This window comes from Poecile atricapillus, chromosome 8 (genome assembly GCF_030490865.1).
Source record: "Poecile atricapillus isolate bPoeAtr1 chromosome 8, bPoeAtr1.hap1, whole genome shotgun sequence".
NCBI classification, from domain to species: Eukaryota; Metazoa; Chordata; class Aves; order Passeriformes; family Paridae; genus Poecile; species Poecile atricapillus.
In genome coordinates this window covers 10512105-10800462 of record NC_081256.1, presented here as the reverse complement: position 1 = coordinate 10800462, position 288358 = coordinate 10512105, and the positions used below count along the sequence as shown (strand labels likewise).

The following is a 288358-nucleotide window of genomic DNA, read 5'->3' as shown; positions in this document are numbered from 1 at the left end:
ATCCTATGAGGGCAACAGGGAGTAAAATCCCAATTTGTTCCCATCAGCTTAGGGAGACAAGCCTCGTTTTAGGTGTCTAAATGACTAGACATAGCCTATGTTAACAGTAGCTATTCTCTTACTTTCAGAAAATCCTATCCCCAAGAAGAAAAGGGTTGAGATTTGCAACATGTAAATCACAGTAACCACTTTGGCCAATGTGAGAAATTTTTTCATGCTCAGATACAAAACAAAATCAAAAAATCAAATTCTCCTAATTATTAAGGAAACAGTAATTTCCTGCAGTCACTCCCTTAATAAAGTCTTAGGAAAATCAGTTTTCTCCTCAACTATAGCTGGATAATCATCATATGTCAGTTAATATATTTCTGGTTTTCCCTCCTGCATATTTTCTTAGAGAAAATATTATGATCTTTCATATTCTCTCAGTATAAAAACCATTCCTATCACTGGATGAGCTCAAATTGCCACCACTCAGGAAGAAAGGAATGCAAATGAGGAATACCAATTAACCCCTTTACAATTAAAAATATCTCTCTCTATTATATCACCCATTAGTGATACTCTAGTTAATGGTCTGTCGACATTTCCATTAGACCTTTTCCCCCTGCTCCCACACAGAACTAAATCCTGGATAATCACCTTGAATATACCTCTGTGGATTTACACAATACATAGACACGGCTCCAATGAGGCAAAATATAGATTTCTCTGTTATCTTGAGCCATTAGATTCTCCGAAGTACCTGTTTTCCAATGTATCATGCTAAATACTCTGTGTTCCAAATACACTGAATAATTTTGCAGATTTTTTTTTCCAGTGTTACAAATACTTCATGTACAAAAAGCTCAAAGTAATTGCACAGACCTGTCCTAAAGATACACCATGAAAATTGTGGACTGAAGCTCAGTTCACAGCAGACTACTTTTGCCCAATATACTTCACATTATACCATGCTTTTTTTTACACTAGATGTGAGACAGTGTGTTACATTTAGTGCCACACACTGTAATACCTAGAAATGACAGGGTGAATTAAGGACAAAGCTCCAGCCTTAATAGCTTAAGATCCCCTGGCATCCTTATGGTCAAACCACATTCTCCACACTTCTGTAATGTATTTTTGTGTGTGTGTGTGTCAAATTAATTACAAACGTATCACATTCGTATATATTGCATTTGTTAGTCCTTTCAACCCTCAAAATACACTGAAGCATTTTATAGTGTGCTCATCATCAACCATATTCAGTCCAAGAGCTGGCATACTGGAGAGAATAAGAACTCTGTGCCTGATAGGCAGATGGAAGAAGGGAGAGGTAGACGGCGTGAATCCAAAGCTGGAGTTTAACCCTTGTTTTCACATGAGATTTCTCAATAAATTTATGATGGTATTGTTTGGTGTCTATATGCATCTTGGCACTATTTTTAGTCATGAGCTTGCACACAGCAATTCAGCTCTGCCAGATTTTCCTGGCTTGTTTTTAATCCCCAAATACAGGATCCATAGCTCTGATGAAAACTAATTAAATACCTCTTGTACACAGACTACCCTTCAGAAACAAAACCTGCACTCTTGCTCACCACACTTAAGTGTTTAATACAGTGTGACTGGTTTTGTCTGGAATTACTGTTTGCAAACTCTAATTAGACTAAATGAAAATGACTCATATTTTATATATTACAGCTGATAAAATACTGGTTGGAAAAACTGTGTGTATAAGCATGCAAACCAATGCCACCACACACAAGTGCCAGAAACACTACTCCCTGGCAGCCAGGGAAAGATGTCCTTCATTTTAGAGACTATTTCAATTTACAATACCCTGGATTCATGAGGCTACTTAAGATCAGACCATATGTAATACCAATTTTGTTCAATCTATATTTTAAAAATCCATTACTTGAAACATATATTGAACATTAAATTGTTTATCATCTAAACTGGACCAACTGTTTGCTACACTAATCTCATCCAGAGAACAATAAGCAAATGTGCAGTGGAAGTTGAAGTTCACATCAATGCTCTCAGATTCCTGGAAAATGGACTTGGCACTGCTAAAGGCCAAGCACAGAATTACATCTTTCTGTGAAAAAATTACCTGTCTGTACAGCAGCCCCAAAACCAGCTTTTTTGCCTAGTCATATCGATAAGAAAAATAAATACTGTTTTTTTCATAAATACTCAGCATCACACATAACATCAAGAATAGTGTGTCTCACACTGGTGCAGGGTAAATGAAAGAAATAAACCAAAATAACTTTGACTGCCTTAAGTTTATATGTTTAAGGGCCAGTTGTTCTGTCATTTATATAAATATTTAGAAGCAAAAACCAAACAGCTAAAACATGGGCTAGGGAAGATGGAGGGATGGGCAGAAAAAATAAAAAAGAAATATATTTATCTTGGTGCCATCATACATGGAGCCAGCAACAAACTCTGAAGATGACTGAGACTTTTCCCCCTGCTATCAGTGTAATTTTACTTTCCATGAGAGTGGTTGAATAAACCACAGGTGGTATTAGGAATAAAAGTTTGATGCAAGTGCTGTTACCTACCCTGGTATGAGAAAATTACCACTCCACCTTACTGGTGAGAGCAAGCCCAAGGGTAAGAGAATGTTTAGGGGGAAGCAACCAGAGCCAATGAGAAATTTCATGTGAGAAAATTCTTCACTGGGAAATGGCCTCACTGTTTCTTTTTTAACTAAAAAAAAAAAAGACATCAACATTTCCAGAAAGATTGTGATAGCAGGCATGAAATGAAATTCAATCTTGACTTAGTTTCCCCACCTTTCTTGATATTAAACTTATAAAAGGAAAGAGGAAATGAAGCTTCTGCCCTGTAGGGGAAAGGAGAGGGCTGAGAAAGCACAATTAGGAGCATTTGTTGACTTGAGAAAGAACAGACCCCATAGCAAAAGAGATCCTGTCACCTAAAGACAGTAATGAGACATTTTAAAGAATACATATTAACTTTAAATAATTAATCATTTCTGAATTAATCCCTGGGAAAGAGGATCAAAAGGAAACATTTGGAGTAAACTTGTGGCTTGCCTGAACTCATTTCAGGTTTCTAAGTTCTAAAATAGAATCTTTTTTGAAAGCCAGACATTCACCACAATGAAAGAAATTACAAATCAGCTCATTTCTCCAAAATGTTTTGGCTTTCATGAATCAACATTTTCTGATTGAAAAAGCATTTAATTAAAATCACAACCAGATCCAACTTAAATGAGGCAGAGGAAGTCCAGAATATCTCTTGAGCATAGGATGTCTTGGTTTTGTCCAAGGGACATGTTTCACTATCAATAAGGCAAATTACTGTGGAGCAGTGGGCAGAAGTTAAAGGCATTTTTGAGCTTTTTATTCACAGGTGCCATTAACCATCACAGTGCAAAAATTAGACAATGATATTTAGCACTCAAAAATTAAATTATACATTAAAAATACCCTCAAATCAGATGGCATTGCATGCCTCTACCTACAGATCAATTCTGATTCAACCATCAGACAACTCTTTTCTGAAGGGAAATTTCCTCCTAATTTGCACATTTTGTGGGAATGTAATGATAATGCTTTTTTCTTCATTATCAGAATTCCACATTACTACTATTTCAAGGCTTTCTAGTGGCAAAAGCTTAAACAAAAGCTTTTTCTGCCAGAAACAAAATAAAAAAGAAGGGGGGAGAGGGGAAAAAAAGAAAATTTGTTTCTACTCTAACCCAAGAAAAGCGACAATGACATATCTCCTGAAAACATTCTATTACATAGGTGTCCTATGTTCCAGTTACTCAAAATGTAACATGCAGTCACAATCATCTGTGCAAATAAAGTGGCAGAAGGCACTAAATTTGCCTTTGTCTGAGTATTTTTGCCCTACCCAAGCTGACCTTTGTGCTGAGTAAACCTACTGCCTCTGTATTTCTCTCATTGCATCCCTGTCCCCTGTCTTACACAAACTTGCTCCCTTCAGCACACCATACAGAAATATTCAATAGAATTTTTATTTCTGCTCTCCAGATTATTAAAAGCAACTAAGTAAATAGCAGAAAATTAACCATGTTTCATATTCACAGTATTGGCAATTTTCATCAAATTTCAGCAACAAAAAAGAGAGAGGTCCGTATAACAGAAAAGAAACAGGTCCACTGAGTTCCATAGCTCCAACATGTTTTTTGTATGTGGAAAAATACACAAGCTAAGAAAGCTTCAAGGAAAGTTTTGACATCTCTACAATCTCGTGTTCATTGTTTGCTGAGCTTTGCTTTTTATATTTGTCACAAATGTGCATTATCCATGAACAGAGAATTGTCCCAGGCTAAGATCTGGGAAGAAATAAAAAGAAGGCAGCTTGTGATGTTGTGTCAGCTCTACTCACACACTGATCAAAATGGACACATCCAAGAAAAAAAGCACAAGCATGAGTCCTCTTTTTCCTTTATCCACACACTTCTCTAAGCTGAAGTGCATTAGCAATCTCAGATAGCTAATTCTTAATCTTTAGCAAAAAAGGCCTTGAAGTTTTTCATTTCCATAATTTAAACAAATCTGAGGACTCTTCTCTGGTAAGATTTTTTTCCTCTTAATCATTCCTATGACTCATAAATAGGATACAAAATTGTAAAAGGTGATGTGAACTCTTTGCCAGAATAGGCACTCCAGAATGAAGTGGCATTACTGCTTCTTATCTTGTGCTTCTCATTATTCATCTGTTTCATGCCTCTTCATTGCCAAGATAGTCTAACGTTTCTGGTGCTTCATATTCCACTGTAGTTTAATTGCAAATAGCTTCAAGGAAGAAGAAAGGCAATAAAGACAGACATGGGCTAAGGGATTTTGGCTTAAACAGTAAATGTTGTCACATACAATATAAGACAAATTAACTGGGAGGGTGACACAAAGGATTGAAAACAGACTTGACTGTAGGGGTACATGGAACAGACAGACTGACTTTCACATTAAATAAGATAGAGTCACTGCATAAATTTCCATCTGCTAAAGTGGAAGGGTTTTACAAATATAAATGAGAATGTAAGAGGGTTCCTCAACAACAGTCCCCTCAGCTGAAGGAAGGAACACAGTAAAAAACTCTGCATCTAGATTAAACTAGAGCAGTGGGAATTATCTGAAAGTTCTGTTATGGATTCATACAGAAATTCTAACAGCCAGCTCAAGAAAGTCCCTTCTTTTCTACCACTGGTCGGTATGATGTACTCAAATACTCCTCTTGGGCTCTTAAAAACGGTGCATGGGATGAGTTACAGACAGTGGTGTTTGAGGAGAAGTCACTGCCATACTCTGCCCCATTAGTGCAGGAAGCAGTCTGCAGTCTGACAGGACTGGCCCAAATCAGCTTGTATGGATCATGACAGCACTGGTTCACTGAAGAGCACAACAATTCCTTCCCTGATATGGATTTTCCACTAAGCTTTCATCTCTCTGAACAATAATGTATAATTTGGACATCCACTGTAACCTATTAAACTCCCTTACAGGCATACAGGCTTATGAAAATCTTCCTGCAGCCATCCTGATGGGGATGTGACATGTCACTTTGCACTCCAGCACAAAGCAAAAAGTTTTTGATGATGTGCAAAATTCTGGGAGCCATATCTCAAGAGATTTTTGTTTCTGATCACCTTGCCCAGCTCTCAGAAAGACACAATCACTGCCTTAAATGCATATTCCATAAGGAACAGCACTATCTATAGTGGAATATAAGTGTATATGACCACCTATTCCTGATCCTCCAGGAAACCTCTTGAGTTTCTCCTTCATATACACAATAACCCAAAAACTCAGGAACAGTGGGACATTCCCAGCAATGACTAATTTCCTGGAGATTTCTCGTCCTTGCTGTGGAACAAATTACAGTCTTAGAAGAAAAGGAAAGTGAGGAGGGGAGTGTGTCTGCTGGAGCCAGCTTTGGTCAGGTTTCTTGTGAAAGGCTGTGTAAGAAGAACACAATCAAGGAAACTGACATTAAAAAAGATGAGGCTGCTGAACATGGTGCTAAACCTTGTTCATAGTACAAACATTCACCATGAAGGGTAGAATGATCATTGCTAACAGTAGGACTACAACAATTCCTATGGGAGTTGATCTAGTCTGAGTTTGTCTCACCAGACAGCTGCTTTTAGTGGGTTCAAAAAAAGCCCTTCAGAACTGCAACTTGCCATTGCAAAAACAAGACCTTAGCTATGGGACAAAATAGCCCCAAATCACTGTCTTCACCCAAAGGGTTTTAGAATCCTTGGACAAAAAGGATTTTATTATTTGGAGTAGATTTGCTCAGAGGCACCTAGTCTAGTTATCTGTGGAACTTCAAGTATATGCAGCACAGTTTCCCTGACCTGACATCTGCAATGACAGCTTTTGTTTAAGTCATTTTCCATTGTCTCAGCAGAAGAACCCAGTATTTTCCAATTTTCCATTTAATTTTTATATATTCAGGAATTGTACATGGCTTCTGCAGCTGCACTTTTTGAGTAACCAGAATAGATCAAAATGTTTGGTGGCTGAATTAATTTACAAATATTAAACACTACCAATATTTGAACAGTCAAAATATTTTGTGTCTATTCATCTATAATTGTGCTATTCATTAATATTTCAGACATTACTTAGGTTTTCTGTAGGTCAGATATCTGACTTTGTACTAAGTGTTTCTGTCAGTCAGGTGCTAGATACAAACTTAGACTGAACTTTTCATTGATTTATCGGGGAAGTAGCATCTGTGACTACAGAAGAGTGCTGGAAATCTCTGCTTGCTATTGCTGCTGTGTGAGACAACTGGTATAAGAACTAAGAGCAAGTGAAAACTCTGTGCTTATTTAAAAGTTATTTCAAAATTGAACTATTTTAAATGACCCTTTATCTACTTGAAGAATAAATCTAAAGCTGTTAGATGGGCCTATTTCTTTCCTAGTATTTTCTCAGAGTGGTGAATCATCCCTGTACTGAAGAACAGGAATCAGATCTTGCATGTCTTCACACAGATTTAGAAATTTTACAATAAACCTTAATCCATTTTTCACTCTCCAAATCTTCCTTCAGAGCATCTGGCATTACTGTAATATATAACTGCTCTAAAAATATAGTGCTGTAGGCAGCAACTTTGACAGTGAAGACCTGATGGAACGCCACCAGTCCAGCCCCCACCACGTCTCATTTCTGCTCCTGCCTTCTTTGCTCCCTACAGCAATGAGAGTAAGGTAGATAGAGCTGCACCCACACACAGCCTTCCCTAGATACACAGGGACTTGCCAAAATGGTATTTACTGTCTCACATGCCACAAAAGTTCATAGCACTCCTGGGCAAATGGGGCAAAAGATGAAGGTTGCAAAAAGCCTGAAAGAGACTTTACAGGGAGACACACAACAGTAATCCACAGCAATTTTAATTTAGACCATGGTGTTTTCCTACCACATTTTGAATCTCAAATGCCAGCAGTTTGGTTCTTCACATTCAATTATTAATCTCAAGACAGGAAGGAGTGACAAGTTTCTGATGGTAGCAAAGTAACCCTGAAAGCAAGTCCAGGCTAGGAACACATGAAAAAACAACTCCATCTCCAATCTGAGACAGAGATAGGAAAAAAAGGAAACAGACCTGACTGGAGTGAGCTGTAACCTCTTCAGTTTTCTCACATAACTGAAAGAAACCCAAACATACCCATTTCCATCAAGGGTCTTTTGAACCAAGATGGTAGAAAGAAAACAGCAGGTTCCATTTGGGCACTATCCACATCACTGGATACCTGATGGAAATATTTTCCAAAGTTGCGTTATCAGTGGCATTAATTGATGCTACCCTAGTCTTCAATGACTGTCTTCAAATATGTGTCCTGATTATTAAAACTAGAAAGTACAGGAAATATAAAAAGGAAATTTTTCCACCAGAGCAGGAGGGTGTCAATGCAGTAACGATACAATGGTTGCTCTTTTATGTATCAGATGAAAAACGCTGAATACCTGCAGGGAATTTCTTCGATTGCTCCTGGGGTTGGCTGGGCTTCTGTAGAAGAACTGGTCTTTCATATGTCTCCACCATACTTTTCAGTTGTTGGTGGTGTCTGCTTATCTACACACAAGATTTCCTGAACTGTTGCTCATTTTTCCCAACAGGGTTCCAGGCAACGAGGACACCATCACTACAGACAAAGTTTAAAGATTTTCAGTATCAGCAAAATTTCATACAACAGCAGTGTTATTAGGAAAAGCTGAGACATCTTCAAAAGGTTGCTAATAATATCCCTGTCCATGGGCAGAGCTTCAAAAAAAACAAACAAACCTGCCAGTCTTCAGGTTAAGACATCTGGAAAAAACCTGACCTTTTGTCTTTGATTTAGAGCTAGAACCAATAAGCACTAAATCTTCCTTAACCATACTTTTGCTCAACTTTAATCTACTGAAAAATATGCAAAGCAAGTTCAGATTTACCAGTGCAAAAGCAATAGAGAAGAGAGTGTGGCTAACAAAGGACTACAGCTAAGTGTATTTAAGACACATATGTATAGCTGAATATTTTATTTTTATTTCAAATGCCAGTATTCAGCCATCTGGCTTTCCTTGAGGCTTTTCATTTGTGGTTTTCTTGGGTTTTTTTAATAGCCAATTTTCAATAGTGAGGCATTAAAAATACAAAAGAAAAGAAAACCAAGTTCTTTAGTGTGAACCACTGCAGGCTACCAATCACCACTCCATTGTTAAACCTACATGAAACATAATATCAAGAAAGTGTCTATTTTCTAAAACAGTCCTTTATTATCTAAAATATTCATTCCCTCTATATCCTACTATGTGTTAGTCTTAATGGCCATATGGCTGGTCATTTATAATTAACAGCTTTTATCTAAATAAATACAGTGCTTTGAATATTTAAAAGATTTGTTCATTAAGAACCCTCAACAAAAGGTGAAAAAGGCTCTTTCCACAAAGAGTAGAAGGATATGAACTCCATGAGGTGCCTGCAGGCAGGAAGCAGCACATCAAGTATGGTATTAACCATTTCTACTGAAAAAACAACACTTGCCTGCACAGAAATTTCAGTGTAAAGCAGATAAAACATCAAAGAATTAAAAGGAGTTCTGGGAGACAAAACCCCCACATATACACAGCTTGTACAGCACAGAGAGTCTGATAGCTTGAATTAGCCTTGGAGACACCTGCACCAGAACCTTCCTCTACAGCACAGCACTGAGAGACCTGTTTTTACCTGACTTTACAATCTAAGCATGTGCTTTCTGGTTTTGCTATACAAAGTGTGAAAGGCAAAGAATTACATTAATTCCTCCAATCTTTTCATCCTGGCACAGCATTGTGGTTGTTTCCAGTGGGACAGTGCATGTTAGCACTGCCTCATCATGGTGGAGCTCTGTTTTTTTCTATCCATACTGCCACAATGTTTTGTGCTGTACTAACAACCAAATTCTTGTTAGACTTCCACATCCACTCATTATTGCCTTTCCTTGTTTATATAAATTACCATGGCTTGTTATTTGTCAGGATTCATATCTGTGAATTTAATGGAACTGCATTTCTCAAAATCACCCACACTGTCAACAGCTCTAATTTGTTTATGTCAAATCAGTTCACCCCCATCCCCCCCATTTACCCTTCTGTTTCATACCATTTATATTAGCTTGTCAGCTGGGATTTTATTTATTTATTTGCTTTGGAAGGTTTGCTTCTGTGAAACCCTGACGGCAGAAGAACCACACAACTCAAGGGACAAGTAATAAGATATAAATGCTTTCAAAACCAAGTTGTTACTTCCAATTCAGTTCTGGTCAGGTGTAAAAGTTCTGGACAGTTTTTTGCATTTTCTATATTTTCTAGAAAAACAGATATGAGATGGTCTGGGATTTTTCTTTTTTTTTTCAGTTTTTGTCCTTTTTCAAAATTATTTTTGTTATTATAATTATTATTGTTTAGATTTTTTTTAGCTCTGCAGATTGCCCTTTCTGACTATTTTACTGGCCAACACCTTAGAAAATGACTAAGAAATATTAAGTGAAAATGTAGACACTTAAAGATGCAATTAACTTTTTCAAACACTGGCATTGTAATAACAGAGAAGTCTTACAAGGCACCTGATCTCACACAGCAATTTAAGCACTAGGACTGCACCTTTTCTCTCAAAAAGGTACCATGTGGGAGGACAAAGAATATAGAAATATTCTTTCAGTAGATATTTCTATATAGAAATTTGCAATGAGGTTATCACCAAGATATTAAAGCATGTATAAATTTTAATATGTACTGAGAAGGAGTTAAAAACAGTGGTGTGTTATTATATACAGTGTCTGCATGATGCTTGGAGCTGCAGAAACCCAAAGTCCTTGCTTGTTTAGAAAGGACTATAGTAATCTGCAACATAGCAAGACAAAAGTCACTGCATGAAAAACTAGATGAATACTCAAAAAGGACTTAATTTTGTTCAGATTTAACACGAGTTTCTGTAAATATCTAAGGCTTTGATGTTTTAGAAGAGATTGGGATGCAAGGGAAGAGCTCCAGTATTTCGCTCAGCTGGATCCTTGATCCTTAAAAATCAAGCCATTGACCCAGAAGGTGATCTGGTGGTTGTGCAGTGTTCAGTAATTCCAAGGGGAAAATCCATCCAAGTCAAGCCATGCTTCTGAAGGGGCTCGGTTCATCACACCTCCTCTTACTCCACGGAGCAGAAGAAGCTGCAGCACTCCTGTGCTGTGGCCTTGCCCCATCTCCAGCCTGTACAAAAATGTGCTGGCAGCACTCTGTGACAAAGGCAAGGAGCATCTGGGCTCTGCAGGCAGCCACAAAGCCCTGCTCTCTCCTCTCCACCCATTTTTGTGCTGTACCAGTTTAATCAAGCAGTAAGCTACTTCTGTCAGGGCTCTTAGCAGCAGCCTGGCACACCACCTCATTTGCTGGCCAATCTGCTTTTTAGACCTTTAACAATAGCTCGGCATTGTAAATGCTCAACACATCATATGTAGCTATTGTGGTGTTTCTGATTTCCATTTTATTTTGGGTACTAACTTTTTCCAGTTGTGGCATGATTGACATCCTGGCAAAGCCTGAAAAAAATTATTAATAGGAGGTATTTCTGGATGTTATGGCAGAGTTGTGTTTAAAAAGGGAACATTTCTATATTTCAGTTATTGTGCTGAAAACAACAAAATCCCTTTGTTTAAACATTTACTGGTATTTGTGTATTTTTACTGTCTGTAAATTTTATCCTAAAAAACCCCTTAGACTTCATGTCAACAGTATTAGTGTAACTACTGTGTCATCAATACCAAAAGAAGTTGCTATTTTAGCAGTTCATAGATGTCTTTTCAGCTTGAAAAAAAAATGCCTTGGGCTAAATTTAGCTCTCAAGATTTCAGCATTTATGTAGGGGAAGGGACTTTGAAATCCTGGAACATCCAAAGTCAGTGTCCTTACTTTCCAGATTACAGCAGGACAGGGTTTGTGCTCATATTTGCTAAGCTGAAAGAAAGCTTCCATAATGATAACAACGAATATGTAGGATCAACATGACTTCAGTTGCACATAAGGACAACATGCACTAATTTTACAAAAAATTTGAAACTAATTTAAACTCTGCATTCAAAATATTCAGAGTACCTCCACAAGAGTTACAATCATCATTACTCTCCTTGCAGCACACTGAGATGGGACTGATCCCATCTGCTCAGTCAATGAAGCCAGGAATCAAAATTGCAATAGTGCAAAATCTGAAGTGGTTTTTTTTTTGCTTGTGTCAAAGATCCAAACTTTGGGACAAAACCCTGAGTGGTTCTTGATCTTAAAGTCCTCTTTAATAAAGTTATAGTTAAGATTTGAAAACCTGCATGAACAATTCAGCTAGACATTGGTATCATCACTTTAAAAGATTCCATTTGCTACATGATTCACTGAAAATAAACGTAGAAAAGCTGTGTCATCCACTGTCCTGCTCCAAGTCAAGAGAGAGATACACAATCCAACCCACACAGGTGCTATTAACCTATCAATAAAGGCTTCCAGTGATGGAAAACAGACCATCTTCTTGTGAAACCTTTTCCAGCCTGAAAATGCAGCTAAAAACCCCTTACTCTGCTCTCAGTGGGAGACAGTGTATCAGTTCACCTTTCTGTTCACAACTTTCACACTCTAAACTAATCATCTCAAATTCTCCTCATAGTTTTTGTTATCTAAGAGAACAAGGATAAAGCAGAAACAGACAGGTTTTGTCTATATCTTTCACAAAACATGGCTCCTAAAAGAGAACATCCAGGACTGTAATAATGTCTTACATAGGATGAGTCTATTCATTCACCCAACAGCAATTTTGTTGCTTTTTTCAAGCAGCAGCATGGTACTGAAGCTTTATGTTCAGTTTGTGGTCTTCTAGCAAGTATTTTCAGCAGTACTGCTGCCTACCCACTTTTCCCTTGTTTTATATTTGATGATTAATCTGCCTTTTCCTTCTTACACACAGCATCACCTGGGTGAATTTGGGTGAATCTGGAGGATGTGTCATCATTACTCACTAGTTCCCTTTAAGTGTTGTGTGGGAAATTGCCATTCTTGTAAATAGGTCTTTTATACAAATAGCCTACCTTCTGTCAGAAGCCAGTGCTCCAGACAACAAGCAAACAGCAATAGCTGTTGCCACAGTATCTTTACTACTAATTCACTTTAGCCTTAGTAATGACTTTTCCTTTGTTATCACTGTTCGATTAATATTAAGCATCAGTTAAGCCTCAGATCTTCACCAGCAGAACCCTGAGGACACATTACAGTGATAAGGTCAGAGCTGGCAGTTCTAAGACTACAGACCATATCCTGGGGTAATCACTAGAAAGGAAATACTGCATTCATTTTATATTACTTCTGCTCGTCAGAGGGAAGTAACCTTGGGTATGCACTGCTCAAATTGAGACAAAAGCCCTTTGGAGTCAATAAATTATATTTGTGTATATAACAAGACTATTCAAGTCAACAAACTGGCATCCATGCAGAAGCCTCAAACATAATAAGGATTTTTTTCCCCACTGGGCAAGACCCAGAAGCATTGTAGAAGATTTACAAGAGAAAAAAAATTGCCTCATTCACACTACCTTGATACTAGCTTGATACTGCTGCAGTGGAGTCCCGAGGACCATGAACTGCAAGGCTGTGAAAGTAATAGCCCAGAGACGAGAGCTCAAACCTTGCACTGAATATATTCCCCTTTCAGCCCATGAAAGGTCTTTTAAGACAGAAATTCAAAAGTGGCTGGAAATGATGCTTCACTCACTTCTGCCAATTACAGACCTTGGCTGACTAACCAAGAAAAGACATGGGCACAGCCACTTTCGGCCAAAATCCTAAAGCAGTGTAGCTTCCTCCTCTTCCCCTCCCTCACCAAATACAGAAGAATAAATCACTGCTCTGAAGTTGGATTTTGATCTCAAGAAAATTGATGGTGACACAGGTTTTGAAATGTGGCAGTTTCATAATGCCTTTTAAAAAAGAAGACATGAGGAGGTACCTCCAGCACATTCAAATCAGGGAATGAGATTTAGAGCTCTCTGAACAGAATAGACAAGAATGCCTTTCACACTTGACTGTAGTTACTGAGTTTTACACCCTTGCAGCATCCTTACAGATTGGCAAAGACCCAGTAAATTACATTTCCCATGATGTTGTTGGCTTATGTGGAGTCAAAACAGGACCATAAACCAGAATGATCTGGCTCCTCACAGCAGAGAAAAGACAGTGGAGGTAGAAAAATTTTTTTGTTGCCTGCAATATGCCACTTAAATTAGCAGTGACCAACTGAAGTTATATAGCACAGCTGGCAGACAACACTTCTGTCCAACAGCCCACTCCAGTTACATATCCCTGTACCTGCAGTTAGGTCTGCTTCTTAATTGTGTGTGTAAAAAATATGTTTGTTTTACAAGAACACTTTCACCCAAAATACCAAAATACCCAAGTTCATTTCTATTCTCACACACCACCAGAGCAGAAGTCTGGTTTTTGGTTATCTTACCGCTCTGTGAACTTTTATAACTAGATTTATAATCATGGTTTAGGTTCAAACACCCTCCACAGTTATCCCAGGAACTTTACTGGTTTGTGGTGTAGGATCATTGAGAAGGGGGGATTTTCAAATACTCTAAGAAATCAGGGCAGAACAGTACTTTTGAGTATTTATCTTTTAAAGTAAAAAGAATTTGTAAATAGTATCAAGCTGTATAATTTGAAATACTATTTCTTCTTCATTTAGCAGACAAAGCACTTGCCTGAAACATCTAAGAATTGTTGGTTCCAGCCAAGATCATTGCTTTCACTCACTAAAAGAATGCAGCATACTCCATTAGGCAATTGCTTGCCCATCAGTGTACAATCTAACTCAGGGCCCCCTGAAAACACTATATTTGATAACTATCATAAGGATCGATTAAACTCCCTCAGATAAGAGTATCTGTTTCCATCAGGTTAGTTAGTTATGCTAACACCATGTGGCAGTACTTACTAAGCAGATGAATTTGTGAAAAGTTCTACAGATATTTTGAGGACATAATAGATATTTCATTTTGACTTGAGATTAGCACACTTCTCTCCCAACTGCTCAAAAGCATAGATGTATAAATGCATTAAAGCAAACAATTTCTAGCTCCCCTTTCTATTTAAAACTTGCTTAATTAAGGCATTTATGTTTCCACAAATTACTGCAAAGTGATTGACCTAGGGGTTGCTCTGAACCTCACAGATGAAAGACTTTACTGGAAATTCTTCTCAGCAGCTGTTTTCCAAGTTCATTTCATTTGAAAATCTTTACCTTTTTTTTTTTTTTTTTTTTTTTTTTGTTATCATTATTGCTAAGTGAAACTTCCTTGGTTGGCCAGAATGGGAAAACATTTTACTATCTCACAATGAGTCAGTTCCTGAAAGCTGATTAGCTTCTACTTCATAATGGCTCTAAGGATTCAGTTATCAGCAGTGACTCCCAAATAATCATGCTGGACACTTACAATGAAACAAAATTTACTTTAAAGCAAACAATTGCAAATCCAGCATGCTTTGGATCTCCTAATGTCAGTTTAAGTATTATTGCCTATTAGGAACAACAACAGCACAGCTGAAGCGGTTAATAGAAATGAGCACAAGTCACAGTTTTAATTGCAGCCTTAGAGCCATATTCATTAGAGATGAACACATTCCCTCCACGTTGCTAGCAGAATGCCTGCATACATGATTTCAAAAGCACTGCACATCTGCTCAGAATATGACTTCTGTCTCTCCACACTTACCTGATGTCTCTGATGAGGACAAGAATGCTTCTCTCCTAAACTTGCCAGCTGAAAATATAGAGCAGTGAACACATTAAAAATATTACACTTTGATATCTCCTTAAATAAGGTTTTAGAACAAAATGTAATTTTAAGTAATGTACACAGATACATGGAAATGTACTGACTTGATATTCTTGCTATATTTCTCCCATTGTAAGAATTGTATTTCCAGGGCCAGATTTGAGAAAATTACACCTGTCAAGCAAAAACTGTCTCAAACACTTAAAACTATCCCTTGGAAATATAAGAAGACACTACTTGATGTTATTTCCTGCACTGGTAGAGGTCAGCTATTGCACAGGAGTCATTTACATGTCTGGAGGAAAAACAGTGCTTGTAGAGCTCCTAACACCACCCTGTTCACACAGCTTTCAAGGATACAACATCTTGTATTTTTCCTTAGAAGTCCCAAAGCAGAGTTCAGGAACTACAGCTGGGAACAGAGAGCTAAACTGGGCAGCAAAACCCCAGGGAAGGCTGTATAAACTTGAAAAGGATCCAGTGAAGGATCAGAATGAATGAAGTGGGAAATGAGGATTTGGCTATTTTGAAACTAAATATATCAGTCCATGACATCTGTCTAATGAGGAAAAGGTTAAAAATGCAGATCTGGAAAGCTACACTTCTTACTGTGAGCTGCTAAGTGTCCACAAACAAATTCCAACCTTCCTGTCTCTAAAATTTAGAGGATGCATCCATTGATCCATGAGGATCACTCACAATGGATGCATGGAAAATAACATCCTCTTCAAGTGAGAAGAGGATGCCAACTCACAGACAGAGAAAAAGATTGAAAGCAGCACAGGGCAGAGAGATTCATTCCAACCCTCCAGATTTTAAAAATCCAGGATGAAACTCCAGTGTCCAAGAGATTCTTGAGTTTCATTTCACCATTTACCACCACTTGACAGGAATCAAGTGTTCCAAACAATCAGGGAGCTACAAGACAGTCCAACATAAAACAGGTACATTGTTTGAGAGGAGGTATTATACAAACCAAAAAAAAAAAAAAAAAAAAAGCAATTAAGCATTGCAAGGCTTTTTTAATAAAAATACATAATTATAGACTCATTCAAGTTGGGAAAGACTCATAAGATCATCGTATACAGCCCTATACTGTGGGTACTGCCAAGCCCACAGCTAAACCATGTCCCCAAGTGCTACATCTACGTGTGTTTTAAACACTTCCAGGATGGTGTTTCCAACACTTGACAACCCTTTCCATGAAAAACTTTCTTAGTATCAAACCTAAACCATCCCTGGTGCAACTATATAATTCTACAGTGTATTCTACACTTGAACTCTAAAAAAGAGTTCGTCTTGATGATTTATTTTTAATTTTCTACTGAAAGAAATGGGTAGATGTTAGGGTCAGTACAGTCTGATGAATCCATATATTAACAATTAAAGTACATTGCATTAGCACGTCAACCACATAAAGTATACTTTAAGGTTAATAGAGTATGGTTTGTCATTTATTAATTAGATGACATGTTGAATATTTTCATTCCTTCAGAATGAACTCTACTTTTCTCATCTGAAACTCAATACAAACATGAAAGGAAAATAAAAGCTGCAGAAGAAATATGCAACATATGCTGAAATTAAATTTGGCTGCACTACCAAAACATTTCAGTGACATGCAATTTACTGGAGACAACAACTGCCAATTTCACCTTGTGAAAATAATTCTCTTCCTGTTCCTGCATCAGCTGACAGCTGTATTGGCTTCTCAGCTCCTGCCTGTGTCTTGCCTTTGGCTCCAACCTCATCAGCCTTTAAATGGTGGTCTCTGAGGAAACAGAGATGTTTTCAATTCTGAGCTCCAGCTCCTCATCTGCATTTATCCATAATGCATCTCATCCTGAACTGATAATCAAGGGAATTATTCCAACAGTAATGTCACCATGCACAAAATGGCAGAAATAGCCTTCAGCCCAACAGCCTTACCTTGCTGCCTTTGCTTGTCTGGGTTCCAACAGCACACATACAGAAAAAAAACAAAGAGGAGAAGACAGCTGAACTCTGGCTATCAAGACCCAACTTGAAGCTTGAAATTTTAGGCTCATTCTTTCTGAGCTGTGAAAGGAAAAAAAAGAAAAAAAAGAAGAAAAGAAAAAGATTTTAAAAACCCACCTTCAACTAGTTTTTCTTTCTATGTCATGGGCCGTACCTTGAGAGCACTAATCTATAGATCCTCTGTAATTACATGTAATATTCTGGAAAGCCATGGAACAGTCCTGCCAACCACTCTCTTTTTCTCCTGATGTTTTTCCAATAATTAACAATGTCCAGTTTATCCATATCTTATGTTTTTTGGAGTTTTTAAGGCATAATTTGAATTGATTCAAGAGCAACAAGAATTGAGAAGGTTCCTGGTGCTCAGCTCCATAAAGTACATCACAGACATCAAGCTTACACAGCCACTGCTTGGAAACAGCCTCCTCTGGGAAGTCAGGCTTCCTATTTTTTCACTGCAAAACTTCAGTCTCACTCCCACACAAAGCCTGCCCACCTCCTGCTAAGATATAAAGAAACCTAAGGATATGGTCATAATTACAAAGCTGACACAACTGAACCAACCACAGAAGAAACCTCTCATGTTCTCACCCACTGCAGCTTTTCACCTTCTCTTCACACTCATTTTTGATGTAGCCTCCCAACCCTGAGACTTTGGCCTCAATGTGAAGCATCAGACATTAAGTCTCTGACACAGCATGAAAAGTAGCAACAGAAACTTCCAGCTAGTGAAGTCAGAGAAAAGGCAAGAAAAAGGAATTGACACAGTTAGAATCTGTTTTCCAAGATGCTCCTGCGTCAGCTTCCAGAGGGAGCTCTGTGTCTAGAGAGATGGGGTGGCTGGGCCCCTGCTGCTCCCCAAATAGCTCATTTAGGCATTTCCCTCCTGCTCCCACTGAAATGTAATGCACAAATGCATGCTCACCAGCATGGCACTCTCCAGATGGTACATGTCTGCTCTAACTTTTTGTATTGGAAGGACAATTTCCTCAGTAAACCTGCATGACTTAAAGCATGGTGTCTTACTGTAGTCTGGATTTCTGCTCAGTTTCCATGAAGGTTTACCTGGCATTTCAGCCAGCAACCTCTACTGTGTTGGGTTTTTTAAAAAATAAAAGGTAGTAACATATGCCACAGTCTTTGAAAAATACTGGAAAGAAGGGTAGGGCATTGGAAGGAGAAAAAACAGACAGTAAAAATAGTGTTAACAATGGGTAGTTCACAGACCCGAGGCAAGGGACACACAGCATGATGTTCACAACTAGTGAAAAAGAAGGCAATTTTTTCACTAAGCATCTCCATGAAGGCCTCAGGTCAGTATGGTAAATACAGGATTAGAAGCAGTTTGTTTAAGTGCTTAGCTGAATTAGAGCATAGGAACAGCTATCTTGGATCATTCCCAGGCCAGTCACCACCAGGATATTTTTGCAGTGCAAGAGTTTTTGCTTGTAAGAGGCTGGGGATACATGTTCCCTTACAGAGACCTTTGTGTAAGGAAATTAATTATAAACCAGGAGATGTAGGCTTTGTGGTCTTCTGTTATTTCTAAGAATGTCAGACCTCTAATTCTAGTCTAAACTCATATTAAAACTTGATTATCTGGCTTAATTCACATGATGAAAGAAACTCTGTTTGTAATCAATAGTCTGCCCATCAGAATCAGAGATAAGGAGAAAAAAAAAAAAAAAAGCTACACATAACCTACTCCCTCTCACTGTTTTGGAGGTTTTTTCATTTTTTATAAACTTACTGGTTTCATGTCCTTGCAGGTAAAAACAGACATGGACACTTGAAGAATAAGTTGAAAGGGCAGTAACATCACAGACTTCCCAGTGTTTCTCAAGACAATGGGGGAAGAGCAGTATGCCATGAGGTTGCCCAAAATGCCCAGGTGCTCTATGGTTTTACACGGAAATCTAACAAATTGCTAACCCCACAGTTTAGACTGGCAGAGATGTTCATTCCCAACAGCTCCTGATGCCTTATGCCAGGATCCCCTGCAGTAAGTCACTGCTGTCCCTCAGATGCAAGACTGGGCAGCTCACTTGTCCTGCTTTCCATCGCACACCTCAGCCTCCACCTCCTGCCCACTCCAGGCCTGCTGCTTGCTCCTCACAGGACATACTGAATGGCAGAGGGAAAAGAGAGATGTTCTGGAGAAAAGGTAGCAGGCAGAGCAGCACAAGCTGAAAGAAAGAAAGCAGAAAGAAAGATGATAATATGATAATGTTGACACTAGAAAGGTCAACACTGACCTTTCTTAAATAATAATTACTTGCTTGTGAAAGAGAGTGGGGTCTTTTCCAATAAAAATAAAAAAATTAAAGATAATGTCTGAACTGACTCCTTGATCCTAAAAACTACCAAAAACCACAGTCCAAAATGGGCTAGAGTCTGGGCTGGCAAAAGTATGTCCTTGTAAGACAGCAACTGTTCTCACACTCACAAACTTATCTTGGCACTGCTGCTATTCCATTGCTCTGGGAGCTGAGATTGTTTTAATTGTAAGCCTATCCCTCTTCCCCTCCATATAAACACCACTTTTCTAAATGTAAGACACATTGAATGTTACAGAGTAAATTGTGAAGCACACAGACAGCACACCACTGCTGGCAAGCGCTGGCCAGAGGACAATGCCCACCCAGCCATGTCCCCTCAGTCCCAAATGTGTGGCAGCAATGTGGCCCCCAGTGTTCGCCGTGTGGGGTCCTTCCAGGTGGATCTTGTCTGAGGAGCAGTCCCATAAAAAGGCTTCTACAGGGACACAGCTGTATATGTGTGTTGGGCTCTGTCTCAGCCTGGATGGCCCTGTTCCTGCGTGGAGCCTGGGCTGGGAGAGGTTTTGGCTGCCTGCAGTGGGGGGCACAGATGATGGAGTGGCCGCTGTCCTTTGTGGCCCTGCAAGGGTTGTCTGTTCACATCCAGCCTGAGCTCTCACTGAGGAGCAGTGAGAGGAGGAATTGGGGAGAGAAGGTTTGTAGAGTTGTTGAGACTCATATTAAATTAAGAAGCCTGAAAGAAATGTGAAAGCTTGAGATATGTTGACCATTCCTCCCAGTTCAATGTCCCTGCCTCCATGGAATGAGTGAGGAGCAGGGCGGAACCACAGACAGGAAAGAACAGGTGCTGAGCAGCGCAGAGCAGGCCCTGGGAAATGAAGATTGAGAGGAGACACCTGAAGAACTGGGATTGCTGCAGCCGATTTGTGAGGCGTGCGTGTGTGCAGGCCCGTCAGCCTCCCTCAGGCCTGAGGCTCCAAAGGCGCCATGGAGCCGGTGAGGGCCTGGCTGGCCGTGTCCTGCTCTGTGGGCCGGCTGGGGCTCTCATGGGGCAGCCAGCCCCAAGGCCTGCTGTCTGTGACTGTTCTGAGGCTCCAGAGCCGGCTCCCCGTGTGCTGCTGCCGGGGGGTCCCTGCCAGGCCTGCCCACACCGCGGCCCTCGTTCATGGCATCACAGCTTGAGCTGCATGGCTGCAGGCTGTAACACCAGTCGGCTGCCGCTCTCTGACTCATCCAAGCCTTCCTCTGCCTCCAAGGAGGGGGGAATGAACAGGTGGCGAATGTCCCAAGAGGGAATGCAAAGAACAATTCGCTTGTGACAGCCCCTCACTCGCTTCTGAAAATTAAGTTGCTTAATGAGGGTTATTCCGCTAAGGGTTTTTTTCTGCTTCATTTCTTGGGACCATTTGAGGGTAATCATTGACAAAAGAATGTGGATTAGAGCTGTGCAATTGTTTTCATGGTTCCCTCTGCCCGGTATTACAATAACTGCTCTTTTATGTATTTTTATACTTTTTTGGTAGCATAATAGATGATTCTGACCTCTTTTTTTTGAGAACCCTACTTGCCTCTGGCTTTTCCACAGAGGTTAAAATGGAGAAGATTAGCCTTGTTTTCTGCTTCAGAGGTAACACTGTTTTCCTGTAAGCAGCTGTAGGCTGGACTGCAGAGTCAGTATTTCAATGTGTTTAAAAATGCAGAAGCTTCAATAAATGCAGCTGAAAGGTTTGGTAGCCATGAATGAAAGGGAATAAGGTTTTTACTGAGTTGTGCTTCCTCAGGGAAACTGAAAATGTGGAGCACAAGCATAACTACAAAACGTAGAGGGGTTTATGGCTCTGGAACATTATTAATTATTAGTGTTAATATTGGTGTTAATAAGAAATTGTAGCAGAAACAATTAAGTATAAATAACAAATGTAGCATAACAGAAAGCCCAAGAACTGTCTTCTCAATGTGATAACAAAAATAAAACAAACAACCCCACACACCCACCATTATTATGGACAACAGGAATTACTGCTGGTCTGAAGGGGTTTGGGCACCCTAAGATGCAGTAGTCAAGACTCTCTCTTAGGGTTAAAGACAAGGTTGGACAAGTTGACATCCTTTCTGATGATAAAATGTGAGTTTTGACTGGAGTTATGAAGAGTATAAATTTACTATTCCTCTAATGAGCACAGCAATAGGCTTGTCAAAGCATTTGCTAAATAGTAAGTTACCTGAAGAGTTTGGATATTCATGTAGTCAGTAACTTTCTTTTACAAGTATATAAATGCAAAGCATTTAGGTGGAATGTCTTCAGTTGTTATTTATATAGGAAGGCCTCTTAGAGAAAACATGATGAAAAAGAACAACTTCATGCTCCATACAAACAGGATACATTATTTTATTAGACTTGTAATTCATTCTATTAAACTGTAACTTTACCTTTGTTAAAAGACAAAACTATTATGGGCATCTCAATCTGCAAAATCCCTTCCTCTGCACCCTATTCAATGCTCTTGCTGTAATGCAGGTTCTTGGAAAAGACTCTTTTGTGAAAGGGTTTTGGGGTTGAGTAGTTTATCTCAGAGAAGTGTGAAACTGCAGTAGAACACTTTAATGAGACATTTTGGCTCATGTCTGTCCATGCTGCTTAAAAATTGGCTGATCAGGTTTTATGGCTTCTGGGGATTATTGCTGCTTGTCTTGTGAGAACATTCTTTGTAATTTTTTTCCTTTTAAAATTAGTTTAACACTTAAAATGTGACAGGTTTATAGCTACAAACAGTGGGATTTTCAAGTTACTGAAGGAAATATGGAACCCAGAAATGCATGAAGTAGGTCTGATTTTAATCTTATAGGGGACTAGAGTAAAAATTGTGTTTTCTTTAGAGTACTTCAGATTTTTTTTTCCAATATCCATTTCTTTTTCTATTAAATAAAATCAGAAACTGATAAACACTGTTTTCAATTTTGTGGTTTCAAACAGTCTGCTTAGCCAAGACCTCTTTTGACTTTTAGGTGCACAGAAGATTGAGCTCTGTGTGATTCATAATGAGTCAGGCTGTAAAGGGTCTCAAAGATCTAGAACAAGTCTCCAAAAAGCTGACATATGTGAAAATGTTTCTCTTTCGTGACAGAATTCTGAACAGCATGGCTTGAAAAGAGCAGTGTGTTCTGACCTGCTCTAGTCTGTAACAGCTTAGTCATATTTTCCTTCCCTGTGCTTTTCTTACAATTGACAATGATAATTTTCATTCCTTTCCTGTCTTTGGCCTTTTAGTTGTGGCTTGCAGCAGGAGCACTGTTTGTGCATAGTGCATCTTTATTTTACTAGAGGCCTGGTATAAGACTTTCAGGAAATCATTTGATGCCTTTAGCTCTTTTTCCTGCTCTGCAAAAGGGTGAAAGTGCTACTGCATTGTAAAAACTTATGCAATCTACTTGTGAGAAGACAGTAGTACTAAATGCCTTTTGATTTCTAAAAATTCATCATTGTGATACCACCAATCTGCTTTGTGTAATGCAGGTCACTAGTTACTTGTATGGGTAAACATGGTGTTGATTTGAGTTCCTTAGGATTTACATAATAATGTATTTTTTATCAATATTTATAATAAATATATAAATTTTAATTTATATCTTATGTATCTTAGAAGAAATTGAGACATTTTATTCTTTTTGTCATATAGGGGGTATTAGTAGCTGCAGCTGTTTGCTGTTATGACCTGACAATGCATTAAAAATTCTCTTTTCATGACAGGGGACATAAGAAACTATTAAATGTTTTTTCCCCCATAACAGGGATTGAAGTCAATTTTAAAAGTGGTTTGTTTTTTTTTTTTTTTCTTTGTGCTTCATGCATGAGTTGTGGACTTTGAGGTTGGGGGCTTTTGTTTCATGAATGCAAAGAGCAGCAGACTTGGGGTGGTAAAGGTAGGAAAGCTCTCCTGAATGCATAGTAAGAGCATTACTTTGCCAGTGTGTGATACTGAGAGCTCTTAGCCTAGCTCAGTAAGACTGATATTACTGTATTTTTTCTTCTTCCCCAGAAACCATGTTTTTAGTGGTTTCTAAATTTTACCTGCTATTCCAAATGTGTTTGTCCTCATTCCATTAGTGCTATTTATGTTCAACTAAATTTTTTTTCCATGGTGGTGTTTATTTTAAATAATTCATTAAGGCAGTCTTGCTGCTCTTCAGCCTTCACTTGATCAAGCTGCATATATTTATTATATTTATTGCATTTCATCTTTCTTCATTGGAATTGAGGTGTGATTTTCCACACAGGGAAATATCCATGCCTTTCAGTTGTCTGTCAGCATTCTTCTAGCACAGCATAAGCTTGCTGAGCTCTTTGACAGACTGAGACTTTAAGTTCAGCAGAGCTGAGCTGCATTATGCCTGTAGAGAGCATCTTCTAACTGCTTAATAAATTTATTTTATTTGGCAAATTTTAGTTCCTGTTGTGTGTCATGTTCCACTCAAATGGAAATTAACCCTTAGTTCGTTTTTTATTGTTAATTCTAGGAAAGCTTTATCTGTCTGACTGTTGCACTGGGGAAGCGGTGACTGTGATGATGTGACATTGTCAGTCTTGTCAGATCTGGGTCATGTGGAGCAGGATTTCTGTGCTTGCCTGGTGGTAGTTACTGGGTTTTGCCTGTGCAGCCCAAAATCATGTCTGCCTTTGCTTGTGTGAATATTCCTGCATGCTTTGATTAACTTACAGCCTGTGTCTGCACTCAGCCCTTGTTCAGTCTTATCAGTAAATACTCCAAGTCCTTGTCCCACTCTTACACTGATGGGCAGGTTTTCCAGTGGATTCCAAACATGGTATTTTTCTGCACAAACATAACATTTATGTTTGTACCCCATGTAAATTCTACCTTCCCTTTTCTCCCCTACTCCCTTTACTGCTGAATGATTTTCAGCTCTTCTGTGGTCTCCAAGTACAACTTCTAGAAATGTTTTATAAGTGTCTCAGAGGCTGAAAAAAGAACAATGAGTTATTTGCATATCTGTATTTTTCCCTGTAGATATTTTCTAAGCAGTGGATTCAAGACAAAGCAGTAAATGTGGGAATGGACCATTCAGGCAGGCACTGACATGAAAGGCAGAAATAAATGGGGGAGGAGGAAGTGCCTCACCACCCACTTTTTTGCTATAATATACCTGTTTACATGACCAGTGTTTGTCAAAGATTGCATCTCTTCCATAGTGAATACCAACCATTTTTTTTTTTTTAAAGTCATGTCTTCTATATATTTTTCCTTCTTTTGGGTTTGGTTTTGTGCAATAGAATTTTTTTAAAACAGGCATTAATAATTTACCTGTCAAGCAAACAGTTAAGCTTGCAAAAAGACTTGGGCACAATAGCTCTGCTGCATTGTCCTCTCTGAGTATCACCTTCTATTCTTCTTAGGATACTTAGAATCTTTTGAAGCTAGTGATTTTGGAAAAGCTGCCCAGGTTACAGAGCTAAAAGAACTGTATATTTCATAGAATTTTTTAGTTCATTTATTTTCACTGCTCTGGTCTTTTCAGTAACTGGAGCATAAAGAATCATACTCTACCTTAATGCATCAGAGGGAATACTTTTAATTTATCTTCAGTTTGTCGAAAGGCAGCGATGAAAAATTGAAAGCCATTACTTTTTCTGGGGAATAAATCCTCACAAAATATTCTAAAGAAATCATTTGGGGTTCAGCTAGTCAAAATATTTTTGAATGAAGGCAGAACACCCTTCGCCAAGAAACTTATTTCTGGTTAAGGAACGTGTATTCCCTTTTTTTCTTGTATTTTTAAGATTCTTAACCGCTTGTATTCGGAAGTCCTAACAATCATCAAGTCTGTTTGGAGACAACTGTGAATGAAATTTCACATCTACTCATGCTGTAGTAACAGCAAAATGTGATTAATAACCTTTTTCCTCCAGCTAGTATTGAATAATCCATAATTGTAAGTAATTTTTTAAGTTTCACTTTCTTCTTTCAGACAGCAAAAAACCAAATAAGCAGCGATTGTTGAATCATTTTTAGAGATATTTAAATTTCAGGATAGAGATATGTTTTAATGGAAAGATCTTGGGACTTTCAAACTGTTTAAATCTTTGTCTTATGATTGTAGTGTATATGTATGTGTCATGATTACTGTTGGAGACATGCTTGTCCCCAACAAGCATGATTTTTTTAGAAGCCATGGCAAGAAAAGATAAGAAAGCCTTCCCCAGATTTAATATAATCACAGCAATCCCCAGCACAGCAAATATTCATGCTGCAAGGATTTGAGATGTACTTTTCCTTGAATTTCACTGTACGCTGCTGTATTTAGGCTGTAGAGCATTATCAGGTATGCTCCTGGTGAATGGAGGCTCCTGTCCAGCTGAAGCTGACCCACTGGAAGGTTCCAAATTTTTCATAACCAATTAAAATGTAAAACTGCCCTTAGAGAAAAGTTTTGCATAATTTTATACATTTGAACATCCCTGGAATTATGGAATTCACCACCAAACCTACAGTTTGGAAAATGTCACTGGTTTGATGGCTTGCTCATCTCCAGAAAGCAGGACTTAGTTGCCTATAACCCTTAGTAGAACGTTTGGACAGTAGAAAACTGCCTGCATCCCTCTCAATTATCTGCCTGGGGAATTAAGATGAGTTAAGATGTGTTTCCAGCAAGTTTTTCCTTTGGAATCCCATTATGGCCATTAAGAAGGTTGGGATTTACTCATCAGAGTATTGTGATTATGGTGTTTCTGAAGCACAGCAGTGTGTGCTTGTCAAGCATTCATGATCCATCTTCATGAGGAAGAATTTTGAGGACAATGACTAATGATGTGTTAGGATGAAATTGGACAGAAAGATTAAGTGTTTATTAAATAACTAAACAGTGACAAAGGAAAGCCTCTGACTGTTGATTAAAAGTATTTGCAAGTTCATGGGAGTATGAAAGAGAATTAGTTGTTTAAAATATCAAGATATTTTACTGTGTGTTGGGAAGAGGACTGTGGAAATGGAATCAGCCTTCTATGAACCCTTATGGAGAGACAAATATTTTTCTCTTGGTGTGAATCCTTAGTGTGTCAGCAGAAATGCTGTAGCTCTTTAGGGAAACTTTTATCCTTCCTCAGTTTTTCATCTAAAATAAGCCATTTTGCATTTGATCCTTGTACATCTAGGATATAACACTTTGTCTTTCTGCCTTTTGAGGTGGAAACAGGGACAGAGTAGATTTAGCAGCAATGTATTATGATGATGTTTATCACACTACCATAATTTTTCCCTTCCATAGGTGAGAGGAAGGGTAACATATGATGGGCTTTGGTATATTTTAAAAAAGCAGAATCAGTGCAGAGATGCCCATGCACAGAGAAATGGAGTAATTCTTCTATGAGTTCTGTGAAGTTCTGCAATACCTGAGTCAAAGTCATACAGTGATTGAGTGACTGATAGTTCAACAAAATCTTGACATTTTACAGGAAGAGCAGACCAAAAATGATCACTCTGGAACAATTGTTTGTAATTTAAACATTTCAGGTTTTGAGATTTTCATCTTATTCAAGGCAAAACATTTATAATTGACAAAAATGGAAATATCCCTTCATTTTCTGCAATGTCCCAGTAGAAGGTTTATGTGTCTTTTGAACCTCTCTGCAAATTGGTGTCTGAGCAGTTAAAACTCAAAACAGTAACTGGCAAAATCTGATTCATCTGCTTTAGTTTTTTCCTGTTTACAATTTTGCAAGGCAGCCAAAGAGTTTCATGCAGTACCGCATTTAACCGCAGAGCTCCTTCCCTGACTGCTTGTTACACTCTCCTGAGAGTGATGGAAATCAGCAAAGGGAAGGATAGGGCTCTCTGATTGTTCCAAGAGGTGGAATCAGTGTACTTGGGGAAAAGCAGAAATGGGAACACAATGAGCTCTCCTCTGTCAAACTGGAACTCAAGAAAAACAAAGAGCAGCTTTAAGAGGGTAGAGGTGGTTTCTTCCATTTCTTAGTGTGGAGGTGTCCAGATAAAAACATATGTTTCCTGACTTCCCCACCATCTGTTCTAACCTTTATGTGTACTTCTTGTGTCTGTAGGGAATAGAAGTGCTAACTTCCAATCTAGGTACATAGCAGCTCTGCATATGGTGTCAAACTGACACCTTTTGACTTGAAACCTGGTTAGAGGAAATGAAGAGCCTTGGTGACAAATGTTCCACCCTATTATAAGCGAAATGCTTTTGTTTTCATGGCTGGGAAGTTTTCCAGGCCTTCATCATGAGCTTTTGGCAAGGTAGATAATGAGTAATTACTTACTGATTTTCTTCAGTAAACTGCTGAGCGCATAAAAAAATAATATGGTTTTGGGGATTTGAAGAAGGTGCACTTCAATTTAAGGTTGGGATATCAGAGTTTGTGGTGCAACAGTGATCCTGAAAGATCTGAAACCAGGAACTAAATTTTCTGGATTAGAAAAACTAACATACATGTGAAAGTTCTTTCAGGCCAGAACACAATAGCATTTTGCATCGTCTTCAAGTTATGTTTAGATTCAGTGACTGCTGATAAGCTCTGAAGAGCTGATGCTTTGGAAACTAAAGGATTGCAGGGGGAAATAGGTGAATTATGAAGTACTAAAACCTAACTGAGAGGTTAGAGTGTTCATTTAATTTTCAATGGTCCAAAGTCTGATCTAGTTCTGTTATTTCAAAGGTAGGACACAACTTTTCCCAGCTGACTTGGTGCATTGAAACCTGCAGCATGATTTGAAGACGTGTTTGGCATCGCTGGAAGATAGGAAATTTCTTTATTAGTAATGAAGGATTGATTGCTTTGCATGGAACATCAGACATAACAGGTAACAAGTCCAACTTGACTTTGCCTCCACTCCATTCAATGTTCAGATTATTTGATTCCTTTAAAAATATGAGAAATCCTGGGCACAGTTTACCAATAGTTCTTAAGAAATGAAATTTTCTTTTTCATTACTCAGAGAAATTATGATATTTGCCTTTATTTTAATAGCTATACTGCTTGAATACTACATATATACACTCAAAATCATTTTTATGTACTTTACAGAAATAAACCATTTGTAAATGAAATGATAACTATATCCATCTTCTATGACAACTGAGTCATTTGCAGCTGTTCAAAATGAGAATTGACACTAAAAGCCAAGGATGATTTAAGGGAAATGACAAACACTCCTGCAATAGTAAAGTACTGTGTATTTTAAGATGTGGGTAACCTAGACAAGTGCTTAGTTGCACAATTTTGATATAACACGAGGAAATTAGAGGCATATTTACTAATTCAGTACTGAGAGAAATTATTTTGTATCTTGAATTCAACCAACCCTCATTTTTGTACTTCATATAAACATTCAAGCTTTGTATGAGTATGAAATATCCATAATCCATATAGAAATTAATTAACTCAAGAGAAGAACAAATGAGTCTCAAAATGGAGCTTCAGCCCAGGAGTGCCAATCTGGTGCCTATAATGGTGGTTACAATAGTGGGAAGGGAGGAGTTAGTCTTGAAGGATTCAGACTGGGTAATCTCCAAGTTCTCAGTTGGTGGATTCTTTCCCTCAGTGCGTTTAGCTTCCAGAAAATAAGTTTAATGGTAACGCTGAAAAATGGGGAATAAAACACATCCTTTTGTCCCATAGGCAAGCAGTGAGTTTGGGTTGCTTTTCTTTGCATTTTTGTGGATTTTTACTTTTGCAGCTGGTCATCTGTTTTTCAGGTGAATTCAGATATTGTCTCTTGTGTTCCTTTATCCGATTGGCTACATCATCTCCTCTGAGGTGTTCTCAGGCTTCAGGTGGGAGTTCAGTGCCTCTGATAGGGAAGAATAGGAGGAAAGAAAAGCTGGCTTTGCAATCTCTGTGTACTGAAAGCAGCACGTGTTGTTGAGTTGCTTGGATACTGTACATAGAAAATGCTGTTGTACCTGAGCACCTCATCTATCTTTGTTTGTTAGAACTTGGCAGTGTCTTAAGGATTCAATTCTTTTTTGTACAAGTGTAAATTCAGGGTAACTCCTCTGAGAACAGGGGTGTTACCTGCTAAGAGAATCAAGACAAAGATGCCCTGCTGCATCAACAGGATCTCTCTCCTTTTTGAGAGAGAGCCACTTTTGGAGCTCCTCCATCCACTGGAACCTATTTTTGTCTGTAATCTCAGGGCCTGACTTTATCTCAGAGCAAGGTATTTTGCAGTTGTGAACTCAGTTCTGGTTTTTTATTTGTTCTCAAGTTTGTAACTTGTTCACTGCTTACAGAGAAAGCTCTGACCTTGAGAAATGAGAGAGAGCAGGGGCAGCAGGATAAGGAATCAAGGACTCAAAAAGCCTCAGATGATAGGAACCAGAAACTCTTCAACCTAATCACTACAGCAAGAGATTTGAGGATGGGTACCAAGGTAAGCTGAAGAAAGCTTTGGTTTCTCAGGAGGCCGCTTTGTAGCTCACAAGATATTGAAGTTATGGTTAAAATCCAGTCTTTGAGTCTGAAAACAGGAAAGTCAAGGGAATACTCACATTGTATTTCCCTGCAGCTTAGAGTGAGAATGCCTAACCTACAGCCTGTGGGCCAAAGTTGGTCACCAGCCCAATTAATCTTGCAGAACATTTGCCACCCTTTTTCCCACAGGTTTTTAGATGTGAACATGAAATTGTTCCAGGATGTGATTCCTGCTGCCTTTTTTTTTTGAGTCTTTCTGGACCCTTCCTTATTACTTGATTCCAAGAACTTCTGGTATGACGTGACTGCTGATCACCAGTTCTTGGAGAATTTTCCAGGCTTGGCTTCTGGAAAGAGTGCATTTCTGAAATATAACTTCACTTTTTCTTGCTTTATTTTTGATGTAGGTGATTGCATTTTGATGAGTTACCTGCACTATAAAAACTGCTGTTTGTTATGTAAAGATTATGCCCACCCATGGCATTTGTTTGAATTCCATTTTATTTCTGGTTACAATGTTCTTGCCAGCCTAATTAAATGCTGTTTTCCTGCTGGAATGTTGCATCATTGGAGCCAAATAATTAGATTGGTTGATGACCTGGGACATACAGTTTGTTTGGTTTTGCATTTTTAGTTTTCTTTTGGGACACAAAACCTCATTTCAGATCTGTCAACAGATGAATACTTAAGTGCAGTCATGGACAACTCTTGCATGTATGTGGGAGATGGTGGGAATGAGTCCTGAGGGTCTGGAGTCCTTTGTGGGTCGGGCTTTGAAAAATGTTGAGCTGCTATTTTCTGTTTGATTTTATCTTTGCAAAAACAGCTGGTGTTTCTTTCTTCCCACATTTCTATTCTTTTCCCTTCAAAATTAAACACTAATATTTTATTAAATGAAATCTAATTACTCTGGCTGAATGCATACCCTTTATTTTATTGTAAAAAAGAAGAATGATGTAAGAAAAGTAATTATGTGAGTAATGTAATTATGTGCCTTATGAATGGCACTGCTTCTTTCAAAGCCTTGGTGTTCTTCCCATTGTACTTTTTTTTCTCTAATTCTTCTTTCTGTCTGAGCTGGACTTGAGTCAAGACTGAAGGTAAAGGGAAAGGTCTAAGCAGATTCTGGGGCTGGGTTCTCAAGGTGCACAATAACCAGAGCACCTCAAATCTTCCTGCAGTCCCAGGGAGGAAGCCTAAAGAGCTCACGTGTGCTGCAATGAAGCCATACTGCAAAGCAGATGCTCTGGCCCATCTGCTGTGCTTTTCTAGTGGCACAACACATTTGGCATGGGCTACCTTGCACCATGTGAAAGGCTGTCTCCTGTCCAGCCTGGAGTGAGCCAGCTGCAGTGCAGGGAGGGGATCATCGATCATGTGCCATGTGCTGCTGCCTGCCTTCACCATGTGAGGGGAGGTGGGTCAGCCCCTGTCCTCACAGAAGATTTGCTAAGGGCCAAACATTGATTCCTCTTTCTACCTTCTGCTTTCTCCATTAGCTGACACCTGGTTCTTGCTATCCCAAGCCCAGGCTTTTTGTACCAGGTGCAAGTTCAGGAAGTGTCAGGCGGGTTCTGTGCATGGGCTCCTGTCTTGTTTGATTTGTAAAAGGAATGCCTGAAGGAAAACAGGCTTCTCCTATCATAATGTGTGTCCACATCCATTCTGAGGAGTGCTCGTTGACAATTTTGATAGCATTTATTACTTTTTATTCCACCTTAATATACAATATTATCAAATCCTGGTTTTCACTGCTCAAATTCCTTCTCAGACTGGGAGAAAGGGACCACTGGTTTCAGCGAGGCATTTTGCAGCAGAAAGACGTGGGTAATGGGGTATCCGACCTTGTAGGACCTTCAGCCTGAGAGAAATCTGGACATCAGTTTCAGTTTATTATATATAATACAAGTTTATTATATACTTTTATTTTTAAATTAAACTTTCTTGCATAAAAATGAATGTGTCATACATAGGCTTCCCTGCTGCTTTTTTCAGTAGCATTAAGATAATGCAAGTTGATAACTTGGCTTATGTCAGAATACTCTTCTGCAAGGAATTATTCATATTTGATACTGGCACCAAGGCCTCAGAATATGTAGCAGTGTCAGGAATTTTAAAAAGTTTAAATGTTTAAAAGTTTAAAAAAATGTTCTCATTCTAACAGGGATGTTATACTGCAGTGGAAGGCTCTGTCTTAGTAATTGAAATTGGTGAATCATTTCACTGGTTTTTAAGAAGATTCAGATGAGATCCTATCTTTACTGATTTCAGATGCAACACAGGGGAAGGAGAAACCACTTTCCAGTCCATCACTTTGTGCCTTAGAATTGAGAATGGGTCAACAAAAATATCTAAGCTTACAGTGCATGACGACCAGTTCTTTGCAGCTACGTTATTTACGTAGTCTCTTATATAATGTAGAGTAACTAGGAAAGTCAAATATATACAAGAGAATTTTTTTTGCTGATAACTTTAATTTTTTTTTTATTTAATTTCTTACTTGTCTTCATTACAAATAAACAATATACAGTTACATTGTTTTTATTTTTAAGGACTTTCAAAAGGAAACACAGCAATGCTTATTTTAATTTTATTTTACTTAACATTATTTTTAGAAACTAAATACTCTTTAACCAAACTTTTCCTCAAGTAGGTAAGTGGTCACTTCAGATAAAGAAATCAGCTAGTAAAAGGAATAGAAGTGGATTACTTTGGGAATTTTTTTCCTTAAAGTACCATTTAAAAAAAATTATATACTCAAACGCTTTCTAAGAATCATTAAATATTTAAAGTTAGTTCATTAGGAGTAAAAAAAAAAAATAAAAATTAAGAATTTAGATTTCTAAATCCTTTCATCTCCTCTGATGTGAAGTTGAGTGTTTAATCACAGAAACCCTTGGATGCTTGTTGCTGATGCACCTGTCATCTTTCTTTACCAGTGTAGAAAGCACAGTAAATAAGGCTAATTTTTCTTTTTAGGTTCTAGGGAAAAAGCTAAAATAGAAGAGAGGAGTAGAGGAAAGGAGGGGAGGCCCATCTCCTTAAGGAATGTACAGACTTGTAAAATAAAAGGCTTGAAGGTGTCAGGAAGTGATAACCCACCAGTATGGATGGTGCTCAGGGTGGGCAAATGGGGGGTCAAACACTGGCTGGAATTTTGATATGAAAGCCCTAAAGGGTGCCAGACTTTGTTGTAGGAAAGCTGTAACCTTTAGAGGCCTGCTGATGTATAATCCTCACACATGCACGGCTCCCACCAGCTTCAGCAAGTGCCACAGAGCTGGCAGCCACAAGCAGCGTGGCTGCAGTGGTGCAGAATTCCCCTCACCGTGTCTGGGTGTGCCTTCCACAGCTTTGTTCGCTCCGTGTTCGAGGCTTGCAGCTCCATCTCTCAGCAGGACCTGCTTTGTGCTGCACTGCGCCAGCGTGCTGATTAACTCGCTTACTCCAGTGTCACAGTGGATAGTTTTCCAATTAACAACTGACTGTTAAACAGGAAGTTAAATTGCTGCTCTGACCTTGCTGTGAAAAGCCACAGGGGTAGCCCTGACACAGCTTTGTGTGTCAGGATTTGTCTCTTCACAGTGAAAGGTATCAACACAAGTCTGTCAGAAGGGTGGAAACCAGGACCCTGCTATACAGCTTTGCCTTTTCCCCTGAAAGAATCTTAGTTTCTTTCCAACATGCTGGGGAGAGTAAAAAGCAAAGTTACGAGACAATTGAAACAATTCCTTCCCTAGATATTGGTTTTCTCCTTTTCTCCTCTCTAGCAGAGAGCTGAACAGACTCCATGTGTACCTGCTTTCAAGCCCTCACAGAAGTACAGCTATGTATTTTGTTTAGCCTTCTCTATTTCCCCACACGAGGGGTGTGTGTGTGTGGGTGTGTGTTTTGTTTTTATTTTCCATGCTAGTTCTGTTTCTTTTTCATCAGAAAACATCTTCTATTTTTGGATAAGGTTTTTTAAATATATAGCTATATGACATGTAAAATATAGTCAAATCATAATGACAGCTAAGAAAAAATTATCCTAGAGGTTTTTGCTAGGTACTGAGGATAAAATCACAGTGGAATGAGCCTTCAAGTGAAAGCTGACATAAAAGGGAGGCAAGCTCAGGAACTGCAATAAGAAAACAGAGTATTCAGTTCAGAAAATTTTCATTTGGAATTTTTTCAAATTTCAAATGTTTCAATTAGGGAAGATTTCTGTCTATGTTCCTGCAGAAGTATCATAGGGCAGTGGCTAGAAAGATAAGAATTGTTTGAAGAAAGATTTATTTAATCATTCTTCCAGTCAGACAGCCTGACTTCTGTAGAGATTTCCAGGAATCCTGAGTACAATTGCCTTTCATTTTCAGTGGATAACATTTTCAAGCAGGTCCTTGAAGCAGTCATTTCACAATGAGTCCTGTCAAGCCTAACACACACACACCTGATTTTCCTGAAGCAGAAGTATATAGTCATGTGTGTTTAAACTTTGCTGCTCAGAACACCTTGATGTGTGTACAGGATGGGGGAAGGGCACTAAGCAACAGCAAAGAAGGAAGAACACAGGCCTAAAACTGCTTTGACTACACAAACTGCAGGAGAAAATCTGGCATATGAAAAGATTTCCCTACTACTGCTTGCTGAAGTAAACAGAGCTGTGGTGACAGAAACTGTATAGATTTGTGTTCTTTCCTCATTATCTGCTCCTATTTCTGACGAGAACATCCTCAAACTGCATAGTAGGCAAAACCCCTGTTGTGTGCCAGACACTTGGAGCTGCTAATGAATGCTGATATAGGAGAAGTGCTCCAGTAATTTTTTCATGTAAATGGGATCGACAGTAGGTCAGAGACAAACATGAAAAGGAAGGCAGACATTTAAAGAGAATAATTTAGTGAGATAATTTGTATAATATTTTATTCCTTTCATAAACTGAAAGAAAAAGCCTCTGAAAAATAGAAATGAGAGAGGAGACTGTAACAGTCTGTCTGGGAAAGCTACAAGGCTCTGTATAAGAAGGTGACATTTGAATCAATTAGATAACTATCACATGAGATAGCCAGGCTTTCAGCTGAGTTTCAGTGGACAAGAGCACTGCTTTGTCTGCCCCTTTCCTTCCCCTGCCCTCCAAGCCAATATGAGAAAGAGAGGAAAATAAGGTTTGGGGCATGTCACTCTCGCTCAAGCTTGCCACAGGAAGGTGATATGAATTGTGTACTATGAGCCCTGTCTTAAGTCAATAACTACTCAGATCCTCATCTGGTACAGATTACTTAACCCCAGGGAGGTCATCATAACATCACTGAGAGTGTGCAGCTTTGTCCTGTCTAATATTCACTGATGGGTAGAACAGGTTTTAACCTCTGGTTTGTCATTCACTAGATGATTTCTGACATCACCTTCTGCACTGTAGCTTGTTCCCCAGTGTGCAGCCACTGCAGGTGCTTGCTTTAAAGCAACCCAAAGGGTTGGTCCCAGTACCAAAAGAAGGATGTAGTTGGGCAAATCAGTTTTAAAGCCAAGTTTTTCTTCCTCTCTAATATTATTTATGCTAAAAAAAAAGGTTGTTTTTTCAAATAATTTTCTTTCTTATCCCAATAGAGAAAGAAATATCATTGCAATATTTTAACAGAGACAGAGAGGTAACATTTTGCAACATTTTGTGTTGGTATGTGTAATTGTACCTTTTTTTTCCTAAACAAAACCTGTGTGCTTTAAACATTGCACAAAGTAGCTAGTGGTTAGTATTTAGTGCTTAAAAATATACAAGTCTCCTTGAAAATGGGAAGGTGACTAATTCTCTGATTGTGTCTCTACAAAATTCAAAGTTATTCTGATTAGATTTTTTTTAATGATCAGAATAATTGCCGTTAGCTGCCTTATACTTAACATCTATGTTCTCCATCAATATGCAGGTGAACAAAGTGCATAACTCCCTGATGCTTTGAAATGATTGCAGCCCTTAATGTTTAAGAGCCTGTTTCTGAGAGATACTGAGTGCCTTCGCTTTTGTTGAAGTGTGTGTTCAAAGAGCTTGGGGATTCTGGAGGAACTGCCTTGGAATCTCGCTGAACCAGAACCTGAAAACGTTCAGAATAAGCCACAGAAGAAAGCAGTCAGGACATGACCTGTGTGAGCCCTGCAGGGGCCAGTTTGTTATGGATTCTATGAAATACGTGCCTGGACAGAAAGCTGAAATCAAATCAATCTGTGAACATTTGATTTCAAGTTCTAGTGCCCCTGAGGAATGTAGCATTCCCCCCAGGAGTATGTTCTTGCTTCCCTTCACAAACTTCCTCTATCACTAAATGTTCCCTGATGCCAGTTCCCTTTTTATCCTCATCCTGCCTCAGTTCCTATGGAGACAACACTAAGGGACAGGTCAATCTTTTGGGATCACAGAGACTTTTGTTTGGCCTGGCTGCACTGATGCTTTAACCCCAGGTTGCCAAAATCCAAGATGAAGGGCTGGGATCCCCAGGCTGTTTCAGCTATCCAGTGGATATCATGTTGAGTTTCCTGACAGATAAAAATGAGCCTTCACTGAGTATGGGTCTAAATCTCAGTGTCCCATCTTGAGCTGCATCTGGAGCTGTTCTTTCTCTGGGTTGATATTTATTTGTGTAAAGTAGTAGAGTCCTACCAGAAGAGAGAATAAGCCATGCAAGAATAGTTAATAGGATGAGTGGATAATTACTGGGATATGCAAAATGGCTTTAGTTTTCCACTCAGACTCAGCCAGAGCAGTGTGGGTTAATTAGAAACTGCATGGTGGTGGTTAGATGTATTGGTGGTCCTGGATTTAATATCCTATCAGGGCTAAGGAGCTATTTCCCCTGAAAATTTTAATAAAATCAATACCTTCACAAAATGCTTTCATTTCAACTCATCAGCTTTTTCTCATGGGAAAAAATGCTTTGTCAGACCACTGACCATTAGTTCTGCTCATCAAGGTGAATTTGTAAGGCTTGTTCAAGGTTTGAAGCTTAATGAAGGTGATGGCTGGGTTGCTTAGGTTTTCACAGAACCAGCAGATTTATTTTTTTCTTATACTTGATGCTTCTGATGCTAAAACCATCAAGGCACTGTAATAAATCAATGCTTTCTTTTCATTTTGTGCAACTCATGATTCCTTTCTCCTAATCCAAATAAAAAGCCCTAGGTGTTTCTATAGGTTCTCTTATGACCAGTTAAAGTGACATTCACAATGGGGTGTGAATGTCATTCTCTTCTCTTATCTGTATCAGTAAAACCCCTCTGTTATGCTGCTATAAATGTGTGCAGGCTGAATAGCTGCCTTGACCACAGTTAAAGGCTGTGTTTGACCTGAGTGTCTGCTGCATCTCCAAAAGAATTGAAAGCTGGGAGAACATTTCTGGTAAAAATTCCATACATATATTTGCTATTTGTGTTGTGTTCACTTTTGACTGCTTCTGAAGGAAGGACTTTGACCTAGAGGAACTGAGGCAGTTTAAATTCTGATATTCTGGGGGTGACCATGTCAGCCAGTTCTCAGGAACAAAGTCCAGGAAGTCAGATGTGGGATGGACATGGATTGAGGAGCTGAAAAGAGAAACTCCCAGTGCTTATGGAGACCTAAGTACTGCAGACTCTCCTTTGTAGCATGAGCAGAATTACCAGACCATGTATTTTTTTACAGTTCCTCAGTGCACATGCTGGAGAGGACCTAAAATCAGCTGTCTTTATTACAGTGTCACCTACCAAGCGTCTTAAAAGACCCTATAAAACTAAAATGTCCCAGGTTATAAAAGGGCACAGCTTTAGTGATATCAAGAGATTTCTAGTGATTCATGAGGGCTGCAATCTGGTACTCCCTCAAAAAAAAAAAAAAAGTGGAAAAAAATTCCTCTATGGCAGATAGCAGCTTGTTCTGTCCTCTAATAAATTACACAGTGTGCAAGACAGATGATTTGCCAACACTTAGATATTGTTGAAATTACAATTGTTATAACTGAGTGGGATATGATGCTAACAGAAGCCGAATTTTATAGAATCTCTTTTTAATCTTGGAGTATAGATTAATGCTAAAGAAAACCAAAACAGACCACAAACCCACAAACATCTTTATGTATTTGTAGTTATCAAAAATAGCTTTTTCAAAGAGTAATAAAGGTCTTGAACAGAAATTTGAAATTGTTGTTTCTGAATTAGGAGGTTTTGGGTTGGTGGGTTTTTTCATAAGCTGAAGAAGCATGAGCAGAAGTGAATAAGAAACTTCTCATAAATAACTGAGTTCTATCTGTTAATAATGAATGAGAGCTGAAACTAGGTTGTATCTGTTTTATGCAGATAGGATGTTTTAGTCCTTTTTATTAAAAGTCAAAATGTGAGAATTACAAATACATGCAGAGGCAATCTCACAAAGGATATTAAAAATCCTTGTGAATGTTTCTGGCATAAGAAAACTTATAAAAAGCCCTTCTTTCTCCCTGGGTTATAATGACAATTGAACTTTAAAGTAACGGATATCTGAGTGAATGATCTGGTATTACATCCAGAGAAAGTGAATAGGAGAATAAGAGGTGAATAGGAGAGGGTTATTATTTACTATTTCTCACAAAATTGAAGACAAAGTAATGAACAATGATGCGGTTCAGTATCAGATTTAACTGCTCAAGGAAAGTGCTTCTTATGCACACGAGGTAATTAAATCTTGGAGCTTGTTGCCCTAGTAGAGACAAGATATAATGAGTTTAAAAGAGAGAAATTAGCAATTGGTAGTCTTCAGTCATGATGGTGCAGAGCAGAAATCTCCTTTCCAGTGGATGGCAAAACCTCCCAAAAGAGGAAAAGACCACATTTTGATTGTCTGGGTTCTTATGTTCTGTTTGTAGTCTACACCTGGCAGCTCTTGGAGGTAGTATGTTGAATTTGACAAACCTTCAGTCTTATAACCCATAAGCACTTGTTTAAAGTATCCTGGGGACCTGGATATGAGAGATTTTTCAGTCTGTGTTTAAGAATGATCCTGTATTTATCTGTACAATGTATGTGGAGATAGAGCATTCCCATGAACAGGTGCAGAGCCTATAGGAAGATAAAAAGGTATTTCAGTGCTTGCACCTCATGCAGTCCCTGAAGGCACCTGGGCTGTGTCTCAGCTTTGTGATGGCAGCAGAACAAGCGGTGGTTCTTCTGTACACCTGTGTTTTCCACTGCAGAAATCCCATGTGCATAAGCAAAATTGGTGGTTGTGCCCTGTTTCCAAATACTCAGAGGACAAGAATGCCCTCTCTGCAGTGTGAGACAGCCTGGCCACACGTCCAGGAGCCAGGACTGTTAAACTACTGGGAAGTGCTTCTCCTTAATGTTGTTTTTCTCTCTATACAGCAGTGGCAGCTTGGCAGAGTGGGAAGACAAAGACTGGCTCTGTTTGTGACTGCTGCTCCCTTGCTGAATGAATTTGGGTAACTCAGCTTGGCACTTCCAATTTTTTCCTTGCTTTTCCTGCTTCGGCTATTGAAGGTAAGCAAGATTTGTCAATTCCCTGTCTAGAAGACACAAGCTTGCATTAAGAAGGCTCTTTTCTTTTTAATTTTCAACACCTTTTACTAGCTTGGGCTTGGTACAATGGCCAGTGTGTGGGTGACCTGTGTTCAATAACTTCCATCTGAGAAACACCACCTGGGTGTGCACATGCACGGGAGACTCTTTAGGACAGAGTCACTTTTTCCTCTACATTTTTGTGCAGTAACTCATGGCTACATGACCTACTATTTATGTGTATTAAATAATAAAAGTTAAGAATAATTGATATTTTTAAAGGGAAAGCAATGTCTCATCTTACTATCTAGTTTTTTTATTCCCAGCCCAGTCAGCAGCTGTAGTACAATACAGTAACTTCATCATCTTATTTCTATTGGGCTTTGTGAAAGCATTACTAAATTTCCATTACAAGAATTAGACTAATTGCAAATGTAGAGCTCTCTGTGGATTTGTAATATTTTTAATCTTAACAGATAATGCAAAAGATAGCAATGCTGTAGATGCTATTTTTAGGTGCATGGCCTAAAGTTCTATAAATTTTTAGAGATGTTATCAAACAACAGTGGAATTTTACAAGTGACACTAGTGGGTATGTTCATTTCCCAGCATATTTGTGGGACAAGTCTGACAACTGCTCAAAGTATCTGGCTTCAGCAGCCATTTAATTTTCCTCCTGTAGCACCCTGGCTCTTCCTGATTTTGAGGATGATTTCAAGGATTTCAGTCTCTCTGTATTATCTTTTCTACTTCACAAACAGTGGGAAACTTATCATTTTGCCTGCTTTACTAATGGAAAATACTTAGCTGAGATGTTTATATCATGAGCTGGAGCCCAAAGCAGAGTTATTGCTAACCTTGTGCTCAGTTTTTCATGTGTAGCTGTGAGGCAGAGGATCCCCATCTCCCCTGACCCCGATTCCATGCCCTAGTTTAGGGTTACACATGTCCCTGGCCTGCAGCAGGACACACTTTGCACTTTCTTGCTGCTCATGGGGAGCACAACAGCGGACCTCCCTACAAGTGAATCTGGGAGAATTTAGACTCCAGTAGTGGTTCACAGATTAGGGGAACAACCACACAGTGAGGGGGATTATTTTGTAACTAATTTTGGTGCTTAGTCAGTCTTTTAGGGCCAGAAGTAGTTCTGGCTTTTAAAATCCTAAACCTTGAAGGTCTGGGGGATTTACTGTTGTTTAAACTGAACCTGGGTGCAAAATTAAGTATGCAAATGAAAACCCTTGATCTGCACAACCTTGAAGTTTTAAAATGAGACTACAGATTTTCATTTTCAACTGTTTTTTGATTTGCTGTGTCCTAGGAGTTGCAGCATTTTCAAGGGATATGAAAGAAAAACTACTGTAGTGATTTTTTATTAAGAGGAATGTCTTCACTGAACTCTTTACTGATCTGAGGGCATCAGCCTGCAACCAGCATGACTTTTTAACTCTCCTCTTGTTTGAATGAAAGCAGTTTTTAAATTGTGCCTGTGCTTTAAAGCACCAAAACAATGCTCTTATCAATACTGTGCAAACCAAGACCCAAGTCAGTTGAGGCTTACAGAGCCTCAACTCTGTAAGGCTCATGACTTATGGTATCTTTGCTGACAGAAATGGGTAGGAAAATGAGCATTAACTTTCTTCAGGACAGACTTGAATTTATGTCTCTTATGTATATAGATTTGTTATGATGGAACATTAGGTATTTGATAAAAATGAGTGCAGTTGCCCCTGTTAGGCCGTCATTGAAAACAATGAGGACTATTGTTTATTGTTGCTTATTATAATTTATTTTTTTTATCTCAGTATCTTCAAATATAGTAACCTTTTCTTGTCTGAAATCTGAATCTATAATTATCTTTCCTAATGAAATACGCCCAAATTACCAGAAGAATTTATATGTTCAACATTTGTAACTAATGTAGAATCTCCTTTGAAGAGTTGTTGCATAAACCACCAGGGTATATATGGTTTATGCATCTCTCAAACTTTTCCTGGCCTCTAAAGGCTAGGAAATAACTTTTGTGATGTCAGGTATTATACATTCTCATGTTATGCCATGCTGTCAGTGACTATGCATAGCTGCTGCCTGCTGTCATTGCCAGCACAGTAAATTGGGTCTGTGGTGGATGATTTTGTTATTAGTGCATGAATGTGGACACCCACATTTATTCAGATGCTTTTCACATGCCCATGGATGTATATACACAGAGAGAAACTGCAGAGTTTGTCACCATGAAGTATTTTTAACACATAACATGCAAGTGAGGTTATTACTGCTATGAGTCTGCAGAATCAATCTGTACTAATACTGTTTATTGCTATAAAGTTACATTAACTCTGTTTTTGTTATAAATCTTCTTGTGATTTTTTTAAGTGCTTTCATTGTGCATGTGAAGAGATAATAATGCAATATTCACACCATTCTAAACTTTCCCAGGGTGTTTCTTCAGAAAAGGCTGTTATTAGAAGACTTTTATGGTGTTAATTTCTTTTCTGCCTCAAAAAAAAAAAAAAAAAAAAAAAAAATTACACTTAAGACAACAATCAAGAACTTCAAACTGTAATTTATGAGTCATGTTCAAATCCTATTAGTTCCCTTAATATAACTGATTTACTCATTTGAAGTTTCTCACATTTTCCATTTAATTATATTAAATGCCAGGAAGTTTTGTTGTGGAAAAGCCAATAACTTCAGGCTACATTCAGTGAAAAATATACTCTACCCAGTTACATAATCCCATAGATCTGAATTAATCCCAGCTACGGCAAATGAAATAGGGGTCTACTTTGATAATTTTGAGTACTAACAATTTGCAAATCTTGTATAAATTATTTTGAGGTGATAAGGATTTGGTTGAAGCCACTTTGGTAAGAATGAACACATAAAATTATTACAGAAGATCTCCTCAAATGTCTTAATGCTCCCTTTTTCCATGTGGAAGACCATAATGTCCTGCTCTTGTGTTACCATAACAAAACTTCTGTATTCTGAGATATCCTCTAAAGTGATAATGCTCTAGAACTATGAAAGAAGTTCTTGCCCCATGTCCCAGTTTACTGACATTTCACCTGCCTTACCAGAGGTCAGCATTTTCAGGTGGGCCACACAATCAAAACAAAGCAAAACCAGAAGCATTTTTAAAAAATGTTTGTGTAGCTTGTTTGCTGCAGGTTTAAGAGTGGGAATGAGCAGATGGAAGCAGAGAAATGCCTGAGGTGGCTTTTCAACTGGATATTGACAAACAGGGACCACACCCCCACGGCACTGCGATGGTCACCAAGCGAGCTGAGGCTGGTGCTGTTAATGCTCCTGGAACCTTCGAAACAATGGCAAATACCTCTGTTGTGTTTTGTTGAGAGTCTGATTGGACAAACTTTGGAGCCTTTGCCTCTGAATCTGTTTACATATTTCTGAGCAAAATGCAGCTGCATTACTGATGTCAGTGGATTTAACCTCAGGTATTTATTTACTGCATGGTAATAAAAATTTCTACTATATAACTGTAAAATTATTTAAGCTAGATAAGTCAAAAACATATGATGACAACTGAAAGAACAAAAGCCAAAGGAGCAGTGTATAAATGCAACACATGGAACATGAAAATGCTAGTATTATGAGAGTCATAATTGGGTTAGAGTGAAAGGAAATGCACTTCATCCTTTTGGGCTTCAATATATTTAAACATAGAGGGATGCATATTTTATGTTGCTGGATTATGCATAGTCTTCTACAAGCATTTTTGCACCACTCCATCATTTTGATGATGAACATGTGTGCATCTGACTTCATTCTGTGCTGTATTGTTTGCTGGTAGAAAATGTCAGATTGATTAATGGTGCTTTTTAACAAAAAGGAATATTACAGCCATTCTGACTATCTTCTTTAAATGACTGCATAACATATTTTGCCCCATTATCTAGCTTATTATTTTTTTTTCTTTGGTAGGCACAGCATGCCTTTTAGAAATACTTAAAGATCTCAAGAGATGGGAAACAGCAGTGTATCCTTGGATAAGAGATCTGTAAGTTTAGCCTACCTCACTGTCCTGCTTTGAGATGGCTTTTCATTTTATTTGCCTTACCTTTGTTAGATCAAATGACAATCATAACAGAGTTTTGCTGGTTTTTTCAGTTTTAAAACACTTTCAGTAAAAACCATTAAAATTTCAAAAATTTCAAAAAGGGAAAGTAAGAAAAGTTAAGAGCTGAAAACTCTTCTTCAATGAATGCTTTTTTAACCCAATGGAGAATTACTACAATTCCCAAATTTTCCATAATTTGTTTTCATTTCCTACTTCACTTATATGGCAATATAAGTGGCAATATATAGTAGCTGTTAGATATCTAGTAACTCAGTGAAAATGAGATTTTCATGTTTCTCTGGTGACAATTGATTTGTGCTTGGGACCATAAAAATATCTCTTATGAGGGCATAGATGGATCAGACATATGGCATTGGTAAAAAATCACAGCCTGGGTTGGCAGAGATTATTTTTGTTGTTTTTTCCTATGTTCCACAGAAAAAGCTGCTTTCCTCAAACAATGGATGTGGAACCATATGAAATGAGGAAATACACAAACCTCTGTATTTTGTGTTTCTGTTTTGCAGCTGTGGTTCTGCCTAGAGCCATTCCTAAGCAATCTTAGCTTGTTTCCTTTTGCTGACTTGCTAGGTTTATGCATTGTGTCGAATATCCTGATGCCATTGAAGATTTTGCCATTTATTTAATGACATTTTCATGGGTAGGCCCAAAGAAGTTTATTGTAATTATTAGGGCAAAGTATATGCATGGCCAGCGTCAGGGAATCCAAGCCAGGGTAACTGACCAGGAGCAAGCAATCATTCCCTTCTGGTCAATACAGCTCCTGCAGGGACTGATGTTTGCTCAAGCTCTGAACTGAGGCACTTGTGGGTTTGAATATAATTGTTACATTCCTTGATGGCTAAAGTGATCACTTCTAAAAGCTGGGATCACTTCTGCCAGTCTGTATTATCAAACAAGTATTTGGAGAGCGGAAAAAAAGCTTTGGCTGCTTTGAAAAGTCACAAAGCAAAAAAATGTCAAAACAGCGTGGCTGAAGTGCACTTTAATGAATGTGAATAATACAAAACCTATTTCTGTAGACAGGCTTTTCAGCTGAATAGTCTCTTCATTCTACTGTGTTTCATTTTGTTAGCTTATCACTGACATTTTAACCAATCCTTCCCAGGGTCCATCTGGTGGTCCATCTGTCTTCAGCATCTACGGTTCACTGTGTGACAAATGACGTATACACTATTAAAGAATAACAATTAGCTGCAGCATTAAACATAAAGGTTACACAAATTGCATACTTCTGTTAACAAACAGTGTCACACTGAGGCATGAAGAATTTGGCAAGTCAGACAGTAAAAGTATACTTTATATCACAGAGCAAAACAAATTTAGGTCAAATGATTTGCTGTGATTTTTTTTTTCTACCCCTCGGGTCTTCTGAATAACAGATGTTGGCTGTACAGTGTTTTGATTATGCAGAACCTTTTAAATGCAGTAATGTTCACTATAAAGGTCAGATTTACATGCAAAGCAAAATAGTCAAATTATTCATCAACCAAACATTTGTCATTCACCATGCATTACTTCAGGATAATCACCTTGAAGCAGGGAAATTATAGGACCTTTCTCATTTAAAAAAGCATAGCAAATTTCCAGTACAGCTGCAGTGTGAGTTTAATGCTTGTTCTACCTGTTTCAGTTCAAAATAATCTCTCTCCTGATACAGGGAGGTTGTGTATGGGCTGTGTCAAATTACCTAAAACCAAAAGAGGAAAGAGTTTACAACTGAACTGGGTTTGTTCAGACTCCTGAATCTTTCTGCAGAGTATTACTATATACCTATGCACAGAGAGGAAGTCTGCAGTATTCAGCCAAGTCATGGAGAAATAAATCAGCCAAGTGATGGAGAAATTGCCCAGGCTTCTAGCAAAAGGTAGTGCTAGAAGGATGGTGACATAAAGGTAAAAAAGAAAACTGCTGAAAGAGGCAGGGCAACCTTTTAACCCAACAGTGTCCAGTGCATCAGTATGGTTCAGTGGTTCAGCAAGTCTCTTCCAGTCATTTCATGCCAAAAAGTGGCATCTGTCCAAATTCCTTGCATGCTAATGTTGCATTCTGGTAGGTGCAGCTTTCCCACCTGTTGGCTCCCTTTAAAGAGCCATGAATGCTTAATGAGTCCTTCTGACCTGGTAAAATGTGACTAGAGTTTGCAAGTACAGCCACACTGTAATAGATCTTCGGAAGCAGGTTGAGAGAACAAATCAAATCCATACTATTTCACAGTTTGGGATGTTTTTATCATATTTTTAAGACCTCTTTTCTTTTTCTTTTTTTAATTAATTTAGGACTGCACAATGAATTGGAAAAGGGAAGTGGTCTTGAAATCTGAGATTTTCTTTTCTCTCCTGAGTCATTAATTCTGGCCCCTTTTTCTTCTGGAGATACAAAGGCTCAGCTACTACCCCCTTTGTTTCTTTCTTCCCCTCTCCATTAGTTCACCTCATCACTATCTTCTTTGTTAAATTTCACCTGGGTGCATGAGTTCATGACAGGTAGAAAGACTGCATGGAGCTACTTAAATATAAGTACTCACTTCTCTGTTCTTAAAATTATTTCCTGATGGGAAAGAAGGGTGCATCTCACCCTAAATCCTAGGCAGAAAACAGTATTAACTTGAGCTTTCAGAGATTGAATTGCTGATGTTGTTACTAAGAAGAAATATATTTAAAGCCCCTACCTTTTTCTGATTTATCCTATGCTCTGTAAGAGGGAACGTTTATGCTCTGCTAAATGCGTGTCCAGTTGTAGACACTAACTCATGTTTGTCAGTGGAGTTGTGTATTACCAGTGTATGACAAAGGTTTTTTTGCCCTTTCAGGGCTTGGCAAGCTACCTCAGAATATGTGGCTATTGCTTCACCCAGACTGTTGTGGGGAATTAATATGTTCTAGGAGAGGCACAGATATGACCCTACAGAGATATGGTAATACATATTAGGGGAAGGACTGTGAAGGAGAGAATTTAGGAAGAGATGAAGATTACAATTAATATATTTTGTCCATGTCAGAGTGGTACCAGCCCCTGCTGTGCTGGACCCTTGACTTGGTGACTGTTCACCTGCAGAGCAGAGCTCTAGATAGGAGTCAAGTAATGAAGGAAGTTCTTGGCTCTGACAAGGAATGGATGGTCAGTTTGAAGGGCAGAAATTAGCTGAGGGGTGAGCTATAATTTAGTATGTGGAGTAGCAAGGTTTTTATTGCTAATGGGGCAAAGTAGATGAGCAGAAGGGTGAAAAAATTTAAGTGCAAAAATTTAAAAGTTAAGTTAATCGAATGTAGGGATTGAGGGAACCTTAAGGAATGGCTCTGCCAGGGTGATAGTGATTGAAAATCAGCACTGATAGACACAAAATTACATGAATTATTGACAAATTTCATACTCTGTTTATGGTAGAAGCTTACCAGAACCTCTTTTTATGCTGCAAAATGTCCTACAATGACAATACCTGTTGTTCATGGGGTATAAGTGACAAGGAGTATGTGCTCCATAGTAAATGCTGTTAGCACTTTTGCCAAATGACAGCTATCCCAATAGTGAACTTCATTATGTTCAAATTTTTTCATTCTCTTTCCTGTCCTACAGTATTGGAGGAAAGTAAAATTGATATTCTCCTCCAAAGATTGCCTCACCTGGTGCGTGAAATGATCTTAGATGCTTTCTGCATCTTAAAATGTGTAAGCAGTCTTGAATTCTTCAGGAAGAAAGACCTTCTCCAAAGGCAAGGTAAAGGAGTAATATAGTTGTCCAGACTGTGGCAAAATATCATAAATATGTTTAATAATTCTTAATAGTAATAATATTATACTTATAATATAGTTATTTTGTTGAAATATTAAAAGAACAGATGTAGTTTTTAGGATTTACCAAGGCCACATATTTGTATCCAAAAAATGTAAAACTGATTGCTAGTTCCAACAAAACTATTAAAAGCTTCATACTTTTAAGCATGAAGTGAATTACATGGCTGTACAAGTATTGGAGAAATTCTTATTTATTTGTTTTTTACAGTCAATAGTTGACATAGCATTTGTTTTCCCTTTGTTGATTTTTTTTTTTTAGCAATCTAATGCAGAGTGCCTAAATGTTGCACTTAATTTATTTTTCTGCTTGAATGGCAAATGCCAATTTGTCTGGAGGCAAGAATTTTGCTTACTATCAGCTAGTATTCCTCTCTCAGCAACAAAGGCAGAATATTTTCAAAAGAAAATATATAGTAATATTAAGAAAAATTACTACCCTTAGAAAATAAATTTTAGAATAAAATTTGAAAGTGTCAAAATTGCTGTAATAACTTCTGTATCTATTTGAGAAAATGATGATCGGACCTTAAATTTATGAATGAGATCTTGCAGTACATTCAGAACAGCGAGGGCATCCTCTACCATTGTTTTCAGTCTTCAGTACTAAAAGGAAAACAAATTAATACTTCATAAGGGTGCTGCTGGTGAGGAATATAGCTCTAGTGCAGAATGGACACGTTGGCCAATGAACTTCCTGTGGTTCAGCAAGCGCAAGAAACAAGCGTCACGGTGACTACACATCAACCCTCTCCATTGCCACACAGAATCCACATCAAGTCTGCTTGCCTGTGTCTGGGCTGGGAATTCAGATGCTGTGGGGCCGTGAAACTGCACTGCATGGTCTGGGGGCAGGGTGGGAGCAGAGCAGCTTCAGCTGCCCCTCCCCAGCCCCAGTGCTGCAGGTAGTGTTGGACTGTAAAAAGATGTTCAGAATTTGCATCAAATTCCCATAAGTCTGAGTTACCCAAGCCTGCTTCAAAACTAACCATTGCAGAGCTGTCAGGCTTTTGTTCCACTTTATGAATGCCCTTGATAAGAAGGTTAGGCTGTGTGATTGGGTTTTGTTTTTTCTTTGTTGCCTGTAAAGGTGCCCAACTGATAATCTTAGAGAATAAAATCCTCTTTTCAGTCACAAAGCAGATAACTGCCTGTGAAGTGACAGCACAGGTCTCAGTTCTGACCTGTAAGGAGATGAAGGAATACGAAAGACAGTAACATTTTCAGTTCATCCTCATTCAGATCTGACTGGCATCCAAGACATTAAGTGCATCTGGCAACGATGTCACATTACAGACAACCTGCCCTTCCTGAGATAGTCTGAAGTTTCTGTGTGTGTTTTTGCCACTGACAGAACATCTCTGGGATATCTTGAAAGTTTTAAATTAGCACTTGTTTTTTATTTGATCATAGGCTTTTTTTTTTTTTTTCCCCATGGAAAGAATAAGATTTATGTCATTAAAAGTATGATTTTGGAACTATATAATAATTTTTAATAGCTTGAAAGGCATCTCTGTAAGGTAGAATGCTTTAAATTAATAATGGCAGAATATAAACTAAATATGGAACTTCCAACAAAACTGTATTTTCTAAGGAAGAAAATTGAAGCACTTTTGGCTTTTGGGCTATTTTTGCTAAGACTATTTACTTAGAAAACTCTTCAGCAGTTAGAGATGTTCATAGAATCAAGTGTTCTGGTGCTGAGTAGAGAGGCAAGTCCAGGCTGATATTAAAGTACTAACTGTTCCTGGCAATTGCTGATCTAAGATAGAACCAAACTGACAAAATAAAGACAAAATGCTATGGGCTTTGATATTGCATGGTATTGTCCATTGCAAGCTGGGTAACAGAGTACTAATTTTCCTTCTGATTCCTTCTCATTCCTATTTCAATATTCTGCTCCATCCTGATGTCACTTGTTCCTCCAATTTAGGAAAATTCTGATTTCCCTTAAGGATTTAAAACAGGTTCTGTACTGTTGTAGACAGTGTATGGCCAATATTTCCCTATATTTTATGTGGCACTGTGGTTCAGGTTTTCTTACTAAACTCAGATGTTTGATGCAGATTCAACACTTCCTTTTCACAGAGCTTGTTGCCACAGAAGAGTTTATTTTAGGCAAGTCTTATATGCTGTAATAAGTAGAAATATTGTCTGTCTGTGGTTGCAGCAAAGGCCTTGGGTAACAAACAGCCATGGAACATGAACTATACTTAGCAACCCTATTTAAAGAAAAAAGATCTCTCAGTGAAGGACCCTGTATCCGAGGGGTAGTTGTATCAGTATAGATACAAGTATTACTGTTTAAACCAGTCCTGAAAACAGCTAATTTATTCTATTCCTAAATATTTTCAGCCATTTGAAAGGTTTTTCCTTGCTCTCAGTTGATCTTGTCACTTAGCCAATTTCAGGAATGCTGAAGACAGTCTTGTCCAGGATCAGCTTTGACAACATGTCCAAGGAATTTTTCAAACTAACAATACTAAATAAGTAGCGTGAGGATTGGTCATTCTTTCACACTCAGCTCTATCTGCATCTCCTTTCTAATCACATCAAAAGGCTGTCTGGGTATCTTGCTTTGTAATATTGCCAGTAGTAAGCTTGGGACACAAGAAGAGAATGTGAAGCTCCCACTAGGATGTGCAAGGCATTGCATTTGGCAGAGCTGACTGCAGGGTACAGTGATTCATGAACAAAGCCACCAGGTCACGTTATTTGTTTCCTGCAAGTATTCAGCACTAGCCTGATGCTTGAGGAAGTGCTCAGAAATCTCTTTCAGCTCATAAGCAGGAAAGCCACTTCTTTTTCCTTGCCTGTGTTCTGTCTTTGACCTTACCACAGCGTTGATTTTCTCCTTTTCTTAGTAAAAACAGCTAGAGGATCTGACCTCAATTTCCCAGGACTCTGTGTTTGTCAGCAGGGAGCTACCACCAATGTAAGAGGGAAAAGCTGTGTTTCTCTATCTGTTTGCTTCAAGCTCAGTAGCCAGGCTCCATTGCAGCAAGGGCACTTGTCTTTGCTGTGTGTTTGTGTATGGGGTAACAGTGGGGTCCCCATAGTGGGCTGGAGCTCTTAGATGTTATTGTAACAGAAGCAATGTGAGAAATAATAGCTGTGCTGGCAGGGAGGCAAATCAGAGCTTGACAGGGAATCTTTCCCCAGCCAAGGTCCCTTTTGGAATGTGCAGGTAATCTAGCTGTGCAAATTAGCTTGTCCAGCTTCTTGGACACGGGGAACAAAATGGATTTAGCCAGGTTTTGCCTATGGATGTTACTGTGTGATGGGATGTTTCCTATGGCCTTCATGAACACTGACTAAGGCTGCTATGTGTGTCACGTGTACAGTCACATTTGGAAGTGAATTCAGAGCAATGTCAAGCTGTAATGGCTTTACAAATCTGTCCTGATGATGTCAAGAATGCTGGGCTATTGAGAATGCCATCCCAGGTGAATTTTATGTAGAGCAGAGAATTCTGAACATTTGAGAAAAAAGCCTGAATGGAAAAATATTCTGTTGAAAGACTAATATGCCAACAGCAGTCTCTGCTTAAAGGCAGAGCAAATAGACACTCCAGACCTCATAGATGCTTTGAGATTTTCTGTCCTTGCAGAAAGGAAGGGTGTTTGAAGAGTACAGACTCTACTTAGAGACTTCTCAAACAAATGGTCTCCTGTTGCCTTGTCCTTGCAGAGGATCACTTTTTCACGACTTTACATGCTTGCTTAGATGATGAAAAATCTTGAAGTGTTGAGATTTCCATGTACAAAGAGAAAAACAAAAATATTTATGCATCAAAGTGAAACTTAATTTCCTAGAAACAGACATTTTCATCTAGGGCGAGTAGAACAGAAGTGTCTAAAACCAATTGTGAAGCTTCACTTTGAAGTGAAGCTCAGAGGTTCTGAGCTCTGGAATTCAGAGCTTTGGCTGTTTGTCTGGTGAGCTAAGAAGAAGCTCAGAGTTCAATGGATTTTGATGAGGCTGACTTAGTCACAGCTTCTAAGGCCCTGGCACTTCTCAGCCTGTGAAAGCTGAACTAGCAAGAAATCAAGGTATGAAGAGTTAACAAAATTACTGCTTCTCAAAACTTTTCAGTTTTGACAAACCTCCATTTTTCAAAAGAAGATTGTTCCATCAGAAAACTCAGAAGTATGTTTTGGGGAAGGGGGGGAGGGATAAGTTTACTCCTTTCTTTCTGCCTTCAAAAGCAACAGGCCAGAAAGATGTTTTCATTATTTGAGCAGGGACTGAGTCATGGGGAATTGGATCAAGAAAATTAGTTTAAAAGGGAGTGGTGGAGGTTGTCAGTGGGGTGAACTCTAGAGATGTGATTTGTTTCTTCCATGTGGCTGCCTATTACTGGATTGAGAAGGAAAGGTCTCTGGAGAACAAGGTTCTTTTCTTCTGTGAATGTCCAGCCCTCAGTAGCACAGAGCCCTGTGTTGACAGTAGGCACAGGGAAGGCTCTGCCAGCACCCAGCTGAACCCTCCAAGAGCCTGAAGGAATCCTAATGGAAGTGGGCTGAGGATGAAAACTACCAGTTACAATCCTGGTTGTGGTAGTAGATTTGCTGCATGCAAATTTGTACATTATGTTTGGATAGAAGGATTTTTAAAAACTGCATGGAAATGAATTGAGTGATTTACAGGTCCAGTGGTTTGTGAGTTACAATTATAACCCATGCAATGTACTGCAAAGGGCTCTGACCAAATTCAGCAAGTGTTGCTGTTGACGAGTTGATACAAATAGGAGAGACATATGGCCATCATCTGGTCCAGCTGCTTGGTGAGAGCAGGCCAGAGTCACCAAGTCAAAAAGAACTAGCAACTTCATGAGGCAACTCTCTAAACAGGATACATATTCAGAATTCTTGACATGTGCTGAAGCTGAAATTGAATATGAAATGTTATCATACTTTCACTTCCACGTGATTTAACCTTCTATGATATTAACCACAGAATTTGTACAATAAGTACAAAATTATCAATGGAATTAAAGCCAGCAACAGACAGTATGATTCATAGCAAAATACTGTCACTACTAAATGCTTACTTGACGTTTTGGCAGGGTTTTGTTATACAGGACAAATGCTCTGTCTCTTGCACAATTTTGCAAATCTCACAGTTAGCTTTATTTTTCCCTTTAGCTTAAATTTGCAGGAACTTTAGGTTATTATAGCTGCATTCTAACAAAGCAGATTATAAACTAGGCACAGAACTAAACTTAATCTGCAAAAGCATATGGTTAATATGGGGTTCAGGCATAGTGGGTGTGAAAGAGAAATGAATTTCAGCCAGCATGTGTTTATCAAGCATTGTCATTGCCAGCTATTTGAAATTCATTTTTTGCCATTTGGAAATGTTAACATTGTAATTCTTATGTTTTTCCAGACACAAAGAGCAAACAGACACTTTCTATGCGAATTAGGTTTCTTTGATTAAGAGAACAACAAACCAAACAAAAAAGTCCCCTTGAAAGAATGCCCTGGTGTGGTTTTCTTCTGACAGTCTGTGCTGCAGTTTGCTCCGCTCCACAAATAAAGGTCATCTAGAAACAGAAAGGCGAAGTGCACAAGAAAGTGATTTTTCCCACTGTGTTTCTGTCTGTCATTGTGCCCTGAAGAACAGGCAAAATGCAGAGTGGGAGAGAATCGGTGGCTGTTTTTCCTGCTAGTTCAGAGGATTAAGCCTAGGATATGCTGCCTGCAGTCTGTTTGCCACAAGGGAATTCTTAAAGGACAGCCCTGAGAATGGATTAGCAGGCAGGGAGAGCCACAGAGGGTGCCATGCTCACTCTGGGGGCAGTGAGGTGGCTGATTGGAGGGACTTGTAAATTGGGTGGTGCTTGGGGGGATGGCTCCAAGAGGGACAGGGGCTCACCTGGCAGTGGTGGGAAGTGCCAGGCAAACCTCTCCCAGGGGCAACTGCATCTTATCTGGGAAAAAATGGAGTGAGTTTTGTAGCATGTTGTCTTTGTAACACAGATGCAAGATTCTTCTATAATAAAAATATAATATATTTGAGTATTCTCTTTATATCTTATTTGTTAAGATTATTTGCTGCAAAATCCTCAAAAGGGTGGTCTATCAAAAATGGAATTCTGCATATTTCATAACAAAACCCAATAATTTTTGTATTTCAACTGAAAACGTAATACACCTAATTCCTCTTATTATATATTAAATTAATACTTTGTTCCTCTAAATATTGTTTATATTGAAGCTTTCTCTGTAAAGAGCATAATATAATTTTAATTATTATGCAAATTATTAATAGAAACTGCTGGGCTTTGTGCTTTGTTTTTAAGTCACAGTTCCTTAAACTTCAAATTGCAACCACTAGAGTCCCTTTTGTTTCGTGAAGGTGACCAACAGGGTGTGATTTCCAGTGCTGATGGTATTTTTTGGAATATGGGTCAAAACCAAGGGGGAGTTGAGTCAGCAGGGAGAGGACAGGGTTAGGTGGGTGTGGGGGCAGCAGGATGGGAGGGCAGTTGCCATGGGGATGGAAGCCCCTTGAAGGGTACTGGAGGGTTAAACAAGTCTCTCCTTTGGTTCCGAAGGTAGACTGGAAGGAGCCGCTCCCCAGACTGAACCAGCTGCACTACAGTGTTCAGCTGTGTCTGAAAAATTAAGATCCACTTACCTCCTTTTCTAACAAAAAGATGAAGTTGTGAGTTATCTGGATGGCAACTTAGCCAAAAGCAGAAATGCAAGGTGTATGGGAGTGTCTGACTGCTGTGTGTCCTTCAGTGCCACTTAGAATATTCCTCCTCCCATTTATCAAATTCCCATTCCCTTACACGAGTTTCTTGTTGCTTCACCCCCCCCCACCCCCATAAATAAAAAGACACACACACCCACTCCCCACCCCCAAACAGAAAAAGCAGTGAAAGCAAAACAAAGAGATCTGTGGAAAAACTGGCTTATGTCTGCTTGGTTTTATTTTTAGATCTGTAAAGTATTTCTCAACTTTCTGCCTTGTGTCAAAGTCACTGAGCTTCCCTGATGTGCCCCAGCTTTATTGCCTGTTATTAGAATTGAGATAGGAGTATTTGAAAGAATTTGGGTAGCAATGCTGTGTCAGTGATACTGTATTTCAGAAGTCTGAGGGAGTCAGAGATCTTGCAAATATATCTCCTATTAGTCTTACAAAACTATTCTTGTGTGCCAGGCAGATTAATGCTAATACTTTGGCAGTGAGAAGAGTAAATCTCTGAGACCACACATTCAGCTTCTGTCTCCAGGTTCTTATTATGTCTTGCCTTATTATGTCAACTCCAAGGCTTTTACCAAGTCTGCACTGAAGTAACAAAACTGGAGAGGATCCTGGAGGTGAGGAAGTTACGCTCCCAGTCATCGCAGGCTCCTGTCACTGCTTCCTAGGAGCTCAGCAAAGAAGAGAGTCTGCTGTGCCTGTAGGGAAGTTCTTACTCACAAAAAGTCATTCCTTTGGTTAAAAACCTTCTGTTGACATCCAATTTTCAGTTTATTCAGGGAAAGCTCACGCTGCTTTATTCTTGTGCCAGCATCTTCTATTTTCACACAAAGAGATCTTTCCTCTTCCTGGCATTTATCCCTGTGATGTATTTATAGACATTAATGGGCTTCTATCCATTCTCTGCTTTCATTTGTTAGCAGAAGTAAGTCAGGCTTCACCAGTCCCCTTCATGTGAGCAAAATTATAGCTAATACTGTAGTCAAAGCTGTTTAATATTGTGTATTCTTCCCTAATGAATTACCTTTTTTTAATGAAGTGGATGATGTCTCTGTTACTTCCACAGGTGTCACTGTGGCAGTTTGTTGTCATCTTACATTCAGATTGCATGTCCGTATATTTCTCAGTCGCTTTTACACTGAAGAGCTCCTGTTTTTTATTATGAGCTGTGGGTTTGTTGTTTTTTATTTTTTATTTAGGCCGTTAAACCTGATGTTTTATGATACCAAATTCATTCTGTTTCTATTACTCTTTTTCTGTCTAGTCTTCCAATTGTCTTCTGTTGCTGATACAGCCTACATTATCTTCTATTAATCCATTTCCCTTGCTCTCTTACAATTAGTTTTTCAGTCCTCCCCTTCTTCATCTCAGCTAATGGACTCCTACGTGCTGCTCTCCTGGACTCCAGCTAGTTTAGATCCTTTGGGTTAGAAAAGCAGTTACCAAAGAAACCTAGATGAATCCAAACTAATCTGATATAGCTGTCATTTCTTGTCCAATCCACTCAGAAAGTGGGGCTGGAAAGAACTCACTTCTCCTGGTCATTTCTGTACCCTTCACTTTAGCCAATCTGTTTTGACTCCTATATTCTTTTCCATTTAGGTCAGGGGCTATTTTCTTTTCTGTCTATAGTGAGTGATATCAGGGGCATTTTAGTTAGCTAAATACCAAACTCTTCTTGCAGGGAATGGAGTGCCTGGACAGTTCAATTGTTTGCTGGGACTTACAGAACTTTCTAGAACCTGCAACAGCCTTTTTGAGCCTATTTTTCCATTACGTTTTTAGAAGGAAGAAGACACTCAGCAGTGTAAAAAACAAAATTTAAAGAAAACCTGTGATATTCTCCATATCAATCTTTTTCATCATGGCCACAACAAGTTTTACAGCATGACTAAGTAAGTAAGTAAGGAAATATCTTAATAAGACCCTCACAAACAGAACTTTGTATGGAATAGCTTTATCATGAGTGATTTGGGAGAAATGTGTTTCACCTGGAATGAATTTGATCCAATGACTTTGAATCTCTAAAATGTTAAATGCAAAAGTCTATCTACTAGATCCTATCTAAAATGTTTATTATAGAATGTTTTTGATACAGTATTATTGGCTGAGAAAAGAGTTCAGTAGGTGTTACAGAACAACCATTCATATTCTTACCTTAACAGTCATTGAAGTCCTTGTTTAAAATTCCTGTTTTAATGAGCTTGTCATTTGACTCTAAAATGTTCCAGACTGAAACTTGGCATGAGAATATAGCTACAGACTGCATTTATTCAATTAATCTGGGGTCTGGGTGGGGGGCTGATGGTTTGTTTGGTTTTTGTTTTGTTTGGTTTCTTTTAATTTCAGAATTGTGATATAATTTAAAGAAGGGGTTTGAGGGTTTTTGCCCCTAATATGTTACTGAGTATTTAAAGTGTCAAATGCATTTCCACAGGCAGTAGGTTTGCTGCATGAAGTGTTATTACATTTTCAAGACAAATTATATGCATTTCTGTCACAAAATATGGGACCACAAAATATTCTGGGCCTGCTTTTGTATGATTTTAAGGTATCTTTGTGCAGTTTTTGTGACAAAAAGCTGTTGTGAAGTTGATAGTCACAGGAAGCTGCTTCTTGCTGCTCAAGAGCCTTCAGCTGGCAGGGACAGCAACTTCTTAGCTTTAACACTGTAGCTGGGATCAGGGCTTGTATTGCTAAAATTGCATTTCTCTAAACATTTTCAGCCACAAACCAGTGTCAGCCTCTCATTCTAGTTGCACCACTGCTGATGAGCAATTTAAAATCTGTCTGTGAAGAAAAAGATTAAAATTACTAATAATTTCCTTTTTTCCTTCTTTCTTTCTTGTCCATATTTCACACCATGTTTTGTAACAGAATAAGATTGGAAACAATATCTAGAGTTTGGAATATTTTTTGCAAATACAAAACACTGGATCATAAGATCAGATGTGTGGGTTTATAAACAAAAACAAAACAAAAACAAGCAAAAAAAAAATCATCAAAACCTTATTCCTGATGAAATTGTTCTTTCTTAGCACATACTTTATTCTAGGCATGGTATCAACAAAATATGGCTGTTATGGAAGGCCCCAGCCAGGACCCCAGCTCAGGAGCTGACAGGGTCTGTTCAGCAGTGAGTGCACAGCTCCTGTGGCATCTGGGATGAGCAGCACTTGAGCTGTTTACAAACCAAGCACGGCACAGGGACAGCTGCCTGTCTCCTCTCTTTTGTCCTTGGGTTAGAGCAGTGTTAGAGCAAAGGAGATGTTGTTTTTGTCTATAACCCTAGAGATAATTACAAGTCTAAACTATAAATGTTAATGCTTCACATATTCAAGGAATTATTTATGAATATGGATTAGCCCAGCCAGTGAATATTAACAATGATAAATATCTTGTGTTCTTCAGCATTGTTTATCAACAGGTATTCCAAAATTCATTGCAGTTTTAACCTTGATTTATACAAACTCTGCAATATGCACAGAAGTCACTCTGTAACAAATCATGGGCAAAACAAAGAAGTAAATTAAGTTTAGCAATTAATGTATTCAAGCATGGTAACAAGGTCATTTTAAAGTAAAAGGCTGTAGCAAGAACAGTTGCCCAGTTAGAATTCATCATCTCTGGACTACCAACTTTTTGTAGCAAGTTAGCAATGATAAGCATATTCTGAGGTTTTAGGGGCTAAAAACTGCCCAGCAATGTTGGTTTCCAATCCCATGGAAGCACAGCTACCTCACTGCAGTACCACTTGGCACTCAGGTGTGAGTTTGGCCTGCCCCTCGGCCACACCTTGCCCAGCTTTGTGTGGCTGGTGGTGTTTTGAGGACGTGCTCTGTCTGCCAACCTGCATCACCAAATCCAACCCACACAACGCAACAGAGCCCGGTGCAGCCCCCTGGGAAGAGTCACCCCTCGCTTTAGCAGTGGAACTTTTACTTGTACTGCTCTTAGAGCCCTGCCACTCAAGTACAGACCCACTTCTCTTATAAGTTCTGACAAGATCACAGCTGGAGACAGTATGGCTGTAGGCATTATGCATTTTTATGCACTCTGAGTACTCTTTCAGGATGAAAGCGATTAAAAATTTTGACATATTGAGGAAAAAAATGAGGAAGTCACATGGACTGCAACTTTAAAATACAAAATAAAAATCGAGGAAGACGTGTACTAAAATTTAAAAATAAAAAGTATTAAAAAATAGTAATAGTGAGTGTAGAACATTTTGCACACTTTGAGCCTTTGAAACAATTTCATTAAGTATAGTAACAGGGCTCCTGTTTGAAGTATGACAATTATTGCATATTTTTGCCAAATTTATTCTATTTCAGAACTATCATAAGTGTCTTCTCAAATTGACTCATATATTGCAAAAGAGGAGATACTTAAAGGTGATGAGATAGGAGATAGACTGTGTTTGTTATAATAACGATTAATTCTATCGTTAGTATTTTATTTTAATAGCTTCCAAGTATAAACACATGCTTAAATCAAAATAAAGGGCATGTCAGGATAAAGAGACAAGTAAAAAGGTATAATGCACAACAACAACAGAACAAATAAATGGAACTGCAGAATACATTACATTTTCCAGAGCCACAGCTGATTTGTATGGTTTTGTTGGTAAGAAAGACCACATGCTCATATTGCTCTCAAGAACAGAAATTAAAGGAAAAATAAGGCAAAGATATGTAAAGGGACCAGCTACAAGTCAAGTTGGGTTTGCATGCCATTTATCATGCTGCACAGACCAAGTGAGGCATTCCAAGACATTCTGGACACAAGTAAAGAAATTCATTTAGCACTAAACTGCATAGACATACCGACTCTGGTCTCAGGACTTGGCTCTGGATTTCCTAAAATACATCCTATTTCTTTACTGTAGACATGACTTCAATCATTTCTTGACCAAGTCCTCCATTAGCTGTGAGCAGCAAGGAGTTGAGGGAAAGGAGGTTTAGCAGTGTTACATCACATGGAGCAAGTAGTGGTTACTGTGATATTATATAAAACACAGAAGTTTGGGAAGGTGAGGGTTACAGCTAGAGAAGACAAAGTAGGTTATTTTACATTAAAATCAGAGGAAAGAGAAATTTCTGAGCATGTTGATATTTCAAGGAAGAGATGGGAATTGTGGTTACTGCACATTAAGTATAATGTTATGTGTAGGATTGGGACTAGGAGACTCTCTAAATTGGTATATTACAAATTTCTGTGTAAGAACAAATGAGGTCTTAAATTAGAGACAACTGGCAAAATTCAGCTACTTAGAATTTATGATGGTAGAGAAGATACTTTGTGCTACTAACAAGTATCAGACCACCTCGTGTTGGATACAGGCTGTATATTTAATTGAGGCCCAGCATTTTGACCCAGTAGTTTCTCCTTTGTCCAGGGTTACAAGTCTGTGTTATAACAGGTTTCTCTGTATTCCCCTAACTTCAGCTAATTTGTTTTTACTCTCATGTCCTGCTCAGTATGTTGATAGCTCAGTAATGTTGTTAAAGGGATAGGTGGGCTTGCAAGCATTTGTTCTCCAGTTCTGAGCACAACCTGTGATAAGAACAGACAGTCCACATTTCTCTCTCTGGTAAATGTTCATGTGGAGCTGTTATAAATAGGGAGATTTCCTGAGATATTCCAAATGTCTTGACCTCTCTTTTTCTTACTAGAAGATACTGAAGGTAAAACTCATTCCTTCAGTGCAATGCTTTAAAAGATCCAACTCTACAGGAAATGGAAGTTTGAGCCAAATTCTGAATGTTCCTGAATGCTCGGGTGCTCCTGTCTCAGTCTGTTCTCTGGTGCCAGCCCAGTGACTCAGTGTTCTTCTGAGAAATTCTTGCCTGTTTCTTACATTCTTTCCATTCAGATCATTTATATTTGGGTTCCTTGGTTTTACAGGAGGTACAGCTTTCTTTTCTGCCCTGGGACGATTGCTGACCAGTATGCAAGGAACACAGCAATGGGGTTGGTGATTTTTTTTTTTCAGAAGTCTCTTTACCACTGTTTCTACATTCCCTCTGCTCTGAGGCTGATAGAAAGAACCATTGAAAAAGCCTAAATACTGGAAAAACACTTGGAATGCTTTAGAGAATAGTCAAGGCCTTATCCCTGACATGAAAAATCTAGAAACTCTCTTCCAGTTATTGGCATTAGAGAGCTGATGATAATTTTGTAAGTAGAGCAAAGTCAATAAATCTGGAAAAGTAATCAGCTACAATAGTGTATGTGCTCTTTCCAGAAAAACAAATGTACGCTAGCTGCAGCCAAGGATTTTAAGGTACCTTTCTGGAAAATAATTTTCCAAAGGCTTAATTTTTTTCTCCTTTATTACACCCCAGTAGCTCTCTATTGAAATCTTAGATCTTTGCTCGAGCAAGTGCTTCTTTCCTGTCTGTGTGCAAAGGCAAAAGTAAATTGTATCAGTGATAGCCAAAATATCTGAATTCTAAATAGAAGATACTTGTTACCTGCGACTCTGATGGCAACAGGATCTTGTAATCTGTGTCTTGAGGAAAGGCTGAATGAAATATTCAGTGATGTGCTTGCAGGTCCAAGTCATTAATAGTGTTTTCTCCACTTAGGTTCCTGATCCATTTGTGTGGACTATGTTGATGTTAATCCTGACTGGTCTCATGCAAGCTCTGCTCCCCTGCAGTCAGAGCATGCATCCATTGGCAGTCTCCTGCTTTGGCAGTAAGTGATTTGTGTCAGAACTGACAGAAAAAGCAGCTTTGGTTTAACTTTGTCAAACTTTACTGAATCTCCTCCAGATCCATTTTTAAAATGCTCTTTAACAATTTCATTAGCGGAGGCAAACTTGATAAAAGAATTTTCCCCAAACTAATTGTCCTGTAAATGACTTCTAGGAGTTTTGGCAAGGTGTTTTATCTTACTCCATCCTCATTAACATAAACAAAATATTGTCCACCTGTCAAAGGTCACAAAACCCTCAGACTGCACAGGTTGAAGCCTCAGACCCTTCTGGTAGAATTTGCTGTGTCAAGTTTACAGAATTTGTGCACTGAAGCAGTAGAAACATGAATTTTGATACAGAAGTCATAAAACTTCATGTCTGCCTCTCATCCAGCAAGACTGACATAAGCAGAGGAAGTTCTGGATTGTCTTTAAAAGTCCATGTGTATTATTTGGGAAAGGTTTCGGCGCCAAAACTATTCTGAGTGCAAATTGACTGAATCCTTCTAAATGACTGAAGAAATGGTAGTGAATTTTTCAATTTTAACATTAATTTTCTTAATTTTACCTGTTTTTTCTAACTTTCAAGGATTGGTGATATATACTGGTACCTGAAGAGAAGGGAAAATGTGAGAAAAGGAAAACTAAGATATGAGTGAATTGGTATCTGACCAAATTAAAACCCATCATAAATTTCAAAATTTTCATGGTATTTTTCTTACCTTAAAGTTATTTTTCATTATTAAGTTAAACAATTTAGCATAACCATTATTGCCTTCCTAGAAATAAAGCACTGCACTCTTTTTCTTTGGTGCTGGAGGCTAATCCTCCTGCAGCCAGGGACTACAAAGAAACAGAAATAATGCAGTTGTTTTCAAGGGAAGTGGCTGCTTTCCAGCTGTATTAAGCTGATGTGAAGACTGTGTAGGACACCACTGAGTCTCCCAACAAGAGAATGCTAATGGAGTCTGAGATTGTGAGATTTCTGTGCAGGCAGAGCAGAGCAACTTTTCAAAGGTTGTCAAGGATGAAACTTGAGTGCTCCAAGAGACCAGGAAATAATCATTCAAAATGCCTGACAACTAAATCCTAGAACTATAAAGGCATTAAAGGCCAGATGTCATGCATATAATCATAAAGCATTGAGAAAATTTGTATGGTGTCTAGACCAAGAAGAAAATCTGGATATTGTAACGTTTTCTGCCTGCATGGTTCTAGTGATCTTGGATCTGAATGACTCTGGAGTAGGAGCCAGAAAAGTGAAACCAAAAAACTTAAATCACCAAATGTCACAAAACAGCTAAAGGGCCATGCTTGGACATACAAAAATCAGCACCTATTGTGAGTTTCCAGAGATTTTATACCATGGCAGTATCAGGTAAACAAATTAATTATGCTGGTAGTGCAAGATTTAATGCACAGAAATACAGGACACCACTTTTACAAAAGCAGATAAAGTTTATCTCTTGTCATTATAAACATATTCTAGATTTTTCCTACAAAGAAAAAAAGAATTGAATGGAAAAAGCAAGAATACAGACTTGTTTTCCAATATCAGATGGGATTTTCTCATCTGTGAAAAATTCAAGAAACAAATTCTTTTTTCCTCACTTACTGCTCCAGCTGATTTCCTCCCACATGTCATCAAATCTATTTATGGATTTCATTAGCCCAGCGTCTCTTTCTTTAATAATGTCAGACTCTTTTCTGAGCTAAATAAAAACAAATGAATATTAATGCTTTCTTCTTTTGTTTGGCTCTTCTAACATAGAGAACCAGAAGATGTAAATTTGTTCACTGTGATTGTATTCCTTTGGATGGTAAAGGGCAACATTTTTTTCATAGACTTTAATAATGGTAATTTAAAACACAGATTAGGTAAGGTGTTTTTCTTGGTGTACATGTGGAACAGTTCTATGTCTGCAAATATAATATGATCCTAAACAAAAGCTCTTAACATAATATGCAGAAAATTGTGATTCTTCTATACACCAGATGTTACATCTGCAAGGAATCCTGTTGATAGATAACTGGATGGCATGCTAGTTCTTTCTCCATACAAGAAACAAAAAGAAAATCCTCAGATAACACTATGTCATGCAATTCCTTAAGGCTTTCCTTTTTTCAAAGTAATATGCAAAATATTGCAAAACATCACAGACATAATTCTGTCTTAGTTAAAGCAGGAAAAAAATCCATCAAAAAAGTCTCTCACTCCAAGCAGGAAAAGCATCTTACAGTTGTATTCTGTGTTCATCAGTAATTTTTAATTCATTTTATTTACAATAAAAAGGACCCCCTAGTTAATTTATATAGCACTTTTGGTATAATATGGTTTCAAATATGAAGATAGATTTTTATCATTTGTCCTTTTGTAACAACAGAAGTAAAAAAAAGTTGCTGTGCCCTGAGATATTATTTTATCCATCCTTCCCAGTAGATCTAAACCTGAATTAGTAGGTCATTTGAAGCACTGGGGAGAAGTGAAAGACAAAGGAGAAAGGAGCATGTTGTAACTCAGTCATGGAAAAAAGGGATCTGTTAAACTTTGTGGTTCATTCTTTTTCATATTTTGATCAAAAGAGGAAAACATTGCTAGACTGAATCGTCCTCCACCTTTCTCCCCAGCCCCATCTGTGAGGACACATTTGTGTGCTCTGTTTTCAGCTGATTTCCACCTTTGCAGTCCTCTGCTTCTGCCATCTCCTTTTCCATTCTGCCACAGCAGTTGCTGTCTGCTGTGAGCAGGTATTTCATTCCCATGCTTCCATCTCAGTATGACTGTTCACAGCCTGATTTATTCTTTAATGCTTGTCTGCTCCAAAGTAATGCTTCTTTAGGAAATAAACTTGGTGGGAAAATTCTGCCCACAGGTGGGCAGAGCTTATGTTAGGGTCAGCTGTCAGTTATTAACAGTGGTGTAACTTCGGAAAGGTTATACTGAAAACTTTCCTGTCTAGTGTTGTTTTAAGTATCAGGTGGCATTTGTCAGCATGCACTTCACTTAAATTTGGATTTCACTTTGGTCAGGCTTAAATTAATTAGGTGCAGCATTAAGCTATAAGTATCCATTAACTTTGTAAACAATTAGAGCATTTCAACTTTTTTTTTTTGTCTAATGCTCAGCACTTAATCCACAGTTCTACCAGCAGATCAGAACATGGGAGCATTTATTAATCCACTCCAAAATGAGGTGCAGAGCCTTAATTCAAGGTCTGCACAGATCTACTGCAGGTTTTGGTTTCTGCTGTGGGCTTTTTTTGTCTCACATTACATAATTGCTGAATTTAGATTGAATGACAATTTATTCTGTCATCACTAAGTATATGAAGATAGCTAAAAGAAGAATTTGATTTGTTTCTTTTATTTGTTCTTGAATTCAGCCTGGAGTTTATACTACTGGCTCAAAATAAGAGATTTTTTTTTTTAATAACCACATTTATAGGCTCCACAAAGTACTTATTGAGTGACATATTTGGCAGGTTTTAGATTAGTTTTGTTCAGGAAAGCTGAACGTTATTTTACATTATTAGATTGCTTTAAAAGCCTCTTTCCAAGAGAATATGTAGCAAGTTCATTCAGTTAGCCTGATTAAAAACATTTGCAGATGTCATTTAAAACTTGTACATAAAAGCCATTTATTTTTTACCATTTCTGTAGCTGGAACTTCCCTTCCCTTCTCTGTATATGTGCATGTCCACGGAAAACTGAAGGTCTGCAGCTGGACTGCGATTTCCCCGTTGGGCTGGAGTCAGAGCTGACACTCACTGCAGGTCAGCAGCCTGTTGAGGTGTGCTGGGGTCAGAGCAGCAGCCTGGGGGTGTCTGATGATGCCCCAGAGAGCTCTTTCCCAGCTCCCAGCCTTGGCTGTGGTTGCTGCTGCTGATTTCTGGTGCCTTCTCTGTCTCCTGATGGTGCCTGGGAGTCCTCTCCTGTGGTGGCTGTGACCATGAGCATGATGTCATCTCCTGTAGCTCCTGCTGAAGCCAGAGCTGATTTCAAAAATGTCTGTGTAAAAATGGTAGCAGCAGACCATCTGCTATAGCTACTTTACCAAGAAAACTACAACCAAACCATAAATATTTTATTTCTTTAAAATAAGGAAATAATTCTTTCCACCACACAAGAAACCAGTACAATTCTTCATCCTTACTAACATGCATATTAGCCATGGGATTACAGGGAAAATGGGAAACCAGACCTTACTACAGGATATGCTTTATTAAAGAATAATTTACCTTTAATCTGGGATGCAGAAATCTGCACCCAAATGTATAATCCCTTCCTCTCCATTTCGAGGGAGTTAAGCCTAGCCTTAGATATGGACCACACATACATTTTATTTTTTATTGACATAGGATAACAAATGGTTCCAGCACTCTGTCTCTCATATTCCTCCATCCTTTCTGTTTCTGCCTGCTCATTTGGAAGTGGTGAGTTCCACCAAAGATATATCACTGTATTCCAGGGATGAATTAACTTTCCTTTCACATAATTTAAGATATGGTAAATCATTCATTTTAGTCACAGAATTTATGCTTGTTTCCTTTGGATTTGATTAAAGACTCAGATCTGAGAAGAAATTTTAAGAACCTTTGTGTAAATACTAATTAAGAATCCTGGCTATTCAGCTATCAGGGTCTTGGTTTGCAGCAGACAGGAATCTGAGTGTTAGAATTCTTCTTCTAAAGATTTGAAAATGGTGTTCTCCAGCACACCTAATTTCTGGAAGGGTACAGCACTTCTGCATTTGCGAGTCTAAAATTAGAAACAGTAGATTTCAGGGAGATATGCAAATTACTGTTCCTGGGAGCTCTCCACCTTTTCAGATTACCTGAGTGTTCAAATATAGAATGAATAATCAACTTAGTCACCATTTTTAAAAATTTAAGTTGTGCTGTACATAAGTAGTGTTAATAATAATTTCTAATTTTTTGTACTTTTACTCCTAGGGGTTGTTAATTGTACTGTCAGATTTCAAAAAGAAATAAATCAGCTTAGCATAAAATAGTCATCCCTCTCCCTGAAATATCTCTTAGTGCACTGCTGTCCTGTATTCTAATTTGAAAACGAATTTGTTAAAAAGGGAAAGAACACTGGGTAGACACATTTCATTAAATGTTCAATTATATTCATAGCTGGAGCTGTAGTGGTTCTTCCCTGATCTTTTAATAGAGACACTGGTCTCCCAATAATTATAATGGCTTGTTAAACTAACCTGATAGTGCAGTGCTAGCCTATAAAGAGTTGTTTAAACTTGAGATTCAGGTGGCTCTTTTTAATTCTAGGCACCTATTTCGTTAAGGCTAAATGAATTATAGATGTTATTCCACTATCCTCCAAGAGGAAGAATTTGTCATTCACACATAATCTTGCAAAACAGTAATGCAGCAACATCTCTAGCTGAACTGTCATTTTAGTAATTTGAAACAAATATCTTTAAGAACTGAAATCATGACATAAACAACAGAAACCCCTTAAAATATGAGTCTTAGATTTGGTTTGGAATATTCTGTATTATCTCTGTGAAAGCTTTTCAGACTTTCCTGCCATACAGTAATTAATTTTATTTCCTAAATGTTTTTAGTACTCCTTCTCCTCATTAATTTCAAAACAGTTCAACAAATTCAATTTTCCAATCACTTTGGCTGACCCAAATCTGTATTGTTCAGTAAATTCATCATTTTCTTAAAGAACTTCTTCAACCCACAATTCAAGATGAAGCACTGACTCTCCTGTGTAGGCTGAATGAAGATCTACAGCCATACTTGTACCAAACTACAGTTTAAAATAAGTTCAAAGAGGACTTGTTCAAAAAAGACAAAGGGGCTGCACTGAGTCAAATGAGGGGTAAACTCTTCAACAGCTCAAAGTCATTTATCTGGAAAGCTCAACAAAGGCCTTACTTTTGTGTATGAGCACCTCCCATACCTGAAAAAGAAGGGGAGAGAGGAATTTGCTCAGAAGCTGGTGGTGCCTCAGGGAATGGTGAAATGAGCATCCTGTTTGAGGGAGGATGTGGTTTGCAGGTGGCAAAGAGGAGCTGGAGATCTGCCAGCGTGAGTACCAGCATGGCATTCAAGTTAACTCCATCAACCTCCCAGCCAGCTCAAAGCAACACATGCTGCATGCTAATAAACATCATATGGCTTTTCAGTCTGTGGTGGGAAGGGCCAAACCTGCAATTTTTAAAAGTAATTTTTTTGGTATTGAGATGATTAAATTAACAAGATTCAATGTAAATTCATAGCATGGACAAAAGAAAAAATTCAGAATCCCAGCAGTGTCAGAAGTTAAAGTTTGGGTTGGATGGGGGTAAAGTGGCTCATCAGCTTTTGTCAAGAGGAGACTCAGGATAATGGAAATATCAGTAGAGCCCTGGAATGTTTAGATGCATTTTCTGCCATGTCTTCTGACAGCTGGCACCAGAGTAGTAGTGAAATGCAGGAAAAGGTTAAAATAACTTGTCAGTAAGATGCTGTCTGTATGAAGGTGTCTTGGTTTGTGTTGCTTCTTATAATTTCTTATTTCAATGCACAGCAGCCAGCAGATTACATAAAACTCCTAAAATAAGATTAAAAATTATGTAATTTTAGTGTGCTATTATATCTGTCAGCTTCACTTGGTGATGTCAGTAGAGGAGACATAGAAGGAGATTAATGTCTAGAGAGGTTTGATTGTGTTTGTCAGTGAGTCTTTTCCCTTTTTGGATTTTAATTGTCTGATTACAATGTGTTGTCTAGTATAAATATTAGCTAGGTACTTGGAAAGGTTTAAATATTTGCCAGGAGTGTTATCAATAGGTTCTAGTGTCACAAATGAGTGGTTTAGGTCGCTTAAAGCATCATCATCATCAAAGCTATTAGCAAAAGCAGATTTAATAGAAATTTGTGAAAATGTAACTTAATGAAGTTTGACAGCACAGTTCACTCTATTACTTACTGCATAGATGAAGCATGCAGAGGAAATTCAGATTAGAATGTGTTTAGAATGATTTTCAGAGGCAGGGAACACAACAGGGTAAGGATGCAGAGGGGTAGGGACAGAAAGGTTAAAGGTGTAATCAGGTGAGGGAGACGCTCCCATTGAGTCACGAGGTTCAGAATAGTCCCCCTTGCTTTCAATGCTCCTGATGGAGCCAAAGCGAGGCTGAGCCCAAACCTAGCCTCCAGCTTGGTCAACATTTTACATCAAAAGCATTTAACAGCCCTTAATCGATGACTGATCCAATAGGATTTACTATAAGCACAGCAGTAACTCGAGATCTGTGATAGCAATATTCATACTACGCTTGCTGCGGAGTATTTCAGTGATTCACACCTGCACACACACTGACACAGGGATGTATATGTGCATGTGTGTAGATGTACAGAGGTACCTGCTAAAATTCCCCTCACATTCTGTAGAACACTTTAATGCCCTTGCATTCCTCAGCAGACAAAGGCTGAGCCTCGATCATGGGGGTCACAGCTCAGGCCCTTCAGCAGATTTCGGGGTGACCCTCAAGCATTGCAAAGGTGGCAGCTGGGGAGCTGAGCTGTCCCACTCGGGGAGATGCTGCCACAGCCCTCTGTGACCCCAGAGAGCCCCAAGAGCCTCACTTAGCACCACTGCTTATGAAGTTACAGCATGATTGGCATTACTCATCAGTCAGTGTCTGTCCCGGCCGTAATCCAATATAGTAATTACTGGAATTTTTCAAAAGTCCACTAACAGTAGTATTGCTCTCCTTGGGCTATGATTCAGGCAGGTAATGTTCCAAGGCTGCCCAGGGATGACTGATGATCTCTTGTCCCCTTCCTTGGTTAGGTAACAGAAGTTCCTGCTGCCGTGTTTCTGATAAACTCAAGGGGAGTTTCAGTGCCATGGCCATTAGTCAAGGCCTAATGAGGATTCCTGAGGTCATAGAGCAGCCTGAGGGAGGATGGAGGCAATGCACCACCACACCCAGCTAGACTAGAAAGGACACAAAACAAGTGTTCAACATGTAATCACAAGTCTCCTTTAACAATCTCTCTAATTATACATTTTCTAGATTTCATAGCTGCAACGTATAATCCAGGTGTACCAGGCAATGTACAGGAAATTAAAGTAGAATCTTATTGTTGGAAGGAATATGTCAATGTAGATTGCAAATGGCAGATACAAAAAACAAGGGAACAATAGTAGGAACATATCAGTCCTTCTGCAGGACCTCATCTGATAGCCATCAATCAGAGAAGGAAACCCTGGTCTGGATCTTTAGGCAGTCTAAATTGAATTGTCTAGACTGGGGTGACCAGAATGGATTTATATCAGCTGAGATATTGCCCCACAAGTTTGAAAACTCAGATTCAATTCTATAACATATCAGAAAGCCTTATATTTTAATTTTTATTTTTTTTCTGAAAGAATATTCTACTGGCTGTATCTGCAAAAAATTAAGCTTGTCCAAGGTTGTCAGCAGCTTGTTAAAAATGTAAAGAGCTTACAGTGACTGTACCTTTCAAGGTACACATTTAAGATGCAGTGTGACTATCTAGCATCTAGCCACGGTCTGTAGCTGTGAAAATATATTTTTATAGAAAATTTCAGCAAAATTCAAGAAACAGAAGCATCTTTGCTTTAGTTACATGGGGGGGAATCTTCCAGATTGGAAACCATAACGTGTACAGCACAGGAAGAGCACCCAAAATTCAGGCAAGCAGGTTATGACAGGGAAATAGAAACTACAGGGTGATGTGATCATAAAGTTCAGGACACAGCCAGGTCATGGATGCTGCAGTCCAAACTTAAATATCTTTGGGCAAAGTGCTCAGAAATTACCCATTATATATAATAGAATAAAACCTTTTTTTTTTTCCCTCCAACTAATAGCAATTCTACACATCTCTCTTCAGGAACTATCCTAGAGGAAGGAGACTATGCAGAAACTAAAGCTTTATACCGTTCAGCTTTGGAAGGTTTAGTATTAAATTCTTACAAGCCTTATTTCCCACAGACCTTCCTAATGGAAGTAAAAAGAATCCAGCAGCTGCAGGAGAATTGGACTGTTCCAGAACACATGTCCTGTGTTTTTCTAGTAACTCTAATACACTGAGGCATGTCAGTCCAGGTAGAAAACTCAGCTTTCTGAAATAAGCCTATTTAGGTCAATGTGTCAAAGAAATTAAATTATTTTTAGTAGCATTTATTTTTGTTGAAGACCTGTTATATCTGAAAAAAATCGAATTTTTGAAATTGAGGTGTGTACTTATTTGAATCTGAGGTTCTACTGGAATGGAATCTTTTTTTACTTATTAAAAAAACAAAAATATGAATACTGAAAACTATTTTAATTCCACTGTTTGGCTGAGGACAAACACAGCTGTATGGAAATTTAGTGTGGTGGTTCCCACAGCAACTGTAGTCCCACCATAGAACACACAACAATATTCTTAATTTTCTTCTAAAACTGAAAATCTACCATTGTCTGAAAAAAAAATCTGAGTAATTTCACATGCATAGTGAGAGATATATTTCCAAAGAAACAGCACTATTGAATTTTGAGCTTCAGTAGCCTTTCATTTCTCATCTGTAATTTCCCATTAAGACAGGATTTTGTGGCAATGTATTTCTATAGAACATGACAACAATTCCTTTTACAGGCACTTATTTTTGTAGTATTTCAAATGTGAAGATGAAAGTGATTAATGGATTCCATTTCACTGTAGAAGTACTAAGAGAATACTTCCTTCGATGACTTCTGTAATCAGGTTTAATTAAAATAATTTTTTGCACTTCAGAAAATGAGATTCAGATATTTATTTGAATGTAACTATAGTCATTTAATTAAATCATTAGCAATCACAGAGATGACATTATTAGTTCAAGCTCACTTAGCGTGTATTTTAGCTTGAGGCAAAGCCATGGGCTGAAATCAAGACAGGCAAGTAATTTTTTTTTCCATTTCATTAACATAAAACCTTGTGAATGTAGTGTATTTTTATTGTAGTCTGAGCTAGAGCAAGCTCTATCAAATTTCACCAAGACAGGAATGCAATGCACTGGCCTTAGAGCTTCTGAACAGAGGGAGCTCCTGACAGGCACAGCTTGTAGTTTAAGGAGACAATAGAAATAAAGTATATAAAAGAGAACAGGCAGCTGCAGCTCCCAAACCTGGTCACAGCATAGCTGATGATCAGGTATTATGCAGGATGTGTCCTCCACCAATTCCACAGGAGTCAGGAACCCTCCCTCTTAACTGCAAATCAACAGTTTTACAGCAATTCATTGTTCCTCTGCCTGTATTTTGTTAAACTTGAAAGTTTGGCGTTATTACTAATGTGAAAAACTTGAGAGTGAGCATCTGTTAGAACAAAATTGTTGCTTTGTCATCTTCACTTTATTTCCTTTATTCTGTGTCCTTGTGCCACTGAAAGACCCACTGGATTCTTCTGGTATTTCCCTTGGTTTTGGTGCAGTGAGACATAAAAAACCTGGAGGTGAATTGGATGCAAATGTTACTTCTAATGAGGAGTAAAAACCTTATTTCCATTAAATGAGCATAAGAGAAAAGAAGATCTTTTAGTGAAAGACACTCTAGAGATACAAAATTGTCTCCAGTAGGGCTTTTCAGGACTATTGTACAGAGGCTGTTGCCTCACAGTTCAGAGCCCCAATCCCAACCAAGGCCACGTGTTCCTGCTGGGCAGTCAAAATCTACCAAACAAATGGTTATTAGGGTACAGAAGAGCTCCTAGAGGAGATGCAATTTTTGAATTGCCACAGTCCAGTCCTAATTAGTGTTACAAAATGTGCTGTCTTTGAGGTGGGCAGCAGACAAAGACATCTGAGAGACAGGGATGGGAGCCAGAAACCAAATTGCAAAGTATTAGTGGGTTAGTGTGGGAATTATACTAAGAGGGTTTTCCTAAAAGCTGGAAAGACCCATAGGGAGAAGTGAGATACTTGACTGTGGAGGTCTTGGACATGAGTGTAATATACTGACAGTTTCGGTTCTCTCATTTGCAATTTATGAATAGATGAAAAGAGCAACTAAAAACATAATAAAAGTGCAATTGCCTTTTTCAGTCTTCATTAGCATTCTTTTCTTGAACAGATGGGCCTTCACTAGATATTCTTATGTTAAGTTTTGTTCTGTTCTGGCCAGTATTATGTTATTTGAATTGTTTAATAAACTTAAATTTATAGAGACAGTATCTGAATTGTCATGAACGAAAGGCTTGGAGAAAAACATCTTCTTCCTGTCAGCTTAAAAATCACCTGAAATTTATGTTGTTTCTGAAACCAAGGACAACTCTGGAAAAATCTTACAGACCAAATCTGTTTTGAGATCATCACCCCATTTCCTTAGCAGTTTAAAATTTGTTCATTGTCAACAGGTTATGTTTTCAAGGTGGTTGCTGAGATTTACCGACATGGAACATATCTGCAAACTCTACATCATCTTTACACTCTTCTGGTGCATTACTGCTGCTTTTTATATTTTGCTGCTTGATTGATCTGTAAGAAGGAAAAAAATTCAAGGATTGAGATAAGTCAGCAGTAACTTTAAACTCTTTTTTTCCTATCCTGTTTTCTTGTCTTTCTTCTGATTGTAGCTATTCACATTTACATGATATGATGAAAAAATGTTTATTTGGTCATACCAGGTCTAACTTTTAAATAAATAGTCAGAAATCTGAAAAACTTTGGGAAATCAAAACTACATTTGTTAAATTTGGCAAATATTTTCTTTAAGAAAATGAAACAGGAATGCTAAAATATTAGCCTTAATGTTTCATTCTGGAGCTGACAGAAGATTTGATTTTAACATTTGAGATGTCATTTGAATGTGTGATTTAAGTAATATCAGTAGGTAAATTAGGTTCTAAATTTATAAGTAAAACATCTCATTTTGGGTCAAATTAACTATTATAACTTCCTTTAATTGGAATCCAAAATAATGTTGGCATCTAAAATGTATAACATCGAATCAAATTTCTTTCAGAGGTTTTTTTTTCTTTCAGCTGTCAAGGCAAAAAATAATTTTCTCTCAGAGAGCAAGGAGATGTAATAACCATAGGCTTCCTGCTGTTGGGAAGGCAGGATGAGAAATAAAAAATATGCCAGTACCTGGGTAAGAAGCTATCTGTGGTTGAAAGACTTCAGCATCTTCTTTTGCTTTGTTTTGCTTAAAGGCATTTCTGGTTTATTTCAGTGTTCCAGAGTCCAAAGGGTGTGTTGTAATATTTAAATCCCTGTTCTACTTCTCTTCAAGCTCAATTTGAAATATGTATTTGTACGGAGGCCTTAGGCTTGCAAGAGGAAAACAACAGCAGGGAGTCCAAGGTGGCCCTTGGCCATCCAAAGATTGGTCTTTGGGATCTTTGAACCGTCTGCTTCTTACGGGAGAGCCCCTCACTGCAGGGCAGCTCAGTGTGCAGCCATGTAGATTACACTGATCCTGCCTTGGACAGAGGAGGGATTTGGTGCCAGACAAAGGAGCATCTGTTGATCTTTTTGAACCTGGAGAGAGCCTGCTGCAATAAGTTCTAGTTCAGCACTCTGTAAATGCACACAAAGCTGGATATACATGGCGGGAGTGTAGCTTAACTCATTGCCAGTTTTTTTCTTTTTTCTCTACACACAGAGCAGTTCTGCTCAAAGGAATGCAGGCAAAGGGAAGAGAGCCCTTGGTTTGGCTCAGGAAAGTTGAACTCCAGCCACAGAAACTTGTCCCATATTTAAGGCAAAGCTCTTTTGTGTCTTGGGCTGTACTTTACCAGTTCTGAAAGCAGATACAGTGATATTACTGTGCACTGCAGAGTACCTGGCACATTTCAGCCTACCTAAGGCAGGTATTGCTAATACTGGGAGAAAACTGCCAAGGTAAATGGAATGAACTGCTGGAACTCCAGATGATTCTGGGAGCTAAGAGTGAAATGTGGTTCACTGGTTTTCACTCACTTCTTCCTACCTGGTATTTGAATGCCAAATATTTGGCTTATGTTTCTGGAACTTCCCTTCTGAGCGACACTGTTGTGAATCTGACCCTTGCCTTCCCTTTTCTGCCTTCCAACATGAGGGGTTTCCTCTGGAGCCACTGCCCCATGTCTCTTTGAGAGGCCTTTGGCCAGCACTGGCCCCCAGACAAAGCTGTTATTTTCTAACATTAATTTCATGTATTTATAAAGATCAACAAATGCAAGTTTCTCACGGATCCATGGAGGTACTGAGGAGCCTTTGAGGAATTACCATTGCCTCTACTGGACACAAATTTGTTCTCTGCAGGATGCTATGGGAGGGCTGTTTTAATTCTGGATGAAAGGTCTTTTCTGCTGGAAATCTGGTATTGGCTGCCAATAAATAAGGCAGAAATCAGGAATTCCCAGACTGTTTCTACCATGTTACAGATCTGGCCTCTTCAGCTGTATTCTTGGCATTCTTCCTTACCATAAAAAGTGTGTGAACATCTTGTCATACTCACTATACCAGGACTTTGAGAAACATACTGGAATATTCATCAAGGGAAACAATGTAATTTGAAAATATGCACATCTTGAACAAAGCATTTATTCTTGAAAGAGACGGAATATATTTTTTTCATCTCTTATAGCCAGTTTAATAACATTTTTATTTTTATTTTTGTTATTCATAATGAAAGGGAGTGGGTTTTCTTAGCTTTGCATTGTATTCAAATTACCCTGTGGATTGGGGACAATTTTATTCTTAGTTTGAAATGCTGTGTAGGGAGCATTCACAATGAAATCATGTTAATAAGTATAGCTTTGTTGAAGAGTTATATAAAATAAAAGAGAAGCTAGCTGATATTTCTCTGTCTACCTTAAGTTCAGAAAAATAATACAGATACTGCTATGGTAACCAGAACTGAGTGTTGTACCAAGACTAAACTTATACTGCTCCTCTTGTTTCTTTACCTTGTTTGTGGCTACTGAGTTTCAAGAACGTAAATCTTTCAGAGGAAGACCTTAGAGCCAGGCTAATGCTTTGGTTTAAAAAAACATAAATACTGTCAAAATCTTTCGTGGAAGTGAAACTGACTCCTTTAACATGTTTTTTTGAAATGAGTTTTTCTGTCTTGGTTTTCCTGCTCACAAATCTCTTTGTAGTCCTCTTTGGCTCAGTGAACATTTAATTATCTACCCAAAATGAAACAGTTCCAGCAGGAGAGAGGCAGACTCTATAAAGTCTACTGTTAATATTATAGCTTCCTTTTACAAAAATACAATGAACTTAAAATTCTGGTAACCAGATGTGCTCGACCATGACTCACAAAGATCTGATATTTCCCTCTCAAATGCATTTTCTGTCCCTGCCAGCTTTCACCACTAAAAACCTTCCACAGAGAATAGTTTTTGCTCCTGTTCCTATAAGGAAATGAACCATTTAATCTGACCTTGAACCCAATCGTGCCATTCTGCCAAGTCCAGCCTCACGACTACAAGAGCCTCTATATAGCAAGGGAAATTGTGTGAATTCATGTTCAGGGAACTGACACAAATAGAAAGGGATATGAGCCTTTCTTTCCTATGTTCCTCCACAGTAGGATATTATTTCAAGGTGAAAATTCTAGTTTTGGAGAGCTTGAATTTTCCAAGGGAAAAAAGTTCAGTCAGAAACAGAAAATACAGGTTAAGTCTCATAGCAGTTAGCACAGAAGGCCTAATGAAAGTACTTTCTGTGTTTAAAAGAAAGTGGCTAGATATTTCCCTCAAGATATATTTACTTGCTAGGTTTCTTGTGTGGGTGGAAACTTTTCCTTACCTGTGCTTTCCAGGCAACCACTATTCTAAACTTCTTTGGACAAGAGTACATACCTTTTTCTATAGAAGCTAATGAAGCTTCCAGAGAGATATGTTATTTTGGAGGGATTTTATATTCTCTACTCTGGCTGTCCAGGCTCTTTTCCAACTCTTGTTATGCACATTTGAAATAACTCCAAGTGTAGGACAGTAATACGTCTCCTACTGTCTAAATGTATCTGCCTTGTTTAAAGGGTTTGCTCCTCATGTTCCCCATGTAGCCTCAGTATTTAATAAGCACAGAGTGTCTCCTGGCCAGTGCTGTCCTCTGCCAAATCCATAACTAGAAACCAGAAGGTGTTAACTTCAGATTCTCAACTTCCTTACACAAGGATCCAGCTTGAGCAACTGAGGCTGGTCTGTGCAAATACACTGCAGTTATGGGCCTGCAGTTGCTCCCCAGAACAGCCCCCATTCAGTCCTGGAACATGCAGGAGGGGAATGCTCCAGCCCCCTGACCATTTTGGTGACCCTCCACAGAGTTCATCTCATCAGTGACCTCAGTTTGCTGTGCTGGCACCCCAAACAGGCAGCCAGCTGCAGGTATCAGGTGCAGCTAGACATGGTGGCTGTGGCCTGCGTGCTACAGCACAAATGTGCACTAATATTGTCATTTGGGCACTGGGAACTGAGGCCTGGCTCTGGCAGCTGCTCTCTGGGGTTGGAGGAAGGGCAGCCACCAGCTCTGCCTTCAGTGCTGTGGTGTGCTCTGGTCCCAAGCTCTGTCAGGAGAAGACAGGGCTGGCAGTGGACAGCTGTAATTCATCTACTCCTTAGAGGAACTCAAACCTTTCTGTATTTGCTGTGCTTTCAGGCAAATGTCAGTGCTGTAACACTGCTGTGAAAACTCTCGTCTAACACAGTACATGGCTTCTCTGGACACCATTTGTTTATTAGGACAGGGGAGGTGCCAAGGTTACTATAAATTATGTTAGCCAGACTCTCCATAGTTTGACAGTGCAGAAGAATGAGTCACTAAGTCTTAGATATTTCCCCTGAAACAGGAATAAGTGGCTACTGGCTTCATTGGTAGCACAACAACACAGAAATGGTGGGTTTAGTGTAGGATATGATGCAGACAAACAAGAAATTGTGAAAAGGAAAATGCTGTTGTCAGTACCAGCATGGTTATGTTTATTTTTTCAGGTAGCCTGCTAGTTAGCTAAATACAGAAAGAGAAGGGGAAGTTTTATCACCTGAAATTTCTTTGTGTGGAGAAGCATCCTTTGACCAGTTGCACAGGGCCATTTCTGGCAATGGCATTGCTTTCACTTTGCAAGAAATCTCTGTTACTCATTGAAGTGTGATAGTTTGGAAAGGGAGTAACTCGATACCTTTAGAGGAAGAGTAACATTCTCCAAGTATCCCTGTTGTGGAATACAAATGAAGGTTTACAGCTGGTCATTCAGTAAAGCTTATTAGAGTGAGCTTCATTAGCTCTTTTGTATGATTTTGCTAAAGGCTAAGCAGCATTCTTTATGTCTTTGTTACTTTTTGCGCATGCTTGTACGTAGGCTAAATATAGGAACCTAGAGAGATGGAATTGGTTACAGAAGACACAGCTGTGGAGTTATTATTTACAATCAAATTAGAGAAAAAGAACAATTGAAGGGAACAGAGACCCCACTAATAGCTGCTGGGAGCCTTGACTGAAGTACTCTTTTTTTCTTATATCCAAATATGTCATTGAGATACAAACAATTCTGTACGGTGGTTTTATTATTGGAGTATGAGATTGTGTTGTTTTTTTCTTTGCCAAAATTTACTTTTCATACAACTATGATATTATTAATATGTATCATATTAATCTGTTGCTTTGATTTTTCTTATTTTCTTTCTCCCATAAATTGCTGGGTTTCACTGTAGTATTCTATGGAGGAAAGCATCTAAAGGCAGCATTCCCCTTCGTGAATCCAAACCAAACTGCAGGGCTGGTACCACAGAAATGGAACTTCCCTTTCCCAAATCAGTGATGTCAATCCATCACGTCACTGCCTGATGACGAGGCTCCAAGACTAACATTGGCATCCTAAGAAAACACAAGCTCTGGCTGTATGGTAATTTAACGCCCACCTTCTTAAGGTTCAAGTCTGTTCAGCAAAATTCTCCCACATATCTCCCAAGACATCGTTGTGTTGGGAGCGATGCATTTTAATGACAGCAGTGTCCTGTGATGCTCCTACCCTTTTAACACCCTCGTCCCAGGTTGTACTTAACACTCTGCTGCAACCTACTGATGCTCCGAGGAACTACAGATTGGGCAATCCCTCCTCAGCCCCACCCAAGCAGAAGGTTTAAAATAATTTAAACAGTCCATTTTCAGCACTCGTGGCATCATTGTTTGGAGGGGAATGCTCTTCTATTTTGGCGTTTCTATATTGGAAAGTTTCCTGTAATGCCAACTTAAAATGAGTTGCTGGTTCTGAAAATGGCTGTCAAGTTTGATGAGCACAGCAGGATGAACAGATTGTAGAGTCACTAACATGAGGAATTGTTTCCTTCTCACTGTTACAGTCTTTCTAGAACTTCAGTAATTTGTCTGAATTCATGCAGAACGATTAATGAAATCAGCTTTGATAACAGTTAGTAAGCACTCGCTGTGCAGAAGCAACTTGCTCTATTAAGCTACTGAGAATGATAATATATATAGAAGGTAGCAGAGTTTTTCTCTAAGGTGCCTCAATATCAAGGTGCTGAGGTTTTTCCTTGTTCTAACATGACAATTACTATGTGCCCTGTTAGTGCTTTGTCTTCATAAACTGTGGAGAGATAATCTGGAATTCTCGAAGGTACAAAGTAGCTGCTAAGTCTTGTTAATTTTAGTAGAAATGGGGAGCCCAGCACTGAGCTAGCTTGAGAGACAAGAAGATTTTGCTCTGCTTGTACAGCTGAAATGTTGGTTGCTTAACAATACACTGGTGTTAGGATAAGACCAATAAGCCAGATGTCTGGCCAAGATCTACCACAGATACCTCTACAAAGGCAACAGGTAGATGAGGAAATATCCAAATTCAACTTTCAAATTATATTATCTGCACTGATAGGTGGTGACGGGAGATAGAGCCTATGATGGTAAGAAAAATGTGTAGAAAGAAGGGTGACTAAATAAGGGGAAGAGATATCTATGGACACCATGGTAGCTGTATGTGGATGCTAGCTTTGGAGCAGGCTGTAGGGAGCTGCAGAAACTGCAGGCCCCATGGCCTTTCAGGCCTGGCTGAGAAGCTAGCCTGGGAATTTCATGGGAGGATTCAAAACAATCCTCAAAGACAGAAAACAGCCTGCAGGTGCTGTTTGTCTGTCTTTTTTTTTCCTTGCAGGAGAAAGTCAGGGGGTGGTGAACCCCACTGACCAATGATGGTAATGTAGCACTTTACTAACCAGTAAGAGTTTCTTTTCTGTACTTTCCACGAACTAGTCTATATAACATGGCTGAAGCAATAAACTAGAGATTCTCTCCTGTTCTGACTCCCTTGAGAGTCCTTGTCGTTCTTTCCTGCCGTTCCCAATTAGAACGACAGCTGTACTTTATGGTGTGCTTTGGAATGCCAGAGCAGCAGTGCCCTGTGCCTTTCTTCACAAACCTGACTGGAGTCCCTCCTGAAGCAAGGCTCTTCCAAGCAGAGAGAGAAGCAGCTGATGAGGGCAGGTCTGGACCAGAGGTTGTTAACAGGTTGTGGCTTGTGGATTATGGCCATGCTTGGAAAGACCTTGGGACCACACCTGGCTCAGTGGGAGAGGCAGAGTCTGGCAGGAAGCAGTGACTCATGGACAGTGCCTCTCCAAATCTCATGGAATGCCAGTCTGCTTCACCAAGCTGCTCTCCTCCTTGCTGGTGGAGGGTGATCACATGTTCTGAACACCAGTTACTGTTCAAAATTAAATCAGTATAGGTCAAAGAGCTGTCTCCCAGAAGCCATCCCTTTAGGATTTTTATAATTTAAAACAGTTCCCAAATTACACACTATGAAAATTATTTCAGAAGATGTAATGCTTTCTATTCCAGTGTACTTGAAGAGGAGCTGAGGGGAAAAAATACTTGCATAAAAAAACCCTGGAAAGATAAGTGTTGCTCTCATGTTCTGACTTCATCAGCCTACTGAGCCACCTTCAGGTTCAAGCCTCAGACCTCAAGAGGGAGCTCATAAGTACTCTACTGACTTACTTTGTCCTTCACATTTGAACTAAAAATGTTTCTCATTTTAGGGTCACACATCACTAATGTTAATTGTAGTTCTTTTCCCCGTGTCCAATTTTCACATGTTAAATACACCACAGTGCTATTGCTATCTGGAGCCGATTTATGTTCATACACACTCAGATTTAGTCAGAGAATGAGAACATACTTCTGTAGTTCTTAGACATCAGAAAAGAAACAAGGGAGAAGCATCTTGAGGTTTAGTCTCGGAGGACAGTTCAGCAGACAGAGGACACAGACACTTCCTTCCAGCCATCCTTATCTGCACTAGTTTCCCCTGACTCTTCTTGGGTGTGTCAGAGATGAGGATGCTCAGCATTTCACACAGTCCCACCTCACCAGCTCAGGAGCTAGTGCTGGCACCCTGTGACTTCCCAGTCACCTGGCATGGAGCAGACCTTGCTGCCAGCCCAGCAATGATTTTCCAGGGAGAGCCTGATGTGACAGATTTGCTATTAATGGGTGTTTGGTTCAGCCCACACACTGACCCCTCTCAAGATACATCACACAACCTTATTCCATTTCTGAAGACTGCCTTCAAGGAGCCAGTACCTGTCTGAGGGGTTGTATTAAGAAGCCTGCCTGGCATTAAGTGTGGAAAGCAGATAGATTGTACAGAAACATAGAGGAAGTGGTTCAGGGACCATGTGCTCCAAGGGGAGAGCCCATGTAACTATAGCTGCAGAATTGCTGTGCGTCTGGAAGGCAGCCAAGGGGTGGCAAGACATGCTTGAATTGTCCTGTTCTTCCCACATTACTTCCATGCCCTGCCACCTGCTTCTGCCTGAGCCTGAGCTGCTTCCTGCTAGTTTTGGTCCTAATAATGAAACCAGAGCAAACGAGTTATTTCCCTTTTTTGGACCTCCAGGTGTCTGTTCACAGAATGGTTTTCAGCATAAAAAGCTCCTGAAGGAAAACAATACGAGAGCAGAAGTTCATTAGGCTGTAAATGGCTTGGGTCAGGACAGCTAGGAGAGAGAGTTATGAAATACTGTATTTGTTCTGGGGAGTGGGAACCTCTCCATGATATTCTCGAAAGGAAAGATGATGCTTTAATTTAACACTGGCAGAAGAAGATGGATTATCTGGATACTTGGAGGAAATTGTGTGAGGAGATGAGTTAAGAGCTATTAATCAACAAGGACTCCTAAATTGAAACAAATGCAATCCAATATACTTCAGACTGTCCTGGGCACCAGAACACTTACACAGATTGGGATCACAAGAAAATAATTTATGCTGGAGAAGTTTCAACCCAGGAGGAAATTATAAGCATATGTTTTGGGGCAGCTGTAACCTAGAACATTGTGGAATATGATTCTTAGTAATTAATATTGCAAAAGCAAGGACACCAGCCTCTGAAGTGCTACCTGTAGTATATTAGCAAATTACTCTTAGTAATAGGAGTACTCCTAGATAACAGAGGAGTTTCAGCCTTACGCTGGCAAATTAGTTATTGGATCAGAGAGAGTGTCCTGCTGATTAGACAAAATGGCTGAATAGCAATAGAATAGACAATGCATTATATAGATGGAAAATACATTAGAAGAATGTTAAACATATGGAAAGCATTTAAGACTCTGAAGGGGGAAAATGGCTGGATCAAATCTGAAGTAAGAAATACTCTGTGAGAAACAGAAGCTAAAGAGAAACCTTAAAGATTGTGGTTTATACTTTTTTTTTTCTTCCTTTTCTTCACTTCCTTATAAAATGCCTACTCTTTTGGCAACCCACAGGTCACAGCCAGGCACAGAGCAGTGCCAGCCCACAGTTGCAGTGTCTCTCCCTGTTTCTGAAGCAGTAGGACTCTTTCCCTCCCTGTGCAGCCTGCCTCAGCTCTGCTTTCCCAGTCAGTGTGATTAGCATGTTTTGCTAGCACAATTATACAGTACTTTGACTTCTACTGAGGAGCTTAGAGAGGGATAGAATTTAAGTTTGGAAGTAAGTAAAACTTTAAGTCTGTGATAGAAAAGAATGCCTATGAATGTTCATGGGAGGCAAAATGCCCTGGAAATGCAGACCTTGTGGGTGGATTGTTGGTAATGGCTTACACCTTCTTTAAGAACATGCAGAAAATCTGGCTCAGAAGATGATGCAGGCATTTTTCTAGACCACTGACTCCAGATGAGTGTTCTAATGTTTGCCATTCTGAAAAAGAAGTTGTGATACTGCTGACCATTATTTCTTTCCCATTTTATCTCTTGAATAGAACATGTCAGGTAAAATAAAATCTCTGTTTGGGGGCTGCTCTGAGCTGGTGGCCCTTCCCAGAGAGTCCCCTAACCATCAGCTGCATCTGAACACTGCAGCAATTTAATACTGGATTTGCAGCCCAGCATGAAGCCAGATGGAATTTGGGTGATTCAGATGCAAAGTTGTGATCCTGCAAACCCCACCAAACTGCTGCCACAGCATCTGAGCAACACAGTTTGGAAATGGGCCTGATGATAAGTTGTTCAGAGCACATGGAGTGCATAGGAGGAGGCTCACTTGTGGCTGTTTGTTTCAATACACATTCCTTAAGCAAAAGGTGTTCAGGAATGCCTTGTCCTAAATTGTCCTCTTTAAATCATGTTGATATTTTGAATTGATTGTGTAGAAAATAGTGGATTGGAAAAAATTTTCCCTTTTTTCAGAGATTTCAAAGCCATGTTTCCCATTCCTTTGGCTATACTGTCAGCAGCGGGAACTGCTCTGTGTCTGGCTGAAGCAATACCTTTGTACAAAACCAATTCAGGTCTCTGGAAATATACAAACACAAAGGCACCAAAAAGAGTGAACATATCCTTGCATTTTGGCATTGTGCAAGCTACATTTTAAACTGGATTTCTGACCTAGTCAAAAGTAATTCACTACTGTTTTTGCAATAAAAATCCATGTCGGGGCTAAAACCCCAAAGCTTCCTGCCTTCAAGTCTTCCCTTAGTACCTGATATACTGTATTCTGATATTGACTCTTTTGGGAAGTAATTTCCTACTTCTCTTTTCATATAAATCTATGTTCAGAGGAGATGCCCCACTGAATAGTGACATGCATTTGTTTTTTACCTTGCTAACGTTATTTTCTCACTTAAATACTGTTGTTTCTGTTGCAGGAGTGTGCATGTGACGTTTATGTCCATGTAGCTTCATAACTTCAGAGAAAGTTTGAAAACATCAGATGAAAAGCTGAGAAAGTAATTTGCTATATCCAAAGGTTGAGCAGCACGTTTAAATATGATAAGAAAAAATACAAAGGGTTAAATATACACTAAATGTAGTCAGTTATAATCGTAAGCAAGCAAAGACTGGGAGGAAGTTGTATACTCTACTAATGTCTGGTATTTCATATAAAACTAGACATGTCACAGTCTGACCAGGAAGACAATATCAACAGGACTAATTTACCCAATGATATGCTGAGTTGAATGAGAACTAAAAATTACAGAACATTCCAAATTCTAATCGGTCTGAATTTTTCCTTCTGATTTTAAACAGAAGAATGATAAAATTTTAAATGTATGATACTTCTATTTGAAAAGCTTTCACTGGGAAGAGCTCTTCAATGTTCATTTATTTATATACTGAATTTATTTTATCTGTGTACTACTTTAACCTCCAATGTTCATGTTGCCTGCAGGACAGCTCTTGAGTGTTGCTGTCCTATATACACACAAAGACAATGTGTGTGGGAGGGAGTTATATTTTTACACTGACTTAAAATCCCTGATCTCCTAGAAGTCGTGTATAGGAATAGCTAAATGTTGCAGCACTGGAACATTCTAGATAATTGTTGTAGTGCCATAACACATGTATAAACACTGATCTTTACCTCTGCACACTGGGTGCAGAGTTCTGACACAGTAATAGTGCAGGTAAATGGAATCATATGGTAGAAAACCTTTGGGAAACAGACCCCATTCTCATGGTGGTGCAGTGAAGGATCTCATACCTGCATTTAAATTTTATATTTGATATTGTTCCATCATAATTATGAATTTTCTGTTAATAGAAGTTGTCTTACTCCAGGCCTTTTGGTGTCCTATTGCACTCATTTCCCAACAGAATCTTTTTTGGTTTATATATCTTGGAAATATTCAACCAGCTTATTAAGTCCCACTGTTTTCCAGACACAAAAATATAAAATCTCTAGAAATCTGTGGACTTAAAGCATTGTTATGATCAATGTTTTAGCTTTTGAGTGACTGGGCTGTGCTATTCCACTCATGGACAAATATCTTGCTAGCTACAAAGTGGAAAAAAGTGCATGCAGTGCTCTCAGTAGGTGACATGCCTCATATTCCTTGTCAAATAGAAAGACTTTGACAATAACAAACTTAACAATAACAAACTTGTGTTGCTTATCCCTTGACTCTATTCCTTACAAGAGTTCTACAGAAATTGTTTTGTATGTTGCTGTATCTCCTTATTTAACAACCTGGGATAGGTACATCACTGATTAATTGTTTCTGACTGTTTTACTGCTTTGAACCTGTGCCTAACTCTCTTCCCCCCCCACCAGGCCTCTGCTTCCACTCTGGATATTTACCCTATATTTTCACTCAGCAAATGACAAAATGCAGCACAGCATAAAAAACATCACTGACCAACCATGGGATTTAATGTCGTTCAAAGTTGAAATGCCTGACTGCTATTTCATTAAAAATTCAAAATTCTGAAGACTTTGACTCTGCTAGTTTACTGCTTCTGTCTAAACTTGTACCAGTGTCCCAAGTCATCACATTTTGGCTTTTTGAAATCCCCCACAGTGTCTCATTTCATTAAGTATTAAGTACCAGTGCACAGAAATAATGCTTAGCCCCTTTTAGGATTCACAGTCTGCATCTTTCTGATTTACTCATCTGCAGATCACAGTCTGATACTTTCCAGGTCTGGCTGACAGACTGGGGCAGGGATCTTGTGGAGCACATCCCACAGCAGTGAAAAGAAATAGCATGCATGCCTTATCCAGCAGCTCCATGGCTAGGGCACGCATCTGAAATGCTGGAAATCCCAGATCAGCTTTCTATTTAGGTGAGTTAATCTGAATCCCTCTTTCCCAGGATAAAGCCCTAATCAACGTCCATGGGGTTGAGGTATTCAGCTGCAGACCAGAGTGTCTGCAGTGCAGAAGGACATCACAGACACTCTACAGCAGCTTTCCAGCTTTCCTGAGGATTCTTCAGTCCCTTATTGCTGTGTGACTGTGTGTCTGTCCCTTAAAAGCAGCAGGGTCCCGGAGTCACACTTGGACATGGTCACAGGCTGGTCAGAGCACATGGGAAATCTGGAACTACATGGCTTCACATCTATTTCCCTGCTGCAATAAAAAGCTGGAATTCTGTTGCCTTTTAGGTGTGTGCAGCAATCAAATAAGGATTGAGACAGAGAGGGAATGAAAAACTAGAGGTACTGGCAATTACCCAGAAGAGGAGAGGCATATAAATCTGGGGGGGGATTTGCATCTTGTTTATTCTCTGTGCACTGTGTAGCCCAAATTGCCTCAGCAATAGACACGTCAAAACATTTTCATTCAGGCAGTAAAATTTTCTTCTTTGACAGGCCAGCTGACCTTCCACAGCAGGGTTGTGCTGTATCAGATACGTGGCACACTGAGAACACATCCTCACGTGGCATTCTCATAAACATAAGGCAGCAGAATCTAGATGAAATCATCATTAGCTGAATACACAACCAGCTGAAAACTGTCCAAAGGTCAAGTGTCAATTGGCTTGCTAGAACAGAAGGAAATTTCAAGACAAAGCTGTCCTTGGCTTAACTGTAATATATCTCTTTGCCACTGACATAAGAGTAGAATTAAGATGGTCTATTAACATTTGTAGATGATGCTGTGCAGGGAAAGGTTGCAGTACTTTGATGTAGAAAACCAGAATATTCAGACATTTAATAAATGGTCTGAAATTCACCACTTGACATTCAGTCCAGGCCCAAAACATTGCATTTCAGAGAAATTGGGTACTCAAATATGAAACAGGAGAGTAACCAGCAAAGCAGCAGAAAGATGCAGGGAGTGTCTGACACTTCAGTGGCAGCACCAAGATGGTGATGTTACTGTGAAGGCAGATCTCTCAGTGATGAGAAAAACTAGAGTTTAATCCAGGTAGAAAAGAAGGCAAAGGGTTTGTGGAAGAAAGAAACATAACACCAAGCTTTGGAGCTATCCTTGGCCCTGCCTCCAAAAAAAGATGTAAACTCTTATAAACCCCATGACCTTACATGTCTTTTCTACATAAAGGCTTCCTTACCTAACCTGAGGCAAGCTGAGGTAAAATGAGAGAATGTAAAATGGAAAAAATAATGACAAGTGAATTGGGCTTTTAGGATTAATGGATTAATAATATTCTTTTTTGTTTAATCATCTAATTGTAACTTTCACTATAGGTGGGAAACCATTTACTGGGACAGAGCTTATCTCCCACCTGTGATTAATCAGTTGGCAGAAACTCAAGTGTCACCCCCCCAAGTGAAATCTAGCTTTAAAGAGGGACTTTACACTGTGCATCTATGGGGAGGGAATGACTGTAATATCCCCATATTTGTTTATGACATGTGTTATATCTGATTTGCATGCATCATTCCACTTCTGTGTAAATGTAATGTGATGAGAAGATGGGCCTAGAAATTTTAAATTGCTGGGGTACACGTAAAACAATATTTAAGGACACAGTCAGGGACTCCCTGCATATTTAACTGATAATTCAGGGAACTACAATTATTAATGTGCCATTAGTCATAAATAAATATTAAATAGTCATAAAAGCAACCCTGATGTTAGCCCCTGATGTTTTTGTTATTATCTCTCAAAGGAGCTATTAAGTATCACAGATATGGCTGAGCAGGGAAGAAATGTCTTATTCCAAAGTTGAAGAGATGGCCTTAAGGAAGATGAAGCAGCTCAAAAAATAGAGCAGTTGTCTAATTGTGATGGGCCCAGAGCTGCAGCCAAAGTCACACAGACAGTTTATCATGTAGGCAGATGCTGATGCTAGAGACTGATTTTTAGGTCTTGATATCTGGCTACTGAGCCCACTGCTCTAGGAGAAATACACACACAGTGAATGCCTTTGTGAATCCGCAGGATCAAGTCCCGGGCAGTGCACTAATGCAGCCTGTAATGATTGTATTTTCTGGTATTTTCAGTTATCTTTTACATGTGACACATTTCAAGTTGCATCTTTTTTCAGCTTTCTGAATGTAGTTTTCTTTTAAGAACCACTGTTTATGAAAATGGTACCTGCTCTGAACTCTACCTGCTGCTTCTAGTGCCAAAGCATTTCCAGTTTTCCTGTCCCACCAACTCTACAAATGTGGGTAGAGGAATTTCTGTTTGCTTGTCTCTGATCTCCCATGAGTCATTCCCGGTAGTTTATTGCCTTATAAACAATGAGAGGCAGTGGGTCTGTAGTGGAACCTCATTTGGGCCTGGATGCTATGGGGATCTGTCACATAACAGGAGCAGTAAGTAAGTTTGAAAAACCAGGTGGTTTACTATCATGGCATGTTGGAGGCAAAAGGTGGACCAAGAATATTCTACATAACTGTTTCCACTGTAGGAGATAACAGGGAGGGAAGGCCTTCTTTTAAACCTAATTTTCTGCACCTGGGGAAATGAGCAGCTCTGTGTTCCACTGTACAGATGGTAAAGTAAAAGGTATCATATAGAAAAAAGGAGGTGGTAATTACTGTAAAAATCTTCCCTTAAATGAAATATATGCATCTTTCCCCTCTGCCACATTATACAGAAGTTGAATGAGAATGCACATGTACATCTCAGGAGAGGGTTTTTCTGTCATGTTGAAGATGTACTTCAGTATTAAGTTAGTTGGAATCCCCTTCCTTATGCAGGGGAGAATGTCAGAGTCCAGTAAAACTAGAGGATTTAGTCCCATGAACTTTAATGAGATTTGGTCAGTCTCAATAACGTGATGCATTGTTACTATCAAGTAAAAGCCAGAATCTGATAACAGCTTCAGAGAACAGTTGCAGGCCAGTTTTTAACACTCTTCTCTAGTTACATTAAGCATATAGAGTTACCCTAAACAGAGTAACTTATTATTCCATCTTGAATGTGTTTATTTATGAGTACAGAAAGAGGAGAGATGTCTTGGCACCTGTCATTGTTACAGACAGAGGGGCAGAATTATTTTACATTGACTGATGCTGGCAAAAGTTCCTGTTCAGGTTTTCAGCTGGTTTCCATGGGTAGCTCTCTCCATTGGATGTTATGTAGCTATGGTGCCCATCTGTGCTCTCATTTTATAAAAAATCACTTTCTGCTATTTTATTAGTATTTTTGTACTCTGTTATTGTATTAAGCTTCTATTTATAGGTTTTGTGATATACTCCAAAGATTCAAGAAATCCATCAGAAGGAAGACATTTGATTCTCCAGTGTGGAATATGCTCATACAACCTGCTGCTTTCATTTACATTGTATGAGTTACAATCTGAGCTTGACCTCAAATTTGCCTTGTTGCTAGATAGGTGAAAAGGATTTTTGTTTAAAATGCAATTGTTTTTAATTTATTATGTGTCTAAATTCAAATTAAAAGTAAACCAGCCACCATTCTAGTACTGCTGTTTGTAAATATCAAGTGATTGCTCGAGGATGTGCAAACTTTATGTGGTGCAAGCAAATTGGACCCAGCAGCAGCTCTTATAATCACAGGAACTAGATTAAACTCTAGATTTTCACTTACATAAATTGGTTACAATCAGCTGCTAAGCAGAGTTTATGCTTCAGGGATGACATTTTCCCCTCTTTCTCCTGCCAATGCATCCGTGTGAATTTTTGAGGGTTTTTAGTATTTTACCTGTTTGTGACTGAGTAGGATAGAGGGAAGGTAATATGACTTATCCTTTTTCTTATTCCACAAGTTCCCTTGTAAGTGAGGAAAAAAGCAGCAAATTTTAGCAAAACTAAACCTCTAGAAAGTAAATTTCAGAATGCCTGTTTACATTTTTTTTCTGACACATGTTTATGGTGTAGCACTTTGTTCAACCCTTCTGACTAAGAAGTGGGAGTGGGCCCAAGAGTCTTCTAACTTGGAAAATTCAGGTCTCTGGATGTTTTACAGAGAGCCAGATTACATCAATCTGAGTGTTTTCCACAACTAAATCAGCTCTGGCAATACTGTTCTCGCAGTGTCCAGATAAAATTTCAGAGGAGTTGTGGGAGACTTCTTAAATCTTTCTGCATTTTGGTGGCAAAGAGAGGGAGAAGATTTGGTCTCACTGTGAGCATTTGTGCATGAAGTGAAACTAAAAGTGATTTCAATCACTTTGTGTGAGAGGCAAGAGTAGAAATAGAGAACAAAACTTACCCCAAAGCCACATGATGTGACCATGTTTCCACTTCAAGGAGCAGGCTTTAAGAGCTAGCATGTGAGTGTTTGTGGTAGGGAGGAGATTGCACAGGGCTGATGCTGTGGCTCCTACTCGCTTTCCCAGCACAGCAGTAGAACAAGAGTCTAAGAGAGAGCAGAGGAAAGGCCTCTGCTTTTCCTGTGACATTTGAGGACAATTCCTCCCTCTGTGCAGGCAGGGGGGTGGGAGGAAGGCAACGATAAGGGCAGAGGTCACTCACTGATGTTCCTGGCTGTATTTAGGGATGTGCAAGCTGGTGGATGCATTTCCTGAACAACCTTTTCCACAAGCTGAGTGCTCTGACTACAAACTCCAGCATCTACTCTTTTTTTTTTTTTTTTTTTTTTTTTTTTCCTCAAATGGAGCAAGAAAGAAAAAAAACGTTCTTTCCTCCCAAAGGAAAGTACTGAATCATGTCCAGTACATTTATCCTTTTCACTCCCTTTTGGTCATGCAGAATTTCCAGCCTCCAGCAGCTGCTTCCCACCCTGGCAGCAGTACATTGCTATAGGCATGTTGCTGCATCCCAACAAACCACCAAAAGAAAGGGGCAGTAGTAGTTTCAGCCTTTACTTCCTCCTGCTTTAAACTGCACCTATGCTCTATTGAAACCAGTGTCTACCTTTATAAAAATGACTGAAAAATTTAATGGGCTTTCTGCCTTATTTCTGTTGCCTGCTTTGTTGTTGGTTATGCCTTCCTTTTCCAAAGAGTTGACTGTTTGTGTATATGCAGTGCCCAAGAGTTTTGGCAGAAGTCAGGTTGGCTGATTTTGCTGTTTATTGTTTTATACTGTAGATCTTATCATCTACGTGCTCTGCATTTTCATAAAGGAAAAAAACATTTGTGCAACATCTGCTTTTAAAAAAGGAAAATATGACAACGCATCCAGATTTCACCCAAGAGGATTATCCATTAAATTATGGTTGCATTCAATTCTCACCCCAGTTCTTTCCCATTGGGAATTTTACCTGTGAGGTACCAGGCCAAATGCATTTTAAAATTAAATTTAGAGGTCACAACACCCATCCTATTAATCATTTCAAGCAGTAGAAAAATCAAACAGACTATGTGTTTAGAAAAGAAAAAAGAGGCTCCTGGAATGCAATCCTCAATGCCAAGTACACTTTGTATAGAGTATCATGGAAAAACAGCATTTAAAAACGGAAAGGTCAGGATCTTGACCTGGTTGACTCCCACAAATGGTAAAATATGCTCACTGTGAAAGAAGAGTATGTGCTATGGAGGTATGGGACATGAAAGTGAGAATTAAAAGCATGAAGACAATTAATCTTGCCTTTAGTATCATCTATAAGTACAGTGAAAAATGTGCAGGTGGAGCACTTACTAGAAGTTTCAAGCTGCTCTGAATATTCCTAAATTAAGACTGTGATCACACAGAATTACCTTAAGCTTCTGCTCTTTTATATTTAAATTTTCTGCCAATTTTTCAAACTAAAGAGGTGATTCTAATGATGCACGCTTGTCAAGTGCTACATGGAACAGAGAATTTCTTCTTTAAAAGGGAAAAGACTGCTTGAGCTGTAATTCAATTTGTGTGATTATGTGCACTTTCACCACTGCAAAATATGACAGAGATCTGTTTTTTTGTGACAATGGACCTCAGTCTATTTACAAGAGGGTTGGTGTCACAATTAAATCATGCATGACATTTCATCAGTCATACCAAATGGAGCCTCTCAGCAATGTATGTTTAATGTAATTGATAATGGAGTCATATTTTGAAATTGAGAACATATCAATCATTCAGTGATTAAGATAAACTTGCAGTTGATTTGACATGATTTTCCTTGCAGCTTCCATGTTAGAATTTTATGAGAATTTCCAAGAAGAATCTGATGACTCGGTAGAGAGGGGAAGTGAGGAATGAGTCTTAGAAGGGCTGCAGTGCTCAGTGCTGCCATGCCAGAGAATTCATAACAGCCTTGTGCAGAGAAAGGTTTAAACACCAAACTTGTTATTTTCTGCACACTTAAGAAAAGCACTCTGTACTTAACGATGTCTGTAGTCCTGTGAGTGCCTGAGCACTTACAGGATGAGTGTCTTGTGAATCACTGAGTAATTCTTCTGCTCCATAAAGGTGCTTTAATCCATGTGTGAATCTTCTCCTAAGAGGCTAATACAGCTGTCACAAATTCAAGGGTTTGGATTTGCACAGCTGAAGTGAAAAGAACTTTTTTTTTCTTATGTTCCAGCTTTTTATAATGCTGGTCTGAATGCAGTGTTTGAACGCTTTATAAACAGCATTGCTCTTGCACTTTTGCCACAGTAAAGGGGAAAGTAAAGAGGAGAATGATTAATGTGAATTATACAGCTGACCAGAAAATAGAATACAATATTTAGATGGGAATTTTTTGTGAAATTCCAACTCTGAACGAAGCTAAAAAACAGTTTAAAATTACCACTTTTCAATTAGTAATAATTATTTTTGTTCTTAGAGTTATCTACATATAGCCATAGATAGCCTTATTACTCATTTGGACCTTGTGAGCTAAATATTTGAACCCCTTTATACTACACCCATAGGGAGGATATCTTTTTTCCCATCTTCTTCCCATAAATTCTGCAGAACAAGGATTGACACAAGTGTCCAGATTATTGCCTTAACCATTAGGTAGTGCCCTCTCAAGTTTAAAACCATGCTAATAATGCCACATAAACACTGGCAGTAAATTTTATGCCTATTCATGATACAAAGAGACATCACTCTAAAGAAACTGGTTTGGATGAATAAATGCTTCTTGTAGTATTAAATTTAAGGGTGTTGGGATGGGAGAGGAGCTTATGTCTAGAGTTCAAAACGTGAATAAATTCAGATGCACAAGACATACTGGATTTTTCTGGATGTTTATGAGATTGCATGCCCTGGTCAGAGATAACACTAAATATGTATACATCTTTGTTTTCATTTAAATTGTGTACTTGAATACTTTGGTGGCCTTTAAATATAGAGGATTTTTTTTCTTAAACCTGCAGTGCTCTATTCTTCTCAACTTCTTACATTTAACTCTCCAGGACTAGAATTCTGCCCTGGCACTGTAACTAAATATGAGGTCAGATATGGTATTCTGTAATTAAGGAAAGACATTCTGACCCTGCTGAACATGTAAAATAATGACAGAGCCTGTCTTCTACCAGCAGTGTGTTTTCTAGTAATAAGAATTTATAAAAAGGATAAGGACACTGTTTGCTGTGTTTGAGATTTACACTTAACTACCAACTTGAACCTGATTCATTAAAGACATACATGCATTAATTGATTAATAAAAACAGTTCACTGCAATCTGTCAGTTGTAGCTCCTCAATGATGAGCCTACATCCTCACAAATCTAGCAGAACTAGTTAAATTTATATGCATTCACAGAGCAGGTCATAGCATGAAGCTTGAAATATTTAGAGCCACCCTATGATCCTCTTACTTGCCTTGCTGAAATAGCCCTACTGATGCCAATGATGCTTCTCCTCAGGCAGCTACACCCAACATGGTCCCTTAGAGAAAGGGTAGATGAAGGGCTGGAAACTCATTTCTCTTCATATCATTCATGCTATAAGCCTGCTTTTACAGAGTATAACCTTTGCAGTAAACTGCACCTATATGTGTAGATATTAAAGGCATGAGCAAGAGTATTACTTTTGCAGTTTTTAATTTGAGCATTGAAGGAGATGTTTCGTGTTTGCAGGTTTTCATTTCCTTCTGTTGCTATCTTGTGTTAGGACACACTGAGCTTCAACCAGACCTATCACCTCGAATTTGGTGAGTTGATCCACTGTGAAATGAAGCAATGCAGATGCAGTGCAGGTATCAGCTGTGGAGGAGAAGGCTCTCCCCAGCTCTGTGGGGTGTGCTGTGCTTGGGCAGGTGCCTGAGAGCAGGTTGGATGTCATGTTCAGCAGGTGGCAGAACAATTAGAAATTATGCAATGCTGTCATTTGTAACTAATCAGAGGGAGTGGGAATTTCCTGAATTCTGTGAATACTGAAGAATAAAAAGTTTCCAGAATTACTGGACCAATGTAAAGGGCACTTGCATTTAGAATCATGCTAAAGGAGTCAACCTTCATGTGCTATTAGTAGTGATGAAGATTCCTAAATTCCATGCAGCAAACATCTGCACCAGCATTTAGTGACAACTTAAAACTTTACTAGAAGCTAAGGAAGGTCTCATGGACAGGAAGATTCTTTACATTACTCACAGGAAAAAGTTCAAAGCCCAAGAGAAAATGAAGCTACACTTTACAGTATATTTTGGGGGTTTTGCAGCACAGATGATAAAAAAGCCACAGCAGTTAGTTTCACTCTGCAGTTTGTGTGTGCTGATAATAGGACAGAAACACATTTGTGGTCAGGGACAGAAGAGGCAGGGTGGTGGAAGCTGTTATCTCAATGAATAAAAAAATGCTTGTATTGAATGTTTGTGTGCACCAACTTAATGGTATAAGAAATACAATAACTTTTTCACTACACAATTTTGTTGTGACAACTTTGTCACTTTCAGGGACAAAGAAAACTTAGGTAAAATGTTTAAATACCCACACTCCTGAGTTACCTGTTGACTTGAACTAGAATCCCCAGATAACAAAGCTGGATATCTGTGTTAGAAAACTAATGTATATTTGGTAAGTTGTGCCAGTACAGATATATAAAATGACAGATTTATTGATTTTCTTCAAAAGGCAGTTCTAGAAATGTTAGATTATAAAATATGCTAAAGAAGCAAACCTAGAGTGTACCTATCTTTTTTTTTCTCCTGGGGGGAATGGCCACTGGGGGAAAGGGGGCCAATTCTTTGATGTATTTGTGAGAAAGAGGAACTATTGTCTATTCAAGCTAACACACAGTTGTGAAAGAAAATAGTTTTCATGGTCTTGCTAAACAGAGACAAGACTCACATGGCCTTGCTATTTAATAAACTGCAAATTGAAGGGTTTTGCTTCTGATTTGCAGTGGTATTGAAACAAAATTTTTCCAAGCATTCTTGAAATTTCCAAAGGAATTGTTCCAGATCCAAAGCCAACTTTGAGTGTGAAACCCAGTCCAAACAGTTCTGCCAGACATTTTATGCTGTGCTGAAATTGCTCTCCATCAGTGATGCTATAATCATCCATCTCTCAGGGGCAGCCTTAAGTAGTTGTAGGAATAGACTTCAAACTCATTTTTTTAAGAATGACTTGTTTCTGGAAATCCAAATCTCTAGACCAAGATCAATTGAATATCCAAAGTTACAAGTCTGCTCTTGCTGCTAGCTTGCTAATGCTAAATGTGTTTATCAAGGTAACAGTTTTTAAAGGTGGAGAATTAACAGCATACAGCATATATACCTTTTTAGCAGAACCACACTATGGGGCACCCAAAATCAAATGGAAAGACTCTTAGGGAGTACAGTGGCCATGTGTAACAACTGAAATCTGAAAACCAAAGAACTTCTGAAATACAGAAAAGCTGTGAAACAAACCCAAAGAATTACTCTTGCATAATGTTTTTTTTTTGTTGCCACATGCTTATAAAATCAAGGACACTTGTGCTTTGCATTGTGTGTGACAATTTGACTCAGCTTGTCTTTGACAGAGGTCCTTTCCTAAACTATCACTGAATGTTTACTTAGAAGGATGATAATAAAGAACATGTCATATTTAATCCTACTGCCTTTTTTTCCTTCAATATTTTATGCATATATTTGTGGATGTTTCTTGTTTCCCTGCAGGTTTAAAAATGTTTGTGGTGTAGAAACAGCTGGCACTTTAACTTCTTAATATCTTCTAGTAGATTTCAGCAGCCCCATGCTCACTGACTAGTGTCTGCATATTCACTCAACCCCAGCTTGCCCATGTGCAGTTGTGAAAGGAGAAGTATTGTGGAGCAGAGGCTGCTATTGCCTGACCACAGAGTTGACCACATCTGGGCAGGAGCAACAGCACTGTGCCCAAACACAGGGATGGCTGGACATTTCTGGCCTGCTTTATGGTGATGATTTCCTTAAAACCATTTTCCAGAATGTACATGCACATACTGAATGGAAGAAACCATTCATTTTCTTTGTCCTTTCTCACATATGCAATGTGTGTTTTCTTTGCTGTCTGCAATAAATTGCAGTCAAGTTTATCCTAAATTACATCCTTGTGTTGAGGCAGAATGCTTCCCTGGTCTCTGAGGCTACTTACTCTTTTTTTGTGTTTCTTTGCAATATCAGGCTGCATTCCTGAAATGAACCTTATATGGATTGTTTGCAAAATGAATGGAGTCTCCTTTTTCATCCCACAGTAGCTTTTTGTGTCAAATTTCTCAAGAAATCTTTTCCAGTCCAGTAGTATTTTCTTCCTGAGCTTTGGCTTCAAACAAAATCATCTCCAAGATATTGCAATGTAGCACCTGTTGCCTGGTAGAAATGGCTAGACTAGAATACTTAATTGTTCTAAGCCAATTCTGGACACACTTCAGATAAATCAGTTTATGGGGAAACATAACCTTTGCAGAGCAATACCTAAACTGTTATCATTGTTGCCTTTGGTATCTTCAGTAAGCTTGAAGGAGAGAACTTGGAGCCACGAGGAGGCTGCAGTGAATTCGTACCACAGTGCAACCTGTCGTCTCTTACAGCAAACTATCTCAAAACACACACGGTGCTTCTTGGGGAGGACCTAATCCAGGAGTTCTTGCAATATTTAATTCCCTAATACAATGTCTAACTAAATGTTAACTGACTCTGTTGGGTTTTGTGTTTTAGCACCTTTGCAGCTTGAGCTGTTGCCCTCACACGTGTACAGCAGTGTTGCCCTTCAGGGATTACACCTGAAGTTCCTCGGGTTTTATTTCAATCTTTTCTTACAGGGATTGCAGTGCTCTCAGATGTGTTATCTCTCATGGTTACCTCCTTTCCCACGCCTCCCAGTTTAACTGAAGAAGGAAAACTCTGCATTACTGAAAATATAATATTATTGTGCAAAGAAATTAAGAGACAGCTCTCACAGCAATCTTTTATTCTCCACATTGCAGCTTTAGTGTTAAGGCATGGAGCTGTATTCCTACTGACAGAAGGCATGGTCGCTCTGCTGGGGGCTGGGACAGCTGCGACTATTGTGTAACTTCTGTGGGTTTAAATGGCTAAACTTAATTGTGGTTCGGCTGAGTGTTCCACGGTGAAGAGAGAGGGATGCCGTTCCAGCTGGCAAAAGGATTGGGAGACATACAGCCTTGATCTGTGCAGGGTCCCCGTGCTGCTGGGAGGATGCTTTCTAAGAGCTCAGTGGATGGTGGTGACGACCAGAGGGTTGATTTCTCGTGAAACCTGGAGACCACTTCAGTTTTATCTCATGAACCGGGATTCACACCTTAGCAAGTGGTTAATACCAAGAGTAGCTTGCAAGCTACTCTTGGTATCAACCAGTTGCTTGGTATATAATAGTAGCTTGTATTAACTGGTTTAAGCCAAGAGAAGCTTCCTGCGCCGAACCCAGCCGCAGCCTTGCCGGGAGAGCATCCTTTGCTGACCACACGCACGGAAAGCGGTGTGGCTGCGGCGGCCGGGCTGGGGCTCCCTCCCGGAGCCCCCGGGCCCCCCGTATTCCCCTCGGTGTCGGGCTCTGGCAGCCGCCGGGGCGGGCGGGGGCCGTGTCCGCGGCGCCTCTCGGCCCGGCGCGCACATGGCCAGCGCGGGCGGCGGGGGCGCGACGCTGGCCCGGGGAGGGTCTGCGGGCCCGGCGGCTGCGGGCGGCCCCCGCCCCGCACACCTCCCCCGCGCGGGGGGAGCGGGAGGGAAACCCCCAGTTCCGCTTCCTGACGGCGCCGCGGCCCGGGCGGGGAGCGGCGGCCGGAGCGCGGGGCTGCCGGCGCCCATGGCCGGCGAGCGGACGCGGCGCTTCACGCGGAGCCTCCTGCGGCCGGGGCAGGCGGCGGAGCTGCGGCACAGCGCGGCCGCCGCGGCCGCCGGCGGGCGGCTGCAGCTGCGGGTGAGTGCGGCGGGGGAGCCCGGCGGGGCCGCGGGCTCCGGGCACCGGCCCAGGTGCGAAGCGCGCTCGGTTCCCGCGGAGGGAGCGCCGGGAGCCCCGGCCCGCCCGGGCCCGAGCGGAGCAGCCCGCGGGCAGCGCTGGCCCGCCCGAGCCGCTCGGCCGTGGCCGCTCCGCGCCTCCCCGTGCTACGGGCTGACAGCCCTCGCTGACAGCCCTCCCTTCGCTTCGCCATCCTCCCTTCGCTTTCGCCGGCTTTCTTTCCCTTTGGCTGAGCTTCGCGGTGGCGGGCGAAGCGAAAGGCGGGGAGCGCTCGGGCGGTGCGGGACGGGCGCTCGGGGCCGGGACGGGCGCTCGGGGCTCCCCGGGCTGTGACAGGTGAGGATCGGTCCTGCACGGCCCGGGTGTCTCCATCGCTACCGAGGGGCGGGAGCGCTTCCACTGGAAACCCCGCGCAAGAAGCCTAAAATGCCACAGAAACACAGACCCTGTTCTTCCTACTTGCATTCGCTTTTAAAATGCACTGCGTGAGGCTTCAGGGCCCGTGCCTCTCCATCAGTGGAGTTTTCTCCTCCGTTACATAGTTGTACCTAAGTCTGTAGCTGATAGGCATAGGTAGCAAATTGTTAAGGGTTCACAGTGAAATATCCACTGGCGCTTTCAAATCTCTAAGCATTTATGATTCGTTTATTAGCCATTTGGATGTTAAGATTCCTTTGGACTCAAAGCTATGTGGTATGAGACTTATATGACTCTTTGGATGATTAAGCATATCATTCATGTGAATCATTTAATTCAGATAAATATTTTCATTTTCTAGTTTTTCAGATAACACAGCTCATGAAGTAGAGGGAAAGTTGTAAGTGAAAGGTCATCACTCATCAAAGTTTACCCCACAGCAGTGCCCACAGAGAATGTAATACATTCTCCCTGCACAAAACAAAGCAATTCTGCAACTGCATTCCTATAAAGTTAGTGGGCATTTTATATCTTTTGAGGGGTCTTGCCTAGTACAAATGGACACCTGTGCTAAAGCTGTTCTTAGACAACAGCCAGTTCACAGTTCCTAGTTACCTGTACACCAAATAGGAGTTGTTTTCTTTACATCACTAGATTTGGAGTGCTTTTACAGTCAGCTTTGGAGGTCTTCATAAAGCATTCCCAAACTCCTGACTTTTGAAAGCTTAGAAGAAGTTACATGTCTCTCCTGACTTTCCACAAATGTTGTACACCCTATCAGCTCTTGTCAAATCCTGAAGCATCTCTACAGCTGCACCACCAACAGATTTACCTGGTCCTGCCTGCTGGGTACACAGATCAGAATTTGGGTCATTATCAAACAGCATGCACTACACTGACGGAGTTTGAGTGGAAACCCTTAAGGAACCATCATGGTTGGTTTGGGCTCTGACCCTACCAAGTACCTGTCCCCCAAGAGGGTGTGTTTCAGTTCAGGTACCAGCTAAACTCTTATATTGTCTCATAGCATCTTGGAGTGTTATAAATGAAGTTCTGTTAGCTATATATTTTACTCTGCTGTGTCTTTGCTGCAAGAATGGAGAAACAAAACAGAATGAAATTGATGAAGCAAATCTGAAATGATGGTCTGTTTCCTTAGAGGAGAGTGGTGTTTTTATTGTGTTGCTAACAAATCTTATGCTGCTATCTTAATATAAGATTTAATTACTCCTCGTGTATTCACATTGTATTTTATTCAATCTGTCTTTGAAACATCAAAACTTCAGTTGTAGGGTGACAAAAATCATCTGCCACTTCTGTGGGTCTTCTGTAAGACTTCCTGTTGACTGATGAAATACACTGGCGCTGGATTTCATCAGGGCTTTTGATGCAATATCTGAGGCAAATACAGTCAGATCCGAAAAGATGGTCTTTGAAAGATACTGAAGTTAAGATTTGAAGATGCCAGACCAAATTCTGGTTTCAGTTATATCGCTCAGTGGGATCACTTAGGGACTTCCAGATGTGTTTTATTCGCCAGCAGGCGCAATGGTTCTGAAGTCTGAGTTGCTTGCTGTGTTGAATATGTATGGCTCTGGGGAATTTAATGAAGTTACCATCTTTTTACCATACTTTTTTCGGTTGTCAGTAATGTTGCCTCTGAAAGGCAAAGTTTTATAAAATGCCTTGTGCTGAGGTCTCGTGATGGAGAACAAAGCTGCTCCCTTCGGGGTTAAATCTTTTCTGCCTACATCAGCTAGATTGGGCAGAATTAACCATGGTGTCTTGGCTAACAGGCAGATCTCTTGGCAGATGTAGCAGGGTTGCAGGTCTGGGGCTGCCAGGTGGAGCTGTGTTGTTCTGTCCTGGGCAATGATTGCTGCCTCTGGATCTGTAACACAGAATGCCAGGGTGGCAGGTCTGCTGAGGTGTGCTAGGGTTCCCTCTAGCCTCTGTGCCTTGCACTCAGGGATGCAGAGATGGCTCAGCTGTTGCAGTAAAGTTGTTGTCTTGCTTTTGTAAGAAAGTCCCACAGAACCTGAAATTTCTGGCTGAATTTCAGTTGACATTTTGTACCAGAAGTGAAGATTCTCACAGAAGTGGAAAATGGTGTGTATTCAATGAGATCTGTTGGTTCTCATCACATCTTGCTCTGGATGTATCAGCACCTTATATTCCAGTTATACTAAATCTGGCTTGTATTGAAGTGTCCTGAAAGTTGGCTCAGCTGCTGTCAAGAGTCTGCAAATAACTGGCAGCCACAAAGGAGGGAAAGCACAAACGTGTAATGTGTAAAGAATTATATGTAAAGAGCAAAGAATTAAGCCTGCTGGTACTGCTTTTGTGCATGTCCTGTATTGAGTTGCAGCTGGATTTCTGCTGGTAAAGTTTGGACTGCACCTGCTCTAGGTGCAACCCCTCAGTTCAGTAGGAGCATAGGGATCAAATGTCTAAACTATCTTAAAGTGTTGTGTCTTGTTGCTCTTTACTGTCTTCATATAGAGTGCTTCTTTTGTGTCCTTCACCTTTACTTTTTCTCATTTATTCATTTAATTATTGCTAGTGTTCAGCACACAAATCTGTTTGTAAGAAAAAAGGTGCCATTATAATCAGGAAAAATGAGTTGGCAAAAGTAAGGATGTTTGTCATTTGGTGTTGTACAAGAGAGGAACTTCTGCAGTTCCCTGACAGATAAAAAGTGGAAAAAGAGGTTGAAGGTGGAATATATGTGTATATCTTGCTGGTAGTGGGTAGTAGCTGCAGTGTTTTGGCAGAAGTAACACATTCTACATTAATTACCCAACTCTTCAGCAGGTAGGAGGAGTGGTGCTATCAGGTGTTGATGGTGTATGGCTGGACTTCAGGTTGTTTCCATTGCCTCCTTAAGCTTTCAAGTAGTAATGGCAATTCACCAAACTAGCTGGTGAAATAGATCAGCATCATCTAGAAGGTAAATAATTTATTGTATTTTGAAACTTTGATGTGAAATTCTTTGTCTCTTCCAATAGCAAACACTTGTTTGAAAGTTGCTTTGTGAACACTAGCTGCCTCTGCCCAGAATAGCTGTGTGCCCATGAATAGCTGTGCACAAGAAAGGGAAATTAATATGTCTGTTGCTTCATTTGTGTCTGTCACTGCAGACACAGTTACTGGAGGCTTTTAAAAATGGGGTTGGGCCAGTCAGTGCTCCTAGAAATCAGCTTGCTAACTGCTTAGCTAGTCCTGAACTTTGTGTTATACTATTATTTCCAGATCCCAATTAATTTGGCTAAGTACTGCTGGCTGCAGTCCTCATCCTTTACATAAAGTGTTGTGACATTGCTTTTATAAAAGAGCTGTGGCCGGTCTTGCTCCTCATCTCTCTTCCATCATTAAACAAGTTAATAGCAGTCTGGACTTGGGCTCTTGTTCCATGTGTCTTTTTTTTGGCAGAGGTTTCTTTCCATCCCACTGCAGCCAAGCACAGAGAGTCGTGATGCCCAGTCCCTGAGTACTGGGATCTCTCACGTGGAAAGCTGATTACCTGGCTCTCTGTTCTGTGCAATATGGGTTCCTCTCCTTTCTACCTTACCTGGGGCCACCATAATTCCTCCCTGAAATTCCCTGAATTCCTCCCTGAAAGAATAGATCCCCTTAGTTTCCCATGTGTCTTTTATGTGGTATGTACTTTACAAATACCTCTGTTTATATTGTGGTTGTATATTTCTTGTTTTGTGTGGGTAATGAGCTGGTTTGTGACTCCAGTGGTGTGTTGGAGTCTCTCAAGAAGAGTGCTGTGTGTGGTTTCCAGCCTCTCAGGGAGCACCCACTGCCTTGGTACCTGGACAGTGATACCAGAGCTTTGACTGTGCCTACTCTCTATGGCCTGTTCTCGTTATGTGGTTGTACTTCCATGTTGTGAATAAAATAACACTGCAAACCTCATCTGGTCAGAAGGTACAGTGTTACCTGAGCTACTTCAAGGACAGAAACTGGACTGTGAGACTCTTTTCTCCTGAGGATGTTCTGATGTCTACTGTTAGTCCAGGGTGAACCCAAGTAATGCATTTATAAAGGTGAGTCTCTGGTGGTGTTGTACCCAAAACAGACTCTGTGTGCTTGTACATAGTTGCGCATGCACTGTCTTCACACACCAGCCACTAGATTTTTTGTCTATTTCCCTGTGAAAAAAAACCCAAATGAACAAACTTGGTGCAGTATTCTTAAAAGCATGTGCATACAGAGAAAGCCTCATCCTGTTCTAGTGGTTGAGAGTTTGTTCATGACACTGGGGTGAGGGAGTGTCACATGCAGGTCTGGAGCTGGTAGTTCTGTTATGGCATCTGAGATGAGTTAGGGTTTGCTCAGGGCAGAGAATTTGACAGTCATATTTAGAATGTTAACAACCTTGTGCAATGTTGAAATATTAAATAACTTCTTTATATTTTTAATTTACCTGTGAACCTTGTTCATGAGGCTACACTCAAAAACTTGCCTATCATTGATAGCCTGTATGAAATCCCTTACTTGCTCAAGCACAAGACTCACGTTATTTGCAAGTAGTCTCCTTTATTAGCAATTTTTTGTTGAAGTGTCCAAAGAGTAATTCTGTAGATGTTTTTCAGCTGGGTTATCCCAAGAACACTTGGTCTGGCCCTGGCCAGGATCTGATTGCTTTCAGCTGGCTGCTGGAGCCCAGATGTAAGGGCAAATCAAGCAAAGGGTACAGGCAAGAATGCACTACTTGCACATTCTCCAGCTGCAAGGCTCCCTCCTCTGCAGGCAGACAAAAGGGGCAAAGTCTACTTCTGAGCAATTCTAGGAACTTCATCTGGCACTGGCGATGAAATTGATGCAGAAATGAGGAAAAGGAGATAAGGAAATAGAGCCTCAGAGAGAGTGGAGACAGAGAAAGGAAGAAAATGGTTTAGAAAGAAGAAAAGTATTGGAGAAAATGGGGGAAAAAAGAAAAGACTTTGTGGGGAAGGAGAGGCTGAAGAAGACGATAAAACGCAGGAAAGAAGCTAAGAGAGCTGCAAGAAAGCTTCGTCAGGTTGGTGAATAACTCGTGCAGACAAGCCATTAATGTGCACCCCTGGGCAGCCATTTAGGAGGTGGGGAGACCCAGGCACTTGGATTTAATGCAGGGTTTTTACTGTAGTCTCACATCTGTCACTTGACTAACGCTTTCTTTTAAATTCATGGAAAGTGAGTTAGTTTGAGTAACTCAAATTGCTCTCAGTTTATAGAAGCTGCATTAACTTTTTTTCCTTTTGCCTGCAAGGTTAAATAAGGGGTCTTGAGAGGGAGAGAATGAACATCAGTAGCAAAGAAAAGCTGGAAAATTAAGCCTTATGTTGGCTTTGGAGGAGGATGGATACACAGAGAGACAGTTTAGTATTGTTGTGGTTTATAGCAGGCAGTTCTGCATATGTCACTTCCAGAAGACAAAACATGTTTGCAACTTTACTAGCATAAGGTCAAAAGCCTATGTAGTAGTGACACAAATGTGATTATTACACAAAGACTTACTTGTTATGTGTGTAATGTTTCCAGTTTAGGATTCCCTGCATTTCACAGAATTCAACAATAATTTTCTGAATCTAAATTATACTTGGTGTCTGTTTTATAACAACTGTAAATTTTTATTTTAGCAAAAGCTGACTTTATCCCTGTTTTTGTTGATAAGAAAAACAAAACACCAGGAGCTAACTGCACAAGTTCATGCAATAAATCTACAGTAAAAGCTGTAGAATGATTGCCTCCAAGTTTATCCCCCTCACAGGCTGTCCTGCCCCATATGGATGAATAATTTGCCTGGCTCCATAGTCCCCCCTACTCCTCTCATCTCTGACATGGGCAAATTTTTCCCCCCTCTTGTAAAATGTAAGAAAACTGAAGGCTGCCTGTCCTTTGCATTCTTGTTTAGTGTAAATTACTTCTGTTCAATTTGTCCCTTTCTGGACAGAGCACAGACTCCATGTAGCAGTGTAATAGGAGGGTACTGAGCTGCATTAGTGTTGAATGGTGATGTGTGTCACCAAAGCCTTCCAGAGTTGGGAAGGCTTTTTTTTAATTTTTTTTTTTTTTTTTTTTTTTTTTTTTTTTTTTTTTTAATTTCCCAGGTCTCCCTACCCCTCCTCCATCTTTCAGTTTGGGTGCTCAAGGCAGTAGTCCGTTATTTTTTCTCCTTCATGTCAGTGATGGATAATCACAACATAAATACATTGCTTAAATATGTCTTTTTTTAGATTACTTGTCATTTGTGGTACTAGTTTTTCTTCATGATACAGACAGGAAGAGGTCATTGTTGCGTTTTTGTTCTTAAATTTTACACAGGAGGAGTTCCCTTGGAACACTGGGGGTGGGTGGTGCTGCCCAGCCTCTCCTTCCCAGCTTTATTCTGGGGATCAGCATCCAGCCTCTTTACTTGGGTACTGTAAAGTTACTTTTCAGCTGGAAGCCAAATACTGCATGTTTGGGAACACAGTGTAATGTTTTGAGATGAAAAAGTAAAAGCACATCAGATAAGGAAATATGGATATGTTTGTGACCTGTGTGGGTTCATACTGTGCAGACAGCAGTGTGAACTGTGGCTACTGTCACTGGGATCCCAGGAAAATATGGGAAATGGAGATGGATACCTCCCTACAACGAGAGCCTTCTGCTGCCTCTGTGAAACAAGGTTTTATCTCTGCAGACTCAAAGAAAAAAAAAAGGAAGCCTCAAAAGTTGAAATATACACTGTTTTACATTTTAAATTACGAATGCACATATTAATAAATAACAATTAACTTACTGCTAGACTTTCTTCTCCTATTGCTGTTGTGCAGTTGTATAATACTCTTTGTACAGAAGTTTAGTATGCTGTCAGCACTGCAGTGATTTTTAAATTGCAGTGCAGTTCCCTGCTTTTTCCTTCATGGAGTGTGGAGGAAGTGGAGGGCAATTCTGTCACTGAGTCTGAAAAGGGCTGTTCAGGTAGGAGAATAATGCTGGCTGACTTAAAAAAAACATCATCCTAGGTTACTTTGACATGTTGACCTAAATTAAATGATGTAGATATAATGAAATTTAATGAATGCAATTGAATTGGATATGGTAGAGGGGAAAAAAGGTTTCATTTTTTTATGTGTTACTGTTTATCAAGAGTAATAAAGAAATATTCTCTCTGAAAGTAGAGTGACTAGGAATGCCTAGAATGGCAAAAGGAAAATCTATTATCTTTGGATTTTAATTTTTAAATTGTCATTGTCTAAATGTATTGCTTGTCCATGCTAGATGTACCTGCTTCGGTAACCATGTTTAGGTTGATAATTTTGAGGAATGTAATTCTAATTTATAGGCAAGAATGCAATTCTGGACTCTGAAGTGTCTGGTAACACATGGCTCTGCTTTTCTAGGGCTGAGTTAAAAGTTCCCTGCATGGGGAGCACAGTGGCTCTGCAGATCCTAGAAGGATCTTTTATCCAAAAGCTGCCTGGAACATTTCACTTAAGGGTTAATGTGCCTATCTTTTGATACAAATTCCTCAGTGATCTTTATTCTGGATTGGGGTTTTTTTGTGGTTTAGGGGCAGAGGTTGACATGGTTTGAAGAAAATGTATTTTTAAAGTGTGAGAAGATTCTCCTGTGGTCTGAGCTTTTGGCAGGCTCTGGGACAGAACAAGTGCATGGCAGAGGGGCATGAGGAAAGGGAGGGGGAAAACTGCTGTGCTACCCTCTGGCCACACTCGTGTGTAATGAAGCCTTAAACTACTTTTTCCATCTTTTTCTTCTGCTGTGAGGTGCTTATTGCATCTTCCTCCTTCCCCACTCTCTGCTTCCTGCCTTCTTTCCCTCTCAGTCCAGCTCTGGCAGCCCTGGGGGGAGTCTGAGCCAAAAAGTCAACAGAATAGAGGAAGGGAAGGCTGCCACTACCCAGTGTGTATACTGTGCAAAATGTATGTTGTTTCTGGTAGGGCAGGATGCCAGTCCTCCACATCCCCCTTCTGTCCCCTTTGGAAGCAAACACAGCACTCCTTTCCATGCTCTGGGTAGGTGCAGGAGAAAGGATTCAGAGCCTGTTGAGTCTTTGAGTGGAAGTGGTGGGCTGCAGTCAGCCTGGGGGCTATTGATTGGACTGTGTTTAGATAATGTCATCTTTGGAGCCTGCCCCATGAAAGAGCTTTCTCCACTGCTGTGCAAGTACCATGGCACGGGCCAGGCTTGATGTCTTTTGTTAGGAATGCCTCTGTTGCATTTCACAGGCCATAAATAACTTGTGGTATTTGTAGCAATCTCAGTCTCTCTTTGAAGATACAAGTGTACAGCCTTTTCCCTGGCTTCTCTTTTCTCCTTTTTTTTTTTTTTTTGTTACTTAGCCTCAAGTGGTCTCAAGTCTTGAAAGTGGCTCAGGGGCCTAAATTTGGCCATCCTTGCAATAGAACTTTTAAGTTTTAAACTTAAGCTAAGTTTAACTAAGCTTTAAACTTTTCAGCTATATGGAACAAAATACATGAAACTTTGCTATACTGAATGATGGTGTGTTGACAGGGAGAGACCTTGGGAAAACACATCCTGAGTCACACCTCTGGTTCTGTGTGCAGAGAGAAAGGGAGTGATGAGTAAGTATTAAAACCAGTAATGAGCAGACTTTGATATTTATTCTAGAATATCATGTGGTGTGTGAATACCTTTTCTATTCACATATTTGCAATGCATAGTAAAATATGTGCTGAGCCATCATGTTTCTGTTGTCAGTATATAGGCACACATTTTCCCCTTCAATTCATGGGTAGCAGGTGGACTTGCAGCAGTGGATAGAGAGCAATTACAGAAGCAATGCAGACATTAAATACCATGCACAGCTCTCCTCTGAAAGCAAGTTACTAAAAAGCATCTGCCTGTTCCAAAGCTGCATCTCACTTTAGGCAACAGTTGCCTTTTACATGAGTAACAGTTGTTTTTTCCTTTGAGCTCTGTGATTGCACAGTGCCTCTGTTCTGCTGACACCCTTTCATTAAACAGCTAAAATCGCAAACACTGATGGAAATGAAGTCGTACAACATTAAGTAGAGTTGAATTATACTGGTCTCTTTAGTGCTGCATTAATTTATCCTCATAGCCTCCCCTGAATCAATGAAAACTGATTTGGAGGTTTTGTAAGAGAACCTACAAAACAGAAGTTCAGAAGATCCATCAACAGAAATTTGGCTTTGCTGGCCAAATAATAACCTGTGATTTAACAGTTATGTTAGGAAATCCCTGATATAAACAAAAAAAAAATTGTAGTCAAGACAGGTGATTACTTTTCTTTGGATGTCTTTCAGAAACCTCCTGCTTCTTTTTATATTTCAAATGCATACCCAGTTGTTTCCATGAAAAGAAATGGAGCTCATGTGACACACCAAATCCATGTGGTTTAACTCCAATTAGTTTGGAAATGGAAGAAGATGGAATAGTAGTTTTGTGGGGGTTTATGTAGCAGTAATAGTTCCAGCTGCCTGGGGATGGTGGCAATGAAATGTTTTTTGCCTTCCATGTACTCTTTCCTCAGAAAAGGTGAGAAGAAAACTGTTTGCAGAGAGCTTTCACGTGAATGTTACAAGTTACTTGTGTTGCAATAAGGATGAGCAGCAGTAGAGTGGGACACAATATTTTACATGTCTTAATATGAAGTTTATCTCCTTTTTTTTTCCTAGAATTTTTCTTACAATGAGAATCCTTCAAAACCACTAGCTGTGGCCTGTATGTTGCAGTTAAATATTATCTTTCTCTCATTTCTTCATTCTCACATCTGCCCACTCCCTGCTTTGCTGCCCTCACCCCTTCCAGTCCTGGATCCTCGTTGTGCTTTGTGTCCCTCTCCCACTTGTCTCGGAGCCTCTGTTAATGCCTCTCTGTGCAGGGAACAGTGTGGCACTTGTGTCAGGGACCCTATCTTTGCCTGCCATCCATGCCACACTAAAACCCACTTCTTCCAGGAATGCGCCTTGCCAGTCCTGCCAATGGATATCTCTGTGCAGCTGCCCTGGGTTTATCTGCCCAGCCATGCCTCTGAACCCCAGACTGGCAATGGAAACCCTTTGGCTTTGGTAACAGGCCCCTCTTCTGGCTTTAGTGAGAGGTTCTGCATTGAAACCATGGGTTTGTACTGATGCTATTTGAATGACTGTTCACCAGGTAAAATATAATTTAAATAATACTGAGTGACTTTTCTTGAAAGACAAACTTCCTATGTCTGTTTCCTGAAAGGAAGCAGTGATTCCTTCTTCAGTGTAGTGCAGAAGACAATTCCAATTTGTGATGTGTGAATATATCAGTGGATTTATATGTATTTTGAAATTGACTCAAGTAAATAGAGCTAAAATCACTTTCCTTGGAATAATGTGGCATGCCTGCTTTGGGGGGTTTTAAAATGAGAACTTTACACTTAAATTCCATGATGATGGCTACTGAGATGTGCTGGAATAAGGTATAAGGGCTATTCTGCTTGGTCTTTGTGCCCCAAGGCTTCTGGGTTTCTGTTGTCTACCAGTGTTTCCCAGTGTGTGTTTCAGAGGATCCTCATTCCTAATCCTAAAGGATCTGTCAGAGATTCAGATAAGAAATTTGAGTTTCTTTATTTTGGGGGAAGATTTTATGTGATCAAGAATAGGAGTCTGCAAATGGCTTGTAATTAGAGCTTGAGAAGTGAGATGTGGAAGCTCTGTGGTGCACAACGAGGGGCTGCTGCTCAGTCTGTGACTGGGTCTGTCCTCACCCCAGCAGCATGTCCCAAACCCACCTTGCATAGTTTGCAATGCAGCTGGTTGTTGTTAACATCTATGAGGTAGAAAAGATAATGTGACAGAGTTGTCTGAGTTTTTTTGCCCATGTCAGAGCTCCAGACATGCCCCAGAGCCAGTGTGCCAAACACATCCTGCTATCATTAGCTAACAAGTACAATTTAACAAATACATTTTTCTGTCATAAGGGTGTGAAAAGAAACGAAAATTGAGCCATGACTAAGGAATAATACATACTAGTTGCTATTATCATGGGCTCAGCTTAGCAGATTTTTTAGCTTTTTTGTGTCTGTCTGTAAGATAACAGGAATAAAAGCCAGCAAAGTGCAGTGCTAACGGTATGACTGGTTTTAGACAGTTTGGCAGGAAATGCTGTTTCCTGCTCTGTTTGATGTTCTCTTGACTTTCTCATAAATATTAACCCATCTGGGGCTTCAAAATTTGTTGTTACATTAGGATAGACAATGTCAGTGACAGCCAAATTTAAATCTAGTTGTTCCTTTAAGTAGATTGAACAGGTTAAAAAATACAGAATTACGCTGTAATTCTTTTGACTGCAGTGTAACATCTTCAGATTTCTGTCTGCATGGTCAAGTTGGAAATTTGGGTTATATTTGGCTTTAAAGTATGGGCTCACACTTGTGTGGCTTGCTCTTCTGGATCAGATTAGAGCTTCCAGAAGTCCTGTGTCACAGGCAGATGCCAGATTCCTCAGCATTCCAAAGTCAAGTAATAATTGTAGTGCCATTTGATCTTCCCAGATCACCAGATAAATTTATATTTGGAATAGGATGATAGATCCATCTTCTCCATTACTTTCTTGAGAGGAATTGTGTCCTTGTCTCTTGAGACTCCAAGCAAGTGCTGTCCACTGGGTGTCAAGGTCCCTTCCAACCAAGCTCTTGTGTGGCAGAGGTGAACCTCTTAACCTTTCACCCTCCTGTTCCTCCTGGCTGGCAGTCGTGTGAGCACTGGTTCAGCAGGATGTCTTGCTGAGGGTAGTACCTCCTATCAGGGTACTTTTGGGGCTGGCTTTTAAGCTTGTGTTTTTTCCAAATCAGATGGTGATAGGAGAGATTTGAAAGACAGAGGGTGCTGCTTCGCAGAGAGCTGAGATCTGCAGACACATTTGTGCTGGGTGGAGGACATCTCTAGGTATCTCCCTGGAAATGCAGTAGCTTCCATTCCTGGAGTGTGTGTGAGTGCCAGTGACACTGCAGTGCCCCAGCAGGCTCCTCAGTAAATTGCCAGCTTCATCTTTTGTGAAGAGCAGTCGTGTTGAATTTAGTGTAACTACATCAGGAGTGAAGCACTGATTCTGAGAGTGAGTAATTGTAACCAAGTCTGCCCTTATGCCTGACAGTGTTTGGTATTTAGCTGTAACTGCTCCTAATTTGCTCAGCTGCTTGAAAAAGCATAAATGACATTGAGGTGAGAGCTCTTCTGTTGGCTGCAACTCTGTGTTACCATGAAATAATTGTAACATTACACAGAAAGTGATAAATGATTGTTAACTTTAATTAGAGTGCTAATTATATATTGGAGTGAATTTCAGCAGAAATGAACAATTGCTATCTCTGCATTTAAATTGCCATCTGAATTGTAAGAGAAAGTTGAGAATATTTTCCCTTGGTATGAAAAAGGGGTGTGTTTAAAGGGAATCTGCATGTACCATCATATTTTCACTTGGATATCACATGTTCTAATGAAAGCTTTGGCAGCATAGACAGCCAGACTGTTGACTTCCTTAAAAAATGACTATAAACAATCTTTTGGATTAAAGTTCTCTGTACTCTGTAAATGTGTACTCTGTAAAATTTAAATAATTTACTTATGCATTTGCACTTTTTCTACTGGAACTACTTAGGAACGTAACCCTGTTGAATGGCCAGCTGTTAGCAGAAGACTGAGGGGGTGATCTAGGAAGTTGGACATCTATTTAAAAACCTAATTACATGTTGCCCACAGCTTGATGCCCTGAAGTAAATCAATACCTTTGTGAGTGTAAATAATTGTGATTTCTTAAAAAATGCTATCTGGCTGATCTTTATTTCCTGCTTGATTGAGAAGTACTGAAAGACTGAAAAGATAAGAGGTCAACATTTGGGTACTACCTAAAATTACTAGGATCCTTTGGAAGTTCATTTGAAATGTGTCATGATAATCTAGACAATGATATCACTTCTGTTATATACTAGGTAATTCTTTTTTTTTTTTTATGTCCTAACGTGATTCTGTAAAAACAGGATGTTTTCATAACTATCAGTTAATTTTACAAAGAGTCAATAGCACAGGCTATTAGGACTTTAATAATAAAAATAAATTACTTGTAACTAGACATTTCAGTCAGTGAGAATGAAAGCTCTTTGCACATATGTGTACTTAGCTCATAGCTTCTACTCATATTTTAATCTCCCTTGGAGTTCAGTATTAGTCTTTCAAAACACACATGTTACTAATCAAAATATTATTCTTCTAAGGATTTCTTCCTGAAATACCAACCAGAAGACATATGTTTATAGAGACTGTGTTAGAACTTAACAAATACAGGCCAAACAACTTATAATTGGCCTGGCTTTGCTTATTTTGTATTTTGTTGAATCAACAGCCTTGTGGATGTGAATGTTAATGGATACCAGAAACCTAAGTTTCGTTAGTTTTAGATTTTGTATGATTTTATTATCTTCTGGAGGTCAAATAAAAGAAAGGGAATGAAATCCTGACAAGAGACATTAAATGAAAGCCACATGTTGTACAGAAAAGCTGTCCAGGGGACAGTGTCACCCATTAGCTGCTACAATAGCTGTTACTTGGTTTGATATAGTGAGCACATTGTTGTGCTGTGACAAAAGCCCAGCAATAATATTTCTAAAAGGGGCAGGATGCTTTTTGATTGGGTTGGTGTGTTTTGTTTTGCTTTTTGGGGTGCTTTTTCTTTTCCATGGTGATAAGGGCAAAGCTGTGGGATTCAGGCACTTCTTTGGGTGTGGTGTGAGGAGCTGTGTTTGAGTTGCTCCTTTCTGAAAGGGTGACAGCATCCCAGTGAGCGCTGTGAGTCTGAGGGACCTTGTCTCTTTTCCATGCTGTTGTCTGGGTGGTCTCACTGTTCCATTCTGCAGCTTGGGCTTCTTGGCTGGTGTAAAGCAGGAGGAATGTGAGCCTCCCTGAGCTTCTAGATGTGCTAAGAAAGGAAAGGTTTTGGGGCTAATCAACCCCCACATTGTAATCAAGAGGATAACTTCTCTTATGGTATCTGGCACTATATACACACAAATCCCTTGTCCTGTGAAGGCTGATGTTTATGCCAGCAGGATTCTCTGTAGGTGGACTTCTCTGTAGAAACTAATATTTTTTTCTGTGTGCTTTAGCCCAAGAAGTGTCATGGTTTGGTGATACTTGACATGATCAAACTGGGAAAAGGTGCTTGGCTGGCTGCCCCTGGACCTGTCAGATTTGGGTAGGGTTTTTGGAGTAATATGTAAACAAACAAAAAAATCAAGACAGCTCTGTAATATTTATAGCCTTAAAAACTTTCAGAGTCCTAACTCTTCCTTATTTTGGATTCTTGGCACTGATAAGAAAAAAGGAATCTGAAGCCACATTATTATACTGCTAGTGGAAACAATCCATATTCTTCTTGTGGGATCTTTTCTGACCAGATACAAGGATACATCTGCAGCTGCTGTATTTGGGGAAGTGGGGTGACGGGAGAGCAGCGCCTCAACACAGTTTCTGCTGGCCCTGTATGTACAGATTTTACTTTGCATTTCTTTTTTTCTTTTTTTTACTTTGTCCACGTTTTATGCCTAATTTTCCCTTTTGCAGCTGTAGAAGCTTATGCTCGGAAATTGAATGAGATTGTTCCTTTTGGTTCCTTGCTTCTGGCTGAACTCTTTGCATATGCCTCAAAGTGAAATTGCCTTGAAATAATAAGCAGGGATTGTACAGTTGACTTAGAGTTGAAAGAAGCCTGATTGGGAGCCTCTTTTGTTCATTTCTGGGTTAGGTTAGAAACAGAGCCTTGTGTGAAGAGGAATTGTATTGCCTAAATGGCCAGTTCATCACCTGTAGCCTTTGGTTTAAGGCTTTGGCTTAGGTGGATCTTCTGCTATGGTTGTGTTTGGGGCTGTCCCAAAGAGGACACAAATTCAGGCTCTGATTTGTTAGGCTGAATAAGCCACGTTCTTACATGTTCATGGAATAACAGTTTGTAAAGAACTTCTGGAGGTTGAACAGCTCCCTGTTCAAAGCAGTTCCAGAGAGATAAGGTTACTCAGGAACTCATCCACTCTCCTAGGATGCCCTGTTCCTGTGTTTGACTTCTAACCCTTCATAGTTAAAAGTTTATTTTACTGTATTTAATTGAAATATCCACTATCACATGTCTTATCCCCTGCTGCTGTGTCTCTGTGGAAAGCCTCTCTTCTCTGTGTCCTGTGAGAGTGTAGACTGGCAAGGTTTTCCATCAGCCTTCATTTCTTAAAGGTATTTTTCTCAGCATTTCCTCCAGCCTGTCTGTCTTGGTGATCTTGCAAAAGAACTCCATCCTCTGTCAGTGGACATCTGAGAGCTGGGCACAGCAACCACATAATTTCCCAGGCACGCTGGCAGGTCTGCTCTGCAGCTGGTTCATTCTTGAAGGTGGCCAGGCCTGTTCATGCACTTTCAGTGATGGCTCAGCAGGGTATTCAGGTCATTACTTTTAAACACAGTAGTGTAAGTACTCCCTTTGCTAGAGGTACCTTGCATGATCTCCAGAACTACACTGAACTCTGCTTGTGCTGGTGTCATGTTGGTAGTTGATGATCAGTTTGGTATTGGCCTCTGCTTCCAGCTCTTCCTCCTCTGTTTTCAGCTGCTGATGGCCCAGTTTGTAGTAGAAATTCTTAGCTTCAAGGCATTTGATGTTTTGAATTACAAATTTATTAAATTAGTTTGGAATGCTTTAGGCATCTAAACTCCTGGCTCTCTGGGACAGCCATTATTTTTTTGAGGGACTTTGGAAAGGGCTTTCTTGGCTTGAAAATCCAAAAGGCTTTTGTGAACAGCATGTTCTGAGCCAGGTGGGAATTACTACTGACCGCTATCACATAGAGTCTTGACTCAGAGGCAGAAGGTGGTGGATATTACTTTTGTAATATCAGTTTGGCATCTGAGAGAGATGAAGGATATCAAAAGTGGGAGCCAAGAGATGAGTGACTGTATGGCTCCAGCCTGGCTTCATCTACAGGGGAAAAAATGGTGGGGTTTGGGTTCTTTTTCATTTTTCATTTTTCATGCAGACAAATAAAGAAACATGCTTAGCTCCCAGGTAGTCATTCTAAGTGCTGATATTATGAAGAATGGGAAACTGTGCTGGAAGGCTGTGACTGAGGTGAAGATGCCATCCAGCCTGCCACTGAGTTCCACACATTTCTGAAGATGTTTTTACCATGTGTACATTTGCAATCAATACAATCCTGCTTCTCTAGCTTATCTGGTGTGGCCTGAATTCAGACTTCTCCTGTGTAATCTGTGGCATTTGTGTATGAAGCCTGACCTGTTCATTTAATACCTGATTCACTCTTACTTGATTGTAAACCATTAGTTTTTCCTTGTTAAAAAATATGGAAAACATTAAATAAAAGAATTAATTTATGTTATTTAAATTCCTCAAATGGGCTTTTTTCCTTACTCAAGTGAGTTGTTTGAAAACAAAAGGAGTGTATGAGTAGATTGGAGTTGCCAAGACATACCTTCCTTTGCAGGCTCTCTTGTGACCCAAAGAAGACATATCTAGTCCAAGAATTAGAGGCTGGAAGTGCTCTGGTTATGGAGCAGTTCTGGATTTTGTTATTGTTGTTAGCTGGGTTGTAAATACAAAGATGTCATTGGCTTGGAGTGGAGGCCAATTAGAATAAGAAATGCATTTTCTACCAAGATATCACTGTCTAAAATTCTGCTTTAGTCCAGATTTGAGTGGTCTTTTTGAAAGTAATTCCAGTCTCTCTTTGTCTCTGTTTGTGTTTGCTCTGTATTTCTAGCCTGTATTTGGACAGAAATACTAGTTCTGGATTATGGCAAGCTGTGGCTGTTACAGAAATAGAGAATAGGTTGCACATCCTGAAGATGCGGTGTCAGCAATAAAGATTTCTGTGTCTCTTGTCCAAAGTTTGTGGATGTGGGTGAGAGGTTTTGCAGTGGGTTTTTTTGGCCTTTGATCATATTTTAGAGAAGAAGTGGTAGTTTATTAAACCATGGTGCTGTTCAGGCCATTCAGCATAGAGAACATTGCTGTACAAATGACACCTCATCCAAACCCACTTCTTGCTCTTAGAACCTCGTTAGTGGCCGCTGACATCTCCGTGTGTGGGGATGTTCCTGCCTGCTCTCCCCATTGCTCCGTTCTCTTTCCAGGGTATCCAGAAGTGTCAGGGCTGGTGCCAGGGCAGCAAATGGAGATTGCAAATGCATTGGCTCTTCTGTGGGAAGAACGTCTTCCCATGGTGTTGTGTGTGTTTTGTTCTTTAAAATAGATTTATGAAACATCTAGACAAAAGGCTTTGGAATTTATGCATTTAATGGAGATCTTGGACTGTGACAGGTAACAGACAAGTAGCACTCTGTTTCAGCTGTAAGGAGTGTCACAAAACCAACATGTCAGAGTGAAAACAGGCACTGTGGTCTTTTCGGGTTTTTTCCCCTCTGTGTCAGTTTCATTTTTCAGACCCTCTCCCATTGGGCTAGTGAAGTGGAGGTCACCTGGAAACAGGATCAGCTGTTGCCAGTGCCATTTGAGGGGCTGTGTGGAAGTTCAATGTGTATCTTTCTGAAAGAGGATAATAATTTGCTACAAGTCCTTTCGGGGAACCAGTGGAGTGGTGGCTGTTTTTTTCCTGTTGTGACTGATCTGTAAAATCTTTGATTTAGAAGTGTAGGCTCAGCCAGGGTTATAACTTCTGGTGAAAACTCTTCACAGAGTTTATCTTAATACATTTTGTTTTTATTTAACTGTGTGCCAAAGAAAAGATTCATTTTGGTAGCTCCAACTCATTCCCCACCAGTTTTATGGGATAATAAAAGTTCTTTTTAAAAACAAACAAACATTTGCTTTGTAGGTTAAGTAGATATTTTTCCTGGTTTGAAGTCAAAGATTTTCTTTTCCTGTTACATGTTTAAGGAAACCACAACAATGCTCTTAGTTGCTTTTTGGAATATTCTGTGCTAGCTCCAGAAAGCCACTGAAGTGCATTGAAATAAGGAGGTTTTCATCACTGCCTATGGTTTGCAGTGCTACATTTTACTTGATCTAAGAATAATCCCACTGATCTCACAGGGGTTGTTATTGTGGAAAACTACCTGTCAAAGTGAGGAAATTCTTGAAAATTAGCTGGGTGCTTCACCTAAGTTGAAAATAAGAATGTAGAAACTACTTGCACACAGACTAGAGATTTATTTCACTTTTTGTGTAAATAGAATATTCTGAGAAACCTCTTTAGAGTTTGAAGCTCCAGAGGGATTCTAGACCAGCTTCTGTCATCAGCCTGTTGGAAATCCTTACACCAGTACCAAACAAAAACTTTGTTTTCTTATTTGTCAAGTGGTTGCAATTTGTTGATGTAAGATCTAATGGGGGAAAGCTGTATTTTGGCCATGTACAGTGGGGTAGCAATTAAGAGTCTTGCACACAACGTCTGTGTAACACTTTGCACCAGCCATCGACGTGGAGGAGCAGAGGAATATCGAGAAGAGAAAGGCAGCGCTAGCACAGGCAGTCATGGGAAGCCTGTTTCTGTGCTTAAGTGTTTTTTTTCTTTCCTCCCGTGCCCGTAGCGATTGTTCCCAGGTTGAGAGGTGAAGTCGGGAGGCAGCGGCTGTGAGCTGGTTTTTCGTGTACCACTCCCTAGAGGGTGCCAGACACCCGCGCTGAGCAGCCCGTGCGCTCGGCCAGGTGAGCGCGCTGCCCCCGTCCGTCCTGTCCCGCCAGGTGAGCCCTCTGCCTCCCTCAGTCCTGTCCCGCCAGGTGAGCCCTCTGCCTCCCTCCATCCTGCCCCGCCAGGTGAGCCCTCTGCCTCCCTCCATCCTGCCCCGCCAGGTGAGCGCGCTGCCTCCGTCCGTCCTGTCCCGCCAGGTGAGCGCGCTGCCTCCATCAGTCCTGTCCCGCCAGGTGAGCCCTCTGCCTCCCTCAGTCCTGTCCCGCCAGGTGAGCCCTCTGCCTCCCTCAGTCCTGCCCCGCCAGGTGAGCCCTCTGCCTCCCTCAGTCCTGCCCCGCCAGGTGAGCCCTCTGCCTCCCTCAGTCCTGCCCCGCCAGGTGAGCCCTCTGCCTCCATCCTGCCCCTCACGGTGAGCCCTCTGCCTCCCTCAGTCCTGCCCCGCCAGGTGAGCCCTCTGCCTCCCTCAGTCCTGCCCCGCCAGGTGAGCCCTCTGCCTCTGTCAGTCCTGCCCCGCCAGGTGAGCCCTCTGCCTCCATCCTGCCCCGCCAGGTGAGCCCTCTGCCTCCCTCAGTCCTGCCCCGCCAGGTGAGCCCTCTGCCTCCATCCTGCCCTGCCAGGTGAGCCCTCTGCCTCCACCCTGCCCCTCACAGTGAGCCCCCTGCCTCCGTCCATCCTGCCTCTCCCGGTGAGCCCCCTCCCTCAGTCCTGCCCCGCCAGGTGAGCCCTCTGCCTCCATCCTGCCCCTCCCGATGAGCCCTCTGCCTCCACCCTGCCCCTCACGGTGAGCCCCCTGCCTCCGTCCATCCTGCCCCGCCAGGTGAGCCCGCTGCCTCCCTCAGTCCTGCCCCTCCCGGTGAGCCCTCTGCCTCCATCCTGCCCCGCCAACATCGCTTGCTGCAACCGGGGCAGATGGGGGCTGGACACACAAACACCTCTCACACCTGTGCTCTCCTTCCTGGAGTTTCACTTACCGTAACTTGTGTGTTGGGACTCGTTTGTGTTGGTCCCGGATAACTTTGTGTGAAGGAAACGATTTCAAGATGAAGAGGCTGTAAATACCTGCTTTCCTGGGTCACTGGTGGAAAGTAAAGAATTACAAAGCCTGTGTATTCTGACTCTTAGTCACCCCCTCTGCTGTTTGGGACCTCGGTGTTTCTGATATTTGACCATTTTTGCAGCAACCCTTGAAGATACAGTGCATGAATGTTTTGAAATGAGTGCAAGAGGGCATGTTATGAGTGGAAGGCACAGATGCTATTTATGGCTTGTAGCACCTGTGACTGCATAAGCTTTCTTTGAAGTAAATGTGGGATCCCCATGTGTCCTTTAAAGCACTTTTGTTTTCTCCTTCCTCAAAACATGGCAGCAGTGGTTCAGCCTAGCCTTGCACAGCCTCCTGTTGGCCTCTGGGCTGGCTGTGAAAAGTTTGGGACACAACTTCTGGAAAGAGAAGACAGAGCAGAAAGAAAAGACACACACTATGTAGGTGAATTCTTGTAGGCCCCCAGACCTCCACTGAGAGCAGACAGAGAACAGAAGGTGTATTGGAAATGCTGCCTCTGTGGCAGTGACAGATGCCACTCTAACATGGTATCCTCCACATTGCTTTAAGGCCATAGTCATAAGAAAAATGTGCATAGAAAGACCTGAGTTTATGCTCAGGTATATGGACTTACAGCTTTTCCTCATGCATAAAGGAAGTGCATAAAGTGCAAGGAAAAGAGGCCCTTAATGAGAGATTGTCTCATGGAGCTGCCTGCCATGATGACCATCTCCTGCAGTACTGCACCTGTCTGATCTGGGTCTCGATGCTGATTCCTTGGAGGCTGGTTAGGATTCCCTGGTTTGTTTTGAAGTAACAGAGCATAAGAGTCTTTCAAACTAGAATGTGGTTTTTTCCCCTCTGCTTTCTTTGCAAGTGCATCCAAGCCTTTATGAAAACAAATACTGGAGACAAAGACCTTTGCTAAGAAAACGTGTATCAGCTCTTTTTGTTTTGAAAGGGTGGGTGATAAATATTTAAGTGTTGAGGAATGAGACATTAGCTTACCAAAATGTGAGTGATCCTCATTTGCATCAGGGCAGAGACTGTAATTTTGTTGTCATATCTTGCTTCAAATGTTTATCTGCTATTTGTATGGACTAACTTAAGAGAAGTTTCACGATAAACTGTGGGTCTCTGTGTGGAGCTGTGAGTTACAGCCTCTGGCCACTTATGTTGTTTCTGTGCTGCTGGGGAGCTGCTCACCATCTGTACATCAAATGATGTATGTGGAATGGTAACTTAGGTACCCTGTAATGCTGGTATGAGCCTTACCATTTGTAACTGTGAGCTCTTATTGTTTGTACTGCTATGCTGCCTTTAGTTCCTGCTAGTGGCTTGAAGCTTCTGTGGGCCAGACTAAACACACTGCTGTAAGCAGTTCCAGGGGTGTTCCTGTTCATTTTGGTAGCTCCTGTGCTCACCTGCCTCTGCTGCTTTAGGATTGTCACACTGCAAGAGCTTCCGTGCAGATTCTCAATATATATCATGCAAAAATACCATGGAGAGGCAGGCTTGTTTTCCAGATTAAAAAAAGTTGAACCAAACAAGATGGTGCATGTCATGCTGGCAGCTGAGAGGTCTCGTGGCAAAGGGAGGTTCTAACCTGCAGCCATCCTCCTTGCTTGAAAAGAACACAGCCTCCTTTGGGGGTAGAAGAAGGATCAATATTGAATTTGATAAGTCATCCTTTCACTTAAAGGATCTTCTCCAACACTTGTCTTTCTGCCTTCCTCTTTAAAGCCCTCAGCTGAATACTAAAATACCAATAGGTTGTATCCTGTTTATTATGATCACAGGAATTCAAATCCCACAAAGAGAAAGGAAAATTAATGGAATAAAGTAAGCTGTGGGAAGGAAAACAGCTTTTAATGTGGCGTGCTAATGAGGTATGAAATAGGCATGTAAGGAAATGTTTGGTAGCATATTTAGAAAGTCTTGCAACCTGCAGAAACACAAATACAGGAATATCTGGAAGATAAATAACCCAGTGCTTGGAGGAGAAGGAGTTTAGTGTCTGCTGCAGACTTAGAGAGAGTTTTCCTCTTCAGGCCCTGGCTGCCCTTTTGCAGAGCTGGCATCTCTTTCATGTGGAAGCTGAGGCCAGAATAGCTGTGAGCTCGAGGATACAGATGCCTTTGAACTCTGCTTTCTTATCATGGACTTTATAAGACATGGCAAGTGTGACCCACTTCTGTTCCTGCACAGCTCTGCAGCTATACAGACCCAGCCCTTGGAGCTGCTGAGGTCTGGGTCACTGAACTCCTCTGGATTTAAACAATTGTCTTGCCTATCTAATTTTTTTTTCCTTTTCTTCACTGACTTGCCTTTAGTGGTCTCCTTCCCAGCCTGTCCCCATAAACCACCATGCTGGTGTTACATGTCTACACAGCACAGCAAAAACAAGTGGTGGACAAGGATGGACTGAGAGTGGGCAGTGGAAGGCTTCCAGTGTGCATATTCCTTAGCCCAGCATTGCTGCCAAAGTCTTCGTAATGGGGAGTTAAGGAGTTGCACAAAGGAGTATTTTGCTTCCCAGGGGGTTTCACTGAATTTTGTTTCTGGATTAAAGTGCTAATTAACACAAAATAGTGCTGAATGCTTCACTGTAAGAGTAACTAACCAGTTGATAACTGGTGTATAAACATAATGTATGCTAATGAGATCTCTACCTTTGTAAAACAAAGCTGTTGATACTCTGTGTGTCCAGGCATTTTTAGTGGGCTGGGAGGTTTCCTTTCCAATGATAGTTCATGCCTCTGTGAGATTTCCTTAAAACAGAAGGGATTTTTTTTTAGCTCCTCAGTGGTTTCTTTTCCCCTGTGCATTAGCTGTTTTTCAGTTTTTGAATTTTGATCAAGAGCTGGAGGCTACTTTTAGCTGGCTTTGGCTTGTTAGTTTACTTGCTTTCAGACTAAGTGTCATTTTTCTCTCCGAAGAGCTGAAATGCCAAGACTGTGTCATTTCTACTTGTATCTAATAATAGCTTAGTACACAAATAATTGTAATGAAGTTACTAATGCTGCTGGCAGAGAATAGTGTGATCCAAAGGCCCCTGGAATGAATGGGATTCCTCACTGAGAACAGAGTGAAGCTTTGGGTCGAGCCCTAGGGTGCTGCTCCATACACACGTGCACGCACGTGTGCGACAGCGTTGGGCTGTGCTCTGGAAAACAAATTTCAAAAAACTGCTGCCAACTCTCACAGCTGAGCACTGGTGAGTGAAGGAGGATGCTGTACAGACAGGAGATGTGTTAGCAGCCCCCGAGGTAGCAGAGCAGTTGCCATAACAGCCAGCAGCAGATGTTACCCAGGACCGTATCGCTGCTGCTGGAGTTAGAGTAGGATGGAGTCCCCCAGCTGCCAAGTGCATCATTTGTGTGGCCAAGGTGTCAACTGCAGCTCAGGAATAGGCAGGGGGCTGATGAAAACATCAGCAACAGCAGCAGCAGGGTTGCTGGTTTGGTGCAAGAATTACTCAGCTGTGCCCTTGTAATCTCATAAGTCAGACTAACAAGCATGATAGGAGCCCCCTCTGCAGGGTTTGCTGCTGGGGAGGCAGGGACATCTCACCAGCGTGTGAAGGGTGTGCCTGGGGGGATCCAGGGGGGAAGAGCTGGGTGGCTGCATTGGCAGGGCTGGGGGTCAGCTTGTGCAGTGCCTGCCAGTGCTGCTGACTGCTTTCCACATGCCCTTAAAGCTGTTTGCTCTAAAGAAGTAAAGGCAAGAAATAATGGTGATGAGTTTGTTGCTATTAAAGGACAGATCTGAAGGATTTACCTTTTCTGGGAAGTGCGTTAATTAGAGTTATGATGTCTTTTGCCAGATTGCTGAGCAATTAAATTCTACTTAAGCCCAGAAAAAGTACTTCCATGAAAAGTTTTAAGTGCAGTTCCTGGCTGAGATTATGAAGAGGATATTATTTACAAATATCTCACCAACAGACATTGCATTACGAAGTTGACTATGCTCCTGTGGGAATTGATGACAAAACTTTCATGGCCTTCATTAGAAACTAAAACCTTTTGATGCAAGGTAAATATGGTTTTGGGTGCACGTATAATAAAGTTAAACATATTAGCTTAAAAGCAGCTGCTCTGGAAACCCTACTGGAAATTCTTAGTTTTCCTAATGTGTAGGAGAAATCCATTTTCTGTAGGTATTTTTAGTGCTAACTTCCTCTCCTGTGCTATTATCTTACACACTCTCCCATTAGTGCTTGCTGTGTTTCCAGGTCAGCCATGTGATTGCTGAGCATCCCTGCCTGCTTTTTGAATGACTTGCCAGGCAGGAGCCAGAGAGGCAAGTTGTTCGTGCTGGCTGCCAGCAGCAGCTTCTCCCAGCTCAGACCCACTGACAGCACACAGCAACCCCCTCCTCTCGCCCTTCTGGGATGGTCAGCACTGTGTGCTTCAGAGCGAGACCCTGCTCCTGTGCAGGTGTAAAGATGTTTCTCTGTGAAGGCAGGAGGTTGTGTGTAGGAACACAAAACAGCCCCACTGTTGAGAGGCATTTTGGAGCTACTGCTTCGCCTTGAGCCACGGTTGTTTTAGCAGGAGCTGGAGGAAGCACACGGATTTCTGCCTTTTTGCCACTTGTTACGTTTACAACTCAAAAGTGCTTCAGAAAATCGCAAGAAGTGGTGAAAGCATTGTAGCCCAAATCACTCTGAGTTTTTTTGTGCGTGTGGTAAAAAACCCTGAGGCAAAGTGCTTTAAACCCAGCAGTGCTGATAATGAGAGTTAATAACTTTCCAGATACTGGCTTTTTTTGCTACGTACAACATTTTAAAAAAGGTATTTAAACTGATCCAGCCAGTTGCTGTGGATGCCTCTGTGTGTGTTTAATGAACAGCTGGCTCTTTTGAGCTGGGAATTTTAATACTTTCAGTTCCATGAAACTAGAATCAGAGGAGGCGGATGATTGTACAAGAGAGGGAGCGCATTTTCTCATGCGAATTCAGGAGCAGGGAGGGAGGGAGGGAGAGGAAAGCATCGTAATATTGCGTGTGTTTCTGTTTCAGCGGATCAAATCTTTCCTCTGTCTGCATCCAAGCTATTTGGTTGTGATCAGATGATCAGAGCTCAAGGAAGCGATTGGAGAGCGAGCTGGCTGCAGCTGCACTGTAGGCTGTTTTCAGGGACAAGGAGCCACTGTTTTTCAAACATAGCATAAACATAGAAGTTATTTTGTAGGCTTCAGGATGCAGATATGGGCTGTGCTGCCAGCATTGTTCTGCTCCAAGCCTTTCGTTCTGTGGTACAGAGGAACTGTCCACATATCTGCAGGCGCCGACGGCGAGAGGAGTTGTCACATGAAATTCTGCCGCTGGATAGCGATGATGAAATGAGCAGACCCAGGACTCTCATCATTATGGTATGGTATACTTTAATCAAGAGAGAGGTGACAGAATTTTTACTACAGATGTTATGTGATTATTTTTTTCCTTTGACTATATATTCGTAGAGAAAGAGCATTGACAGGCAGTTTGTCAGTTCAATTAGTTTGCTGGTATATTTGCTTTATCTATAACGTTACTTTATAGGTGAAGCTGTAAGCTGCACGTAATCTCTTTGTAAAGTAAATGTTCTGTTATTTAATTGTTGGTGGGTTTTGTTTGTGAGATAGGCAGTACTGGAGCCGGTAGTGTGGTTATGTTTTGTTTCAGACTTGGAATTCCAAACAGCAGACAGCTTAGGAAATGTTTGATAAGTCTGTTCATCATAAAAACAAAAACAAACCCAAAAGCCAAGCCAAACAAAACAAAAATCTTTACTTGCACCCAGGATGCAGTTGGAATTCATATTAAGTTTTATGCAAATAAACTGCCATATATCTTTGCTTCAAACAGTTTGCAGCAGTGAAATGTTTGCTGGATCACTGCTTTCCGGTTTACTGAGTTGCCTCTGCTCTTTAAAGAAGGAGGGCTTGAAAGGCTCTCAGTCTTTGAGTGTCATTTTCTTCCTGAATTAAATTTTTATTTTGTGATGGGAATATGATAAGCACTATAGGTTTATTAGAAATAAGTGACAGGGTTGTTCCTGATTATAAATCACTGTTTCAGAATGAGGAATATACTTACTGCCTAGTTACTGCTCTTCTTTGCCAAATAAACATATGGTGAGCATTTCCACAGCCCTGGCGTGGTTTGCATCTGAGGTGGCAATGATTTGTTACTCTGTGGCTCTCACTTGATAAAAATATTACCAAGACACTGAAAATAGTATTTTTTTCAGTTTGTCAGGACACTCATTTACACCATTTAAGTGCTAGAGATTTGATGAAGTTTGAAGTGCCTCCCATGATAGTCTGATCCCACACAGGGCTGTAACTTAGTGGTAAAGGGTAGCAGTAGAGAATTTAATAGCTGTCCTGAGCAGCTGTTTTGAATTGAGCATTGCTGCCCATGGAGAGGTGTGTGGTGCAGTCATGGCAACCATAGTAGCAAGGACCCAATCTCAGCAGTGCTTTATGTATCAGCTGAGGGTATTTATTATCCAGTGCAGGGGGGAGTCCCATGGTCATAAAGAGGAAGGAAATTGAGTTCATCATTGTGAATCTGATGGTAAAGCTTCTTTTTCTCTAAAAATATCTATGTCTATACAACAAACTTTTTTTTTTCCACTTAATGGTTAAATAAATGACCTCAACAGCTTTTAAATGAATAAATGTCTCCTTCCTGGTAGTAATTTCAAGCGTGATGAAGTGAGAAATGTCTGGAAGCACATCCGAGTATGGATCATCTGTGTAACTTGCTTCAGTCCTTGGAAGAAAAGGGTAGTCTCGGGTGTTGTGGCAGCAAACACTGTGCCAGCCTTGCCAAACCCAGAAATACTCATCAGCAGCTTGAGTTGTGTTTCTTTGTGTGCTAAGTCCTGTCAGATCAGGGCTCCCAGAGCGAAGGTCCCTGGGCTGTCTGGGAGGTGAGGCTTTACCCTGCAGTGTGGAAGGAGAGATGTTCTGGTCAGGTTACCTGATGCTGCATGTGGGCCCTGAGATCCCCTCAAACACATTCCCCAGCTATGTCAGTGGTGTTTGTCCTGCCAGAAGGCTGCCCTTCCCCAGGAGCTTTGTGGGATCACTTTCTCCCTCTCAGTCCCCTTGAGGAGGAGGAGTGGCCCAGCCCTGTCCTGAGGCTGGGGTAGGTGCAGGCAGGTGCTTTGGAGGAAAGCTGCCGAGCAGGGGTTGACTTTGGACACATCTTTCTTTTCAGGATGTGTATTATCAGCATACTTTTGTTTTGAAGCAGTTAATTATGTAAATATCTAAATGAATATGCCATTAAACTTTGCAGCTAGGCTTAGGAATGATGTGGAGACCTGGCAAGCTAAGAAAAAAGCGGTGCTTCAGAGCACTTTGTGGCAGAATGGATGGTCCTGTTTCCACCTGAATTCATGTTACTGGAAAGAACAGCACGATAAAGAGAGCTGGAGGCTACTGGGCCATAATAAAATATGTTACAGTCCTAACAAATTAGTTTTTCCCCTGGGTCTGCTGTAAATCATTGAGGATTATACAGTGGAGGCAACTATGTAGATGAGCAAAAGAGTGTTTGGTTCCCAGTGCCATTATGCACATTGTGCAGATGCCAGGAGCTAAACTGATCCAAATGTGATGGCAAGTGCTCGTGTCTGAGGGCAGTGAGTAATTGGAGAGCCCAAGAAGGAGGAAATCTCAAAATGCAGAATACCAGAAGTATACTGATGGGCCTGGGTGTGATCATTTGGCTCCTGTCAGCTGAAGATCTGGCATTTTGTCTCTTCATGCCTTCAGATGAAATGGTTTTCCTCTCTGTAACTTGTGTGCCACTGCCTACATGTGCCCTGAAAGTGTGAGCCTCTGGTATTGATTTCAGGAGACAAGCCTTCTGTTTGAACAGTCACCAGGCTCTGCTCTCTATTCTTGCAAGTTTGCCTGTCCTGTGTGAAGCAAAAGTGTTGCCTTGATAGGGAAAACAACCCTGAATCAGAGAACACCAGTCTACCCTAAAATGCTTCAGGTAAATAAACAGCTCTAGGGATGTGCCCCATTTTCCTTTGTTAGTCTCTGAGGAGGAACATCCTGGTAGGATATTCTTCTAGAAATTGTTTTTGCCAGTGGCACTCCAAACAGGAGATTCTGTGGGCGGGCTCTGTGAGAAAAGAAAGGAAGAAGTCCCAAGCACAGCCTCCAGCTGTTGCTTAACGGCTACCTACTAATCACTGCAGGTATTTCTAACATTCTGGTCCTTGCAGAAAGAGAGGATTGATGTCTTTATTCAGAGAATTATTTTTTTTCTTCAATTTATTACTTTAGAAAGCTGGTTTTACCCTTAGGCAAGACAGATAAATCATTAGTTTTAGATCTTGATTGGATCCGCAGAACTGGGAGAGATGTCAAAAGAGCAAGCTTTAAATTCTCTGTCAATTTCTATTGTGTGTCATCTTCTCTTGGATGAAATCCTGGAATTTGGCAGGGACATGCAAAGTGTCCAAACAACCTCTAATATAGTGTACAGGTTGAAGCAATTTATTCAGTGATAGTGATTTAATAGACCTTTGTTTTCTGTACCTTTAAGAGCATGTCTGCAAGAACTGGCTTTCAAAATAAGTCTATGAGATGGTGAGATTTGAGGTACTAAAAACCTTTCTAGTGTGAATGCAAATGGTTCTACATGCTGTTTCCACAACAGAAAGGAGAAGAGGAAGATGCCTGAGGGAAGAAAATGAAGTACATGGGTTATGTAGAGCTGTTTGGGGTTTTAAGGGGGGCACTTACATTCAAGATGATGGTTTACATTTGGAACTCGTGACTTGAAGTTGAGCTTTATCTAGTGGGTCATTCTTTGGGTTTTTTCATGCAATTTATTACAAATTGTGGCAGCTGAGATTTGTGTGATAAGAGCAAAGCGTATTTGAGGATATGATCCTACTTTCCACCATCCCCAGCTTTCCTGCCCTTGGTAATAAAAGACATAAAAATGTAAAAATTGTTTTGCATTTTGAATAAAATAGTGTAGCTTGAGCTGACTTATTAGCTTGAACATGGCAATATTCACTTCATTAATGCTGCCCAAGCTGCTTCTCAGGCCACTTAGTTTGTAAATGTATTTTTAGTCTTCTAAAAGCAGTAGAGAGAACAGAAGCATGGCTTTGAGAATTTTCCATCATCTAGAATTGAAGTTTACCTCCCGAACTGTGTTCCTTAAGTTTTGTTTTATGGTCTCTACTCATTTTCTACTTTTTGTTGAAATAATTTAGTCTACTCATCTCATTTGTATGCCTTTCTGTCCTGAAGGTCTGTACAATGTAAGTGCTATCAATGGATGGCAGCTCTAGGAACTGCTGGATCTCTGACTCATGACTTACTGGTTTTGAATGTGGGAATGTGTCTGTGTATACTCAAATGGGGGGGATTGCAGTGCCTTTTGGAGGCTCAACCCTGGGAACAGAAGGGTGTTCCTTTCCTGCAATGCCTTGGAGGAGGGATTGTCTTTGCAAAGCAAGATTACCCAGAACCTGAAGTGAACAAAATTTAAAAAAACCCAAAAAACCTCAAAAATTTCATGAATTCTTTGCTTAAGTCAGAAGCTTCAATGTGTAATACATTTTTAAGCGATGATAAGCATATGGAGCTTTATTTGACCTTAACTTCCACTTCAGCACTTGACCTCAGCAGGAACAGAAACAGGCCCATGTTTGAATAAATGAATAACATTACAGTGTAAAGAGGAGAAGTAGTAAGTGATGCACAAAATTTAGTTCTGCTTCAGAGTCATTTTGGCCACTGTTCTTGTTTCCTTTGCATCTTCTTTGTGTGCTGTGCCCAGTGCCCCTCAGACCTGTGAGTGCCTGCCAGCTCTTCCCCTGGGCACCAGGGACAGTGTCCCTTGGAAGGATGTGGGGTTTGTTTTGGTATTTACCTGTTCAGACAGCAGCTGTGTCTCTGGGTAGAGTTTATTTTATACAGAGGGGAGAAGATGTGGGTCGGTTTTCATTCTTCAGTGTTGCAGTACCATGTAGTTTATGCATATGGTTCAAGAAAAGCTGGTGTTAAAAGTGGCCTTTTGCCACTGAGCTTCTCCATCTGACTTTGGTACTCTGAGCAATTTTTTTATATTGCTTTCACTTCTTATTAGTGTTGCAGCAATGTGTATAGTATGACAGTGTGTGAAATGTAGTTATTATGAATGTGTTAACCAAATTTTTTATGACAGCTTATGAAGAGTGTGGGCCCAAAGCAATAAAGTGATGAAAACATTCTCCTATATATGAGGAATTTTTTCTCTTTATTCTAGAGAAAAAGGAGAGCAGTAAGCAATGCCTGCCTGAAAGAGTAGGATATATATTAAAGAGGCACAATAAGTCTCTGTAAGTCTCGGTCCTTGGGAGCGCCTTGGGAAGGTGATTTATGCATTTGACAGAAACCCCAATTTAGGATATGTGTTCAAAATACTACTTGAGAGCAGAAAATTGACCTACAGAAAGGCAGAGGAACTTGATTAAAGCCAAGAATACAAAGAGAGAAACAAACCCACACAAGAGAAGCAGGAAAAAAACAAGTCAGGTTTTTCAGGCTTCGACCATCTGCAGGCACAGTGCTGTGTCACAGGCACATATACAGACAGAGCTATGCACACACATGCTTCACTTGTCACAGTTTTGTCCATGATGCTCTGCAGTTCTGCTTGTCTCCAGCTCTCATGGGCTTTAGCAAATGCAAGCTTGCCATATTTCCCTTCATCACTTTGGTCTTTGGATTATTGTACAGAGGAAGGTAGGAGAGTCAGGAAGAAGATCCCAGTGATCTGTCTAGTCTGGGATTTTGGAACTGGATGTGCTGTGGTTGTAGTAACCTGAAGCTCTGTACATGGTGTGATGTGCTCATACAGCAAGTCAGCCATGAGCACAGATTTTGCATTTGTTTGGGCCTCTCCTGTGTTTATCACAATATTAAATACTTGAATGAATTATAACAAAATGATAAATTTAATAATAATTAAGATACTAGCATAGATTTAAATGCCAAGTGCTAGACACAGAATGAACCACCTAAAATAACCACAGTAACTGAAGTTCTGGAGACTTGATTTGAAATGCATTTCACACAGAATTTAGTAGAGGTATTTTCTTTCATGCTGTCAATAGTGTAGTGCTGGACAGAAATATAAAACACATATGTGTGTATTTGGAACCAGCAGCCTTTAGGTATAATTTCAGAGTAGTTCTCTGGGTTTTTTATGCATGTCTTGGGCTGCACAAGGAGTTCCAGACTCAAGACTTTGTTCAAATAATTTGGTCTTTTGCTTCCCCCGGTGAGGTTTTGGTACTGGGATGTGGAGCTGCTGCTGGCACTGTACTGACCAGGGTGTGGGAGTGGGTTAGGTTGCTAGTTAATAGCTACAGAAATTAAGTGATGACTGATACAACCTGCTGCAGTGTCTTGGCTGAGGAGCAGGTGCTCCCATGCTCTGCTACAGGGAGCCCATCTCCATTAGGCAGGATTCACAGAATCACATCCCACTTTGAGTCTAGCAGCACTGTCACTGCCCGTAGCTCACAGGAGGCAGTCTGTGGAGCCAGAGGAGTGCAGAAATCCCCCTGGGATGCTTCATTCATGCTCCCAGCACACCGCATGTGTTTGCACTGCCTTACCCATGAGCACGTTCCCGCGGGGACCCGCAAATGGAGTGCCGACCTGAGATGGGCAGGCCAGGGACAGTGGCAGCAGGGCTGGTGGCAGCAGTGGCAGCAGGAACGGTGGCAGCAGTGGCAGCAGCACTTGAATCTGAACGTGCGCTCCCTGTCCTTGGCCCAGGCTCTGGCAGACTGGGTCTCTCTGGCTGAATTAGGGGGAGCTGCAGCTGGTTCCAGAAGAGCACAAAGGAACAGTATATTAAGCTGATGCTTTCAGAAAGCGATATTAGTGCCAGCCCTCACTGGCTTTAACTCACTGCTGGCTGCAGCCCTGAAAGCCGGGCTGGGCTTTATTTTTCCCTCTGTTGTTAATGCAGAATCCTCTGAGTAGCACTGAACTGGATTTAAATGCATATAGCTGAGTCCAGAGTCCATTTCAGGCCTTTGGCCACAAATATGGGGATATTGATTTAGCTTGGAAACAGCTGTGCCCTGTAAGAGGTATGCTGAGTGCAGAAGGGAGCCATAAAGACACCAGGGCCTTCAGAGAATGCTGGCCAACAAAAAGTACTGCCAAAGTAAAAGCTGCTTGGAGGGAGAGCTGTCGAGGCAAAGACAGTGTGTAAGAGAGGAAGAGTTAAGTGAAGAGAGAGAAGCCAAGTGGGTAATTCCATTTCTTCTCATCTGAAATTAAATAGGCACTCTGTTGTTAAACTTTGGTCAGATATTTAATTTTAGGGAGCTACCCACCATTGCTCTGTTGATATATCATATTCTAATGCTGCTTTTTGCCTCCCACCTTGTTTTTTTCAAAAGCTTTGGTTTTACTTCAGTGTGCCTCTTCCTCACTGATATTAAGTTCTCCTCCCTTGCCCTTCTTCCATTTCCTCCTTCCCAAAGTGTAAAACTGTCTTCTGCTTTGACTTCACTAGAAATACGCTCCATTCCCCTCCTCTGTGTGGACTGGAAATCTGAATGGAGTGCAACAGAACTGTTCCTGGTATTTCTCACTTCCATGAATTTTTTCCTGTACAGCACCAATCTTAATACACTTGTTCTAAATCTAGTTTAAATGAGCCAGAATGCAGTTTAGCACGTTTCAGAGAAAAGCATTATGCAAAGTTTCCTTTCTCTTGAGAGACAGAGATATATCTCTGAATCTTTATCTCCCTGCTTCATACTCTTCCATCCATCAGAACTATTTGGTTTTGGTGTGTGTTGAAAGTCTCTGTTGCTTTGTAACCTCTCCAGTAACTTTTGGGCAGCAAAGCAAGATCATGTTGTAACAGGAGTCACTTCTCTTCATTGCAGCTGCTCAACCATTCTACCATCAGCTGTGGCAGAAAGTTGAATGGATGAGTAGATACTGTGAGTGCACCTGCAGCACAAAATTGTGATCAACTGTGTGCTGCAAAACCTTGTGTGGGTAGCTTTGTTCTTGGTTTTTTCTGTGCATCTCAGGGGGATTCCCACCTGATTTAAAAAAACCTCTCAAGATATTCTGACTTCTAGATTACATTTCCTGAATCATACAGGCCTTTGATGAAAGGCATCATGACGATCAGATGACTTCTGTCATTGTGGGGGTGAATACAGACCAGTTCCAGCTTGCAGAATCTCCTGTAGTGAACAGGAACTGGACAAACACAGGAAAATGGTTTTGATGTTCCCTTGACCAAAGAGAAGTTTGTAAAGGCAAAACATGGGATTTAATTTCTAGGTCTAAAGAGTATTTCAGCCTGTTTTAAGGCTGTCAGGTAGTACTGGCCGCTCTACTTTTATGAGTAAAACAAATTAAATTACCTGCTGAAGTACTCAACTGAACTCTTGTTTCCTGCAGTAATGTTGTTCAGGAATATGGGAACAGGTTTGTTACCTTCAGAGTGTTTGGAGCTAAGGAAGATGAAGTGGACTGTTGAGGAAATACGAGTCTTTCAGCTCTCAAATCACTGCCTTCAATAATTAAGGCTTCCAGCTTGAATTAGTGATTGGAGTAAGGAATACCACAGTAGTGAAAGGATTAGGATTCAGCATCAAAAAGCAAGTCACATGAATACTTCAGGATGTTTTGAGTGGCAAGGGTTTGACATCATCTCAAGACACTGACCACAGGCCATGATCTCCTATGCCAAGGTGTGGTACCTGTACATGTGTGCACACATTTCCAGTCAGACAGAAACTGATTACTTCATTGTTCTGGGGCTCAATTATTTCTCTTATTTTAGACTCTGTAATAAATACATTCTATAAAAATGTACTTTTATTATCCTGTTAATGTGGTGCCTCTTCAGAACAAAGTGTTATTTTCTGCCTAAACAGAAAGAAGCTGTGTGCAATATCTTACTTTACAATTGCTGTCTGTTAATAATTATTGCCAATTTGTGGTTAGCTTAAAAAATAATAGTTTCTCTGTGTGTGGTTTTCGATGAAAAATAGCCATTGTGATGTTTGTTGGACTTTCCTGCCTCAGGGATCACTCTGAGTACATTGTATGGAGCCAGTTGAATTGAATACTTCATGCCTTTAGTGTTTGTTTTTCCTCACTTCTCATCTGTCAACTGCTGTGCTCATTTTCTTTTCATTAGTATTGATACTTGCATGAAGATGAGTTGGCCAAATTCATTCTCAGTTAAATGTGTGCAAATCCAGCAGAATAAGTTTTGACTTAAAGCAGTAAACCAGATCAGAAGTTTAATTCTGTGCTACTTGCATGTTTCTCTCCCCAAAAAAAGAAATAATGAACTTAGAGTGGGAAATGTGTGTGGCCTTGTTGGATCAGTCAGTGGCTGGCTCTGAAACAAGGATGTTGAGTTGAACATCATGCCACCAATCACTCATGACTTTCTTTGGCATTTCAAGTAAGGATTTGGTGTTATTACCTTGATGTTTTCCACAGGTTGTGACTTATGTGCTAAAATTAGCTTGTGCAGAGTATAAGCCTTAGCAGTAAAGAGATTAATTACTGAAATGTACATTCCTGGAACCAGATGCTCCCCCATTGTCTGAGATGTTCCTGCCATTAGTAAATTATGTGCAAACATTCATTGCAGGCATCACTATAGGAGATCTGATCTTAATGAGATTGCAGAGAAGTTCTTGAAACTGCTCTTGGAATTAGTCCTATTCTTTCTCATTTTTGGATCCTTCTCTTTTATGCCTTGAAGTTAAAGAATAAAAGGTGCTCGCACAGCTGATGTACTTCTTTCTTTTCAGTGCCTTAGCCCTTTCCCTGTCTTTAACCCATTCTCCCATGAGCTCAAGGAGACTTTTCTCGTCTCCCTAGAGCTCCCCATAAAATGCATCCAGCTGCCTGTTTGGTCTCTCCACCTGCCCAGTGGTGCTTGAGCCTGACTTTGCTCATTCTGGCTGTGACTCTGGTTGGCTTTTGCAGTGCTCGAGTTCCTCCAGCTATTGACCACTGTCAGCTCTTTGGTTTTAAGCAAGGGCATAGCCCTTAAGGAGGAGCAGTGATCTAAGCAGTTACCTAATGGCTCGTTTGTTGCCAGGAATGTCCCGTTCCTTTGACCTTTCAACCTTGCAGTGGGCTCTCCTTTTATCTTTTAGCTGGGCTGATAGGAACGAAACCAAGTCCCATTTTTTGCTGTCTGCTCCCAGGAGCTGGACATGTGCTCCCTAGGACATCATCCAGATGAATGTGAGCATCACATGTGTCAAAGATAAAGGGAAAGCAATCCCAACCTTGAATATGGTGTGTCCAGCAGGGAAAATTCACTGTTGCTTTGCACTTTCCAGTATTTCAGATACACAATACATTTTATTGTTCATGATGCATCTGATTCTTCATGATGACCATTTATTTGCCCCTTGTAGCACCTGATTTTGTTTGTGCTGACAGTGCAGCAAAGATGTCACTTGGGGAAGGACTCGTGACTGGAGTGTTTGTGCATCTGTCACCTGCTTTTGTTCCCAAACCCTCTGACCAAGCAGCTCTGACAGACAGCATGCTCATTCCTCAAACTCATCTGTAAATGCAAAGTATTTTAGTAGAATATATGGAAGTATACAGGATACTCATAAACACAGTTTGAACTGAAGAACTATTTGGAAATAATAGAAATGTTTACTAGCACATCCTTGATTCTGCTTTTTATATAAAAGATAAAAGTGAATCCAAGCCTGGAATTATACCAATATGTTTTAGCCTGTCCTTTCTGAATCTAAATGAAACTGTAAGTATCAGGTAATAAAATGTAATTCTGAAACATTTTACTGTATAAAGAAAAGCAAATTCTTGAACAATGCACCAAAACAGACCTGCCCAGATGAGTTGACATAAAAGTTTGTACCAGCTACCACTGAGAAGTTTCTTTACACAGTATTTTTAAGCTGCCAAAAGCTTTTGTACGTGCTAAGTGCTTGCCAATTTTTCCTTCTTAAGAGAACTCAAAGGCAATTTTAAGTTACATGAGCCTGCAGAAAGAATCTGAATTGGTGGCTAAACATTGTTTTTTGTAAAATACATTCAAAAGACAACTGTATTTCTTGGAATTATTTTCAAAAAAGGTTTTGTTCCTGGAGTCAGGATGTGTCTGCAATGTTTTCAGTCAGAACAAGGAGCTGAGTGAGGAGCAAACTCTGCAGCAAACTCTGATTTATTTCCTATCCACATCCTTTTCTGGCACTTGTTTATGCCTGGCTGTAGCATGTATTTGTAGGAAATCAGAAGTTAACCTTTTAGTTTCTGATTTCCTGACCAATCCTTTTGTTTCGAGCTCAAGTGGCACTTAATAGAACCAAGAATCAAAATGTTCCAGCAATTTCCCAGTAAAAGGGAATTTTTTGGACTTTCCATAGTTTCCATATTAAACCCCTCCCCAGAATTTGCAAATTAAAAAAAGACCTCTTGGTACAGAGCCAGTCACCAGTGTAGGGTTGGTATAAGACAAAAGTGAAGGTGCAAACAATTGTGTTTGTGTTGGATACAGAAAGCAAGATACGGGAGTGGGGAGGAACACAAGGGGAGGAATATTGGCTTATACTCATCCTATTGGGGAAAATCATCCAGAAAGGATGAAGGAAGAGAAATCACTATGGTTCAGCTCTCTGCCTTGCAGGGGCTGGGGCCTGGAAGCTTAGAGCAGCTTTACTGTGTTAAGAATGACATAGTTTTGGTTCTGTTTTCCAGTTCACTGAGAAATCGTAAATAAATTTTGCTTTTTGGTCTGTCCTTGGATAGAAGAGTTCTATAGCATCTTCCTGGGAGGCCTTTAATACCTCACAGAATTCAGACAGACTTATTGGAACTGGAAAATTTCAGAGAAGGGTGAGTAGGATCAAAATTAGTTCATTACTACATTTGTACATAAAGACTGGTCCTGGACTGGCCTGAAAAATAACTGTCAGGGGATATGATGAAAGTCATACAAATCAAGAATGGTCAGAGACATGTAGGCTTGCTTGCAGTTTTTTCTCCGAAAAGTGACAGAAGATGAACTAGGGATCATCAAATTAAACTTACAAGGGACAATTTTTTGGGGAAAAATGCACAGAATTAACATTAAAACTGGATTTCCTTGCCAAAAACTGTGTAAGTTTGAAGAATGAATGAAAAAATTCGTGACAGAAAAGTCTTTGAGAACCAGTGAATATGCTGATGCTGTCTCAGGCTGGGAACCTGTATGAGTGTAGGTTGGAAGGGTTTTCAGGAGAAATCCTGTTACAGAGACCACATTCTGTACTTCTACCTGAGCACCTGCAGACACAGGTGCAGAAATGTGGTTTAAATCCTACGTGTCATGACCGTGCTTGCAAAAACTGAAATTTGGCATGGAATAATCGAAGGAGTAGAATTTGATGGATTACATTACACCTCTTTTTTTGGTCAAGGTTGGGTTAGGTGTAGTTTTAATGATTTTACATGGGCTCGCTCAGGGACCCTAAGCACTGCCACTTGGGTATTTTCCTTGTGGTTTTTGCCTTCTTATTTTGGTAATACTGAAGATTACATATTTTTTTTTTTTTGTCTCAATTAGAATAAGCAGGTTTTAATTAAGAAATTAAATGCAAAGGCCTGGAAAGGTGAAACAATTCTCTGGGTTTACAGAAGGTTGTGTCAGAGTGAGAAATACCATATCAGATGTTGGCACAGTTTGATAATGCTGTTTTATTTTCTGTGTTCCAGGGGAACAGAAAGAGAAGGGCAATGTCAAAAGGATGCAGATTGTCTTTCAATCTTTTCCACATACCAAATTTAATTAATGTAAATTTGACTTGCAGAGTTTTATACTTCACACCTTTATTTTTTCTTTTTAAAATTGAGAAAATAATCTTGCTTATTTGCTTTGAAATTTGTGCGTTTTTTGTCTTCCAAAATGCCATTATTTAGCTTTCAATTACAGGATCCAGGTGATGAATTATTACATGCAATTGCTTTCTCATTTGCTTAAGATACCCACAGGCAGTAGAAGAGGGTGTACAGGAATTTGTGGCATTGAATGTAAGTTACAAATACATTATATCAAACACAATAATGATTGCATAGTCAGCTTGCATATGTATGGAGGAAAGAGTTTGTGTTTAAAAAAAAAAAAAAAGGAGAAGATTCTAGGATATTTTATATCAATGTTATAGCACTGTAGAGGTTGATTGTGACCTTGAGTAAATGAGTGAGTTGTCCAGCCTCCTTTTGCTTCAGTTATTCCAGCTGGAAAATTGGGTGAAAATGTGGATTCTCTTTATAAACCAGATGTCTGATCTGAGGTTTTCCTTGGTAAAGAAAAAATCATTTTTGCAGCATAGCACGGACCTGGATAAAAAGGATTAAAATTACAGTCATAAAAGCAAGCAACTGGAGCCAAAGTCACAGCTGCATTTTCATGTCTGGAGATAGTGTAAATTCTAATGATTAAATTATTTAATCACCTTTCATGTCCCTTCATCACTATGCGTGTTGCTATCAAGGACTGATTCCAGTCCAAGTAGATGAAAACAAAAGGGGTAATGTTTGTTTGAAATTTCCCAATGGATCAAACTAAAGAAAAAATTAAAGTAATTGCATATTTTGCTTTTGTACACATCAGCAGGACAGCATTACTAACGGGGAGTTTATTCTTCCAACCTGCTTGCTGGTGTAAGAAGCAGCATTTTGTTTGCTTAGAGAGAATAAGTGCAGGCCAGTTTGTCCGCAGGCTGTGCAGAGCAGGCTGGGGCAGCAGCCTGTGCTGGCTGTGCTCTCCTGCGGCTGCAGCGCCCTGGGGAGCCTGGCACTGGCACTGGCACTGGCACTGGGACCAGCTGGCAGCAGCAGGGCACAGAACCCGTGCCCTGCTCCCTGGGCTCCCCCAGGCTCTGTGCCCAGGGGGCTGCTGGGCTGGGAGAGCTGAGGTGATGGTGTCTGTAAATGAGACCATCCTTGGGTCCTCCAAGGCCCTTTTCATTTTCCTTCAGCCTTGTGGCAAAGGGATGGATTATATCCGTGCCAGGTGGGATTCCAGCTTGGAAAGCTGCTGAAATGATGCTGCTGTTCCATCAGTGTTCTTGTGGGGTGAGCTGACAGAAACATCGTGGTGGCAAATTGAGAGCAGGATGGTGTGTGCAGGGCGAGCAGCATTCTCAGCCTGTGGACAGGGAGGGACTGCCTCTGGCCCAGCCAAGCCTGCTTCCCAGACAGGAGGACAGCAGGATGTTCTTGAGGAGCTGTAAACTCAGTAAAGGCGGGTAGCAAGTGCCTTTTGGGGTGTGGATATTACCATTACTGTGTGTACTTGGGCATGTTGAGGTGATGAAATGGCCATCAGGTGCTGTGTGGGCGGTCAGGCTGGGAGCTGCCAAATTGCTCTCCCAAGGCCTTCTCAACCCTGTCAGGGACCCCTCTGGCCACGGGTGAATTCTCTGGCATGGCACAGACTGGCACAGACAACCTGTGGATGGCTCCTGTCACCAGCAGTTCAGCTGGAGGGGCTGTTCCAGCCTTGCATGCAGGGCCAAGTGACACAGCAGCCTCTCCCAAGCGTGTTCTGTGTGAGGGCACTGATAGCTGGGGCACAAGGAGAAGCTGAAGGCACAGAGGGAGGAATTGCTCAGATCAGCACACTGATCTGCCTGGGAAGGACGGAGATGGATTGACACAGGCGGAGTCTCTGACATCAGGGAGTGCTATCTGGAAAGATCTGTTAGCAGAGCTCTGACAGATAGAAGGGCTGCTTGTCATGGATATTTATGCAGGGGCACCGTCCCCTGCCTTGGAGAGCTCACCTTGTGTGCTGATGTCATTTTAACTGTGATGGATTCCCAGCCCTTTGCCTGCTCAGAGCGAGCTGTATGGATCTGTGTGCAAAATGCAAGCAGCAGCTGCTCTAAGGGCCTTGTGGAGTGTTTGTATGCAAAGCTTGATGTATCAGCTTAGGCTGTTAGACCATAGGTGGAGTCATATTTCTCTAAAAAAACCATGTCATTCAATTTCAGTTGATTCAATATCAGAACGGCTTTGCAAAAGGTTGCTTTAGATGTCATTTTTCTAACTCAGTTGTTTTACCTCTCTGTTTACATTGTTTAGGTTTCATATTTTTCCCTTTTTATTTTTTTAGGACGTGTTCAAATGTTCATGGATCAATAGTGATCATTTAATCCAATTATTTAATTAAAAAATGTGACCTCTTGGTTTGATTTGGGAGTTTTTTTGACGAGGGGAGGAGGCGAGGAGAGAATGTTCAGTCTTTGACAAAGGGATTGGGACAGAGGTCACTAGTGCTTTCTGTTGTCTTTGTTAGGTGCTGGTAAAAAGCACCTATCTGTCCCTGGCCCCAGTGTAGTGATCTGCTTTACCTGTCCAGCATGAAGCTTTTGGGAAGTGCAGCTTTCAGGTGCAGTCACAAACCTCTCCAGAGCCCCCTCTCTTCCCGATGCCTGGACGATGCAGGTAAGATGAACGTGTGGTGGCCAGTCCCTGTCGCCTCACCTTTAGTCTCACAGTCCCATTTGGAGATTTTTGACAGTCAAATCTGAAAAAAACACATCCAGTGTGTGGCCACTCAGCAAAATCACTGTCCTAGGGAGCATTCTGAGCACAGAAAGGACAGTGTGTAATATCTGATCTTGCTGGCTTCGTCCAAACACAAAGCTGGCTTCTGGCAGCATTGTCCTGTTCAGGGTGTCACAGACTGTGGTGGGGAACTCGCTGGGGGATTAACACTGAGGACATGAAAACGCTGCCTGGATGCTGTGAGATATTAACAGTGTTAATCTCCTCTTTATTGGCCTCAGAGGATGAGTGCACCAGCTACGTCTCCAAATCTTGAAGAAAATTATGTGAAAATATTAAAATTTAAAAAGAAAAATACAAAGAGCTCTTTGTGACCCTCTGAAGGAACCATGATTTTCTTCTTCTCCCCAGTACCTGAGCTAATAGCTGCCTGTCCCCCACGTGCCAGCCTGTAACCGTGGTCAGAGTGCATTTTTTCTGTTTTTTTCTGGTTCTAGGATTTTTTCTGGTTCTAGCCCAGGGTCTGGGTGCTGGGCAGGTTTTTCTTCTATGGCTTCACTGTAGTGGTTCTACCAGGAACTCTGAAGTGTTAGAAGCGCCACAAGCCATTCAAGGGAGGTCCTTATCTGCCCTCTGCCAAGTTGAGAAATATTAAGTGTGTCAGAAGATCTCTCAGTACTGGTCTAGGCTGCACAGACTTTCTGAATGCAGTGTCACTGTCATCACAGGGGTCTTAGTTTATAAATGAAACAAGATTTTTTTTATGAAAAGCTTGTGTTTTATTTCAGAATTTAACCTTAGCATAGGTATAATATGCAGCTGATGCAGCTTGTTCTAGCAAAAGGAGTTTTCTTGTTAATTAAACTTTTTCTCAAATATGTTAAACAAAAGGTCTGAGTCGGGATTATGCAATTATTTGTACATTCACTGGCATAAGTCAAGATTGTATTTTAGACTTGCACTCGTTTTTTTCAGGTCAGCATTGCTCCCAGACAGAAGTCCTGAGCTGAAGGGAACCATTCATTCCCTGAAATTTGCTATGAATTTGATGTTTGCATGAGATTTTTTTTTTTCTTCTCTGAATCTGGGTGAAAAAAAATGCCAGCATGACAAACAAAAGTATCAGTCCTTGATCCTTCTTGGTTGGAGCTGGTAAACTGTATTCTTTTAGAAGGACAGTATGGTGAATTGATTATTTACTACACAGCAGCCCAAATATTCAGCCTGTTTTTGGGTGTCTTTTATAATAGTTGAAGATACACACTTTAGGAACTGAATTTTTGTATCTTTCAGTGGCTCCTAGCAGAGTTCTATCAAAATGCATTTTCCAATGATCACATGATGTACTGTAGCAGTGAATTAGTTTTGTTCAATGGTATTTTTTTAGATACTGCTGTATATCACAGTTCAAACTGAAGTAAATGAAGCGTGACAATGAACAGATCTAAAAGGGAAATGAGAAACTCTAGAAGAAATGGAGGAAAAAGGAATTAAAAGTTACTAAAAAACTTGTGACCCCTGTTGGAAAATTAAATGCTAGTGGTTCTGCAGCAAAAGGAATGCATAATTTTTCCTTAAGTGGAGCAGAGATATCAAATATCATTATTCTTCCTACCTGGATATTCATACATTTCTGAAAAGTGCTGGGAGCAGATGAACATGTCACACAAAGCAAAACAGAAGGCAATTAAACACTTAATTGACTACTTCACATAATGGATTGTTTTTTGAAGGGCTTCAGCATCCTTATTTTGACTCTGTGTATTGGGTACAGCAGTTCACAAAGGTAAACCAAAGCTTGTGGTTTTCCTGGGGCCTAATACTTCTCTTCTTTGCAGTACATTGAGGTATGGATAATACTTCTCACCTTATACATTATAGTTCTGAATTTGAAAGCATCACAGGAGGTTTATTCATATTAACATAACATAACCAATTTTCTAATTATCTTAAATTATCTGGCATCTTTAACTCAAGAGAAGTCTTGAGAAAAAATTAGGAGATCTTTTGCAGTCACACTGATGCTAATGAAGTTTGCTTTGTACTTTGCTTCAGGACAAAGCATTATTAGACATTTGAATGGTTTTGTTATTCCCCATTACAAGAGGGATTTGCATCCAAAACATTTCTAAGAAAGTGGAGTCTTTATTTGCAGTTGTTTACTATTATTTTGGTTCATATCTCTCTGTGAATGCTGTAGCTTATTTGTTATTTCAGTGCTTCAGTCTTTTAATGCCTTGGTGTTGAGAAAAAACAGTGATTTTAGTTTTGTTCCTGAAAACCTATCTGCCAGAGATATGGCAATAAATAAGAATTAATATTAGGAATGAAAATCTTTTGGACAAAGGACACTCAGTGGAGTAAGCTGGATGAGGACCAGCTGGAAACTTGAACCTAAGTTCATCTTTTGTATTATTTTGGAGTAATAGAAGTTCATTAAAGTTTCAGGAAGTGCTAGTGACCCTCATCTCAGTGGAAAGGGCACCCTGGAGAGGCTCCTCTGTGCTGTGGGAGGCAGGAAGCTGAGGAGAGCCTTCCCAGGGAAAGGAAGGATGGAATTCTGCTTGTTCTATGTGATGAGTTAAGGAGTGGATAAGCAAAGGAGCCTCTTAGAGGAGCTGATACCTGCCCAAAGTTAAGACAGCAGAGCTGATGATTCCAGCATTAAATTTAACTTCTGGCAAGGACCTCTGGTCTTGGCAGCCGCTTTCCCTGTGCTACATGAGAGGCACCAGGGACTCCAGTAGAGATAGCTTGGTGGTTTGAGGGAAAACAAGGGTGATTCCAGCTTGGTTCATGCTGTGCTTCTGTATTAGTAGCTATTTGAAATGTCTGCATACCTTGGCAAAGTGTTTCTGTTGTCTTTTTTGCTTCCTAGTGCCAGACAGATGCCTTTCACCACTAAGTAGGGGTAGAGTGAAATCTGTTTTAGGGTGTCACACAGCAGGCTGGTAGCGCTCAGTTTAGAGGAGGTGATCTCAAAGGCAAAGCTGAACAACAAAGATAATGATGAGATGGGGGGTTAATTCAAGAGTAGCACTATGTTTTAACTTCGGAAGAGGAAGGCAACTGATCAGACAGATGTGGTTTTGTAGTGTTCAGGTCAGACATGGGCTCAGTGTCTCTGATCTCCTGGAACGGAAACCTAGCATATGGAACAATCCTTGGAACTCTTGCTACTTTGGATCAAATGTTACTGATCTTGAGAAATGTGTGATAGAGTTCCCAGAGTTTGTAGAACTCAGAATTATTTGTTGGAAAGAAAAAAAAAAAAAAGACATTCAGCATAAACTTGCAGATCTCAAACAGAGTAATTAATTAATTCAACCAAGTTGTGAGAATGATGCTTATTGTTCAGTTGGCAAGTGAAATACAGAATGAGAAAGCAGAAAAACTATCCCTTTGTCCTAGCTATACACACAGATATTCAGATATATAAAAATAAAAACTTAATGCATGCCTCATAAGGGCTGTGTGCATAGGGCAGTGCAGCATTGCTGCTGCAGCAGCAGGATGAATCCTCAGCTGGAACAAAGAAGAAAAGGGATCTGTGTGTGTGCCTGCACACGTGTGGGCACTGAGGGGGTTTGTTCAGTTTTAAAAGACCTTTGTGCCCTGCCAGCCTTCAGACAGCTGAGCACTGGGTGAGTCTCCTACCTTAATTAATAATTTGACTGGCTATGTCACTGCTCCTGTTGCCACTGCAGTTCTGAGGCACTGACTGAGGGCTTCTAACCTGTCAAGGTGCTGCAGGGCTTGCCCCTGTGTGGGGTGGTGGGCAGGGGGAGCTGCTGGCATTTCCCATGTGTGGGGAATTTGGGGCGCAGGCTCAGTCTGGCAGCTTTATTTCTCCTGAGGTGGGAACAAGGTGTGAAACAAGCAGGTTCTTAGCTGGCAGCTTACAAGCACTTCTAAAAACCTGTTTTTTACAAGCCAAAAATGTATTTTGAACATTATGAATTTCTCTGTTTTCCCCTTTTTTGTAACTGTCTGCAAATTTAGGAATTTGCCAGATTCTTCCTCTTATTGGGGTTTCGCGCCACTTTGGAAGGGGAACTGCTACCTTGGTCCAAAAGCAGAGATGGTCCAGGGCCCTGGCAGCACAAACCTGTCACTCTGTGGTCCAAGTTGGCTACCAAGGGGCTCTGTAGGAGATGGCTGTTCTGTGAATGACTTTTTTTATCTTGCAGACACACACACACACCCACACGAGTGAGACCGCAGCTGTTTTGGCTTTCGAATCAGGGAGGGTGATGGGGAGAAAGGATGTAATGGTGTTTGAAACAAAGATGTTCACTTGCAGCGTTTTTTCTACAGCTTCCTATTTCGAATTTGCATTAGAGGTGGGGACTGGGTGTATTTATGGTTTAATGAGACGCTCTTGCCTTAATAGCAGAATGTTGTTCACAGGAAGAAATGAGTTATTGCTGGTTTTCTTCTTCTTTCTGTTCAGTTACTGTGGATACAGCGTGTAACTTTTAGACCTACTTCCCCCTTGAACAGCATATGCAGCTTCCAGTTGTGCTGAAGCTGCTGAAGGAAGGAGGCTAAAGGAGCACAGTTTTTAAAGATATTTGTTGGCTGCTTAATTCCTACGGATAGAATGAGCTTTCGTGGGAGATTCAGAAGGGAGCCCAGTGAACTGCGGAGGAAGAGAAAGACCATTAGGAGAGTGAATCAAGGAGAAATTCACAGATTAAGCTGTGTGAGTATGCACCCTTCTTCCACCTCTTCTGAGAAACGGCTGAGAAATTGCAGGTCACTCTTAGCACTACGCTTTGGGCAGAGTAGGATTTATTGCTCATTGTATGTGTAGGATTCACCCAGCCTCATTCAGTCTGTGATGAGGGACTGAGCACTGGAGAATGGGACTGAAGCACAGGGAGTTCAGGAGTTTACAGAACTCAGGCACATTAGGGAAACTTTTATAGCCTCACATTGCTGATCAGAAACGTACTGGGAGCAGCAATGTTTGATAGTCTCTCTGGCACCTATAGCAGGTGCCTGGAAATTCCATGAAAATTCATAGTGCTGTTTCTGGAGTGGAAAGTTCCTCTGTGCTATTTCAGAGTTTGTGATCTGTGATGGGCACTTCTCAAGGCCAAGAAGAGGAGGAAGACAGTGCAGGGAGCCATTGGAGAAAGCTCCAGAACTTTTGGAGGAAAGCTAGGGTGAGGTTCTGCCCTATGGACTACACAGCAGCTTTGCCACTGATGGCTTTGGGACAGGACTGAGCCTCCTGAAAATGCACTATGGGGCACTGGGAAACTCACATTAATTGCGTTGTACCTAAACTTACCTGACTGAAATTGAAACTGCAGACAGCAAGAAGTAAAACACTTAGAGCCGGCTGTTGAGGAGTATTAGGCAAGTACTGTTTTTCAGTGTATTCTCTTCACTTGAAAGTCTGCTTTAGGTCATAAAACATTTAATGGCTTCCCCAAGAAGAGACAATGAATCCTTTTCCTCAAGCAAGAGGTGTTTGATTTTCTTCCATAGTTTTGTTCGTCCAATTACTCTGTTTGGATGTGCATGCAGGGGGCTCTTTTGGGGCTTTTCAGTGTGTTCAGTGTAACAGAATCAGTGACAATACAACCAAGAAGAGTATTCTCATTAACTTTTTTAAATGGGAAGGAAAAGAACTTTGCAGTTGTAACACTTGGTGACCAGTTAAGATGTTTGTGGTTCATCTAGTAGTGTTTGGGTTTTGTTTGTGACTAGCTGCCTTTTTGGATAGGTACTTTACATGGAAGTGGATCTTTTTGACAAGGCTACTTTACTTTACTACTACAGTAGTTTCTGCTGCTCTGAGCTATTGGCCTGCAGTCAAAGATGATGTTTGAGCTTCATGGTCAAGGGTCCCAGGAATCAGCTGCTGGTGCTGCTGAAAGCATCTAACCCTGGCAGCTTACAAGGCTTTGGTAGGAGGTAGGCGCTGCTTACTTGACTTATCCTCTTAAATCCTGGTGAGGAGGGATTTCTGTTATTATTGTACAAATCCTGACTGTACTTTATTAGTGCTCATTAGAGAAATATATTTGTTCCCCTTTGTGTATATCCTCAGATAACAGAAACTGAGCATTCAATTTAGTGGTGCCAAATAGAAATATCAACAATGCATTGCAGTTAGACCTAAAGCATAGAGCACTTGTAACCCTGTGCCTGTAATTGGAAATAGGAAACAAGCCTGCTTCATCAGAGGCTTGTGGGTCATGCTGCAATTCCCCTGACGTGGATGGTGGCTGTATGTCAGCAGCATAGCTCAGCTTTGCAGGGGAATCTGTGCTGATTTCTGTTCTTTTCAAACATAAGATGGGGTCACTGTGTCATATTACTCTGTAGATGTATTCCTCAGTAGTTTGTTTAGCCCTTAGGAAATGCAGGCACACTTGGCTTTACTTTTGTGCCTTGCAATCTGTGTCTTTCTGCCCAATATTTCATAATTGGAGCATGTTAAATCTTTGGCCTACGGGCACTTTTTGCTATCAACCAGCAGCCAATCTCTCCTTCATGCATCAGCCCTCTGCACCTCCACACAGATTTCAAAGTGATGTCAGCTCCCACTGCAGCTGTAAAGGCTTTTGTGTATGGGGACCTTACTCAAAGAGTGCATTTCTTCATGTACTATTCTTAGACCTGTGTTTTCTGTAGATGGACTTACATTATTTGCTGGAAGCTCCTTTTTTTTTTTTGGTAAAACTAATTATTATCTGATTAGCTTTAATTGATAGTAGGTTGATGGTTGAGCTCAGTGTAGTTGACCAGATTTTGCTCTCATTTACATCCTGTGTGTGTAAATGCATTGATAGCCAGATAATTGACTGGGAGGGGAGCTGATGTCAAGGAAACAATTACAAGTTTAACGTCATTGTGAGAGCTGAGTTTATAGTGGTCACGTACTGATGATGTTAATTTTACAGATAAAACCTCTGTGGAAATACTTAAAATCATTTACTCAGACACGTAGTATGAGAAATACCTATTACTTGTGAAGAAATAAGTAACCAAAGTGCAGGTAGAGAAAGAGGGTTATTCACTGAGTAAAATGAAACAGAACACCATACATGAGATTTGCCCCATGGGACAGTGACTTATTACTAAGTACTCTAGAAGTTAAATGATGCCTTTGAAAAGTTTATTTAGAGCTAATGCAAACATTTTTATTAGTTGTTTTTTGCTTCTGAAGTGCTTGAGCCCTTTTCAAAACAGTTGTTTGCTCAGTCAACATGTCTAGGTCTTCATACATTTAAATTTTAGGTTTTAATAGAAAGTAAACAATGAGTGTTTGCCTTTGCACTGTGTTGCAACTTCATTAGACATACAATAGTGATCAAAGTCTTCAGCATCAGAGTGTGATCTAATGAACAGAGAACAGAGCTTTCTCTTGAGTCCTTGAAAGACAAACTGTATTCTAAAACCAAAGTCTGCTAAAAAGAAATCTTAAGTTTCAAAGTAAATGAAACTGTTTTAAAGACAATCCTGTGCTGTGCATGGTGTTATGTAAAATCTACCCCATTTTAGCAGCAGGTTTGTGCTGGATGAACCTGGTGGAGGGATGGGTGGGTAGGAATGCCTGGCACATCCTTCTTTTTGTACTTCCCCTGAACCTGTACACAGAAAACCATGGGTAGATCTCTCTGTCTCCCTAATTCATCCAGTTTGTCTGTTGCTCTAGCCACTTCTATTACTGCTGTGTAAATACTACAGGTATCAGAGCTGGGCTTCTACCTCTGCTAGAAGGGCAAAAATTGGGAGTATCTTTTCTTTAAATTAGATTTTCCTGAGCCTGCGAAGACTGTCCATGTGAAGTTACACACGTGTGTGTGTGTGTGTGTGTGTGTGTGTGTGTGTGTGTGTGTGTGTGTGTGTGTGCATGCACTGATAGACTCAGAAGTGCTGTTTACATAAACTTTATACTGGTAGCTGACAAGCTTTGGTCAGATCCACTGTGAGCAGCTTTCAGGCTGGTTTTGTTAATGTTTCTGCTTGGGGCCATGGCTCTGCCCACCTGAGATGTGCTAGAAGAAGCAGACATGAGATAAAGCATATTTCCAGAGCAGCTGAACTAGACTCACTTCAGCATCCCCTTGGTGGTGCACAGGACAAGCAAAAGCCCTTTTCCTTCTCTGGACTGAAGTAATCAGTAAGGAGGCAAGTGCCTGAGCAGAACACTCCAGCTCTGTTGGCAGCTCCTCTCTGCTCCCCCACAGTCCCATCCCTTCTGCCCAGTCCCCTTCCACCACATCCTACCTGTCTCTTCACATGTCTGCTTGAAGAGGAGTGAATTGCGTCTTTGGCTTTAGCTTGCTTTCTTCATGAATGGATTCTGTGTGGTAGATTCAAAGAAAGTCTTTTGTTGCTAAAACTGCACTTTTTGTTCCAGGTTTAGGTCAGGTAAGGGGAGAGAAAGTGGCTGAAGGTTGCTAGGTTAGAGATCTATCTATGTAAATTATTAAAAATAACTTACGATGCTTTACAAAACTTTCTTGTTTTTCCCCTGAGGTGACCTATGGGCAAATATTTAGTCTAGACTTCAGAAGTCCTCACTATTTAGAAGCTGTTATTCTTGACATTTTGAAAAGCTAACCAGTTAAATTCAAATTTAAAACTTAGCACTTTCTTGTCAGTGGCTGATTTTAGTAGTTTTATGATTAAATTAAATTTTTTAATCTCCTTCCTAAGAAGAGTTTCAAGATACTGCATAAGCAGAGAGAATGAGTAAGTTGTTGCCTTGTTACCCTGAATGCTTTTGCAGATTGTACTGATAATTTTATCAAGTGTCTAAAAGTGTTAGTCCATGAAGATGGGCATGTCCATGCACTGCCATACCAGAGTGGGAAGGCACTGCACAAGGCTGCACTGCCAGGTGCACAGCCATGGCTGGGAAACAGAATTCAGGAAATGCACGTGATGAAGTGGAACACAGCACAAAGCATCTCCTCTCCCCCCGCAGCTGGATGCCTTGCTGAACCAACAGTCCTGTGTGGCTTCCACAGTTTAACCATGAGGGAGGTAGTTTTGTGAGGGCTGGAGCTTTCAAAATTCGTAATGAAAGGAATGATAAATTTTGTCTTGAGAAACAAGAGGTGTTAGAAGGAGTGGGTCACACCCAGTTGCCTGAGAACAGATCTCTGTGGTTTGAGCAGACTTACCCCTGGCCGCTCGTCAGTCACCGTGCTGGAGCAGCTCCGTGTGCCACTGAAGGCTTTATGATCATCAGTTGACATGAAAGTTTTGAGTTAGCTCATCCACATGAGAGGTGTTTCTATTTTTCAGGACATGCTGAATTCTCTTACAGTAATTTTTAAAGCTGGAACATAATACGAAGTAGGCTTACATAGATTGTGATCCACAAAACAGTGGTGGTGTGAGCAATTAGGATTCATTCTATCCCAGCTGTATTTGTACAAAGTAAGTCTCATTTAGTCAAGCAGGTCACTTATTGGTATCAATCAGAATTTTATTTGAATAAAGAGACTTTAAAGAATGAAAATTACTTTTCCCTTTTGTTGTTCCCAGAAGGGTCTTCAACAGATTTCCTTTCTTTTGCTCTGCTTGAGCTGATGGATACAATAGCATTTTGGCAAGTAATTTCTGAATCACTAGGAACTGGGGGTTGGATTCTTCGTAATTCTTTGTGATTTTCTCTGTAGCAGAGTCGTGTGGGAACTGGCAATCCCCTTAATGAAATTTATTGGCACGTTGGCTTCAGTGCTGACACTGAAGAGTATATTAGTTGTGCTGTGCAGCCCTGACTGGATTCCTTCCAAGTGCAGTTCTCCAAGGTTTACTGAAAGTCATGACAAATTAAACATTTTGGACCTGACAAGTGAATATATTTTAAGGTGGGAGGGGGTGTGTCAAAGAAAATTTTCTTTGTACCACTAATTTTAATAAATTTGTTGACTATGATTCACATACTGAGCCAAATGAAGCCTTTGTAATGTAGCCAGAGAGTTGGTTGACTGTAAATAGATGTAGAACAGGCTAAGCAGTCATAAAGAGGAGGAGATCTGAATCAAAAGGAGAGATGGTCAGCCTGCTGGCTCTGGCTGTGCTTCCCAATCCATACCCCAGATATTTTGCAGACCTTGAATTGCCTGCCCTGTACTTGAAATTCAATAGTTATTTTCCTTAAAGGAAATCTATAACACGATGCAGAGTGTGTTGGGAGCAGAGGGAGGGCAGGCCTGTGGGATGAAGCATTTTGAGTGGTGATTCCTGTCACTCCCAGCTCAGCTGCTTGAGGGTGTTGGGGACACCTTAATCCCAGAGTGGCTGTGCTGTCTGTGCTCCCTGGGTACAAGTGCTGCCGTGGGACTCCCTGCCAGGAGTACACGGGGTCTTGGGCAGCTCCCCCATCATCTGCTGGGGGAAAAGGTGCACCCAATGGAGATATCCTTCCCATGGAATTCACCCCAGGCACCAAACTGCTCTGCTGCCCTGTCAATAGAGACAGACGTTGGTCCTACAGAAATGCAAAAGTCTTGGTGACTCCGTGAAACCCAAATTGTTTTACAGCCTCAGCTTCAGCTCCTTGAGTGTTCAGGCAGCTGCAGGTAGCACATCCCACAGCTGCTGGGCATGCTGGATCTCTGGCTTATCTGAGACAGGGTTAAACTCAGCCTTTATGCTACATTTTCTCCAAAAGTCATGGAAGTCCTTTATTCTTTAGTTTCAGTTTGGACAGGCTTGGAAAAGAATTATTCAACTGAAGTTGGCCTGCCCTGATAGAATATAATTAGCTACATATATTAACCATATGAAAACATAGAAAAACATGTATTGTGTCAGAGACACAGTATTTAACTGGTGAAAGGAAAAACAGAACAAAGGAATGTGAGAAGCTCTTCACATTGGTGTCATCCTAGAAAGCAGTTTAATTTGCTGTTGTGAGTTTTGGTGGCATTTGGTTTGGTTCATAATATTATTAAGAAGTGTAAAAAAATGAAGGAAGGTGATGCTGTTGTTTTAGTAAGTGGCCCTTTCTGAGTGCTTGTTTTGGTATTTCAGATGTATAACAAACTTTTTGACAAGCCATAGCTTGGATGAAATATAAAATCTGAGTCTTTCTTGAACTTAACTAATCTGGCCATCACAATAGTTTTGACTCTCTTTATGAACATGTATCCTTCTGTCCCAGAGACAGGATATGGGTAACTGAAGTCCAGGTAACTGAAGTCCATCAACTTAACTTCTTTCTGTTTGTCTGTTTCCTTAATTTTTTCTTCATGGTGTGTGGAAGAGAAGAAATTAATTTAAACATCTCTATTAAATACAGTAAATTTTAGATATTGAAGATTTGGTGTCAGAATAATATGACATTAAAGCATTAGAAAATCATAGCAGTTAGTCTAGCTTATTTTTAGAAAGGGGAAGTTCTTGGGATGACTGTTCAGAGACTATTGGACTCTGTTACATCATTTCCTCCTTCAGGGAGTGTTCACAGAAATACAGCTGTAGGAGGAGGAGATATAATTATGAAGAAAAGATGGGTACTAGCATCAGTGCACAATGTCTGTGCATCTGGAGGCAAGACTAGTACCATATTTGATTCTGTAATATCATTTATGTGGATATTTTGGGTAATTACTACTGGGAAATGTAATCCTTTTTTACCTGGTCTAGAAGATGGTGGCAATGAAGCCATATATCACTGGTGGAATCTGGCCAGTTTCACCTCTGTGAAACTATATTGTCCTCCTATGGTGTTGGCTCTGATTTAACATCTCTCCAGTGTCCCAAAAGAGTGTGGAAAAGCTGGCTCAACAACATACAAAGCTACACTACACTGCCAGTGTTTGAAGTAAATGGTACTGCAGAGAATGTTGTAGCAGGTGAGGAGTCGGAGATGGCTTTTTTACTAGATGTATTCACAACCATTTCAGCACAACTAAATTCATTACTCACTTGAGATGGAGAATATAAAAAGCATTACGAAATTCAAGCCAGCATAATTTGATTTTGGCACAGATTGCCAGGTTGGCCTCTTTCCAAAAAGAACAGACAAGTTAAATTGAGAAGAGGCAGCACTGTGGTTATTAAATTAGCTTTAAATCAGCCCCACTCATTTACAGATCTCTGCTAGTGCTTGCAGGGAGAAATTTGCTAATCCCAACAGCACTGCTTCTGTCTGCTTGGGAGAAAGCGGAGCAGCCACCCCACGCCAGCAGAGATAAGCTGCTAACTAACCAGCTGCCACTTGCCATCACAACTGCAACACAAGCATTGCACTGCTGAGCCCTGCCAAGTCCAAAGTACTGACTCTGCAAAGGATGGAGTCAGCATCCACAGAGAAGAGTCTTATGGTCTGTAAGAACATGCAGAATTGATGAGGAGAGGCATCACATTTATTATACTATCATGCTTGATGCTGGCAGGGAATGGACTAAATTATCTCTGCAGCCAGTGTATTGACAAGGATGGGCTATTACTTGCATCTCTGATTTATGGGAGATGGCATAATACAGTATTGCATTTTACACAGGATTTTGCTGTACTGACATGGAAGGAAGAATATAATTTTTATTGCATCAGTAGAAAAACATCATCATAAATACTGAAGTGCTTCACTGAAAAGTTTTGCAGTAGGTTTGATAATGTCATATCTACTTGCATTTGTTTCAGATGTGTAATGTTTCTCCAAAGACTTCTCTGTTAACATCTGTTAAAATGCTTCCATCAGATCATGCCCTTTGCAGCACTGAGAGCAGGAGAATTAGTGCTGTGGGAACAGTGATGTTCATACACTTGCTGTGTTCCTCTGCTTCGGGGTTTTCTTGAGCTGTATTTTTGTCTCATGTAAATGACCTTGTAGCTGCCAAGAAGTTTTCCCCTGGAGTGTTTGAACGGTTTCAGCAGTGGCTTTCTGAGCATTGCTGGTTTCTGAAGAGCAAAGAGAGGGCAAGATGACATGGCTTATCCTGCCTCCATTTGCACCCCAACATCTGCAGAATATTAATTTTGAAGGGGATGTAGCTGCATTCACCCCAACCTTACCGGGATTTCCAGGGGGAAGAAGGAATACCTCTTCCTTCTGCCAGCCCCAGCAAAAAGGGTAGTTTTCACAGGCATAGAAAACCTGCAAATGCTACACATTTTTATGGGGTTTCCTCATATTTCAAGAGAAGTCCCAAGATTTCTGGGGCTTCCCAGCTCTTTCTTAGCCTACTTCAGTAGGAAGGGGACTACTTATGTCATTTGTTTGCTTAATATGTTCTTAGGAAATTTTGAAAATTGACATTCATGTTTCCAAGGAGCATCTGACCAAGATTAAGATTGTGTTGACATATGTCTTGTTTAGGAGAGCGGACATTTTATGATTTCAGTGGCATATCTGTCTTACTAAGAGTTGAGATTGTTCCAGAATCATTAGCCTGACAGTATCAGCTCTGGGAAGGGAGGGTTGTCAGTGTCAGTGTCAAATTTTCTGCAGGAAATGTTAATATTTTAGTGAAACCATTATACAGGAAAAATGCCTGTTTGAAGCACAGGTACCTCATAAATGTCATTGCATGTATTTCTTTCACTTTTACTTACAGTTTTCTGGTAAATGGTTGCTATAAGGTTTCCTGCTGAAGGTAACAGTTGCACTACTACAAGTTTGCTTTCTGCTGAATTTGAACTGAGTGAACTTTGTTCAGGTTTAGGTACCATTACCAAAAAGAGTGGTACAGCATAGATGGTACACTCAGTGTGCACTGGTGCTTTCTCTTTGAGGTTTTAACTCCATAACTTATGGATAATGTATATGTATATTTGTAAAGCAATATTTAATAAATAGATGCAATGACAGGTTTAATGATAGAAAGCCTGAAACTCCTGTCAAAGATCCTGCAGTGGCTTAACACAGTTTGGAAGGGAATGAGAGCAGGCTGTGTTTGGTGACGTGGCCAAGTGACCCTGTTAAGTTCCTGTGGGGACCCATTGTCAGCAAAAGACAGAGACCTCCCTAAGGGGTTTGGCTGGTACTCAGCCCAGGAGCTCCTTGAGCAGGACTGGATCATTGTGTGTCAGCTGGGGCAGCCCAGGGCTAAGTACTGGCTTGAGACAGCTTAAAGTGATGTGGTTGGGTTCATATGAAGTCTTATGTCCTAGCAGGGCTCTGTCTTAACTGGACATCACAAAACCAGAATCCAGTCCTGTCACAGAATCTAAATCAGACATGAAAGTGTTTTTTTCAATTTGTTACTGTTATGTGCTGGTCTTACCTGTCTTTTACAATCCTTCAATGTCTCAGCATCGGTAGATAGTGCTTGTGGCTTGTGAATGCTAAGCAGTAAGGATTTTTAGAAGTGTATTACTCTTAAGTGTGCAAATGGGAGTGTGAGAGTTAATAGTTTGAGAAGAGAGGTAATAGATTGAACTGCTGAAGGAGTTCTAACTGTTTTAATTGCCTTGCCAGACTTTGGTGGAGCTTTAATGCTTTAAGCAGGGATTTGGAGTAGATGACCTGCAGAGGTCCTGAGTTATTTTGTGATTCTGGCATCAGCTGTTCAGCAGTTGAAGAACTTTCTAAGAACATGTGTATTCCTGTGTCTTAATTTAATTTGTGTGGCTGTGTTACTGATACTTAATTAAACTTTGCATAGATGCATTTGATGCCAAGGGGAGTCTTGGACTCAATATAGAAGGGAAAAAATGTTCATAAGAAATCTTGATATGACTGTGATTACAGAATAAACAAGACCTGTCAGGACAAAGTCAAAAGGGAGAGGGACTATTACATTTGAATCATTATGTGTATAATGGACCATACATGAATGAGATAGGTAAAATCATATTTGATGGACAATCTCATTGGAGAAATTTGTTTTATGGAGATGTCAAAGCTTTCTTTTTCAATACATCTTTGTTTTGATTTAGGGAAGACGGAGGGAAATTTTATATAATTCTGAATAGCCCAATGAAGGAATAGTGGATAAAATACTACCTATCTAATGTCCACTTTTGAATCAGACTAAGAGAGTAAATGTTACTGCATTTGCTTTCCACTAGTGCCCTTTTTCTCTTTCATCACTTTCTTTTCCATCCCTTCTGGCAGTTCTCTTGCCCTTTCTCATTCACTCTTCCTGATGATTACATCTTCGAATTGAGTAAATGTTCTCACTCTAGGACATGACTATTTATTTGTTTAATGTATTCTAGCATGTCAGGCAGGCTTCTCTTTTTCTATGTTTGGGTTGTATTTCAAGACAATGTGACTTTACTTTTTCCCGTGGTGGTTTCTTACTTTACTGCTGCTTCGGGCAATAGTAGAACTGCTATGGTGATACTAGTCCTGCTTCCTGAGAAGAGAAGCCATGGAGGTGGATGCCAGATAGTTTATCCCAGGAGAATAACCTTGGATTATTACTAAGTAAAACAATATGATGGCTTTCACAAGCTGCCAGCAGTTCAAAAGGTGAATTGTGTAAGACAGTGAAGAAATAAGTAGTTTTCTTATTCTGAAACATACTAGCTCAAAATCCTATGTTCAGTTCAAATTGTGTCCATCAATTTTCTTGATGTATTTATGGAGGGAAAGAGAGAATTCCTGAGACTTCCAGATAAATTAACATGGTGGTTTCAGTCTGTGTAATGAGCTGACAGGTTGCTCTGGAGTTTTGAGATGGAGAGTGGCTGTTACAACTGGCCCAACTTCCTCACTTCACTCTCATGCATGAGCTCAGATGCAGCAAGCTGAGCAGAATGGAATGAAAGGAGAAGTTTTTCATGCTTTGGTGTACAAAAGCAAAAATGCCGCAGATCTCAGCTTATGAAGGGGGAGGAAAGCAAATTTGTGTGTAGAGAGAGATCACCTGATCTTTTCTTTTTTTCCACAGCAGGAAAAACCCAAACTCTTGGAGCCTTTGGATTATGAAGCTGTTATCACAGAGATCGAAAAAAACATTGGGGACAGCCAGTTTAAGGATCTGATATTATTCCCTGATGATGACTTTTCAGTAAGTACAATGTATTACTCCTTTGCTTAGGTTTGTTCTGTTCACTTATTTAATCTCCAATGCTAGAGGGAGAGCCAGAAGTTGTCTAAGGGCTCTCTAAGATTTTCTTAAATCATGCACAATGCCGTACTTCCCTCTCACCAAATTTACTTGTTTTGGGTTTTTTTTGCTCTGACACTTATATATGCATGACTTTACTGCTCAGGCTTAGATGAAGCTTGAAGCCCTGTTTTTTCCCAGATGCATTTCAGGAACTCACTAAACATGTTATTCTATAACGTATGCTTGTCTGTTTGCTCAGCACATTATTCGTTTGGCCAGTCCTAGAATCTCTCCCTACTATTATAGTCTAATTTAATCTGTAACTTCTGATCCTGTTCTGTTTGATGTATTTGGCCACTAGATAGATTCTCTTCTGCTGAGAAAAGCTCTCATGGTGGAACACTGAGGAGCAGTAGATTCCTGACCCCACAGCCACGGGGCTGCCTGACCTCATCCTCATTCCCCATTGCTTGTCCTGGCAAACTGCAAAGACACTGAGAGCCTGGAGGCCCAGGGCAGCTCTCCAGTGGCAGTGCTGGGGTGCTCAGTTGGGTGACTGGGGAGGTGTTTTGCCAGGCAAGTACATGGGCAGATTGCCTGCATTGAACAGCAACTTCTGCTAAATCACCCCATCTTTGTATGACATTTAGGTTTTGATGAACAGGCATTCTCTAATGGAAAGACATTTCAATTTGTGACCAGTCGTAACTGCTCTGTGAGGACCCTTCCCATCAGCTCATGGCACTGCTACTGTCCTAGGAGGGCAGCTTAATCTAATTGACTGCTTTGTTTTACTAAATGGCTCTATTTCCTTGGTGGCATTAACTGAGTTAATGTGCTCATGGGATTGAGAGAAGCTGAACAGAAAAGATTTCCTCATTATTGTTAATTCCTTTATCCATTTTGCACGTTTGTCAATTTATGAAATTGAAACTTAGCATTACAAAGCTGAGTTGACATACTGTGTGCTGTCACAAGGCCCTTGAGCCCTTTGATTTAGAGTAACTGAGCTTAAGTCCATGGATCTTCTCAGTGCAAGAAGAATCTTCTACTTCTGAAGACCTCTGTCTGTCAAACATATTTTCATATCCTTATTTTCATTTTATTTTGAGCAGTCACTGGATTTTCATCGCTAGTTCTATTTTATTTCCTCTATGCTGTACTTTGCAACCATCTGGCATAATCTATTTAAATTCAAAAAATAATAAGAAAAATAGATTAAGACAGATGAGAGAGGTACCTGCATGGTAGAGGTGGTCTGTACTCACTGAAGAGCAAAGGCTGTGGTAGGTAGGGTGCATATCCTTGCAATGAACCTCTCTTATCTTTGTTCTAAGTCAGTGTCAGTGGCAAGAGCCTGTGCAGGTTTTCATCCCAGGCAGGTTTTCCAGTTGCAGAGTATCTATTTATAGTCCTGCTCCCTCCTGCTGAAATATTACCTGAGCACAAAAGTCTGGGTCAGGCGTTTGAGTAGAAAGTGATCCACATCTGACTGAATTAGGAGGTGCCCAGGCTGGCTCTGAGTGGGATTTAATGGGATAATGCCCAAGGAAATGGTGGCTGGCTCTGTTTAACTCCTAATGATTACACTTGCTGCAGACTTTGTGTCTCAGGGTTGATACAGACCAACTTTGGGCCTGTGGGTGAGCACATCCTATGGGCAAAAGTCTCTTCAGAAGCAAAACCCCAGCTAAAAGAGTTGGCTGAAGTAGTGAACATAGGAGAAAGTTCTGCTTTTAATAATGATTTCCTATTTTTGGATCTGACATGTTCACCACATGCGTCAGTAGGGGTGAATTATTGTAGCTGTTGTTTCATCTCAGATTTGTTTCTCTTTTTGACTTGCATTCAAAGAGAATGCTGTTATTCTCACAAGACTTCTGTTGGTCATTTCCAACGTCTTATGTGAAGTCTGTGGAGCAGCAGAGAATTCTTTATATCAATCTGAGCCTGACAGACTATTCCTCCATCCCCTGCATCTCTACAGAAGAGTACAATATGTGTATACATTACAGATGCCTTCTCTGGTTATATTCCAGTTGGGGAAAAGATATTTCACTTCTTTTGTAACCATGCTTAATAATCCCTTAAAAAAAATAAAATAAAAAATTGATTCACATCAGTTCCACTTTTTGTTTTCCTAGCAATTCCTTCCTTATAACTTGTTAACTTGGATCCCTGTTCCTTCCAAGCATCGAGGAGGACTTAGAAGAAGAGGGGCTGAGTTGTGAAATTGCTGTACTTGCCATCACTGCAGGTGTGATTGTTGCCAGGCTTTTTTTTTAGCTCTGAACAAAAGTCAAAATCTCCCTATTTTTCAGGTTTTGAAACCTCTGCTTTCTAGATGCTGTGCAGGGACAAAAGTTGTTCATTTGGATACAGAAGTTCAGAACAGAACCAGATGCATCTGTAAGGGGAGGGGGCAAGAGTCATCAAGGACGCTGCCCTTAACATGGAATGTGTGTGCCATAGGGGCAGCTGGAAGTGCTGGCCTTGCAGCCTCCTTGGAAAAAACCCTGGAGACCTGACTTTTATTTCTAAGCTCAGAAGAGTTACAGTGCTGAAATCATGAGTTATTTCAAATAGCACATGATTTAGCTCTCACTTTCCATGTGAGTATCTGCTCATTCTTAGAGGAGCAGAAGATGAGTCCATTACTCTGATGATTGATGGGGTTATGGGTATCCTTGACATGCAAGTTTGCATGGGCTGGCAGGAGCAGGACAGGGAGAGGTATCTGGGCTCCTAGGGAGGCTTTCTAACTGTTTAAGTAGGGAGAGCTCATACAGTCAGCAAAGCAAGCTGTGGGCAAAGCATAGCCACTCACACTGGATGTGATTCAGGGAGTGATGAGGCAAAATCAGCCCTTTAAACGTGCTCTGTTCCTGCTTTCCTTTCTCTTTGCCCCCACACAGGTGGTGAGGTCTGTGCTGGGACCCAACAGCCTCTGCACTGTGGTATTTACACAGCATAGTTGCATCTTAGCCTTCTTTTTATTTTGACGGACTATGTCATTGCATGTTCTGGTCACATCAAGCAAATCTGTTTACTTGGATGAAAGTGGGGCTGAGCAACTTTCCTTCAGAGGCCCTGACCTTAAGCATTGCCAGGGAGGAACATGTCAGCCCATGTGTGGTTAGGTCTCTGCAGCCTTTGCAGGAAGTAAATATCATTGTTGTTGGTGCATCCCTCTAAAGATTTAACTCCTGCTAACATGCTTTCAGACTAAAAACTGTTCAGAATAGATATAATTTGAAAATGTCTGAAATGGCTAATGGAGTTTGAACTCCATTTTCAAATGCTAAATTCACTATGTCACTGGGAAGCCGTCACTGCCTGAAAACATAATTCCTAATCAGTGTTTCAGAGGAGCAGTATTAATTTTTGTGTTTCATTGTAGAAGGTGAATGTGGCAAGAGAAGGTGCTTAGTGAAATTGCACCTTATAACTCATCCAACACCTGGGGCCAACAGCTTATGCAAATGAGACAGCCTGGTAGTGCCAGAAATCGTACTTAGATATAGGATATTTATATAAAATAAATTAAAAATAATTCAGAAGAATTATAGACTTGAATGCTTTAGGCTGATACCTGCATTATTTGATTACCACCTTTTGTGTGCACTAATGAGAGGGTAATTTGTCTCTGGCTTGAACAAACAATTGCCATGATTGCCTAAACATTAGAAAATTAGGCTGAATTCACAGCGCATTTATAAATACTGAATTCTCTAAATAAAATCTCTGATTTTTTGCATGACTGTTTCAGAAGCATATATTCTGTTGTTGAAATTTAGTTCTGTTCTGAACAATGCAGTTTTGGTGGATAATGCCATGCCTGATCAACATTTAAGAGCATTTAACTTTGGAAGTAATCAGCTATGAACAGGAAGAGCCTTTGTGGCCAAGCTTTTGCAGCGAAGTGGTTCAACATACCTAGTTCTCAGAAGGGAAGTGCTTTGTAGCTTTTAACACAAGTTTAAATATAACAATATGCAGTATTTTCCACGTCCCAATTCTTTGTAAATAAACCTGTGATATTCTTTGTCAAAGTCTACAAAGGCAATGAGCCCGGTGTTACCTGATTTCTCAGGTTTGCAGGGTTGTGTTTCTTTCTCTCAAGCGCAGTCTTGTTGGGAAGGACACTGGGGGAATGCACCATGGGCGAGAACAGAGGGCTTGGGTGAAAACCTGTCTTGTTCAGCTACAGTATTTTAACAGGCTGTGTAAGGAGAGGGAGGCACGATGGCCCCACTAAGACAAATATTAGCTCTCTGTGTGTTCATATCACTTGACAGGAAGTGTTGTGTTAGGTAAAAAAATTGACTCGCTCTATTTTTTACCTATAAAAAAAAGATACTGGAAACTACTTTCTGTGCAGTACATGGAGCAGGCAAGTTTTGCTGTGGGCAAGCAGAACAAGTTTCTGTGAAGCTTATTCACCATCACAACAGGGTCAGTGTGAGGTACAGGGTGCATTACATCTCTTCTCCTGTGGCCTCCCACTCTGCCTCGGTCTGGGAAGAGCTGTGGATCCTCAGCAGTGCTGTGTGTGATGGGAGGATGGAGTTTTGTGGCTGCAGAGCTCAGCCCTGGGAAAACTCCATATTGTGGGCCACAGGGGCACCCCAGGCTTTCCAGCTGTGCTCAGGGATTGTGTCTTGTCATGACTGCTTAAAAAACCTTTCTGCTTAAAATGTCACATATGTGTGAAGGGAATAAGGTGCATTTCAGGGTCTGTGGGTGCTGCTGGGAAGTCCCTAAGCAACCAAGAATTCAGACATCTATTACTAAGCATGGCCTGAAAAGTCATACTTCTCTACTTCTGCCTCTTTTACTCATAGACTCAAAGGTTGTGTAAATCACTTCATGCAGCCATTGGTAACACAGCTGGGTAGAGCCCAGGAACCCACATTTAGGAAACTGTGCTCAGTTTGTCAGAACAATGGGATTTTTTTTCACTTTGTGGTGTCTGACGCCATCATAATTTTTTGTGAGACCTGTGGTTTAATCATATTGTATCCTGAGCCCTCTGGATGAAACAGAAGAAGTTTGGGGAATCCCATGATCTTTCTGCCTGAGTGATACGTGCCTTTCTTCCATAACTACTCATGTGGAAAGTGATGGGGGAAATCAGAGTGGTTCGTGTTAGCTTTAATGGAAAATGCAGTGAAATAATATCCAGGCACTGGTTGTGTAGAGTCTGGGTGCTTCAATTTCTAGAGAGAAAACACCACCTTTTAGTCTGAGGGTGAGGATAAGGAGGAGAGCCTCCAGGGACACAGTAGGTACTGCAAGCTGCTTCATGGTATTAGTGTGTAGTGATTCTTCATACTAAACCAGTTTTATGGCACATGCCTTCCTCTGGAAATCATGGGTCTTTCTGTTATGGAAGAGAAAATGTTTTTGGGAGGTCAGATTTGTCTGGGTTTCAGTCCTTCGCTGTGTTGAATGACAGAGTTACTCCATTGAAACTGAGAGCATAATCTGGGCTGCTGGGCATTGATTTTGGTTGTTTTCTCCTCTTATGGCAGAGAAAATGAGTAGGACAGATCTGCAGGTAAATTGAAAATACCCCAAAGCTTCCCCTTGGGGGCCTTCTGCGAAGTGGCTGCCTTGGCCAGGCCCAGCACAGAGCCCTGGGTCACACAGGCACTGCTGGTGGCCCTGGCCTCTTGCTGGCCTGCTGGGAACCAGGAGAAGCTTGGCTCCTTGTGCAGAACTTCGGGAGATCCACTTTTCTCTGTGGTTTCCTGCTCTGGGGCCTGACAAGACAGCTCAGCCAGCAGCTGCTTTCAGAAAAAGGGCTTGATTTGTGCAGGCTGTGGAGGCTGGAAGTGGCTGCAGGCAGTGCCAGGAGCCCCTGTCCTGCTGCCTGTGCCCACAGGTGGGAATGTCCCTCCCAGAAGCTGCTGCCTGGTTCTCCTGGTTTCCAGCCTTTGAGCTGTCCTGTGACACTCCTTTTGCAGCTTCCTGGGGCGACTCTGCTCCTCTCTTCTCCGTTCAAAAGAGTCAAAGCTTTTAGTTCTATCTCCACATTCCTCACCAAAAATGCATGAGGTGGAGAAGGGAAGTGGAGGAAGCAAGTATCACTGTTGGATTTGGCATGTATTTCTGGGAGAGGATGTATGGAAGACCTGACTTTTTAATCAGAAAACTCAGAGACTGAAGGAACTATACTTGGAACAGTTTTATTCCCAGAAATCTACTTGAACACTGTTCTTGCTTGTAATTAATGCCTTAGCTGATAGTATTGAATAGTGTGTGTGGGCAGGAGCTGGGTTGCAGTTGTTGATATGCATGTGTGTTGGCTGCATGACAAACTGAAAAATGCAAGCCATGATAACAAGGTTCTTAACCTCTTCCTGAGACAAAACTGCTGTTCTGTTTGGCTTTGACTAAATTGCATATTTTTTTGTTTATTGTCAGATAGACACAATTTCACTGGAAATCAGGACGCTGTATCCTTCTGTACCTGAAGATGCAGAACAAAAAGCAGAAAATTTATTTGTTAGAGAGGTGAGTATCTAATTTTAAATTAATCCAAGAGTTTGGGGGAGATTTGCTATGTTTATAATGAGAATCTTTTTTCTTTTAATATGCTTTAGGTGATTTGAATCAGGATTGGATTTTGAAGGCCAGTAGGAGGGGGGAGGATTAACAGCATGTCTGCAGTTGCATATTGTGAGATGTTTGTATCTTAAAAAATTGCAAATGCACTGAATTAGCCTGTCATTGTGCTGTTTTCCAGCTGCATTCCCTGTCACCACTAGTCCACTGATATTGATGTTGGTATTTTTACATCACTGCTAATGATTGGTGATCTGCATGTGCTTTGCACTTTGAAAATATTGATATCTTTCTAAAAATAGATAACCAGTTGGCACTGGTTTAGACTCTTAGGTGTTATTACAAGGTATGTATCTCATTTGGAGGTGTACATATGTGGAGTAGGTGCACTGTGAAGGGTGTGTAGGGGTTTATATTTATTGTCAGTATTTAGAGTCTGCTTTACCTTACCATAATAGAAAGTTCAACAAGTTCTTCCATGACAGTTAGAGGCCCACCAGTGAATAATTGCTCTACCTTTAAAAAAACCCGATATGGTTGTACTGTTTCCATACCTGATCTCAGATTGTAGGAGATTTCTCATCCTGCTGCCTCAGGAATATTTTGTGTTGTCACTGGTTTTATCATTTTGAAAGACTTTAGAGGAGCTGGTTGCACTGTTTTAGGAATTTACTTTAGATGGCCCCCTGAACATTCCCATCTTTTGTTACAGATGTGCAGTATAGCTCATTTGCGTTAACAAAACAGGTTTATGAAACCAAATTTTTGGTCATCTTCTAGAAGAAGTTTAATTCCAAGCACTTATAATTAGCATGTAATGTGATGGTTCTTGGCCTTTCTTTCCACAGACTGGGATTTTTCACACCCTGCTCCTGGTCTGAAAAAATATTTCATATGCACTATAATTGCAAGAGGAAACTGTGGAGGAAAAGTCGGTCACAGACAAACATGGGGATTAGAAATCATGAAGTCAAAAATTAGGCAGAAATGTAGCTGTTGAATTGTATGCAATGTGACATTTTACAGGCTGGCCCTATTTCTTTTCAGCAGGTCTAAAAAGAGCAATAATAATTTATTGCCAGCTCAGATTCCCTGAACTTTGCCATCTTTGTTAATCTGACAGCAGTGTTTAAGGATAACATAGCTTCTGGAGTTATCTACCTTCCCAGAAGCTTCACTGCCCTTTCAGCAATTTGGGGTCTGCTTTTTATTTTAAGGTTCAACAAGTTGCAAGGCCAGCACTGCACTCATGGCTTTACAGAGAAAGTGGTGGGTCTAAAAACAGTGCAGAGTGCCTGGGAATCATTACAGCTGAGTATGCCAAGGGGATGCTAATGGCAACCTGGTAAAACACATATTGAGTACATCTATTAGCTTTCTCTGCAGTACCAGTGAGCCAAGGGGAGGGGGAGAGAGGAGCAGAGCAGTGGAAAAAAACAGTACTACAGGACTAAGCTTGTGCATGGAAGAGTAGCAGGGTAAAGACCCTGCTTAAAGTAGTAGAGCCTATGTTCCAATTTGCCACAAAGCCAAAAACTAGATATATATGTATATATATATACGTAGAGTAAATTAAACTCCATGGAGAGGATGGTATCTAGTCCAAAATTAGGCAAAACTGAGCACAGGGTTCTGTGAAGATCTGAGATTGTAGTCCCTTGCAGCAATTACAGAGTTGTGCACCGCCCTAGCAGCAGCCTGTGTTCACATCAGGTGTTCAGCACTTTGGGATAGATGTACAGGAGTGGAGTTGGTGGCCTTCACTTCTCTCTTAGAATTGTGGAAAAGCAATCACTTCACTCACTGAAGGAGTCTTTCTTTAAATATAGCATGATATGGTGAACAGTGAAGGTGTCCACCTGGTGTACACTTAACTGGCTGTTGGTCACCTGGACTTGTGGCAGCCCAGGATCAAACAGCTAATTCCTGATGAGACTCTGGGGAATGTGCAGCTCCATATGCTGAAGGCATTTTGGTATCAGCTGTTTGACTGCTCACTATCTCAGTACTTCAGCAAGTCGAGACAAAGGCATCGAGCAAGTTGGTGAGCTGCAAAAGAAGGGTCTGCTCTTGGAGGGGAAACTCAGTTCCTCCATATGGTGCAGTGTGGGGACATGGTATAGAAGTTGTTTTAAGACCTCAGATCCGTGATCTCTTGTCTCATTCTTCTGGGTGCTTGGTGGTGTTCACATGGTCTTGTCTACAAGACAAGGTCATTTGTAAAGGGCTGTCAGAAGTCTGTGATAATGCCTTAACATCCTGTCTGTTTCTTTCTGGCTGTGTGTTACCTAAGTATTAACTATATTTTAAGGTTAGTACTTTGTGAATTGATTATTCCTATGCCTGTGGTTGTATTAGGATATTTTCCTTGTGGATTTTTCCACCTTAACTTTTCTTAGGCAGAAGCAACCTGAGGAACTAAATCAGGTTCAAAGAAAGGAGAAGTTGCCAGAAATTTTTAAAGTCAAAATAAAATTATCTTCAGTGGTTTGTTGTTTTAAGTATTCCTGACTTCCTTATTCATTCTGTTTCCTTCCAAATTCTGAATTTTCTCACTCCTCACGGAGTCTGCTGTACCTCTTCTGCCTTTATGCCAGTCAGCATTGTCCTCATGGTCCATAATTGTGGTGAAAAGAAACATTCAGTTCACTAGAAACAAAATAAAATTCTTCCTTTTAGACAATAAAAACCTTCCTAATATCACCTTTCCTAATTCTGTATCCTGCATATGTAGATCAAATGGGAATTCTTGGGATTTTCCCCGCATTTCATTTGGAAATATAAGGGGATAGTGCACTTTGCTATTCAGAGTCACATTTAGTTTGAGGAACTTTAACTCCCTAATTGCAACATATTTAATCCCATATCGGTTTGCATCTGGTCAGTATTTTCAGGAAGAATGCAGGTATGACCACACAAATACTTGCTGTTTGTGTGTGTGTATCCATAAGAATAAAATTCTAGGTATATGTAAAAAATAATGCAGAAAGTAAATAAATATTAATCTCCTTTAACAAATGAGTTTAAGTCAGGTGATCCTTCCAAAAAAGCAAGATTCTTCTTGGGTAAGTTTTTGGGAAACATGTTTGCAGAGGGGGTGTCCCCATGAATGAGGAGGTATGGGAGCTGTGCAGGGGTAGAGGAGTAATTTTCCTGGGTGAAAAGCAAATCAAAATGAAATAACAATGTAGAAATATTGCAATTTCATTCAGTGAATGACGTGGTTAATTTTGTCTATGATAATACAGTGTTCATTCACGTGGGTGTCTCTGAACTTTCCTGTCAAGGTTTTGTAGATATACAAGAGGGAGTTGTCACTTGCAGAAAGCTTTGCAAGATGCTTGCCACTCATCTGAGGGAGTTTTTATTTGAGATTTTGCAGGGTGGGTCTACAGGATCTGTAAGTAATTATGAAACATGAGTTATATTAATCACAGTGTATAAAAGCCACAGCCTCCTGTATAACTTCTGAAAGCGGTGGTGTGCCCATAGTGTTGATTTCTGAGGCTTTTTTATTTGAAGGCTAATCTGCATTGTTCTTACCTCTTTCAAAATCAGACTAAAATGGAAACTCCTGTTGACAATGACACCCAGAAAGTTTTGTTGTTTCTCATAACAGTGTAAATTTCCCCATCTTCAAAATCTAAGTTTTTTCAGTGTTTGAAAGAGCTGTAGTGTCAGGGCTAGACATAGATTATTAAAGGATAGTGAATCTTCTGGTAGCACAGATGATAAATACTTGCTAAAATGTTTGACACTTTAAAATAATAGTGTGATTTGATGTTTTGGCTTGTTACTTGCCTGTGTCACTGGACTTTACGTGTGAGCTGTTATTTTAGGAATAGTTTTGAGAGCCCCAAGATGAAGGTCCAGGTTGGCAGCAGACACCGGTGATGCTGCAGTGCTCATTGTGGGCAGGCCTGGGTGGAGGGCTGGAATTCACCCAGGGTGATCCCTGCACCTTCCATCTCCCTGAGCCCTGCACGCTTCCTTCTCTGGGCTGCTGCAGCCGAGCTCAGGGGAGAGGGGAGGCTCTGTGAGCCAGGCCCTGCATGCCATGGGCAGAGCACACAGCCACCTCTGCGGCTTCCTCGCCAGCACTGTGGCCACATCCAGCTCTGGAACATCTTTGCTTTCTGTTTCCAAGCTCCTGTGTATGCTTGCCCTGCCCTGTTCCACCTCAGGAGCAGCCACTCTGCCAGGGTTTCTCTGTCCGTGCAGTTCCTCTGCAAGGAGCCCACTTGTTCCACTAATTACTTTTATTGTACATGCATCTCTGTTTCTGAAGACCACATACTAGTGCTCCCTTAGAGAGGATGTAAGCAGGGAAGTTGTTTGTTTCCTTTGTGTTTTCCTCATTTCCCCCTTTTTTCTGTTTTTTTGGTTTGTTTGTTTCTGAGGTTTTGTTTGTTTGGGTTTTTTTTGTTGGCTAGTTGGTTGGTTGTTTTGTTTTTCTTTCCCTCCAAAAGGTTCCTTTCCATTTCTGGGTAAATCTTAAGTGTCTTTTTCACAGTGATAGCCATCATGCTGTCATCACCAGAACCAGAGATAAGAAGTTACATGTGGAAAAAATCTGTAGGATTGTCTGCCCCTGTAAGGAAAACTTAGGCCATCTGGACAAAAACAAAAAAGAAAAAGAAAAAACCAAAGGAAAGACCTTAGTTTGATAGGGCCCTTGGGAATGGGCTGTGCTGCCTGCCTGGTTAACAGAGCAGTAGAAAGTTCATGCAAACATGTGCCAACCCTCCCACATCCCAAAACTTCCATTTCTCTGTCTGTATTTTTCCTCCCCCACAGTTCACTTGAGCTCAACATCCCCTGTATTGGTGCCTCTGTTCTTTGCCAGGAACAGGAGTATCCAGCTCTAGCCTCCTTGTGAAATCTCTGCCTCTAGAAAGGTTTTCCCTGCTCCTCAAATCAGGTTTGCAGCTATTGTTCCTCATTGCTGAAACTTAATTTCCAATTTAAAAAAAATCATTCTAAGTCAGTACGATTAGCAGAAGAATTTAATTTTCAGTTGGGATATTCTGAAGAGAAAATCTGTACCCCTTTTTTTGGTGTTACTTTTTAAGTTAGCTCTAGTTTCCCCACAGAAGCTAGTCCAACAACAGCAGTAGCTGTTGCACTGGGTTGGCTTGTCTTTTGTGAATTTACTGAGTGATACTTGAATGTGCTGCTTTGTCCCCTTTGATTTGTATTTTGATTAGCTTTTTCTTGGAGGAGCACAATAAACCTTTATAGTTACAAGCTAAAATACTGTGGCCTGCTCTATATGTTATTCACAACTGCTTTTTTGAACACACCAGCCTATAATGTTTGCAATAAAAGCCTGCATTGAGCGGTCTCTGTGGGCTTTAATTGCATCTGTTAAATAAAATACTTAGTAATGAAAGTACCACAGTGGAAAAGTGGTCCTTTCTGTAGAAGGTTCACTTGGTTTACACTTTCCAAGGAGAAGGGGAGTGATGTGTGAATTGGAGGTTCTGGGCTCACAATGCTCTGTGAGCTTTTCATTGGCTTATGTAGAACAGAGTATATGTTATTCTTCTGTAAGAATTCTTATAGCCTAGGTGACTGTCACACACATTTAACACAAATACAACAGTGACCAGGTTGTTTTATGAAGACTCATAAAACAGAAAGCTTGGTGTGAAGTGTTTTTTGGCTTTTTTTATTATCTCTTCATTCAGAGGCTGAGTGCAAACAATGGTGGAGAGGTTTGCAGGCTTTGAACCTGACCCTGGCAAGTGCAGAGAGAGTCAATAATAATGCTATAACATTATCCTCATTCTTGGAGAATATGTGATTATATTGTCTGATGGTCACACTTTATTCTGCATCCTGTAAAATAATGAGGTTTTGTGTCAGATGAGAAGGTAAATACTGGATCCACAGGGAATGTGTTTACTGCCTTTGGTTGTGCTAAACTGCCAGTGAGAGAAATGCCTATAAATGTGCACCCACTTCCTTGCCACCTTTTCCACACTCTAAACCAAATAAAGTTGTCACAGAAGAGTGAATACAAAGAAGATGACTTCCTAAAATAATTTGTGGCTACATACTCTGCATATTTTGCACAAGATTTAATAAAAGAGATCTGTTAAGCTGGTGCTGAGTAATTTAGACAGCCCATCTGAGGTTTGCTCCAGCAGCCTGATAATCCACTCTCTGTCCCTCTGAGGCAGAGACCCCTGTGCAAGCAATGACTCCCATGGGTACTTTGAAGAACCTGGGAATTAAGAGAGGGAATAATTCCAGTTGAAGCAGTCAACCTTTTATACTGATTTATAATTTTCCTTTTATTCTCTTCTACTTTCTCTGCACAGTTTTTTTTGTATTTAGACACCTTTGATCTATGTGTTATTTCATTTTGTTTGACTCCTGGAGTCTCATGCCTTTCTGTAAGACTGTCTTTACTGTTCCCGCCTCAGATTCCTTTCAATCCTGCTGCTTTTCTCTACTGAAGGTCTCCACCCTTTTCCTTCCTGATGTGCCTCCTTTTCCCTATGGTGTTGGGAGCAGCTTCTGCTGTTGGGTTCTGGGCTTGACCCCTCTCTTTCTTCCTTTCCATCTCAGGTGGGCTGGCACAAATTTCCAGGTGGAGCTTGGGAAGAAAGTAATACAATACTGGGGTAAAATCTTCAGCATAGTGCAAGTATCAGTTTGCAGTTTACACTCTGTATGAACAATCACTGGAAATTCTGACAGTGTATCGTTTCTCTTGTAGATGCGCACCTCAGCAATAACTGCACATATTTTATGCATCTTATTGTTTGTTGCCTTTCAGAATGTCATGTTGTGTTTAACTGCATTGATAAAAGTTCTGCGTGAAATAAATTGCACAGATATTCTGGTGTGTTTGACAGCACAGCCAAGCCCTTCTGTATAGATCAGGTTTGGCTTCCTTATTTAAGGGAGATTGATGTACTGAGAACAATTTCCAAAGGCAAGTGCAAAACAAGCAAGAAATTTTTTAGACAGAAAAATACATGATGACATGACTGAGCAAATTCAGTGTGGAAGGGAAAATGAGAGTGGTGAAAAATTATGGTCCTATTAATACATTCCTGAATGTTACTAAGAGGTTAAAGATCAATCCTTAAGGGTAGATAAAAAGTAGAGAGCTTGTGCTGCAACAAAGGGCAGAAAAATAGTAAGGCAAATGTATTTACAGTGGAAGGGTTAGGTAATGAAACAGGATGCAAACAAAAAATGTGTAATCAATGTCCATGGAGGAAGTCAGGCTTAAACTAGATCAAGTCTTTTGAGGCAGTAACTATGTAATTTAATGATGCTTCCTAGAAAGCAGATGAGAATCAGTAAAGCATGTTAAATTGCTATCATCTCCCTCCTCCATCTTGTGTGATTCAGTGCATTTGATTTTAAAGGGAAATTGTGCTTCAAAAGATGGAAACATATGAGTCTGGATTTCCTTTATGAGCTGCTCTAAAAGGGAAGAATATGTTCTCTAGCACATGGACTGCCTCAGAACTTTATCAGTTCTCTAGCCGAGTCTAAACCCTTGTAGTAATTCTATTGTTTTTGTTTGCATTTCTTCTATTTAGGCTTGTAAATACTACAGTTCCCACTGGCATGTTGTGAACTACAAATATGAATCCTATTCAGAAGACTTTCGACACTTACCACAGTAAGAACTTACACATGTTCCTTTTTTAATTTTTTCCCCTTTAGGCTTGTGTTATTTGCTAAGCTTTGTCCATATTTGCACTTTCCTTTGTCTGCTACGCTGTGCTTGTTTTACCGTATTTTTAGTGCCTTGCATTTTTAAAAAGGGGAAGCAAAGGTCCTTCAGAAAAGTTCAAGACTCTGCAGAATTCCCTGGTATCAACAAACTCCATCAGTGCTGATTCAAATCCTTACAAGCTTATTTGCGTTTTCAAAGCACAGTTGATACAGGAGAGGTGGCTTTTCGTTTTCCTTAATAATGCATAAATGTCACTCACCTTTCACTGGGATTCATTCTCCTTTTAGTTGCCCTGTGGAGCAGAGTAGGATTTCAGTGCTTTATAGCTGCATTGTTCAGAACTGGCTGCACTGGTGGTGCAAGGCTGCAGAGGCATGCTGGTGTCAGGGTAAGGGGCATCCCTCCTGTGCTTGGAGGCACATGAACATGAAAATCACTGTAAAAGTGCTGGGAGGAGCAGGAACAAATTCCTTAACTTGAGTGGAAAGAGATTGAGAATCTGATGCTCATTCCTACATGCATGCGTATCTACCCATACTCTGGAAGGTTTGTGTCCTGCCCCTGAGGAAGGTTTTAGAGAGTAGTTGCCAAAATCACCAAGTGCCAGAATGAGCTCTGTTACTGCCTCCTTTCCTGGAGTTTGAGTCACTAAAATTACAATACAGGATGAAAAAGGTTTTTACCTGCATACAGGAATGAATGACTGCTCCAAGCTTGGGTTGGATGGAAACTAGCTCTAGTTTCATTGCTTTAGGAGCTGATAAAACTCATAAAGCTGAGTCTTATGGCCTAGTTAGATGCTGTGTTCAGAGGGTTTTGCTCTGCAAACCTTCCTTTAGATCTGCATTTGTGCTTGTAGGTTGGCATTTTTATGAACAGCATACGTGGTAGTACATAAAGCCATTAAGAGCACTTTTGCTAATTAGAGATTATAAACACACCCTTTCTTAAGTACCCAGCCTGCTGATTGGTTCAGAAAATTAATGCATTTAGTGCTCAAGAAAAATGGTTGTAGCACAGCAGTTTTCCATTTAACCTTAAATGTCTTCACTCTTATGAAATATGCATTGGACAGATGTGGGTGCATTGCTGTGCAGAAAAGTACATTTTAGCTGATTACGTACGTCCTCTTCTGCAAAGGATATTTTAGTGTGGTGCTTAATGGGATTTGCTTTCATGGGTTCATGCTCCAGTGGTACCAGGGTGTCTTGCATCTTACTTTTTCCTCCTTCCTAATGCATACATTGTACTGAGGATTATACTGACACGAGATCCTGTGTCTTGTATCCCTCAGGGAAGGTTTGGGTGCCACACTTGTTGATATTTCAGACAAAAAGTTATAGCAGGAGTTGCTTGCATTTTGTTTGCTGGAAGCTGCCATGGCTTTTGAGCTTAACATACCTTTAACAGATCTGGTTTGAGATCCACCTCATTTCATATTGTTTCCAGCCTCTTCAACCTTGATTTGCATGTGCATGTTACAAAGTTTGGCGGTTTAGACTTAATCTTCTCGAAAAAAATAAAGAGGCTTGATATGTCCTGGTCATTATACTGTATCTCACTTTTGATAGCTCTGGATGCCCGCTTTTTACTGGTTTTTTGTTTGATTTGAAGAAACCTGCTGTCATACTTTCAGAAATCTGAACATGTTCTTGTATCAATCCCTTTATAGGAAGTCATTGTATTGGCGAACAATGGATGAGTGTTAAGTGCTTAGTTTTACATCCTGGCAAGCCATATCATTTACAATACCAGATCTAACTGTGGCTAAAGTAATTCCATTCACTGAGGGTGTGCTGAACTTCCCTGTGGGCATTTCCATGTAGAAACAAGCATATTGGGGCTCAGCAGCTTTCAGCAGCACCGAAGGACTTCATGCTTGGGTGTGCTTGAGGCCGTGCTGTGCTGGGTGACACAGTGGTCCAACACCTCAAGTAATGGCTGCAGGGTGTAGCAGAGGTTTGTGAGTTACTCTTTCTGAATGCTGGCCCTTTCTGGTTGGAAAGCAGCTGCTGTGTGATGCTGAGCACCCAGGGCAGGCAGTGAGTGCTCCACACGTCCACTGCAATACTGCTGTGGCACCAGGGCAGAGCTCAGCGCCATGTGCATGACAGGATCAAAATATTTAGCAATATTTTGCCTTGTTTTTTCTGAGTGTGTTCCTCCTTGGAGGTTTCTCTCAGCTCTTTCTAACCCCTTAAATTCCTCTCTGTGAGCTCTCACTACCTCTTTTACACCATGTTTTATGCTTTGTGCTGGTGTGTTCTTGCTTCTTGAGCAAGTGGATGGGTGGGAAAAGATTAAGTGTGTGCTGTGCTGACTGTCTGGGAATAGAAAGAGTCATTAGCAAAATTTTTTGCTGCTGTTTATAGGAAACCTGGAACTCTTGGTAGATATTTCAGGTATAGTGCCTCTTTTTATAAAAGGTGGGATTTGGCTTGAGATTTTTGGTTTGGAGTCCTTTCAGGGGGGAATGTTTGTGTAAGAATCTTTAACAGCTGCCTTCAGTTGCATTGGAAAATCTTCAATGATTTTCCATCACAAATATTCTGACTATTAAAGCTCTACAGATGTCAAAAATGCCAGTAGATTGACAGTGTTCCTTTTATTCAAAGCATTGATCAGTTGTTCACTGTAAATAAACTGCAAAACTGGAACAAACCAAAGAGGGAATGAAACACTCTTGTGTTCTCCGTGCACTTGTGGTGGCATGGGCACATCACGGGAACACTGGTTTTGAAATGGGGAAAACAAAGAAGGGATAGGCATTGCTCATTACTCTGATCTTCCTTATCTGTAATTTATGAATGAATGAATAAAAAATAAAAAAGGTCAAAGTTATATTTTTTTAAATTATTTTTTATTCTGGAAAAGTCAGTCTTCCTAATAAATAATAGCTTTTAGCATGAAAACTTTTTTGGGTTTTTATATCATTACTAAAGGTTTTCAAGATGAGATTTGTAATCTTTAGGAATTTGAAAACAGTACCAGAATTTTTCAGGGCACTGAAAAGCCTATTTTTTTCCATTTAAAAATACCCTTGAATTTTTATTGTGTGTATTTGGCTATTACTTACTGTTTAATTCTGCAGCATGAGAAGTACTCTGGACCTAAGTACAGTTATTTATGTGCTTAAAATTAAGCAAATGCTTAAGTGCTTTGCTTTTTCATATTCAGTTGTGGGTTTGAGTATACAGGATAAAGAACTTAAATGGCATCACATCAAAAAGACATCTGTGTATTTTCAAAAATTGCTTAAAGGCTGTATTCATCATATGGAATAGAAAAAAAAATCTTTAACTCATGAAGTGATGTAGAAGCTTCAAGATGGAAGTTTTAATGTTCTTGGTTGAGAAATCTGTTGAAGAGCTCTTTCCTTTGACAGCCTTGAATGGGATATCTCTTTGAAAATTGTTTTGGGTTTGTTGCCCATGGTGGTGGAAGAGCAGTGAAGAGACCAAGAATTGGTATTTTATCATTTGTATAGAACTGTTACAGCTTCAGAGTCTTGGGGGGGGAAAATAGATACATGTGGCTTAGGAAAAAAAGTATTTTAAAAGTCTAGTGATTTTAAAGGAGACAATAGGATGACAGCAAAAGATGTACTGACATTGCCATGGGGGCTCAGGATGGTTACCTCCCTGAAACAGCAGGTACATTATTTGTTTTTAATAAATAAATAAATAAATACATTTTTCCCCCCTCCCAGAAGTGAATGTAGACCAGAGAAACTGCCATCACATTCCTTTGAAATCGATCATGAAGATGTGGATAAAGATGAAGTATGTATTCTGGTTTGGGTTGGTTTTTTCCTACTGGGGAAGTTATTTTTTTGCTTAAATATCAAGTAAAGAATGATAATGGAGGGTCATTATCTCCTATAAAATATTTCATATTTTAAATACCTCTGAAATTAGTAGAACAGCTTTGTCAGATGTCATCCCATGCATGGGAGGACTATTAATAATGTTTTATTTTAAAAGGAATGAAAGGGTGATTATTTGTTATCAAGCAGATATTCACACATCACAGTTTTTGTCTTGGAATTCAGAAAACAAGTCTGCAGTTTTAACCTTGTCTTCCATATAGGACACAACATCCCACTCATCTTCTAAAGGTGGTGGTGGTGGAGGAGGAGGAGGATTAGCAGCAGGAGTTTACAAGTCTGGATGGCTTTATAAAGGGAATTTCAACAGCACTGTAAACAATAGCATTACTGTTCGGGTAAGGAAACAACATTATTCTTTCTTTATTCCATTTGGATTTATTTTCCCCACAGAGGCACACTTTTTTCCATTGTCACTTAGCTGTTTACGTCTCAGGTTTGATTACATTGCTTTAAACAATAATAAATAATTCATTTGTCTGTAAAATAGTGATTGCAATGCAGTCAGGAGTTACCTATTATTTAAACCCTGTGAATAAAGTATCAGTGAAAATACTTTGCAGTACAACAATTTTCATGCTTCTTCTTTCCCACCACTCCAGTCATTCAAAAAGCGCTATTTCCAGCTGACACAGCTGTCGGATAACTCATATATTATGAATTTTTATAAAGATGAAAAAATATCAAAGGAGCCAAAGGGATGTATTTTTTTGGATTCTTGTACGGGAGTTGTACAGGTAAGTTCCATTTATTTCATTGTAATATTTTGGGTGTAGGATGCATTTAAAAAGGCTAGTGGAAGAACACGTTTATTAACAGAATAATGGCCTCATTAGCAGTTTCAGGAAATGAAAGCACCAATGGTTTTGCTCTTTAATTTGGTGCAGATGGTCAGACTGACAAGTTACAAAAAAACACAGCTGAATTATGGTATCAGACCATGCACACACTCTTTGTCCATGGCAAACATGACAAAAATATATTGTGAAATATTTGGGAGGGGTTTCACTGAAATTATTTTCTGAGATGTCAGATTTTGCCTCATGCTTACTAAGAGCAGGCTTGCTTGTTGTGGGGTAGAGATTCAGGTTACAAAGCATTGCTTTTGGGAAGGTGTGAAATTAATCTTGTATCCTGAGCCTCCTTGAAGGTCATCACTTCTGGAGATGATAGAGTCTTAATGGCATCAGGTAGGACAGAACCTCACTGGTTGTTTGCCAGAAGTGTCCAAACCAACCTTTTTTTTCCTATTGTTACCCTTAGACTGTGTGTTTAGCTTTTTTCTCACATCCAATCCTTTCCTCTAATTCTAATAATATATTTCTCTTTTTTCTTTTGTTTCATTCTAAAGAAGATGTTACCTTGAATGGTATGTGACTATTGACTGATCTAGCCCGATGTGTCACTGAATAAGAAAATGCTTTTTATTTAATCCATGCTTTACTACTTAACCAGTAAAGATTGGTAACAGGGCTGACTTGAGGGTTGCTTTGAGCCTTTCAGGTAACTCAAGGGAACACCCCTGATAAACAAGAAGTTTTCATGGTTGTGATGTCCCTCCTTTACCTCTAAACCCCTTTGGAGCAAGAAAAAATATCAGTTCCCAGTGATTCACCCTGGGAACAAGTATTTGCTGACAATCCCCAGCTCTGTGGACAATGGCCATTATCCCTGCTCAGAAAGGCGTTTCTTTTTCCAAAAGGGGGTAGAAGAGGATGGAGGTAAGCATGTAGGATAGTGATGCTTGCCAGTGTCAGTCCATTGGCTTGAGAGACCCTCACAGGTAGCTTGGAAGAGGAGATTCTTGTGAGAAATCCTGGTTAGAAATTGCTGTTTGCTCCTGCCTGCTGGAAGAAGGGACTTTCTCTCAAGCTGTGTCTCAGCCAGAGCTCCAGTCCAGCCCTGCAGAGTGTATGTTATGTACACATTTAATGCTACCTCAGAGGGTGTCCTTTCTGCTGTGCTGTTTCTCATGGCACTCCAGGGTAGCAGAAGTGTCTTGACTGCAAGATTTCTGCCCTTTTTTGACTAACTTCTAACAACAAAAAAAAAAGAAACTTCAAGAAAACTTTGAAGTCCTCCTCCTGAAGCTTTGACAGCTGCTTTTTATATCTACAGTGTTCCTCCAGATTGTCCCACACTGGTGGGTTCTCCTCATGCCTGCCCCAGATACCAGTTGCTGTGGTAGTTTTTGATTGACATTTAGTATGGGACTCAGAAATTTGAGCTATCTTCACTAGCAAGAAGTTAGAATCTTAGCCAGGGGTGTACTGGGATGAATACCACCAGTTATCAAAGTCTGTGAGGGACTTGGAATCATCAACAAAACCTGACTTAGAGTTGCCATAAACAGGGAGACCAGAGAATGTGGAGAAACAGTTGGACAGAACTGAATTTTTAGTGAAAAAATGTGATGTGTACATTGTGATTTAATGAGTTTTAATACTGCTATAAAATATTTAAGTCTCTATTAATGACTTTGAGCTCCTGTTTGATTGAGATAGAATATCAAAATTGTAGTAAATATCCCAGAGAAATCATCTCCAGATAAAATACAAAATGCTTCCAAAACAATTCAGTTAGTTTGGAAGAATGACCCTGCAGGCATTAGACTTAGTCTGATGTTTCATTTATAGCTCATTCATAGTCTCTTTATTCAATTTTGTATTATTTCTTTCTGGAAGAAATTTTTGGACTTGAAATTAAGTGTTGAAGATTAGGAGTCAAGGTCCATATACCATATGGAAGGGATTTTATAGAGGAGCAAACTGAGAAATGGTACTTTGGTTTGGTTTTTTTTCCTGTTAACTGATCAGGAAGGTAAAATAGTTGGCCTTACATTTAAAACAAAGACTTTGCTGTAGATCTCATCTGCTTGCCAGAAGTCTGAAGTGCAGATGGAAAAGTGGATATTGAAGTTTTCCTGCCCTGCCTGATGTTTTTAAGGTTCAACATGCAAAATATATTGCTGCATTAGATAATGTCTGATAGTCTTTCAGTACCTGATTTAAAGATCTTGGCCATGTCTATAAGGGGAAGTCCATAATATAGACAATAAATGTATTCATCTTGTGCTTCAGTATCTGATTTAGAGAACTTGGCCATGTCATTAGGGGAAATATATAAAATAGAAAATAAATACATTAATTTTAGATGCTTTTGTTCTTATCTGAAGTAAAACTGAAATGTAGCATTCTTCTTTACAGATTTTGCATAAACTGGTGTACATAATCCACTTTACAAATAATCTGGCTTTAAAAGTTTTAAGTGGCCACTACCTAAGATTCTTGGCATAGTTTTGTTCAACTTGTAGCTCTTGGTCAAGCCCATATATACTTTTATATATATGCAACAGGTTTTAATGAGGTTTTAGTCTTTTTTTTGCATTAATTTAAATGTATGATTGGAGGAAAGGAGTGATTTCACATCAGGATAAATACTGAACACCAAAGAACCAATTAGTACAAAACCCAAGCCTATTCTTACTCTGCATTTAATGAACTAAAATTTATAACCCTGAAAGAATATTCACCTCCATAAAGTACTTGAGAGGAAAATTATTTCCTATCAAGAAAATTTCCAGTAGCAGAACTAAAAAATGGCACACATATACACACAGACAATCCCAAGTCAGTTTGAAAAGCCAAGATTTGTCTGACCCCACTGACCCAAGTAGTTCCAGAAGAAGGAGTTCAGTCTTAAGTGATTCCTGATCTGGGTCATGACATGTAATATAAGAGCTGGAGCAAGTGATTAGCAACAGATTGGGTAGGAATCTTCTAAATCATCTCTGCTGCTGGAAAAAAATGTTCATGGAACTTGCTTCTCAGTGTCCTGGGTTTTCATCCTCCTCTGCTAATCAGTATCAGATTTTGCCTCTGTTCCTCTTAAATAGAAGTATCACTATCTTCTCACCATCTGGCTTGGAAACCTCTTAATAACTTGTTCATAGAACTGTGCAGAAAAATGCTTACTGTATGTAGAATTACAGGAGACCACTGTGATGTTACTTGAGACTGTTAAGGAAGAAGAAATGGAATGAAATAACCAGTTATGGGGTGGATGGTTTTTTTTGGTTTTTTTCTTTTCATTTGTTAGCATCACTCCAAGGTTTAATCTGTCAACAAAATGATGGGAATCTTCTGGAATATTGAAATCAAAATGGTGGCACTGATGTAATCATCAGTCAGTTTTAAAAGTTCAGTGAAACAGTAGGGCATAGAATGCATTACTGTTCTCTCAGATATAAGCAAGGGGGAGAGAAAATTGATGCAACTGCTTCCTTAAGACTAAGAGATATGTGCCTCACTAATTGGGTAAATTTGAGAAATTAAGCACATTATGTTAGATCCCATCACTTGGCTTGATTTTATTGAGCTGTTTCAGTAGCTAAGACCCTGTTAATTCTTATGGCAGAAATTGATAGACTTATCATCTCCTGCAAGTAAAATCTGGTGACAGAGAACAGCTCTCAGAACTTAGTCTATTCCCACTACACTGGGCATTTGTTCTTATTTTGTGCTTGAAAAGGATAGCACTGTAATGACTGACCAGCTCTGTACCTCACCTTTGCCTTTTGGGAAAAATTGTTGAAATCCCCTAAGTGGTTTTTAAAATCCTTCTAAGACAAAAGTAGATGTGGGAAGTACCCATTGCAATAGGTCCTTACTGTGCAGGAATTTGTCCTGTTGCAATCTTCTGGAAAGTCCTGTTCCCACTCTCCCCCAAATATTTATATGACTTAGCAATACTTTGATTTATCTTTTTGGGTGTCTGGTGTGCTGGTAAAGTGTAAGAGGCTGGTTTTTTAGAGCTGTTCTCTCCAGACCATTCCAACTCATGTAGCAGTGCTGCACTTTGTGGCCAGAAGTCTTTTATTGTTCCACATGGGAGGTATTCCCTTCTGAACTATTGTCCAGCTTAGATTTTTGTGGCTAAATTTAGGACATATGTTTGGCCACAGAAGCTCTTAGATGCACAAATTTACAGAAATTTGTGTGACTATCGCGCTGTTTGAATTTTCCTTGACGCCACTGAAGCTTGCTTAAATGTAATTTTTAAAGACTTTTATACAAGTCCATCTTATGGATGTGTTTTTCAGTACCTTTTTGTATTACTTCTAGTGTTTATTTTTATTTTCCTTTTCTTCCAACAGAATAACAGGCTTAGGAAACATGCCTTTGAGTTGAAAATGAATGACCTCACATACTTTGTGCTGGCAGCTGAAAATGAGCAGGATATGGATGACTGGATTTTTACTCTCAACAAAATCCTGCAAATAAATCCAGAGGGAACCGTTCAGGAGAGGAAGAGTGCAGATCTCACTGATCTGAGGCTTGGTAAGACTGAAAAATCTCTTGTATTGCTGGGGATTTTTTAAACAAGTGAAAAAAGTGGAACGTTCATATCAGTATTTAATCATTTTAACTGCCTGAGTCTGTAATGGGTTCTGTAGCTATTGATTTCTGAGGAAGCAGCAGCAGTGTTGGCAATCCCTGAGCAATGTCAGCTAACTCCCCTCACTCAGATCACTTTCAGGGGAGGGAGGTAGAGCTGTTCCCACTAAGTCAGCAGGAGCAACGTGGCTCCACTTTGCATATGCAGCTCTTTTTTAAATTTAGTTCTGTCAATGATCTCGTTGGTGCTTTGTGTTTTATTGTCCTGGAACTTTGAAGGTTTAAAAAAGTTTTGTGCTGGAGAGTGGTTTGATCAGTTCTTTGTCCAACATTTTGCTTTCTTTAAAATTTCTGGAGCTAATAATTTTTTAAAAAAACAACCAAAAAAGAAAACCCAACAAACCAGCTGTGGTATATGGCTCTTTCTCTGAAAGCTTATTGACTTTTACTTCTTGCTTTTTTGAGCTTGCTCTCACTGTGGAACAAAGAATTGGATGCTCTACTATACTGCAGTCTTCATGTGGTAGTAGCTCATTCCTCCACATAATAAATCCACATACAGTTTGGATGAACTCCAGCTGAAATTCTAAGGCTGAAAACACTTGAAACCTTAAGACAGATGTAAAATGCATGTGCTCTAAGCTGAGTCAAAGCTTTGAATCCATATGCATCTGAATCTTAGGGATGTTCAGAGCTAATTGAACTCTTTACCCTGATGTTTTTAAGTTCTAATTTTGGAAGGACAGGATAGTCTTCATACAGACAAAGATGTTTTTAGAACTTGCAGGCACAAGAGACTTGTACTACAGAATCAGAGGAGCACTTTTGAAGATCCCACCCATAAGGGATATTAATGAAACAGGAAGAAATACGTGCATAAAAGGTCAAAAACACAGGCTAACACAAAACAGAAGTCTCTACTGGTAAAAAAGCTGATAACAAGCAAGAGGAATGTGCTATATAGTTAACTTTTCAAAAGGCATGAGACTTTCTTGGCAAGAAGAGCCCTAAGTGACTGTAATGACTTCTTTCACATGGGGCTGAATTACCACGTGAGAACAGAGCACTCCCTGGTGAGCTGAGTGAAGCACAGTGCTTGTGTTCAGTGCTGTTCCCTGGATTCACAGCTGATGGAGTCCACACTGCATCCCTCCCTTTCCCAAAGAGAGAGCAAGGTCCTGCCTCACCCAGCGCTCCCTTTGCTTTGGTGTAGCATCAGAAGGGGCTGAGACAGAAAGGTGTCTTTGTCGTGAGTGTGAGCATTTGTCATGGGTGAATGTGTTGGATGTTTCTCTGAGTAGTCAGGCCTGTTGTTTGGAAGCTTAAATATAGACTAAGATATAGTGAGAGATGAGGTTGAGGAGGACAGAGGTTTACATGAGCATTGCTTCTGTTTGGAGAGATGGTGAGTCTGAAGGGAATAAAAAGAAATAACATGGAAATACAGGTTTTTATCTTTTAAACCTTATGGTAATAGAGAGAATAATAAACTGTTTTGTGGGTTGTTTTGTTTTGTTTTGTTTTTTCTCTTCAAGACCCTGCAGAAGTTTTGGTGAATTACGATTGCTCTCAAGAAGAAGCAGATTCTTTGGAGAACACCTTGCACCCAGACTTCGCAAAAGTAATGGATGTTACATTTTTCTTTACAAGTCTAGTGGAAAGAACTTTCTGGGTGAAAGATGCCTGCCAATAGCTGATCATTAATACTCTGAAAGGTTGAAAAATACAGCACAGTCTATTACAATTGTTAGAGACACAACAAATGACAGGAATAATCTTGTTTCTGAACAACTCATCCTTTTGTTTAAGTGAGAAAATATCCGCCAGATGCAAAGAGAGTTGGTGCTCCAGAAAGTATTTTGATTCACACCTGTGAAGTCAGAAAGGGTCCAGTCCCCTCAGTTATGTCTGAAATATTTGCTCATCTGAACTGCATTTCAGTAGAATTTGGCCCTTGGAGAGCCAAAATTTCCTGTGTGACTGGCAAGGAGGTGAGCTCTGAACTGCTCATTGCCTTCTGTAACTTCATTGAAAGATGGGTGTGATACCAGGGGAGGCATTTTGTCCTCTGGAGCTCATAAACTGCTTCATGTGGATGAGATAATTGTGTATGGTGCTAAAAAGCTTTTTAATGAAAAGCTAGATTGGAAATGCTTCACTGCTTTCTCCTAAACAAATCTACAATCTGTTTTTAGCCTTCTGCCAGTGAGCTGCTGTAGATGCTGTCTGTCTACAGAGCCAAATGTTGTTTGAGAGTGTTACACAGATTTGAACTGAAAGCTGTCTGTGCAATTGAGGACAGAATTTTACTGTAGGTCATATATGTAAAGTGGTCCCCTAGAATGTGAAAAAGCAAAAAAAATCAAATCACCAAACAAAATAAAAACAAAATAGCCAACTGAATAAAAGGTGTCTGAGTTTATGTATTAAGGGCAGCAGAAGTGTCTGAGCATCTTGTCTGTGGATAGATTATTTCTAATGGTTTAGTTGATGCAGATATCTCAGAGGTATCTTGCAGGTATCTCTAATTCCACTGGTGCCTGCAAGGCTATAGGAGATGGTCAGCTTGTTTTGTGATTCTCTTTTTGCCCTTCATGTGGATAATTCCTGTTCCCCCAACCTGGCTGCAGCAGTGTGGCCTTTCCCTAGTCCATGGCAGAGAAACACCCTGATCCCATCTCCATCTGAACCAGTCTGCCAGAGCCACAGCAGGAGCTGCTTCTGCGGGTCAGGCCATGGGCAGGACACATTGGGAAGTGAACCTGGAGCTCTTGGACTTGCTGGGCTGCTGCTGCTTGTTACTTCATGTGTACTGGCAATGCCATGGTGTTGTGGGGGACATGAAACACTGAATGGGACCTGAACAAGAGAATATCCTGTGCTTTGTCAGCTAAGGGTTGTACTCAGTCCTAGGCAACCAGAAAAATGGACAATCTTTTAATATTTTAGAGATTAAAAAATAAATTAAAAAAAAAAAAAAAAGTTAAAGAAAATTGAAGTGCAAAGAAAGTCTGAAGGAATTGAGCATTTGAAATCTCCCAGGGGATCTCTAAGGGGAAGAGAATGTGTAGGGCTTACTTTACATATTGGATAAATGAGCTTAACTAGAGAGGAAAAAGGATTTTGCAGTTAGACATAAGGATAAACTTTTAGAATATAGGGGAGGAAAGCACCAGGTGGCTTCAGAAGGTGAAGTTGGTGTTGTCAGAGAGCTTGCTATTAACTTAAACATGTGTCTGTCAGAAAGGAAATGGGTATGTCTGATCCTCCCCATGGCAGAGGGTGGGTGGGAGAGGACTCCCAGCCTAGCCTTGGGGTGACACTGCAGTCTGTGTCTGCTCAGCCTGTGAGGCTCCCTGGCATTTGCTGCTCCCCTTTCTGCCCTCCCCTGGCACTGGTGTTTTTCTGTGGGGCTGGTTTGTCAGGGCTTTACCTCCCTCAGCTTGGGAATCCCTGAACTGATTTTGGTGTGGAGATCGGACATCTTCCTCAGTAAGTAGCATATGTGAACATGCAATAGCTTGAATTACTTATTTGATCTATTTTGGGATTCCTTAGAAGTATGTCATGGCCTGAAAATCCCTGCTCACAAGCAGAGAGTGCTTGGGGATAACTGCTGCAGAAGTGGGAAATGTTGTTATGGGTGAAACATCGATCACTCATTTAGAACATAACAACTCTATGGATTTCTGTTCTTGTGCAGAAAACTAATTTATTATCTGTCACCACAGTACATCACAGAAACAGAAGAAACAGTGAAAGCCTCTCGAAATACAGAGCGACTAAACTTGTTCTCTTTGGATCCTGATATAGCAGTAAGCAATATTTTATTTTTTTTTTAATTCTTAGAAGTTTTTAAATACAGGTGACACGAGCTAACTGGATTAGCTGAGCCAGCAGAGTGAGTTGCACTTCAGCAAGCACCTGGCTATACCCAAGGCTTCAGCAGTGAGGAGGGAGGGGAGCTTTCTGTGATCCACAGAGGTTTCTGTCCAGACTCCACACTTTATTTTAAAAATAAATGTACTGTACTCTACTGTACAGACTGCAGAGTGGTTGAGGATGGCAGTGACCTCTGGAGGTCATCCAGTCCAGCTGAGCTAAGCTCTGAATTAGTTTAAAACAAGCATTAAAGCAAAGTTTAACATTTAATGTCAGATTCAAAGAATTATTTCTTACACTGAATGTAATTTAAATGGAAATTTTATTTTAGTTAAAAAGGAGGCTTAAATAAAATTTGGATTAGTGTATATTTAAACTTCAGCCTGATGTCAATCAACTATAAGACCTTTATTCAAAATATTAAGCAAATTGAAATAATTAATGGGAAAAGAGGGAAGTGCCTGGAATCTCATTCTAAAATGTGCTGTTAATGGTCTGATGTGAGGGTTTTTAATCTACATGAGGAAATGAAAAGCTAAAGTTTTAGAAACAGTAAATAAACAAGAAAGAAGTCTGTTCTAAAATTATTTGAAACCTAATTTGAATCCCTAATTCTGCCTCTGACATTATATATATCCTCTCTTTTTTGAGGTCTTGAGGCAGTCTTTTTTGTTTGCTTCCTAATCTATAAATTAGGAGCAACACTCATTTACTGTAGTAATATGAAGATACCAACAGTGACTTTTGAGGTTTTCAGGTGCTTCAGTGGTTGCAAAGACCTTTAAAAAGCTTACTTAGTTTTGGGATATGATGATTTTTCCTATGTGTAACAAATTGCCCTACTTATTTCAGGCATTGAACCCTCAGAAAAAGGAGTTTCCAGGGACAAACTCGGTGATAAAGCCATTTGAAGAAAAGCCTGCAAAGAGGATCCTGATTACCTGCAAATCCCTCAGTTTGAATCTCCAAGCCTGTGTTACTGAAAATGAAAATGATCCCTCAACCAACGTAAGCTTTTCTTATTTCTCTGTGTTTTTAGTTTGGTGGTTTTTTTTGTTGGTTGGGGTTTTTTTTTTGTTTTCATATATGTGTTAGTTTGGAAAGAGAAGTGAAAGGAAAGCTGTATCACACATGCATACTGCACCCTTTGGACTGAATAAAAAAACTGATTAACTTTTCAATAGATATTTTGAAATTGATTTACACTGCAGACTTTTAGCTACAGTTCAGTGGAGGATTAAAAATGTTTCAAACCTTGAGGATTCTTAACAATTGCTACGAGAAGAACAAGTTTAAACTGCCAAGACCTATGTAGGGGGACAATGGAATATAAGTTGCTGGTGAACTGGTGGCTTTTTGTTGTTTTTCAGGGAGAGACAAGGAACCAAGCAGATAAAGTTACAGGAGAGAAGGCAAAATAGAAAGGACAGGATGTTTCATCTAGTGGAAAAATCCAGCTAAAACCAGGACAAAACAGAAAATTTTGCTTATTCTTACTATAAAAAAAGGTCTGGGAAAATTGAGATGTAGATATCAGTCTATAGCTTTTAGTTAGCTCTCCTCTGAAGCAGGAAAGTTATGATACATCAGTGTCCCAGCAGCTCCACTTTCATATATTACATATGAGACATTGATTTTGTTTGTTGATTTGTTTGTTTTTCATTTGAAGATGACCTCAATAGTGAGGTCAAATTCAGCATGATGTAATCAATATCTTTTTTTGGCAGACTGGAGTAACTGTTTAAATAAAGTCATGGTAACTGCACCAAGGGCATGCAATATTCACTGGAGAGGCTGAAAAAGCAAAGGACATTGTACCTGCTATGCTCTGCTCTTTATCTCCACAGTTTTTAGGTTCTGATTTCTGGACAGCTCAGGTGATGTTATTCTGGGGCTGATTCATTCCATCAGAACTATGGATGCTCTTTGGAGGTTACTTTCAGTCACAGGACTGAATTCCCTGGTACTCTGCCATAGGATAAGTGGGCACTGTCAGAGGGGTTTGAATGCTCTTGGTTTCCCAGCAAAATGGAACATGTGTTTCCCACGGAATAATACACCCACTCTTTTGTGTTTGTACCAGTAAACATTTTCCATCCCCTTACTTTTGTCATCTTTGTGTTGCATTTCTGACGATCCCTGGAAAGCCCACACTCACTCTTCCCTCTTTTATAATGACTCTCAATCTACATTTTAAAAATCCTGCAGTGTATTTTCTGGGGCTCTATTCATTTATTCTAATAATTAGCTATCTATTTGGTCTCCATTCTGTGAGTTTCTAAGCTGTCAATTCCTCTTCTGGCACCCTGTTAACAAGCTCTCTTAAAAAGCCCCTAAAATCACATGGTTGGAAACTAATCTGGGGTGTGTGTGAACATGTGTTTTAAATGTGTCTCATAATTTGTAAATAATATTTGTTTGTTTGGGTTTTTTTCTAGTTGCAAAAACCCATTAAAAGATAGACTTTACCCCCATCCCCTCAGTTTTCACTGTATTGTGTTTCTGGTATTTTCTCCAGGTAGAGCCTTTCTTTGTGAGCGTGGCACTGTATGATGTCAGGGATGGCAGGAAGATCTCTGCTGATTTTCATGTGGATTTGAACCACACTCTGGTTAGACAGATGATTTCAGGTTCCTCGAGTCCATTAGAAAATGGTGCGGTTGAAAATATTGACTCAAATGAAATGGAAGAACCACAGGTCAAAGGGTTTCCAGAAGAGTGGCTGAAATATCCCAAACAGGTATTCCACATGTGACTTGCATGGCTTAGTGACTCGTGGGACTTATTTTAGTTTGATAGTATTCTTTTTCCTTGAAGAACTTTTGCATGCTATGTTCTTGTTTTCAAGAAAATTTTCTTTTGTGTCTCAGTTGCATAGAGCCACTTGCTTTCTGAGCTGCCTGTATAGACCACTGACAATCAAATTGATAAAATGTAGTGTCTCTTATCTAGAGAAAGCACCCATATTGCCACTGCTCTTTGGGTCCATTTGTTGACCTCTCCCAACCAGCCAAACAAAATCACAACTCGAAGCAACACCTAGATGCTGCAAGAATCTCAAAGTGTTTCCACATTCTTGCTGTTGCCATAAACTGTGGGCTGAAAAAGCTGAAACCTTTTCTCCTCCTTTCATTCCCCTGAGGAATGACTGACTCAGGTCAGCCCTTAGGTGCTGCCCAAGAGGAGCAGTTGGGTTAGGCCATACTAACACGGTCACACTGCTTTTGACTTGAGCCAGTCTGTTTGCAAGGTGCTGTATGTGAACAAGCTGACTTCAGCACTAGCACAAAGATTTTCTTTTCCATCTGGCTGTGTTGAATAAATAGAGATAATAATCCATAATAATCCTTTCTGGATTTGGTTTGTTGCTGTTTCCATCAACAGGGAGTACTGGCAGTGTTTCCTTTCTCCAGTATTGCTGTGTACTTTTGAACTGTTCTCCCTTTCATCCACAGGCTCTTTTCTCCATAAGTAATCCTCACTCTGAGATTGTACTGGTGGCAAAAATAGAAAAGGTGCTTACAGGAAACATTGCCAGCAGTGCCGAACCTTACATTAAGAATCCTGATTCTTTTAAGGTAATGTAACAGGAGCATCGTTTCCTGCTCGGTAAGCCTCAGCCTGCTGCAAGCTGAAGGCATTGCAAATCGTGCTGACAAATCTCAGCAATCAGTCTGTGGGTGCTGAACAGGATGAGCTCCCAGGAGCCCCATGCTTCAGAAAGCAAATGTACAAATTCCAGTGGCTGGATGAATGAAGCTCCATTTTGTCTTCATCTTGCAAATCCATCCGTGGGGCATTCCTGTGCTGGCTGTGCCTTAGTACAGGGACAACTTTCAGCAACGTTTTAGAAATTATGAGCTGTGGAACTTGGTCCAGGAGCAAAGCTGGGGTAGGCACCTCTCTGAGAGCAAGAACTGCACCTGTATTGGGTAATGACAGAAAACTGGAATAACAACTTTAATGCAGTTCTGAATAAAGGAATGTTGACAAGGTTTAATTTGTCAGAAGCATCATATTCATCTTGTGATGTCTCTGCTGTCTACCCCAGAACCTTTTGTTATGAACAGCATCAGGCCAAATTATTGTAGGGACACTGTAGCCTCCTCAGTTTGGATGTACTTCATGCAGCATTTAAGATGTTAGAATGAAACTGATGAAATAATTCACATTTCCTTTTTTGCAGTGTGCACAGAAGGTGCTAAAGTCCAATAAACAGTTCTGCAGCAAGCTGGGGAAATACCGTATGCCATTTGCTTGGTCAGTGAGGTATGTATTCATTCTTTTCATGAATTTATAAGCATCTTATAGCTTATTCCCTTGGACTTCTGTCTCCTTTTATTCTTTTCCACTTTTTCTGCCTGAAGCTAAGCAAAGCTTTCTCTCTGGTACAGGACCCCAGAATATCCTGCAGGCTTTTTGTTTCATTGCCCTATTTTTCTCACAGCTAAATGTCAGTTACTCTCTCATTAAATGTTACTGTGGTGGAATCTTTTCTTCAGGTATGTAGTGAAGTTGCCAGGGAGCAGCAAAGGTGGCTGACAGAATATTAATTTATCCTGAGCTCCACCATTCATTGAGTGCTAAAAATTACCAAAGATGTTTCAAAGTCACAGTTCTCATAAGGATTTCCTGCAAAGGTAATTGTGGTCTGAAAAAGAGTTACAGTGGCCACCTAGAAAGTAGGTGCATGGGTACCTGTTCTTGAGGCTCTGTTCTTGTTTTGATGCCTGTCAAGTTTGCAAGAAAAATCTGACCAAGGACTTGAAATGCTTTGGGGGTCATATTGAGGAATTTGGGTTTAGGCACTCTTGCATTTTTTCGTGGTTAGCAGATGATGGAGAACTTCTATTTTCTCACTAGGCAGGTCAGCTGGGTTTTATTGCAGTTCAGTGTGGTGGCAGTAATGGATTTTACTTCTTTCACTCCTCCTGTATAATTTTTTGCTGGTCTCACCTCAAGACTGAGGCACCCCTGTGCCTTTTCATCTCCTTTTACCAAATATTGCTTTTTTGTCTGTTCTCCCTTCAAATTTTGATGTAATTCCTTTCTCTGTCCTCTCCCTTTTTTCTTTCTTAGTCTTGTGTGATTTCTTCAATTTACTGCTGCCCTGGGATGAGAGAGCTCCCTGACAGTGACCCTCCTGTGTGTCCCTGTGACAGCTCTCCCTTCTTTCTGCCATGCATAGAGCAGGGAATATAAATTTTCATATTCCCTATAAAAAGGAAAGCTGTCAATTGCCAAGTGAGAACATTCCTCCTCTTCTGTGGCTTCTGTTCTCACAGTAGCAGGCCAGGTGGAGAGCTGCCTGAAGCTCTCAGTAGGGAGAAAGGAAGAGCAAGTGCTGGGTGAAAAAGCTGTGTTGTGGCATTGCCCGTGGTTATGAGAGAGCTCTGTGTGGTGTCTGCTTCTGGTGTGGAGCACCAGGAGGACACAGTTTCCCATGACATGTGCAAGGGAAAAACTTCTGATTTTAGATTATGGAGCTTAGATGGTGAAGAGGAAAACAAGCAGTGAGATATGACCATTTGAAGGGTTCATTTATATTTTATTTACATATTTTTTGTCAATATCCAGTAAGAACAGGAGAGCTGAGAAGGGCAGATAATGTGTTTTGATCTGTCATCACAAGCTCAAGGACACTCATAAATATTGCTACTTCTGTGTAGGCAGAGGACCATTAATCAAAATCATATTGATGGGTTGATAGAGACACTTTTACCATGTAGCAGTCTGTGCAGTGGCAGGAGGTGCAGGTTTGGCACCAGCCTGACCTGGAGCTTCCTATTGACTCTGCGTGCCTGTGCTCTGTGGCAGTACCATCAGTGATGTGTTCTGCAGCTCAGCCCTTGCTGTAGTAGCTATCTTTAGGTGGCCTGATGATTTTAACTAGTTCAAGGTCTGGCCAGGCACTCCTAGGTATAAAGAAGGCTAGAACATTCTTCCACAGCAGGAGAATTTTGCTGAAGCAAATCCTGCCAAAAGTAAAATACAGAAAGGTTTTCTTCTCATTTTGAAAGAACTCTGTTTTCTTTTCATAGGGTTCTCCAAGTGTCAATCTCTTGTTGCTTTTTGATGAGGAGTAGGGCAGGACAGGATTTGGGCTGTGCCCCTCTCTGGCTCTCAGCTGCTGGGCTGTGTGTGCCTCAGCCCAGAACTGTGGCTGCAGCTCTGTGCTTGCTCTGCCTAAGGAAAGTCTTAACAGACATGAGTGAAGTTTTGCTGCTATCCCTGTGAAGCAGAGAGCCCCCTAAATACCTGTCAAGCTAGGGTGCACTGAGTAAATTCAAATTCCACACTCATTTACGTCTGCTTGTGTATTACCATTGCTCAGGTCTGACTTTGGTAAAAGCAAAGTAAAAAATTATTTCTGTTTTCACAGCTTGAAAATAGAAGTTTCCACATGAGGCTATCGCACTACAGGGGGAAAGAAATGGTTTGGCTATGATAAATAGCAAAACCCTGGGTTTGGAAATGTGTTTTCCAGTTAGTTCATTCTGGCATTAACCACACTCCTGTTCTTGTGTGGAAATTTTCCCTCCTTAAAGCAGTTACAGATGGCCACAGTGCGATTTTTACGTATGCATTCAGCAAGCCAAACTCTTGACAGTTGAGTATTGCACATGTGACTGAAACTCTTAATTAGCTCCTGTGGCACCAGTTTGTTAGCATTGCTCAAAAGCATGACTCAGGGTTCTTCCCTGAGTTCCTGCTGGGAAATCTGGTGCCTGCATGCTCTCGCAGGTATAATTATGGTATGTGTCAGAATTACAGTGTGTCAGAGTCTCATATTCCTGCCAGAACTGCCAAAGTTTGCAAATATCTGCCTCAGCTACATATTGTAGATGTGGGGGGAAACTTCATTCCCAGAGATTAGTTTTTACACTCTTACTCCTTCAAACCTTCTCCACCCTCATAAACATGATGTTTTAAAGCCTAATATTTGAATCCTTCAGCAGCTTGTGTTGCTGCTGAGTTGATTCAGCTGCTGTAGGTTGAGGTAGCTGAAGGCAGTGAGGCTGCACTGATTTCCAGTAGCTGCAGATTTTCCACTGAATGTCTAACCCTGGAGGTGAGCAATTTTCCCACAAATCATGAACCACTACTTCAAAAGTAGCCTTTTTCAAAGTTAAATTATGAACAATGTGTAGGTTTTCTGTGCTTGACAAGTTTTTAGGATTGTGGACAATCAACTAACAATGTCAAAAAAGCAGAATCATGTAACCACTTAAGTACTGAGATGATGTTTCGGTTTTATTAGTGTAATCTATTAACTTGCTTTCCCCTAAATTACCACTTTTAGAATCTCTTCAGGAATTTAGTTCAGTAAAATTTTTCTTATTAAATTATGTCAGTAAATAGGTACCCATAACTAAGGTACCTTAGTTATGCATTAATGCATTAGATAAATATTGAACTCCTGGACTGTAGAAGTTTTTAAAGCATTTCCTTGTTTTGATGTGACAGTTGTCATTCTTGAGTGCCTTCAGTATGTTCCCTATGACAAGGAGCACTCTTGTTGCACCTGCAAGGGTACAGCAAAACATGGGATTGCAGTTACTGAACTGCAGCTGTAACACATTCAGTACTTGCTGCTCTGGCAATTCTTCAGCTTTACTGAACCTGGGGAATTGAGACACCAGTACAATTTGACCAGTGCATAAAATGTACCTTTTTAAGAAAGGGTATCTTGTTTTCAACTGACATCTAAACTACTCATGTGATTGTAAGAACTTTACAGAAATGGAGTACTGTGTAAAAGCTGGAAAGATAAAAATGCTTCCCTGTTTTGTAGTGGTTTCATGCCTTTAATTTTGTACTGGGTGTATTATTTAGGCAGGGATATGCTGCTGGACCAGTCCTAGAGGCAAAGCATGTGATAGCCAGGGAGCACTGATGCTCTGGAGCAGTGGTTGTAGGCAGAGTGACTTTGTAAAGCCCTTTTGACTCCAAACCAGAGTAGAGGAGTGAGCAGTCACAGAATCTTTTGGGTCTGAAGATACCCTGAGGACGGTGGCACTGTGTCCCTGAGCCTCCTGGAAGGCTGTGCTCAATACACTGACCCAAAGTGAGCTACAGCTTCATTTCCTTTTTCACTTGCATCCACAGCCCTCCTTGGTGAGTGCCCCTACACCCTGCTGCACCGAGCAGGGCTTTGCTCGGTGTCAGAGCCTGCTCTGGAATCAGTTAATCGTTTCCAGCAGAGCCTGGGTTTGCTCAGCATCACATTGCACAGCCCAGTGGCACAGTGGAAATCACTCACCCAATGTTTTGGTTCTCCCTGTTAGTCTGGAGGAGGAAGCAGTGCCGAGTCTAAGAAATACCATAATGTCACCAATACTGTAATAATTATTAAATCTTTTTTCTTTCCTTTTTCTTTTTTCTGACAGCAGTTTAATAGGATTTATAGAGTAAGTGGTGGCTGCCAGAAATGAGGTCTGGTTTCTCCCTAGTAAGCTTTTAGACATGGTATGTTGGTGTGGACCTTATTCCCTCCAACAGCTGGAGGTAAAAATCTGATAGAAGAGAGTTGATCATTCTCGACAGTTGCAAAGAAATGAGATAGGGATACTTCTCCCAGTTAATTAAGTTAAGATACGGTGCATTTATAATTATTCTTGGGATCTTCTTCCAAAGGTTTGCTCCGTTATTTTGCAGCTGGCAACAATTTGTCCTGGCATCAATTCTTCTTCTCACTGGCAGTGGAACAGAGAAGTAAATTAAGGAAGCAAGATTGGCCAAATGATTCACAGAACAGCACTTAGTGTCAAGAACATTTTACTTTTGTTAAGCAATGTTTTTTCATACTACAGTTGAATCCAAGGTTCATTAATTTGAATAGCTCTTGCATTATCCGGTCCAGCCAGCGTGAGTGACCCTGGAGGATACAAAGGGCACTGGAATGTCTTAATTAAATCCTGCAAGTGTCAATAAGCAGGAATGGAAATGTCTGGAAATGTTTGCCTATGCACACAACAGCTGATATTTATTGTTCTCAGTTATAGATGGTTATCCTTCTTTTCCAGTTCATTCAGCACTTTGTCACTGGTTCATCAAAAATTTAGTTGGTGTTCCACAAATTTATTTTGTGAAGGAATGCTAAGCCACAGCTGAGTTGGTGTTGTGCCTCGGGAGGGCACAGGACAGATTTAATTCACTGAGGTCTCTGACCTGGTTCTGTAAAGGCATGTGTTTCTTTATGTGGTAAGAGGTGATGGTTGAGATTTGACAGCTAGCTGTGATTTCCGTTATTTAAAGTTATCATGATTTTCCTTGGTTAATAACTTCTTGGATGAAATTACCTATGGATGAAACTACCTACTGATGCACAGAATTCTTCAAATTGATTCCTTGAAATAAGGAATCAGTCTCTTTGTTGAAGTGAGGAGTCATGTGCACGATGGTGAGAGGCTCTCGCTCAAACCAGCTCTGAGGTCTTTGCAGGACTGGGATGCACATGGAATAAACTGAAATTGCCTAAGCTTGGCAGGGCTCTCTTGGGTGAAAATCTGCAGAGAGGCCATGAATTTGTGTAAGAATTTGTATAACAACCTTGTTAGAAGATTACATGATAATTTCAAATGTTCAAGTATATATATACATACATACATACATACATATATATGGATGAGTGTTTAAAAATATGATATTTTTTTCTCTTTATAGGCCAGTGTTTAAAGATAATCAGGGAAATGTTGACAGAGACTCCCGATTCTCACCCTTATTCAGGCAAGAAAGTAATAAGATTTCCATGGAAGATTTGATTAAACTAATAGCAGAATACAGAAGGTAAGGAAAACTTTCTAATTTGCTTTGAAGCTTTATAAAGCTGTGCAGAGTAATCATAGCTGGGTTTTTTTCTTCATTAAACACAGTGTGCCAAAGTGGCCATGTTAAATTACATTACATTAGTGTTTTTTACATTAGGTTATTACCTGCCAAAGAGTGCTTGAGGTTGGACTTTCCAGGAAAATTGAAACATCATTTGGCACGTTAAAATAAATGTTATTATAACCTAAAAATAGTGATTGCTTAAATAAGCTTTTATCAGGGGGAGATGCAGGTAAAGTACCCAACATTATCTCAGGGGGAAAAAAAAACAAAAAAGAAAAAAAGAGACAGACATATAAAATCATTCTTTGTGGATTTCCCAACTCCTTGCTTTTGTTTGTTCGAGTCTCCATGGCAAACTCAAGAATGGACATTGAAAGTAAAAACCTTCTCCAAGTGTTTTCCAGCCTGTAAATTTCTGAATAGAGGTTTGGCTGCATAGTTTCCATACAGGTATAAATCAGGTTAATCCTAGAGCAGGGTCTGTGTTTATACTGGGAAAGTGACATGAGAATTTAACTATGTCTCCTTGTCTTTTCTACTCTAAATGGGCCTAAAAATGAATTAATCAAAATAGCTTCTGTTCCATTTATATAAAAAGAGATCATAGAAGGATTGAGTGTTATCTATGGGGCTTGGATTAGGCCCTTAACTTCTTGTACCCCCTTACTGTTACTGGTCACCCTATTGACTATTCATTAGTGTCACCACTGTTGTGTTTGTGTCCCTAAAACATTTTCTAGACAAAAGAGATTTAGCATCGTGATTTTGGCACTGCTCAAATTGCTCAGGCACAAGGAATATGTCTTGGGCCTTTTTCAGCATAGCACTTGGAAGCCACAATGCTGTGAACTCCTCTCATCCCAGGGCTCGTTGAATTCCTTTTAGGGAATATTTCATTCAGATTTTAGAAAGTAAAAATAGATAAGTTAATTCTCATACATTTTGCTTCATCACTTCCTTTTCTACAAAATAATGCTGCTTGCAAAGAGAAGGCAGGAGTGAGACTAAGAAAGAAAAACCCAGAATCCAAATCATATTTTATTTATGGTGTTATATTTCATTAGAGTTTAATAGTCAATAGATATATGTTAAATGTGTTTAATGTATCTTAAATATCTTAAATAAGAGTCTGTTTTTAATTTTTGATTAATTCCTGTGATGCTCTCTGTTTTTCTAATTTTCTAAAATGTTTCCATTTATCTCATTACAGAGCAGAGAAGATAAGCAAAATACAGACTATACCTGGCTGTTTGGACATTGCAGTTGATTGTGTTCCTTTGGAACATCCAAGTATGATTCCACTTTAAAATTAATTATTCTAACTAAATAGGACATTGTCGTGGTCTTTCCATCCATGATTGTGCCTTGAGACAGTTCTGACAGAAGTGTCCATTGTGTAGGAAAATGTGTGCAGGGGAGTGGTTTTGATTTGCTGTCATTTAATTACACCACTCTTTGTTTCATCCTGTACCTGGCCAGCTCCAGCCCAGTTTTCAGTGTCTGTGAAGGAGAAGGAAAGCACACTGCTGCAGCTGGCCTAGAGCTGCTCCTCCCCAGCCTGCCTGGGCTGCAGAGCACCTGCATTATTCTGAAACTGGCAATTTCCTCTTCTGCTAGGTTAGAAGGAAGTAAAATTTGGCATGGTGCATGTGAGGGATCACAAGTTTCTTTCAGTTTCCTCACAACACATTGGTAGACTTTTCCTGGGGATTATTCTGTGATTTGAGGAAGGAATTTGTAGGCAGGGTCTGTCCAATGGCTTTTCCCTGAAATAATTCTGGTTGCTCTGGACATCCCTAAGTTGGTGGCCCCTCTCAGCTTGAGTTCCCCATGAAGTTAAATGCCTCACTGCTTTAATGGTATAGGAAGGGAGAGTATTCTCTATCCAGTTTTAATCTCTCCCAGTCGCAGTGACAGAGGGCTTATTTTCATCCTCTGTTTCTTGATCTGATTTCAGTTATCCCAGTTGCATCATATATTTGATCTAGTACTGCACTGCTCACTTCTTCATTTTATTTATTATGTTATTAGATAATAGAAAAACTTAAATGAGCTGTTGAGCTGTAAAATTGATTAGAAGCAGCATCACTCAGTATATTCTGTAGAAATTGTCCATATACCAACGGGGCTCTTTTGCCATCAAATGTCACCAAATACTGTGGGTGTCAAAAGAGGTTACCAGTGCTGTGCAGTTTAATTCAAGAGAGAGAAGTCATTTAAGGATGATACATTGCCACTTTTCTGAGGTTATATGTAAATTTGAGGCATCTCAGCATTAGTCATTTTTCCGAAGTTAAGGTAGGGTTTTGTATGTTCCACCTCAATATTACTTATTTTTAGTAGTAAGACAATAAAAGCAAGCACAATATGTGATGGATCTCTTTTCTTTTCTTTTGAAGACTGTGTAACTTCATCCTTTATTCCAATCAAGCCATTCCATAATGTAAAGGAGCATCAACCTACAGTGGAAGTTGAGGAGTTTGTGCAGGAATCAACAAAATATTCTCGACCTTACAGGGTGTACAAGAACCAAATATACATCTATCCAAAGCACCTCAAGTATGACAGCCAAAAACACTTCAACAAGGTACAGAATGTGACTGACTGAGGCCAGCATGGGGTAGTAGTGGCCTGCATGAGCTTTTTTAGGAATCAAGAACTTATATAAATGAGAGGAAAATGGTGATGTCACTTGAGTTGGCTCTTCATTTTTTTTCAGCTGTTGCAATCATAAAACTGGTACAATTTTAATGAATCTCTGGGTTAATTTTAAGTTGTAACAGTGATTCAAAGAGACATAATGCGGTAATTATCTTAAAATTATTAAATAATATATTTCATTATATATAAAAATCTTCACAGTTTTCTTAAGGGCTTTATATTATTGACATAGCATGTGCAGATAAAATTAATCTAGATAATGTTTGTAATTCTTAAATGAAACCTGGTACCACTTGTGTTTCCATGGTGGTTGAAAACTAATTAAGGACAAGATACAGGTAAGTCCTGGTCACTTAATATTCTACTTCTACACAGGCACTTTGAGGCCTGGCTCGCATTTTGCATATTTCTTGGAAATTTTATTTCTAATGGGACTTACAGCCATTTATAAATATTGGTATGCCATCTGTGTGTTTCTCTTGGATTCTGAAAAGGCCTTATTCCAGCTCTGTGGTTTACCTGAGTTTTTATGGGTACCCATTTCTGATCTCAGCTTTAATATGCTCCTGTCTCTCCAGGCTCGGAATATAACAGTGTGCATTGAGTTCAAAAGCTCTGATGAAGAAGGAGCAAAGCCACTCAAGGTGAGCTGCAAGAGGAGCATATTCAGAGGGTGCTGTTTCTGAGGACACTACGTGTAAAATCCAGGAATAAGGACGATACTGAACCAGAACAATTCAAGAGTGGATGTTGTTATACATCCCTCTAATATTGCTCTGTGGTTCTGTTAGATCCCAGCAGGTCATAGTGATTCCATTTTGGAGTTCTGACTGGTGGAGGAAAAGGAGATAATATTAGAGAATGGAACCACATTTTACAGCGCTGCTTGCTTTTTCTAGAATTTATCACTTATTCTACATTTCTCATTGTGCTCAGGAGACTTGATTGAAAAGGGTGAGGCACAAAGTTAGAAGGACCTGAGACTTAATTCTTAACTTTGCCATTATCCAAGAGCTGTTGCATAGTCTGACTGGGGTCTAGTTTTCCCAGCAATAAATAAAACTGCCATTACTCAGTAATCAAGAGCGTCCAGACAGGACCCTGCCAGAAAAGAGATTAACAGCTTTTGTAACATTGGAAAGTCAGTAGAAGCATTGTATTGTGTATTGAACTGCATAAAAGTGAAATAGATTTTGTAAAGCTTTTTGCAGAAAACTCTCAAATTGATAACAGCAGGGAAAAAGTCTAAGGAGTCTGCATTGCTTAATTGAGCATAGGGTAATTTTCACAGAATCAATGGACTTTTACTGGAAGTGTGTATAAAAAAATCCAGGTTTGAACACTTAAAACATTTCTTTTAATATTTGATAAAGTAATGATCAATTTTTCATGATAATTGTTTTAAATGTACATACATATTAGATATACCAATACTAGTATCTTTAGCAGAATTTCCCAATGTAATGAAAACATGTTACTTTTATCAGTGTATTTATGGGAAGCCAGGTGGACCATTATTTACAACCTCAGCCTACACTGCTGTGCTACATCATTCCCAGAATCCTGATTTCTATGATGAGGTCAGTCTGCTTTTTTTTTCATTAAATGTCTGCCAATCCCACGTTTGCCAATGAGACAGAAAAATATCTGTACAGAATGCTTCTGTTGCCATTGCTTGTGTATCTGGAAGGGCTGTGCTGTGTAGACTGACATGCAGTCTCACGTTTTATTTTCTCTTCTTAAATCAACTCAGTGCATCGTTCCTTTTGTAAGATGTTCTGAGTACAGTTAAGATGCTGTAGAATTAATTAGGAACAGCGGAGCTCTCTAAAATGCATGTCTGGATCACATAAAGGGTCCAGCTGCATCTCTGAATTTAATGGAAACAGTAAACATCATGATGAAGTGTGGAGCCAAGTGTCAGAACAAATCCCCCTCTGATATATAAGATTTGCATCGGGGCATTTTTGTTGATCCAGTGGTCTGAACAGAATGTACAGTGATGTGTGGTGGCTGCAGCAAGTCCTTTAGCTGCTGCTTTTGGGGATGCAGCTATAGAGTATTTCATGTGGTGGCCTTTGCCAAATGTTACTCACATGTGCATCTCTATGTTTCACCAACACCAAGTGTTGATTCCCCAGGCTTCCTGCAGGTGAACTTAATTTCACCCTATCAGTGACTGGTGTGTTTGATGGCTTGTGAATGTCAAGTGCCTGTTCTGGATTTTCCACTTCTGCTTTACATGTAGTGATGAGACTGGCAAACAGCATAGAGTTTATAGCCAGCATTTTCCAAACTGTTCTCATAGTCGGTAAAATTTCCTTTTTCAGCAAAAATTTAGTTTGATAAAATTGCTGAGGCAAGATCAGCAGATAATGTACAACTACATGTGAAGCATCAGTTTTAAGATTCCTGTTTAGGAACTGAGGTGGAACTTAAAGCATTACATTTTCAGATATTTTGAACTCCTTGCTAATCCTTTACAAGATGTGTTTTGGGGTTTAACACATCTGAAAGTGATGCTAGCGAGCCACTTGGTTTGGGGAGATTGCTTTCAGCCTGACTGAGGAGCTGAATTCAGATGTGAATAGCCAATTTGGCTGGAAGAGGTGTGCACCTGTCCTAAATGTCCCTAGTAAAGCAGATGCAGAATTTAAAAGAATGTAGGATGTTAAAAAGAAAGTTGTCTGCCCATTTTACATCTGTGTTTATGGTATCAGGTTCTTACCCATAAGCTGATTTAACACTGGAAGCATTTATCAATGATTTCTAACCCTTACTTTAGCATAGAATTAGCTTGGATAAATTTCATCACAGCTCACAAGAGCAAAAGATCATTTTTATTTGTTCTCATGGTAACATGCTCTGATTAGTTTGTATTTTTATTCCAGTAGACTAATAATACCTGAAAACCAGTATGTAGGATTTCATGGATGGCATGAAATTATAAATATAAGTTTATTTTCATTTCAGCATTTATTACTTGGTCTTTGTCATGAAATGATGATGAAGCAGTAGCAGAGATGTCATTCTAGTTTTAGTTTGGTCATCCTGAAAATATGAGCATGGGGCTGGTTATTTTTGGCTGCTAAAGTGCAGGTGATCACTTATAAGCAGAGTCCACCACTTTTTAGTTCTGTCCTTTTTCATCGTATGTTCTTTCATCATTAATGAAAATATTCCTCCACGAGACAAAGTGGAAAAGAGCTGTTTTAGGTAAAAGTGATAGATGATCATCATAAACAATCCTTAAAAGAGCATTTCTTACCATGGGGCAAACATTACCCAAGAAAAACAGGTTACACTTAGACCCGTGTGTAGAGAGGTGTCACTCATTTAGCCCATCTCTGATGCCTGGTTTGATTGATTTTTAAACTAAAGTGAGGTGTAACATTTTACATTTCAGGTGAAAATTGAACTTCCCACTCAACTCCATAAGAAACACCACATTCTGTTTTCATTTTATCATGTCACCTGTGACATAAATGCAAAAGCTAATGCCAAAAAGAAAGAGGCTCTGGAAACACCAGGTACCTGTAGTAGAATTACTTTCAATTATAAATTTACATTATGTACATTCAAATAAGGATTGCAAAGTTTTTGGCTGGATGTTATTGTCTTCCTTTAAACTTTAGAAGCTTGTTTTTCCAAAGAGTCCCATTTATTTGTTGTGCACAGTGGGGTTTGCCTGGCTCCCTTTGTTGAAAGACGCCCAGTTGGCTTCCCAGGAGCACCACGTGCCAGTGGCCAGCAGCCTGCCCCCCAACTACCTGAGCCTTCAGGAGCCAGCCAGCACAAAGGTATTCATTCATTCATTCACACCTCCATGCTACTCAAATGGCACAGAACATTCATTTGCAGGTGTTTTTCATGAGATCAGATTTCTATTTGCATTTGCTGGGGAGTAAATGGTAACTAGTAACTAATATTCACATGCTTATCACTGACTCTAGGAACTAATATATGCAGCACTGAACTGAGTGTCCTACGTTGCAGATTCACAGGTGTATATGGAAAAAGTGTATTTTATGTATTCTACAGTGTTGTAACTCTTCAAAATGTGAATCAGAGTGGTCAAAAAGAACTCTTTTCACAAACTCAGGCCGTATGACATTTGTTCTCCAGCCGATGTGATCCACAGTCATGATTCATTCTCCAGTTTTGTGATGTGATATCATATTTTCCTGCTGATCCAGTCCAGCTTGGATTATTTCTGCCTCCTTGTGTTTGTTTTGCTATTGTCATGAGGACAGGGTGGGGCAGGATCTGGTCCCTTGAAGGGTAGCATTGGTGTTATGCTGAAGAGTGGGTTTGTGCTGCAGTCAGTGATGGTGTTTGAAAGCACAGCAGCCAGTGCAGTTCATGCACTCAAGTGCAAAGCTCTGCACTGAAAATTTGATGCAAGCTTGAATAAGTAGGAAATAGGTGGAACATTTTTTATTTGTTTGTTTGTTTTAACAGCAGATTGGCAGTGATATAAAATGGGTAGACAGTGGGAAACCACTTTTCAAAGTCTCTACTTTCGTTGTATCAACAGTAAATACTCAGGTAAGCCAACATTCTTCTCAGCTCTGTGACCTGCTTGTACACAAAAAGTGTCAGAGAATGTCTTAAGGGTTTTAAAATTGTGCATGAATTTGTTTCTATAACACTTAAAGATTATTTCAGTGCAGAAGAGCAAGATGCCAGTGATGGAATATATACTTTAGGGATACACAATTCAAGGAAAGATAAAAATAGTTTAAAATAATACCAATAGAAAAAATTTAGAATATTAGTTTAAACAGCAAGAAAATAATTTATAAGCAGAAGGAAGAAAAAAAAAATCTGGCCTTTGAAACCCCTCAGGTTATGAGGAAAAAAATTAATCACTCAGAACAGTGAGAAAAGATTTGTCAAAGCAACTGGAATTTAGCAAGCTGTGCTGGCCAATGGGTTGGACTCAATAAATTTATTTTCTTTCTGTGACTCCAGTAGGAGATGGTGGGGACCAAGTGTGTTCATGGGTATCACAGGTGATTGCTGTAACCAATTTCTGGCACTAAATTCTAATAATCTGTAATATACATTAATGGGAATATTTCCTATTTTAGGATCCATACCTGAATAACTTCTTCCATCAGTGCCAGGAAAGGGAAAAGGATCTGTCTCAGACTCCTACCTCAAACTTTATCAGTTCTTGTAAGGTAAAGTAACCTGCAACACAATCTGAACTATACAACTGTATTTAGGGTTTCTCTCAGCTCATCCCCCCACCATGGCACAGGTTTACCAGGAGGCAGAGGGTCTGTGACAGCTCCAGTCAGATGGACTCGATGTGACAGATGCACTGCTGGTCACCAGCTGCCTCCCATCCCTTCTCATCCAGAGCAGGGATGCATCTGCCCCAGCAGCTCTGCTAATCCAGCCCGTGCCCAGGCTCAGATCCCATTAGGGGATAAGGGAATATTGCTCCAGTAATGTCTGGAGCAGGGAGCTGTAGCCTGTAGAGCTGCAGTATTCCTGCTAATCCTCTCTTGCCTTAAATAACTTCTGTTCTTACCTCCTCTGAAAACCTGGATGCTGTTCAAAGGGCTGCTCAGGGTATTTGGTGCATAAATCAAGGGTGCTTGTTGCCTGTCAAGTTCTGAAACCAGAAAGAACATCTACAAAGATGAGGCAAGAGCTTCATTAAATGTGTCTGTATTCAATAGAGGTCAAAAACTGTGAGAAGGGAGGAGTATGACAAGCAAATTAGAAGAGCAGCAGGTAAATGTAAAGCCCTAATTCTTTATCTGTTCGTGAGTGCTGAAATCCAGAGTTCTTGCTGTGCACTAGGCTTGTGGAGCACTACCAGACAGATAAGCAAGAAAACTGAAGGCAGATGTGACTCTGTTCCATCTCTGAACTGACTGAAACATCATACATATGACATTTATTATATTTCCTTTTACCACTCTGTAAAATCCAGCAGGTGTTTGGGGGTTTAAATGTCACCACCATGTAGATGCTTTCCCCCTTTCCTTCACTGGTGATGTTTTCCTGTATGAATGTACCTTAATCAGATACAAGCTGCTTGGGGAGAGGTTTTTTTCTTTAGTAAGCAAAGAATAAGTTCCAATAAATCATGGTACTTCTCTGGACAAATCCATAAGGATGGCCACTATTTTTGTTTGTAGATGCAGGTCTACCTGCAGACCTGAAAAGAGTGGCTTTGTTTTCAAATACTGTCTTGATTTAAAGAAATTAACGTGTGTGTTCACAAATCAAAGCATCAGTGTTATTTAGAGCTAATACTTCTACAGAATTAAGTCCTTAATTCATTTTTGGAAAGCCACTGAGCATAATGGGCAAAGTTTAGGAATCCATAAAAGCCTTACAACTTTCTGGACAGTAAGCTGCTTGTCTAAACCACCAGAATTGCATAGTCCGCTTGTGGTCTAGTTTTCACAGCAATTCCACCATTCTTTATCTGCTCTTTGTAGTTTACCTTTTAAAATATTCCAGTGAATTTATTAGAAAACAGAGACAGTGTTGTATGCAACAAGGAGTCAACTATACAATATAACCAGAGACTAAGTAATCTTTCCCAGGGTATTTTGCTTTTATTTATAAAATGCTAGTACCTTTGTTAGAAGTTCTGGAATGATTTGGAAATACCTGAAATAAAAAGCCTAGGAGAAATGCAAAGGAGTTTGTTTGTTTTTTATTAAAAGCTCAGTACCTTTCTTGATTAGAGAAAATAATAAAATATCAGGTTAGCATGTTAATACAAATTTTTTACCGCTGTGCTTTTAACAAAAGTATTTTAGCCACAACAAGTTGAGTTTATCAGATCTCTGCATAAAAAAAAGAAGAGTTTTCCTAAAAATACTAGCAAATGCATATTTTGAAAATAGTTGACTTCTTTTATTGCCCTTAGATAGTATCCTTAGTGAAATATAAAAATTGGTTTGGGTTTCTCTTCTTTGGTTTTTTTTTTTTGCCTTTAAGTCAGTATAGCACAAAATACTGGAATTCTGAAATTTGGACAATACCTACAGTCATGTTGATGGTCATATTTAAAACAAGCTTCATGGGGAACCAGTTCTCTGTTAAGTTGATCTGTTTTCCTCCTGCTGTTACACCAGCGGCTGCACTGCATTTTACCTGCTGAAGTTGCATGGCACCTGTCAGCTTCCATTGCTTGTATTGAAGGTCTCTCACTTTCTTACCTCCCTTACAGAATTTGTTGAGGATTGAGAAGATCCATGTGATTATGAATTTTCTTCCTGTAGTCCTGAACCAACTCTTCTGGGTTTTGGTGCAGAACAGTGACGATGAAGTTACAACAGCTGTGACCAGGTACCTGGATAACTCCTGTGTGATGTACAGAACTCATTCAGGAGCACAAATGCAGGTGTTAGTCCAGTTATAGCTGCTCCATAACATTTAGACTTCAGCAGGGGAGAATGCTGCTTCCCCTTAGCACTGGGCTCTGCAAATAACACATGGAAGGGTGTTGGCATCATGGGGCTGGAAATCACTGACCATGGTGGACATGTCTGTCTGCCCTGAGACAATCCTAGGGAAAGCAAATTGCAGCTAAACTTTTCCTTACAAAGCTGGGTTTCAACTTTGGTTTATGTTTTTGTGTTTCTGTTTTTTATGTTTTGGTTCTGAGGATGTGGAGTTCAGCACAGGAAGAGCTCATCATCTTGCTGCATCCAGTGCAAACAACCAGGTCACACCGTGCAGGGGCATATTTTAATTAGAATATATCAGCAATAACTGAAAAGCAATAGAAGCATTTTTCAGAGAGCAGGCAAACAACTGCAATGATTTGCTGAGTCTCTCACCCCTTGCATAATGAAATTGTCTTTATTGATGCTTTTAATCAGGGCAGCAGGAAAAAAAATACTGGTGAGATTATTATTATTGGTCTCTGCAGGAGGGCAGAAAGTTGTGCTGCATTTACTTGTGGCCATAGTGATGTTTTTGTTGTACTTCTTCCAGCAGCTAAACATGGGGACTACAATACTACTAGTAGGAAAAAATTACAACTGTCCTCTGCAAGCCTGGTAGACTGATCTGCTGTCAGTATTTTTTCTTTCCTTACAGAGATTGTGCTTCAGAATTTGTTCCTGAAGAACAATTATTTAGGGAAACTTAAAGGAACAAGGAAGCAGAGTTCCCCATCTTGGCCTTGGAGAGCTAGAGTTTGAATATGCTTTATCAAAGGATCGTGGCATTTTTCAGGGCAAAGTCCAGTTTTACCACAGCTAGGTACTGGGATTAAAAGATCCTTACCTCATCAGGGTGTGTGATTTCATCACTGCACACCATTTTAAAGAGGAAGAGGCCAGCAGACCTTTGCTGGGGACACCTTGGTGGCCAGGAAATCAACTGATGTTAGGTCTAGAGAAAATGATGAATTGTGTCCCAGGGTAGAATTTCAGCATGAGTTAACTGACTGGAAAAATGCTGTAGAAGAAGCAGCTGTTTAAAATACAGTTTTAATGATTAGGTCGAATAACGGAAGGATGTTGGCTTTTTTCTTCCATTCTTCAAATTTTGACTGTACACACACCTGGCCCAAACAAAACAAAAAAAAGGGAATACAAGAAGGATTCTCAGTGTTTTTCTTGCAATGAGGCATCTTGTCTTTTGTGCTGGCAGAGCTGATGCCAGTGGGAATATGCATGTCTGCTGTGTATGTCATTCATTGACGTGTCCTATATATACACACTGTGAATAGCTTGAAGCAGCTTGTGTTGAACTTACTAAAAGCAACAACAACAGAATGAGAGCATGGATTGGCTTATGTGTTGTGAAGAAAACATTATTCCTTTTATATCCATGGTTATTTACTTGTCCAGGGGCCCAGTCATGCCATCATTTCTCTGTCACATTTTTGCCAGAACTCATTTCAGTTTCAAATCATAACAAAGGTTAAAAGATCAGAACTGGCACTACTAATTCTGTCACAGCTTTTGTGTTTTGCTGCGAGTTTTACTTCTCCTACTGACAGCAAGAAATGAGATCAATTTAAAATACTTAAAGGACTTAGAAAGCTTTTTGATCCAATGATAAGAATTGCCAGAAGTCACTCAAATCACCAAGCTAGTTAAAAGGAGTACTGGTATGTGGACCACAGTGAGGCATATTATTAATCTATTTTAGTCATACTGTTACTATGCCTGTCCCTGAATTCTTTAACATAAAAATAAAATTATAAAATAGCAGAGTCTTTTCTATATTAAGTATCCTGAAAAAATGAGCAGGGTGATCTCAAACAAAGATGGCCCACCTACAAATTGAAGAGAAAACTTTGCTGCAATTCTCAGCTTCACATAATTAAATTCTCAGTTTCCTGCTGTTTGTAGAAGCTGAGTTTTTACAGTGAGTGCTGGTGTGATCCTGGCAATTTTCTTCCCTGTTGCTGATCCCTGAGCTTGCCCATGGTCTCTGTGAGTGTCCAGCCAGTCGCTGCTGTGCTGGGGCTGAGTGAAGGGTGTGAGCAGACACACAGAGGGACCTGCTCAGGCTGCAGCCCAGCCTTGTGCTGCTCTTGGATGAGTTGTGCCAGCATAAGCAAAGTGTCAGGGAATTTGCACAATTACAAAGAACTGAGAGAGATTAGCAAGTAGCATTCCTGGAGAAAGGTGCTCTGCCTGTTTCAGTAAAGTGTTCTAATTTTTGTTATCCCTAAGTATCCAAGGCCTGCATAAAGTTCAGTTAGTTAATATTTCCTCTTGTTATGGTTACAGTACAGTTACTATCCTTAACACTGGGTGCAATGTTAAGAAAATGCATATGTAACAGCACAATCCAAACAAGTGGAAAGCCCAAGAAATGACTGGCTTTTCCCACTGGACAGATTTTGCACGTTATTCATCATTTGGATCACATCTCTCATGCACTGTTTACAGGAGCTTACAAGAACAGGACAGTGTATCAGGTAGAGTTTCTCTGCCTTATGACACAAAATAGCTCAAAGTTTTGTTCTTTTATCTTGCAGAGTACTTACCAACATTGTTGCCAAGTGCCATGAAGAACAACTAGACAACTGCATCAATTCTTATGTGACGGTATGGCCAGTATTGGAATGCTAATATTTGTGGAGAGATGGATTGGGCTTGGTGGTTTTGTGGGATTTGTTCCTGTTTACTCTTAGTTGTACTTGTCTGTAGCTTTCTCTGCATTTGCATGATAACTTTCTGCCACTGAGAGATCCTGGTTAAGAAATTTTAAAACTCTTCTGTTGAGGACAAGCAGCTGCTCGGGTCTCTGCTACTGCAGCTTTGTTTTTTCATAGAAGTTGAGCAAGCACAGGAGGGAGAAGCTGCAATGCATTCAGCTGATGTCTAGAACTTGCATTTTAGAACCAAGACCTGGCGCAAATGTACTACCACTGAGCTTTTAGGAGTGTAGGGTTAGTGTCAGTCCTTGTGAAATGATGCTAAACTGAGAATTTCCCACTGTGCAGGGTTTGAGAGAAGGGAAGGGGGAGATAACACAGAAGCTTGTGAAACTTCAACTAGATGGATACCAGTAAGAGACATTTGATGCTGCTTTCAGTCTGCAGCACTCTTCTTGACTGTGATGAGATTTATCACTATAAAATATCTGGCCATCTCTGTTATACAGGTACAGGGTTGCCCTCCCTTTGAATCCCTTTCCTGTCAGTCCATTGAAAAGGATCCACAAGTAGCAATTTCTATGAACAAGGTACTTCTGGGTGCTACTCGTGGTTGCCAGATGACTTCATGTTTCTTAGGAAGCTGTAGCTTTGTAACTAAACTTTTGATTAAAAAATCACTATTTTAGTCTCAAGATCCCTTGTTTTTGCATGTGCTGTTTTACATAAATTCTTATCTGTGGAATTCAGATTCTGTGACTTTTCCCTATTTCTTCAACCTTTTTTGATCCTTTAAATCCATTTAATGAGTACGAATAATACTGTTAGCCAGCAGCTATCTCATCATCAATACACTTGGGCAACAGCTTGATAAGCTGAGAGTTTTATGAAGCAGTGGTTTTAATCAGAAGCACAAATTAACTGCAGCTGGCATGGACAGAAGCATCCATAGACAAGAGCCCCATTAAGGCTGTTTCACTTGTTATTCCCTTCCCTTGCCTTTGTTGTTTACCCTCTCTTTTAACTGCAGTGGAGAGGGATGACAATTTTTGTTCTACTCATGCTTGATGAATCAGTAGTGACAAAGTTGTAATACCTTTGAGTGTTGTCTTTGCTGACCTATCTCTGTATTTCAAAGAGCAGAATAGAGGAAAATTGAAGGTTATTCAAAGAGTTGAAGGAGATATTGCCATCACTTTGTCTCCTGTCTTGCTCTGGTCAGTGGTGACAGAGCTAATGGAGATCGTGATAGCAATGAAAGATCCCCCACAGTCATGGAAAGAAACTGGAGAGACAGACAATTGTGTGGAGTGCTGTCTGTAATGACATCCTGCTTCACTGTGCAACAAGTAGCTCTTATAAAGTACATTTCATTTGTAGATGATGAGTAGTACTTGTGGCATAAGCCTGGAGGGAGGTGTTTTACTTTAGGAATAAAGTGAAAGCAAGCACATTCCTGATAAACTGGAGACTTCAGCATGTCCATGGGTAGAAATATGAAAACATGATGGGAGTTAGGCTGCTAAATGGGAAAACATTTTCATTTCAGTGTTGACAACTGTTGATTGATATTTGCATGGCATGGATTTACTTTCCTACTTTATGAGTGTATGTGTTTAGAGGTCATGCACCTCAGCCTCTGAGTAGTTCAATTTCAGTCTCGAGTACCCCAATTTAAGCACAGAAGAATTCTGCTGAGGTCCAGCAGAGCTCTTCAGGCTCCAAAATAAATAACCTATGTAGCATGTAAATGTAGTTAATTAGATGGGTATTAAAACCTCTTCTACTCAATAACTTTTCAAAATTGCAGTAGATATCTACTACATGCCAGCTAATAATCTTTGAAACTACAGGTGATCATTAAGTCACTCCATAAGTCCATTTGGTCTGTTTTCTCATTTCCAGCAGCAGTCAAAACCCACTAGCTGGTAATCTCTTTGTTTTCCATCTGTAAGGAAACAAATACCTACTTTACAAATGCTGTTTTGGGAATAAGTAAGTAGAGAATTGTGACTCACAATGCAGCAATAATATGAAATTACACTGACTTAAATAACTGGACCCAGAAGTGCCAAACTGCACAGGGAGAAGCTTATGGCATCTGCTGTGGAAACAAAGCTGAATATTAATAATCTGTTTTCAAGATATATTTGTTTCTTTTGCCAGCCTGGTGATATTGAAAAGATTTTTGATCCCAACTGTCAGAGCTCTTGCTGTAGGGAAGGTACAGTGGCACCAAATTGTTAGCTTAAATTGTTGAATACTCGTGGTGGGTTTATGAGTTCCCAGAAGCTTGGTAGGTAAATTCCTCCCCTGAGGGCTCAGTGTCTGCAAGTTTTGCCCGTCAGTCAGCTGCAGTGGGTGCTCCACACCTTTCAGGATGAAGAGTTCTTACCAGCTCTGAGTAGCTGTTGCCACTGCAAGGAAGGAGCAGGTGAAAGGTGACCTGGACTAGGTGGGTGGAAAGCCCTCCACACTTCCTCTGCTTGCTTTTTCTTTTCTTCCCAGGTGAAATGGCTTGAAAGGCAGTTTGGAAGTGTCAGGATCCTATCATCTATTGAAAAGTAAATCATAGCACTGATTTTAAGCAGAATTTCCTCTTGATTCACATTAAGCCGAAATCAATAGGAAGCTGTGTTTAAAACTGAGGTTTTGTAGGGGAGCAGTGTTGTGCCATTACTGCCAGGGAAATTAAACTTTATGTGGATGGATTGTTCAGTCAAGATCTTTTGGCAGCGAAGACTGTCAGCTGTTAGTGGTACACAAATAATTTATCATCTCCTACTGATGCTTTTTTGTATTTGTTTTAATGCACATTTTGAAAATTTTGATTTTTCTTTCTTCAGTACGTGTTCAGGACCAAATCATTTGATGAAAGAACTGTCCATGAGGAGCTGTCCAAGAACATGACTGGTCTGCTGAAGTCAAATGAACAAGTAACTGTGAAACAGGTTTTAAAGGTGAATGATAGCTTGAATTAGCAAATTTGTAGTTGTACTACTGGTTTTCTGCCTGAAACTCACTTATCTCTTTCTCCTCTTCCTTTTCCCTGTATGACCCTTGTGCAAATCACATCCTGCAGTGATTCAACACAGAATTAGCAGAGCTGCTGCAGGTTCTCAGCATAACACATACCTCAAGATGCTGTGGTTTGCATAATAAAATTCCTCCTGTCTATTACAGCTCAGTCAGAACCTGAGACACAGTTCTTACACAGTATGATGTGGGCAATTACTTTTAGGAATTTTTAATTCGGAAGATGCAGGGAAAATACTGATCTGTATGAAATTGATACATCTGCAAAGTCCGTCCCTGAGCCTCTGGGTTATGGTACAAGAGCTGCCCAGTCCAGCCCAGGACTTCCCAGAGGCAAAAATGTGTTCACCTGTTTAAAATGAGCCAGTTCTGATTTTCTTTATTGAGCTATTAGTAAAACATCGTCTGAAAAAAGCAGAAAACCTGCAGAAATCCTGAGCCACAAAAAAGTACTTGTGATTGGGTTTGGTGTGGAGTGGTTTGGGTTATTTTTCAATGTATAAGCTATTGGAGTGTATTTGTTTCACATCTTGAGATATTAATCTGTATTGTATCTTTTTATATTTCTAATGGTATCTGAAGAACCGCTCTGTTCAAATACCATCTCATTCTGTGCCAAATTACCCATCTGATGGAACTCACAAGGCAGGTTATTCTCTGAGGTTCTCTGCATCACACCTTCCTGCCAGTTCCCTGCAAGCAAACCATGAAGACGGTGCTCAGGAGGAATGGAAAGTTTGTAGGGGTGGTGCTTGGAGGCTCCTAATTGCAAAAAGCCACAGTGACAAAATGCCTGAGATGGCCTCACCTCTCTTAAGAACATGATCCAGTGTTACTCAAATACATGGCACTTAGATTTTTCAATTGATTTGTCACATAGTGTTTAACACTGTGCAATCTATCTGTAAGGAATGGTAATGCATCAAAAGGTTTTTATCTGGTAACCATTATTCATTCACTCTTTTCCTTCTTTTGAACAGCATTCCTGGTTCTTCTTTGCAGTCATCTTAAAATCAATGGCTCAGCACTTGGTTGATACAAATAAAACGAAGGTAAGTTTATACACAAAATCACGTAGGGTAAATATAAAATGCAGAATCCTAGCAAATACACTTGAATATACTTTACCTCTTGACTGGCCAATAAAATAAATCCCGTGATACTTGGTAAAATATTTGGTTGACCTACAAAAACATTAAATTACCAGCTAGGCTCAAACTTGTTCTTCATTGTACAAAGACAGATTGAGGATAGTTTGAGGATATATTTCCCACTTTCATATGGACCAGATTCTTCTCTTTGGGGTTTGTAATCAGAATTGATCTATGGAGCTCTAGGAATATATTTCTTCTATGTTGAATGGCCTGTGGTTATTGTCTTTATTCTTGGCCTGAATGCTTGATGTGCAACATCATGCACTCTTAAGTTGATGGTCTATTCCCTGCTTAGGTTTCTCGAACTCAGAGGTTTCCAGAATCATTTCAAACCGAGCTGGACACACTTGTGATGGTTTTAGCAGACCATGTTGTTTGGAAGTACAAAGATGCTCTTGAGGAAACCAGGAATGCAAACTACAGCACTGCCAAATTTCTCAAGGTGAGGTGTTTTGTTATTACAGCACATGCACTTATTTGCCCATATTTAATACAAACCCCAGACTAGTCTAGTCTAGTCAAAGGGAGTAAAACCAGTTCTGAGCGGATGATGGCTCAATTTCCAAGTTCATCTGTGATTGATTGTTTGGTTTTCTATGGCCTTTGGTCTTAGAGAATGCAAAAATTTCACCTGCTCTAATGGAATTGTAATTCATTTCTGTCTATGCTCTTAATGAGTCAAAGTTTTCAAGTTTTGCAGATTCTTACATTATATTCAAATGGATAAAACATAAAGAATGCGACTTCAGTTAGACTTGAGCTGATACTCTTCTTTCAAATTCTGTAATTCTGAATGACTGTGGGTGGATTAATTGTTCCTAATCAAGAAATCATGTTCGAATGTGTGTAGCAGAAGCTTTGCTAGTTTTGGAGAGTTCAGGAACCACAGAGAAGGAGGGAATTCAAGATTGCATTCTCTACTCTGTAGGCTGACTCTGCAAGGAAAACATGTCAGTAACTGCAGAACCAAGGCCCTCAAACCCTTCACACCTCCTGTCAAAATTTAGCCCCACCAGTCAGGAAGAGCTGTGTTCTCACCATAAAGCAGTGCAGTGTCACACTTTGTCCCAGAGAGAGAACACAGCTCAGACAGTGAGCATTGTGGCGGGATTGGTTCCTCACCAGTCCCTGCCCTGTCCCTGAGGGAGATGCTCAGCTCAGCTCCATCACCTGCCAGCTCCAGGGGTGGATGCAGTGCTGCCATACAGGAGTGACTGCCATTAGAGAAGCTTTCTTGAGTGTACTCTGTGGTGGTTACTTTAGGCTGCAGACACAGTGAAAATGAAAATTTGAATTAATTCATTATTAACTGAAAGTAAACATAAAAATCAAGGGAGATTCACCAAGCCCCTGATGTTCCTTGACCGCCTAAGACTTATCTGTGCACAGGATTCCAGTGTACAGGTGACACAAAATGATCAGGTAACTGAGGCCATATATTGGAGTTTTTTTCCTATAAATATTATTCTTTTTTCCCTCTTTCTTAGCGCTGTTTTACATTTATGGATCGTGGATTTGTGTTCAGGATGGTCAACAACTATATAAGCATGTTTGGAGCTGGAGATAGCAAGGTATGGCTCTCATTTATTTGTTTGTGTCTGGTTTTTTCTAAACTGGCTGACTAGCAGAATATTTTTTATATTGAAACTATGATTCCATGACTTCACTATGCTCAGAACTCAAGTCAATGAAAACATTTAGGGTAAATATGGATTAAAACTTCCTGGGTTTAATCCATGTGTCCCCTTCTCTAGGAGTAAATAGCCGTGTTCAAACAGCTATTCAGTGAGACCTGCAAGAGCAGATTCTGCACAGACTGCTCAGACCAAAGAATCCAAAAGACTGGATTTAAGCTTTAATTCTTGGAATGTACATTTGTCTATAAATATCATCAGCAATTGGCAGTAATTTTCTCTGAGAAGTAAGAATATATCGAAAAGTTATCATTGTGTAAACTCAAGTGAGACTGTAACATCTTTACTTTGTGTGAATGCCATGCTCTTACCTCATTGATGATGCAAGAAGGAAAATCTGCTCCAAATTAGTTTATGCTGGCTATGAGGAAAATTCCATGCAACCTGAATTTTTTCTATAATACCTGCAATAGTCACTGATATAGTTTGAACAATAAATTTTAAACAGCAAGAGGTCCCCAAATTATTCAGCATGACTCCTTTGCTCTTCATCCAGCAGGATGAGTCACAGGCTTTTTCTCTTCCATGCCAGAGTTTATGAGCGTATATATATATATATATATATATATATATATATATATATATATAGTAACATAATGCAGTCAAGATATACACTTTGAATGATTAATCCTTCCCCAAAAAGCTCACAAAGGTTTTGTTCATTAACTTTTTATAATTCTTTACTGGTAATATGTGCATTTGTAACTAAAGAATGAGATTACTCCAGGTCTGCTTTGCTTTTTCCTAAAACCAACTTCATTCTGAACTCGGGTCTTTCACATAATCTCCGGAACAGCTGTAGAATGGAGTCTCTGTTATTAATGTCATAGCCTGAAATCTGGAATTCTGTAAATAATGTTATGCAATCTGAAAACTGTTTCCACATTTCAAACTTCCCTAAATACATTCAACCACAGAGACAGATGTTTAATTAAAAAAGCCCATTAATGGTCAGTGGAAAAGCCTGAGATTAATCAGTGTGCAGAGCAGTACTTTGCACCTTCTTGGCAGTAAGTGTGTGAACATTGCCAGCATCCCTCCAGATCCATCTGCCAGCGTGTGTGGGAGCGGATTCACTGTGGAGTTGTGACAGATGTGCAGCTGGAGCAGGCTTTGTGGCACTTGGAAACAATAGTCACAAATAAAGTCAGAGATTTCTCTCCTCAAGGAGAGAGAGGCCTTGCATCATTTTTATTTCAGTCCAATGCCTAAGCAAAAGTCTTCTAAATGTGCTGCAAGGTTTCTTTTTGTGTGTTTTTTTCCTCTTTAACTAGATTATTTATGTATCAAAAAAAAAAGATACTTTCTCTGACCTGTCTTTTCAGAAAATTTAACAGTGTATATTGTTGCCTGAATATTTTGTGGGCGTATCAGTCTGTAGCAGTGCAGTTTGAATTTATTGTAAGTCTGGATGATGAAGCAACATAATTACTGTTCCACAGAAATATCCCTTATGGTATTCCATATTTTGACATTTAAATTTTTTTTTGGAAAAACATTTATTCAAAAGTTGAAATACCTCATTAGAAATCAGTTCATTGCTGTGCTCCCTCTAAATGTCACAGTTCCTCTTGGGAAACACATTTCAGATGCTTCTTCTTTCACTTCTTTAATTGCCATTAGCATGTCCAGTTAACGTGCTGTTTTCCTGAAGAGGTACTACAGTGCAATAAAACATTTTAGGGGAAAATTCCCTACCATCTCCTACTCAGTAGACTCAGAAAAGTGCATGTTCTAGGTATCCCAGCCTGATGGTGGCAGCAGAAATGCAATTCTATTTTAGTGCAAATTAAAATATTTTATAAGTGCTTTCTAGTGTTAGGGCATTCAGAGTAATCCTGCTGCTGAATGACTGAGGATGGCTGCTTTGACCACTGAGAACAATGAGATGAGACAATGGAAATAAAAATGTGTTGCTGGAAATGGTGCATTATCTTTATATCCCAATGTCACATCATTACAGAAAGAATGATACATTCCTGAGGTAGGTGCAAGGCTCCAAAAATGGCTTCTTTGAAGGGAGATATTAAAGAAATAATGCTAAAACTACATATTACCCATATCCCTTGGGGGTAGAACTCATTGGTATCAACAAAGGCAGGTTTTGCTACTGTCAGTAAGCTCTTTGTGTGACCTGTGTGGCTGAAGCTTTATTAAAAAAAAGCAAACAAACATCATAATAACTGTGATGGTTCAAAATTTCTGTGGACTGGAGAAGGTGCTTGACTATGATGCAATGCTATAGTATATGTCATCAAAAGACCCAGTGTATCTTTAAGGATACGGTCAATATTTAGTTTGGATCAAACTTAGGTCCATCACTACATCTTCAGTGAAAAATCACAGTTTAAAAATCCAAAAGGCTTGTTTGTCTGTGGCAAGTTCCTTTGATAACAGAGATGAAAACCACATGTTTATTGTTTGTGCATCTTGGTGTAACAAGCTCTAAAGTTTTGTTGTTGAGTGTGAGTGTGAAGTTTGAGGTAGAGATAAGTAGTAATGGAGCTCTGTCTCACCATTTTGCCTGTTTTAATGTGAACTGAACTGTTGTCTGTTGTGATTTTCAGACTTTACACCAGTTCAAATTTGACTTTCTTCAAGAAGTCTGTCACCATGAGCACTTTATCCCTCTGTGCCTGCCCATAAGATCTTCAAACATTCCTGGTAAGGCCCCTCTCAGGAGGATTTCTGTACAGCACTGAGATGTTGGGAGGTTCAAAGAGCAGATAATAAATAACTCTCTCAAGAGCCATCAGGCTCAAAAGCCCCAGACAGCTTTTCAGGTGTGGTACTTAAGCAGTGTGATAAAAATAACTTAATTTCAATATGCCTATAAATAAATGCAATTATCTGGCAGCTCAGTTAGGTGGTGGGAGGTGGAAGCTTTTGACTGGAAGTTTTTACCTGTAATTTTTGTGATGACATTTACTAAATCAGTAAGGCTACTGCAGCAGCCTTGGGAGGTGGTGAACTAGGAAAGGATTTCAACAGGTACAGAAGGAATGGGGAGAAGCTCAAACAGTGGGCTCTTGTCTCCTTTTTACCTCAGTTTTCAGCATCAAAAAATGAATTCAGTTTCGACACTCGGCACTTTTTTTAACAGTAGAAGCTGTTTAGTTCAAATTTGCATCAAATTTTTTGAAAAGTGAGCAAATATTTTTTTTAGAAATAATTTTAAAATGCATTATTTTTTCCCATTTTCTTTTGTTTATGAAAAATGAAGACACTGTGACACCCTCAGAATCAGCACAGGAATATCGAACATCAGGTATGAGCAATGTGACTGCGTAAGTGAGCAGAATTTTACTTTGACCACTGCCACTTTTGGCATGCAATGCATTGTGGCAAATCTTAGACAAAAGTTAATTTATCATTTTCAGAAGTGGAATTGATCTCAACCTCTGTATTTTACAACTCTACTAGCTTAGGATATGGGAACAACGATTTGAACTTTGTGCCTCTAAGAAGGCAATAGTCTAATGAGCTATATAAGTTGAGATTCTCATGTGGGAACATGTATATAAATCATCTTTTATTACTAAATAGTAAAAACTGCATGATTTCAAGAGATAATAATATTAGATTAGTTCAGTCTGAGAATTGGAGGAGGAGAATGAGGCAGTAAGACCAGGAAATCCAGGTCTGATTGAACATTTGGAAAATGAAAGGAGGGAGGGAGGATGTATGTCACCTATATATTAATTTAAACATTCTTGTCCATTCTATTCCCAGACATTCCAGAGTACACACTGACTAATGAATTTTGCCGTAAGCATTTCCTAATTGGAGTCCTGCTGCGAGAGGTTGGCTTTGCCTTGCAAGAAGACCAGGATATCAGGCACTTGGCTCTGGCTGTGCTTAAAAACCTGATGGCCAAGCATTCCTTTGATGATCGATACGCAGAGCCGGTAAAGAAACTGTTTGTTCTTTTTCATTTACTTGTTCATACAGTACCCAAACAGACATGAAACTTCCTTAGCCACTGGTATGTATTTATTAGTTTCTTGAGGATTATCTTGTATCTTTTATTTTTAGGCAAAACAAGCACAAATAGCAAACCTGTATATGCCACTCTATGGAATGCTTTTGGACAATATGCCAAGGATTTACATGAAAGATATGTTCCTCTTCAATATCAATACTTCCAACCAGGTAATTCATGGGGTTTTTTTGGAGCACTGAAATGATCAAAGTGAGCCAGTCTGAGCCAGTGGGAAGAGGTCCAAGTTTATGCTGGTCACCAATCAGGTAGCAGAATAGTTCTGAAATTGCTGATATATTTGCATCTGCAAAGTTTAATTTGGAAGGTCCCAATTTGCAGAGAGCCTGCAGAGCCCTGGGAGTCTGTACTGCCAAGGAACAGACTGGGGGTCTGGAACAGACCCAGGACACTGCTGTCCCAGGGCTGGAGGTTCAGGGTTAGAGATTTGGAGCCCCAGACAACGTGTCCAGTACCTCTGCCACAGGCTGGGGTCTGAGGACGTGTCCTCAGGCAGGAGGCTGAGACACAGTGATGTAAAGAAAACCTCCCACTGCCCACAGAGTCTTTGCAGGATTACTTTGTGTACCCAAAGATGGTACAACTGAGGAACCATGAGCTATACCAGGAATGCATTCAAGTAACTGAAGGAGGGAAGTGGTACAGAAACATCATAAAACAGCTTTACTGCCACAGAAAATGTCTGTATAAACTGCATATCTGGAGAAATATGTTTGTTTCATAGAAGATACGTTTTAACCATACTGCTTTAAAAACTAGAAGCAGATTTCTGCAGGGGTGTTGTGTTTTTCAGTCCTTCCAGCAAATGAGCCCATTTCATTTGAGCATTGCTAGTGGCAATTAATGTTCCTTTCCCAGTGCTGTGTTAATATTTCAGAAACAAACACTAGTTAGACTTGACCAGTTCTTTACAGCTTCCACTGTGAGAGAGTCTCATATTGCAGGTAACTTTTCAGCATAGTTTTCATCCTTTAAGGCTGTCATGTTAGAACAGCTGAAAGTAGGTTCTCAAACTCAGAGTCTTAGAAAAATCTCCTAGGTGTGCTGTCATTATCCAAGTTATGAGCGATATCACCTGCTGGAGCTGGTTCTGTTTCTTTCAAATACAGGGATCCAGGGATGACCTGAGCACAGCTGGAGGGTTTCAGAGCCAGACAGCAATGAAACATGCCAACTCTGTGGACACCTCCTTTTCCAAAGATGTTCTGAACTCTATTGCAGGTACAAACAACAGATTGAACAGACACAGGGAGATTTGTGTGTATCTCAATCCATTGTGCTTTCTGCTTAGAGTTCATAGAGGATATCATTAACATTTTTTATACCATATCCAGGGAAACGTGGTATGCAATGTTTCTCTTCCCTTTGGGTGTCTTTGGATTGACTTTCTCTTGTGAAGCTGTTCTACTTCCACTGCTTCACTTACTCTCCTGCTTTGGAATGATGCCAGTATTCAGGCTGTAAGAAATCCCTTTCCCTGAGCTCATTCTTATAGACTCTGCCTGACATAAAAATAGTTCCAAGGTTTCTTCTAAAAACTCCTGATATCTCATGGAGGCAATATTCACCATTTTTCCAGGCTCAATGGAAAAGTAGAAACACAACTTACTTTGCTCACTACCTCCAAACCCCATTTAAAAATTCAGGGAAATGAATTCAGGCATCTTTCCACTGATTTTTGTGTCTTTCGGTCAGTTCTTACAGTAATGCAACAGGCCATTTTAATGCCATGAAAAATGGCAAACTGAGTCATTGTACTTCAACTTGTTGCATGTTTTCAGCACTAAACATACCCATCAATAGCTTTGTTATTGGAAGTTCAAAGCACTTGTCTCAATCCAGCATGTGACACATTTTAAGTTCTCCCTTTTATTTTTTTGTTAGTTTTTGTATCCATAAATGTTTTAGTTTAGCATGTTTGCTATGACTTTCATTTACAGCCTTTTCATCAATAGCTATCTCTGCAGCAAACCATGCTGACTCCAGAGCTTCCTTAGCAAGTCTTGAATCTAACCCAAGTACCAATGAAAAAAACAGTGAGAGAACTGACACGTGTGAAAAGGTACATGTGCAAATGTTGAAAACGCTTGCTAGAGCTGGGAGTCCATCACTGCACTTAATGAGGCCCTTTACTGTCCCCTCAACAGATCATGAGACCTTTGTCTTTGATTGGGTCAACTCTTCGTTTTGACAAGCTGGATCAAGCTGAAACTAGAAGCCTTCTTATGTGCTTCCTTCACATTATGAAAACCATTTCAGAAGGTAAACACTGTGCACTCACTAATGCTTATGTTGCTGTAAAATACTGTGAATGCTGAATCCAAGTGAACATTAAATTAGAATAATTATCACTGTATTTTATGGGCTTTTTAATTTTAATTATGTAATGGATACATAATATATTTTAATATCTCCCCTTAGATGCACTGATTTCCTACTGGTTGCGAGCACCCTTCTCAGAAATAACAGACTTTTTCAGCATTTTAGAGTAAGTTTACTTTGTGGTTGTTTGTATTTTGTGTTGAATATTCCAAAGTGCTGGCTGCAAACAATTCCTCTTTCGGTTTGTCCATCTATTGGAATAGTCTAAGATAGCTCTTGTATCTTAAATTATTTCACTACAGTCTTCCAAAGTCACAATGAGACATTATTGATAAGATACATATCCTTCAATATGTTGTAATTTCCATGAACAAGGGTCATAATGCCTTGAGTTTTCCTTCTAAAAGAAATTTTCATAGTCTCCTATTTGGTGTTGAGATTCTGTTCTTCCTTTAGAAAAATATTTAGCTACTCAAAACTTCCCAGCCATAAGAAAAGTCACATAATGTGGGATGACCTACTTTTCACATCCCCAGGGTGGTTTGCTCAGTCCAATCTATGCATGACTGCAGAATCCAGCAGGTGGCTGGTTTTGGAATTTCCTCACCATCTTGTAGTTGAAATGAGAGTTATTTACCTTCAGCTGTTGAAGAAGCAATGCTTTTGCAGCCAGGTTTTTGCCTTTGCCATCTCACCAGGCAGGAGTCTTCAACTGTGGAGAAAGAGAACCTGGGTGTGCAAAGTGCTGCCACACCTCGTGTGTCCCTAGGCTGGGAACTGCTGCATTCTATTCTTTTTGCCTACTAGCAGGTGCATATGCCATGGGTCTCACTGAGGCACTAAGATTCAGCATTGTTTTCATAAGTACAAAGCCATTAATAGGCATAAAATGTATTGTTTTATCTTTCAGGGTTTGTCTGCAAAACTTCAGATATCTAGGAAAACGCAACATTGTCAGGTAATTCTGTAGTTACAGACTCAGTGTTGCAGTATTTAAATATTATGGCATTTATTATACTTAAATGAGATTAACAGCATATCCATCAATTTTCTCGTGAAAGAATCTCTTTGTGGAACTGAAGCCAATGTATGCTTCATACACACTTTTATGCAAATGATGTTATCATGATGTTCTGCATTTCTGAGTACATACCTGCTTTAAAGGATGAATTGCATCATGTAATAATCATTATTTTATTTATAACCCAAAATACTGGGGCCATTCTTGACCACATTTCTGTGCATGTGCCAAACAAGGGAACTTTGAACACTGTATTTCCATCTATGTCATGGAAAGAATAGTTTTAATGGGCATAGATAATTGTTTCACAGCAATAAAAAAAAAAATCTCCTGCCTCTCTAAAAAAATGTGAGGTCATATTCAGCTGTGAAATGTGGAGCACACACTTTGTCTCAGCTGATGTTTCATTTTTAATTTTGTATTACTGCTGTGAACTTGTCTGTATGTCTTGCAGTGTCAAAATTAAAGGTCATCAGATGCACCTTGCTCCACGGCAGGTTTTGTCAGGCCTGCATTTACTCTTCAGGGACATGCCAAATTCGATGTTACATTTCATAAGGGATCAACACTTATTTTCTCTTTCTCCTAACAGGAAAATTGCAGCTGCTTTTAAGTTTGTCCAGGCCACCCAGAATAATGGAACTCTTAAAGGTTCGAACTCCTCTGGCCAGGCATCGGGGCTGCTCTCCCAATGGTAATGGCACATTGAATTCCAACTCTACAAACCCTCAGCCTGGGCTGCCATCCTCCAGCCCTCGTATTCTGTCACAGCATTGACTGAAAAGAGGTTGACAAAACATTTAACAAATTTCAGAGGTCCCAGAGCTTTAAACTGTAAAAAAGTTGAGTCTCTTTGGCTTTACTTACAAGCTGTTGGTTAGAGTGTTATGTTCAGGGAGTAATTCTGTCCTAGAATAATTTTAATCATGTAAATTTATGAAATTACATTTTTAAAAGAAATAAACAGGAAGTGCATTTTTAAGGTACCTGAATTTTGAGATGTTAAATCTTCCTGAATTCTACACTAGTTACAAATATAAAATCCTTTCAAAGATTATAATAATTGTTGATATTTTAGTTCTAAGCTTCTCATTATAAATTAATGATGTGTTTGTCAGCATCAAAGAGGATTAAAAGAACACATGAATATGCACACATTTATTTTTACTGTCATTGCCAGTTTGTCATCATTTCTTTCACCTTATAGAAACTGTATTATTTCTTTCTTGAACATGATATATTTTTCCTATATTCTGAGCTAACAGAACTTACCTCAGTTTTTCTTCACCCAAAGAGAGTTTTCTAAACATCAGCCAATAATTTAAGCTGATGCTTTTTTTATTTGTTCTATTTGTTCTGTATTTATTCTTTTTTTCTATTCTTAATGGTACCTTTCAATTGCAGGATGCATTCTACTTCAAGTCATGATGGCCACAAGCACCACAGATCTCAAACATTACCAATAATCCGGGGCAAAAATGCACTTTCCAACCCCAAACTCCTGCAAATGATCGACAGCAGCACTGCAAGTAAGTACAGAAATTATTTACTTCCCTCTGGAATTCTGTGGGATTTAGATCAGGCTCTTGACAGGAGGCTTTTAAAATTATGAGACTGGAGTCATCTATCCCACTTCCCAGTTAGGTTTCTTTCCTCCTCTGAGGATGACCAGAAACAGTGAAAGGATGTACTCACATCACTGGTGCACTTGGTGAGAATTGACTCAAATTTCCTCCCCTTTCATCTCCTATGAGCAGTTTTCTTCAGAATACCACTTTGTTTAAAAGTGCAGTTAGGACCCCATCTCTGCTGTGATGAGATTTAAGGACCAGATTGCAGAATTAAATTGTCTTTAATGACACTCAGGAGATTGTTTTTCATCTTTCTTTTTTATGCTGCAGGTACCTCCAGTGAAACAGACATTGTACAGTATGTAGACACAGAGGCAAACATTGCTACAGAAGTTTCCCTCACAATCCTTGACCTGTTGTGTCTTTACACTCTGAATCACCAGGTGTGTTTTGCTGGTTTTCTTTTCTGCTTGAACTGGTGGGATATGGAGTGAAAGGAAGGCCTGGGGGAGCAGGCACACAGAAAACTTGAAATGTCCAAGACAGCAGGATAGGGAAATAAGATATGTCAGTTCCCACTGAAGGTCTTTTAGAAGGGAATTGGTTCATAGTACCCAAACTGAATAGAAGGTGGTGGAAGAAGAACATCCTACATATCCAGGGCTATGTACAAATCTGCTCTGCTTGGAAGTGTCTTGTATCTAGTATTACACCACTTTTTCTGAATCATGCTTGTCCCACAAGATTTCAGAGATTGTCAACAACAGATTTCCAAACTGCTTATTATCTCTATCTCTTTGAGTCAGCAGGTGAATCCTCTGCCTCTTTAAAATTTGCTCAAATTGCCCAGATGACTTGCTGAAGGTCTCACAGCCACAATACAGCAAGCAGCTCCTTTCACATTCTAGTGCTCCCTCTCTGTCACCCTAACCCTTTAATGTAAGTGTATACAAGCCATGAGTAGTACAGGCACAGCAAAGTGCTTTTCTTGAAAAACTGCAAGAGTCTGCATCAAGCTGGGAAAGCATCATCTGCAGAAATTTGATATTGAAAAAAGCATCTCTCTAGGAGCACTCCAAAGTAATGTCCAGCAGATCCTTTCCTGTTTATTCACTTCCATAACCACAATGTCCTGTCATGTCTGTGAACTTTTCAGAGGCAGCTCCAACAATCTGATTGCCAGAATGTGTTGATGAAGAAAGTCTTTGACACACACATGCTCTTTTTGCAAATCAACCAGTCAGCAGCAGCTCTCAAACACGTCTTTGCTGCTCTGCGGCTGTTCGTGGGCAAGGTAACTCTGGCTTTATTCTGTCAGTCATGGCTATCAATATGTTACAGCAAGTACAGCTTGGGTCAATTGGACACTTGGCAAGGGTTCTGAACTTACTCTATTAACTCTATTATTCCTGACACAGTCTGATTTACTGCTGATTAAAAGTAAGAAGTTCACAATGTCTGAAAATACAGTTCTGTTTTGAAATTGGAAAATTTAGTAAGAAGGGGGAAGTTTTAATGTAAGTAGGTAAGTGATGTCCAGCTCTATGGTGTATCCGTTGATTTTCCTGCTTTTACCACCTATGGAAGAAAGCTTGAGACTCTAGAGGTCCATGGTCTTCATTTGCAGAATCCAGCAGTGAATGATTACTGCTATTCCCAGAGGAACTAGCAGGAGAGTACTCTGTACACTTCACCGGAAGTTCATCCATACTGATGCAGTTTTACCTGGTTTGAAACATAAGAAACAATATGATAATGTGTCAAACTGTTTCTTTGCTTGCTTTGCACTTGTGTAAAATGTCATGGGCAATTAGGCACTTGGTGCCAGCTGCAAAGGTTGCACAATTTGCAAGTCACAGACTTAGATGAGATTATCTGAAAACCAACCAATATGTAGCACTCACATAACAATTGCTCTGGGGAAGTGGGAATAAGCAAGGCTGGCCTCAGTTCCTAAATGTTTTTATGAAACACAAGAGTTTACAGCATGTGGCCTCCCTCTGGTTGCTGTCTCAGGGGAAAGGAGGAGGAAATCATGCTTTTCCCAGTAGTGCAGCTTGAGGATGTGGGGGAAATATGAAGTAAAGCATCCACAGACAGCTTTAAATGACATACCAGACAGCTGGGAATGGAAGAACTCTATGCAATGGGGAGAATGAATAAATATCCAGAATTGCTCTTCTCATTTATCCTGTAGCTTTTGGGATTGAGTTCTGCCTTGATGGTCCTGTGGCAGCAGGGATCTGCTGTGGTTCCTGCAGCAGAACCCCTCAGGCAGGAATTACAATCTGTAGTCCGTGTGTACATTTCCACCTCTCCTCCCTAGGTCTTCTGTTTCATTCACCCTGTTGGTAACAGTGGGTATGGTTTGGAGAGCCTTCCTCTGTTGTCTCCTGCTCTTCAAACCCTTGACCTCTGGAAGTTCACTGACCATGCTACTCAAAGTATTTTCCTTCTGCTGAACAGCTTTTACAGCCATGCAGAGCTCCCCTGCTTTTCCTGGTTAGCTATCGTGCCTTCCTTGCAGATTCCACACTGCTGGGCTCGCTGTGTGCCAGCTGCTCTCTGGCCTTCCTAGAGGCCAGTTTGATAGCACGCAGTATTTGTAGGAAGACCTGAGTATAGCTCTTAATTAATCTTAATTTGTGTGTGGGATTATGTTTATTTATGATTTATGATTTTTAAACCCTGCTATGAATAACTGTGGGAGAGTTGCTGAAAGGTTAAGAAAAAATTGCACCAAGACCTGAGAGTAGTACTGAACACATTCACACTTTTTTTTTTCAATAGTTCCCATCAGCATTCTTCCAAGGACAAGCAGATCTCTGTGGTTCCCTCTGCTATGAAATCCTGAAGTGCTGTAACCATAGGTCACGTTCAACTCAGACAGAAGCATCTGCTCTTCTTTATTTTTTCATGAGGAAGAACTTTGAATTTAACAAGCAGAAGTCAATAGTCAGATCTCATCTACAGGTAAGTGAAGTGTGAGATCATCAATATTTCACTGATGTGCATTAGTTTTTATTATTATTATTTTTATGCATTGAAGCAAGGCAATCCTTTTGCAGTCCTCAGACAGGCAATTCTCTGTGGCAGCTTGAATTTCCTGCCAAGTCTGAAGTTGGACTGGATTCTCTGCTGTTCTTGGGCTGCTCAGCTCTGTTCCAGGGAGAGACAACAGCTGTGAATGTATCTGCATTGCCAGATTAATGGCTATTCTTGACTCACGAGTTGCTTACAGCAGTTGGAGCACAGCTGATGAAGGCATTAAACAGAATCTGAGAATCTGGCAATATAGGAACAGATATGTGAAGTCCAGTAATAACATATTTACACTGCAAAGTGTGAGCAGTTAGAAAATTTTAAAAGATTACTCATAGTCCTTTCCTTTGTACATGTTGCCTTCATAAGACAGGTATGAAATTACACTGCCTGGTACATCAAGTCATACTAAAACACAGGTTAAAAACTCTTCTGAAATTCTGATTTCTCTGCTAATTGCATCCTGTGTTTGCTCCCCCTGTGCAGCTCATCAAGGCAGTGAGCCAGCTGATAGCGGATGCGGGGATTGGCGGATCTCGATTTCAACATTCACTCGCAATTATAAATAATTTTGCTAATGGAGACAAGCAGATGAAAGTAAGAAACATTTTTTGTCAATCACTACCTCTTGCAAAAGGTCAACAATTTCACAGGAGCAAGTGTTTCAGTAAATAAAATTGCTGGCTCTATTAGCCAGTGATTTATGCATTCATAAAGTGCCTTTCTCAGGCAATCTGAAGTTCATGAAGGCATTTGTGACTCAAAAGCTTAATACCTTTAAAAAAATTTAAAAAAAAATATTTTTATTTGAAAATTGTATTATTTGTTATTTTTTGCTTATTTTCTTCATTTGCCTCATGTCAGAGGTCATGCATTGGGACCAATGGAAAACAACTGCAGTTAACAAACAATTTTTAGTCTACAATTGCTCCCTTTTCTCTGTTCAGTAAATGTGTAGCAAAAACAGGCACAACAGTTGGGTTTTGTAAGACCTTGTATCACTGAAGGTATACTTGGCTCTTAGATGAGTTACCACTGCTGATATAGTAATTGTCATACTAAAATTGTTGAAAAAAGATTGTTTTTTTTAATTTTTACAATTCTTGTCCAAACATGTGTCAATGTGCATTTTCAGTTTTATACATTGGAGGTGTTGTCCTTCTCTGAAGGTGACTTTAGGATATCTCCACTGACATTAATAATTAAGCTAGTGTAAGCAAATTGGTAGATAGCTAGCAGAAATAATTTGATGTATTGTATAATAAGATGTCATTAAAATTCTACTTGTTTTTGAAGTCCAGCTTTGATTTCACTCACTGCAGCCAGTCACACTGCTTCTGTGACTTGCTCATCTCTGTGTGACATAGAGTAGGGAGTATTGAACTTCATTTACTTTTTGTGAATGTTTTGCTTTTAAACAAAGCAAAGGATGGAAATAAATCTGAAAACAAATGTATTTCACTGCATATCTGAAAAGGAAAAACTGAAGAGCTGGGCTAAATATGTTGAGAACAGCTGGTGTGAGTAATATAAGGACTCTGTTTGAATCTAGCACAGTGTGAGAAGGTTAGGAGCCAGACTGGTGCTTTATTCCGATGCTGAAACATGCTGGGAGTGTAGTTAAGCAGGACTACCAATATCTATAAGTGCAAGGATCCATTCTGGACCCAGTAAGCAATTGAGGAACACCTGTTCCAATTCCCTGACTTCAGCAGAGCTGTTGGAACACGTGACTGACTTGGGCCATCTTGTGCTCTGACACATCAGGAAAAAACATCCAGGGTCTGTGTGCAATGTGCAGTGTGTGCATGCTCTCCAAAGCCTCCCCAGCTAGGGAAGGGGATGGAGGTCCTCTGTAAGCAGAACTTGAGCTTGTACAGGGGTGCAGCATGTGGCTCTTTGGATGGTTTCAGTGATGCATTGCTTATCTTTCCCAAAGAACGTTAATTTCCCAGCAGAGGTGAAGGATCTGACCAAGCGCATCAGGACAGTTTTGATGGCCACGGCTCAGATGAAGGAGCATGAGAAGGACCCTGAGATGCTGGTGGATCTGCAGTACAGCCTAGCAAATTCCTATGCCAGCACACCTGAGTTACGCAGGACATGGCTCGAAAGCATGGCCAAGATTCATGCAAGAAATGGAGATTTATCAGAGGTAAGGTACATAAATGAACAGGAGATCAATTTGTCTTTAGGCTGAGCTGGTCTGATGGAAAGGGCTTTGGAAGACCAGCAGCAGTAGTGAGTTAAGAGAATCATACAGTGTCTCTCATATAGTTGAAATCAGAGGAGCAGAGGTTTGGAAACACCTGGAGATGTGATATGCTCAGCTTGCCTGATCATGAGTACCTGATACATGCTGGAGCAAGACTTGAAACTGTCTGGCAGGGAAGCTGAGGGCAGTGTCACTTTGGCACCTCTGCTGCCTACTCCTAACAGGCACAGTAGCTGTGGTGTAGAGGAGGTTATGAGTAGTGAGTAATTCACATAAAGGATTTTTTTCTCCCTTACTGCAGCCTAGGAGAGGAGCTTTGCTTATAATGTGTTGTCATTTTCATCAAAGACTAAATGGGTGATGCGAAATTCCACTACATAACCCAGATATACCTTATTTATTAAGTCATCTTAATGGTTTTCTTGAGAAAATCTATGCATTTATATGAGACACCTCGTAAAATTTACACCTGAGGAGGATTTCATCATTTAATTCTTTATTTTCTTTGATTACTTTTGTCTTCCCATTTCTGCCTCATGATTTGAGAGTGCTGAAAGTATATGCTCCTTATCACATGTATGCTGGAATTCAGGGTGCTTTAACATATCCATGTATATTGGATGTCTCGTTACAGGCTGCTATGTGCTATATTCATATTGCTGCTCTCATTGCAGAGTACCTGAAGAGAAAAGGTAAGATCAACATATTCAAAACCAACTGTGTGTCTATAAATATTATTGTTCAAAATCAATTTTGGCTATCCCATTTTCCTTCCTCATATGTAAAGTATTCTTAAAGCATCTTGAATTCTTACCAAATGTTTTATTTTTAAAATATATCGTAAATGCTAGTCTTAGACTAGAACAGTGAAAGTGTGTTTTGTGTAAAGAGGGTTAATTAAATGTTCAGCAAGCTAGTGCTAATACAGAATGCTTCACTTCTTAGTCTGTTGTTATTAAATATGCATGTATTAACACATACCAGTAGTAGTATACTAATACCATCTTACAATATCATAGGTTACTGGAAAATGGAAAAGATTTGTACCTCACGTATGCTCCTGGAAGATGCTCAAGTCTCTGATAGTAATGTGTTACTAACAACTCACAATGGAGGAAGTGAGTGCTCTAACCGTGCCTGTTTGTGGGTCAAATAACACGAATAGGAGATCAAACTGCTGTTTTCCATCTGATCTGGAGAAATATCAACCAAATCAAAACTGTTTCTAGTGCATGTTGAAGGCTGTTATAGAAAGCAATGTTGGAAACATCATGAGTTCCTTTCCTGATGCTCTTTGGCTGGTTTGATGGATTGCTCAGAATGTCTCTGGTTATGGGCTTTTGCAGCAGGAAAATCCCTCTTGGGTAAATTGGTGTTTAGCATGCAAATCCACGTCCAATTCCTCGGCTATCCAAAGCTGGGAGGGCAGGGGGATGGAATTAATATCTGGTTATCCATATGTAACTTTGTATAGATAAAGGAGGTTTTTTTAAATCTATGATGCTTATTTAAAAAATTAAGTGGAGGCTTATATTTTTAAATACTTCTATGCCAGTGGTTATTTAGTTTATGAAATCTATATTTCATAGTAATTCCCAGCATGAGATATGTTAGCAGTTTCCACAAAGAGCAATTTCCAGGGTCAAGGGCAAATATCTGGGGAAGAGAAAACAGTTTTGGAAAGAGTATAGTTTTTCTTTACATTTGGAAGTGTCTGTGAACAAGATGAAAAAGTGCATCCTTTTAGAAGGAAGTTTTCTGTGAAGAGCAATAGTTGTGAGACAGTTCAGTAGTGGTAAAAGACTTTGCCTGAATAAAGATTATAGTAGCTGGAATGAAGAACTTGGGCGATTTTAAACCTGTACTTAAATGGTTTCCAAAACTTGAGAGAGAGAATGGAGGCCCCATCTCAGTGTGTATGAGTTAGCTTTTTTAATAGAGCCATAGTAGTATTTTCCTACTTTTAATTTAAACATGGGCCTTGCCAGGAGTTTGTCACCACCCTGGCAGCCTTACCTTCTTCACTCCAGAGCAGCAGGAAAGTCCTTGCAGGGCAGACCCTTCCTGATCTGTAAAGTGTGATGCCTGTGCAAGTTGTTTCTGCTGCAATGGCAGTAAGGCTTCAGCTTAGCAAATACTCAATTTAAGCTCAGTTTTCCTCAGCTTAGCAAATACTCAATTTAAGCTTGGTTTTATTCCTTGTGAGCCTTCCCATCTGCAGCTGCTGCCAGCAGAGCTCTCTGCAGGGCAGTCCCTTGGCAGGGCCCTGGCAGCGCGGCTGAGCAGGGCAGGACAGGAAAGGCACTGGCCATGCTGGCATGGCCTGGAGCCCAGCACAGGCACAGTGTGCCCTGCAGCCACCTCCCCTGGGTGTGCCAGTCCTGGGGGACTGTGCCCCTGGGACCCCTGACACGTGCAGGTTCCCCAGGTGTGACTTGTGTCACCTCAGCCTGCGAGGGTCATTCCTGTGCACAAAGGAGTGTTGCACACGAAGCTTTGCAAGGACTGCAAGCCAAAAGGAGCCAAAATGCCAAAGAGAGGAATAACACTGCATCAGGAGAATGCTATCATTCCCCTTTACCTGGAGAAGTGAATTTATATCATTGAGGAAAAATTGTAATAGTCTCATAAATTCAGTCAGCTCCATTTGTACTTCTCATTACTTGGGCTGTGAAAGAAATTAACTCGTCAGCTCTGTTTTAATGGCATCTAGTAACTTCTTGAAGTATCTGGTCATTCAGTCATTAATTTCTTTCTTATGACTTGCACTTCAAGGCTTATTTTCCATGGGATGGCCTGCTTTTCTGAGCATTACCCCCAACATTAAAGAAGAAGGTGCTATGAAGGAAGACTCTGGGATGCAAGATACTCCCTATAATGAGGTCAGCAAGGTTAACATTTATATACCTGTTCTGCATTAACAGAATGTTATTTCTAGTGGAATCCTGTGCATGTTACAACAAATTATAGTGAGTGCACTCAGGCATTGTTAAAAGGCACTCAGCTTTTGAGTGAAATGTCACAGCTGTTCAGTGGTGTTCATCTAAGGAGAACATAAAGTACCAGAGTTGAAAGTCAGGGCAGGGGGAAGCCCATGGAGCAAACCCATTCTTCTGCATGAGATGTCAGCTATTCAAGTATTTTCCTGCTACTGTTATTTCAGGTTCTTTGTCTAAAGAAGAGCTAGATCACCAATACCTGATTAAACATTGTGTAATTGCAATAAACCTTAATGTAGAAGTTCCAGAATAAAAATGGAATAGTGGGTATGTGCTTTTGCTGCATTGCTATTAATTAAATGCCACCAGCTGTCAAGTCACTGAACTATTTGCATTTGTGAAATTGCAGAATATTCTCGTGGAACAGCTGGAATTGTGTGTTGAGTACCTCTGGAAGTCTGAGAGATATGAGCTTATTGCTGAGGTTAACAAGCCCATCATTGCTGTTTTTGAAAAGCAGAGGGACTTTAAAGTAAGTGGGAGTTTGGTTTGGGCCTTTTTAATTATCCTAAGACAACAGTAAAGATCAAAATTTTTGGGAAAAAAAATGTGCTTTCTTTAAAAGGAGTATTTTTCTTTCCTCCTGTCTGAAATTTCTCCTTTTAATGCTTTGTGCTGTGAGAAAATAAAATACTTTGGTGTCTTCCCTGCCTCTTTTCAGCATCAATGCAACAGTATATGTAAAAAGATTTCAAACAAACCTCTTGTCTTAGCCAGTGGATATGATTTTTTACATGGGTTTTAAACCAAGAGCACATTTGCATTTTATTTAAGTTTAGAAAATGCTGATAAATTGTATGATTTATTCACAGTTCAGGGTTTCTTAGTTTCTTATTTACTTGGCAATTTCAGTACATAATGATGTATAATTTCAGATTATAATCTCATTTACTGATTTTTCTAGGTTTAAAATGAAAGAGACACAAAGTGGTAGGTAGCAATAAACAGTATTCTAAGGAAGCAGGTCCTCAGATTTTAATTTAGCTGAAGGTTTGGTTCACTATCCTGAGAAAGTGCTGTTTAGTGGTAACTGTGGAAAGGACATTATTGTGTGGGGTTGGGAACTCACTGGAGTTGTTGGCACCTTGTTCTCACCTGCACAAACAACACTTGGGTTCTCTGAGCCCTTGCTAGGTCAGGTACTGTCTGGTGGTGGGATGATTCTCTGTGACCCTGCACACAAAGGCTCCACTGCCACAAAACTCCTCAGAAGACGGCAGAAACCGTCCAGTGAATCTTTAGTGGCTGCTAACAAGGTTAAACCATTCCCTTAGCACTTACAGCCATCTTTGCAAAGGTTTGGGAACACAGCTAAGGCAGGCCAGGGTTGTGCAGAGCTGTGCTGGCATTCCCCAAGGTGCTGGCACACCCTCACCTCCCCTCCCTCTGTCTGTCTGTCCATGCAGAGACTGTCTGACCTGTACTACGACATCCACCGCTCCTACCTGAAGGTCGCAGAGGTAGTGAACTCTGAGAAACGTCTCTTTGGGCGATATTACCGGGTGGCATTTTATGGGCAGGTAAGTGAACTTGGGCTCCTTTGTCTCCACAGTCAGAGATTTCAGACCTGTTTGTGATACAGCTCAGGGAAGCACCTGGCAGTGAATCCCAGGGTAAACTCTGCCTCGTGGGTCAGACTCCCAGCAGGATTTTGGTCAGGAGAGAGCACTCGCTTGCCTCTCTGTAAAGCACTGCTGTGGATTTAGTGGTGTATTAGAGAAGAATTCTGTGTCAGCTTTAGTTCTTGACTTCATAAGGCAAAGCTGAGACTGAGGCAGGGCAGGTTTTTTCGAACTACAACAGAAATAGAACCAGATAAGGCATCTTTGATATATGGCACTCTCCTCTAATAGATCTTAAAGCAGAGCAGTATGCAGTAGATGCTTTGTTGTGTTTTTCACTGACGCTGCCTTCTGCTTCCAGGCCACCTGATTCTGTGCAATGTACTGTAGAATAGCATTATTCCCTCTGCTGTGCTTCAGCACCCTTGAAGCATTATTTTGTGCTTTCTTCCACCACAAACCAGTGTAGCAATCCAGCATGTTCCTTTTAGTCCTGGTTTTGGCAAGCATAGAATTTTCTGTGCTCTAAAATATAAAGTGTGTAAACAACAGATTGATGTGAATCATTCTGTTTGCTAATTAGATTTTAATGCAGAAATTTGCTCTTTTCTCCTTTTGATCTTATTCAAGGCTGTGGTAAGTCTAGTTCTTTTGCATGTTTTGTTTAATTCTCCTCACACATCCTTCATCCTTCCCTCTATTGTTACTTAACATTAATTTACCTTTGCTCTTGATTCTTTGGTTCGTGGCAGATGAAATAATGTTGCTGCATTCATTGTTGCATCCTGCAAACTAACTTTTGTTTGTTCAGTTACCTGAACTACCGAGCTGTATCTGTCCTCATGTTGTGTGTGCACTGTGGGGCCCAATGCTGCTTCATCTCATCTCAGTAGAAGTTCCTCCCAGCTTCACTGGGAGTGGGATTGGAGCCCCTCTTCCTCTGTTGAAAGTCTTGGGGTAGCATTAATGCTGTTTGAATGCAAGCCTGCTTTCCTGGCCTGCACAGCAGCTCCCAAGTGGAGGGCTGCTGTGCCAGGCTGAGGTCTCTGGCAGCGGTCACTGGAGCACTCTGAGCAGGCTGTGGCCATGGCCATGGTCCTGGCAGTCCCTTGTAGGAGCAAACAAAAGGGAATTCAGAGGGAAATGGCAGGTCCTGGCTCTCTGGACAGATTAGCAAAGCTGAATTTGCCAATGCAAGGAGGAAGTGAGCTGCACCTGAGGAAGGGAGGTTTTCCTTGTGCCTGGCCTTCCTCAAAATGGGAGCAGCACAGGGCAAAACAAGATTCTCCTACTTGCAGCCTCTGGCCAGCGCTCTCCCAGAGCCAGTGGCTCTCCCACTGGGTAATTCAGCTGCAGCTCTTCTGCTGAACTGGGCTGGCATCTCTGTAACAGTGCAATGACTTTCCAGGTGCCAGTGCCACAAGGGCAACTTCATTTAAACAGCTTTAGTGCTCTAAAGGGTGTGACTTCATCATAGCTGTGTCTTCCTCTGTTTGTTCCCCCAGTCACTGGGCTCTAAAGGCAACCAGCACTGCTTTCTCCTTGCCCTTTGCAAGAGAGATGTGATGTGGCTGCTGTTCCTTACCTGAAGCGAAAGCTGCAGAGAAAGCAGATTAAAGAACAAATGGATAATGTTAATACTGGGAGGGAGAATTTTGGAGGTTCTCAGTGGAGAAAGATGATCTGCAGCTGCACCCAAAAACTGTTCTTCATGCAAAGGCAGAGACAGTATTTGGTTACTGCATCGCTGCAGGGACCCTGTGCATGGATGGTTTGAATTAATGTGATCCTCAGGGAGGAGACAGTCATCTGTTTTCACCAGCAAGATTTATTTGCCAGCTCAGGGAGCCAGATCTCATGGCAGCTGCTGTTTTAGACTGCACATTCTGTTAGAGACCTTTGGTGACAATATCTCATTGCACCCCCAAGTGACCACACTAGCCAGTGCATATGAGTTTACTCACAGATGAGTGTTTGAGAAGTCAGTATCTCTCTTGAGTTAAGAGCCAAAAAAAAAAAAATCCTGTTAAATATACTGAATAGCTGGGAACTCATATTGTACTGATAGGCAAAGACATTCAAGACCTGTGTTTCAGAGCAGTGCCAGGTAAAGGTAGAGCTGAGGGTTCGTTCTCCTGTGTGTACAAGAAGCTGGAGAAGTTGGAGGGCAGAGTTTCATAGTGATCACAATCACTTACTGTGAGAAGAGACAGGGAAAGAACCATTAGATGTCAATTCCTGGCAGGTCAAGCAGAAGGCTTTACCTCAGCACCTTTCAACAAAGGGCAGAGAAGGGTCTGATGTACTGTGAGCCCCAAGGCTGTGTCTGGAGGTGTGTGAGGATGAGGAAGGGCCTTATCAGAGCTCCCAGTGATAGGCCTGAGTCACAGCTTCTCTCAGAACATCAGAGCTCAGTAGAAACCAGTCACCTGCTGTTCAGGAGGTCATCTGCCTTCCATCAGCTGTTCCCTGTAAAAATTTTCATCTGTAAGGCTGTGTTGTCCTTGCAGGACCAAACCAGCCAGGATGAAAATAATCCAGGGATATGCATTGATAATGTAACCTTGGCTGCTTAATATTTTAAAATCCTGAAATTGGAGGATATTTGGCTTCTGAAATGTGTTTAATCTTACTTTTAATAGTCTTTGCCAGACATATAGCATATGGCAGACATGATTATTTATAGCTCACAGTTAACTTCTGCTTGTCACTTGTCAGTTGAAATACTGTAGGGTATATGTGCTTAAATGATGTCTCTTGCATTGGAGATAAGACTAAATCTGTTAGCTGTTTGCTTTCAGGTATTTTTTTTTAAGTAAAACGATTACCAGAGATATCATCTCAGTGTGCCATGCAGCATCAGCAGAGATTTGGCACTTACATATAAACACTGTGTTCCAGCATGCAAACATACACAGAATCAGGGTTTAAGAGCATAAACTATATTCTAGCTTGCTATGTGATTAATCTGGAAAACATGAGGGGTTTTGTTGAAAACACTGAATAGTAACAGAAAGCAGATGTCTTTTGACAGAAACAGTCCAGAGTAGTATGTTTAAGTATGGTTTCATCAAACTAATGAGTTTTTCCCACATAAGGCAGTTTTGCTCCAGTGGAAACAAGATCAGAAACCAGATTGTGGTCCTGTAGATATTTTCTCAGTGTAATCAATAGGAAGTCAATTGCCTGCCCAGCCCAACAGATGTTTATAGGATGTCAACTTTGGAGCTCTAGATTTTTTTCTCTAATTACTTGTGAAGTTCTTCATATTCCTATGGAATTTAATTGATAATGTTGTTAAAAATCATGCAGTGTTAGAAGGTCACTGTGAGACTGAAGAAGATGCTGTCAGATGAGCTGCTGTTGCAGCTATTAGTTATTGGCTTCGAGTAATGCCCACAGTACTCCTGACACTTGCCAAATTAAAAGACAGTTATATTGCCCCTCAGTGAAGGAAAAGCCAGAGATGCACATATTTATTAATCCCTGCTGAAATAAAGCTTGGGGAGTGGTTCCTAAAGAAGCAATGAAATTCGTAGCTTATTTTATTTTAATTCTGTTTTGGGTTTTTTTATGAAGATATGCCTAATCAATAATTTTAGAGGGCAAAGTTGAAAAACACTTCCAGATAAAAAGGCTGAACTTTTGCATGAGTACCTTCTGAAGAGGTTTTGGAGATATCTCTTGACTTCATTAATTTCTGCTTCTCTGTTTTTTCGACAGATAGCAGTTTGCTTAGGCATATTGTAGAATTAGCCATCCAAGTCACATCACGTGAAGTTCAAAGGGCCTTGGGTCTGACAATATTAATGTTGTCTCCCTTTGCCCTATCCCTGCAGCTTCAGGTGTTTTCTGGGTCAGTTTGCATTAAGGTGAAAGGAAGAGGCTTTGAGTGCAGCTGCAGTGGTGCCCATCACTAAATTGCATATGAAATCCTAGGAGGGGGCTGGTGCTGCCCTTGGACTTGAATCCAGTCCATGTTAATGGGGCAGCTGCTGCTTTCTGCCCAGCTGGGAGAGCTTCTCCTGGAGCACTGATGTACATGTTCATCTTGTAATGTCTCACCTGCAGGTGATGCAATGCTCTGTTAGTTTTAAGAGGCTGGCATTTCTGAAGCCTGACAGATTCATGTTCAGCTCTTCACTGGACCCTTTTATTAAATCTTTGCCAAGTCCATCCAGTGTATTAAATAATGACCTTAACAAGACTGTACCTTTTCTGCGGAGGAACATGGTCTGTGTGTCTTTTTTTGCTTTTCTTTTGAAATGTGAGTAATTTGCTAATTGTCTCTGGAAGTGCTGCAATTCTATATGGCCTTTCAAGGTGCCCACTGGAGTTTCCCTTCAGCTGGCCTGAGGAGATGCAGACTGGTTCCCAGGTGCTCCCCATGCCATGGCCATGGGCAGCAGTGCCCAGCCTGTGCCTGCACATGTGCCTCAGAGAAGAAGCACTGGAGATGATGTGCTGCACACAACCCAGCTGGGCTCAGTGTCCAGCAAACAGCTGTTAATTGAACCAAATAATTAAAATTCAAAGAATTTTTAATGTCTAGTTTTTTATCCGTGAGGGCTTTTTCATCATGCACACATCAACATTTTCAAGAAAGCCCTTTAACTCTTTAAGCAGGTCAGTCTCTTAAGTGAATAAACATGTAGGGATATTTTTCTGGGTAACTTTGCAGATTGCAGACCAGTATAAACACTGACCTCTAGGCACATGTCTGCTAGGAGTGGACAGAGGTAAGCTTTTCACTTAGGTGCTGGAAGTGGCCTAAAGGATGGTCTGGTGGGTATACAGGCAACCTTGATTCCTGATATAAGCACCTCATTTAGGTTTTTCCCTGCCTGTTATGTTCACTATATCCTTTTGTTTCTTTCCAAACAGGGCTTTTTTGAAGAAGAGGAAGGTAAAGAGTATATCTATAAAGAGCCCAAATTAACTGGCTTGTCTGAGATCTCTCAAAGACTGATGAAACTTTATGCAGACAAGTTTGGAATAGATAATGTGAAAATCATCCAGGATTCCAACAAGGTACAAAAGACATGGAAAGACAAGGGAGAGAACTGAGTGCATGGTGCAAGATGAGCAGGCAGATGTTGGCTGCAGTGCAGAAGCAGGTTGTTTTCTGTCTTGTTTAGCTTTCAGCCATTTTTGACAGTGGCTATAGTCAAAGGTCCCACACTTCTTAGGCAAATACTTCTCAGTAAAATACTTTCATATCCATCCATGATCTGAGTATTACATTTGAAGTCTCAGTTTGCATTGGTATGGCTATAAATAAATAAATACATCAAAAATGTAATGGATGCCTTGGAAGCTCATCACACTTAGCCTAATTTTATTATGTTTGCCACTGTACCACAGGTGAACCCCAAAGACCTGGATCCCAAATACGCCTACATCCAAGTGACCTATGTGACACCTTTCTTTGAGGAGAAGGAGGCCGAGGATCGCAAGACTGACTTTGAAATGCACCACAACATCAACCGCTTCGTGTTTGAGACGCCGTTCACGCTCTCGGGGAAGAAGCACGGCGGTGTGGAGGAGCAGTGCAAGAGGCGCACCATCCTCACCAGTATGTCTGCTTGGCTGCTCCATCTCACCTGTCCCAGCTCAGCCCAGAAGGGCAGCTCAAGGGCCAGGTGTCCATCAGCCAGTTGTGCAGGATGATAAACTCATCTCTTCACTGTGTGTGTTGGCCATGTGCTTCCTTTCAGACCTGCTGACCATCTCAGGGATAGTTATTTTCATTCAGCTGCTTTGTTTTTCCTTACAGTTGACATCTTAACTGTTCTTGCAGTGATTGCAGTCACTTGGGATTGGTTCTGTTGGAGGCAGCTTAGTACTCTGAACCATTTTCTTTTAATAATAAACAGTTCAAAGAAAAAGCCAAGTAAGATGTCTGTTCTGCTTAGAGTAAAACTTCAGATAGAAATTTTTGTTCAAAATGAGAATAAGATACATTATATAGAATTTTTTTAAGCTAGAGGTAAGATTTCAATCAGTGTTTTAAGGCAGGAATGTCAGGAGCACTAGATATGTCTTCACTTAATGAGTCATATTAAACTGAAGTTTTTAGCTCCTTATCATGATTGAAATCTCTCTTTTAGAAAGCCTCCTTTGTGAGACTACTGCTGAAACTTGACATGTCTGAATTTTGATGTCTGAGGAACTGTCTGGATGGAGGCGTTGTTCTCATGGGCAGCCGTGGGCAGAGAGGCTGATGTTCACAGCAAAGTCTCCCAAGTGACAGAAAATCCAATTCCCTACCAACTTCAGTGCATCAGCTTCCCCCAAAGGACAAAGTGAAAAAAACTGCTCACAGTGCAAGCATAGTCACCTAAAAGTTTTGTTCTGGCAAGTCAAGAAAGAGGCACTGATGTCTGAGGGTGTCTTGTTACATGACACAGCTTTGCTTGTAAGAGGAAAGAAGGAATAGCTTGAGTGTGGTTTTTTTAAGTGCTTGGGCAGCAGTAGGTGTTTTGAGATGTGTATTGAAGCAGGTAGTTTCACTGACTTGAAAGTGCAGCTGTTATGGTCTCTCTGGCAAAAACAGAGAGGGCTGTTCTTCTGGCAGAATGTTTTCCCTGGGTTATTACATGCTGTCATCAGCTCCCACTGCTCTCAGCCCTTCTCCATCTTTGGCTTTAGAAGGAAATTTGATGACTTCCTCTTCTCCCCCTCTTGTCCCTTTGGCACCTACCTCATCTCAGTGCTTTTCACTAAAGGAAACATTCTTTTCTTCCCTTTTCTTTTTTTTCCTACTCCTGTTTGATAAAGTCATGTGTTTTCATTTGTTTCCTGTGTAAGCTTAAGCACTTTAGTTTGAGAGGAAAGCAAGGCTTCTGCTCTGACTGGAGGAGTGAAGTCAGTTGTGCCTGTGTGGCTGGAGCGGCACCTGCACTGCGTCTCTGCTCCAGAGCCTGCTGGGCAGAGGGCGAGTGCAGTCTGGCTGCAGTCCCTGGTTCACTGGCTCTCTGCCATGCCTGGCTCATGCTTCCAGCTCTGGAAATCCTGGGTTTCCTGATCTCCAATGAGACAGACATGCTGTAAACTGGAGCTTATTTAGGTCTGAGCTGACTGGAAGCAGATGCTTAGTGGAGAAGGACATGCACGGAGTTTGGGAGACCTTCCAAAGCGTGTAGGGCGATCAGAAGTGTTAGCTCAGATCAGACTTAATGCACCCTAACTGTACTTTTGCCAAACTCCCTGAGATCCATGAAAGACCTTGACTGGAAGTAAAGAGTTTTAAAGGTGAATGATTCCTCTGTCAGCTCCCATAGCAGTATTTAGGTTGAATGTTAAAACACTCACTTCACTGCTTTAAGGATGGTGTTTTAATGGTAGGTTCATCTGCAGGTGAGTGTCCTGGTTTAACCTCAGCCAGCAGCTAAGCCCCATGCAGCCACTCACTCACTGGGTGGGATGGGGAAAAGCAGAAGTGTAAATGTGAAAAAGCTCAGGGGCTGAGATAAAGACAGTTTAATAGGTAAAGCAAAAGCTGCACAAACAAGGGAAGCAAAACCAGGGGTTTATTTGCTGCTTCCCTGTGAAGGCAGGTAAAGGTAACTCCAAGAAAGCAGGGCTCCATCACATGTAACAGTGTCTTGGGAAGACAAACACCACGCTCTGAATGTCCCTCCCCTTTCCTCCTCCTTCCCCCAGCTCTGTATGCTGAGCATGACACCATATGGTCTGGAAAATCCCTTGGGTCAGTTGGGGTCAGCTGTCCTGGCTGTGTCCCCTCCCAAATCCTTGTGCACCTCCAGCCTCCTCTCTGGTGTTTGGGGTGAGGAACAGAAAAGGCCTTGGTGCTGTGTAAGCCCTGTCCAGCAATAACTAAAACATCCCTGTGCTATCAGCGCTGTTTCCAGCACAAATCCAGAGCACAGCCCTGTACCAGCTACTGTGAAGAGAATTAACTCTGTCCCAGCCAACACCAGCACAGTGATTCCCAATTCAGATAAGCTAGATGCTCCTGCCCCTAATGTGAAATATGTTTGATGTGATGGTTTGAGCTGTCTGAAGTTCAGTGTGGACTTATAATTTGGTGCCTTAAATCAGAAGAAGAAATTTGTGGTTTCCAAAATCTGAGCACTGACAGCTTTTTGCCACCTGCATGGGGCAGAACTTGGTATCAAACACTGATGGGTTCAAAAGGAAATGCTCTTCCAGTGCCAGGTACATCAGAATCCAGTTTGGCCTGCTGTGTCACTTCTACTCAGTGATTAAAACTTAATTTTTGTGGATTAATCAAGAGATTGATGAAGTTTGTTTTCCTAAGACTTGTTTTGCTTTCCTAAATATTCTCTTGTTGGGCAAGTTCTCTGATCTATTTCTTTCTCTCGAGTAGCCAGTCACTTGTTTCCCTACGTGAAGAAGCGGATTCAGGTCATAAGCCAAACCAGCACAGAGCTGAACCCCATTGAAGTGGCCATTGATGAAATGTCCAAGAAGGTCTCAGAGCTCAATCAGCTTTGCACAATGGAAGAAGTGGACATGATCCGACTGCAGCTCAAGCTCCAAGGAAGTGTCAGTGTCAAGGTAATGACAATTTGCTGCCTTTTTTTTTTTTCAATGCATCTACCTAAATTTTTATTCTGATTTTCATCATTCAGGTATTTTTTTCCTTTGGCATATCTTGTATCATAGTGCTGTTAGAGCCCACTCTAAACACACTAAGGAATGGAAAGTTTTCTACTGGCATTGATGACTGCTGGTTTTATATGCTATTTCATTCAAGTCTGCTCTAAATATTAAGACCTTTCCAACAAGACTGTCACATATCACTTGAGAATATGGCCCATCACAAGCAGGTGGATTCTCTAAAGGAAGTTTTGCTAGGATTGGCTTTGGCATTTCCTATTTAGGAAAATTGGGATTGTGATGGGTATTCCTGGTGCTCTCATGGGAATGTCTTCAAACCAACATGTAACTGTCTGGGTGATCAGCTGGCTGGGGACTTGGAAAGGCAAGCACAGCTTGTACAAGGTTGAGCAACTCCTGTTTCCTCAATCAAACTCCTCAGCCTCCATCCTGGTGACAAAAGGAGTGAGGGGATGTTCTTCTCACAGTCTATGTTGCCTGAGCCCAGTCTCCAAGCCTTGGCACACAAGAGAAACGAGGGAATGGTTTGTTCTGTGTAACTAAGCTGTATGTTTTTCACCCAGGTAAACGCTGGACCAATGGCATATGCTCGAGCTTTCCTTGAAGAGACAAATGCTAAGAGATATCCTGATAATCAGGTTAAGCTTCTGAAGGAAATATTCAGGTGAACATTAATTTTAGGCTTTTCACCCCCCACATAGCACACAGGACACTGCATGGTACAGGCAGGGGAGACACAAAATCAGGCTGATTTTAACCAGCCTAATTTACATCTGCACTTACCCTATCTTAAAAGTCATTCCTAAGAAACATTTCCTGGAGTTCTGGGCTACCCTAGACTACATTCCTTCTGATCTGAGAATGAAATTCACTTCTAATAAGGTGCAATTTTCAAGGGGGAGAAGAGCTACAGCATTGTGTGTGTATATGTACATAGATGGGTTTTTTCACTAGTACAAAGCTTGTGTCATTGTTTTTGTGTTTCTATGTTTGCAGGCAATTTGCTGAAGCCTGTGGACATGCCCTTGATGTCAATGAGCGCCTCATTAAGGAGGACCAATTTGAGTATCAGGGAGAGATGAAGTCTCATTACAAGGATATGCTCAGTGAGCTCTCTGTAGTTATGAATGAACAGGTCAGAACATCTATTTTGGTGCTGGTTGGGCTCAGTGAGGGTGGCTAATTGTGCCTTCTAGTGACAAATGAAGCTGTAGTGCAACATTCTAGAAGTAAAACCTTGCAATGCCATAGTGACTGAGAAAACAGTTTATTTTTTTGTGGTTTTGGGTTTTGTTTCTTACTCTCTCTTTTTTTATAGAAATATATTCTATATAGCAAATCTGATCAACAAAGATCTGTTTTCTGCCTGCCTTGCTACATATTGAAAAGCTGAATGTTTGTGAGGCTAAATGCTGACTGGGGTTTAGAGGCATAGAAAGATAGTCAGTTTAAACTAGTGCTTTATGCTTTGCTTGCTTTGTCCTATAGCTGTGATGTATTTAATTAAAACAGTAAATTGCTATTCAGATGTAGTTTATAACCACAGGAGGTATCTTTGTTGTTCCTATTTATATTCAGCTTTCAGAGAAAGTTATTTTTTAATATTTTTTATGCTTGAGTACACTGTCAGAATAGATGCCATGTATTTTAGCTTCAGAGGGATGAGCATGCATGGATACATTATATGAACTGCATCCCAAAATTCTGAATTGGACTCCAGTGCACACTTGCAGCTATTCTACTGCTGTGTCCAGGCAGATTTATTTTTTTTTAATATTTTCTGTTTCAATTAAATATTGAATTATTTGCATACTGAAGTGCTAATTAAACCATGTTTAATTATATCTCTGCATGCCTATGGACAGGCTACCTTAGATTGCATCTGATAAATAGTTCCTCTCTAGCAGTTGTGCTGCATTTCCAGGTGCCTGTAGCATCCAAAAGCAGTGTTGGTGTAGAGTTACTTGGTTTAACCACTGGTATCAGTGGTGGCATCTCACAGAAGAGCCTAATTGGCTCTCCATTACCCCATGCTGTATTATTTATCTTCACATAGGAGGAGAATAAGGATTGACCTGAATTTTTTTGCCCATTGTTGTACTTACTGTGGAATTGAGTGAGTTTTTCCTTGGGTGTAAAGCTCCTAATTGCTTGGAGGCTTGGTGCCTGTCAGGTGGGGTTTGAGTTCAGGGGTGGCTGCAGCTCTGGGAGTTGTGCTCCTCTCCTGTTCAAGTGTATAAAGATTTGTGAACCTCAAGCATTCCAGTGATTTTATCATAACTAGTATTTATCACTGTTTTGTCAAGTATGTGAGTGTTAAGGGTATTATTTGTTAATCAATATTCATGCATCTCACATGGGAGTTATTTTGACCATCTAGTCAGTGTGCATAGGCAGCACCATATGTCTTGGGTGAACCCACAAGAATGGAAGATGGATGGTCAGCTCAAATGAGGCATGAGCAGCCCATAATATAAATATTTATATCCGTGAGCTCTGAGTTTTCTTCATGCTAAATAATACAAAATTACATGTGCAAAGCAATGCTAATGTGTAATCCAGAAAAAGTCAAAATTGTCATCTCTTTTACAAAAATAGTGTGAATTTTAAAGTCCACCCTGAAAACAGTCTCCCACTTGCAATCCTTTGGGGAAGCCTAAAAAGTGACAGCTCCATTTTCCAGGCAGTGTGGAGTTTTGAGAAAACTCTACTCCTCTTGCAGTGAACTCATGAACTCCCTGCTTTTGAGCTGAGTATTTCCTTAGAGAAATCACATGCCATAAACTGTGGCTGAAATATTTATCTCACAGTTGGAAAGCTTGAGGCTCTCATGCATCTGTGCTGTGTGCTTTACACCAGTACAATTTGCCATCTTTCCCATTGTTGTATTCAAGAGAGTTTTGTTTCTCACCTGCTGACAGTGACTTTTTCATCACCATATGTTTTTCTCTTTTTTGTTTTTCTCTTTTTTGTTTTTCTTTTCTGACAGCTCTGTCATGGTCCTTGCTTATACAGCTTCTCTTCTTCCCTGTCTAACATTTCCCTCAATACTATAGCCAAAAGTGGTATGTTCATTTTTCTTACATCTATTTTTTCTTTTAATGTCATATACTTCCCTCATTTGCTGTTTTTTCTGCTGGGTATGTTTGTTTAATTTCATCTCTAATGGCTCCCTTCTCAGGGAGTTTAAATAAAGATACAGTATGTGTGATGTGTTGTCCATAAGCAGTCTTGAGAGGCCTGTTCTTTAGGATCCTAGCTGTGAACTTTGGGGAAGCCAGTGAGGCAGCTCAACAAGAGCCCCCCTAATGCAAAAGCAAGTGCCAGTAGCAGCAAAAGCGGCTGCCAGGGTGTGCCCAAGTCCCGGTGCTCTTCCTGCAGCCACGGTGTGAGAGCAGCTCCTTCCCAGAGCTGCTGGCTCAGGAACTGAGGCTGGCTGTGCTCATGTCTGCCCGAGTGACAGCTGAGCCATGGCTGACCTGCAGCCCTGGCCAAGGACAGCTGGGGGTGATGGTTTAGGGTTCCACCTGGAGCTTTGTCAAGGGGAGAGGTTTCTCTTCCACTGCTGATGCTGTGTGGTCAGTGGGGATGGCCCTGTCTCTGCTGCGAATGCTTCAACAAAGCGCCCATGGAGGAAGACAGGTTTTCAGTCTGCTTTTATAGAAGTAAGCAGGAAAAAAGGGCTATTACCAAGGCTAAAAGTGCTTCTTCAAGAAAAAGATCTTCCTTCTTGCTAAAGCCTACCCATAGGACAGGGCAGAGCTTTGGCCAATGCTGCTCAACTGCAGCTCTGCCCAGAGGCTCAGGCTGGCACTTGGTCCCAGCCCGGTGTGTGCAGCTCCGTGGGGCTGCTGCACCCCGAATGACAGCGTGGGCAAGGTGGGCCTGTCTGTGCCACTGTCACGAGGTGCTAATGTGGGTGTCTGTGAGTTTGCAAAGTGTAGGGGACTCCTGTGAGACTGGTACAGTTCAGGGAACCCCATGGAGCTCAGCAGAAGCCAGCCCAGCCCCATTTTACCCCAGACTCAGAGGATGTCATCCCTGTCCCTGCAGCCCCCATTTACCAGGGAAGGGTCCTTTTCCTCTGTCAGATCCTTGGCATCACTGTGTTACAATTAAAAAATGGGAGATCCTTGGTTATGCAACGGACACTTCAGACACCAAATTATTCAGATCTCTCTCACTGTTGCTTTTTTTTTTCCCCCTGAAAAGATTGCATACAAGGAGGAATCAGCAAAACATCCAGGGATGGAGCGCACGTATTCACGAGTCATCCACAGAGCCAGCTCCTCTGTGCCAGCAGCAACCACTCCAGCAAATCCTGATGCCTGACTGCAGCGTGGGGAACATATGGCCTCAGGAAGATCTGATGTCTGGGGTGGGGTTTGTTCTTTGTTGTTTAGGGTATTTTTTTATTTTTTTCCTTTTAGATTAATAGTACTGAAAATTAAGTTGATGGAAAATACCAGGAAAAGGATTTGAGGGTTAAGATTTTAATTTATTGGAAGTCTTCATGGTGTTGTTTTTAAAGATGCAAGCTTGACAATTTTTTGGTTTTGCCTGCCCCAATATTTGCACATTCCCTCTTTTTTTTTTTTTTTTTCTGTCAATTTTGGTTTTGAGCAGCCTTTTTTAAGCCAGGCTGATTACAAAATTCCCATTGAACAGATAGGTACACAGCAAACCCTAAGTTTGCTATAAATTATAATATATCTAATACTAAGTCCTAGTATACATATATTTTAAAGGTCAGAGTGGATGTTTTATAACATTTAAGCATATTGCAATTGTAAATAGAAGATGTGTAAAATATGTCATTTTTACAAAATTTTAAAAAATATCTTTTTAGTTAATTATGACAGTACTAAGAATATGGATAACATTTCAGTTACCATTATATTAAAATATTTGTGTATGTGTACGAAAGCGTCCATAAAATTTTCTCTTTGAAGGTCTGTGTGTTAGTTCATTCCTATGACAGCGCTCTCTGGAGTGGTGGAGATCAGGATGCCTCCTGCATCCCGACTGTCTGTCGTGTTGTGGATGCTGATAGAGACACTTATGACCATCTGCAGAACGTGGCTTTGGGTTCTCTCCATGGCCCCAGACTGAGGCCACCCTGGGAAGCGGGCTTGGTGTAGTTCTCCTGCTTGAGGCCAAGAAAACTCAGATTTTCTTTTGAAGTTCATAGTCCCAGATTTTGCCCGGGGCATATTGGGAAACCACATGCTTTTATGAGATTTTTGTTTCAGTTTCTACATCATGTGGGGATAAGGGGGAGTGATTGTGCTGGTTCTGAGGAGTTCCCTTTAACCTCAGGAGTTCCCACACTCGTTCACGTTCATTCATAGAAAATCCCTGCTTGCAGCAGTCCCTGCTCATAGTATCTGTGTGTTAAAATTCTTCTTTCCTGTGCACACAGTCTCCACAATTCTGCTGTGTTTTTTTCTGTTTGGATCATTTTCCCTGGAGAAGCTCTGGTGATTCCCCTGAGGCCTCCACAGGTTTGCTCAGGGCAGAGGCCAGCGCTCTCTTTCTACCTAGGAGTACCAGGAGGAATTTTCCAGTGTTTTGCCTCATTCTACCCTCCTGTCTCTTCTCATAACACCCCAAGTTCACAACTGGTGCATCTCAGCTGGAGTGTAGGCTGGCCCTGTAGGCCAGAGTCAAGGATGGGCTCTGAATTCACCCCATCTCTGTGTGCAAGGTAGAGCTGCCCTGGCCCAGCCTCTACCTGCTTGCAGGTGCTGCCAGCACCTGTGGTTGTCTCACTCAGCAGATCAGTTTTCCAGAATTCTTGGCTAAGGTTTGGAAACCTCACCAATGTCCTCGTCTGGTGGGGAAGGAGGGGAGTGGTTGGGACAGGCACACCATGGTTTGGGATGGCCCTGCTCCAGCATCAGTGCAACAACAGCGTGAGCCTCATGTGGGGCTTGGGAAGAGCCCAAATTCACACCTGGGCACTGCACAGCAGCATCAACCACACAACTGGGCAGAAGCTGAGCCCTCCTCATCCTCACCTCGACAAGCCCGGCTCTGCTCTTCGGACACTGCGCTCTGCAAAGCCAGTAGTCTGCTGAAAGGAATGATTCTGACCCAAATGGTTTGCACTGAAGGAATGTTGCGGGCTGGGCTGAAGCCAAGCTGCGGTCTGTAAAGCAGAGGTAAGGAAATCCCTGGATTGTTTCCTCAATAACTTGCACACAAAATGAGTTTCATGAGTAAGTCCAAGGGCTGTGGGATTTGGTTTATTTTAAGCAGCCAGCTCTGCAGCCTCCTCTGGGGCTTGAAAACCAGCCCATATTCTGGGGTTGCCTCGTTACTGGTGTTAGAGATGCTCAGGCTTGAGTGTTTCTGCGTCCTTGCTCCAGATGGCTCTTCCCCTCCTGCTGTGTTCACACACTTTAAACTTAGGCGGGTGAAAGCAATTAGCACAAACATTAGCTTTGAACCAAGGCTGCAGCAGGGAGAGAAAAGAAAGCATTAAACCATGGATGGTCACAGCTTTTGAGGGGAGGGAATGAAAAAAATGTATGTGAAGCTGTAGGATGATTACAACGATGGGGTTTGTCCCTTTCCCCTGACAAAATTCAGCAACCCAACTGCAGAAGCCAGATGTGTAGCACTGAATCCCACACCTACCCTGTCCACAATGCTGTAGGAAAAGACTCTTCACACAATTACTGCTTTTTAAACTCATAGGTTATGATGTCTGAACCATTTGGTTTTCCTACCAAAAGCTCCCCTTTGAGACTGTTTTTGTGTAGGGCAGCCATTAAATCATGATTGGCTGTTCTTGGAGCTGAGGGTTTCTCCAGTGAATTATTTCACAGTCTTTTCTTACACCTTTTCCTCCAGCTGGAGGAGGCTCATCCCCCTGGTGCTGTAGGAGAAGCTGGTGAAAGATTCCCTTTCATCCAAGGAAGGAGATCTGTGCAAGCCAGACTCAAATTGAGCTTCTTTAAAAACTTTACAGAGTGCAAAAGAAATTATTCATGTTTATTACTTAGTAGAAGCTATCTCAACACCCCAAAAGGAGTTAAGTGTTATACATATTTTATGTTTAATCACATCTTTAGTGACACCCAACCACAACCAAAGGCTTAAATTTCAATTAGAGGGAGGTGTATTAAATGTTTAATAGGAATCATTCCTTACAGGGTAATTATATCTTAACTGGAGAGATGTTATCTTGGCAATATAATATTGATCTGAAGAGGGATAATTTATTTTTTTAAATTTTATTTTTGGATAACATCCAAATGAGAAATGAAAGGGGATGAACTATACCATTCATACTCCAGACACACTGCCCCTGTCCTGGCCATCCATGGGCCTGGATGAGGGAAGAAGTGAAATTGCATCCATACATAGCTTTAAATGTGGCTTTTCTGATCTCATGAAAACTGTTGTCCCACATGTGCTGAGATGCTCCAGGCTGCAGGTACCTTTACATCAGTTTGAATGTTTTTTGAACTTTTTTGAACAGGTAACTGTCTACTCAATATTTCAGCTGTAAGTAACATGGGATGATGAATCTTCAAGACACATGATCTATCAAGGATATCTGCTATTGGCATGAATGTGTTTACCAATTTTTAGTAAGTTTGGTATGCATGCAAAAGATTTTTCTCTTAATATTTAGATTACCACAAAGATAATCAGTGTTCACAGTCACTACAAATTAAAACCATGAAGTGAGCTCTGAACATAGGCAGTTAAAATCAAAGGATGTTTAAATCAAATATTAAATAAGAATAAAGAAATGGGATTTGGAGAAAAGCATTCACATCTGTAGAAAAAGAAAGACAATTTTAAAAAGCAAATAAACTAGAATGCATTTGTCATTTAAGAGAATTGCTTTGAGATAAATAGAAACTAATCCAAAAGGCAAAGACCGGCCAAGTCCACGTTAGAACTGTGACCATGACCATGACCAGGAAGAATCCTTCTTAGTGGGAAACACAACTGAACTTATTTGCTAATTAGAACTGAACAGAATAACCAATTTTAGTTGGGAAAAGAAGGGGAAATTTTGGGAAATGCTAAATTGGTGCTTTTATTTCAAAAATACTTAAATCAGGGATGTGCAGAGTTTGTTCCAAACGAGCCCAGTTCCTCTGGCTGTGTCCTCCACACCAGTTCCCACTGGGGCTGAGCCAGCCCCTGAGAGCCCAGGGTGGGCTCATGGCTCAGTGGCTGAGCATGCAGACCCCAGCCTGGGTGCCCACAGCTCTCCCTGCCCAGGCCCTTCCAGCCTGGTCTTCTTTGTAGTTCACAGAGAGCAGCTCTGGGCAGCTGTCAGCTCACCGGGCAGCTGGGGGAGGAAATGAGAACATTATTATTCTTTTAAAGAAAAGTCCAGCACAGTTCCTTGGTGAAATATTAGCTATGGAAAATATCAAGTAACTTTCCTACCTTCCAGGCACGTGTTGGAGCATTTGGAGATGGGAAAAAGTAAATGTACAGTGAAACTAGCAGCTTTAGGGGAAATCTGCCACAGAGTGCAGATTATCAGGCCAAGAGAGTACTGAGTGGTTTCAAGGCAGAACGGTGAAGGGCTCATCTGGGACAGCCCCCTAGTCAGTAATTGGTGTGTGTATTTCACACTACAACCTCGAGATGCAAAACCCCAAGCCGTTCTGGCTCATGGCACTGCGGGAGGAGGTGCTGCTGTCCCTCAGGGAAGCTGTACCCAACAGAGGTTTGGGATCAGCTCTGGGCATGTCCCGTGCCTTCAAGAGCATCTGAGGCACAGTCAGGTGGGAGTCAGAGTAATGAGTTCCCTTTAAGCTGGGAATCATAGCCTACACTAGATATGTGCATGGTTTGCAATGTTTCATTGAGTTGACAATATACAGGTATTTTTAGAAAAGTCTCTGTAATGCAAAAGTGCAATCATAATTACTGACATGTCTTTCCAGGCTGAGGTTTTTTTCATAACTCACTAGAGCATCCTGAAGTTCTCAGTATAAGCATCTCATCGTGAACAGCAGCATGTTTCCTTTTTTCCAATTAACTACACCCCATCTTACAGGAGCTGCATTTTTGGTGTGCTTTTTAAGCTGTGCTCCCCATGTGCTGCCTCAGCCATATAGTCAGTCACTTTTTGTTAGGGATAGCTGTGAGTGTGTTACTTACATTGTGATACATTTTTGTGACCTGCAAATGCCACGTGATGTTCCCTGTGGGTCTCGGTCATGGCTTAGATGTCATTGCACAAATTGCCTGTGGTGAGATACCTTATAGCTACAGGGTTACAAATATACTCATGTTTTATATGGGGTGTTTTGCTTGAGAAAAAGTGGGGTAAGGAATTATTATTATTATTCATAATAATAATAATTTTAGGATGTATTTTGTGCTTGGGGGTGCTCTGTGATTGTGATGCTCTCTCCCATGACTGAGGGCTTGTTTTAATTTGAAAGCTATCACAAGGTCTGTGCAGGTAACTTCTGGCCCAGTTGCAAGCTCCTCATTATGAAAATCTCCAGCTGATCATAAAGATTCTCTTGCATGAGGCATGGGTTTGTAGTCTGTAGCATATGTTGTGCTTGCAGGGGGCTGGCATAATAGAGGCTAATTCTGATTACTCTGCACTAACTTGAGGATCTATTTAAAGGGACAGAAACCCAGAGCCTTTGAAATTCAACATGGAGACCCAAAGTGCCCTCTTAGAAGTTTGAAATGTTTCTGTAGCCAAACTTCATGCCAGCCCAGTCCAAAACCATAGCCAAGGTTTCCAGATGTGACTCACTTATCCTGGTGTTTTTATTTCGCATTTTCAGGTTAGCCTTGTTTTTCAAGAGTATTGAGCATCCCCTGCTGGAATTCAGACCCCTTTCAGAAACCTCGAATGCTCAAAATCAAAGCTTCTTTTAATACGGGTCACGTGGGATTTTCTGCATTCATGTGGGAGTTAAGGCACAGTCAGGCAAATGGTCCTTGCAAAAGGAAAAGGATGCTTCACAGACGTTAATAAGTTAAACAATTGCCTTTTAACAGACTAATCAGATAACTCGGTGCCATCATTACCTAATGAGATGTTGAAATCTGAGAATGCTTTACACATATAATTGATTTTTGCCATCTTGCTTTGTTTCTGGGAGGTTGTGGAGCTCGCTCCCCACAGCTGCCCCGCTGTGAGAAGTCCCCACTCGGCCGTGGTTAAAAGGGAGAGTTTAATAAGCCATGAGAGGAAGGTGAGGTCTCACTCAGGCAGAGGGAGCAGCCAGGCTCGCTGCCCCTCCGAGCGCTGTGCCCCAAGGCAGCCCCTGCCCCCTGTCCCCCTCGCACTCAGCTGCAGCACTTCCCACCTCACTGGCAAGGACAGAGCACCCCTGCGGACTCGTAGTTGCCCTGCTGGGCTCTCGTAGCAGGCTGCCGGGTGACAGTGGCTGTGCTCCGTGCAGAGGAGCCGTGCTCCGGCCGCCGCTCACGGTGCGCCACACGAGGCGGCTCCGTGAGGGACGGCGGGCCCGGCCCAGCCCGGCGGGAGCACGGCGCCCGCCCGGGGCAGCCCCTCAGGGCTGCTCTGCGCTCCCACGGAGCTCTGCCCGCAAAGCAGCGCCCCAGCCCTGCTATTCACGGGAAAAACCCGCCCAGGTGGGCTCTGGTTCGGGGACACACCTGCCTGCTGGCACCCTCCCGCACGGGTGTCCCAACACCGGCTCACCCTTGGCCTTCAGAAGGGCTCAGGAGTAGCCGGTTTGGGCTGTGCAATAGGTAAGATTGCACAGCCACGCTTTTCAGAATAAGGATGGGGTTTTTTTGGCATTTGTATCTTTGGGAACGTACCAAAACGGGACCAAAAGTTGGTAAGTGTCCCCTGCCCAGCCAAACCTGCCAAGTGTGGGATCAGCAGCAATATTGTAGTTACACATGGGTGCTGTCACTGCTCTAGTGCCTGATCTGCTTGCTGGAGAAATAGACCCTTCCTTAATGCTCCCCACACATTATCCCCAGCACAGGGGCACCTACACTGTTATTTAAGCCTGGGTCCAAGCCCAAGAAAAATGCATGGGTGCTGTGGGCTTCATCTGCAGCCTGAGAACTCACGTTTGTTTCCCCTCTCTGGCTGCAGCCTGAATCCTGCAGGGCCCTCGGGAGAGGTTCCCGGGAGGTGACAGCAGGGCTGATGCTGGCCAGCAGCACCTCCCCGCTGACCCGATGGCTTCCTCAGGACAGCCCTCTGACACCTCAGGAAAAACAAAGACTGAGTCATCTCATAACAGCTTTTCTTTCTTCCCCCTGCCTCCAGCAGCAGAGTAGGGAAAGGTACACAGATGAAATGGGTTGTTTTTTTCCTCTCTCACTTATTCCTGAGTCACTGTTGAGCTATTGGGAAGTGAAGGGCCTCAAAACAAAAGGTGTGTTAAATTATTTCCCTGTTGACTTTTTGGCATTCTAAGTTCTGTACTTTGAAGTAGGTTTTGGGGGGCAGGAGGACTGCTCCACAGGCTTTTGCATCTTAGTGCCAGCAGAAAGATGGCTTTAGGGACTGGGTGATGAGAGAAGTGCGGGGGATTGTGTTTCTCTTCCTAATGCAAGAATCATGCCTGCTCTGTCTCTCGTTACACTGCTGGGTGCTGCCAGTGCTCCAATGAGCCTCCCTGGGCACCCAGAGGGGGCCCAGCCTCTGCTGCAGCCTTCCAGGAGAGCTGCGGTGTACCTGCTTGTCCATCACAGCTGCTGGCATGTGTTGTTAATAGCCGGGTTCTTGCACTGTATCGGATCCCATTTAGAAACTTAATTTTCCTGAGAGAAACTGGTAATTCTGGAATTGAAATTCCAGATACACAGAGCGAAAATAAGTGTAAATCACCACGTGTTAGGGAAGAGATGAATTGCTGCCCAGTAAAGGGTGAGCCTCTCTCTGTGCCATGGAGATGACCACTGGGGCATGGAGATGACCACCTTTTTGGGCAAGGCAAAGGGCTCTGTCCTCCTCAGCCGTGCGGAGAAAACCAAGCGGCAGGCGAGGGGCGGGCGGGTTTCTTCTGGGGCCTCACTCCCGTGTTGACAGTGATTTGTGCAGTGGGGAGAGGCCAGCTCTGCTCTGAAACGCGAGCCCCGAATAAATAAATCATGGCCTTCCCTTGGCAACTCGACAGCACGGGCTCTGGCCCGTCCCGGGTGTGCGGGGAGGGCCTCCCACTGTCCAGGAGCTTTTAAGGGCAGGGTCTGCCCGCGGCCGGCTGAGGAGCCGCTTTGCAGGGCAGGGCACCATGGAGGGGAACACGCACCTCCTGCAGGTCATCCGCAAGATGCGCTCCCAAATCAACAGGCTGGAGAGGGAGAACAGGGCCCTGAGAGGAGAGCTGCGGGGCTGCGGCCAGAGAGCTGTGCCGGCAGCGGGAGGTGGGAACGGCGCTGCCATCGCCTTTGATGGGGAGGGAGCGGCTGCAGCCGCAGCATCCCCGCAGGGCCCGGCGCCGCTGGAGCAGACAGGTACCGAGCGGTGCGGGAGCAGACAGACAGACAGACAGGTACCGAGCGGTGCGGGAGCAGACAGACAGACAGACAGGTACCGAGCGGTGCGGGAGCAGACGGACAGACAGACAGACAGGTACCGAGCGGTGCGGGAGCAGACGGACAGACAGACAGACAGGTACCGAGCGGTGCGGGAGCAGGCAGACAGACAGACAGACAGGTACCGAGCGGTGCGGGAGCAGACAGACAGACAGGTACCGAGCAGCGAGCTGGGCTGGCCTCGGCCCCCCAGGCACTGCCCGAGCGGGAGGTGCCAGCCCGGCTGGGGCCGGCCCGTGGGCAATGGGCATGAGCTGCTGGATGCTGGCTGGCTAACTCCGTGGAAGCGGTCTGGCCTCTCTCTGGGCTTCTCAGGGTGCATCCCTGCCAGCTGAGCTTAGTGGAGTATTTTGCTGCTGCTCAAACAAAAGATTCAACTCAAAGTGTTCATTTTGCTTAAGCAGAATTTAACTTTCTGCTTTGGGTTTTCACAGGCGGGGACTCTCCTCCACATGTCTGTCCCCTTTCTGTTCCAGGCAGAAAAGGGCCAATGCTTGTAACTATGCCATAACCCCTCCTGCCTTATTACTCAAAGAGGAGATAAATGCTTTTTTTTACAAATTACAAATAATAACAAAGAATGATGTGTTGGCTGCGTACATCATGCCAGATGTGCAGTTTATTTTTGCAGATAATGCAGTATGTTCTTGCTGAGGCAGAGAGGGGTCAATATATAAGAATACATTCTCTTCACAATTTTATCAGAGGAGAAAAATGGAAATGTTCCTCAGTTATAGAAGTCTGGAGGAATTACTGAAGCAGGAATCAGAGCAAAATGTTGCTTGGTGAGAAGTATTGGAGAAATGGCCCCACAGGTTTTCATGGAGCCAAATCTGTGTGAAGGAATGAGAGGCTGACAAGCACGAGTGGATTTTTGTGCAGCCAGAGGGGTGCTGTGATGGAATAGTGGTTGTTGCCAATCCCACTGACCCAGTGGCCAGGTTACCAGCCTGAAGGCCTCAGGCAGGGGCTGCTGGTGGCTAGGAATGTCATCAGTTTGGGAACAGCTCCATGGGGCAAGGGGGAAAGCTGTGGAAAGTTTTTTCTAACCCTGTGGCTCTGCCTCTCAGCTTCACCACATACAAAATGTGTTTGAGCCCCGAAAAAGTGATTAAAAATAGAATGGTAGATCATTTGGGGTTGGAAGGAACCTTAAACGTCATCTAGTTCAAACACCCCTGCTATGGGTAGGGACACCTTTCACTAGACCAGGTTGCTCAAAGACTCATCCATCCTGTCCTTGAATGCTTCCAGGGATGTGGCATCCATAGCTTCCCTGTGTAACCTGTGCCAGTGTTTCACCTCCTGAAATCTCACGGCCTCTTTTAGCTTAAAACTGTTCCCCCTGGTTCTATCACTATTTGCCTGTGTAAAAAGTTGCTCTCCAAAAATACATTGAGGATATCTGAATTGTCATTACTATTAATAGTAGTATTATTAGTATTAGTATTGTTTTTATCTCTGCCTTTTTTCTCTGCTCCTCAGATACTACCATGACTGTGAGACGCTACCCCACTGTCTCCCCAGCTCCTGCTCCTTCCAGCACAAGGTCCCACGGGGCTGGCAGGAAGCCTCCAAGCAATGGGCTCCTGGAGGTGCCAGGCAGTGCCCAGCCACCAGCCCCTCCTGCTCCAGCACAGCTCAGCAGGGAAGAGGAGAAAGGGCTTGAAAAATCACCAGCCTGTTGTCTCTCCTACAGCCACTCCAGCAACATGAAGCTGTTTCAGGAGCATGTCTATAAGTGCCAGTAGGTTTGGTTTGCATTCACAGCACCACCTGCCTGGGCTGGTCACAGGTTTCATCCAATAAGAGATATGGACTTTGCTGTGGGGTTTAGTGTGTTATCAGCAGAACAATTGTTTGAATGTAGATGGGCCCTGAGCAGACTGGAGACCTCTTCTGAGGAAGCTGTGCTTCTCCTCCCCACACTGCATGAGGTTTGGCAGTGGTAGCAGGTTAAATTTGTTACAGAAAGGAGAGGCTGAGGGGGAGAGCAGAGTTGAAATCTTTGCTTTGTTAAAGCCAGGCAGAGTTTTGCAGATTGATGTGGTATCCTGACAAGCTAAGCTTGAAAGGGATTTTTAAACTTTGAACAAAAAGCACTGAAATACCAAGGAATTCTGCACTATGCCTTTAGAAGTGTGATTACTGTGGCCCATGGATTTAGATGTACCGTATCATATTTCCTCTGTAACTGAAGCATTACAAGTTAATGCTTTCAGCCTTGAAAAAAGTAGTCTCAGGACAGCTTGTAAACTAAGTGAAATGGCTGCTGGACCAGCCCTGAGTGTCTCTGCTCCTTGCTGAGAAGCCCTCCAGCACAGGACAACCACAGGTAGAACCAGCAGTAATGAGACTGTGATATGATAGCCCAGCCATATCCTTTTGCTGATATATCTACCTTGGCAATTCATGCTGATTCCTGGGTTTAGCCCAACCATGCTGTGCTCAAAAGAAAAATAATCCAAATGGCCTCAAAGCATGTGTTTGAGCAGGGAGAAGCCCAAGGCTCTGCTTGCCTGCCCTTGCATGTCCTGGGTCAGGACTCCAGCGGCCATCCCAGGGGCTGACACCTGCTGTGGGTTCTGTCACCTGTGTGGAGGTACCTGTGCACGGCACATCACAACAGCTTTTATTCTGTCCCCCTAAAGGGGCAGCCCAGCCCCTTGCACTCTCTGTGCAAAGCTGATTTTGGTCCCAGCTCCCCTCTGAGAGGCTGCGGGGAACAAGGTCAAGCTTTCAGAGGCACCTGGATTTTCTTGTAAGGACATTTCAGGGTCAGATGTTTTACAGCAGTTAGACACCTAAATTTAGTCCCTGGCAGGGAACCCGTATAGTTTTGCAAAGCAGCCTGGCCGTGTAAGTGTGGATTTCTGCGCATGCTGCACTGGGTGCAGGGCACTCCAGGCTCTCAGTGCATGAACACGTCAGGGCTGTGCCCTGGAGCCAGCTCACATGGAAAGTGTGCGTGGTAGGAGCACGGGCAGCGTGCAGGCATGGGATGGCAATGGCAAATACTGCTGCTTGCTCATGAGAGGAAAGAGCTTTCAAAGCAATCAAAATAGCAGCACAGATCTGTTACATCGAATGCCTGGGGACCTAGCGGGTGCCCCGTGGCCAAACGACAGCGCTGGTGATTTTATCGCTGTCATTAGAGCTGCTTTGTCAAGCTGAACAGTGACTCATGTGCACTCGCTGCTGGCTGCTTTAGGAGGAGAGTGGCTGTGGAAAGAGCTTTTCACCTAACCCCCCTCGGCAGGCTAGTTGATATCCTGAAGCACAAAGCTTTGTGTTTCTTACACCAAAAAACATTCAGTATCTTTTATGGTCTTTATGGTGGATGCTTCCATTATATACTCAAATGTCTGACACAGACACCAATCTTAGTTAGCTTTTCACTAGTAAGGTAATTTTTAGCAATTAGTTCAGCAAGCTTATTAAGCTTAATTTTTTACAAGGATGGCATTTTTGCTTTCCAGCATGCTGCTTCATGTCAGATTTTCCTATTCTTTGTTTACTGTAGCTTCCTCACATTTTGCTCCAAAGCTATAATCCTGTATGTGATATGAATATTTTTGCTTTAAAATTAACTCTGTAGAAGTATCATCTTGAATTTATATAGAGTGCAGTTGCATCCAAGTAATAAAAGCCCATTACTGCTAACAAATCATCTCTAATTTGCATGTCTAAAATATTTAAATTCATATATGCTAAAGTATTATTTCTACCAAGGGATTCCCACTGTGTTTGGTAAATGGAAAAAATCATTAAATATTTAAATACAGGATAAGAGAGGCTGAAAACTCTTTTCAGGGCTATTATACTAAAATTACTGAAGGGTCTCTGTGGGTGCACATGCACCCCCAGGGTTCTGTGAACACACAGCTTTGTACACACAGGTCGGGCATTGATAGGGAGATGTGAGACTCAGTGGAAAAAGGCAAATGCTTCCAGCAGAGAAGACCATGCTTGGTCCTTTGTGATGACCATGTGAATGCATGAAATCCTGCCTCCAGTAGGATGCAAGGGTTGAAAGCATTTACTTTTTGCTTTTTGCTAGTTGGGTTGGTATTTTGGTTTTTATTTATTTTTTTACTTTCTCCACATGTTTTATGCATTTGTAATCCTCATAATGATTTCTCACTTTTTCTTCAGGGGTAAAGTGAAGGCTGTGAGTTTCCTCTTACCAATGGATATGTCATCATTTGCTGAAAAGCAAGGTTCTCTCAAAAGCCCACAAAATCAGAGCACAAAACATCTAATGACCATCACTGAAAAGGATATGTGAGCTGGTGAATTTTTAAAGGCCCATTGATTCCTGAGATAAATTGACCTTTAGTGATAGCTGTGTGTCAGGTTCCTCTCCTGCAAAACGTTTTGGCAGGATGCCCACAGAGCATCACCCAGCCGTGTTTCAGGTCACTGGCCTGATGTTCAGCATGGAAATGGAAGCCACAACAAAGCCCAGACACTGTGATGTGACCACACAAAGCAAAGGTGCCTCTACAAAGTGCTTCTGTGCAATGTGTCTCAGACCCTTACCTCAGGACTGATGTGAACAGGGTGTTGAAGCTGGGTTTGGTGTGTTTTTCACAAAAAGCAGAAACTGTGTCAGCGCTTGAGTTTGCTGATTCCCTTGACAGAAAGGTGTCTGATGCAAATGACAAAAGAACTATCAAAGAGCCTGTGAGGTTTTCTGTGTCGGTAAAACTTCCAAGCTTCACTAATACAGCAAAGTTAAGGAGATGCTACAGGGTCAGTTAATGTTGCTCTGAATTTCTGCAAAGCCTGGCAATGAGTTTGTCCAAATGTCCATTTGGGGTTCACTTCTAACAGAGCACAGGGGAGAGTAAGTACTTATTGGTATGAAAACATGACTACAAATCTGCTTCTCACTTGTGCTCATCCAGCTGGAGACTAAAGGCTGGACACCAAGCCAAAACAGGAAGAATTGTGAATATCAGAATATTTTAGGAATGGCTTCTCAGCACAGCTCGGACCAAAAATTATTAGCAGAAATTCAGCAAGCAAGTGCAACATAACTGTGAGATAGAACTACAGATAGCTTGTAAAAAATGAGCAGTGCTTGTTAATCTACTCATGTAAGTGAAGACAACATTCCATGTTTATTTTGATTACAACTATTTATGGAATCAAAATACTGCACACTGCTATTTCTTTCTGTACAGGAAGCACTGATGATTGAATATTGTATAGAGAATACATGAATAGTAAATGTTTGTACAGATAACTTTAAGGAAGATTTTCATCTCATTGTCTACTCTTAAAGTCTTGAGTTTTCTAAGGTGGAAGCAGAGACTTAGTAGGAAAAAATCCCCTCTGGATTTTCCATGATGTTGTATACTTCTATGAAACTGTGTGTTTCTTTTTTCATTTTGAATTTCACCATAGATTTTATATTCAAGTATAGTTTTAATATATTCTCACCATTGAAAATAATTTCAATTTCACTGCTGTTTTATTTGTGTATTTTTATGTTCAGCTTGGACCCATACAGAGTTGCATTGTAACATCAGAAGTAATGAATTAATACAAATGAGGTTCCAGTTTGGAAAGTTTACTAAACAGCCCATTTTAGAAGGCTTTACAGGGAAATGCTTTATAAATATTTTAAGGAAAGCATCATTTGTGGGAATTAAACACTGCATATATGTTCAATTAAGCACCTAAATCCAGTTGTTTTCACTTAGGAAAGTAACAAAAGTCTTTGAGAAATCTTGCCCCAGACCTTTAAGGTACCCAGACTTTTACAGTTAAGGTGTTAACACCAGATTTAATGGGATTTGGGGATCCATATGCTTCAGAAAGCTTTCAAAAGTCTCAACTTTTAATTTTCCTAACCTCAGCTTCCATGAAGCAGTGCTGGGAATTCTCCCACCCTTTTTGTGTCAATTCACTCTAGATATGTGACTGACACAAAGACTGAGCACTTTTTTAGGCCAAGAGGAAAAAGAGAATAGAAAAGGTGGAAGGGAAAAGAGGGACAGGAATCAAAGTAGTCGTTGACAAATGGCAGTCAGTATATTAATGAAAAGATTTATTTTTGAATTATATTTCCGCAGTCTTTAGCAGTGCCTACAGATTTAAGAACACATGATGATGCACAGGCACATTCATTTTTAGAAGCAGTTGTGCAGATTTGACCCAGCTCTGCACCTCCAGGAGAACCAGATTGTAGCAGATGCCACAGAGAAACCACTGAGCACACTATTTTTACCACAGTACAGCATGAAGTACCTTACCATGGAGCACTTACTGGCAATTAAAACATTCCAATATTAAACACCCATAGATTTTTCAGTGCAAGAAGGGCAGGTTTAAGCAAAGCAAGTGTTAAAGGACAGAGAGATGCTGGCAGCAATTAAGCCATGGTTCTTTTCTTTCTTCTTCCCAAGATGATCCATACAAGTTCAGAGGAGTTCTGGGCTTCTGCCTAAAACTTTGTCTCATATCTATATTAAATCTCAGAATAGATACCAAACCCTATACACTGGTGGCCAGGCTGGTTTGACCATTTCCAACTGGAAATTCTCTTTTTCAGAGTGGTCAGTGATGTTCAGCCACACAGGTGTGGGACTGCAAGAGCACCAGAGACAGCAAGAGCTTCCCTGCTGCATTCACACTGGCCACTGAGAAATGTAAACTCCTGTGTCACACTTGTGCTTGGAACTAAAGAGGCTTTAGATGTCCACAGCCAAAAATGAGAGTCTTCCAATGCCATTTGTTAGGTGACATGTTCTCCATTCCATCAGCAAGATTAGTCCAGAGTACTGAAACACATCTCTAGGCTGGAGACACGAAAGTCTCGTCAGAGTTCCTTCTTAACTTCAATCACTGGGATAGTGCTGATTTAACTGTTACTTCACTTTTACATCATTGTGAGTGAGAGAAATTGGGTATTCTCATTCTTCAGGAAAGTTGTTAAAGCTGCGGTCATACTACAGAAGCACAAAGCCAGGAGCACTGGGATGATGGGGAGGAGCTACCAAGAGCAAAGGTGACATTTATGTTGTGTGTCTGAGGGCAGCAGAGTTTGAAATCTTGATACCCAGCCTAACAGTTATAACCCTTAGACACAGCATCAACATACAGTAGATCTCTCCCTTGCCAAAATAATGAACAATACTTAGATGACAAAATCCAAATAATTAAGTAAAGCTTTCCACTCATAAAATTTGACTCCCTGAATGGTGCTGCTCAGCTGTATGGTGAAAGGTCCTTTTGTTACAGGGTGTGCCTCCAACAGCATTTCAGTCAATCAGGAGTACAGTCCTGAGGGAATTTCCTGCTCAAACCCACTTACCATACTTTATTTCTCAGTGTAGTGGTCTCACAGCACACAAATGGATCTCTTCTGGATGAAGCTGTCAGAGGATGTGCTTCTGAGGTGCTCCAAAAGCTAACAGGTATTTATTGCCTGGGACCACACCTAGCAAACCCCCAGGAACTTCTCTTGCATGGAGAACAGCACCAATGGCTTCACTCTGTGCAGCCTCCTGTGCTGGTCTAATTGCACTAATTGTTCCTTTAGACTGAGCTCCTGGACTATGGAGCCCCTGTCTCAGAGACTTGAAAAAAAAATCTAACCAGGTGAAATTTCATCTGGCTGTACTATAAAGAGCAGGAGATGCCTTTCATCAGTCTTAGCTCTCTGTCTGGTGTTTAAAGAGCCTTGCTCTTGCTGCAGACACAGAGGTGGAAATGTGATGCTCCAGGCTGGTAGAGAAGAGTAACATTACCACCCTCTCCAGTGAGTTCTTACCCAGGGTGCACATTGGTCTCATGCCTGCATCCTTAGTCGATGAATCCACACCCAGAGGTAATAAATCAGTGTGCAGGGCACATCTTCTGTCAAAGTCACCCACCTATTCCAAGCTCCATTTATAGGAGTGAGAGCACAATTTATGATGCACCAAATTGTCTACAACCTTTATAACCATTGTAATTTTGCTCCTCTCTCTGAAATCCCTGACAAATGAGCTTCAATTTTTCTCTCCCATTTCTGATCAGGCATAATCTAAGAATATATCAGCATGGAAGTATTTCAGTTGAGCAGCCTCTGATACCAGGTAATGTTGATCTCTAATGCTGTTGTTTTCATTGCTGCTAGCAACATTAATTCCAGCACTGACAGTCTCCTTCTGCTGTCCTCAATCTTTTTTGTTGTTGTTGTTTAGCTGGGGTGAAAAAATGAAAAATAAACTTGAAACTCATTTGAAGGTCTCAAATAGGTTGTAGGCCTTGAACAGTCCTTCAGTGTTGTGACAAATCTGATGCTTTGTAACTCCACCATTTCCATGTCCTTCTATGCACAGTAGGTATGGCTGGTTCAGAGATCACAGATGCTCTTTTTTACCATTGGCTGCTACTGAGTACACGTTATTCTCTCTTCAGGATGCAAAAATACAGGTTGTTTTATATCTATTCTGCACTTCTACTTCATAATGCCTTTACCCAACAAAAGACATGTTAAGAAATGCAGCTGTTAGGGCAGTTAAAACACAGGTGGAACGCTGCTAACCTTACATGGGGAAGTTGCTGGCTGTGCTGGAGTCAAGACAGATGGTCACTTCAGGGAATGTTTCTTTTATGGCAAGTGCTCATTTGAGTAGGAATATTTCTAGCTGGATGAGTCACCTCTTTCCCGATTGCTGCATCAGATACCAACACATGATTTTTATACAAGGATATTCAAAGATGTGGCACAGGCTGAGAATGCATCTTCAAAGCAACCTGCAAGGGTTTCTTTCTCCACTGGGAGTATTATATGGCCCATGTAGATGGATTAAAAAAATTTTCCTCCACTGTTTTATTTTTACTGAAAACTGTGATGAAATGTCTCTTTTCTTTTTTTTTTTTTTTTTTACAAAATCATGTGGTATTCATATACAAAATAAGTCCCATAACAGCAAAATGCATAAAATCATAACAAAATTTCTCTGTTTAATGTAAAAGTAAGAAACCTAGAGTAAAGTGCAAAAATTAGAGCGAACATTTCTATTCTGTGGCTCTTCAGCAGCAGGTTTGACTCTTCCCTGGTTTGGAGGACGAGGACCATCATCTGCATGCTGGTTGCCATGGAGACTCCCATCACTTTTGGAATCACAAGTTTTGCCTGAAAGAAAACACTCCCGCAGTGTGAGTTTTTAAGGACCAGAGAGGTTTCTGTTTGTCAGCACAACACATACTAGACTAACCACCACATCTAAGCAGGTGGGAGGGAAGGCAGTAAAATATTTTCTAGTAATTAGCAACAACATATTTAGTCTGTATAAAATCCACAAAACACATAAATAGAACTACAAGACTTGCTGCATTAGATTAGGTTGTTATGGCATCAAATCTGTTATCTCTCAGTATCAGCTACTTCAAAGGAGAATGAACTTTGGTCACAAAACATAAGCATGGCAATAAATTCTTCTGATTCCTGCAGCAGACAGGACTGAGGTCTCTCTTGAGTTGGTAAGGCTCCCCCATAAGGCTTCTAGGAAAAGATGTGTGCATGAACAGTTCATGGGTCTGTCCCTGTCAAGAGCTGTCTAACGTTTATCCATTTGATCTGCACTCCCAGAAGGGCTTGGGGTTCTTTTTCACTAGTGCACAGTCAACACCTGGGATTGCTCCAAAGGTGAAATTTGTCTGGCCCTAAAGATTGTGCAGAAGGGTAATGTGTATATGCTGGAATGAATTTCTGGCTTGAGTAAAACTATGGTTATTCAGAAGATGAATATAAAGAACTTGCAAGATTAAGCCTCGGTTACTTCCTAGTTCTGTGGTCTTTGTGAGATGGCAACTAAAAAACTACCTGTTAAATCTCCAACTTTCATCTGATTTCTTCTTTTGAGGCTGTTTTGTGCATCTGGGGGGCCATCAACATACTTCATTGCAATAGCTGGGGTCTGGTCCTTCTTTTGCTGAGTCTGAGTAGCTGAAAGAACAACACAAAAGGACGTTTAATTGGATTGTATTAATGTTCGTTTGTTCAAGGAGGAAAATACATGTTGAGTTGACTCTACCTGGTTGATGAGAACTTGGTATAGTTTCAGTCTTGCCTTCTGGAAAGGACTGAACAGATTCATGGCCAGAATCCAAATCTTTCATTGGCTTTCCCATAATCTCATTTTCAGTTGCAGATTTATTTCTAATGAGGAAGTATGTGCGCATTTTCCCTTTTCCTTTTACTTCTATTTCTCCTCTTTCAGTAATCTCAAAATTCTTGTATTTTAGGCACCTAAAGTTTCAGAAGCAAAATGACACATGAAAGTTCAAGACAATTTAAAACTACTCGGATATTTTAAAAAAGCTGAGTGATCAAATCACAACAGTCTGGGGAAAAGAATCTCAATTTGTGAACAACTAAGGGTTTGTTTCAACTGTTTATTCAAGCCTGCTGTGCTGTCATAGCTTTATGCATACAGTCTGATCAAAAATTAATGGATCACATAGTCAAATACTTCAGTAGGGTGGAGGGTTCTTATTTACTGGTAAACAGAAATTAAGAAGTGAGGCAGCCAATATAAGCTAGACAGAATGATCCCCAGTCATTTCATCAGAGAAGGCAATCAGGTCCATCAAGCATGACTGACTAATTTATTTCACATCCAGACTTGCTATTTCCAATTGCCTTTTTCATGTGTCCAAAAAATGGCCATTTGATTTTCACTGGGACTGACAGAAGGCTGACCAGCCTACAGTTTCGCCATGTCCCCCTTGCCATTTTTCCATGCAGCTGTAGTTTTCTTCAGCTGCTACGGTGCTGACAGTCATGGCCTTCCAGAGCTGACAGCCAGCAGCTCTGCAGTGCCATCACCCAGCTCTCATTACCTCAGATCCCTTCTGCTCCCATGCATTCTGTAGATTGAGATGCCTCAGAAGACCCCTGCTCTGATCCTCTTCCAGTACTCATAGTTCACCTACTCCTTGAACCCTGACTCTTGCTGCAGGGACCTTGAAGTTCTCATCAGTGAAGACCAAAGCAGGAGAGGCCTTGAGTAACTCAGCCTTTCTTCAGGGCACTGTCACTAAATCACCTGCCACAGCAGGTCCATGTTTCTATTTATATTCTAACATTGCAGAAGCTCCTCTGACTGCCTTTGAACTTTGTTGCCCATTTCAATGCCAGCTGAGTTCTCATTTTCCCAGCATCATTCCTATGTGCCCAGACAATGTTGTTGTACTCCTTCCTTTGTAGTTTGTCTTTGCTTCCACTCGTGCATACAGATTTTATGCATACATAAAGTTCTTGAAAATGTAGTATTAATTTTTTACAAACATGAGTTTCTGGAAAGTAAATTACAGCATGAAGAGGATAACTCTTTATGCAGTTAATCCTTGATAAGTGTAAATAAAACTGTTTCACTACATATTATGGTGCTCAATCAGAGAGATTTTAAACCTTTTGTTATTAGATGTTCTAAATATTCTGTCTTTCTAGCAGCTACATTAATTTATCAGTATTTCCAAATAAGTTATCACAATTTTTTTTTAATATTTTGGTTTCTAGGATGGAGACTCTCAAACCTTTGCCTCTATATATAAGTATATTTGGAATAATTAGGAAAAAAATTAAAATTTACAAGCAGTGACCATCATTTACAAGCTGCTTAAATGAGTGACTAAGCACCATCTACACTGGAAGGTGCAGCTGCCAAGGCAGTGGATTTTAGCATGGAACTGAGCAGGTAGTTTCCATCAGTTACTCACTGATAGGCACTGGAGCTCAGGTGAATTTTGCTGGGCACGCCGTGGCTCTCCATACGGGAGGCGATATTCACCGTGTCTCCAAACAAGCAGTAACGAGGCATCTTTTCTCCAACAACCCCCGCCAAGACAGGACCTGTATGGATCCCAACTCGAATCTTTACAAAGACATAAAACACCCCCCAGAAACGTCACTTGTTATTTAACATCTTTCTGAAAGCTATCCAGCCACCAAAAACTTCATCTCAACACAACACTGGACACCAGTATGATATAAAATATCCGCAGGGAGAGGCTCTTCATGAAAACATGTCCACGTGGGCCTTGCCCAAAGCGGAGTCAGAAGCAGCTCTTTGAGGCTGTGAGCTATGAGCAATACATTAACCAGAAGCTCAGCACAAGAAGCAGAGAGACACACATGCACCTTTACATTAACTTACTTGGATAGGATTCCCAGAAACTGGGTTCTGTACTCCTTTGGCAGCCATTATCATGCCCAAGGCAAAATTAGCAACTCGCTCTGCGTGAGTGGGTACGGGCACAGGGACCCCACCTACCACCATGTAGGCATCTCCAATCGTCTCCACCTTCAATTGAGAGGGACAAGCACATCAGCATGCCAGGTGTACCTCACTCAGGTTAGTGTTTTGCTGTTCAGGGCTCTTACCTACACCAACTGCCCCTTTCTCTTAAAAGATGCTTCCAGTCACTGGAAAGCTTTAGCACACATGAGTTTCCTTGAGATGAAGATCTTTTCCTTCACTCCACACTAAAAATTTTCTCGCATTCAGTCCCTGCTCACTTGACCCACTTTAGATATCAGTGTGAGAGACCCTAAGGAGAAAGAGCTGCTGTGCAAGTGTCAGACTGTTTGCCTTCCTCTTACCCAGGGCAGACCTTGGTAAAGACATGCAGACATGCAAAGAGCTAGCCCAAAGCACAGCCTCCTGAGCCAGGAGGTTCCCTGACAGATGAGTGCTGTTAATTAGCCCTAATTCACAATTGGTGCTAAAAGTGTGTTTCTTATTTGAGAGAGATTTATTTTTTAAAAAGCCACAGTACAGCAAGGGAGCCCATTCACTGTTGATTATGATTAAGGGGTACACACAAAATTAAGGAACCTCCAGTCTCCAGGATGTCACAGAATACAGTGTGAGCTAAACAATTTGGGAGCATCCTTCCCTACAACCAGCTGTTTTCCCATAACAGCTGCAGCCTGTGAGACAAATGCTGAAGGGTTAGTCCTCCTTCAGGCATCCCATTTCCTTGAAATACACACTAAAGTATCTGACAAATACTTTGGATTTTGTTCCTGTACCAGAAATTTTGCTGTGAATAGAACAGACCTGTTTGAAACAGAGAATTCTTAAATGTATAAAATCCACTGTAAAAGCCTGTTAGACAGTAATGAAATTTTCCAAATTGCTCTTATGAGGCTTCACTGGCCCATTTATCATCAGTAAATAAGAGATCTTTTAGATTAGACTAATTGGCTTTCTTAAAAATTAACACCAATAGGAGAGTGGAAACATAATTTAATATTTGGGTTTGTTCATTAACACAATGACTTAAAACAGTTCAGCACATGAATCTCAAAGAATGTGTTCCTGTCCATGCCTTCTATCAGACAGCCAAACCCAGAGTGATGCCTGTAATTTTCTGTAACAAATTAAAAACAACTGTAAAAAGATACTAATGCAAACAGATACCCTAATTATTTTTCTGCCATAGTAGAAGATTTAATTTAACAAGATTTATTCATAACTTCAGATGTTTATAAGCTTGGGCCAAGTTTCTTTGATCAATGTCACTATTCATTTCTTTCCTAATTCCCTGCAATAGTAATCTCATCCTTGCTCTCTGTACCCCAGTAACTTCCTTCAATATTAATAGGAGTTATATACAGGCTTCAAAAGGAGATATTATAGTGACAGATCATTTACTTATGACGGATGATTTAGACAGAATATGATGCTAATTTATCCTGAAATCTGTGGGCCATATCCTGGATGCTTCAATTATTGAATACAGATTCCTTGCCAAGGAAGAAATGCTTCTGATTTCCCAGTACAATTTATTGTGCAATGAACTGCAAGCCTTGCCTGAGCAAGGAATGAACGAGATTTGGATTTCACCCTTTACTATTTCTGCCTTCCTAAATATTTAATGAGCTGGGGACAGACAGAAACTTAGGAACTGCTCTTCAGCACATCAAATCTGGTACCTCTAGAAGTGTTAATAACATTACTATTATAGGCCAGCCAGGGCTCTGATCTTCCAGTACAGTTTGGAGACCACATGTACAATCTAGCTGATGCTCTGTGGGGGTTAGCAGGAGATGATACTATTTCTGAAAATCTCTGCAAAATAAGTCTATCTGTTGTCTGGGTATTGTTTATAACATTATTTCTTACCAAAAGACACAATGACATAGTGACCTATTCAGAAGAGGTTCAAATAAAAGAACTAGGCAAATTATTCATGTTGGACAGGCATTTGAGAAAGGAGGGAGAGAGAGATATATAAAAGAAGAGCCATTCTGGTATTAGCATTGTGGGAAGAGACTTTAGCCTATGATAGAAGTTGTGTTCTTGTCCAATAATTTCCACTTCTCGCTCTTTTTCAGTTTGTGTGGCCACTACAACAAGGTAATATTTTATGGTTTAATCAAGAATCATGCTGTGGTAAAGAGGATTTAGGTACATTTAAAAACAAAACAAAACAAACAAAAAACCAACCAACAAAAAAAAGAAAAAAAACAGCAAAAATTTCTGCAGCCTTTTTTGATCAGTACCTACCTTGTACACATCATGCACTGTGGTCAGTCTGTCAAACCTCAGGTACATTGAATTTAACATGAGAACTATTTGAATAGGCTCACACTGGGCACAAATGTTGGTAAAGGTCACCACATCACTGAACAATATAGTGCACTCCTTGAACTCTCCTGTGGGCAGAAAGAACAGTGGTATTTGTAATGGCTGGACAACCACAGCATCTGTTTGAGACTTGTTTGAAAAGATCATTCTATGGCCTCTCAGTTGTAATAATCATACAGTGTGCTGAGATGAAGGAGAGGTGTCAATGAGCGTATCAAATATAAGAATAATTGCACGTCTCTAACAACCCAAAAATCTGAATATACCATATAAAGGATACAATTAGCTCGTTATCCCTAATTTCATATACGAGCTCACTAAGGGGATTTTAAGCATATTATTGCTACCCTTAATAACAATGGGAATCATCATCATCCTACATTTATAGATAGCATAGAGGTACTAAGAGAATTTTCTAGCAAAGTCCACTTTCTTTATTCCCTTCACTTCTGAGCCCTCATTCTCCTGTGTGCCAAAGTTAAAACCAAAATCTCAGATTATTGCTGAAACACTGAATTTTGTTCACTGAATGGGCAGCTATTACCACCTTTCACCACCTAAGGAACAATTCTGGCAAAGAGCTTCCAAAGCTTTCTTTGAAAGAATAGCCTAATTTTTATTATCAGCAAAATTAAGGGTCTGTGATCGTCCTCCTACACATGGATGTCCCCAGGTAGAGAATGGACTCCAGGGCAGTGGCAAAGGGGCTGTGCCAGCACCCCAATCTCCCTATCACCACCTCCTGTTGCACAAATCACACATCCCAAATGCATCCTGTTCATTCACCTGCCTCAACTCGCTTCCCCTCTTTCAGCTGGTTGGCCACGTGCTGGGGAAGCATGGCATAAAGCAGAGCTTCAGTCTTCTTCTTCTCTTCCTCCAGGTGCTTCGACAGGATCCGCAGCTCCTCCTTCTTCCTCTCCAGCTGGTTTGAGAGCTCCATCTCTGCCAGTCGCTGCTGATTGAGGAGAATCAAATCCCTGGTCACGTCGTGAGGGGCGATGTCTGCAATGTGCATCTGCCGCTCCTCCAGCTCATGCAAAGTGCGAAGCAGAGGTGAGCAGAGGTAGAGCATGCACTGCAGGGACTCCATCCACATCATCTGGCCTGTGTGGAACAAGTGTTGGCAAGGGTTTCAGCAGTGTGGCCTTTCACAGGGTGCTCAGCATTACTGCTGTTAATCTTAGGCAGAGTTCTAAGGAACTTCTGCCTTAAATTTCCTAGGAAATAAATTGCTGTGATCATCCACTTCAGTGGATGTGAGTAGTAGTAGTGAGTCAAGTTCAGTGGGTTTCTGTAGGGTCTGGATGATCACAGGAATTTATTTCCTAGGAATTCAAGGTGAACTTGTACAGAGGAGCCACACTAGGCAAACAACCAAATTTTGGAGCCCAAGAAGCAGTCACTCCCTCATTGCAGGTACTGGACAGAGCCCAACTATGATTCAAGTCCCTCCTCCTCGTGAGGAACCCCAGCACTCTCAACATCTCTCCTCTCCTTTCCCTCCTCTCTGCATTTTCCCCTCCTCTCCTCCTAGCTCTTGAGCTATTCCCAAAGCCAGTCAGTCAGAATCATGCACAGGGGAACTGAGACTCACAGTGATTAAGCAAAACATTTGAAGCTTAATTTCACAGTGCATAGTTTGTGTCCCAGTAAAGTCAATGGCACTTTCCTCACTGGAAATAGCAGCTTTTAGTTGCTATCATAATCTAAATAAGCAGGTACAAAAATGCCTGAAAGGTAAAAGGGATTATTGGTGGGGGATCTAGCTTTTTGGGTTTTGGTTGAGGTTTGATTACGATTCTAATTATTATTAGTAGTATTAGTGACTTGCTCTGTAAGTAGCAAAACAGCAATCTAGGAATTCCTGTTTCTTTCTTTCTCCCTCACCTCATTCCCAGTGCTACTGGATGAAGAGCTTTAAAACTAAGAGGGTTGAAACATGATAAATACATGTGAATTAACCCCTAGAGCATAAGAGAAAGTACAGTTGTACCCATGAGCAGTCAAAGTTCCTTGTTTTGGTAGCATTACTTTTTTCAAGGTGTCCCTAGACCTTGACATTTTTTCTGAATCTCAGGAAAACAAGATTTGACACTCATTACGTAAAGGTGAAAGGAGACAAGAGAAAATTAGGTCACATTAAAAGAGAATAGAAGAACTGAAGCACAGAACAATTAAACAAAATGTCATTATAGTTAATTACACCAAGCAGAGGATCATCTCATATTCAGTCCTCTCACTAAAAATAAAGCAAATACAGTATCTTTATTGCTGAGATAATTTTAACTGGTAAATTCTTACGTGTCTTTGGGGGGGTTTGTGAAGACAGAAATTGGAACTTGAAAATGTGCTACAAAAAATAAAAGCACAGAGAACAAATCTATTTTTAATCACATTTGAAACCCAGCCAGTAGCAAATAACTCCCCTCAAAGGCATAAATTAAGAACAAGTCATGTATTCACATGTGGGTTTTGCAGCATCAGAAAACCACCATATTTCTAAGTCTTTCAAAAAGGAGCAGAGTTGTTGTTTCTGACTGAAAGCCTTCAAAATCTGGTGAGGTGACAGCAGAATTTGTGTACAAGCATCTACTGTTTCTCTAAACAGAACCATCTAATCTCCTCACTGCCCAAAGGCTATTTATAGGACTCGAGTGAGGTCAGGAGTGCACCTCAGTGTAATTCCTGATTTAATATGAGCACTTATACTATTGAAAACAGTGAAGTACCTCTTAGCTCTAGCATTGGTCGTTCTTTCCATGACTCAGGCATCATCTCTCTTCTAGTCTGGAAAACAAATTGGCTGTTGATGAATTTCTGAATGCTGGAGATGGTGAAGGGTACTTCTGGGTGAACGATCCTGAAGTACTGATCCAAGCAGATGCCCATGGTCTGAAGGCCAGGTACAATCTTTTGAATGCTCACTCCAGCTTGCTTCACTTTGAGCTTAAAAAGAAAATATGGACCAGTGTTACAATCCATGTCCCTTTGGGTTCAGGCCAAGCTACATCTGATCACTGTTCATACATTTCCCCACATTTACCCTTTCTAGAGCACATGACTTATTTCTGAGCAAAGTTTCTCCCTCATCAGTGTAGCACTACACAGCTCTGAATGCATGCCCTTCATAGCAAGACAAAGTCCCAAGAAATGAATGTTGTTATTACAAAGTTCCTTCCTGTCAATTGTGAAAAACCCCCAAAACCACCTGCTATTATCCCTGCTTGCATTTGTGTAGGCCTCACAAACAGCCTTACAGGTAGCTGCAGGAGAAAATTAGAGATACCAGAGTGTCTTGTATTTCAAAATGAAAACAACTGTGGCATAAAATGCCTTGACAAATATTAATTTTCTAATAGATGCCATGGGTTACTTTCTCTTAATGAAGTGTAAAGGTTTAGTAATTTTCCTTTACTCTGCTGACCATACGTGAGCTCCTAAATTCTGCAGAAATGTTCTTCTCTGCTTGTCATCAGTTATTGAAGCTCTGACTTGGCTACCAGTAACAGGTGTAGGACTTTTCCTCTTTGCACACTAGTAATTTTATTAAATTATGCATACTGGCCTTCTTGAAAGGTTTAAGACTGCATTTTGGCTGATGTGGGCAGTGGCATGAAGCAGATTATGTGCTCTGGAATCTCGATCAGCACGACACCAAAACATTCCCTGAGGGGAATGTACTCAGCCTTCTTCTGCTGTCCTATCCTCAGCTTCTCCTTTCTTTGCTCCTGTCTTAAGCCAATGTTCTCTCCACAGAGTTTGGAGCAAGAGGACCTGTAGCTTGTGGGAACCCAGGCAGGCTGGGAACCAGCCAAGGGCAGCCCTGAAGGGGCTGCAGGGTATGTGTGCACAGGAGAGGAGACTCAGTCCTGCCCCAGAAGATAGAGATTTTTGGGTCCCAGTGGGGCTGCACACTGCCTGATTCAGTCAGTAGCTGGGAGCAGACTCAGGAAAGCACAAAGCCTCAGCTGCCAGCAAAGCCCTCAAAGCCCTGGGATGGGTTAGCAAGTGGGAGGACAGGGGGGAACATCCTTTAAACTGCAAAGCCAGTTTAAAGGATGGGACATGTCTCTGGTATATCCAGGGACAGGAAGGTGACCAGAAACCAGAAGAATTCTGCTCACTGTTTGGTAACAGATAGACTGCTGCAATAAACCTTGCTGGCATATCTGCAGCTGTTTCAGACATGGTGAACTCGATAAATGCAAAGGAGATTCCTATCTTCAGTGATATGGAGCATGTCTCTGTACAGAGTATTTCTGCAAATCCTGTAACTCAGTGTAGACTGCACACAGAGCACACGAAGCAGGGAACTGTAGGACAGTCAAAACAGAGAGAAAGTACTAGGAGGTTTATGCAAACTAAGGGCCCTGACCAGAAGCTTGTCCTACCTCTTTGTCAAAAACCATATGAAAAGGAAGTCCATTGCAAAACGTTTTTGTATCAATCCAGAGGCTCTTGGGATAAACAGGATCAAATCCTCTCAGGAGCTTACCTGTGGTGAGATAAATGTGTAGTTTTTAAATCAGGCTGCTCGTCATAAAACCAATCAACATTACCTAGTATCACTTGGTGAGACAGGACCCTTTATCATAGTGAGTGAAGACAAAAGCAAACAGTGTGTGGGCCCAGAAATGTGCACACATCTGTGCTAAATGCTCTGCAGTGTAACCCACGGCTGATTAGCAACTGCTGTGAGTTGGCTGGGTGCTTAAAACTTAAGTACACCAAAAACACAGAGCACTAAATGTATGAAATTACATGGAAAAAATAAGAATAGATGAACAACTGTAGATGTTACTTCTCTATGAATCCGCATATGCCATAGCAATATAACACAGCTCCATCCCACAAAAATATGCACACAAGTGGATTTAATACATTTTTCCAGCTACTAAGGAACACTTAGCAAGTAAGATCCTAACTTAAAAATTCCTTCCATTTTATAAACATATATAAACATCTAATACATAGAGGTAAGAACCGGGATTACTAGATTAGCAGTAGACTTTTGGTAGTGGAGGATTTAATTTGGCTTTCAAAATTTACTACAGTTGATAATTTTGGAAAGAAGTAGTATCTACCAACTTAAAAAACCACACTTTTAAATTCAGCATCTTATACGAAGTGACATGAGAATGAATTCATCACACAATGGCATTTTATAGAAGAACAATTTTCAGATGAAAGCCCTGTTTAAGAGACAAAAGTGACAGGTCATATTCCATTTAAGTATCTGTCATTACTAAGCATGCTTATTATCTGCAATTTTTCTTTGATCAGCAATGTCAAACTGAAAGAAACGTAACCAGAAACATTTTGAAAAGTTGCAGAGGAAATATAAATGGTAACTTAAAAATCGATGGGTGGGTGGGGATAGGGAGGCTTACTGACTTTCTAACTGAAGAGACTCAGAAATGATGACGAGCTCCCTCTGAATGATCTCTCACCTTTTCCTAATGTGATTATTCCTCTTAATGTTCTCCAGTGACTCTTCTTAACAGGACAAACAGAGTTCCCTCTGTCTCCAGTTGCATTCTTGGCTTTTTCGAGGTCCTGTTGAAATAAATCCGAAGGGAAATTTCTAGGGTGTTTTTATTTTAAACATATTTTAGTAATGTGGTGATAATGAATATTAAAATACCTCTTTATTCAGTTGGTTCTCAATTTGTTTTTCAGAGTCAACAAGACATTGAGATGAGGAAGAAAATTCATTTCTTTCCTTGGATGGAAAGAGAGGGTTTTGAGTGACAAGAAAAACAATATGTTCTTTTTTCCCAGTTCTTTCTTCTTCTTCTTCTGTTTGATTGACTATTTTCATTGAAATCTCAATGTTAAAAAAATCCAGGGCTGCTGCACCAATGATTCCTGAGCGGGAAACAAAAGACAAGAACAAAACCTTTTCAATTCCCGTTTTAGAGGGCCCACAGTGGAATTTCACTGTTTCAGAAATCACTTTTCCAAAGGACTCTGGAAGAAGAAAGCAACACCTGCCATTCTTGCTACCGTTGCCATGATGAGAATATGTACATAGGAGGTCAGCTTTAAAGTTACTGCTGCTTTTGCCTTGGCTGAAGACAAATGCTGATTTTCACTAGGAACAGCTCAGCAGGATATCTGAAGAATGTGTTCAAGTAGTCATAGAGCAATAATATGAATTTCCATCAACCAAAAGAGTGCAGGGAGTCTAAAAAGATTCTGCTTTACAATCTATTTCAGTCATTGAAGAATATTATATTTTGAAAGGAAGGAAATATCTTTCATGCAGATGCACAATCAGTTCTCTCATTTCTGGTTATGTTTTAGGCAAAAGACTGGACATCAAAATGACATCAAAAGCTCTTCCTGAAATTCAAAATAATTCTGTGCTTTCAATATCGAATAAGTTTTGACAAAGGGGGATGTTTTGATGAACTTCTAAATTCAGCATAATTTATGAAAGAAAGGAACATGATCATCTCTTACAGACCTATAGCTCTCTAATGCAGCTCTGGAGATTGTGGAAAATGCTGGTAAAAGATTCAGTTTGGAGCAAGGTTCAGTAGGAGTTTTACAGACTGGATGTTCTACTGGGTGGATGAATGACTTCAACTCAACTAGAATTTCTACTTCACTGTAATTTAAAAAGCAGGAGTCATTGAAAATTAATAAACAGACACAATACACACCATAACCTTATTTTTTGTTCCAGGGAGGGAGTTCTGTATAGCAAGAATGGACATTTATGGCCTGGCTTGTCATACAATAAATTTTGATGAGCTACTGGGAGCTAGGAGTGATCAGGCAGTAGGGGAATACTGAGTTCAGGTGTCTGGGCACCGAACTCTACCAGGCTTCAATTCCATGGCCAGGCCTCATCTAAAAAAAATATATTGAACTCTGATTGCATCTGCAAATTTATGATTAGTCTGTACATACATTGCATTGATATGTACTCTGCATTTAGTCTCATTACCTGGCACAATATGACACAGACCTCTTCTGTCTGAATAGTAATGTAAATGCATTGACCCATCTTCATTCTTTTCTACTCTAAAAGATGGTGCATTCATCTCCTGAGGAAATAAAACAAACAAAACCAAGACCTTAGTATCTTTTTTCTGAAGAAGTCTACAAATGAATTCCACTTATACAAAATCATCTCATGCCTTAATAACATGAACTGTAATACAAATAAATTGAAAACCAGAAAATTAAATATTCTCACCTGAGAAGAAAAATATGCTATGCATTAGAACCAATGTAGTAAATAATGCCTAATGTTGAGGACTAGTGAAAACCAAACATTTTTAGAAATTGTCCTAACATTTGGAGTAATCTGTTTCAGAACACAGCAGAAGAGAAGATGCTCTGGTGATTTTTTCCATTATTTATTCACACCTATGAGATGCTGTTCCTTGTGTTAGGAACTCTGGCAGAGTGCATCCACACCTGCTCAGCAGTTGCTACTCGGACTTGCCTGGTAAGAAAGGGACAGGTAGCTGTGCAAGGCATCCAGGTTCTCTATGAACTCGTAGAGATTTCCACCCAGTGTCCTCAGCATGTGGTCATAGCCTGAGCGCTTACAGAATTCAAAGAAATACTTTCCAAACTCCCTCAGAACAATGTCAGCAGGAACACCTGGCAAAAATAAAGATACCTTAAGGAGTAAGAAGGTTTGGAATTTCTTGCAATGTTGTCAGGTGGATTATAATTGAAGGCAGAAAATTTGCAGTGTAGGGAAGGCATTGCCAAGAGCACAAGGGACAAAACCTGGGCTGCAGTCTCAGGCTTGACCCAGGATGATCCATTTTTGAGGCATGCCAACACATACCTAATACTTTGCAGGCTTTGTCGACAAGCTGCATTGTGATCTCATCTTTGTAAACCTCAAAAGTCAAGAAAGAATCCTGGACTCCAGCCTGCAGCCTACAACAGAGAAGACAATATTCTTGTCTCAGCAGTGCTGTACATACAACATGCCTGGGTGACCCAACTGGCATTCCTTGAGTACTGTTTGCTGTGAATACACTCCTTAACCTCCCTCAAGTGTTACATATTACTTCACCTAATGGTGTAAATTTAATATTAAATTGCTTTAAATTAATTAAATTGCTTTAACATGGCTGAGTGGTGGTGTCCACCTCACCATTTGTGCTATTTCACATTATGGTATTACAGTAAGTTCCTTCAAGGATTAAGACATTATACTGCAGGGCGCTAGAGCAAGTGGAGTTTATCTTCTGGTCTATCAGTTTGCTGTTCAATGTGGCCACAATATCAAGCTCTTGGGGCTCCCCAAACCTGCTGTTTTCTTTTTATATTGGCTTCAATGGATGATAATATATGGTGGATGATTATATGGCATCTGAGTATCATCTGTTTTTCTTGGAAATACCATATAGGCCATAAAAACAAGACAAAACCAGAGGTGATACAAGGCCAGATCGAACGGGACTTTGAGCATCCTGGTCTGGTGGAAGGTTCCCTGCTCACAGCAGGGGGATTGGAACCGGATGGTCTATGATGCTATGATTTAGCTGCTCTTCTGAGTACTGGAATTAAACTGACTTTATATTAAGGATGACATCTTTTCAGCATAATTACTTCTTGATATTGTCACAGTGAGCCAGGGAGTCTATTGCAAAATTGTGTATAAGACTAAATGTCATCTTTAATTATCTGATATGACAAATTAATTGGGACAAATTAGTATCAGAGGATGAAGTGTTACAAGGCAAACTCTTGCTTTTGCCGTGTTAGTTACTCCTAATAATTAGTTGAGCTACGCATCAGCTACCATTTACCAATAAGAAATTATATCCTCTGCTGCTGAATTCCTGAGCACTTTCTTTCAATGCACTACATTTATTGGGAACACATTACCTTAATTTTTCCCATGTTTCTTCACCATACTTTTCAACCACCAAAGACTTCAGGCACGTGTTTATAAATCCATACTGCAAAAAGCAAATATATGAACATGGAAAAGATGGTTTTTCAAACACTGCCCCAACACATCACCTTTTTGTATTTCAGATTCCTCTGCTAATTTTATATTGCAAGAAAAAAAGTAATGATGCTTGACGGCCTAAAGAGAAAGTAATAATGTTGGGCAGCCATTGTATCTCTCAGTGAGCACAGGAGCGTTTCGCAAGCGTTCAGCACGAGAGAGCGAGCAGCCAGCGGTGTTCTGCAGGGCAGCAGCCGAGCCAGGGCGGGCCGGTGCCCGGTGCGGTGTCTGCGGCCGGAGCTGGGCACAGCAGCCCCGCATGGCCCTGCAGCCCCGCATGGCACAGCAGCCCCGCATGGCACAGCAGTCCCGCATGGTACAACAACCCCGCACTGTCCCTGCAGCCCCGCACTGTCCCTGCAGCCCCGCATGGCACAGCAGCCCCGCATGGCACAGCAGCCCCGCACTGTCCCTGCAGCCCCGCACTGGCGCTGCCGCAGCCGCCGTCACTCGGCCGAGCCGCGGCCGCTGCGCTTCTGCCTCAGCCGTGCCGGAGCTGCTCCGGGGACCGGGGGAACGCTGACCGGGCGGCCCGAGCGGGGCTCTCGGGGCGGCAGCAGCTCAGGGGCGGCGCGCTCCGAATGCCCCGAAACTGCGGGTCAGCGCCCTGCCCCGGCACGGCGGCAGCAGCCGCTCGGCCCCGGCTCTCGGGATGGGAGCCAGCGGCAGGGGCTGCCTGTCTGTCTGTCTGTCTGTCCGTCCGTCCCCGGCAGGGGCTGTCTGTCTGTCCGTCCGTCCCCGGCAGGGGCTGTCTGTCTGTCTGTCCGTCTGTCCCCGGCAGGGGCTGCCGGTCTGTCTGTCTGTCTGTCTGTCCGTCCGTCCCCGGCAGGGGCTGTCTGTCTGTCTGTCCGTCCTCGGCAGGGGCTGCCCGTCTGTCTGTCTGTCCGTCCGTCCCCGGCAGGGGCTGCCTGTCTGTCCCCGGCCGCAGCTGTTTGTCCGTGACAGGAGCTACCTGTCTGCCTATCTGTCCCCAGCAGGAGCTACCTGTCTATCTGTCGGTCCCGGGCAGGAGCTGTCTGTCTGTCTGTCTGTCTGTCTGTCTGTCTGTCTGTCTGTCCCGGCCCGCCGCCCCGCTCACCATCCTGCCGCTGCCGCCGGTCCCGCCGCGCCGCCCGCTGCCGGCCCGGGGGGCGGCGGCCCGGCCAGGCCCGGCCCCGCCGCGCTCGCCCGCGGCGGTGGCTCCCGGTGGCCCTGGTGCCCCGGAGGCCCCCGCTGGCTCCCGGTGGCCCCGGTAGCCCCTGTGGCCGCGGGCACGGACGAGCCGCCGGCGCTCGGAGCGGCCCCGAGCGGAGCGGTCCCGGGCGCCCTCCGCGCCCGCCGCGGGCTCGGCTGCTCTCCGCAGAAGAGGCGCGTTCCCCGCAGCTGCGGCTGTGTCGGGAATTCCGAGTGCTGCCGAGGAGCATCCCGGGGCCACGGCATCGCGGGCACGACGGCAGCTCACGGCAGGTCCCCGGTTCCCACTGCTGGAGCCCGGGCAGGACGTGGCGCGGTCAGTCCCGGCTGGACACAGCCGGGCACGGCCGGGATCATCGGGTCCGACCTCCGGAGGGCAAGGAGCCGCGGGAGTGACAACAGCAGAGGAGGTTTCTTACCAAGGGTTTCTTAGAACTGCCCTTAGCAGAGCAGGAGCAGAAATGATGGAGTCAATAGCCACCTTTACCCAGGCAGAGGAGGTCTGTAGGGAGAAGCAGGACTTTCCATTCCGCTGCTGCTGAGCTGGGAGATGCCGCCGGAGGCCTGACAAGAAGCAGGAGGTGAAGCTCCCTGCATGTGGCTGCCATCATCCAGGCTGTGTCTGCAGCCACCCAGCCTGTCTGAGAGGAAAGGACAGCAGCAGAGATGTTAACAGGAATGCAGTGATTGGTGTTATGAGAATGAATTCGTGGGGTTTGGTGCTTGCCAGAGTTATCTCATTTCCTAGGTTTATTTTTTAAATAATTATTGTAGAGTGAGATATTTGAGTGATTAGAGAGTCATGAGGGAATGCAATTCAGAATCCAGTATTTGGGGAACACCCCTCTCCCCTTGACAAAGATGAGCTTCTGTCCTCCATCAGCCAAACTGGCAGAGGCAGCCCTGTGGCTGCTCAAAGTCCTGTGCTACCACCCTATTGCTGCTGTTTTGTGCAGGGGTTGTGGACACTGTAGGGGCCTGTGTATTGAGCTCTGTGCCTGTCTGGCAGGGAAGGCTTTGCTCTTGCTGTGGTGATTCTAAGGCACTGTGCTCGTGGCTCTGTCTCTGATCCCCAGCCCTCCAATGCTGCGTGTGTTCAGCAGGCACATAAAAATCTGGGCCAAGCCCTACACCAGGCTACAGAAGTGCTGATTTTTTGGCAATCACAGCCCTCCCACAGCCTCCTCTAAACTCCCCATAGCCTTTCTGTGCCACAGCACCAGTGACTCTCCTGTGATCTCACGGGTAATAAACCGGGTCTCTTCTCAAAAGCTGCCTCGTGGGCCAAAGCCTGGTCACAGCCTGGCCCAGGGGAAGAGAAGTAACAAAAGTCCGTGCCCTGCTGTATTCCCACTGCAGTGTGTAGAGGACTAGTTGAGCACAGAAATATGTACACAAACCCCTTTGTATTTCCTGGACAATATCAAATATTTGTTCAAACATGCACCTGTTGGAGCCAGCATTGGCCAGCACAACAGATGGCCTGTCTCCTGGTTTTCTCTCCGTGCTGTGATTCCAAGGAGCACCCATGCCTGCTGCAGGGCAAGAGGTGGTCCTGGACCCACAGACTCAACCCCACAGCTCAGCAGCACCTGAAGGGAATAAACACCAAATCATCTAAGAATTGTATAGGTGTGCTTACTGCCTTCCATTTATAAATTAATTTATATTGTCACAGAAATGAAACTCATTTTAAGGTTTATAAAACCTGAGTCACTGGTGGGATTTGCAATTACAGTAAGAACTTCAGTGTCCTCTCTTCCAGTATTTTAGTGTCTTTTCTTGTCATTGTATGACACCTAAATAAACAATACAGTGATTTTAGTAGCAAAGATTAGCAACTATCAAAAAGATTTGGAGATGCAACTCAGGTAAGCTATCCTAAACTCACATTAGTACCTACATACTGCATCTATATTGTACAAGGTAAATCGTACTGGAATCGAATTTATTATTGCTTTATACCTTCTTTGGTTAGTGGATTGATTCTATTTTTTTTTCCAGTCCATTTGTGATTATGAGAGAAATTTGGATAAAGAATCTTCTAGTCAGGGTTGGTTTTTGTGGGTCATTAGGCTGCTCATCCTTCACAGCCCCTGGCCCATAATGTGTCCTCGATCACCTCTGTCATCTCAAGTTGGATAACAGAAACCTTCCAAGTAAAAGAACAGAAATCAAGAGAAAAAAATTATAATACACTTCTGGTGTGACTAGGGATTCTTTATTCCTTTGGCACAATGTAACCAATACTTCCTAGAATTCTGAAATCAGCAGCTATTTCTGAGTATCACCACCAGTCTTTAATCAAAGACAACATCCAACATGTTTCTGTATCTCAGCCCACTCTGTATAAAATGAAGAAAACAATACTCCCCTTTCCAATCTGTTGCTGTGCTCTGTTGATGGTGATTCTGGTCTCTCTTGGCACAGCACATTCAGGTCTCCCAGACTACACTGGACCACAATGCAGAGATCTGGCATTGGCCCAACCTGCCACGTGCTGCAGCAGAGCAGGTATATTTGGGTATGTAGAGGAGGGGCTGGAGCAGGATGGCTTTGCTGTCAGAGGGTTTCTTGCTTCCCAGAACACACAGGGTGGATAGGCTCAAACAAAACTGCTCACACATCCTCAGAGGCTGAGCCTCTTTCCGAGGGCACAGGGCACCTTCAGGTGGAATGTGTCTGGAAAGTCCTCCGTGAGCTGCAGCTGCACATAGCCTCTCCTTCCTCCTGCAGCCCACTCAGGGCTGATACCCAAACAGCACACTGAGGACTGTGCTGCTGTAAAACTCTACAAAATTCTGCAACATATCTGCCAGTTTGTGAGTAAGTGTGCCTTATATTTTTTCTGCCTTTGTGGCAAAAGCTTCATTAATTCAGAAGGGAGGTGCTGTGGCCTTGCAGAAAAGGCCTGACAATTGATTTTGTCAGAGCCAATTTCCCCATGCCTTTGTTGTGCTTGAACCCAGTTAGTTCTAAACAGCATCCTTGAGTCCTAGGTAGTTCAGCAAAATAAATGGGCCATCTGCAAACCTGTATTCACTGTTTCTTCAATTAGATGAGAGGTGAAAACAAGCAATACAGCAATTTATGACTCCTGCTTACAGCCTTGGAGAATGCAGTCATAGACCATCAAGGTCTGTGTATGCAAGGCCATCCTCCTTTATCTTTTTTCTCTCTGCTGTGTGATCGTTTCCAACAATGCAAAGTCACATGTGAGTTGCCACGGTGGAGGGGCTCCTCCCATGACCGTCTGAGCAGAGCACATTCTAAATGCTGCACCCTGGAGCCCAAAATACCACAGCAGTAACAGAATCCTTTCTCCAAGTGGTTGCCAGCACTGTCTCCTACCAAAGACCCCTAAGGCTGCAGGCCTTTTCAGCATACTTCCTTCAAACACAGCCTCACATCCGTTGTTCAGATATCATGTGCTCACATTTGTCTTAAATTAGCCTGCACAGTGACTTTTTAGTGACTCAAAGTGAAAAAGAATCTGTCCTTCTACTGATGCAAACCAAAAAGGAAGTTTTATATATATATCTGCATTGGTAGGCTTCCAGTATACTTCACACTACCAAACCATGAAGACAGCTGATGCAGAGTCTAGATCAGGAATAAAAATAAACACAGGAGATGTGTTGTTCTGCATAGTTTGGATGGCTCCAATTTTCAAAACACATATTTTAAACCCCCAGCAGTTATATTTGAATTCTTTTTAAAGACCCCGGGCAAAATTTAAATGACATTAATGTAGACTAACTCAACAGCAGTGAAACTGCATGAGTGCAGGCTTTGTCCTCAAGAAAGCTTTCAAAATTCCAGCTCCTCTGGTTATCTGTTAAGCTGAGCTTGAGATAGGAGGCCATCAATATTTTCAGTGGGATTTAATTTGGAAAAAGTCACCAGCTCAGGTCCAAAACCTATTCACTGGTGCCTTTGAGCATGCAGATGGGGAGGGAACCGAGGAAATGAATGATTCTTCCAAGAGCTGCATAGTCAGTGGCATTGCTCCCTCTCCCCTGGCTTTCCATGTCTGCTGCCATGGAGCTCTGCTCTGCCTGCATGTGATCCCCCCCATGCTTCCCTTCCTCAGCACTCCTCCCATCTGTGGGAGTCAGGGCTGCATCCCTGGAAATGTCTCGTGAAGGAGAAACAAGCCCTGGAGGTAATTTGCATGAAGCCTTCTGGTTAAAGTCTGTGCACATTCCTCTGAGTATTTTCTTTAGCTTGCTTCTTGTATGGCTACTCACATCCAAGAGCTAGCATCCAGCATCTTTGTTTTCTACAAAGAAAATAGCTCATTGCTTGTATTTTTCCCCTCTGATTGCTAGTTAATGAAATTGGTTCCAGCTGTAGCATCACTGCAATGAGCTACAAAGAATCACTTGTCTCAGTTGCCTGGGCCAGACTCATTTCAGCTATAGCTCACAGATGGCACAGTTATCCAGGAGACTGGAAGAATGCAGTCAAGAATAATGCAAAAATGGGTAAAAGCTGAGGCTCATCAATCTTTGGTGCTTTGCTATTGTATCTGTATTGTACTCCAGCCTTGTAGCTCCAACATAGGAGCCTATGGAGCTGTTTGGTCACTTTGTGGCACCTCGTTCCTTTGGAAATGGAACTCCAAATTACAAGGTGCTTGCGCCAAATGAAGAAATAGTGTAACACCAGCCTGTGCAGGAAGTGCTGCTAAACAGGGAATATCTGAGGGATCCCTTCCATCTCACCAGTGCCCCTCCCCTACGATTTGAAGAGAGGGCCCTTCCTGGAATACTCATGTCACCTATCATCTACTGTGTAACTTGAAATCTCCAAAGGCCAGTTCAAGAACCCAAAGCAGTTTAGCAGCACATCCTTGATAAAGTGAAACCAACAAACAGTAAACCCTGGCTGTGGCTTTGTCTTTCATATCGTGAGAGATTGCTCCTTTACTTTTGCAAATGCTAATCCAGATACCCTGCACTGTGGCAAAATAAATATCTGGGGTTTGTGTTTAAGAGGTGGGCTCAGGTCTCCTGTGGGTATTAAGACCTCTAATTGTTAAATTGTAAATCTTATTGAATATGTTGATGAGCTTTCTCCTTGGCTACCCTTTCCCACTAAGTGCCTACTGCTGATGCTCTCTTGGAGCTTCGGAGGTAACAATCAGCTTCCTTGTTCCTGGTACTCCTCTGAGTAACATTTTGCAATAAATATTAATTATACAGCATGCTTAGATTTCTCATATCATTATTAGCAAATACATGCCATGAACTATACCCCATCTTTGAAAAATACTTGGATCCATTCTGTGCAAAGGTGAAGTTTAATATAATTTTTTGTCACTAGGGACAAACTGTTCTATAGCTTTAGGTCTGAGTTTCCAGAGGACAACAGCTACCATGATTCCCAAGAAGAATTGGGCCTGAGCTGTGTCAGCAAAGCACTTTATAAAAAGGAGGATGTACACAAAAAACAATTCCCTTATTAAAGCACGAGAAGCAAAATTTGTAATTTAATAGGGAATGTTAAATAGTGAGTAGTAAACTCTGCTGGAAAATCCAAGGGGAGATCGGTGATGGTAATACAAGAGGACTGAAGGTCTAAGGAAACCCTGTAGATTTGTCAAGAAGAAGGGCTCTTAGCCAGGAGTTTATAAATGTTAAAGCCAGAATGGTTAATTACTTTAAAAAATGTGAGTTCTAAGGAAGAAATGTAAATTCTAATGAAGTTAAAGGAAGACTGAAAGCATGAAGTGCTTGGCTCTGCCCCCAGTGTGTGTCACTTGGTCTTTAAAGGCACAAAGGCATGATGGTTCCTGTTCCTCCTGCACAGGGAGAAATACTGTGCTCAGGAGTGAGGAAGATGACAGATCCTTGCTGGATGTTAGAGCAGTTTTATTTTTTGTAATGGGCTCTGCAAGGGGTAAGGGCTTAGCTGGAGAATTAAAGTGACACACCTATCTCTGGAAGGGTGAGCTGAGGAGATGAGAAACTCACAGACTAACTGAGAACAACTAGTAAGAAGTAGTTGGAGGAAGCCCTGTGTTTCCTCTGTCTCTGCCTACAACTGCAATCTCCTTTTTGATCTCTCCTTTCGAAACTGGAGGTGCTGGTGATGATCTAACCAGCACATGACTGGCCAGACATTCGTACTTGGAGGGCAGCTGGACCATGTGAAGGGGGGAGTGGCTGTCACCTTGGCAAATCCCGTCAGAGGATTACCCCAAAATCTCTGTAATTTCCCTTTCTGCCTTAAACCACACACTTCCATCCAACCTACAATGAACAAACTTGAAAGGCCCAGTGTGTTGAGCTGGTGTGCAGAGAGGACAAGAGCTAAAATCTATGCTACCAAGAAAACCTGAGAAATGATCCCTTTGATGCTTGCTGGTGGTCTCTATCTTCTGATTTCCCTGTGTATTTGTCTAGAATGGATTTATATTGTAATGCGGGAACATCCTACCCTCCCTCTCCAATCAAAGCAACAGAGCCAAAACAGTCAGCATTAGATGTTTAAAAAGATTCACCATACAGTTTCAATTATTGCTCTGACTTCTGGTGTGGCTGTTCCTCTGGAACAGAAAACACCTTTCTGTAAACTAGCAATAATAAAAGAAAGTCTTTCTAGGTTAGGCTAGCTACTGAAAATGCACTTCACCTTTCTGACCTCAGCTGTAGCCATCCAATAGCTCTTGCAGATTAATTTGGGGACAATAGTGGTCTTTTTTCTGATTTTGAGCTTGGCTTTGCATTGATAGGAACACTAGATATACTAAAATTTAGATTTTGAGGGTTTTAGAGTAAATGTGGTGCTACAACTATTTGAGATTTCCAGCATTTCCCTTGAGATTGATTTTTTCTCTGATAATTTGTTTTTCCAAACCCACTGTTTTCCTTTATTGACTTGAACCATCTTGTTTTCATCGAAACTGGTTTTATATAGTGTCTCTGAGGCTAGGGAGTAGCTGTGTTGAAAGCTTTTTTTTTTTTTTTTTTTTTTTTTTCAGAATAAAAACATATCTCTGCACCTCTGCCTAGCCTGCTTGAATTAGTTCTGCCCTAAACAGATGAAACAGTTTAGTTGTAGCTACAAAGAACTTGACAAAGAATGTAAGATATGTCCAAAAAGCAGGATAAATTGCTCATCTCTGGGCCACCAGTAGGATCAGCAGCAGACAATTAATGGATGTGTGTGCCATGGTCCAGTGTAGATGTGTCACACACTGGGAAGCTGGCACTGACCTCACAATGGGTGTAGCAGAAAGCTGCCCAAATCTGGATATCACTGGCCTTTACAAAAATGGTTTGCAAGTCCAGCTAACTTCTTATTGCTGTATGAATGCCAGCTTTGCTCCATTTTTTGTTCTGGCCAGGACTGATGCTGGATTTCCCTGCTGAAAGTTGGAAAATCGAAATCCTGGTCTTTCCCGGGGGTGGAGGGACACGAGGGAGTGTGGGAGCTGGCTGTGGAATGAATGCAGTGGGATGATGTGTACATGCACATGGAAAACAGGAGCTCTGCTGCAGCACGAACTACAGCTCTGAGGTGCAATGCTATCTTTGGCTGCACGGAGTCCCATGGTTCAGCAAAGCCTCTGTGTGTCTGTGTGGCCAGCGAGCACGCTGCAGTTTGTTTGTGTGCATGGAACTATTTCAAAGTGTGCAGGAGCACATTGCTGCTGGAGCAATTTGTCTTCCCTGCTGCATGCACAGCAGTGCCTGCAGCCCCTCAAGGAGCGTGCTGGGGCTTTGTTCCCCTCCTTTCCTGCTGCTTGGCTAGTTTCCCCTTCCTTTTCTCCCTTCTTTTCCTTACCCTGATAGAGCAGCCTTGTGGGGAAGGCAAAGCAGGGTGTTTCTGAAGCACTGCAATGCAAACAGCCCAGCTCAAACTGAACCTTGACTGGGAAAATCTGTGCTGCACAGTGTGGCCATCAGAGTGTGTGTGAGCTGCAAGGAGAGACTGCCAGGCAGGTGAAGAGCCTGAAGGACCTGAGTTCTTTGACAGCGACGGTGTTTGTGAGAAATAGATTAAAGCTAATTTGTGAATTAGCTCCAAAATGTTAATTTTATCCATGCTTGATCAGTGTGAGTATTGTATAAAGTCAACATCAGACACCAGACTATGCTGTATCTCTTGTCAAAGCCTTGCACAAGTGGTGCTTGTAATGCAGGTGGGTGGTGATGTCCACATTGTCCCGGGGGGAAACAGAAGAGCACTGCAATGTGCAATGGGACACAGGGGTGATGATCCAGTGTATAACTCCAGAGCTGCTGGCCATCAGACCTGTACTCTGGACATGTTTTTATTAGCTCAAATAAGCAAGTACAAATGCAAAGGTGGCGAGATGTGAGCTTCTAACTGAGAAGCAGAACCACCAAGCAGTTAATTGGGAGGAGGCTAGCTCCAACTTGTACAGCCGTTCTGTCCCAACAGCTTGCCTGATGGTGTAATACATTAAAAACAACAATAATCCTGCTGTCCAGTAACATGTACAGGCTAGTTACTAGAATCTTAACTGCAGCTGGATGCAGAGATGCAGGAATGAATATCACAGGTAAAGCCAACCCAAATCTATAGTGACAAGTCTTTCCAAGGATTGGCCACTAGGATGACAGTCTAAGTTACATGAGCTTCCCAGACTTCCATTTGCTGCCTGTAAGCCAACACTTCAATTCCTTGTTTTGTCCTATGGCAACATCCAGCTACCAAAATTTATAATGCTTTTTTGTGTCTGAAACTTGCTGGGGTTCTAGGCAACACCTCTTCTCACATGGAAGAATGATCTCTTTAATGGGATTAAAGAGAAGATATCATTTCCTGCTTCCATGCCTAAAAGTGAGAGAATTGTTAATTGGGTAAGAAATATTAGAGTACCTTTTGAGGCTGTTTTTCTAACATGGGCTATACTATATGCCTTGATTTCCATGCTTTGGGGAGAAGAGATGGGAATAGCAATAGAATATTCTGATGCCAAAACAGTGACTGGCCATGAGCAGCAAGGTCACTGCTGTCATGTAAACTGCCCAGGCTTTGGGCTCCTCTGCCAAGTAATGCCTATGGCATGATGGTCTCAAAATCCATCCTATGTTCAGGCCTGTTCCTGTGATTCCTGTGTCTTCTGTGTACTGCAAATATTTCCTTACACAGTTATTAAAAGAAGGGAAGACAAGGCAGAGCTATTCAACAGCCATCCAGTACCAGAGCACTTGGTGCATAAAGTAATCCTAAAGAATCTTGTGAATCCATGCATGTCATCAAAATGCATGCAGGATTACCCAACAGAGCTCTTGATTCACAGGACTTGGACTAATGAACACCAGGAAAATAATAGATTGTACTGGGTAATCTGTGTGTTTGGACACCCAATCCTTCAAGCCAAGTCATTCTTGTAGGCTTGGAAAATCATTGAATGAAAAATTCTGCCATTGCTACAGCTCTTCATTAAAACACCAAGCAAAGTCCCCTGCATTCCACCCACTGTGTAACACCGAGAAGAAAACATTGGGGGTAAAAATCTTGCTTTAATCGTTATATTCCTGCCAACCAAAAGTAGATACTTTTTTCCCTTATGGCTGCAGAAACTGCACCTTGGATGAATTTCCTGTCAGCAGTGAGACTGATCAAGCACTGTGCATCTGACAGCCAACCTGGCACTGCCTTGCCACATGCAGAAACTGAGCTCCAATGAATCTCATGCGCAAGGAGGTCTGAAAGGCATATAAATTCCTAATTAAATGTTTAACTTTCAGGTTTAGAAAGCCTCCTCAAGACACATGTCAGTAATATGTATAATGCTATGAATGAGTATGTAGGTCCTTCCCCACTGAGAATAAGTACACATATGTGTGTGCATGTACACATGTGTGTATATGAATCTATAAATGTTTGTAAAGCAAGACATCTGGCCCAGTAACACCTCTGCAGCAATAAATGCAAGCCTCCTGCTGTGCTCTGATTGCATTCAGTGCTGCAGCAGTTTGGCAATAGTAGCTCTGGATGCTTGCTTAGGAGGAGGAGTCCCAGATGCTGGTGCAAAGTGTTTCAATCAGAAACAAAAATCCTAAAAATGATGTCATAAGCTAGTGCTGGCATGTGTGGAAAGAGCAGAGTTATGTAAAGGACTGACTGGTGTGGTATAGATTTCTGTGTAGGGAAGGCTGGCTCAGTTGGGGTTTTTTGGTGAATATCTACGAAAGAGACAAGAAATGGAAAAGGACATGAAGAGAGAGACAAAGAGTGTTTTGTGCTCTGGAAACTAGAAAATTTATGTTCCCAAAGAATTGCACCTGTTTCACCACATTTGTTTTCAGTGTTTGGCCTTCCTCAGATCATAAGAATACTTTTGAAGTTTGGCAGAGGGTACACAGAGTCAGACTTCGAAGCTACTGCCTTCTTTCTGGATGCTCTCCTACAACTGGGAAGTTGTAGGAAAAGAAGCAGCTCTAGAATATCACAGCATTTCTTCTCATAGGCAACTATAGATGTTTTCTTGTTATTAAGCACTGTATGTCACTCTTTCAACAGCCCAACACTGCACTTACTGGAACCCACGTGTGTGCTAAAAGACACCACTGCTTCTGTATATGATGTACCAGCTATACCTTACACAAAACTTCAGTAAATGAGTCACTTCTAATCATTTCTCCCCCTTTTGGAAATGCATTTATATATGTGCTCTCTTACCCATGGTGAAAAAGTGTTTATACATTTATATTTGAATAAGGAATGCCCATTCATTGGGATAAATCCTTTAAGTCAGGGTAGCTCTGAAATATGAAAGCAGCATTAAGTAAAAAATATTAAAAATTAAAACAAATAATAAATAAATGAATAAATAACCAAACACATGCCACTCTCCCTGGGTAAAAATCTACAATTAAATGAATCACCCTTTTAACTAATCAAAAATTCTTTAGACATGTTTCTGCTATGGCAACTGGCCCAGCATTAGGCTGATTGATGGGGCTTGTGAGATGACCTTTAAGACTTTCCAATCTGGTCAAAAATCTTCCCAACTCCTAATAATCCAGCTGGTCCAAAGATGGAGCGGGGGATGTATTCCTAGATCCTGCATTCAAAAATCCTGCAGTCTTCCTTTTGGCAATGGAAGTATTTAAAAGTCTTTGGTACTTTTCCAGACACTCACTTAAATAAGACCATGTACTGAGCACTAAGTGTGAAAGAAATATACATACCTTTAAAAATCAACAAGAAAAGCATTTTGTTTGTTTAATTTCAAAGCTGGCATTATGCCTCATGCTCTTTACAGCTGCTGATATCTGACAGCTTTGACCTCTGCCAGGCCCCAAAGGGGGTTAGAGATGCTGGGTGCACAAGAGGACAGGATTTACACCTTTCCATTTGGCTGACTTTGCCTAATTTGGCAGAAGAAAACTCTTTGACATTTCTGGTTTTAAGAAATCTCCAAGCTAGGTTTGCTGAGCTGTTGCCTGATGTCTAAGAGTTGCTAAACTGTGATAACATTTCAACAACAAAATGGCTAAAATAGCACAAGTGTTGCTCCCGTTATTTCAAAAACACCTCAGGACTACCCTAGAATTTACTTACTTCTCTTTTCCTGAATAATCTGGTACTAGAGACAAGGTTTGCAGTTAACATTCATCCCACATTCACTTCATTAATACACACATTTGTTAAATTCATGTTCTGCTTAGATGCCTGCTTCACTTAAAAAATAAAACTAAATTGGAAATTTTTGATGAGGAGAATTTCTGAGGGTCTTTAGCTAAGGTGAACCCAAACCCTTGCAAGTTAATTAAGAGCCTTTTTAAAGACACGTGGATTAATAGGGTTTCCAATAAATCTGAATACATAGTGCAGACGTCAGAAATATACCTTACAATGGCCTTTAAAGTAAAATAGAGGGAAAATTGTAGTAATGTTGACCAAAAAATGAAATTGTAGCATTTTGAAAATGCAGAATATTGGTTTTGTTTTGTGTTTTCACATCCTTTTTGGGTTCTTTTTATACTCCACTCAGTAAACCATTAGAAAGTAATGAAGTGTATAACAGGATCCATGTTACCAGTTGCAAAAGGTTTCTGATAATAACATGGGCCTATCCCTAGCTGTTATAATTTCTCAATTAGAAGAACCTGAAAAGTTGGTGAGGAAGATTATGGTTAAGCAATTTGTAGATTTTTTTTTAATTCCTCCACTCCCAGGTAGATATTGGAAGGATCCCATTAAACAGAGAAGAAAAATATCTCCCAGAAATAATTCTTATTGTCTGTCTTAACATTACTACTAGAATTCTCTCTCCATACTAAACCAGAAGTGGCTTACAGAGTCATATTTTTTTACAGTGGTATTGAACTTGCTGTTTGCTCAAATTAAGAAATATCAGTGGTATATGCAATAAAAATTGATTTTCATGAGTGCTATGTGCAACACAGCTCATTTGAGGAATATTGCTTGGCTTATCCTCTATGGGCAGAATCTGCAGCCTGTCTGACAGCACTTTAAATTGAAGTAGTGATTTTAGTAATGACATGAATAAAACATCCCCTAGCCATGAAGTTGGAGCCAAATAATCCTTGAGATCTGGCCACAGCTGATTTCAATCCCTAGAAAGAATTTGGGTCAGAGACAGACACTAAGAAATGTGATTGCCAGCCTAAGTATTACCTTGGAAAGGTATCACTGTTTGATCAAATATTTATTTTCTTTTTATCAGCACAGGAGCCTTGTGTAAAGTACATCAGTAACAATGAACTTTTCTTGAGACATTGTATTTATATTAGGAAAATGTTTCCATGCATCTGATACATCCATCCTAGGAAGATGGTCTTGCATATAGATTTTTATTCAGGTGTATGTAGCGCTTCATTGATTTTTCTGAACTTTGTCTTTCAATGTCTTGAGAAAGTGTAGCCATTTCAGAGGAATGGGTCTATGCTACCAACACACCATGCTCTCTCATGAGGACATTATTTATTTAGGTAGTTCTCTAAGATCAAACAAATAACTCATTGGCATCCAAAGTTGTTGTTGTTTTTCCTTTACCTTGCATCTATGTCATGACTGTACCAAAAGCCAGGCTCAGCACACGTGGGCCTGCTTTGCCAAACCCACTGGACCCTCTGCACAAAAGACAGATGCAGAGAAAGGTGATCTCAAGCATGTTCACACCAGGTTCAATATATCTACTATGTGATCCTTTTCTTTTTCTCACTTGCTTAAGGCCTCCTTTCAGACTGTAAGGCCAAGGACCATAATCCCATTCCTGAAAACACATCTTCCTTCCTGCCACACCTTTCCCATAACCTGCCTTATATGCATCATTTGCAAACCTTTTTGCAGAATATTGTCTATTTTTTATGCTTGTCTAGTGCCAGATAAAAGTACTGTTTGTTGGCTCTCAGATGATGGTGTAGTAAAGATAGTAGAAATATCTTGTGGTTTAAAGAGACGCCTTGTCTGAATTTATTGTTTTGGAAAAAAAGCTGTTAAAACATCATTTCTTGTATTGAACTCAACCTTGTGATTTGAGAGCTGTTTAAAGGCCGAAAGACAGTTGTGTTTTTAATGGATGTTTTGTATTTTTTAAGCAGAACTAAAATAAATGGACAGTTGTACTCTGCAATTTGCTTGACTCCTCGATGACCATGTGCCTTTACCATTTTGCAAACCCCTTTGACTGCTGAAAGTCTTGCTCTCTCTACTTCCAGTTTTGCATTTTCATCATATCCAGGAGTTACCAACAGCACAACTCTGCCAAAAAGGTGTAACCAGGGCAATTAATGCTCACTACTCTGTTTCAGGCAAGTTCTGCTGGGTTAGATCAAACAGCTGCCAAAGGCAGGCTTGACTAACCAGCATGCTTTGTCTCAGGCAGATCAGGAAAACAGTAGCACAATTCCAGTTCATTCCCTGGTTTCTGGGAATGCCCATTGCAGATGCCTGGCATCCTTAGCCTGCAG

The 288358-nt window shown here is 40.9% G+C and overlaps 3 protein-coding genes across 3 annotated transcripts; 2 read left to right on the top strand and 1 right to left on the bottom strand.

Annotated features, from left to right (window-relative positions):
* Positions 1-97063: 97063 nt before the first annotated feature.
* On the top strand, positions 97064-242055 carry DOCK10 (dedicator of cytokinesis 10). Its single transcript, XM_058844292.1, has 56 exons — positions 97064-97177; positions 153717-153836; positions 160308-160397; positions 168014-168096; positions 171863-171935; positions 172243-172377; positions 172642-172776; positions 177195-177378; positions 178971-179056; positions 181167-181250; positions 182170-182325; positions 183836-184057; positions 184773-184895; positions 185504-185586; positions 190984-191106; positions 192362-192441; positions 193551-193738; positions 194391-194456; positions 195300-195392; positions 197219-197342; positions 197491-197612; positions 198274-198360; positions 198906-198998; positions 201017-201135; positions 203792-203861; positions 206758-206871; positions 207928-207999; positions 208397-208543; positions 209589-209672; positions 212363-212459; positions 213019-213063; positions 213528-213703; positions 213831-213947; positions 214905-215016; positions 215736-215857; positions 215943-216057; positions 216217-216283; positions 217028-217075; positions 217731-217832; positions 218543-218667; positions 219040-219152; positions 219866-220003; positions 221500-221682; positions 222238-222348; positions 223691-223906; positions 224601-224658; positions 224986-225084; positions 226742-226848; positions 227315-227437; positions 228372-228485; positions 233412-233558; positions 233892-234102; positions 236881-237071; positions 237698-237798; positions 238131-238269; positions 241347-242055. Exons 1-56 carry the CDS (start codon positions 97064-97066, stop codon positions 241464-241466), a joined length of 6567 nt encoding a protein of 2188 aa, XP_058700275.1. The 3' UTR covers positions 241467-242055.
* A 7123-nt stretch (positions 242056-249178) lies between these two features.
* On the top strand, positions 249179-255107 carry CCDC195 (coiled-coil domain containing 195). Its single transcript, XM_058844028.1, has 3 exons — positions 249179-249584; positions 251151-251412; positions 253821-255107. The coding sequence occupies exons 1-3, from the start codon at positions 249362-249364 to the stop codon at positions 253951-253953; spliced, it is 618 nt and encodes a 205-aa protein (XP_058700011.1). The 5' UTR covers positions 249179-249361; the 3' UTR covers positions 253954-255107.
* A 615-nt stretch (positions 255108-255722) lies between these two features.
* On the bottom strand, positions 255723-274457 carry LOC131581827 (guanylate cyclase soluble subunit beta-2-like). Its single transcript, XM_058844515.1, has 16 exons — positions 274339-274457; positions 273134-273207; positions 272082-272176; positions 271728-271888; positions 271224-271323; positions 269913-270136; positions 269719-269824; positions 268660-268763; positions 266998-267214; positions 265052-265372; positions 264185-264333; positions 261827-261973; positions 261390-261544; positions 259703-259917; positions 259492-259614; positions 255723-258801 (listed from the first exon to the last, which is right to left on the bottom strand). Exons 1-16 carry the CDS (start codon positions 274339-274341, stop codon positions 258650-258652), a joined length of 2346 nt encoding a protein of 781 aa, XP_058700498.1. The 5' UTR covers positions 274342-274457; the 3' UTR covers positions 255723-258649.
* Between the last annotated feature and the right edge of the window lie 13901 nt (positions 274458-288358).

Bases quoted from the DNA above. Each gene is read 5' to 3' on its own strand.
- LOC131581827 (XM_058844515.1), bottom strand. The intron at 268,764-269,718 runs GTGAGAGATCAT...ATCTCACCACAG, and splicing joins AATAATCACATTAGGAAAAG to GTAAGCTCCTGAGAGGATTT. The intron at 265,373-266,997 runs GTACTTCACTGT...TGTTCCACACAG, and splicing joins ACCAATGCTAGAGCTAAGAG to GCCAGATGATGTGGATGGAG.
- CCDC195 (XM_058844028.1), top strand. From the start codon at position 249,362: ATGGAGGGGAACACGCACCTCCTGCAGGTCATCCGCAAGATGCGCTCC. The intron at 249,585-251,150 runs GTACCGAGCGGT...TCTGCTCCTCAG, and splicing joins GGCGCCGCTGGAGCAGACAG to ATACTACCATGACTGTGAGA. The intron at 251,413-253,820 runs GTAGGTTTGGTT...CTTTTTCTTCAG, and splicing joins GAGCATGTCTATAAGTGCCA to GGGTAAAGTGAAGGCTGTGA.
- DOCK10 (XM_058844292.1), top strand. From the start codon at position 97,064: ATGGCCGGCGAGCGGACGCGGCGCTTCACGCGGAGCCTCCTGCGGCCG. The intron at 216,284-217,027 runs GTAAGTTTACTT...TTTATCTTTCAG, and splicing joins GACTTTTTCAGCATTTTAGA to GGTTTGTCTGCAAAACTTCA. The intron at 225,085-226,741 runs GTGAGTGCTCTA...TTGCACTTCAAG, and splicing joins AACAACTCACAATGGAGGAA to GCTTATTTTCCATGGGATGG.